Source organism: Neoarius graeffei, chromosome 27 (assembly GCF_027579695.1).
Source record: "Neoarius graeffei isolate fNeoGra1 chromosome 27, fNeoGra1.pri, whole genome shotgun sequence".
Taxonomy (NCBI): Eukaryota; Metazoa; Chordata; class Actinopteri; order Siluriformes; family Ariidae; genus Neoarius; species Neoarius graeffei.
In genome coordinates this window covers 6,527,278-6,772,371 of record NC_083595.1, presented here as the reverse complement: position 1 = coordinate 6,772,371, position 245,094 = coordinate 6,527,278, and the positions used below count along the sequence as shown (strand labels likewise).

General features: G+C 41.4%; 9 protein-coding genes and 4 long non-coding RNA genes across 36 annotated transcripts; 8 read left to right on the top strand and 5 right to left on the bottom strand.

The window, feature by feature from the left end:
* Positions 1-6,472: 6,472 nt before the first annotated feature.
* LOC132875031 (CD276 antigen-like) lies at positions 6,473-20,326 on the bottom strand. Of its 5 annotated transcripts, none has more exons than XM_060911604.1 (6): positions 19,129-20,326; positions 16,356-16,453; positions 15,504-15,575; positions 11,311-11,366; positions 10,880-11,191; positions 6,473-7,319 (listed from the first exon to the last, which is right to left on the bottom strand). In XM_060911604.1, exons 3-6 carry the CDS (start codon positions 15,539-15,541, stop codon positions 7,144-7,146), a joined length of 582 nt encoding a protein of 193 aa, XP_060767587.1. In that variant the 5' UTR covers positions 15,542-15,575; positions 16,356-16,453; positions 19,129-20,326; the 3' UTR covers positions 6,473-7,143. The 5 variants fall into 5 exon arrangements, with proteins under 5 accessions (XP_060767587.1, XP_060767590.1, XP_060767591.1 ...); XM_060911607.1 differs by having other exon boundaries at positions 6,473-7,316; positions 19,129-20,323; XM_060911608.1 differs by having other exon boundaries at positions 11,311-11,351; positions 19,129-20,323.
* Positions 20,327-26,200: 5,874 nt separating this feature from the next.
* On the top strand, positions 26,201-82,747 carry LOC132875034 (CD276 antigen homolog). 4 transcript variants are annotated; one of them, XM_060911616.1, is made up of 5 exons: positions 56,707-56,759; positions 71,669-71,737; positions 77,090-77,130; positions 77,250-77,561; positions 78,529-82,747. In XM_060911616.1, the coding sequence occupies exons 2-5, from the start codon at positions 71,703-71,705 to the stop codon at positions 78,657-78,659; spliced, it is 519 nt and encodes a 172-aa protein (XP_060767599.1). In that variant the 5' UTR covers positions 56,707-56,759; positions 71,669-71,702; the 3' UTR covers positions 78,660-82,747. The 4 variants fall into 4 exon arrangements, 3 of the variants coding, with proteins under 3 accessions (XP_060767597.1, XP_060767599.1, XP_060767598.1); XM_060911614.1 differs by lacking the exons at positions 56,707-56,759; positions 71,669-71,737 and adding an exon at positions 26,201-26,289; XR_009651745.1 differs by lacking the exon at positions 71,669-71,737 and having other exon boundaries at positions 56,716-56,759.
* On the bottom strand, positions 28,378-32,196 carry LOC132875030 (CD276 antigen-like). 4 transcript variants are annotated; one of them, XM_060911600.1, is made up of 5 exons: positions 32,136-32,196; positions 31,982-32,053; positions 29,366-29,421; positions 28,935-29,246; positions 28,378-28,698 (listed from the first exon to the last, which is right to left on the bottom strand). In XM_060911600.1, the coding sequence occupies exons 2-5, from the start codon at positions 32,017-32,019 to the stop codon at positions 28,523-28,525; spliced, it is 582 nt and encodes a 193-aa protein (XP_060767583.1). In that variant the 5' UTR covers positions 32,020-32,053; positions 32,136-32,196; the 3' UTR covers positions 28,378-28,522. The 4 variants fall into 4 exon arrangements, with proteins under 4 accessions (XP_060767583.1, XP_060767585.1, XP_060767586.1 ...); XM_060911602.1 differs by having other exon boundaries at positions 28,379-28,698; positions 29,366-29,406; positions 32,136-32,195; XM_060911603.1 differs by lacking the exons at positions 31,982-32,053; positions 32,136-32,196 and adding an exon at positions 31,014-31,149 and having other exon boundaries at positions 28,380-28,698; positions 29,366-29,406.
* An 18,193-nt stretch (positions 82,748-100,940) lies between the features above and the next one.
* LOC132875036 (uncharacterized) lies at positions 100,941-121,839 on the bottom strand. The gene is made up of 3 exons (XR_009651749.1): positions 119,704-121,839; positions 115,568-115,649; positions 100,941-101,486 (listed from the first exon to the last, which is right to left on the bottom strand). It is a non-coding gene; the product is annotated as an uncharacterized LOC132875036 (long non-coding RNA).
* On the top strand, positions 113,839-117,832 carry LOC132875029 (uncharacterized). Of its 7 annotated transcripts, none has more exons than XM_060911598.1 (6): positions 113,848-114,088; positions 114,846-114,913; positions 116,709-116,795; positions 116,884-116,924; positions 117,044-117,355; positions 117,589-117,832. In XM_060911598.1, the coding sequence occupies exons 2-6, from the start codon at positions 114,879-114,881 to the stop codon at positions 117,717-117,719; spliced, it is 606 nt and encodes a 201-aa protein (XP_060767581.1). In that variant the 5' UTR covers positions 113,848-114,088; positions 114,846-114,878; the 3' UTR covers positions 117,720-117,832. The 7 variants fall into 7 exon arrangements, 3 of the variants coding, with proteins under 3 accessions (XP_060767581.1, XP_060767580.1, XP_060767582.1); XM_060911597.1 differs by having other exon boundaries at positions 113,848-114,238; XR_009651744.1 differs by having other exon boundaries at positions 113,839-114,913; positions 116,709-116,772.
* Positions 121,840-123,678: 1,839 nt separating the features above from the next.
* LOC132875035 (uncharacterized) lies at positions 123,679-159,205 on the bottom strand. 3 transcript variants are annotated; one of them, XR_009651747.1, is made up of 4 exons: positions 159,048-159,205; positions 149,590-149,731; positions 129,696-131,240; positions 123,679-128,649 (listed from the first exon to the last, which is right to left on the bottom strand). It is a non-coding gene; the product is annotated as an uncharacterized LOC132875035 (long non-coding RNA). The 3 variants fall into 3 exon arrangements; XR_009651748.1 differs by having other exon boundaries at positions 123,679-129,786; positions 129,957-131,240; XR_009651746.1 differs by having other exon boundaries at positions 123,679-131,240; positions 159,048-159,202.
* LOC132875033 (CD276 antigen-like) lies at positions 138,842-171,870 on the top strand. Of its 4 annotated transcripts, XM_060911613.1 has the most exons (8): positions 138,842-138,951; positions 142,640-142,698; positions 142,788-143,099; positions 152,702-152,767; positions 157,590-157,623; positions 166,579-167,097; positions 167,221-167,325; positions 171,341-171,870. In XM_060911613.1, the coding sequence occupies exons 1-6, from the start codon at positions 138,941-138,943 to the stop codon at positions 166,601-166,603; spliced, it is 507 nt and encodes a 168-aa protein (XP_060767596.1). In that variant the 5' UTR covers positions 138,842-138,940; the 3' UTR covers positions 166,604-167,097; positions 167,221-167,325; positions 171,341-171,870. The 4 variants fall into 4 exon arrangements, with proteins under 4 accessions (XP_060767596.1, XP_060767595.1, XP_060767593.1 ...); XM_060911612.1 differs by lacking the exon at positions 171,341-171,870 and having other exon boundaries at positions 167,221-168,156; XM_060911610.1 differs by lacking the exons at positions 166,579-167,097; positions 167,221-167,325; positions 171,341-171,870 and having other exon boundaries at positions 152,705-152,767; positions 157,590-159,432.
* Positions 171,871-178,956: 7,086 nt separating this feature from the next.
* Positions 178,957-186,065, top strand: LOC132875028 (uncharacterized). Its single transcript, XM_060911596.1, has 5 exons — positions 178,957-179,168; positions 179,327-179,671; positions 179,795-179,899; positions 181,008-181,084; positions 184,734-186,065. The coding sequence occupies exons 1-5, from the start codon at positions 179,144-179,146 to the stop codon at positions 184,806-184,808; spliced, it is 627 nt and encodes a 208-aa protein (XP_060767579.1). The 5' UTR covers positions 178,957-179,143; the 3' UTR covers positions 184,809-186,065.
* A 1,094-nt stretch (positions 186,066-187,159) lies between these two features.
* Positions 187,160-191,484, top strand: LOC132875045 (uncharacterized). Its single transcript, XR_009651751.1, has 3 exons — positions 187,160-187,287; positions 188,823-188,899; positions 190,982-191,484. It is a non-coding gene; the product is annotated as an uncharacterized LOC132875045 (long non-coding RNA).
* Positions 191,485-195,881: 4,397 nt separating this feature from the next.
* On the bottom strand, positions 195,882-197,107 carry LOC132874795 (E3 SUMO-protein ligase ZBED1-like). The gene is made up of 2 exons (XM_060911196.1): positions 196,470-197,107; positions 195,882-196,289 (listed from the first exon to the last, which is right to left on the bottom strand). The coding sequence occupies exons 1-2, from the start codon at positions 197,091-197,093 to the stop codon at positions 195,882-195,884; spliced, it is 1,032 nt and encodes a 343-aa protein (XP_060767179.1). The 5' UTR covers positions 197,094-197,107.
* A 6,660-nt stretch (positions 197,108-203,767) lies between these two features.
* Positions 203,768-205,796, top strand: LOC132875052 (uncharacterized). The gene is made up of 3 exons (XR_009651752.1): positions 203,768-203,933; positions 204,090-204,209; positions 205,674-205,796. It is a non-coding gene; the product is annotated as an uncharacterized LOC132875052 (long non-coding RNA).
* An 11,263-nt stretch (positions 205,797-217,059) lies between these two features.
* On the top strand, positions 217,060-231,802 carry LOC132874794 (uncharacterized). Its single transcript, XM_060911195.1, has 5 exons — positions 217,060-217,072; positions 219,266-219,610; positions 219,734-219,838; positions 222,996-223,072; positions 231,728-231,802. Exons 1-5 carry the CDS (start codon positions 217,060-217,062, stop codon positions 231,800-231,802), a joined length of 615 nt encoding a protein of 204 aa, XP_060767178.1.
* A 2,390-nt stretch (positions 231,803-234,192) lies between these two features.
* On the top strand, positions 234,193-243,748 carry LOC132874869 (uncharacterized). 3 transcript variants are annotated; one of them, XM_060911333.1, is made up of 7 exons: positions 234,193-234,251; positions 234,410-234,772; positions 234,926-235,045; positions 236,932-237,026; positions 241,871-241,909; positions 242,883-242,997; positions 243,133-243,748. In XM_060911333.1, exons 1-6 carry the CDS (start codon positions 234,227-234,229, stop codon positions 242,979-242,981), a joined length of 741 nt encoding a protein of 246 aa, XP_060767316.1. In that variant the 5' UTR covers positions 234,193-234,226; the 3' UTR covers positions 242,982-242,997; positions 243,133-243,748. The 3 variants fall into 3 exon arrangements, with proteins under 3 accessions (XP_060767316.1, XP_060767317.1, XP_060767318.1); XM_060911334.1 differs by lacking the exon at positions 242,883-242,997; XM_060911335.1 differs by lacking the exons at positions 241,871-241,909; positions 242,883-242,997.
* Positions 243,749-245,094: the final 1,346 nt, after the last annotated feature.

The window sequence follows — 245,094 nt, the reverse complement described above, 5'->3', positions numbered from 1 at the left end:
TTTTTATTACATATATTTACAGTTGTGTTCAAAATAATAGCAGTCCAATATGACTAACCAGATCAATCACGGCTTTTGGTAGAAATTATATTAGTACATGGCAAATAATTACCAGTAGGTGTAGTAAAGTCGTAGAAAACCAACCGACCCAACATTCATGATATGCATGTTCCCTAGTCTGTGTAATTGAATAATTAAGTGAAAGGGGCGTGTTCAAAATAATAGCAGTGTGGAGTTCAATTAGGGAGGTCATTCAGTCTGTGAAAAAACAGGTGTCAGTCGGGTGGCACTAATTTAAGGATGAAGCCAGCACATGTTGTACATGCATTTATCTCTGAAAACCTGAGAAAAATGGGTCGTTCCGGACATTGTTCAGAAGAACAGCGTGCTTTGATTAAAACGTTGATTGGAGAGGGGAAAACGCATAAAGAAGTGCAGAAAATGATGGGCTGCTGGGCTAAAATGATCTCCAGTGCTTTAAAATGGACAGCAAAACCAGAGAGACGTGGAAGAAAATGGAAGACTACCATTCGAATGGATCGAAGAATAGCCAGAATGGCAAAGACTCAGCCAATGATCAGCTCCAGGGTGATGAAAGACGGTCTGAAGTTACCTGTGAGTACTGTGACAATTAGAAGACGCCTGTGTGAAGCTAATCTATCGGCAAGAAGCCCCCGCAAAGTCCGACTGTTAAAAAAAAGACGTGCTGAAGAGGATACAATTTGCCAAAGAACACATTGACTGGCCTAAAGAGAAATGGAGAAACATTTTGTGGACTGATGAAAGTAAGATTGTTCTTCTTGGGTCCAAGAGCCGCAGACAGTTTGTCAGACGACCCCCAAACACTGAATTCAAGCCACAGTCCACTCTGAAGACAGTGAAGCATGGTGGTGCAAGCATCATGATATGGGGATGTTTCTCTTACTGTGGTGTCGGGCCTATTTATCGCATACCAGGGATCATGGATCAGTTTGCAAATATCAAAATACTTGAAGAGGTCATGTTGCCTTGTGCTGAAGAGGAAATGCCCTTGAAATGGGTGTTTCAACAAGACAACGACCCCAAACACACCAGTAAGCGAGCAGCATCAGGGTTCCAGACCAACAAAATTAATGTCATGGAGTGGCCAGCCCAATCCCCGGACCTTAATCCGATAGAAAACTTGTGAGGTGACATCAAAAATGCTGTTTCTGAGGCAAAACCAAGAAATGCAGAGGAATTGTGGAATGTTGTCAAATCATCCTGGGCTGGAATACCTGTTCACAGGTGCCAGAAGTTGGTCGACTCCATGCAACACAGATGTGAAGCAGTTCTCAGAAACCGTGGTTATACAACTAAATATTAGTTTAGTGATTCACAGGAATGCTAAATCCTAAAGATTTTTTCAGTTTATACAGTCAATAATTGAGTTTGTAATGAAAAATGCAGACACTGCTATTTTTTTGAACAGCCCAAAATTCATTTTTCTTCATTTTCTGTAAAGTAATTAAAATATCGATACATTTTTCTTCATGTTTTGATGTAGAATATAATGTGCAGCATTCCCAATGCATGGAAATAAAAACTATTATAAGGATTTTGAGCTTTACTCACGTTTTTAAACACACTGCTATTATTTTGAACACGACTGTACATCTCACGTAGAAAAAAATGGCACCAAAACGTGGCAAAATAGTGTGAAAATTTTGCTGTTGAACTTTTTCCATGTATTTTTGAAAAAATGATCCAAAGTAAAGTTTAAATTGCACCACAGAGCAGCTAAAACCTCAGAATCTGAGTCAGGTCAAGTCGATGCTTCTGAAAATGCTGGAAAGGGAGATCAGATGTTTATTTTTATTTACATTTGATTTTATGAGTTTGCAGCACAGTGGTGTAGTGCTTAGCACTGTCGCCTCACAGCAAGAAGGTTGTGGGTTCGAGCGCAGTGGCCGACAGGGGTCTTTCTGTGTGGAGTTTGCATGTTCTCCCCGTGTCTGCGTGGGTTTCCCCCCACAGTCCAAAGACATGCAGGTTAGGATAATTGGTGGCTCTAAATAGACAGACACAACCATTCACACCTACGGTCAATGTGTCAGCCCTGCAATGACCTGGCGACTTGTACAGGGTGAACCCCACCTCTCACCCACAGTCAGCTGGGACAGGCTCCAGCTTGCCTGCGACCCTGCACAGGATAAGCAGCTACAGATAATGGATGGATGAAAATTTGCAGCTTTAATCCTTTTTTTTTTTTTAATTCAAATTGTAACTAAAGGTGATGTATTTTTATTTGAAGGTCAAATAAGGTCCTGTAACTTTGCTGGCTTGATTCGTAATAGTTACTTCATTTTAGTAAATAAAAGGCTATTATTTGACAATGTCTTATTTTAATCGCAGGAACATGAGTCTATTAAAGCACGATTATAAAAATGTAGTCTGTTAGTATTATTAAACCAAGAAAAGCAGAACAGGGATCAGCAGGTCAGACTCCAAACAAAACTGACAGTGTCGAGGGTTTTTTTTTTTAAATGCATGTTTTATTGATGTTTTTATTTTTTCCCCTCAACAGGTCACTCATTTGAACCCCTGCCTCTGAAGAGAAGATGAAAAGAAGTTGCTCGAGCATTATTGTGTCCCCTGGGTACGTATGTGTATAATGTGGAAAACTCTGCCTACTTGGTGTAAAATGTATAAAACACAGTCCGTAATGTAGAAGGGTGCCGAAAGTTTCTCTCAATCACATTTATTTACACGTGTAAAAATAATTCTTATGTTTTAAAAATCAGTCAACATTCAGGGTTAAAGATTTAATCTTTAGAAAAAAAATGCAGCATTCAGTAATGTACAGTACAAAAAAATTTTCATAAAAAAAGTGCAGGTTTTCTTGGCTTTGTACACGTACAGGATTGTACACGTGTAAAAAATTAAATGGTCCCAATCTGTTTTGAATCACATCAATCAGGACAAAATATTTAATCTTTAGAAAAATACAGCATTAATTGATCTCTTTGGGAAGGATCCACAGAGGAGAAGTTTCTCTACGTTTTAAAGTTTGAATCATGTCTCTAGGTGAAAGCATGCCAGAGCAGCGGAGGTTTGAAAAACATTGAAAAAGTGCGTTGTTTTTCAATTAATTCCATAGAAATGAATGGGAAATTTTGGGTGATTTTTTTCCTCGACTATGTCGCAAAAAAAAAAAAATCACATTTTGATGAACAAGGCAATAGCGCACGGAGTCCGATCGAGCCGCACATTTTGATATATTGCTTGTCTGTGTGCGATGTACAGTTATTGGGTTATTACGAATCAAAATTTGTACGGAAGATGAAAAATTCCTAGGTACTCCTCCTCTAATAATAAGAAACACACAGAAGAACAATAGTTATGCGTGCCTAGGCACTGCATCACTAATTATTCCCTTATCACCTTCTGCTACACAAAATTGTTTAAGAAAAAAAAGTCACCAGTGCAAAATAACAAAAAAGCAGCAGTGTCAACAACACCACAAAAAAATTTGTGTGAAAAATTAGTCAGTTGTGCAAAATAAGTAAACAAAAGCAGTGTTAACAATATAAACACCACAAAAAAAAAACCTTCCATTGCATGCAAATATATGCACAAAATAAAGTAAATGGTGCAAATCAGGTGTAAACAACAAGTGGCTCATAACCTTCATCTCGTTGCTCACAAAGCCCTCCAAGGAAGGATCCCTTGAGGTGCCCTTTTGGATTTGTTCCCATGTTGGTAACAGATTTAAAGGTTTTTGTTCAGGAACAGTAACATGTTTACATTCTTCCCTTTTCTGAGAACTCTGTCCATGCTCTAGCTCTCCGGCAAAGCGGGGGGAGGCAAGGTGTGCACGGCAGAGAGAGAGAGAGGTGCACCGTTTACACAGACAGACATAGGCTATGTTTACATTAGACCGTATCTGTCTCGTTTTCTTCGCGGATGCACTGTCCGTTTACATTAAACCGCCTGGAAACGGGAATCCGCCAGCGTCCACGTATTCAATCCAGATCGTGTCAGCTCCGGTGCTGTGTAAACATTCAGAATACGCGGATACGCTGTGCTGAGCTCTAGCTGGCGTCTCATTGGACAACGTCACTGTGACATCCACCTTCCTGATTCGCTGGCGTTGGTCATGTGACGTGACTGCTGAAAAACGGCGCGGACTTCCGCCTTGTATCACCTTTCATTAAAGAGTATAAAAGTATGAAAATACTGCAAATACTGATGCAAATACTGCCCATTGTGTAGTTATGATTGTCTTTAGGCTTGCCATCCTTCCACTTGCAAGTAGTAAGTGATATGCGCTGGGATCACACACACAGCGGCTCAGTCCCGAATCACTGCTCGTGCGCTTCACTCGCGCGCTGTGTGAGCTGCGCAGGGCCGGAGTGCGCACCCTCCAGAGGGCACTCGCTGTTCAGGGCGGAGTGATTTGGAGCGCAGGATGCCTGCGGAGCCGAGCGTATCCGTGTATTGGTGTTGTTGTGTGCACGCGAATCGTGTATTGGCGTTGCTGTGTGCACACTAATCGTTTTAAAAACGTTAATCTGATGATCTGCTGATACGGTCTAATGTAAACATGGGCTTAGAGAAACTATGCTCACATGAGCTCTGAGTAAATTCGTGTAATTTACTGGATGTCTTGAAGAGTAACTGCGACGAAAGTATCGATCTGATTCCGATACTCACCTTGGTCTTGATACCATCAATACTCAAATCGATACGCCCACCCGTACTATAGGATGTTCTATCAGGTCAGTATGCCTGGCTGTGTATTTGACTTGACATCAGTGTTATGCCTGGACATGACTGCCGGTTCAAGTCTGGAATAAAGCAGTTGGTTGTAACAAATGGTGTGATTTGTCCTTCTTCCCCAAGAACCACCTAAAATACCACACATCGCCAATTCTTTTGCACCTATCAGTGTGGGCTCTCTTTTATAATCTATACAAATACTTAATGGAAGGTTGTTAACACGGCGGCACGGTGGTGTAGTGGTTAGCGCTGTCGCCTCACAGCAAGAAGGTCCTGGGTTCGAGCCCCAGGGCCGGCGAGGGCCTTTCTGTGCGGAGTTTGCATGTTCTCCCCGTGTCCGCGTGGGTTTCCTCCGGGTGCTCCGGTTTCCCCCACAGTCCAAAGACATGCAGGTTAGGTTAACTGGTGACTCGAAATTGACCGTGAGTGTGAATGGTTGTCTGTGTCTATGTGTCAGCCCTGTGATGACCTGGCGACTTGTCCAGGGTGTACCCCGCCTTTCGCCCGTAGTCAGCTGGGATAGGCTCCAGCTTGCCTGCGACCCTGTAGAAGGATAAAGCGGCTAGAGATAATGAGATGAGATGAGGTTGTTAACACTGATTAATAGGAGTAATACTTGGTATGGCAAAGACGTTTGCTTGTGCTCCCAACCTCTTATAGTGGCGCGCCTAGATTTTTGCTGGTGCGCCCAATTTTTAAGGGTTGGGAGCACAGCGCTCCTAGGTCAAAAAGTTAGTCTGGAGCCCTGAAAGTAGCGTGATTAAAGTCGCCAGAAATGATGATAAATGCCTCAGAGTTCTGTGTCTGCAGCCTTGCTGTGACAGAGTGAATCCTCTCACATGCAGCGGCTGCGTCTGCCCTTGGACGGATGTAAACACAGATGGTGATCACGTGACTGAACTCCCTCGGCAGATAATATGGCTGCAGGCTAACGACTAGCAGCTCCAAGTCCGGGCAACATAAAACTGTCTTTACGGAGATACGTCCCGGGGTTACACCAGCGGTTGTTAACATAAATGATGAGTCCCCCACCTTTGCCTTTCCTGCATGCTTTAGCGTCTCTGTCGGCTCTCAGAGCAGTGAATCCCCGCAGGTCCACGTTAGCATCCGGTACAAGGTGTTAGCCATGTCTCCGTAAAGATAAATAAGCTGCTCTCCCGGTAAATCCGCTGGTTGTTCAGAGCGGAAAGCTCGTCGACTTTATTCAGCAGCGAGTTCACATTCCCCATGATAACGGAGGGAATGGATGGTTTTTAGCGCCGCCGGTTGTCCGCTAGCCTAGCCTTTAGCTTAGCCCCGGCTTTGCAGCCCCTGGGTTTCCTCCTCAGCTCCGCCAGGATGGGGTGTCGTATGCCGGCTCGTCCCACTGTTTTCAGGACCAGCAGTTCCTCTCTCGAATAAGTGAGAAAACTAAAAAGTGAGAAAAAGCGACTAAAAGCGAGAAAACAAGTAAAACACACTACGTCTTCGTAAGAAGAGCAGAAAAGTAAAAAAAAAAAAAAAAAAAGGTGGAAAAAAAGAGGCTTAAAGTTAGGGGTGGGCGGTATGGCCAAAAATGTATATCACGGTATAATTTGAGCCACTGATGGTATATATCACGGTATTGTAGTTTTGTATATAAATTACAACAGAACAGTTTCTTAGTGGTTACCATAGGAAAAAGTAAAAGCTTTCAATCAGGACGTTTTCAGAAATATTGAAATTTATTGTGCAAAACAGAAAACACAGGACATATAAAAAAGAATATTTATATTTTAAAAAACTAAGAATAGGTAAAGTTCCTCAAATAAACTCCTCGAATTCCTCATAGACACAAAATTGTAAAGTACTTTTCTGAGTGCAAAAATAATCAACTGAGATGCAGAACCAAGCTTTTAAACAGCTTTAGTGCCAATTAGTAGCACACTTCAAGGCAAGTATAAAGTGAACCATAGTGGTTAGTCTTGAGGTGGTTGAACAGATTGCTTGTGTTACCGTGTCTTGCGATCACTGTCGCCCGGCATATCTTGCAGATAACATTTTCTTGTTTAATATCTGTCACTTTAAATCCAAACCATGTCCAGATTACTGATGTTGCGCCGACTTTTTTCACGAGCTCTTCCTCTGCTGCCGTCTCTTCACTACTCGCCGCCATTGTTGTTGTTCTTCTTCGAAGCAGCCAGGCGGGCGTTCAAACTATGCATTACTGCCAACTAGAGGTGGCAATGAGCTATCGCGGTACACGCTACGACACAAACTCTCTACCGTTGGTCAAAAAATACCGCATACGGTATCATACCGTGCAAACCGCCCACCCCTACTTAAAGTGCTAAAAACTACAGAGCTACTGGAGAGGCAGCCGTCGCACACAGCGCCCATAGAGTTTTTCGATGTGTTTATAATGTACATAGAGATAAACATTTATCAGAAAGAAAGGTGTAGGTGTTCTACCAAATGATCAAAACTCAAATGCTCAAACAAAAACCATACACTCAGTCCCAACAGAGCTGCAGAGAAAAGCAAACGAGTGTCACACCGTCTTCTCGCTCCTCGGCTCGTTTCTGCAATTGTGGGCTGTGGAGCTCTGTCTGAAGACTCTGCTGGGGGGGAAAAAAGAACAGAAATGCTGTGATTCATCTGTCTTGAACATTTACTCGGCTATATGCATAATCTGCAACCGGTGATACTATACTGTATCTGGCCCGTAGCCAGGGGGGATCGGAGGGTTCGTTCGATCCCCCCCGCGACACCGCCCCCCCCGACACACACGCCCCTCAAGATTACTCAAGATTTATTCATTTGTTCATGTCCGATGAATATACATTGATTCACATTTAAATTTACAATATCAAATCCAGACTAATCAAAAAAGAAAAGTAGACTAAGACTACGTTCACACTGCAGGCTGAAGTGACTCAAATCCGATCTTTTCGCCCATATGTGACCTGTATCCGATCTTTTATTGACAATATGAACGACACAGATCCGATTTTTTCAAATCCGACCCAGGCCGTTTGGATATGTGGTCCTAATTCCGATTCCTATCCGCTCTTTTCATATGCGACTTCAGTCTGAACCGCCAGGTCGCATTCATCCGACTTACACGTCATCAACAAGCCACAAACGTCACTATTCTGCGCTGAAGTAGGCGGCGGGTCTCTCAAAAAAAAGTTACAACAACATGGCGCATAATCACGGGCGCAGATAGAGGGGGGGGACTCATCCCACCCAGATTTAAATTCACCTCGTTCGGTCCCCCCCACTTATAGGGAGGAAAAAGCGTCTATGCTGTCTTTCTTTGCATAAGGCAAACCTCACGGAAAAATCAAAAGACTAATTACCATTCGGTTTATTGAGGTGCACGGCAGTGTATACATAGTTGCAACAACTCACATAAAACAAAGACTGATATTCGGTTGGTTGAGCTGCGCAGACTGCACAGGTTGCGAGCTCGAGCTCGGTTGCTATGGTTACTAACAACAAGTTTGACAGGCATATTGGGGTTGGTTTGCTGGCATCTTTGTCCCCCCCCCCCAGTTTTTTGTCCCTCCCAGTTCAAAAAACGTATCTGCGCCCCTGCGCATGACATCAATGCGAGGGACGCTTCGGGCTGTGAAGGTTCTGAATCTTCTCAATGGAAGGACGCAGAGGTTAGGGAGCTGATTTCCATTTGGGGGGATGCAGCTATTCAAGCTAGATTGGATGGGTCATACCGCAACCGGGCGGTTTTACTTCCGTAAACACTGGCCATGCTCACTGCGTGTGACATCGTCGTATCCTGCAGTGCGCATGCAGAACACTTTTAGGTCGCTTTTCGTTCATACTGAGGATCACATACAAGTCACATATATTTGTTAATGTGAACGACCTCACAAAAAAATCGGATTTCACAAAAAAATCGGAATTGAGCATTAAGCCTTGCAGTGTGAACGTAGCGTAAGTGAGGACGAGTTAGAAAAACGGGTTCATTTCCTATGTTTATGTTTACACGTTTTGTTCAGACTGCTTTACACCCCAATCCAGTGGGTGGCGGTAATGCCCCCATTAGACCCCTTTCACTGACGTCACCCGAAACCGGAAGTAAACAAACCCTGCGCCATATTGGAAGACCAACAAACTCGTGATTAGGGGGAAATAACGGCAGCGCGCAGTATGTAAACCCACGAGGCACTTGGTTCATCATAAACCTACAATGGTAAACTTTTGTGCTGTGTTAGGGTTCTAACAAAGCTGATGGGAAAGGTGAAAAGAAGTCTTTCTACAGAATACCAGCTGTGATTGAGACACAAGGGGAGCAAACCAAGGAGCTTTCTGCCAGGAGACAGAGAGAGGATTTAGCTGCTTTATGCAGAGCGGATCTGAATACTTCAAGTCTATTTTGTTACTGGTAAGTCACTAGGCTAGAGTGTTGTAGAACATTTTTTTAAATGTTTACTGAATAAAAACATCCTTAATTTTATCAAATATTCTCTACTCTATACTTCATTTCTTTCTTTTGTTTTAATTTTCCTCCCTCCATCCCTCTTTGGATTTTAAATATAGTTTTTCCCCATGTCCAAATAATTCAAATATATATATAAATAAAAACACATAAGTAGTAAATTAAAAATAAATTATGAAATAAAAAAATCCACTCTCCCTTGCCCCGAGTCTTATCATATGGGTCAAACCCATCAAATCACAGCCAGTTTCTCCACATACCGTGCCCTTTCTGCAGCTGGTAATGTACTCACATAACCAGAATTATCAGCCATCATGTCACTTTACTCTCGCTCGTACTTTGTTTTATATTGTATGTATGTATGCATGCATGTACTTGGTCTTCCAATATGGCGCCCTAGCACAATCTCGCGGTACGGTGACGTCACGCAGTAGTCCTCTATAAAAGAAGATAAAGACAGAAAACGCAAGAAATCTGCTGCTACTTTGTCCCAAAATATTGGCGCCATGTTCCAAAAAAGGGCCAAAATGGGTAAGGTGCTGAGTGCAGGACTTTGTTTTTCTTTTGTTTACAACAGTAGTGGTAGATCGATCTGTCAGAGTGATCAGTGGGGGTAGCATCAGCCCGTCCGTCAGTCTGTGTGTGTCAGTGGCACGCACACACAGAGATGAGTTAGGTGGCTCGATGGCTAGGTACTAGTAGCGTCGGACCTGGGGCTGCTTTTATTTTTTTTCAGCTTGGGAAATCGGAGCTGTGGTGTGGTGTGAAGACAGTAAAATGCGAGACTTTAAGAGCACGTGTTTCAGTCGTCATGGTAACATGGCATCATGGTAACATGACGCCCTGTCAGTGGTTTGGCATTTGGATCAGAGTGAAAAGAAACGTGTGCACTAGCTGAAAAATGAAAAATGTTCAGACCAGTGTGTATGAAAACACCCACTGTTGCTGCATTTGGGCATTTTTAAATCGGTTGTCCTTATAGGGCTGTGCGATATTATTTCAATCTCAGGATTACTTGAAACATTTATCTCAATTAGAAATTATTGTTGTTTTTTTATGCTAAAGCACGGGCAGATCAGGAGTGTTCTGATGCCATAAACAACAACTGAAGTGAGCAACAGAGACAATGAAGGAGAGCAACAACAGAGACAGACAGAGGAGGGGAGAGCAACAACAGACAGACAATGAAGGAGAGCAACAACAGAGAGACAATGAAGGAGAGCAACAACAGAGACAGACAGAGGAGGGGAGAGCAACAACAGACAGACAATGAAGGAGAGCAACAACAGAGAGACAATGAAGGAGAGCAACAACAGAGACACACAATGAAAGAGAGCAACAACAGACAACTGAGGTGAGCAACAGAGACAGACAATGAAGTCACAGCACAGTTGTAGGAAGATAACAATAATAAAGTTAGACAACAGAGAACTTATAACGAATAAAAAAATGTCTAAATTAGAAGATTTGAAGTGTGCTTGTGTATTTGGGGGGTACGGGAGTAGGGGGCCAGATGAAGTCCACTTTTGGGGAAAAAAAGACCCCCCCCCTCCACAATGCTGGCTACGGGCCTGTGTATACTTATTTGGATTATAAAAAGGAACAAAGTGCAATGTTTGAATTTATAACAAACTGGACCAGAAGGCGATGCATTTAAGGCTCCAGAAATCTCAAATCGAACAAATACTGAATCAGAAATGGAAAAACACCCACACACACCTTGAACCTTCAGTTCTACTTGGAGAGTCCTGGAGCCAGGGATGTGGCAACTGTAAATTCCTGCATCAGTGTGTTTCACATCACTTAATCTGATGGAGTAATTCCCTTTTGTGAACACCGATTGAAAACCTTCGACTCTGCCGCTGTACGCTGAATCCTGGTCATGAAAATTCTCTTTACCGCCGAGGATGTCGTACACTGTCTTGGTGTTATCATATCGCCAGAGCATGTCCTTTTCATAGCGACTGGCTGAACACAATAAGATCACAGAGCCTCCTATAACAGCTTCAACTGTGGTGATCTGCCCCGACACTTTAATAAAAATCAGAGGAAAAGGATTTACAGTCTCAGGGTAAAGCACAGGAAGTAGATATTTTCACACCTCAGAAAATGCACTTCATGTGGTTTATGAAAGTGAGTCAAGTTCTTACCTTTGTCTATCAGAAATATGAAGAGCAAACTGAGCCAGGTTCTGCAGAAAAACAAATTGAAAAAAAATTAATAATCTCACACTTTCACTTCTGGCAACTTTAAAACATTGGGCTAAACAATGCTCAAAAAACTGTATGTCCGATCGTCCGAGACGACTAAAGCATGTGCAAGGATGAGTAAAACTTTAATGGTAATCGTCAGATCGGACGACAAAAGTTAGTGCTGGCAACCTAAGCAACACAGGCAACCACTCCATCATGCGGGTTTGAAGTGTCAGTCTGGCAGTAGCACATTTCGATTATTATTATTATTCTGCAAAGTGAAATCACGCATCGTGACATCTGACTCCTTATCAAAACAAAGTTCACCTGTGTCTATCGAAAATCTTGTTTTCCTGGACTGGTTCCCATATAAACTTAATCCTACCAAGCGTCAGAGACATTGACTGTATGCTCACTCTGCACCAAGAGAGCAGGGAACCAGTCTAAAGTAGCTCGTCTCATTTCACGGGAAATGCATTCAAAAGTTTTATTCATCAACATGACAATATATATTAAAAAAAAAAAAAAAGTACAAAAATATTTTGAGGAAACCATTCAAATTTCCTTGTTTTTGGTTATAATTCATCCAAGCGTGTGCGTGTTCGAGTGTACTGGAAAAGCTCGGCTCAGAGGGGTCCACGTAACGACGCAGTTATACCAATTGGCTAAGGGCGACGAGGATCAAGGACATCATCTTCCAGCAGCACGGTTGAAGCGGGCAGGTGTCGAACTTGGAACTTTTAGATCACGATTGGAGTTAATAATAAACGATATCACTGAATAAATGTTCCTTACCTCTGACCCAGTATATATTACTTTTGATGGTTTCAGATTGCGTAATGATATTTGTATTTTTTAAATATTTATCAACATACTCTCATTGTGGCATGGGAGCCTATGATTGGGTTTCCACCTGCCAATCTTCCCCAAAAGAAGAAGGGCCCCGCTGATTGGCTGTTCACATACTGAAGCCAAGCGGAGATGTCCGGTGTCTGTTGCTGTTGTCCAAAGAGATCTACAGCTTATAAAAAAAAAAAAAAAAAAAAAAAAAAAAAGCTCTACTACCAGATTACTTGGACAGTCTTGGTTGGAAAAAAGTGAAGGACAGATATACACGGAAATTAGACTATTAGCGGTTATGATCCGTACAAAATTCCTCGAAGTGACGGTGCAGATTTGTGGCCTAGCGTTAGCATTAGCTACATGTTGGAATATACCTTCTTTTTCCCGAAAAGTCCCGACAGTAATTAAAAAAAAAAAAGCCAAAGCATTTACTCTCGAAGGGCTCTGACCTAAACTGTGGGCTGGATGGTCTCCCCACCCCTCCATGTTCAACAACCCCAAGGACATGTAGTTACACAGCTATCTGCACTCTATTACTGTTAAAACAATATCTGAAATTATTTGTAAAATAAAATATTGCTCTAGACTTTCAAACAATATTGGAAGATTTTCTCATAGTGGAGGGTACAATAATTACTAACAGAATCAGCACATTCCAGGTGTAATAATTTCAATAAACTGTTAATGTTCAGTTCCCTCTTCATTTATTCTCTATTCAAAGGCACAGCTGAGTCACACAGGTTGATCAGTGTGTAATGAACAATAATTTTATCCAAAATAGTTTTTCCTGCCCTAGTCGATTTATTTCCATTTCGCATGCGCGCAGCTGTTGTAAAGTTCAGTGTGTTTGTGTAGAACTCTATTAAACTGTAGGTTCATTTCTACACTCTGGTTCCACGGTGACATTTCGTACAGGACTGTGTTCCTCTGATAACAGAAACAAAGCTCCAGCATTATTATACTCATTCAAAACTCTCCACAGCTTAATATACCCTAACTGATTCATTCCTCTGCTATTAGAACTGCTTTCTTTCTGAAAGTGTCTGCATATATTCGTGGTGTGGATTTATCATAATTATGCTTCTTCACCCATTATTGAAAAAAAAAGCAAGCGCATTCTGTTCTCTCCAAAATAAAATAAAGCTCTGAGCAAGTGGAATTGTTTTTCGGGCAAGTATGTTTGGGGTGCTGCTCACCCATTGGGCAAGTAAGGCTGGGAGATTTTTTTTGAGGACTGCTAAAACACAAGCAGAACCTGACATGGTCTTGTGTAGTTGCGTGTTCTGAGATGCTTTTCTGCTCGCCACAGTTGTAACGAGAGATTTATCCGATTTACACTCAGCACAGTTTAAGGGTTTACACACCCTTCTGTATAAACTTTAGAGAATGGAGTGTGTGTGAAATCACATGCGAGATCAGAAGTGTGAAACACTCAAACCAGCCTTTGTGGCATCAACAAATAAAAACTTGTATCACGTTAACTACTTCTATTCCACTTATCTGACTGAAGTGCGCTACAGGTACATCCTGGATTCTTATTTTTATTACCATTTACTGCAGATGGGTCCACGTTTGTATCTTCACTGACTGTGCTTTATACAACCCCGATTCCAAAAAAGTTGGGACAAAGTACAAATTGTAAATAAAAACGGAATGCAATAATATGGAAGTTTCAAAATTCCATATTTTATTCAGAATAGAACATAGATGACATATCAAATGTTTAAACTGAGAAAATGTATCATTTAAAGAGAAAAATTAGGTGATTTTAAATTTCATGACAAAAACACCTCAAAAAAGTTGGGACAAGGCCATGTTTACCACTGTGAGACATCCCCTTTTTTCTTTACAACAGTCTGTAAACGTCTGGGGACTGAGGAGACAAGTTGCTCAAGTTTAGGGATAGGAATGTTAACCCATTCTTGTCTAATGTAGGATTCTAGTTGCTCAACTGTCTTAGGTCTTTTTTGTCGTATCTTCCGTTTTATGATGCGCCAAATGTTTTCTATGGGTGAAAGATCTGGACTGCAGACTGGCCAGTTCAGTACCCGGACCCTTCTTCTACGCAGCCATGATGCTGTAATTGATGCAGTATGTGGTTTGGCATTGTCATGTTGGAAAATGCAAGGTCTTCCCTGAAAGAGACGTCGTCTGGATGGGATCATATGTTGCTCTAGAACCTGGATATACCTTTCAGCATTGATGGTGTCTTTCCAGATGTGTAAGCTGCCCATGCCACACGCACTAATGCAACCCCATACCATCAGAGATGCAGGCTTCTGAACTGAGCGCTGATAACTTGGGTCGTCCTTCTCCTCTTTAGTCCGAATGACACGGCGTCCCTGATTTCCATAAAGAACTTCAAATTTTGATTCGTCTGACCACAGAACAGTTTTCCACTTTGCCACAGTCCATTTTAAATGAGCCTTGGCCCAGAGAAGACGTCTGCGCTTCTGGATCGTGTTTAGATACGGCTTCTTCTTTGAAATATACAGTTTTAGCTGGCAACGGTGGATGGCACGGTGAATTGTGTTCACAGATAATGTTCTCTGGAAATATTCCTGAGCCCATTTTGTGATTTCCAATACAGAAGCATGCCTGTATGTGATGCAGTGCCGTCTAAGGGCCCGAAGATCACGGGCACCCAGTATGGTTTTCCGGCCTCGACCCTTACGCACAGAGATTCTTCCAGATTCTCTGAATCTTTTGATGATATTATGCACTGTAGATGATGATATGTTCAAACTCTTTGCAATTTTACACTGTCGAACTCCTTTCTGATATTGCTCCACTATTTGTCGGCGCAGAATTAGGGGGATTGGTGATCCTCTTCCCATCTTTACTTCTGACAGCCGCTGCCACTCCAAGATGCTCTTTTTATACCCAGTCATGTTAATGACCTATTGCCAATTGACCTAATGAGTTGCAATTTGGTCCTCCAGCTGTTCCTTTTTTGTACCTTTAACTTTTCCAGCCTCTTATTGCCCCTGTCCCAACTTTTTTGAGATGTGGTGCTGTCATGAAATTTCAAATGAGCCAATATTTGGCATGAAATTTCAAAAGGTCTCACTTTCAACATTTGATATGTTGTCTGTGTTCTATTATGAATACAATATCAGTTTTTGAGATTTGTAAATTACTGCATTCCATTTTTATTTACAATTTGTACTTTGTCCCAACTTTTTTGGAATCGGGGTTGTACATACAGTATATAGGGTTTTTCCCCCCTCGGCATCCTTCCGCATGACAGACTGTGTTTATACATTTTACACCAAGTAGACAGTTTTCTGCATTATACACATACATACCCATGGTACACAATAACGCTCGAGCAACTTCTTTTCATCTTCTCTTCAGAGACGAGAGTTCAAATTAATGACCTGTTGAGGAAAAAACATCATGAATCAAACATGCATTTAAAAACCCCTCAATACTGATCGTCAGTTGTGTTTGGAGTCTGACCTGCTGATACCCATTCTGCTTTCCTTGGTTTAAGAATACGAACAGACTACATTCTTATAATCATACCTTAATGAACTCAGGTTCCTGTAATTAGAAAAAAAAAAAAAACCCGACCTTGTAAAATCGCCTATTTTTTTTTTTACTAAAAAAAACTTTTACTCATCAAACCAGCAAAGTTACAAAACCTTATTTGACCACCTTCAAATAAAAAATACGTTACTTATTTACATTTCAAATAAAAAAAAAATGCATGAGGTTAAAAGACCATATGGATAAAAACTGGAATCTTATAAAAGCAAATGTAAATAAAATTAAAGTCTGGGTCTGATCTCCCTTTCCAGCATTTTCAGACCTTGACTTTAAACTTCAGCACAAATAACCAACCTTGTACCTTTTACACTGAAAGAAAGAGAGAGATATAAAGCTATGGAGAGGATTTCATGGCACTCTGAAACACAAACTTCTGGGCTGAGAGGGAAAAACTATCAGTTATTATCGATATTATTATTCTACAGAGAGCAGAAAACCGGAGCGCCAGGAAAATTTTCATTCATTCATTCAGTGTGAGATGAAGAGAACTCAGTGTAAAGCAAAATCAGCATTTCATCGTTTTGTGTCTTGTTCAAACACAAAGCAGGAAAACAATGAGAAGGAACTGACATTACACACCATTTAATCACAACACACACACACTTCACCTTTCTCCAGAGTGTAGCAGCCCTCGGAAGAAAAGGCAGATGGAGTCTCGAAACGGGTGCATTCACTTTTATTTCATCGTTCCTTCAGCACCGTGAAACTAAAATTTAATAACAAAATATACATCTTTCACAAAGAAGAAGACTAGTCCAGTAATAAAGAAGTCTGTGTACAAACAATTCCTACACCTTCACAATTCACATCACCATAATAACACGTTTACCAATAAGCACAGCCTACATACATTACAAAACATTCATAGTCACATGTCCTCAACAACAACACTCACGGTTCACACATTTCACTAATTATCTTGACACCAAAAAAATTATTATATTATATTTATTATATTTACACACACAAGCTAAAGCTATCTAAGAAAAGACAGTGGCAATCCAGAAAGTGCAAATGTGGCAGTGTGAACAGAATTAACGGCATAAATTTAAATGTGACGAATGACGATATAAACAGAATGAACAATGTGAACAGGAACAGCAGTCGGACAGTATAGTAGGGCAATATAGCACGATATAAACAGAATTATCAGTATAAATATAAATAAATATGGCAGTATGAGCAGAATTTTCAGTGTCCGTGAACACAAACACACAGCACTCTCTCACAGCCTGCCGGGTCGCTCTCAATAGGTGAACATAGTCCAGTTTATTATCCAAGGAGCGGACATTGGCGAGTACGATGGACGGTATAGAGATCTTGCATGTGACGTCACAGCCGATCCAGATTGTGACAGACGCCATCGTGTCGGTCAAACTGCTTTTACTTTTACCTTTTCTTCTGGAAAACCCTACTATATACAATTCTACTACAACGGCTGTGGCTACAAGCTCTCCCTACCTGTGCAGGTTTATGTTTTTTGTGTGTATTTTTGCGTGTTGTTCGTCTGTACCGGACTTCAATATCCACTACAACCGTATGGACTTACTGGACATTGGTTTCCAGCAGAAAATGACGGTTTGTAGCGATTTCCATCGCATGCACAACATTCCGGACGAGAAAAAAAACAAAAAACAAACAAAAAAAAAACATTCCGGACGAGACCAGCGGGGTCTCCGTGGATTGTTATCGGAAGCAAAGCGAAGGAGGCGGCGCCGGGAGCAAAAGCGAGGCTACAGGCAGAGCCGGCCTGTTGACTAAACTCAGAAAACAGCTACTCAAATCTCCACTGCCAAGCCTCTACCTCTCCAACGCCAGATCCATGTAAACAAGACGGACGATTTGGAATTACCTTATTCTATTCTATAATCGGCTGGTCAGTGCTATACTCAATACTTACTTACCCATCCAATGAGGATTTTCTTGTTTACAAGATGCCACATCTGAGTCGCTGACAAATCCTGAATTTCTGTAAAGAAAACTGTCCAGAGATTTATAAGCACGCAGTGCTTCACCACTGAACAGCAAGGGAAAGTTGATGAGGTAATTATACACGTCTGGGTATTCCGCTGGCAGTTCAAAATCCGGTCGTGAAAACTCCGTCCGGAAAGCCATAAGGGTCACAAATCTGTAGATCGTTTATTTTAGACATATATCTAGTTATCTGTTCATTAGAAAAATGAGCCGTGTAGTCTGTCGGTTGAAATTGATCCATTCTGTACACGAGTGCAGCAGTATTCAGCGGTGTTTTTGACCGACAAGATGGCGGTTGTGTACTTTCCGGTCACGTGACTGCAAGATCTCTATTGAGGTATTTCACTCACGTGACCAAGTCATGTGACGCTGCCATTTTGGACGGCACGGCTCGAATCAGTTTGAATGCGAGGAAGGCGACAAACAAAAAACAAAAGAAAAAGGAGCGAGATGCAGAAAACACCTTCACTATCCAGCGACGTAGGGCATTTACAGGGCGAGCAGAGGGAGAGGTATTTGCAAAAATTGAGGTTAGCAGGCTTAGAGAACGACGTTTACCTGCTTCCACCAGGATTGTTCACTGACGTACGGAAGTACACGAAGCCCTCGTCTTTACCTGACTTCGGCCCACATGATCCGTATACCTATGTCGTTAAAAACCCATCGCCATACACAGGTATTGATCTGAAAGCGTATAAGAGTTTGGATGCCTACAAATATTTTGTGTCAGGCTGGGTAACATGCCTACATCAGTGGGTCGTCCCTGGAGCCGGTGGTCGCCATCTTATTACAGCTAAGGTTTGTTCACATTTTCATTTACTTTCGGTCCTCAGGATAAACAAAATGTTATTAAATGTCATTGAAATAACTTCTTAGTCTGTTGAGACATGGCCCGTTATAAATTTGCTGTTACCAGGCAATGACCAAGAACTGTATTATTAGGGTCGGTGTCTGTGTTGTAGCAGTGTACTAGCAGCTAGCTGTTAGCACTAGCTAATGTCAACAACATAGTAGCTGGTATGTTACTGTAGCAATGTTTACGTTCAGTCATTTGGATGACTTAAAACCTTTCAGTCTCAAGTTTTTCCTTTACTGGATTTACTAGTTTACTGAGCCATCGCGCGCTCTCCGGCCGAGCCCGGAGCCATCGCGCGCTCTCCGGCCGAGCCCGGAGCCATCGCGCGCTCTCCGGCCGAGCCCGGAGCCATCGCGCGCTAGCTCAGTAAACTAGTAAATCCAGTAAAGGAAAAACTTGAGACTGAAAGGTTTTAACAGTCATCCAAATGACTGAACGTAAATATTGCTACAGTAACATACCAGCTACTATGTTGTTGACATTAGCTAGCTTGCCGTCCAAAATGGTGGACACCGGGGAGTCACGTGACCCTGTGACGTCAGGTGAAATACCTCAATAGCCGGCTTGTGTGGATTAGCCATTAGCCTGGCTCGGATACCCCCGCTTCTGCCTCCTCTCGCACCGCCTACGGGGCTTCCTCTGCAGGTGTGCAGCAGTAATGGAGGTCGATGTCAAAGCGGGCCGCCGGAGTAGGCCGAGAACATATACAGTAGCTCCTTAGCGTGTGCCGGGTTTAACTTACAGAAAAAAAAAAAAGTGTTACCAATGTCAAAAAGAGTCCCAGGGCTGTATGTGCGCCTCGGGACGGACAAACGCGACAAAAACATACCATCACTCGAGCACACCGACGAAGACAAACATGTAAACACCACATTATCGGGACAGAGAGGGGCCGCCGCCATCTTCAATCCCACCCTGGTCAGCTTTATACAGCTCTAATGTCTCACTGCAACTCGGTAACTCTCTCCAAACGGACCCTTTACCCCCCGAGGGTGGAGATTTATTGATTTATTTGAGGAAATATACAGACAGGACAGGTGTAGAAGTCGGCTATACAAACTAACACTATGAACTAAAAGCCTAATGGTGGCCGCTGCTGCTCCGCTGTAGAGCAAATACACCAACATTCCAGATTAGAAAGGAAATCAATCAGTTTAAAGAAGGAATTAAAAGAGCAAAAGCGTAAATCTCTCGCTCTCGCTGCCACTTGTGTCCCCTGTGAGCTCAGGACTGCAGAGCAAATCATTTTCTTCAGTAAAACCTTTAAATGAGTCTCTGTTTGTGTATTTCAGAGCTGTGCATGTTTATACAGACATCCCCAAGTAGGAACATCTTGTCTTCTCTGGTTCTGGTTTCTAAAAACTCACTGTGCATTGCAGAAGAATAACTGCAGAAAATAACCACTATAAGCAACGAAATCACATGCGGATGAGAAAATTTATATTTTCATGGAAACTCTACATCATATGTTGTCTTAGATCTGATCAACCACATATTCCTGTCCACCCGACAAATAATAAAAATGCAATGCTAATGAATGATCCACTGAAACTCATAACAGCCTATATTTAAACTTAGATTTATACAGTACCTGCAAACAATTTTAAAAACAACAAATATATATATTTGCGACTGTAATAACAAGGAGTGTAGAACTTGCCTGTTTACTTGAACCGCCAGGTGATTTAAATTCTTCTTCATCATCCAGTCACCTGGGTACATTACCGCCACCTACCGACCAGAAGTGTGAGGCCCACCCATTATCTTTATCCGCTTTATCCTGTTCTACAGGGTCGCAGGCAAGCTGGAGCCTATCCCAGCTGACTACGGGTGAAAGGCGGGGTACACCCTGGACAAGTCGCCAGGTCATCACAGGGCTGACCAGGGGCGATTCTAGCATCTGATCTTTGGGGGTGCTTAGCCCCCAGAGCTGACAGAGGCACCTGGCTTGAACGAGTGTTTCCACGTTTATTCCGCATTTAGACTAGACTTAACTAGACACGAAGACTAGACTAGACAAGACTAGACTTATGTAATGTTTTAACAGAAGCTGACCCAATAAACTATGATATCTACACATTTACAACCACTGACACAAATATTTACGTTATATTTTAACTAAACAAGACCTACTACTGCATTTGTAATGTTGGAGCTATTCATTTTGAACAATGGTAATTGTTAATTAATGTGTTATTGTGTACTGTGTAATAATAGTGTGTGTATTATTATGATTTTACATTAGTTTATATTTTTTGTTATATTTGTTATATTTTGGTAGTGTTCTTTTGATAGTCATTTGTTTAATTGTTTGCTTCATGCATGTACGTTTCAGTGTCTGTTTTGATTAATTTGCTAATTATTATGATGACCCAGACAATGACCAGGGTTTGGATTTGTGAATGATAAGCAAACGTAAACGCTATGTTACATTAAATAAAATTGACTAACACATGGTGGTCTAGCACCGTAGCACTTTTGTGCAGAGCTGTACAAGTATCTCGATATGGATGATAAATGTTGTTTTTATCATTCTGTTCATAGACCAGGGAACATCAATATTGCATTATGCATATTATTGTGTTGTGTTTAACAATTGTAACTCCAGTCCGTACCTTCACATCTCGCTATGCCAGTAATACTCAGGTGCTACTTCGAGTTCCTCATCGGCGTGGAATCCAGGTAAAAAAAACACCATGTCGTAGCTGACACATAGACACAGACAACCACCCACATTCACACCTACGGTCAATTTAGAGTCACCAGTTAACCTAACCTGCATGTCTTTGGACTGTGGGGGAAACCGGAGCACCCGGAGGAAACCCACGCGGACACGGGGAGAACATGCAAACTCCGCACAGAAAGGCCCTCGCCGGCCACGGGGCTCAAACCTGGACCTTCTTGCTGTGAGGCAACAGTGCTAACCACTACACCACCGTGCCACCCTGAAGTGTGAGGTGTAGGTCCTAAATACTAACAAAAAGTATCTTTATGTCCTACCTGGTGTCCCCAAAGGCTCCATACATTGTGGATGGCCAGAGCAACAGTTTCCAGGTCCTTGGATTGGTCGCTGTGGCCCTGTGGAGTGGCCTCCGAGATTCCCAGATTGACTTTTACCTGTGGGGGAACGCAAAGGCCATGGTGTTCCAACAATACAAGCATAACTTAAAATTAAACATATTTTTACATCTCATTTGTGTTTCCAGCACTTGGACCCTTAGACAAAATGCTCTAAGACAGCAATTTTGTTTTCATGAGCAGAAGGAGCAACAACATTAGCTTCTGATTAGCTTAGCATCGTAAATCCCTCTGTATGCTCTCTCTGTACGCATACAATGCTTCCACATGTGGAGTATAGTAGAGGTGGAAAATGAGAGAGAAACCAATGCTACAGTGAAGTAAGGTTCAGTTATAGCCTTACAGAATTTGCTTCCTTTATTTTCGGAAAAAATGATTGAAGAAATAAGTTTTTAGAACAAATCTGAATTGTTGTGCTTAATTGTTGAAGGAGAAGTGCATGGATGATGATGATTGTAGTGAAATGCCTCCTTGAAGGAGAATGTACGATACTTACCCAATAACTTTTTGACAAGTTTGAACTGCTTGTATTGAATTTTGTGACCAATAACTTTACAAACTGAAATCAATACAAAATTAAATTTATTCATTACATAAATTTACATTTCTACTGTAGAATTGTAGATAAGAAAATGATACCAAAGGGTGCAAAATGGGGTGAAAATTTTGTTGTTGAACTTTTTCCCAAAAATATATGGAAAATGATCCAAAATAAAGCTTAAATTGTACCACAGAGCATCTAAAACCTCAGAGGTAAAACCTCAGCATCTGAGTTAAGTCAACTTGGTGCTTCTGAAAATGCTGGAAAGGGATATAAATAAATAAATAAATATATATATATATATATATATATATATATATATATATATATATATATATATATATATATATATATATATATAAAAGGTCAGGTTCACAGCCTGCTACTGGTAACATTGTAACCCAGTACAACCTTCCGCATGGACAGGTGGTCGGTGTCTAAACCGGCTCCCCCACTGGTTCCACACCAGTAAGGAGGGTGGCATGACACCCAGCAGGACGAAAAACAAGAACTGTCAAAGGGCGGATGAGCTCTGCTTGAGCCAATGGCCATCATGCACAATGGCAGTTCTGATAAGTCAACTCGGCATCAGTTCCGGCACCAAGCAACGGGATGATCCTACGGCCATCTCAGCTATACTGTGTCATCGATCAACAGGGCCTCCCGCCAAGGGATACTACACTCGTGACATGTAGTATCGACATCATGGCGCAGCCTCACAATTTAGTTTTCATGACAGTACGATTCAGAGACAGGGATAGGGAGATCAGAGATCTATTTACTTTTGGTTTTATAAGTTTGCAGCTGGGGCAGCACGGTGGTGTAGTGGTTAGCGCTGTCGCCTCACAGCAAGAAGGTCCGGGTTTGAGCCCCGTGGCCGGCGAGGGCCTTTCTGTGTGGAGTTTGCATGTTCTCCCCGTGTCCGCGTGGGTTTCCTCCGGGTGCTCCGGTTTCCCCCACAGTCCAAAGACATGCAGGTTAGGTTAACTGGTGACTCTAAATTGAGCGTAGGTGTGAATGTGAGTGTGAATGGTTGTCTGTGTCTATGTGTCAGCGCTGTGATGACCTGGCGACTTGTCCAGGGTGTACCCTGCCTTTTGCCCGTAGTCAGCTGGGATAGGCTCCAGCTCGCCTGCGACCCTGTAGAACAGGATAAAGCGGCTAGAGATAATAAGATGAAGTTTGCAGCTTTTAATCTCTTTTTTTTAATTCAAAATGTAACTTAGGTGATGTATTTTCATTTGAAGGAGGTAAACGAAGTCCTGTAACTTTGCTGGCTTCATTTGTAAAAGTTATTTTATTTTAGTAAGTCTATAAAAGGCAATTATTTTACAAAAGATATTTTATTTTAATTGCAGGGACCCGAGTCCATTAAAGCACGATTATAAAAATGTACAGTCTGTTAGTATTATTAAACCAAGAAAAGCAGAATGGGTATCAGCAGGTCAGACTCCAAACTATACTGAGTGTCGAGGATTTTTTTTTTTATTACATATATTTACAGTTGTGTTCAAAATAATAGCAGTCCAATATGACTAACCAGATCAATCACGGCTTTTGGTAGAAATTATATTAGTACATGGCAAATAATTTACCAGTAGGTGTAGTAAAGTCGTAGAAAACCAACCGACCCAACATTCATGATATGCATGTTCCCTAGTCTGTGTAATTGAATAATTAAGTGAAAGGGGCGTGTTCAAAATAATAGCAGTGTGGAGTTCAATTAGTGAGGTCATTCAGTCTGTGAAAAAACAGGTGTCAATCAGGTGGCACTAATTTAAGGATGAAGCCAGCACATGTTGTACATCCATTTCTCTCTGAAAACCTGAGAAACATGGGTCGTTCCAGACATTGTTCAGAAGAACAGCGTGCTTTGATTAAAACGTTGATTGGAGAGGGGAAAACGCATAAAGAAGTGCAGAAAATGATAGGCTGCTGGGCTAAAATGATCTCCAGTGCTTTAAAATGGACAGCAAAACCAGAGAGACGTGGAAGAAAATGGAAGACTACCATTCGAATGGATCGAAGAATAGCCAGAACGGCAAAGACTCAGCCAATGATCAGCTCCAGGGTGATGAAAGACGGTCTGAAGTTACCTGTGAGTACTGTGACAATTAGAAGACGCCTGTGTGAAGCTAATATATCGGCAAGAAGCCCCTGCAAAGTTCCACTGTGAAAAAAAAAAACGTGATGAAGAGGATACAATTTGCCAAAGAACACATCGACTGACCTAAAGAGAAATGGAGAAACATTTTGTGGACTGATGAAAGTAAGATTGTTCTTTCTGGGTCCAAGGGCCGCAGACAGTTTGTCAGACGACCCCCAAACACAGTACACTCTGAAGACAGTGAAGCATGGTGGTGCAAGCATCATGATATGGGGATGTTTCTCTTACTGTGGTGTTGGGCCTATTTATCGCATACCAGGGATCATGGATCAGTTTGCATATATCAAAATACTTGAGGAGGTCATGTTGCCTTATGCTGAAGAGGAAATGCCCTTGAAATGGGTGTTTCAACAAGACAACGACCCCAAACACACCAGTAAGCGAGCAGCATCAGGGTTCCAGACCAACAAAATGAAAGTCATGGAGTGGCCAGCCCAATCCCCGGACCTTAATCCGATAGAAAACTTGTGGGGTGACATCAAAAATGCTGTTTCTGAGGCAAAACCAAGAAATGCAGAGGAATTGTGGAATGTTGTCAAATCATCCTGGGCTGGAATACCTGTTCACAGGTGCCAGAAGTTGGTCGACTCCATGCAACACAGATGTGAAGCAGTTCTCAGAAACCGTGGTTATACAACTAAATATTAGTTTAGTGATTCACAGGAATGCTAAATCCTAAAGATTTTTTCAGTTTATACAGTCAATAATTGAGTTTGTAATGAAAAATGCAGACACTGCTATTTTTTTGAACAGCCTAAAATTCATTTTTCTTCATTTTCTGTAAAGTAATTAAAATATTGATACATTTTTCTTCATGTTTTGATGTAGACTATAATGTGCAGCATTCCCAATGCATGGAAATAAAAACTATTATAAGGATTTTGAGCTTTACTCACGTTTTTAAACACACTACTATTATTTTGAACACGACTGTACATCTCACGTAGAAAAAAAATGACACCAAAAAGTGGCAAAATAGTGTGAAAATTTTGCTGTTGAACTTTTTCCATGTATTTTTGAAAAAATGATCCAAATTAAAGTTTAAATTGCACCACAGAGCAGCTAAAACCTCAGAATCTGAGTCAGGTCAAGTCGATGCTTCTGAAAATGCTGGAAAGGGAGATCAGATGTTTATTTTTATTTACATTTGATTTTATGAGTTTGCAGCACAGTGGTGTAGTGCTTAGCACTGTCGCCTCACAGCAAGAAGGTTGTGGGTTCGAGCGCAGTGGCCGACAGGGGTCTTTCTGTGTGGAGTTTGCATGTTCTCCCCGTGTCTGCGTGGGTTTCCCCCCACAGTCCAAAGACATGCAGGTTAGGATAATTGGTGGCTCTAGTCTAAATAGACAGACACAACCATTCACACCTACGGTCAATGTGTCAGCCCTGCAATGATCTGGCGACTTGTACAGGGTGAACCCCACCTCTCACCCACAGTCAGCTGGGACAGGCTCCAGCTTGCCTGCGACCCTGCACAGGATAAGCAGCTACAGATAATGGATGGATGAAAATTTGCAGCTTTAATCCTTTATTTTTTTTAATTCAAATTGTAACTAAGGTGATGTATTTTTATTTGAAGGTCAAATAAGGTCCTGTAACTTTGCTGGCTTGATTCGTAAAAGTTACTTCATTTTAGTAAATAAAAGGCTATTATTTGACAATGTCTTTATTTTAATCGCAGGAACATGAGTCTATTAAAGCACGATTATAAAAATGTAGTCTGTTAGTATTATTAACCCAAGAAAAGCAGAACGGGCATCAGCAGGTCAGACTCCAAACAAAACTGACAGTGTCGAGGGTTTTTTTTTTTAAAATGCATGTTTTATTGATGTTTTTATTTTTTCCCCTCAACAGGTCATTCATTTGAACCCCTGCCTCTGAAGAGAAGATGAAAAGAAGTTGCTCGAGCATTATTGTGTCCCATGGGTGCGTATGTGTATAATGTGGAAAACTCTGTCTACTTGGTGTAAAATGTATAAAACACAGTCCGTAATGTAGAAGGGTGCCGAAAGTTTCTCTCTCAATCACATTTATTTACACATGTAAAAAAATAATTAATTCTTCTTTTAAAAAAATCAGTCAACATTCAGGGTTAAAGATTTAATCTTTAGAAAAAAAATGCAGCATTCAGTAATGTACAGTACAAAAAAATTATCATAAAGAAAAGTGCAGGTGTTCTTGGCTTTGTACACGTACAGGATTGTACACATGTAAAAAATTAAATGGTCCCAATCTGTTTTGAATCACATCAATCAGGACAAAATATTTAATCTTTAGAAAAATACAGCATTAATTGATTAGATAAAGCTTTATTGATCCCTTTGGGAAGGATCCACAGAGGAGAAGTTTCTCTACGTTTTAAAGTTTGAATCATGTCTCTAGGTGAAAGCATGCCAGAGCAGCGGAGGTTTGAAAAACATTGAAAAAGTGCGTTGTTTTTCAATTAATTCCATAGAAATGAATGGGAAATTTTGGGTGATTTTTTCCCTCGACTATGTCGCCAAAAAAAAAAAAAAAACCTTCCATTGCATGCAAATATATGCACAAAATAAAGTAAATAGTGCAAATCAGGTGTAAACAACAAGTGGCTCATAACCTTCGTCTCGTTGCTCACAAAGCCCTCCAAGGAAGGATCCCTTGAGGTGCCCTTTTGGATTTGTTCCCATGTTGGTAACAGATTTAAAGGTTTTTGTTCAGGAACAGTAACATGTTTACATTCTTCCCTTTTCTGAGAACTCTGTCCATGCTCTAGCTCTCTGACAAAGCGGGGGGAGGCAAGGTGTGCGCAGCAGAGAGAGAGAGAGAGAGAGAGAGAGAGAGAGAGAGAGAGAGAGGGGTGCACCGTTTACACAGACAGACTTGGAGAGAAACTATGCTCACATGAGCTCTGAGTAAATTCGTGTAATTTACTGGACGTCTTGAAGAGTAACTGCGACGAAAGTATCGATCCGATTCCGATACTCACCTTGGTCTCGATACCATCGATACTCAAATCGATACACCCACCCGTACTATAGGATGTTCTGTCAGGTCAGTATGCCTGGCTGTGTATTTGACTTGACATCAGTGCTATACCTGGACATGACTGCCGGTTCAAGTCTGGAATAAAGCAGTTGGTTGTAACAAATGGTGTGATTTGTCCTTCTTCCCCAAGAACCACCTAAAATACCACACATCGCCAATTCTTTTGCACCTATCAGTGTGGGCTTTCTTTTATAATCTATACAAATACTTAATGGAAGGTTGTTAACACTGATTAATAGGAGTAATACTTGGTATGGCAAAGACGTTTGCTTGTGCTCCCAACCTTTTATAGTGGCGCGCCTAGATTTTTGTTGGTGCGCCCAATTTTTAGGGGTTGGGAGCACAGCGCACAGCGTCTGCCCTTGGACGGATGTAAACGCAGATGGTGATCACGTGACTGAACTCCCTCGGCAGATAATATGGCTGCAGGCTAACGACTAGCAGCTCCAAGTCCAGGCAACATAAAACTGTCTTTACGGAGATACGTCCCGGGTTACACCAGCGGTTGTTAACATAAATGATGAGTCCCCCACCTTTGCCTTTCCTGCATGCTTTAGCGTCTCTGTCGGCTCTCAGAGCAGTGAATCCCCGCAGGTCCACGCTAGCATCCGGTACAAGGTGTGTTAGCCATGTCTCCGTGAAGATAAATAAGCTGCTCTCCCGGTAAATCCGCTGGTTGTTCAGAGCGGAAAGCTCGTCGACTTTATTCAGCAGCGAGTTCACATTCCCCATGATAACGGAAGGAATGGATGGTTTTTAGCGCCGCCGGTTGTCCGCTAGCCTAGCCTTTAGCTTAGCCCCAGCTTTGCAGCCCCTGGGTTTCCTCCTCAGCTCCGCAAGGATGGGGTGTCGTATGCCGGCTCGTCCCATTGTTTTCAGGACCAGCAGTTCCTCTCTCGAATAAGTGAGAAAACTAAAAAGTGAGAAAAAGCGACTAAAAGCGAGAAAACAAGTAAAACACACTTCTGCTCTTCTTACGAAGACGTAAAGTAAAAAAAGGTGGAAAAAAAAAAAAAAAGGCTTAAAGTGCTAAAAACTACAGAGCTACTGGAGAGGCAGCCGTCTCACACAGCGCCCATAGAGTTTTTCGATGTGTTTATAATGTACATCTCTATGTACATTATAAACACATTTATCAGAAAGAAAGGTGTAGGTCTTCTACCAAATTATCAAAACTCAAATCCTCAAACAAAAACCATACACTCAGTCCCAACAGAGCTGCAGAGAAAAGCAAACGAGTGTCACACCGTCTTCTCGCTCCTCGGCTCGTTTCTGCAATTGTGGGCTGTGGAGCTCTGTCTGAAGACTCTGCTGGGGGGGGAAAAAGAACAAATTCTGTGATTCATCTGTCTTGAACATTTACTCGGCTATATGCATAATCTGCACACCGGTGATACTATACTGTATACTTATTTGGATTATAAAAAGGAACAAAGTGCAATGTTTGAATTTATAACAAACTGGACCAGAAGGCGATGCATTTAAGGCTCCAGAAATCTCAAATCGAACAAATACTGAATCAGAAATGGAAAAACACCCACACACACCTTGAACCTTCAGTTCTACTTGGAGAGTCCTGGAGCCAGGGATGTGGCAGCTGTAAATTCCTGCATCAGTGTGTTTCACATCACTTAATCTGATGGAGTAATTCCCTTTTGTGAACTCCGATTGAAAACCTTCGACTCTGCCGCTGTACGCTGAATCCTGGTCATGAAAATCCTCTTTACCGTCGATGATGTCATACACCGTCTTGGTGTTATTGTGACGCCAGAACACGACCTTTTCATAGCGACTGGCTGAACACGATAAGATCACAGAGCCTCCTAGAACAGCTTCAACTGTGGTGATCTGCCCCGACACTTTAATAAAAATCAGAGGAAAAGGATTTACAGTCTGAGGGTAAAGCACAGGAAGTAGATATTTTCACACCTCAGAAAATGCACTTCATGTGGTTTATGAAAGTGAGTCAAGTTCTTACCTTTGTCTATCAGAAATGTGAAGAGCAAGCTGAGCCAGGTTCTGCAGAAAAATAAATTAAAAAAATTAATAATCTCACACTTTCACTTCTGGCAACTTTAAAACGTTGGGCTAAACAATGCTCAAAAAACCGCATGTCCGATCGTCCGAGACGACTAAAGCTTGTGCAAGGATGAGTAAAACTTGAATGGTAATCGTCCGATCGGACGACAAAAGTTAGTGCTGACAACCTAAGCAACACAGGCAACCACTCCATCATGCGGGTTTGAAGTATCAGTCTGGCAGTAGCACATTTCGATTATTATTATTTTTCTGCAAAGTGAAATCACGCATCGTGACATCTGACTCCTTATCAAAACAAAGTTCACCTGTGTCTATCGAAAATCTTGTTTTCCTGGACTGGTTCCCATATAAACTTAATCCTACCAAGCGTCAGAGACACTGACTGTATGCTCACTCTGCGCCAAGAGAGCAGGGAACCAGTCTAAAGTAGCTCGTCTCATTTCACGGGAAATGCATTCAAAAGTTTTATTCATCAACATGACAATATATAAAAGTACAAAAATATTTTGAGGAAACCATTCAAATTTCCTTGTTTTTGGTTATAATTCATCCAAGCATGCGCGTGTTCGAGTGTACTGGAAAAGCTCGGCTCAGAGGGGTCCACGTAACGACGCAATTATACCAATTGGCTAAGGGCGACGAGGATCAAGGACATCATCTTCCAGCAGCACGGTTGAAGCGGGCAGGTGTCGAACTTGGAACTTTTAGATCACGATTGGAGTTAATAATAAACGACATCACTGAATAATGTTCCTTACCTCTGACCCAGTATATATTACTTTTGATGTTTTCAGATTGCGTAATGATATTTGTATTTTCTAAATATTTATCAATATACTCTCATTGTGGCATGGGAGCCTATGATTGGGTTTCCACCTGCCAATCTTACCCAAAAGAAGAAGGGCCCTGCTGATTGGCTGTTCACATACTGAAGCCAAGCGGAGATGTCCGGTGACTGTTGCTGTTGCCCAAAGAGATCTACAGCTTAAAAAAAAAAAAGCTCTACTACCAGATTACTTGGACAGTCTTGGTCGGAAAAAAGCGAAGGACAGATATACACGGAAATTAGACTATTAGCGGTTATGATCCATACAAAATTCCTCGAAGTGACAGTGCAGATTTGTGGCCTAGCGTTAGCATTAGCTACATGTTGGAATATACCTTCTTTTTCCCGAAAAGTCCCAACAGTAATTTAAAAAAAAAAAAAAGCCAAAGCATTTACTCTCTAAGGGCTCTGACCTAAACTGTGGGCTGGATGGTCTCCCCACCCCTCCATGTTCAACAACCCCAAGGACATGTAGTTGCACAGCTATCTGCACTCTATTACTGTTAAAACAGTATCTGAAATTATTTGTAAAATAAAATATTGCTCTAGACTTTCAAACAATATTGGAAGATTTTATCTCATAGTGGAGGGTACAATAATTACTAACAGAATCAGCACATTCCAGTTGTAATAATTTCAATAAACGGTTAATGTTCAGTTCCCTCTTCATTTATTCTCTATTCAAAGGCACAGCTGAGTCACACAGGTTGATCAGTGTGTAACGGACAATAACAATTTTATCCAAAATAGTTTTTCCTACCTTAGTCGATTTATTTCCATTTCACATGCGCGCAGCTGTTGGAAAGTTCAGTGTGTTTGTGTAGAACTCTATTAAACTGTAGGTTCATTTCTACACTCTGGTTCCATGGTGACATTTTGTACAGGACTGTGTTCCTCTGATAACAGAAACAAAGCTCCAGCATTATTATTATTATACTCATTCAAAACTCTCCACAGCGTAATATACCCTAAATGATTCATTCCTCTGCTATTAGAACTGCTTTCTTTCGGAAAGTGTCTGCATATATTCGTGGTGTGGATTTATCATAATTATGCTTCTTCATCCATTATTGAAAAAAAAAAAAAAGCAAGCGCATTCTGTTCTCTCCAAAATAAAATAAAGCTCTGGGCAAGTGGAATTGTTTTTCGGGCAAGTATGTTTGGGGTGCTGCTCACCCATTGGGCAAGTAAGGCTGGGAGATTTTTTTTGAGGACTGCTAAAACACAAGCAGAACCTGACATGGTCTTGTGTAGTTGCGTGTTCTGAGATGCTTTTCTGCTCGCCACAGTTGTAACGAGTGATTATCCGATTTACATTCAGCACAGTTTAAGGGTTTACACACCCTTCTGTATAAAAACTTTAGAGAATGGTGTGTGTGTGTGTGTGTGTGAAATCACATGCGAGATCAGAAGTGTGAAACACTCAAACCAGCCTTTGTGGCATCAGCAAATAAAAACTTGTATCACGTTAACTACTTCTATTCCACTTATCTGACTGAAGTGCGCTACAGATACGTCCTGGATTCTTATTTTTATTACCATTTACTGCAGATGGGTCCATGTTTGTATGTTCACTGTGCTTTATACATACAGTATATAGGGTTTTTGCCCTCCATTCCCCCCCACAACCCGTCCAGCCCAGAGACCCTCGGCGTCCTTCTGCATGACAGACTGTGTTTATAGATTTTACACCAAGTAGACAGTTTTCTGCATTATACACATACATACCCATGGTACACAATAACGCTCGAGCAACTTCTTTTCATCTTCTCTTCAGAAACGAGAGTTCAAATTAATGACCTGTTGAGGAAAAAACATCATGAATCAAACATGCATTTAAAAACCCCTCAATACTGATCATCAGTTGTGTTTGGAGTCTGACCTGCTGATACCCATTCTGCTTTCCTTGGTTTAAGAATACGAACAGACTACATTCTTATAATCATACCTTAATGGACTCGGGTTCCTGTAATTAAAAAAAAAAAGACCTTGTAAAATCACCTATTTTTTTTTACTAAAAAAAACTTTTACTCATCAAACCAGCAAAGTTACAAAACCTTATTTGACCACCTTCAAGTAAAAAAAATACGTTACTTATTTACATGTCAAATCAGGCATGCAAACTGGTCAGGGGTGAAAAAGGTGAGAAGGATGCACGGGGACACGGCACGCGCGCAAAAGTACATTTCGTAGTCTACGTTACAAAAAAAATTGCAACCAGTGACATCTTGAATTTAATACAGTACAAAATAACTTTCCATAAACATGTCTTAATAAGTTACTGTTGAGTGGCCAGTAAATTGTACCATTTATTTGTCAGTGGCCGGTAAAGTTTGATATTTTGTGAAGTTAATTTTCACCCCTGTGTACAACACAGTGGGCTATTTACAAAAAGGTATATGACGCGGTACGCGGTGGTCCGGATCACCGTATTTTCCATACAAAACGAGGGCATTAATTAATTATTTTTCCTGGATTGTGGTCCGGTTCACCGTATGCTGTATTATATTACGATATAAATAAAAACTTACCAAAATCATACTGTGTTTGTCATTTAATACGAGTTTTTTTACAAAGTCGTACATCATTTGTTATTTTTTCTCAAACCGGAAGAGAAATGCATGCGTAAAACACACGCGCAATAAAAGATACCAGTTCTAACGCATGTAAAAAAGCGGGAGCTGCCACGAGGGAAGTGAAAAATAATTTTACCAACTTCACAGTAAGACTTTTTATTTGTCTTCTGAACTTGGTGGTCCGGACCACACCTGAAAACGGCGTGGTCCGGACCACAACGGTAGTCCGGACCACCGCGTCATATATTACTGCCTGTGCTATCTAACAGACCTACCCCAGAGGACACACCTGGCCAATCCCTGTCTGTCAATTTTCTTAAAGACATCACCTATGTGAAATCAGGGGCGGATCTCGAAAAATATTTATGGGGTGGCAAGAGGGGGGCAGGAATTTTTGAGGGGTGGCAACGTATTACAGACATGTATATATACTGAATTTAATCACAGTTTGACGACAAATAGTATGTACACACTACAAAAGGGCACAGACTGCCATTTACAAACTCATACAGATAAACTTAATCTCATGCCTTTATTGTTCACAAAGAACACACATTCTCAGATGAGGTCTATACCGTTTCTGGACAGTTTTATACTGTATATGCAAAAGAACAGACACTAAAAAACAACAATAACAACACTGCTTCAAGTTCAGCATGATTTAAACCATTTACACCAGTGTCACATTTTATAGTTTTTTTTCCTCACGCTTTGTAAAGGCTCACCAGTGAGCAGAACATGAACTTGTCATGCCTACAACAGCTGAATGCGGCGATTTCCATGTTGCTCAGCAAAACGCTTCACAAATTTATCAAGATCTAATGCTTTTGTGCGCTTTGATTCAATGCTGAGTACAGCCAAACTTGATAGTCTCTTTTCTGTCATAGTCGACCGCAAATAAGTCTTTATGAGCCTGAGAGATGAAAAACTTCGTTCACAGGATGCTCACAGGCAAGACAACCGCTATTTTACACAACCTGAACAACTCAAAAAAAACCCAACATCATCATCTTGGTATGGGTCCAAAAACAGTGAACTCCATGAGAGTGGTAGGACTCTCCTGTTCCCCCTTTTTTCTGTCTAGTACTCTCCTCGTCTGATGTAACTCATGTTTAAGATCCTCAATATTTGAATCATAAGCTTCAGCCAATAGCAATGTTTTCCTTGACAGACGGTGAATCAATATTAACTTTTGTGGCCGACTTTACACAAAACTAATGTCAGACCTAGCTAACATTAGGCCAAAAAAAAAAAAAAAAAAAGTGTTTCAGGTAACATGAAATACTAAAATAAGGTCGGTAGGTAGGAAATTTTTTTCTTAATTTGTTTTATTTTGTTCGAAAAAATTAACAAGTAAACATCTTACAAAATAGTATTTTGGCACAGAATCCTTTATACCACACATCATAATAAAATAAGTGTTTTAAATCTTTAAACGAATAAAAAAAATATCGCAAGAGTTCGAGTTATGATCTGCGGAAGCGTATTGCTGCCACACTCAAAAAAAAAATTGGCTTAGACTCAAGCAATTACGTGAAAAGATATTGTTAACAGAGTTATCACGTTTTTACAATATATTTATCATGTAATAACAATCACGTAATTTCATGATATTTTCATGTGATAATGTGAAAACACCTTATCAAGAAATAACGTGGAAAATATGGTTTAACGTCCGAGGCTAGGCTACTTCCATTAAAAGCAGACAGCCTCGCCGAGCCTACTGTAGAACTGGGGGTCGAGCAAAAACACGGAGCAAAAACATGGCTGAATCCTGAATGACTCCTATTTGTATAAATAGGGGACTACATAGGCGGCAAAATGTAGTGTTTTTCCCTGCCATGGAAGTGCACTTGTATACTGAAGAGGAAGCAATTTGCATTACAGCCAGGAGGGCTGATAGAAGTGGCAAAACATTTTACTTTTTATCGTTTCTTTCACAACTTGAATGCGTTGAAACAAAAAAATTATGACAAACTAACGCCACTTACACTAAAATATCGAGGGAAATTTGTAATAAAAACTTTACGGTCGGCAATTTCGACGCGGAAATTCTTGATCGGTCGGGTTACCGGAAACACACTTTTTTTGGCCTTACATGTATAGTTAGCTAAATAACGTTCTCCAACCTGATTTTTATCCTCTCAAAATCAGCATCGCAACTATACTAGCACTGTTCATTCATTATAATTTCATTTTTTGATAGATAGTTAATCAGCTTTTACCCCTTTCCTCCCGTGTCTCCTTTCCTCGCGACTCCTGCCTCCCTCGCTTCGCGCCTCTCAATTTTCCAAAACAACCAATCTCTGGCGTTATCTCGTGCTGCATTCGCCACAGTCGGACATTGGAAATTCGCACACGTAAATGTCAAATTGGCCGTAATTTTTCTTTGAATTCGTCGCTGCCAACTGGGGTAGCAGCAGGGGTGGCAAGGCTTTCTTTTAGAGTGGCATATGCCACCCCGGTAGATCCGCCCATGGTTATTCACCCCCGAGCGCGCTGGAAACTGTTCCATTGGTATTCAGATTCAGTCGCGAGATGAGGTTGCCAGATCTCTCTATAAAAAGGTGACTTTGCGGTCTGAATCTGTGGAATATTCGTAAGCGAGGACTGGCAACCAGCAGTGGGTTGTGCACCAGCTGATCAGAACTCCAATGGAAAAGAAGCGTGTTAGTAACTGTTTATCTTGATTGGCTGTAACCTAGTAAGTGAAATGTTTGGCAACAATAGCGTTGTAGCCTGCCTGCCTGCCTACCCCCCCCCCCCCAAAAAAAAAAAAACTCTTCGGATCTACACGATTCACACAAGTGACCTATTTTGGGACCAAAACGGCGAATTTCGCCGAAAGGTGAGGAGTTTGCATGTGTGCAAATTAAAAAAAATGCATGAGGTTAAAAGACCATATGGATAAAAACTGGAATCTTATAAAAGCAAATGTAAATAAAATTAAAGTCTGGGTCTGATCTCCCTTTCCAGCATTTTCAGAACTTGACTTTAAACTTCAGCACAAATAACCAACCTTGTACCTTTTACACTGAAAGAAAGAGAGAGATATAAAGCTATGGAGAGGATTTCATGGCACTCTGAAACACAAACTTCTGGGCTGAGAGGGAAAAACTATCAGTTATTATCGATATTATTATTCTACAGAGAGCAGAAAACCGGAGCGCCAGGAAAATTCATTCATTCAGTGTGAGATGAAGAGAACTCAGTGTAAAGCAAAATCAGCATTTCATCGTTTCGTCTCTTGTTCAAACACAAAGCAGAAAAATAATGAGAAGGAACTGACATTACACACCATTTAATCGCGCCACACACACACTTCACCTTTCTCCAGCTCTGTGACGTGCTCGCCCCGCCCACTTTTTTGATGAAGCGCTGTGATTGGACAGTTTCAGCGTCTGCTTTTTTTTTAAATCGATTAAAAAAAAAAGCAGACGCTGAAACTGTCCAATCACAGCGCTCCATCAAAAAAGTGGGCGGGGCGAGTCCACATCACAGAGCCGCAGCATGCTGACTGAAATCCCACCCTGTTGCTTTATACAGCTCTAATGTCTCACTGCAACTCGGTAACTCTCTCCAAACGGACCCTTTACCCCCCGAGGGTGGAGATTTATTGATTTATTTGAGGAAATATACAGACAGGACAGGTGTAGAAGTCGGCTATACAAACTAACACTATGAACTAAAAGCCTAATGGTGGCCGCTGCTGCTCCGCTGTAGAGCAAATACACCAACATTCCAGATTAGAAAGGAAATCAATCAGTTTAAAGAAGGAATTAAAAGAGCAAAAGCGTAAATCTCTCGCTCTCGCTGCCACTTGTGTCCCCTGTGAGCTCAGGACTGCAGAGCAAATCATTTTCTTCAGTAAAACCTTTAAATGAGTCTCTGTTTGTGTATTTCAGAGCTGTGCATGTTTATACAGACATCCCCAAGTAGGAACATCTTGTCTTCTCTGGTTCTGGTTTCTTAAAACTCACTGTGCATTGCAGAAGAATAACTGCAGAAAATAACCACTATAAGCAACGAAATCACATGCGGATGAGAAAATTTATATTTTCCTGGAATCTCTACATCATATGTTGTCTTAGATCTGATCAACCACATATTCCTGTCCACCCTACAAATAATAAAAATGCAATGCTAATGAATGATCCACTGAAACTCATAACAGCCTATATTTATACTTATATTTATACAGTACATGCAAACAATTTTAAAAACGACAACAAATATATATATATTTGCGACTGTAATAACAAGGAGTGTAGAACTTACTTGAACCGCCAGGTGACTTAAATTCTTCTTCTTCTTCTTCTGCATCATCCAGTCACCTGGGTACATTACCGCCACCTACCGACCGGAAGTGTGAGGCCCACCCATTATCTTTATCCGCTTTATCCTGTTCTACAGGGTCGCAGGCGAGCTGGAGCCTATCCCAGCTGACTACGGGCGAAAGGCGGGGTACACCCTGGACAAGTCGCCAGGTCATCACAGGGCTGACACATAGACACAGACAACCATTCACACTCACGCTCAATTTAAAGTCACCAGTTAACCCCTCCCCCTTCCCCTTGAAACTGAGCTACAAGGGATAGGGCTTGAAATTCAACCCCTCCGTATTGGGATAGCCCTTCAACGATCGCATACGTCATCGCGTACCTCCGTCAGCGTTTACGTTAGCAAAACGCGACCAAATGCGTCACTGGCTGCGACCAGCCGCTACAGTCAGAGCCAGAGATCTCTGCTGGCAGGGTGTGATTTGTTAACTAACACCACTGAATGGGATATCTTTGGCGCTTCGTGCACCACATCCGACAGAATGAGGTGTCAGAACACTCATGTAAACAATAAAAGCGAGAATAACAGAACAAAACGTACGCAGTCAAGCAACCGAAAACAATACTCACTCCCAAAGCTTTTTAGCAGCAGCTTGGATTTCAGAAATCGCTGCTCATTCTCAGCTCGAAAGCGAATCAAGCGGCGTGTTTCCTCTGGATAACAACTTAAAACACGTAAATAATGGAGAAAATACATTTATGACAATCTTTCGCCGCGGGAACCGCCATCTTTCTGAAATCCGCATGGCATTGTGGGAAATCACTCAAACCCCTTCGTTCGGAGTCAGCGCCAGGAAAATCTCCGTTTGGAGGGGTACAGAAGCCCTACCCCTTCCCCTACCCCTCCGCGTTAACTGGGATTGGGATACCCCTACCCCTTCACGTGAACGCGCAAAATGGAGGGGAAGGGCCAAGGGGTATGTCCAAGGGGTGAAATGGGATTCGGCCTTAACCTAACCTGCATGTCTTTGGACTGTGGGGGAAACCGGAGCACCCGGAGGAAACCCATGCGGACACGGGGAGAACATACAAACTCCGCACAGAAAGGCCCTCACCGGCCACGGGGCTCGAACCCGGACCTTCTTGCTGTGAGGCAACAGTGCTAACCACTACACCACCATGCCGCCCTGAAGCGTGAGGTGTAGGTCCTAAATACTAACAAAAAGTATCTTTATGTCCTACCTGGTGTCCCCAAAGGCTCCATACGTTGTGGATGGCCGGAGCAACAGTTTCCAGCTCCTTAGATTGATCGCTGTGGCCAGCGCTCGAAACTAACGGTGTCCCGATGTCCCGGGGACCATAAAAAATGTCATCGGGACACAAAATTATCATATCTGGGACAATCCCGGGACAATGGAAAAAAATAGATCTAGAAAAAAAGTTCTACATTAATATTATTTACAAAGCCGTAACACATACGTAGACATTCACCTAATTTGTCAATTTTAATTTTAAAACGTTAACAGCGAAAAATACATAGTAGCTACACTTTCGATGCACCTGCATCCGTAGGCTACAGAGCAGCGCATTCTGTTCTAGAATCTTCGGCCGGAGTCCGCATTATATGGACTTGGAATGGAATTGCTACCGCACACGCTGCGCCGACTCTTGCCAGAACAAAAATGCTGAAGTGGTTGAAGCGGACCGACCGCGGGGAAGAAACTGAAAGCCCAGACATAACGTCTCCGGGACCTTCAGGATCCAAAGTGTCATCGCCTGGTCTGCAGGCAACGCTAGCAACTGAATGAACTGAATGAACACTGTTAGACACGTTATAAAATACAACAGGAATGATGTGGATGATATTGACGGAAGATACCGTTCAACAGAATAAGTGAGTTTTCTTGGTGTCTTTCTAGTTCAGAAAGTTTAGTCAGTCAGCAGCACAACTAGGCTCGGACCTGGCACTATGCTGATGTTGCTAACATTTGCACCCACGTTTCGGCAGCGAAAGTTCATAAAAATGGATAACGGAAAGTTCATAAAAATGGATAACGGAAAGTTCATAAAAATGGATAACGGTAATGGCGAAAATTACAAGTTGGCCTTATAAGTGCCAACAGATATTCAAGGTATAAGTAGATGAAATGAACATAAAAGGGGTCTTATTTTCAACTAAAGTGTACTGCAGATGTAGGGAGTTGAAACATTTTCTGAATGAGCTAGTTGGCCCCTTTAAATAAACGGGTATCTATTCATACAGTGAGATCACCAAAGTTTAATAAACTGAAAATGCAATAACTGTCATTTTGAAGTAGATGTATAGGACATGTGTCGCTTGTGTCTTATGACTTATTGTAAAAGTGATATAAAGGGTTCAAAATCGCATAGTTACAAATATAATAGTAACTTCATATGATAATATTAACCACTGGTTATTTCAGAGAGAAAAAAATGGGGACACTCTTGCTTCCATTCGGGACAATACAACACAGAATTCGGGACCACTGGGGGACACAAAGAAAAAAAGTTAATTTCGAGCCCTGGCTGTGGCCCTGTGGAGTGGCCTCCGAGATTCCCAGATTGACTTTTACCTGTGGGGGAACGCAAAGGCCATGGTCTTCCAACAATACAAGCATAACTTAAAGGAAGTGTAAAATTAAACATATTTTTACATAACACGTTTTTTTGTAATAAATAATAGATTCTGTCTCATTTGTGTTTCCAGCACTTGGACCCTTAGACAAAATGCTCTAAGACAGCAATTTTGTTTTCATGAGCAGAAGGAGCAACAACATTAGCTTCTGATTAGCTTAGCATCGTAAATCCCTCTGTATGCTCTCTCTGTACACATACAATGCTTCCACATGCAGAGTATAGTAGAGGTGGAAAATGAGAGAGAAACCAATGCTACAGTGAAGTAAGGTTCAGTTATAGCCTTACAGAATTTGCTTCCTTTATTTTCATAAAAAATGATTTAAGAAACGAGTTTTTAGAACAAATCTGAATTGTTGTGCTTAATTGTTGAAGGAAAACTGCATGGATGATGATGATTGTAGTGAAACACCTGCTTGAGTGAGAATGTACGATACTTACCCAATAACTTTTTGACAAGTTTGAACTGCTTGTATTGAATTTTGTGACCAATAACTTTACAAACTGAAATCAATACAAAATTAAATTTATTCATTCCATAAATTTACAGGGTGGCACGGTGGTGTAGTGGTTAGCGCTGTCGCCTCACAGCAAGAAGGTCCGGGTTCGAGCCCCGTGGCCGGCGAGGGCCTTTCTGTGCGGAGTTTGCATGTTCTCCCCGTGTCCACGTGGGTTTCCTCCGGGTGCTCCGGTTTCCCCCACAGTCCAAAGACATGCAGGTTAGGTTAACTGGTGACTCTAAATTGACCGTAGGTGTGAATGTGAGTGTGAATGGTTGTCTGTGTCTATGTGTCAGCCCTGTGATGACCTGGCGACTTGTCCAGGGTGTACCCCGCCTTTCGCCCGTAGTCAGCTGGGATAGGCTCCAGCTTGCCTGCGACCCTGTAGAACAGGATAAAGCGGCTACAGATAATGAGATGAGATGAGACATAAATTTACATTTCTACTGTAGCATTGTACATAAGAAAATGATACCAAAGGATGGCAAAATAGGGTGAAAATTTTGTTGAACTTTTTCCCAAAAATATATGGAAAATGATCCAAAATAAAGCTTAAATTGCACCACAGAGCATCTAAAACCTCAGAGGTAAAACCTCGGCATCTGAGTTAAGTCAACTTGGTGCTTCTGAAAATGCTGGAAAGGGATATGTGTGTGTGTGTGTGTGTGTGTGTGTGTGTGTGTGTGTGTATATATATATATATATATATATACACACAGTGGTGCTTGAAAAGTTGTGAACCCTTTAGAATTTTCTATATTCTTGCATAAATATGACCTAAAGCATCATCAGATTTTCACACAAGTCCTAAAAGTAGATAAAGAGAACCCAGTTAAACAAATGAGACAAAAATATTATACTTGGTCATTTATTTATTGAGGAAAATGATCCAATATTACATATCTGTGAGTGGCAAAAGTATGTGAACCTCTAGGATTAGCAGTTAATTTGAAGGTAAAATTAGAGTCAGGTGTTTTCAATCAATGGGATGACAATCAGGTGTGAGTGGGCATCCTGTTTTATTTAAAGAACAGGGATCTATCAAAGTCTGATCTTCACAACACATGTTTGTGGAAGTGTATCATGGCACAAACAAAGGAGATTTCTGAGGACCTCAGAAAAAGCATTGTTGATGCTCATCAGGCTGGAAAAGGTTACAAAACCATCTCTAAAGAGTTTGGACTCCACCAATTCACAGTCAGACAGATTGTGTACAAATGGAGGAAATTCAAGACCATTGTTACCCTCCCCAGGAGTGGTCGACCAACAAAGATCACTCCAAGAGCAAGGCATGTAATAGTCGGTGAGGCCACAAAGGACCCCAGGGTAACTTCTAAGCAACTAAAAGCCTCTCTCACATTGGCTAATGTTCATGAGTCCACCATCAGGAGAACACTGAACAACAGTGGTGTGCATGGCAGGGTTGCAAGGAGAAAGCCACTGCTCTCCAAAAAGAACATTGCTGCTCATTTGCAGTTTGCGAAAGATCACGTGGACAAGCCAGAAGGCTATTGGAAAAATGTTTTGTGGACGGATGAGACCAAAATAGAACTTTTTGGTTTCAATGAGAAGTGTTATGTTTGGAGAAAGGAAAACACTGCATTCCAGCATAAGAACCTTATCCCATCTGTGAAACATGGTGGTGGTACTATCATGGTTTGGGCCTGTTTTGCTGCATCTGGACCAGGACAGCTTGCCATCATTGATGGAACAATGAATTCTGAATTATACCAGCGAATTCTAAAGGAAAATGTCAGGACATCTGTCCATAAACTGAATCTCAAGAGAAGGTGGGTCATGCAGCAAGACAACGACCCTAAGCACAGAAGTCGTTCTACCAAAGAATGGTTAAAGAAGAATAAAGTTAATGTTTTGAATGGCCAAGTCAAAGTCCTGACCTTATTCCAATGGAAATGTTGTGGAAGGACCTGAAGCGAGCAGTTCATGTGAGGAAACCCACCAACATCCCAGAGTTGAAGCTCTTCTGTACGGAGGAACGGGCTAAAATTCCTCCAAGCTGGTGTGCAGGACTGATCAACAGTTACCGGAAACGTTTAGTTGCAGTTATTGCTGCACAAGGGGGTCACACCAGACACTGAAAGCAAAGGTTCACATACTTTTGCCAGTCACAGATATGTAATATTGGATAATTTTCCTCAATAAATAAATAGCCAAGTATAATATTTTTGTCTCATTTGTTTAACTGGGTTCTCTTTATCTACTTTTAGGACTTGTGTGAAAATCTGATGATGTTTTAGGTCATAATTATGCAGAAATATATTAAATTCTAAAGGGTTCATGAACTTTCAAGCACCACTGTATATGTATGTTGTTTTTTAAATAAGTGATTTGGAAAAAGTAATTTTTAAGGTTTTAAAAAAGCCCAAATAATCTGGAGGTTGTTTTTGAAATTATTTATCCATTGAAGAATTAAATAATGAGGTTCCATTTTTGTAAGAAATGTATTATAGTTAAGGCATGTAATAGCATCAATTAAATTTTTATTAATTTATTTTTTAACTTCTTGATAAAAAAGCATTGCCAAACCATGTCTGGTAATTTGGGACATCTTGGGGGGAGGATTAGAACCAGGGCCGTCGACAGGGGGGGACAACCGGGTATTTTGTCCCGGGCCCAGGCATGAGGGGGGGCCCAGAACTGGTCCCTCATGAAGATGCCATTAATCATTCTGTTTCATTTCAAAATGTGTTGATTTGGGGGAGAAAAATGTGCTATATTTGCATTCAATGAATGATTTCTGGTTCTTTTGCCTTTATTGTCTTTGAAAATAGATTCAAGAACCCACCTACCACCCCTAATGCAGAAATGGTCTGGTCTTTGATTAAGACGCCAAATAACACGGCACTATTCCATCATAATGCTTCGACAATAAGCATGCGCGCCCGTTTGCCAACATGCACAAGTCAGGAGCAAAGAAAAGAGAAAAAGAGATGAAGAAGCCAAGAGCCTCAGGGGCTCACTGCATAGATATTTTAGAAAAGATTCAGATGATGCAGCAGGTGGTGAAGGCAGTGGGGCAGCTGAGCCAGGTAAGACACAGATAACTTTTTTCCAGCCCCGTAATGTAACCCCAGCACGCGCGACGCGCCATTCATAATTATAAAGTAGGGGTAGCATGCCACAGCAAAAGTCCGGCGCATTGCATTTCGCACCTGAATAGTTGCAGACTAAGGAAATGTTCAAACTGTAAATATGTTGAAATGTTGAAATAAAATGGTTGACTGTTATAATGGGCTTGGAATACCTGTTATTTAAGGGTTGGAGTGAATGGAGACTGTGAAAAGAGGGGTTGGGTGTGAGTGGTTGCTGTGTGGCGATGTGCGTGCACGCGTATGTGTGTGTGTGTGTGGGGGGGCACTCAGATTATTTTGTCCCGGGCCCAGCCAAAGCTGTCAACGGCCCTGATTAGAACCATATGTGGAATTATTATTCATGCCAATTTTATAAAATTACTGGGAGAAAAAAAAATTGCTAAAGCATGTCATTTTTCCTCCCTCATGATTTTTGCTGTCAGCTTCCTGTTTTGATGACACATGAAAAGTCATGTTATTTATAAGAAACAATTTCATATTAAATAAGACAATATTTAACTTTTTAAGCTCAATTTCTCACATAGCTAAAAGTACGAACACGGTCACCATATAAACTGCATTGTCCATGACACTGAAAGATTTTATTTCTGATAAATATTTCTGATATTCTGATTTCAGGTAATGTCATGATGAGGCAGGCATTCAGGTTCACTCTACATGTTAGACGTTTTATTGAAAAACAACATTTTATTACCACATAAAAGCATGTTCAAGGTCAAGTTTGTGAATGTCCTCAGTAGAGAAGGGCTGAGAGTCCTTTTCACGGCTCTTTTTCTTGTCCTGTTAGGAAAGAACAATATCATTCGTACCATAATCTAGAAAAACACTAGGAGGACAGCAGGACCCATCCCTTTTAGTAACCTGGCTCCACCCAGAGCAAGATCAAGTGCTTGTGATACATAAAGGTAAACACTTACATTTCACAATTTAACACGATGAAAAGGCGTCTTTTACTTTCTGTTCATATCCATAATTGTGTGTGTGTTTGAAGTGTAAGGGCAGATAATTACAGTTGAAGCTGTTATAGTCAGTCCCCCCAGGATTCCGTGGGCCTTTTTTGTGATTGTTGTGGGCTAAAATGTCTGATGTTGCGGGGTTTTTCAAAAAAATTGCGATGAAAGTTGCGGTGTTTTTTTAGGTTTTTGTTGCGATTACATTGTGGGAGGAAGTGAAAGTTGTGAGAAATTGTTGCAATTTTCTCTTTTTGTGATTAAAATTGAGTGATATGTTAAATATTAAGTTATTACTGAAAAAATTGATTAAAAAACAAAAAGACACTGAGAAATGGTCCTATAAACAACTTTACCAATATAAAAGATTAACAGGACTACAAAAATGCAGAAAAATAGGCTTTACTTATCCAAATGCACCTGTTGGTTCAAAAGTTAAAGTGCAGAGAACCTCACAGCACAACATGAAGTTACCTTCAAATATAATATAAATGCCTCAGCTTTCATGTAAGAAAAAAAACTATTAATACTAGTACTGTGTGCAGGCAGTCTCTCCTGAAGACTAAATTAAACAATTATAAACTAATAAAATTAATGGCTCAGACTTCATAGAAGGAAAAATAAACTATTTGAACAGAATCTCACAGTATGATGCTGAAGCTGCCTAAACAATGGAAAATAAAATACCATTTTGGCAAAAATGTTGGCATCCATTAATTTCTCGTATTAAGTAAAAAAATAATGTAAAGTGCACATGGTCCTTCACTGTAAACATAACACACTTTCAGTAACAGAATTTAAGCCTATATAAACACTGACTCGCACATCGTGCAATGTTGCCAGATACTGCTGACGTTTTCCAGCCCAAAATATGTTCAAAACCCGCCAAAATGCTAGCCTGGGCCCGCCCATCCTAAGCGTGACGCACCAAAATGCACTTGAAACCGCTCAGTTAGGCGGGAAACCGCCCAATCTGGCAACACTGTGCGGCACATGCTGCTTCTCTTGAACGTATAGAGGGATTTCACTGACGTCACCCGAAACCGGAAGTAGAGGTCTGCGCGGGTCGGATTTTTCAGTCCCGCTCCCGCCCACTCCCGCAAAGAATTATGATTTTCAGTGATGCAGACGTTCGCGTTATTTCTCAGGAAAGTTCTTGTCTTGACACAGCGTGATGGTGCCCCGCCCCCTACTTTGAGTGGATTTGAGCATAAATATCTACAGCTCACGTTCGTTATTATTTACCTTGTTTCTGAATTCAGAATGTTGAAATGGCAACATGTAGACCTAATAATAATAATTATTTAAGTAGGCTAATCATTTAAGTATGCGCTCTCCCGTGGTGCATCTCCTATGAATAATTAGTGTGAAAGGAGAGATGGATCGCACTCTTGAACTTATTCTTTTAGTTACATTTCTCTTCAGTTGTTTTTAGCAGCAGAACGAGACAAACGTTTCGGCTGTTGCCTTCGTCAGTGTCTATTATAATAATAATAATAATAATCTCATCTCATGATCTGTAGCCGCTTTATCCTGTTCTACAGGGTCGCGGGCAAGCTGGAGCCTATCCCAGCTGACTACGGGCGAAAGGCAGGGTACACCCTGGACAAGTCGCCAGGTCATCACAGGGCTGACACATAGACACAGACAACCATTCACACTCACATCTACGGTCAATTTAGAGTCACCAGTTAACCTAACCTGCATGTCTTTGGACTGTGGGGGAAACCGGAGCACCCGGAGGAAACCCACGCGGACACGGGGAGAACATGCAAACTCCGCACAGAAAGGCCCTCGCCGGCCACAGGGCTCGAACCCGGACCTTCTTGCTGTGAGGCGACAGCGCTAACCACTACACCACCGTGCCGCCCAATAATAATAATAATAATAATAATAATAATAATAAACAATAAAAAAAAGACAGGCGAGCACGTAATTCCAAGTGGAAATTTGGTATATTTATTGTTCAGCCATACAAAACATTAGGTTAACCAAGTTTACATTTGTAAAGCATTTCTAACTACAATATCCTAGTATGTCAGAACCTTTTGGCACTTATCACAGCAAGCAAAGGGCAGCTGATTTCCCTTCGCGTCGTACACGAGTGAGAATGATTTCCAAATGTCCGATTTCAGGACTCTTGACTTTTTAACGGTAAATGTACCTCTTTTTAAAGCAGCACTTACTTTTGAAGCACTGTGAGCTTCAGTAGAGGAGCTCTGCTCTTCTGCCATGATCGGAGATCTCAAACACGGAAGAGGAAAGGAATCGGAAACGTACGAGAGATATTTATCCTCTCCTGGATCAGAATCAGAATTCTGATGACCAGCTCATCTAAGGTGTCATTGAGGCATCATGTTAGTGTGGGTCACTGGAGGCTGGGTGTGAACGGCGAGTCATTAGAGTGATCAAAGGATTGCCCGTTAGGGTGATCAATGGCAATCTGACTCTCTCTGCAAATTTAGGCATCTTAAAATGTTTTTATTAATGCCAAATAAAATATCCAGCACAAATTATATATGATAGACATAAATTAATAATTTATAAATTTTATTTTAAACACGTTTTTAGTTAGTGGGACTGCAGCTTATCACCGCTCCCGCCCGCGCCCGCATTGTGCACTCCCACTCTCGCCTGCGCCCGCAATGAGCTTTCAAAATTTGTCCCGCGCCGCATTGCTTTGCGGCAGGTCCCGCGGGACTCCCGCAGGACTGCAGGGCTCTAACCGGAAGTAAACAAACCCTGCACCATATTGGAAGACCAACAAACTCGTGATTAGGGGGAAATAACGGCAGCGGTATGTGAACCCACGAGAATAAAGTGGAGTGGCAAACGACTTAAACAAATCTGAGCTGTTTTATTTGATTTATTGGCCCAACAGTAGACTTGAAAGAAACCTGTGTGAGACTTGGCAAAAAACTGTGGATATAATGGATAAGTCTGTGCATGATCTGCGGATACTTTGAGGTAAGCAAATGCAAGAAATTCAGATTTAAAACATGCTAAATTGGCCCCAAGTTGATAACTGTACGAGGAGCAAGCCTCCCAGACTTCTACAATTTAATAATAATAATAATAATAATAATAATAATAATTTAGGATGGTTTGAGGCTTGCTCTCCCTCCTATTATATAAATAAAGCATAGTTGTTTTGTAGGCATATATCATAAATACATATGTATAATTTGGATAAATTAACCTAAATTATGGATACCTTAATAGTCACAAGTATTAATTTTTCAACTGAAAAGATATATTATTAAAAGATATCAACAAGATTACCTTGGCCATAACTATGTGTAGGTTATTCTTAACAACAGCTGTAATATCATGAACCAAGCCACTAACAACATAATTGTAAGCCTGTAGCCCTTTGTAGGCCTTCAAGTCATCAGCAGTGTAGGCACTGGGTGTAAACAACAAATAGTTTACAATGTCTGGGTAGCAAACAGATGGCAGAATTGGTGTCCGGTCCTCCTTATGTTTCCATTCTCCCTTGCCCCGAGTCTTATCATATGGGTCAAACCCATCAATCACAGCCAGTTTCTCCACATACCGTGCCCTTTCTGCAGCTGGTAATGTACTCACATAACCAGAATTATCAGCCATCGTGTCACTTCACTCTCGCTCGTACTTTGTTTTATATTGTTTTTTTTTTAATTTCCCAAAACATTCAAACAAACAGAGCACCATATATATATACAGATCCAAAAACATCAAAGTAGTAAAACACACACATAGCAATAAAGTAAAAAATATGACAAGAAAGGGGCTACTTAACTATCTTTACATATGTTAATCGAGTAAATCAAAGTCATCCAAAAAGGATATAAAATAACCAACATCCTTATTTTCAACTAACTTTAAAGATTTGGCAAAACGCTTGAGGTCATTCTTCCAGTGTGTAACATAAGGTTTAGTTAAAAAAAAAACGACATTTGTGAATAAAGTGTTTACCTAAAAGTAGTAAATTATTAATACCATATTCAATTTTATTATTTAAAAACACTCCAAATTTAATTTCTTTAATGGATAAAGGGGCAAACTAAATCCCCCTAGACTGTAGCCAAGCCTGAAAATCAATCCAAAATCTTTGTATTAAATCACATAGAAAGAAAAGATGTTCCAAATCCTCCTCCTCTGTTTCACAAAACACACATTTACCAGTTTCAAATTTAAATTTCTTCTTAAGAAATTCTTTGGTTGGGTAAATTCTATTCAAAATTTTGAACTGTATTTCTTTCGCTTTGAAGGGAATTAGAAAGGAGAGATATTTAGTTCTAATCTTTTTAATTTCTACTGTTTCAAAATCTTTTAATATGTAATCTCTTTTGACAGAATTAGGAAAGCAATTATTTTGTAAGGAACGTCTTAAAAATTTGTTATTGCATTTTTTATTACAAAATTCGACACCTTCAATCCAAAGTTGTCTCAGTCCAGGAGAGATGTCAGAGTACACCATATCCTGTTCCACCATAGTTCGGATTGGTACAGGAATAGCCTTTACGATTTGGTTGTATTTTCTTTTTGTACATTGAATCTGAAATTTCTGACAGAAATGACCGTGTTGTAAAATTTGTCCATCATTCATAAAGTGAGCAATAGCCCACACACCTTTGGAAAACCATTCCTCAATAAAAATAGATTTTCTATTAACCAATATATACCTATTATTCCACACTGGGCTATTATGAGGGGTAAAATTATGCTTAAATATTATTTTCCAATAAAGGAGGACCTGTTGATGAAAGTCAGAAAGTGTCTGAGGAAGTTTATTTAACTCAAAATCACATTTTAATAGGAAGTCGATTCCACCGAGCTTATTGAAAATGAGGTTGGGTATGTAATACCAGATAGAGTGACTATTATTTAGAAAAGAGTTTAACCATTTAAGTTTCAGTACACCGTTCATGATGTCAAAATCTATTGCATTTCCCCCTCCCTCACCATAGGGTTTGATTAGATCATCTTTACCTATATAATGACATTTGTTCTTCCAAATGAAGTTAATGTTTAATCTATTAAATGTTTTTATCATTCTTTTTGAAATAGGGAGGGAATACGCAGGATAAATTAATCTAGAGAGACTCTCCATTTTGGTCAGTAATATCCTGCCAAAGACAGTGACATCTCGCTTTAACCATTTATTTAAGATTAGTTTACATTTGTCAACATTATCAGATAGATTTGCTTTGTCCCGAATATTACTATCTTTTGTAATGACTATACCTAAGTATTTCACCTCTTTCTTCACCTTTATATTGTACAACGATTGCAAGGGATGGTCTTTTAAAGCAAATAGTTCACATTTATTCAAGTTTAGTTGCAGGCCTGAGGCTTTAGAAAATTTAACAATAATTTGTTGAGCCAAGGGAATTTGATGTTTATTCTTTAAAGGACCCATGGCATGGTGGTTTGTTGATGCTTTAAACGGGATCATGGAGGCTTCCAGATGTTATATCCGCAGCCTTTCTCGAAATGAACCCTCGGAACGTAGATATAGCCTCCTGGAAGAAAGCCCCATTTCAGCGCTTTTCCCAGTGCGTCGTTTTGCTAATGAGAAGCATGGAGGCGGGGAAGGGTAGAGGGTGGGGGCGTGCCATGGGGGGAGGGGCTACCGGCTGCCTCCCAAGCCGGCCAAGAGCGCTCCTTGTCGGGCACGGCCAGGCGGGCGAATGCCCTGGTCCGTCCGCCCTGTCTAAAAAAATGGTACAACTCGAGCCCATGGTAAAACTGGGACTTTGTCGGGTTTTTTTCAGCCTGAGGCCCATGGTAAAACTGAGCAGTTTTACCATGGAGGAGTGGGGACTTTGCCGTTTCCTCCCCCCAACTCGCCCCTGGGAGAACCGCTGCCTCCACGGGCGGCCGGTGCCGCTGGAGGGCCGCCCCCGCGACCTTGGCTCCCGACAAAAGATTGGATCTAGGGCTGACTTTCAATGGATGGCAGCGATGGAGCTGCTCTGCCACTCACGACACCCTGGCCCAGAATCAGGGAAAAATACCGCGCGCTGACGTCATTAAGGTGCGACGCGAGGAAATAAAATAAATTCAACAAATGTTTGGGTTTTTACTGAACAAACAAACAAATAAAATGAACGAGTGACTTAAAAAAAAGAATGTGGGTGTCTTTGTAAAAACTGTTTTGATTGGCTATTATAACAGAGGTAGCGCAGAGTACCTGGCTAACTGCAGGAAGCGGTTAGCTGCACAGCTAATGTAGCCATTGCAAACGCACCGATTTTAAAACACCGCAAAACGACTTAACAGTTATACACTTACTTGTTCGGTGTTTGTTGCTGATGCGGCAGGGATGCTTGGTACGGACCCAGGCTTCAGTGACAGTTGATGTGCAAAACCTGCCCTGTACTGTCCCAAGTTGTGGAAACATTCCTCAGGAAAATGCTTCCGACAAACATACACCGTCTTAGGTAGACTCGACGGCGTATTATTGGAGTAAATAAAATTAAGCCACTGCGTCTTCAGGGGCTCTTCCGTCGGCAGTAAAAACAGACTCCTTTCTGTGTTGTCACATCCATGTACAGCGCAATTTCCATGTTTCGCTAGCTTAGGTGATGCCATGTTGTTGTGTCCTCTATGGTCTCCTCACTACAACTGGGCGGGCAATCCATACAGTGGGTGGGAATCCAGAGGAGGGGGCGTGGGGATCATCTCCCTTGCTGACGTAGTAAAGGGAAGAGCTTATCAATGCGCCATTTTGACGTGCCATTCTCAAATGTTGGGCATAGTTTGGTTTACACATTATGAAATTTCTAGCCACTGGGGTGACTTAAGAAGGTCAGAGGAACTCATTTTAACGTTAAAAAACCTCAGAAAGTGAAAATTTCATGCCATGGGACCTTTAAAAAAAGGGCTGTGTCATCAGCTAACTGACTAATTATTAATGATTTACCCATGACCTCAATACCAGCAATATTACTGTTTTTAATTAAAATGGCGAGCATCTCTGCCACCATTATAAACAGCAAAGGTGAGCTTCCACAACCTTGATGAATGCCCCTTTTGATGCTGAATCTTTTGCATGTTCCGTGGCCTAAAGACACTGAGCTATTTACATCGTTATAGAGCATACTAATTGTATTTCTAAATTTTTTTCCAAATCGTGTGAGAGTTTCTAAAATAAAAGGATGCTCTACAGACTCAAATGCCTTACAAAAATCTAAGAAAAGAATAAAACTGTCATTCTCAATTAAATCACTATAATCAATTAAATCTAAGACAAGTCTAATGTTATTATGAATATTCCTTTCTTTTAAAAAAACCTGAATGTGTCTCACTGATTATATCTGACACCCCATGTTTAATTCTTGCTGCAAGTGAGCTAGAGAAGATTTTGTAGTCTGTATTTAATAGTGTTATGGGTCTTAAGTTATCTAATTGCCGTTTATCTTTTCCTGGTTTAGTAATTAAGGTGATTATCCCTTGTTTCATACTTGTCATTAGTTCTCTATTTTCCATACAATCTAATAATGCTTTAAATAAAATTTCTCTCACATCCTCCCAAAAGAATTTGAAAAAATTAACTGTGAGCCCGTCTGACCCTGGGGACTTATTTGATGTCATTTTTCTGACAACTGCATCTAATTCTTCAATTTTAAGGTCTGATTCACAGAATTCTTTAAATGAACTATCAATCTGTGGAATCAAATGACCAATTTTATCAAAAAAAGCATCACAATCTATTTGGGAAAAGTGAGAAGAGTACAATTTAGAATAGAATGTATAAATCTCATTTTCTAAGACTTTGGGATCTTTACATTCTTTATCATCAATTAATAGGCTAGATATAAAGTTTCTTTTTTGTCTACTTTTCTCCAGGTTGGAAAAATATGAGGAATTTTTTTCTCCAGCTTCGATCCATTTATCGCAGGATCTTACAAAAGCTCCCTGTGCTTTATTCAGATAATGTTGATCTAATTGAGTTTGCAATTCCATAAGTCTACTTTTTTCTTGCATAGTCAGATTGCTTTGACTGCAGCATTCACTTATTTCTTGCAGTAACTTACTTTCATCTTCTTTTTGTTTTCGAATTTGGTCTTGACTAAACTGAATACTAAATTCTCTAATTTTAAATTTTATAAATTCCCATTTATTGATATACCCTACAATCGAAACATTAGCCAAAATATCTTTAATAATCCTTCTAACTATATTACAATAGTCTTCATTTTGTAAAAGTTTAGCATTAAACTTCCAATAACTCTTCTTATTTGCTTTCCTTATTTCAGGTTCTAAATTCAGCTCTATAAAACAATGATCTGAAAGAGGTGCATTTGAAATCAAAGCTTTTGAGGTTTGATTAAGTACCCTGTCACTTCCCAACCAAAAGTCAATTCTAGATTTAGATGCCCCATTTGGTTTAAACGTGCTGTCAAAAATGTCGCGTTATTAACGCATTAACTTGACTCAATTTTAACGGCGATAATTTTTTTATCGCGAGATTAACGCTCTGTGACATGATGCCACGCCCCGCACAGCCAGAGTCCTCTGCCCTCCCCTGAAGAGCCACGGTGCTCGGCTTAGGTTTCGTTTTCCCATCGGCGGCTCCAGCCCCACTTTGCAGTGGCTGTGACAAGACGTGTTATGCTCTGCAATAAAAAAAAACAAAACACATTGGTACAACCAGTGTTCGAACTATGCCGATATTTTCGGGGGGTCCCTTTTTTCCCTTGGGGGGGTGCTTGCGCTTGTCTCAGAACGCGGATCTCCATCGCGCGCTCACTTCAGATATGCAAGTGCTTCCCGTTACACACGATTGCTATGTCAATAAACATCATTTTGCCAATATTTTAGAGACCCCTCAACATTTCTTAAATCATGTTTTCAAGGGATCTCATGTCTGTTTCAGGGGATCTCGGATCCCCCGAGTACCCCCGTAGTTCGAACGGTGAGCAAGCCCATTCACTTTTTTATGCTGATAAGAGAATTTACAATGGTTTTTCATGTGACAAAAATGTGCGATTAAATTGCGATTAATCGCGAGTTAACTATGACAGTCGCGACATTAATCGCGATTAAATATTTTAATCGCTTGACAGCACTAGTTTAAACCATGAAAAACACTGAAGCCCTGGGTTCATTGCTCTCCAAACATCTGTTAAATTATTATTTGCCATAAAGTCACAAATTAAGTTGTTATATTGGGGTCTGCTAGTTCTTGAGGGCCACCTGTCATGCCACTCATTCGGTGTCATATTCCAATCACCCCCCATCAGAACGTACTCGGTAGGATATCGACCTTTTAGTTCTGAAATACTATTTGTTATTTCTTCCAACATTATTTTGTTCTGATTGTCATTGTTATACCCGTATACATTAGTTAGAATGACAAACAAACCTTCAACTTTCATTACAGCAATCAACCAGTGTCCATTCGTATCAGTGCGGTGTGTCATGATATCTCCAGTAAAGTTGTTGAAACATATAGCCACACCTCCGGATCGTGATGAGCCGTGGCTGAACAGGATCTCATCACCCCATTGGTTTGTCCAAAAAGTTGTATCACTGTCTGAAGAATGAGTTTCTTGTAGAAAAACACAGTTAGATTTTCGACCTTTGCAGTATAAAAATAAAGCCTTTCTTTTAACAATTTCTTTCAAGCCCCTAACATTTTAAAGAACCAAATAAAATATTAACCTTTATCATGAACTATAAAGAATTATAAATTTACTCCACGTGTGAAAAGGAAGGGAAAAAAACGGTATAAAGGTTGAGCTCCTCAAACCGCTCACTAATTTCCACTGTTTCAGTTTTTGGTATATTTAGTTCACTTGTTTATCTTCAATTTTGCGCCCGTCGATGAATCCGTGGGGACCTCGAAAGTAGGCCCGTTTACCTGCACGTCTTGCCTCGTCAATCAAAGGCCATAGGCACCTTCGGTCTTCCAGGTCCTCTTGCGGTAACATCTCTGTGAAGCTAACGCCTTCTCGTTTGCAGACTGATGAATCCTTGCTGCGTTTCCAGATTTCCTCTTTGATTCATCTTTGAGTGAAGAGAACAACAACATTTCTGTTTCTGCTGTCTGCTCGTTTTCCTAATCGGTGGACGATATCCACTGCCTCTTCCAACTTCAGCTCCGGAGTAATCTTCTGGAGGATTTGTAAAACATTTTCTCTGATGTTCTCGTCTTTGGTTTCTTTCATACCTTTCAATCGTAGGCACCATCTCATTCTGTCTCGCTCTTGCTGCCTCACTCTTTCTTTCAAATTGCTCTGTTTTCTTTGAGCATTTGTTAATTTTTCTTCTCCAGTTGGATAACTTTGTTTTTGCAATCCTTCACTTCTGCAGCGTTAAACTCGACTGCCTTTGCCAAACTAGCAATCATGGCGGCGATCTGTCTGTTTTGTTCTTTAATGTCCTCCAGCTGTGCTTCACATTTCTTCTCTAGCCCCAAGATAGCTTCGAGTATTTTTTGTTGGAGATGCCATCTCCTTCCTCCGTTGGCTTGGACCTTTTCTCCTCTGGTGGTTGTTTTGAAGGAGTTGGGGGCGCAGAATCTTCTCCCCTCTCCCGTTTGTTTAGCCCTGCGTTAGCTAGCTCCACATTAACATAGTCGTGTTCAACTTCTATTATTTGCGACTGCATTTTGTGGTTGGATTTCGAATGTGCTAATTGACGTTTTGCCGGTTTAATCAGCTTCTGTACGTCCATTGTTACATTTCAAGCGGAAGATAACACGTTTTACAAACAAATTTTGCGGGGTTTTTTTTCCGGAGCTCCTGCAAAACACGACTTATCAGTCCGCCATCTTGGTGCCTCTCACTTTGTTTTATATTGTGGGTATGTAGTATGTATGTACTTGGTCTTCCAATATGGCGCCCTAACAAAATCTCGCGGTCCGGTGACGTCACGTGGTAGCCCTCTATACACGGAAGTAAGGCGGAAGGTAATTTGTCGACGTCACCTCAAGACGACGCCAACGATTGGTCAAATTTGCGGGAAAGTTGCGGTGATTGGATATAATTGCAGCACCGCCCTGAATTCACGGGGATTGGTTGAATTTGCATATCGTAACATCGCGAAATCCTGGAGGGTCTGATAAAACCGAAAGAAGAAGAAGAAGAATCATCATTGCTTATGGAAAAAGTATTCCAGACATGGCAAGCTCAATGGGACAAGGATTGAGACACTTGGGCCGAATCCCATTTCACCCCTTGGACCAACCCCTTGGCCCTTCCCCTCCATTTTGCGCGTTCACGTGAAGGGGTAGGGGTATCCCAATCCCAGTTAACGCGGAGGGGTAGGGGAAGGGGTAGGGCTTCTGTACCCCTCCAAACGGAGATTTTCCTGGAGCTGACTCCGAACGAAGGGGTTTGAGTGATTTCCCACAATGCCATGCGGATTTCAGCGAGATTTCATGCGGATTTCAGAAAGATGGCGGTTCCCGCGGCGAAAGATTGTCATAAATGTATTTTCTCCATTATTTACGTGTTTTAAGTTGTTATCCAGAAGAAACACGCCGCTTGATTCGCTTTCGAGCTGAGAATGAGCAGCGATTTCTGAAATCCAAGCTGCTGCTAAAAAGCTTTGGGAGTGAGTATTGTTTTCGGTTGCTTGACTGCGTACGTTTTGTTCTGTTATTCTCGCTTTTATTGTTTACATGAGTGTTCTGACACCTCATTCTGTCGGATGTGGTGCACGAAGCGCCAAAGATATCCCATTCAGTGGTGTTAGTTAACAAATCACACCCTGCCAGCAGAGATCTCTGGCTCTGACTGTAGCGGCTGGTCGCAGCCAATGACGCATTTGGTCGCGTTTTGCTAACATAAACGCTGACGGAGGTACGCGATGACGTATGCGATCGTTGAAGGGCTATCCCAGTACGTAAGGGTTGAATTTCAAGCCCTATCCCTTGTAGCTCAGTTTCAAGGGGAAGGGCCAAGGGGAAGGGGGAGGGGAAGGGGGAGGGGTAGAAATTAGAATTGGGATTGGGCCTTATATTCAATCCAGCCTTCAGTAAAATGCACATTGCACTCTTTCAGGAGTTAGGTCTCAACAAGTGGTGCTGACCCGTCTCAGCTTGGGGCATTGCACCCTAAACTCTACGTTACATCTGATTCATAAACACAGAGACGGATTATGCGAAGTGTGCAGAGTTCCTGAGACAGTTTCTCATGTTTTATTAGAGTGTGTGCAATATTGTGAGTCTAGACGTACGTTTTTTAACGACTTGTCCAGCTTGGGTGTTACTACTGTTTCCCTCCCTGTTCTGCTTCAACTGAAGGATTCTAAAGTTACATCCAGTCTAGTTAGATTTTTAAAATCCTCTGGCCTTTACGCCAGAAGACTGATGGACTAGTAGTGGACTTAATTATCCTGTAGGTGGCGGTAATACACCGGATGGTGTCCAATCCGCCATTATATCCTGAAGAAGAAGAATCATCATTTGAATCAGTTGGCGGTTCAGACCAAGAGGTAAATTTTATATTTCTTATTCTAACAGTCACAAATATACATAACGTTTGTTACATTCATTGCAGAAAAGCTGTTTGCATGCACTGTATAGATGTCCGCATAATTATAGGCTGGTATAAGTTTCAGTGTTGCACAGATTCAGCTGAGAGTTAATGCACAAATGAGGAACGAACACACAGCATTGCATTTTTATACTTTTTTTTGTTTTTATTATTTGTCGGGTGGACAGGAATATGTGGTTGATCAGATCTAAGACAACATATGATGTAGCGTTTCCATGAAAATATTAATTTTCTCATCCGCATGTGATTTCGTTGCTTATAGTGGTTATTTTCTGCAGTTATTCTTCTGCAATGCACAGTGAGTTTTAAGAAACCAGAACCAGAGAAGACAAGATGTTCCTACTTGGGGATGTCTGTATAAACATGCACAGCTCTGAAATACACAAACAGAGACTCATTTAAAGGTTTTACTGAAGAAAATGATTTGCTCTGCAGTCCTGAGCTCACAGGGGACACAAGTGGCAGCGAGAGCGAGAGATTTACGCTTTTGCTCTTTTAATTCCTTCTTTAAACTGATTGATTTCCTTTCTAATCTGGAATGTTGGTGTATTTGCTCTACAGCGGAGCAGCAGCGGCCACCATTAGGCTTTTAGTTCATAGTGTTAGTTTGTATAGCCGACTTCTACACCTGTCCTGTCTGTATATTTCCTCAAATAAATCAATAAATCTCCACCCTCGGGGGGTAAAGGGTCCGTTTGGAGAGAGTTACCGAGTTGCAGTGAGACATTAGAGCTGTATAAAGCTGACCAGGGTGGGATTTCAGTCAGCATGCTGCGACTCTGTGATGTGGACTCGCCCCGCCCACTTTTTTGATGGAGCGCTGTGATTGGACAGTTTCAGCGTCTGTTTTTTTTTTAAATCGATTAAAAAAAAAGCAGACGCTGAAACTGTCCAATCACAGCGCTCTATCAAAAAAAAGTGGGCGGGGCGAGTCCACGTCACAGAGTTGGAGAAAGGTGAAGTTTGTGTTGCGATTAAATGGTGTGTAATGTCAGTTCCTTCTCATTATTTTTCTGCTTTGTGTTTGAACAAGACACAAAACGATGAAATGCTGATTTTGCTTTACACTGAGTTCTCTTCATCTCTCACACTGAATGAATTTTCCTGGCGCTCCGGTTTTCTGCTCTCTGTAGAATAATAATATCGATAATAACTGATAGTTTTTCCCTCTCAGCCCAGAAGTTTGTGTTTCAGAGTGCCATGAAATCCTCTCCATAGCTTTATATCTCTCTCTTTCTTTCAGTGTAAAAGGTACAAGGTTGGTTATTTGTGCTGAAAAGCAGATGCCGAGGCTCCCGGAAAATCAGTACAACTCCCGACCTTAAGGGCAACAAGGAAATCTTCCCGATTTCACAACAATAATAATAATAATAATAAACTATTATTCGCCTGCGTCTCTGTATAAACACAATGCTTCCACCTGCTATAGACCCTTTTCAGTCACGTGACCTTCGTAAACGCGACCGCCATTTTGGACATGTACTGGACTTCGGCTCGAATCAGTTTGAATGCGAGGAAGGCGACAAACGAAAAACATAAAAGAAAAAGGAGCGAGATGCAGAAAACACCTTCACTATCCAGCGACGTAGGGCATTTATAGGGCGAGCAGAGGGAGAGGGATTTGCAAAAATTGAGGTTAGCAGGCTTAGAGAACGACGTTTACCTGCTTCCACCAGGATTGTTCACTGACGTACGGAAGTACACGAAGCCCTCGTCTTTACCTGACTTCGGCCCACATGATCTGTATACCTATGTCGTTAAAAACCCATCGCCATACACATACACGCCAACGTCCGAGGTTCCAGAGCGCGTTCCGGCTTGCTCCAGGAGTGCTCCGGCCGAGGTTCCAGAGCGCGCTCCGGCTTGCTCCAGGAGTGCTCCGGCCGAGGTTACGGAGCGCGCTCCGGCTTGCTCTGGAGCAAGCCACTTAATTTGAGGGCAACCTCGGCCGGAGCGCGCTCTGGAACCTCGGCTGGAGCACTCCGGGAGCAAGCCGGCGCGCGCTGCTTAATTTGAGGGGAACCTCGGCCGGAGCACTCCAGGAGCAAGCCGGCGCGCGCTGCTTAATTTGAGGGAGAGCAAGCCGGAGCGTGCTCCGGAACCTCGGACGTCGGCTCCGGCAGCTATTTATACTGGATCCGGTGTAAATAGCTGCCAGATCATAATTACAGTAAACTAGTAAATACAGTAAAGGAAAAACTTGAGACTGAAAGGTTTTAACAGTCATCCAAATGACTGAACGTAAACATTGCTACAGTAACATACCAGCTACTTGTTGACATTAGCTAGTCAACAATAGCTACTACAGAAGAACAAAGAGGTTACAATGGGTTATTTTAGCCTATTTGGTTACACACTCGCCGCCACAGAATGTTAACAGCAATGTAATGCCTTTTCTGGCTAATTTTATTCGTCTTACCTCCAACAAAGTGGTCACTACACAAGCGCTGGTATGCCGAGGGCTGCCAATCTGTTAATGGCCGCTATCCATCTTCTCCGTCGGGATCCGATAAAATGATAACCCTTGTCTTGTTTGTTGATGGTTACTACATCCAGGTGCACAACAATATAGTGGCATGATGGAAGTCTTGCTGAAAGTAAAAACTTTCTTTGCTGCCGTTCCTCAATGTTGGCTGTGGTAAACTACTGGTAGTACACGTCCAAAATGGCGGCCGGATTTGTCGTGACGTCACGTGAAAAGGGTCCATAGAGGGATCCCGCATGACGTCACTGCGCCGCGAGATTTCGGTAGTCGCCATATTGGAAGACCAAGTACACATCTATGCAAGTACATACATACATAAAACAAACTACCTCTGAAATGTAGCCAGGGCTGGTTCTGCCCTAATCTGGACCCGGGTGCAACATCGCGCAACCCCCCCCCAAAAAAAACAACAACACCAGTCTAAATCAGGACAACCAGTGTTCGAACTACGGGGGTACTCGGGGGATCCGAGATCCCCTGAAACAGACATGAGATCCCTTGAAAACATGATTTGGGAAATGTTGGGGGGGGGGGGGGGGGGGGTCTCTAAAATATTGGCAAAATGATGTTTATTGACACAGCAATCGTATGTAACGGGAAGCATTTGCATATCCGAAGTGTCGTGTTTACATCAAAGATAAAATAAACCGATATGACAACGACTGCTGCTGCCAGGTTGGTTGTTGAGTAGCCTGACTGTTTTTTTTCCTTGCGTGTGGTATCATTGTTGACGCGAGGTTGTTTTTTGAACATGCCAATGCGGACACGATTTCCCCTGATGAGTTATGACTTCAGACGGGATGCGTGTGTGGAGGTGTGGAGTCTGCGTGATATGTGCGTAAGATAGGCTTCTCATGTGTTTGGAGATCCGCGCTCCGAGACAAGCGCAAGCACCCCCCAGGGAAAAAAAAGGGACCCCCCCCCCGAAAATATCGGCATAGTTCGAACACTGAGACAACCATCACATAACTATAAACATTTTAGATCAACTATTTTAACTAAATGGGCTATAATAAATAAGCCTGCAGGCAGCCATGGCGGGCTGCCTCAGAAAAGTAACCATTTGTCCTAGCTTAACTCGTTTTGGATTTTCTGCCTCCTTTTTTGTATTTTCGACCCTGCGTTTATTTTCTTTCCTTTTCTGAAAACCCGATTTGTGTCCAGACATTTTGTTCTGCTACCAACGAACTAACTCGTCAGGTCTCGTCTCTCGAGCCCGCGATGAAGGGCAACAATTGATACATTTTTACAAACAGCCAATAGGGAGGTTGCAACGTTCAGGCTCTCCTTTGCTCACAGACACTCAGTAATGCACTTATTCTCTGTCCAGGGATGTGATTTTTCCGCGAATTCGCGGAATTCCGCTTTTTTCACCTCAAAATAAAAAAAAAAAAATTTCCGATTTTTCGCTCAAAAATCCGCATTCATATCCTATTCGTTCCGACTTTCAGTAATTCCATCATTGAGATGAAACGAGGTACGTGATTGGCCCATCGCTCTGTAACAACCAATGAACGCGCTTGTTAGATAGCTGTACGTAAGCTCGCTTCAAACGAAGAGTTGAAAGATGGCAGCCTCCGTGATCGAGCGTAAAGATGCGCCTGATCATCAGTTTGGTGTGTGTTTTTAAAGTAAATAAACATGGGGAAGAAGAAACAACCCAGCTCATTTCTTTCCCCATCATAAGCCTGTGAGTGGTGATGGTGTCACTGCACGTGCGACGGAGTGACGAAGGTTGCTGTGGCAACGGGGCCTCGCGCCATCTGTTGCTTCCTGGATGCGCATGCGCACGCTATGAAAGCTGTGGCGAAAAGGTTAGCATCGGAGGCTAAACCTTCTGAGGAGAAAAGAAAGGGCGGTTTTTATTTCAGTTTGTTTTAGTTACGTCCGAAGAAACAGCAGTTTAAATCACGGCTCTAGTTTACAAATCAAAATGGTTACTCAGTGAAAACAAAACAAAAGCTAGAGAGAGGGGGAGCGGTGTAGAGAGAGGGGGAGTGGTGGGAGCACACATGCAAACTCCTCACCTTTCGGCGAAATTCGCCGTTTTGGTCCCAAAATAGGTCACTTGTGTGAATCGTGTAGATCCGAAGAGTTTTTTTTTTTTGGGGGGGGGTAGGCAGGCTACAACGCTATTGTTGCCAAACATTTCACTTACAAGGTTACAGCCAATCAAGATAAACAGTTACTAACACGCTTCTTTTCCATTGGAGTTCTGATCAGCTGGTGCACAACCCACTGCTGGTTGCCAGTCCTCGCTTACGAATATTCCACAGATTCAGACCGCAAAGTCACCTTTTTATAGAGAGATCTGGCAACCTCATCTCGCGACTGAATCTGAATACCAATGGAACAGTTTCCAGCGCGCTCGGGGGTGAATAACCATGGGCGGATCTACCGGGGTGGCATATGCCACTCTAAAAGAAAGCCTTGCCACCCCTGCTGCTACCCCAGTTGGCAGCGACGAATTCAAAGAAAAATTACGGCCAATTTGACATTTACGTGCGCGAATTTCCAATGTCCGACTGTGGCGAATGCAGCACGAGATAACGCCAGAGATTGGTTGTTTTGGAAAATTGAGAGGCGCGAAGCGAGGGAGCCAGGAGTCGCGAGGAAAGGAGACACGGGAGGAAAGGGGTAAAAGCTGATTAACTATCTATCAAAAAATGAAATTATAATGAATGAACAGTGCTAGCATAGTTGCGATGCTGATTTTGAGAGGATAAAGATCAGGTTGGAGAAGGTTATTTAGCTAACTATACATGTAAGGCAAAAAAAAAGTGTGTTTCCGGTAACCCGACCGATCGAGAATTTCCGCGTCGAAATTGCCGACCGTAAAGTTTTTATTACAAATTTCCCTCGATATTTTAGTGTAAGTGGCGTTAGTTTGTCATAATTTTTTGTTTCAACGCATTCAAGTTGTGAAAGAAACGATAAAAAGTAAAATGTTTTGCCACTTCTATCAGCCCTCCTGGCTGTAATGCAAATTGCTTCCTCTTCAGTATACAAGTGCACTTCCATGTCAGGGAAAAACACTACATTTTGCCGCCTATGTAGTCCCCTATTTATACAAATAGGAGTCATTCAGGATTCAGCCATGTTTTTGCTCCGTGTTTTTGCTCGACCCAAGTTCTACAGTAGGCTAGGCGAGGCCGTCTGCTTTTAATGGAAGTAGCCTAGCCTAGGACGTTAAACCATATTTTCACGTTATTTCTTGATAAGGTGTTTTCACATTATCACACGAAAATATCATGAAATAACGTGATAATTTCGTATCATGAAATTACGTGATATGTTATTACATGATAAATATATTGTAAAAACGTGATAACTCTGTTAATATCTTTTCACGTAATTACATGAGTCTAAGCCAATTTTTTTTTTTTTTTTTTAGTGTGGCAGCAATACGCTTCCGCAGATCATAACTCGAACTCTTGCGATATTTTTTTATTCGTTTAAAGATTTAAAACACTTATTTTATTATGATGTGTGGTATAAAGGATTCTGTGCCAAAATGCTATTTTGTAAGATGTTTACTTGTGTTAATTTTTTCGAACAAAATAAAACAAATTAAGAAAAAAAATTTCCTACCTACCGACCTTATTTTAGTATTTCATGTTACCTGAAACACACTTTTTTTTTTTTTGGCCTAATGTTAGCTAGGTCTGACATTAGTTTTGTGTAAAGTCGGCCACAAAAGTTAATATTGATTCACCGTCTGTCAAGGAAAACATTGCTATTGGCTGAAGCTTATGATTCAAATATTGAGGATCTTAAACATGAGTTACATCAGACGAGGAGAGTACTAGACAGAAAAAAGGGGGAACAGGAGAGTCCTACCACTCTCATGGAGTTCACTGTTTTTGGACCCATACCAAGATGATGATGTTTTTTTTGAGTTGTTCAGGTTGTGTAAAATAGCGGTTGTCTTGCCTGTGAGCAGTGCATCCTGTGAACGAAGTTTTTCATCTCTCAGGCTCATAAAGACTTATTTGCGGTTGACTATGACAGAAAAGAGACTATCAAGTTTGGCTGTACTCAGCATTGAATCAAAGCGCACAAAAGCATTAGATCAGGGGTCACCAAACTACGGCCCGCGGGCCAGATCCGGCCCGCCACCCCCCTTTGACCGGCCCCCCAGCCCCTCTGCCCCCCATCACTTGAACCGGCCCTATGAGGCAATCCCCAAAAGTGGTCATGGCCTATTTTTTTAAATTGCTTTTTGGCAAATAATAACATGTCTGCATCTTGTATTTTGTTGATTTTATCAATTAAATTGATAATTAGTTATAAAATTAACTATTCATATTTTCCGAATTTTCGTCATATGCTCGCAATCAAGCAGTGACAGGCAGCGCATGCGCAGAGAACTGTCAGTGTTCAGGACAGCAAAATGGCGAGCGGTCAGCAAAAAGCTGACAGAGAGTGCAGAGTTTTTAAAGAACAGTGGACCACCGAATATTTTTTCGTTCAGTGTAAGCAGGGTTCGAATTATAAATTTGACCCTATGGGGGTCTCTATTTAAAAAAAAAAAGCAATGCATACTTGCTCTCCTGGACCAGCGCACTTTTGCGCACTGCAGTGCACAGCTTTCACACACAGGCGCGCGCATGCATGCACGCATATATATATATATATATATATATATATATATATATATATATATATATATATATAGTTAAACAAATTATATATATATATATATATATATATATATATATATATATATATATATATATATATAATTATATATATTGTTAAACAAAGGAAGATCGTTGTGAGATAGAGGACAAGTCTTCTTCGGACTTAACTTCACATTCGATTTCGCAGGCTGCAAATTTCAGTTTGCGCGCATAGTGGTGTGGTGGTGAAGTACAGCCGTACATGTTGCGGTTTAATAACACGTTCAATACAAAGTTATGGCTGCATGGTGATCGGAAATGAAATGAGTTTTATTTATATTTATATGGTGATATAGGCTATTCAAGCTTATTATGGTGATATATGACGTATTTGAGAGACTTCCACAGAAAATTAAGTTTGCTTCTTTCATGGGAGCCTGAGGGAATGGGAGCTCAGCTCCCATTGGCTCCCACGTAATTCGAACTATGAGTGTAAGGACCGTGCAGTTTGTCTTGTATGTAAAGAAAGTGTGTCGGTTTTCAAAGAATATAATCTGCGTCATCACTACGAAACCCGCCACAAAGAGTATGTTAGTTTGCGAGGGCAAACAAGAGAAGACAGGATTCGGAGGATGAAATGCGGACTGGCTGCACAACAGAATGGATTCCTTCGCCAAACCCAGATCAACCAGGCTGCTGTCCGAGCTAGCTATAAGGTAGCTCACCTACTAGCTACCCATGGAAAGCCGTTTACTGATGGGGACTTTGTTAAAGTATGCATGCTTGCTGTGGCCGAGGAGGTGTGTCCCAACAAGAAGGATGCGCTCAACGCGGTGAGTCTCTCCGCACCTACTATGACCAGGCGAACCGAAGATTTGGGGGACAACATGTATGACCAGCTGAATGAGAAAGCGTCAGAATTCGAGTTTTTTGCTTTGGCCATGGATGAGAGCAATGACGTGCAGGACACAGCACAACTGCTGTGATCTATTGCTCATATTATTATTATTTCACTGTTTTTTAAAATTTATTTATTTTATAGGCCTATTTATTTGACCTTTATTAAGTGCTGCATACAATTATTATATTATTAATAATATCAACAGGCTTACCTACAATTTATAATTTTCCACTCATCTTTGCCAGTGTCAATCACCTCAAATAGGCAGATGTTTCTTACCTTGACAGCTTTGATGTTATTTTTATTAGAAAACAAATAAATGGAATATCTGTGGTATTTCAAATTAAAACAAAGTGTGAAGACTCAATTACTACTTTTGCAAACCACTAGTAAAGATAAACAAATATGTGCCAGGAATCAAGTGTTGATATAGTAGTGTGGGTATAGTAGTGTGGGTATAGTAGTGTGGGTATAGTAGTGGGGATATAGTAGTGGGGATATAGTAGTGGAGATGGCCGTGCCAGGCTAGTAATCTCTACTACACAATGAGGCCTGCTGGTGGTCATATTTGTCTGGGTCATACAATTCTATGTGATATAGCTGACCCGACCCCGGCCCCCCATCACAGTCAGGAACGACAATGTGGCCCCCAGAGAAAAAAGTTTGGTGACCCCTGCATTAGATCTTGATAAATTTGTGAAGCGTTTTGCTGAGCAACATGGAAATCGCCGCATTCAGCTGTTGTAGGCATGACAAGTTCATGTTATGCTCACTGGTGAGCCTTTACAAAGCGTGAGGAAAAAAAACTATAAAATGTGACACTGGTGTAAATGGTTTAAATCATGCTGAACTTGAAGCAGTGTTGTTATTGTTGTTTTTTAGTGTCTGTTCTTTTGCATATACAGTATAAAACTGTCCAGAAACGGTATAGACCTCATCTGAGAATGTGTGTTCTTCGTGAACAATAAAGGCATGAGATTAAGTTTATCTGTATGAGTTTGTAAATGGCAGTCTGTGCCCTTTTGTAGTGTGTACATACTATTTGTTGTCAAACTGTGATTAAATTCAGTATATATACACATGTCTGTAATACGTTGCCACCCCTCAAAAATTCCTGCCCCCCTCTTGCCACCCCATAAATATTTTTCTAGATCCGCCCCTGATTTCACATAGGTGATGTCTTTAAGAAAATTGACAGACAGGGATTGGCCAGGTGTGTCCTCTGGGGTAGGTCTGTTAGATAGCACAGGCAGTAATATATACCTTTTTGTAAATAGCCCACTGTGTTGTACACAGGGGTGAAAATTAACTTCACAAAATATCAAACTTTACCGGCCACTGACAAATAAATGGTACAATTTACCGGCCACTCAACAGTAACTTATTAAGACATGTTTATGGAAAGTTATTTTGTACTGTATTAAATTCAAGATGTCACTGGTTGCAATTTTTTTTGTAACGTAGACTACGAAATGTACTTTTGCGCGCGTGCCGTGTCCCCGTGCATCCTTCTCACCTTTTTCACCCCTGACCAGTTTGCATGCCTGGGTGGGAGTTTAACCCGGGAAAGTGAGTCTGTGAGGCGGCAGTGATGCTGGACCCCTCCCCCCTCCTCTCACTTTACCTCAGAGTCTCTGCCAACTTCATCACAGATTATTTCACCTTTTTCACGCGAAGTTAGTTTTAATTTTCGCTCAAAACTTTTCCCACAGCGTGGATGTAAGGTAATTATACACAATTTTGATTTGTTTATTCAATATTAAAATGTTAGTGCAAATAATACATACTTGCCAACTTTTCAAAATTCTCATGAGGGAGAAAAGTGCATGAAAGACATTTTCAGTTGGCCGAGGGTCTGATGCGCGGTTGAAATGATAAAAACAGTGGATCCCAATTAATTGCAAACACATTTTTTGTGAATGTTGTTTAGTGAAAAAGTGATATTTATTCTTGCATATGAAAATCCTCAAGTGAGTGAACACTGTACAGTTCTGTATATGAGTCAATTTCACAGAAAACGTATTTTTTGGCTGTCCCACTGAAAAGAGACTTTTTTTTTTTCAGACATGATTCTTAAATGTTAGACAAAGGTGGAATTGAAACTTTTTCATGTTCAACGACAAGACTGTGGAAACCACAATGGACATATGTCACAAATTGAAAATGCCATTAAGAAAAGATATTTTTCGATTTTTTAATTTTTGTACCTGTCCCAGAGGTTTGTGTCAGTTCTGTTGCAGTGATTAATCACATAACAAAAATAAATGCTCCCAAAAGCTATTATTGAAATTATTTGTTGCCAAGGATCTACATATTCTCACCTTTTATATGGATGGCAGAATGAACTGAATCTGAGAATATTTACTTAAAAATTTCAGTTTTGGTAAGTAGTCTATGCATGACTAATTTTTTTGTGTCAGTCCTGTTACCCTGTCTAAACGGGGTGTGCAGTAACTTAATCAAATAATAGAAGTTGCCATACATAAGAAGCAAACCGGGAGACTATCAGGAGCAATAGAGTTTAATAAATAATGGTGGATGAATTCTTATGTTGCATCATGTTTGTTTGAAAAGGCACATTTAGGTATGTTCAACTTCTACAGTAATTGAAAGTATAAATTTTGTTTTTCCTTATACAATTTTCTATTTATTCTAATGCAGATGATTTAATTTAGAATGACATTTTTAGGTTTCATGTTTTGGCTTTTTGTCAGTTAAGAATCATTGAATTTACTATAGGGGCTCAGAGTTGCATGTTGACCATTAAATTGGCTTGAATTTGTTAATCATGACAAGTTTTTTCTTGTGTTTGCGCTTGCCATTTTAGTACAATTTTTAAGTCAGAAAACCCCAGAACCCAGGAGCTTCGGGGGGCTTCGCCCTCCCTTGTCCCCCCACCAGGGCACTGGCCTGGACCAGCTGGGGGCCTGTGGCCCCCAGACCCCCAGCTAAAATTTTCAGATAATTTCACCAGCCCCAAATCACATCCCTGTCTGTCTCCTGGCAGAAAGCTCCTTAGTTTGCTCCCCTTGTGTCTCAATCACAGCTGGTATTCTGAAGAACGACGACTTTTCACCTTTCCCATCAGCTTTGTTGGAACACCCTAACACAGCACAAAAGTTTACCATTGTAGGTTTATGATGAATCAAGTGCCTCGTGGGTTCAAATTCCGCGCGCTGCCGTTATTTCCCCCTGATCACGAGTTTGTTGGTCTTCCAATATGGCGCAGGGTCTGTTTACTTCCGGTTTCCGGTGACGTCAGTGGGAAGGTCTAACAGTGTGTCAGTCAGTCCAGCAGGTGGCAGTAATACACTTTCAGTTCGAGCTGAGGCAGAAGAAGCAGCAACAACATTAGCTTCTGATTAGCTTAGCATCGTAAATCGTGGGACGAGGGCTGATAGGGCATGTCCGCCCTCTGAGCACCAATACATGTCAAGAAGAGCAAGGATTAACTCAAGCATACATCTCTTAATATTGTTAAAGAAGGCTAGAATTCTTCTGTGACCTTGTCTCACTGTGTACTGTACTGTTATGATAACACATTGCTCGAGACATAATATTGATATTTTTTGAACAGTCTATCAGGACGTGACCTGCTCAAGGTCTGACTACAGGCTCAGTTTTGATTTATTCTCATGCAGGCATTTGCAACGATTAATATCCCTTGAGATCACACCTCAGCCCGGTAGATGGCGGTAATACACATCGATTGTTAACCGCCAATAAATCAGAAGAAGAAGAAGCATCGTAAATCCCTGTGAATGCGCTCTGTGTACACATGCGGTGCTTCCTCGTGCAGAGTGCAGTAGCGGTGGGGAATGAGAGAGAAACACTAAAGTCAGGTTCAATTAGAGCCCAGTGGTGCTTGCCATGCAACGCCCCCCCCCCCCCCGGGAAAAAAATTATACTCTCACACATGTATATAAAATATATATACACACACACACACACACACACACACACGTGTGTGTTGTGGCTATACTGTTATACTTGTACTCATCCATCTTGTAACTGTCCGATAACCTGAAAGCAACACCTCATGAGCACCATCACTGCCTAATGCATAGTAATATGCATCTTGAAACTGGTTTTGTGTACAGATCTACTGTATGCAAAACAAATGTGGTTTAAATGTACAAAATTTATAAAATTTTGATTCACTGTTCAACTTAAGATAAGTGGGCTTTTCCATCATTGTTTTTTTTTATTTTTCATGTATCAAGAAAATTTGACATATTGACATGTAAATTAAACACATCACACAATAATATTTTTAACATATTAAATGCATTTCTTATTTCTTATCTATTCAGCACATCAGCTTAAATGAACAAGAAAACATCCTTGATGTGCTAAAACAAATGTTTGCTTCAAAAAAGAAAAAATTAATTTAATTAACAAATACGCAATGCCCTTCAGTGTGTTAGTCCACAAGCCCTGCAAAAAAGGTCTACAGGACTTTCCAGGTGTTTTTATATTCTGGCATTTGAGGTCTGCATTGCCTCCTTGGTTGTGTTGCAGAGTGATGGAGGACACTTCTGAAAACACTGAAATAGTGTCGTTTGTTTTCGTTTCATGATTTCGCAAGCTTGATTGAATGCTAGATAATGCCGCGTGGTCTGTCATGACTGAACAAGCACTGTTGTTTAGCAACTAGACCCCTTCGCATGTTTGTAAATAAACTGACCGTTGCTAGGATGCGCGCGCAGCCTGGACTCAGAAACAACGGCGCTGCCCATAGACCGGCATTATGAGCTGTCAGATTATGCAAAACAATTGTCGTTACAAGATCGAGAATGCTACATAAATAAGTTAACTCTCACAAGTGGACATCGCCTACCGGACCCGTATTTAATTAAAGAGTGGACGGACAAGGTTAGTAAGTTCCCTGGTATACAATGGCCAGATATATACTCGTACCTTATTGACAAGACTTCAGTGTACACCCACGAAAAACTTCGTGCCTACATCATCCAACATATCCACAATGATGGTGTAAAGAGTGCAGCTAAGAGAAATCAGAGCTGCGTAAAAAGCGAGAGGCAGAGAGCAGAAATGAAACTGAACGGGACGGGAGCTAGGTTGGAGCAGTCAACGTAAGTTGGCATTTAGAGTGAGGGCGCACAATTTTACCTTTCCATCCTTGCTTTAAAATTGTGATTTTCGGCACACACAAATAATGATGGCGCAAAACCTGGACTGCTTGAGTCAAGCGAGACCTCTCCTACAAACAAAATTGTATGCAAAGCTAAGTTAACATGCTAACAGTATTCATTACATTGTGTAACTATGACCCAGCTAATCAGACACACGTTACCAAAGTATTTTGCTACATCAATAAACGAAGACTAGAAAGAATAAAAAAGAAAGATTTAATAAATAGCCTGATCTTACCTGTGATGAAGTGGGTGCTGCAAACCCGCGCGTTTTTGATGGTGCTTTCATCCCAGTCTACACGTTTGATGGCTTGTAGCCATAGACGTCGGCGATTTTTTTGGAATGGGTGAGATCCTGCTGGAATTCTGTACATTTTAACCCCATCACTGCTACGATTCTGACACCCGACAACACAACAACTAGGCATTTCTTCCAAATCTTTCTTCTCGTCTCTACCGTCGCTGAGTCTTTTTTGGGTCCAGGCTGCGCGCGCAATTTCCTCTTACGTATGAATGACGTTTACTGCAAAGGGGTCTACAGACGGCTGGCTTGACTGACATAGCAACAGTTGCTATGGGAGGCGGAGCTCCCGGAAGGGTCAATTCTCTGCTCTTGGATCAACTCGCAACGCCTTGAGTGCTGAGTCGGCTCTGTCAGCGTCTAATAAATGAAGCCCATAGGATTTGAATTGAATAGGCGCTTGTAGCGCTAAAGCGCGTTTGGTGGACACAGGCATCTAGGAATGGAACTGTGGAACATTCATCTGACAATGTTGACGTTGGTTTGGCCAGTTCAAATAACGAATATATTTTTCGGTAGGCGTATGCGCATACGCAAATCACTGAGCTCTTCAGTGAGTATACGGAAATCGCCGAGCTTTTCCAGTGGGCATACGGCGTATACCTGCGTATCACGTAGACTACACCACTGTTATAGCCTTACAGAATTTGATTTCTTTATTTTCGTAAAAAACGATTTCAGAAGCAAGTTTTTAGAACAAATCTAAATTATTGTGCTTAATTGTTGAAGTGGATGATGATGATTGTAGTGAAACGCCTCCTTGAGGGAGAATGTACGATACTTACCCAATAACATTTTGACCAGTTTGAACTGCTTGTATTGAATTTTGTGACCAATAACTTTACAAACTGAAATCAATACAAAATACAATTTATTCATTACATATATTTACATCTCTCGTACAGTGCCACAGTAGAAAAAATGACACCAAAGGGGACAAAATAGGGTGACAATTTTGCTGTTGAACTTTCCATATATTTTTGAGAAAATGATCCAAAATGAAGCTTAAATTGCACCACAGAGCAGCTAAAACCTCAGCATCTCTGAGTTAAGGCTTTTTTTTTTTTTTTTTTTAATTTATTCAAAATGTAACTTGGGTGATGTATTTTCATTTGAAGGAGGTAAACGAGGTCCTGTAACTTTGCTGGCTTCATTTGTAAAAGTTATTTTATTTTAGTAAGTCTATAAAAGACTAATTATTTTAATTGCAGGGACCCGAGTCCATTAAAGCACGATTATAAAAAGTGTACAGTCTGTTAGTATTATTAAACCAAGAAAAGCAGAATGAGTATCAGCAGGTCAGACTCCAAACAAAACTGACAATCAGTAGTGAGGGGTTTTTAATGCATGTTTTATTAACGTTGTTGTTTTTTCCTCAACAGGTCATTAATTTGAACCCCTGCCTCTGAAGAGAAGATGAAAAGAAGTTGCTCGAGTATTATTGTGCATGGGTATGTTTGTATATAATGTGGGAAACTCTGTCTACTTGGTGTAAAATGTATAAACGCAGTCTGTCATGCAGAAGGACGCTGGGGGTCTCTGGGGTTGGAGGGGTTGTGGACACAGTCCCTACATGCCCCGATACACAATCCTTCTGTCTTATTTTCATTTGAGTTATGACATGGAAAAATCCTCAAAGCTGTCATTCATGAACGGTCCACTCCACATATAATCTTTGGTCACAAAACTTTAAAGGTTTCCCAAATCAACATTTCAGCCACTTTAAATCAATATCAGTGCCCCCTACTGCCGATTTTCTGAATCGAGCCGAAAAGTTAATCTACTCCGCCAGCATCACCATGACTGAAAATCATGTGATTGCATTCCTGTACGCTGATTGGCCAACACTCGAACGTTGTTTGTGAACCTTACACGCCGTGCTGTTTTACCTATCAGTATCCCCCAATCGGTGCGCCCAAATAAACATGAGAATAACCTAGTGTATCATAAATTTAGACTTTGTGTACTACTTGTTAGGGCCCGAGCCCTATAGGGCGAAGGCCCTATTGTTCTTGTAAGAGTTCACTATTATTATTCTTCCGTCTTCTTCTTCTTCTTCTTCTTTATTTTTCTCCGCTGTTGGGCCATTTTCGGGGCACTTGCCATGGGCGAAAACGCACGAAATTTGGCGCCACTTCCGAGAATTGCCACCGCTACTCAGAACCAAAAGCCCAAACTTGGCCGGGGCTCAGGGCCTCTATAGCGCCCCCTAAGTCGTTGTGATTTTGGTCTCCCGCATTAAGGTGCCTGGTTGCCATGTAGTTTGTAGTAGTGGCATGCCATTTCGTACGCATATGTATCTCACTAAGCCGGACAAAAATGTAATGCCAATGCATTAGCCACGCCCAACAGGAAGTGAGGTAATTTCACTTTTGTGCGAAATGCATGTCCACGAAGACGGCGCAACTCCTCCTAGACCGTTCATAGGAATGTCACCAAAATTGATACACATCATCTACAGACATGGCTGACAAAAGTTACTAAATACGTTTCACGTAGCATAAACCGTTCAGAAGTTAGACGTCAATCAATTTTCGATGCAAAATTTTACATGCTTAAAAATTCATAACAAATCTTCTAGTTGCTCAAAACTGCTCTTACTTCACACGCACATCACTCATTGCGCTTCTGACATGTTACCCAATTTCTGTGATATTTCGCCACTGGGGGCGCTATTTTTGGGCAAAAAATCCAATCTTTCCTCAAATTTGGTCAAACTTCACGGCCACCCTCTTACTACCTCCCATGTCATGTATACCACATTTTGGGAATTTTCGTCCATGGGGGGCGCTGTTTTTGGCCGACGCAATTGCTCCAAAACGGGTTTTTGGTAAATTATTCCATAACGCTTTCCCTTCACACCACTACCTTGTGATAGTACGTTGCTGCTGTAGACACTTATTTTCCCAACTCATAATCGCTCATGTACAGCATAGCGCCACCTACTGACATGGGAAAAACCAAAAAATTTATTCTTCAAAAATCTATATCTCATCTTCTATTTACTCAATTGTCATCAAACTTCATACGCAAACTCTTCATAGCTCGCCTGACATATACGCCAAATTTTGTGCACTTTCGCCCCTGGGGGTGCTGGTTATGGCAAAAATGATATTGCAGCTTCTGATTTGTCAAACTTGGCAAGCAAACTCTTTACAAGACCCTTTTTGGGGCACTTGCCATGGTCGACAACGCACGAAATTTGGCTCCTTTTTCTTAGACTGCCACCGCTACTGAGAACCAGAAGCCCAGCTCCAGGCGGGCCTCAGGGCCTCTTTAGCGCCCCCTAAGTCGTTGTGATTTTGGCCTCCCGCATAAAGGTGCCTGGTTGCCATGTAGTTTGTAGTAGTGGCATGCCATTTGGTACGCATATGTATCTCACTAAGCCGGACAAAAATGTAATGCCAATGCATTAGCCACGCCCAACAGGAAGTGAGGTAATTTCACTTTTGTGCGAAATGCATGACCACGAAGACGGCGCAACTCCTCCTAGGCCGTTCATAGGAATGTCACCAAAATTGATAATCATCTACAGCCATGGCTGACAAAAGTTCCTAAATACGTTTCACGTAGGATAAGCCGTTCAGAAGTTATACGTCAATCAATTTTCAATGCAAAATTTTACATGCTTAAAAATTCATAACAAATCTTCGAATTGCTCAAAACTGCTCATACTTCACACGCAAATCACTCATTGGGCTTCTGACATGCTACCCAAGTTCTGTGATATTTCGCCACTGGGGGCGCTATTTTTGGGCAAAAAATCCAATCTTTCCTCAAATTTGGTCAAACTTCACGGCCACCCTCTTACTGCCTCCCATGTCATGTATACCACATTTTGGGAATTTTCGTCCATGGGGGGCGCTGTTTTTGGCCGACGCAATTGCTCCAAAACGGGTTTTTGGTAAATAATTCCTTAATGCTTTTCCTTCACACCACTACCTTGTGATCGTACGTTGCTGCTGTAGACACTTATTTTTCCAACTCATAATCGCTCATGTACAGCATAGCGCCACCTACTGACATGGGAAAAACCAAAACATTTTTTCTTCAAAAATCAATATCTCATCTTCTATTTACTCAATCTTGATCAAACTTGATACGCACACTCTTAACAGGTCACCTGACATATCTCCCAAATTTTGTAAACTTTTGCCACTGGGGGCGCTGTTTTCAGGCAACATTTTATATCTCGGCTTCTGATTGGTCAAACTTGATCAAACTTGACACAACAACTCTTCATAGGTCCCTTGACATGTATACCAAATTTGTTGAACTTTCACCACTGGGGGCGCTCATTGCGCTGTATCAGTTGCAGGAGAGGTGTTTACAATCATGAGGCACCAGCTGTATGTTGTTTTGGTTGCCTTAAACACACATGACTTGTGGGGAATGGGTAGGTAGTCGGGAGCAAGTGTTGTAGCGTTACATTCAGACTAATAGATGTCTAACAGAAGACAATCCTATGTAGCTATAGCTTGGTGACTGATGAGGTAAATACATTAATTTGGTTGGGAAACCATGGCATAAAATTTTCTGTCCATGACAACATCTCAGCACACCGTGTACTCTGTGTCCGATTCTGTGCTTTGTCGCCATTGTGGGAGTAATGTCTCTTGCCGAAGAAGCTGTGGAAGGTATTTCGCGGGGACGCATGCCCCCGCCCCCCTTGGCCGCTGGCGCGAGGGCCCGTCGAGGCCGCTTGCGGCTTTAATTTAATTTCTAATCCTTCCATACCGTGACAGTGTGCTGTGAGCCTTTAGTCCCTTTTCTGTTTCTCATTTTGATAGTTCACATTTAAAACATGGGTGCATGGTTTCTTGCAGAGGAATTGAACGTCACTCACCTTTCAACCAATCAGCACACAGCAACGCATCACGTGATTTCCAAAATGGCAGTGCCAGCGGAGTAGACTGGAAGTTCACTTCTTAGTTGAAAAAAATCGACCATTTGGATCAATATTATGGACTTGAATTGAATAGCATGTTGGGGCGAATAATCTTTACTGGTTCATGATGAAAATAAGGTTGGTAGATTGGCTGTGGAGGGAGCAGTTTACGAAATGCGTGACTTCTAACACGGGAACCCCCAGCTTTGTGATTTTCATTCATTCTTATTCTCTTCCGTGTCCTAGCTTGTTGGGAAAGAAGACAAGGTGGATTGTGTATTGGGGCATGTAGCGACTGGTTATACAGGGTTTTGTTGGTGCCACACAAGCTGGTTTGAGTGTTCCTCACATGTGATTTCACACACGCCATTCTCTAAAGTTTATACAGAAGGGTGTGTAAACCCTTAAACTGTGCTGACTGTAACTCAGATAACCACTCGTTACAACCGTGGCGAGCAGAAAAGCATCTCGGAACACGTAACCAGGGCTTTCCTCAGAAAAAAAAAAAAAATCACAGCTGAGCTAGCCCGGCCCGGAGGGCCCCAAAGGCTGCTAGGGGGATCTGGGAGCATGCTCCCTGAGAAAATTTTGAAATTAGACTTCAAATGGTGCATTCTGCTGGCATCTAGGGCTGACTTAGGCACAAGTCAACATTTATTAAATTTGCCTTTTTTTTTTTTTTTTAAATAACCTTGACAGATGTGCAAGCGGCAAAATTTAAAGGGCAAAATTAGATTTGAAATGAAGACACTTTGTTGCACGCCTCTTCATTTTCCATTTCCAGGATGCAAGGAAAAGAATTGAGGTCAAATCATACAATGGCGCCATCGAGCGACCAGCGCCTAGAAGGTGGCTTTGTGTGGTTGCGAATGGCAGTCAGTGCATGCAGTGACACCCTGTATTTTCACTTCTGGGTTGAGAACCAGGATAGTCTAGGCATAGCCTGGGCCCGCCCATCCTAAGCGTGACGCAACACGAGGGCCTGTTGCGAGCTTAGTCTGGCCAGGCAGGCTATCTACAGCTCTTCCAAACTCCGGAAAAATCGGGAGCCAATCAACTTTGAGCATCTCCAACGGCCCTGGGTAGAGGCGTGTTCAAGGCACTGACGTAGTAGAACTGCGACCGGAAGCCAAAGATAGATTCTGTAAACAATGCCGGAAGCGCTTCATTCACATCACGAACATGGAGCAGCGGCAAGCCTTTAACACAGCGGTAGGTGCTGTATTGAAAGCATTCAACGGGAAGTTCTCATTGAAAACGGAGCAAAGAGCAGCCCTGGAGGTATTTATTGAAAGGAAGGACGTTTTCACCTTGCTCCCGACCGGCTTCGGTAAGAGTTTAATCTACCAGTTAGCCCCGTCGCGTCACATACGTCAGAGGAAAGAGTGATGTGATTGGTTTAAGCTTCGTCACAGCCTTTTCTGGCTTCGACCAGTAGCAAACTGAGGCATTTCAGGGAGGCGGGTCAACCACGGGCTCTGGGAAACGGTTGGGCTTAATATCTTGGCCAGACCAATAGCTCGTAGAGCTTTGAAGTCGTGTTAGCCAGACTAGTCTAGGCATGCATATATATATATATATATATATATATATATATATATATATATATATATATATATATATATATAAATAAAATCTGTACTTACAGTACTTCTCATTTTCAGAGAAGAATAGGAGATATTTAGGTGCGGAAAGTACTCTGCATTGTTCAACTTATGGTATTGACTTTTTTGGTGCGCAAATGACAGCGCGGCGCTGATGTCACACAGCATGGCAGAGTGCCGCGTGTCCACACTTTGGGGAAAGCCCTGGTATCTACACGACCATGTCAGGTTCCAATTGTGTTTTAGCCTAACATTTTAAAGTTGCTGGAAGTGAAAGTGTGTGATTTTTGTTTCACTTTATTTTTCTGCAGAACCTGGCTCAGCTTGCTCTTCATATTTCTGATAGACAAAGGTCAGAACTTGACTCACTTTCATAAACCACATGAAGTGCATTTTCTGAGGTGTGAAAATATCTACTTCCTGTGCTTTACCCTGAGACTGTAAATCCTTTTCCTCTGATTTTTATTAAAGTGTCGGGGCAGATCACCACAGTTGAAGCTGTTATAGGAGGCTCTGTGATCTTATTGTGTTCAGCCGGTCGCTATGAAAAGGACGTGTTCTGGCGTCACGATAACACCAAGACGGTGTACGACATCATCGACGGTAAAGAGAATTTTCATGACCAGCATTCAGCGTACAGCGGCAGAGTCGAAGTTTTTCAATCGGAGTTCACGAAAGGGAATTACTCCATCAGATTAAGTGATGTGAAACACACTGATGCAGGAATTTACAGCTGCCAGATCCCTGGCTCCAGGACTCTCCAAGTAGATCTGAAGGTTCAAGGTGTGTGGGGGTGTTTTTCCATTTCTGAGTCAGTATTTTAGATTTGAGATTTCTGGAGTAAAATCTGCCTTAAAGGAACAGTCCACCGTACTTCCATAATGAAATATGCTCTTATCTGAATTGAGACGAGCTGCTCCGTACCCATCCGAGCTTTGCGCGACGTCCCAGTCAGTCAGACGCAGTCAGACACGCTGTCACTCCTGTTAGCAATGTAGCTAGGCTCAGTATGGCCAACGGTATTTTTTGGGGCTGTAGTTAGATGCGACCAAACTCTTCCACGTTTTTCCTGTTTACATAGGTTTATATGACCAGTGACATGAAACAGGTTCAGTTACACAAATTGAAACGTGGCGATTTTCTATGCTATGGAAAGTCCACACTATAATGACAGGCGTACTAACACCTTCTGCGTGCTTCGGCAGCGCATTGATACGGAGCTCAGATATCAAAGCGCTGTCGAAGCGCGCAGAAGGTGTTAGTACGCCTGTCATTATAGTGCGGACTTTCCATAGCATAGAAAATCGCTATGTTTCAATTTTTTTTAACTGAACTTTTTTCATATCACTGGTCATATAAACCTATGTAAACAGGAAAAACGCGGAAGAGTTTGGTCGCATCTAACTACAGCCCCAAAAAATACCGTTGGCCATACTGAGCCTAGCTACATTGCTAACAGGAGTGACAGCGCGTCTGACTGCGTCTGACTGACTGGGAGGTCGCGCAAAGCTCGGATAGGTACGGAGCAGCTCGTCTCAATTCAGGTAAGAGCATATTTCATTATGGAAGTACGGTGGACTGTTCCTTTAAATGCGTCGCCTTCTGGTCCAGTTTGATTGTTATAAATTCAAACATTGCAGTTTGTTTATTTTTATGATCCAAAAAAGTATAGAGTCACCGGTGTGTAGTTGATGCATATACCCGAGTAAATGTTCAACACGGCTGAATCACAGTTTTTTTTTTTCCCCAGAGTATGCAGTGAGAGATGAACGGCACAAATTTGCGCCAACAAGCCGAGGAGCGAGAAGACGGCCTGACACTTGTTTGCTTTTCTCTGCAGCTCTGTTGGGACTGAGTGTATGGTTTTGTTGGAGCAGTTGATTTTTGATCATTTGGTAGAACACCTACACCTTTCTTTCTGATGAAAAAAAACATTTATTTTTTTCACGGTCCAAATCCTGCGCTCTGATTGGCTGGCGAGCGGGTCTGTATCCTACGGTACGGACCTCTGGCGACTCGCTCGTTCACAACAACAAACATAGTAGCATTTTTTTTTTTTGTCAACGTTTATTTATTTTTTATTTATTTATTTATTTTAATAAGATTTATGTATAATATCAAAATTCTTATAAATGTTTGCCAGCATTTCTCAGGAGAATAGCAATAATTTTACAGCATGGATAGCGATAACGACAGTGTTCACAGCGAAAGCGAGTTTTACTACCCTGAGGAAGAAGAAATAAAAGAAAACATTTCAGGAGAAAGCTAAAAACCTGTAACTGTTGCTAATGCTGAGCAAAAACATGGCTGAATCCTGAATGACTCAATTTTGTATAAATAGGGGACTGCATAGGTGGCAAAATGTAGTTTTTTTCCTGCCATGGAAGTGCACTTGTATACTGAGGAGGAAGTAATTTGCATTACAGCCATGAATGAGGATTCAAAATGGCGGCTCGGCTCGGTTTTCCCTTTCGGGCGCTCTCGTTTTCTGTTAGAATTTGATAAAGAAAAAAATAAATATTTACCAGCTTAAGGTCGGTCCGTATGGTGAAATACTGTGACCTCGGCCTTGAATACGGTATTTCACCATACGGACCTCCCAGCTGGTAAATAACATGTATATACTGTACATCAGTAAGTGCTGTATTCAGGGTGGCCGCGGGTCCTTAAAAAGTCTTAAATTTAATTTTCCTAAAATAAGGCCATTCAAAAGTCTTAAAGGCGTCGTGAGGTAATTTCAGCAATCAGGCTATATCATGTGTCAAAATGTCGGGTTTGGTGGGTTATTCAAGCCCCTCGGTTTCCCGTGATCTCAGTGTCACGATGCGCCCGCTACAAGCATTTAAAGTTGACGCGCACTGCCAAATTTAGGCAGCCAGCCGTTAACTAGGTTAACTTGTGTGTGACATCATACCAGTAACCTCCCTTGGGTGATGCTGGCCTGTCGCCATGTTTTCTCTATAGCGTGTGTTTACCAGAGTTGTTTACATTACGGATTTTGTGGATTTATTCAGTTTGTGGATAGTTTTGAACACTCAAAACACTATAAAATGATGTATTAATATTCTGTGATACAAAATGCCTAATCGGTGTATTGTGTTTGGCTGTAACACTGAACACTATTTGTGACTCTTGTTATCAATGGATCTGATTTCAAGGTCATGGCTAGGTATTGATAGAAAAAATATTTTTTTAAAAACACATGTTTTAAGTGTTTCTATGTATCAATCATTAATTGTACAAAATGATTTTCATACATTTATGTATTTGTCATATCTTTTTTTGTCACATGAAGTGTTGTCTTGATAACATATGTGGCACATAATTTTAGCAAATGGATGACAGAAGATTAATTGAAAGATTTATGCCACAGAGCTGCCTTTTAACTAATAATTATCACTTATTACTGACGATTGTACGTTTACTAAACAATACTAGAGATGCACCGATACCACATTTGTGAAAACCGATACGAGTATGAGTACTATAATTTCAGTACTTGCCGATACCGAGTACTACCGATACTGTTGATGTTATTAAAATATAATTTTTCAAAAATTGCAGCATTTGAATATTTAATAGGCCTACTTTATCTATTTCCCGTGAATGTTGTTTTCTAACTGGAGTGATCATGCACACGGGTTCACGTTGACAATCTCCACTGCTCCAGAAGCGCAGAGTAGCCTCGAGTCCACGTCACACAGCCAGACAGCGCCTCTTCACGGTAGCGCTTATCTTTTGCAACATTGTTACAATAATGTTGCAAAACCTAAGCGCTGCTGCACTAGGCCTACATAATGTTGCAAAAGAAGCGCTACCGTGAAATGAAGAGGCGCTGTCTGCTGGCAGTGTAACGTGGACTACAAGGCTATCTGCGCTTCCGTGTGCAACCTCTCTCGATTGTCGCGCAACATTCACTCCCAGAAAACTACACTCATTGCAAATAGCCTACACAAAGAATTAAATATTTAGCTGCTGCAATTTCTGAAAAAGGCTGCTATTTATTTGGATTAGATTACAATGTCCAACTTTCGAAGTCAAGAAAGACTTGCACTCTTGCAACATGTAAGACCGATTGTTGATGAAGGGAGGAGAGAGCAGTGAGTTACCACATGCAGCATGATCATTTCACTCCGCTGGTCACTTACCCCCTCTATCATCGGCCTTCCGCAACATTGCAGTCTTGGTTGACTTAAGGGTTGTTCTGGTGGTGCGCTTAAACTACTCCAATTACATTTAGCAACAAGACAAGGGCGTGAAAGGGAGGAGCAGTGACCATCGCAACATCACAGAGAGCGCACAAGATAACAGTGGCGGCCGGCGACGATGTATTATTTAATTTCCATCGCCAGTAATGCAGACTAAAATATGCCCCCCCCCTCCCTCCCTCCTCTCATGTGCATGTGCGCACATCCTGCTGTGTGCTGCAGGAGAGTTGAATGCCTCGAGCACGCTCTTGTTCAGTCGCAGAACTTGTTAGGCAGACGCTGTTGCTGTCCATTCGCAACATCGCGTCCCGTGCTCGTGGAGCTCCATACCTGTAGATGGGACGTCAATTTCCTTGGTCTTAGCGTTGCCCTCAACTGAAACAAGTTGGAAAACTCAATCAGCCATTTCTTAAAGCTCTCACTCTTCACTCTTCACTCTTAAACTCTCCCGGTTGGACTCGTACTTAAAAACTCTGCCGGTTGGATTCACCTATACAAAAATCCGATTTTCATTTGTTTGTTAGTGAGTAGCCTGTCCTACAAAACCCTTACCTAGGCGAATAGCCAACATTAAAAAAGGACAACGTTGGGGATCTTAGCGTAGGCCTATCTGCGTATGGCAGCGAAAGGGAGTGGAGTGTGGAGAGATGTTTAAAATGACAGTGTTGGGGAAAGATGTTGTGACGGCACTGTTTCATGACTACGCAAACACATCTTCGTCATGGAAAAATGGGTTGTCAAACAATTTTTTTTTTGTCTTCTGACGAAATTAGCCTACGCTCAATGCTTGAGATTTACAATTTTTTCCTGGGAGAGGCTTTTTTTTCCTTGAACGGACGCTGGCAAAAGGCGCTTCACGGAACACTATCGGCGCATGGTATAACCTACCATATTATGCTCAAGCCTGAGCTCAACAATGCTTCAGTTTTTTTTTTTTCTCTCTCGAATGGAACAAAAAGCGCTGCGGGGAACATTGGTATCGGCACTGGTATCGGTTCATGGTATCGGCAACTGTTTGACGAGTATGAGTATATTAGTGGAGTATCGGGGCCGATGCCAGTATCGGTATCAGTGCATGCTTAAACAATACAATACAAAGCTCAATCAGGGATGTGATTTTTCCGCGAATTCGCGGAATTCCGCTTTTTTTCACTTCAAAATTAAAAAAAAAAAATTTTCAGATTTTTCGCTCAAAAATCCGCATTCATATCCTATTCGTTCCGACTTTCAGTAATTCCGTCATTGAGATGAAACGAGGTACGTGATTGGCCCATCGCTCTGTAACAACCAATGAACGCGCTTGTTAGCTGTACGTAAGCTCGCTTCAAACAAAGAGTTGAAAGATGGCAGCCTCCGTGATTGAGCGTAAAGATGCGCCTGATCATCAGTTTGGTGTGTGTTTTTAAAGTAAATAAACATGGGGAAGAAGAAAAAACAACCCAGCTCATTCCTTTCCCCATCATAAGCCTGTGAGTGGTGATGGTGTCACTGCACGTGCGACGGAGTGACGAAGGTTGCCGTGGCAACGGGGCCTCGCGCCATCTGTTGCTTCCTGGATGCGCATGCGCACGCTATGAAAGCTGTGGCGAAAAGGTTAGCATCGGAGGCTAAACCTTCTGAGGAGAAAAGAAGGAGCGGTTTTTATTTCAGTTTGTTTTAGTTACGTCCGAAGAAACAGCAGTTTAAATCACGGCTCTAGTTTACAAATCAAAATGGGTACTCAGTCAAAACAAAAGCTAGAGAGAGGGGGAGTGGTGTAGAGAGAGGGGGAGCGGTGTAGAGAGAGGGGGAGCGGTGTAGGGGGAGGGGGAGCGGTGTAGAGAGAGGGGGAGCGGTGGGAGTTTAACCCGGGAAAGTGAGTCTGTGAGGCGGCAGTGATGCTGGACCCCTCCCCCCTCCTCTCACTTTACCTCAGAGTCTCTGCCAACTTCATCACAGATTATTTCACCTTTTTCACGCGAAGTTAGTTTTAATTTTCGCTCAAAACTTTTCCCACAGCGTGGATGTAAGGTAATTATACACAATTTTGATTTGTTTATTCAATATTAAAATGTTAGTGCAAATAATACATACTTGCCAACTTTTCAAAATTCTCATGAGGGAGAAAAGTGCATGAAAGACATTTTCAGTTGGCCGAGGGTCTGATGCGCGGTTGAAATGATAAAAACAGTGGAGCCCAATTAATTGCAAACACATTTTTTGTGAATGTTGTTTAGTGAAAGTGATTTTTATTCTTGCATATGAAAATCCTCAAGTGAGTGAACACTGTACAGTTCTGTATATGAGTCAATTTCACAGAAAACGGTTTTTTTTTTTTGTCCGGACGTGTTTTGTTTACATTTTGAGATTTCTAAAACCTTTTTATGGTCTCATATGATAAAACATTATCGGTTCTACCTTGCATTTCAAAATTTGACTACTTTGGTTCATAAATGTGCATTTTGTAGCAAATCTTAGGGTCGAAAATGAGCAAAAATGGCTGTTCCACTGAAAAGAGACTTTTTTTTTTTTTTCCAGACATGATTCTTAATGTTAGACAAAGGTGGAATTGAAACTTTTTCATGTTCAACGACAAGACTGTGGAAACCACAATGGACATATGTCACAAATTGAAAATGCCATTAAGAAAATATACATTTTTTATTTTTTTGTTAATTTTTGTACCTGTCCCAGAGGTTTGTGTCAGTTCTGTTACCGTGATTAATCACATAACAAAAATAAATGCTCCCAAAAGCTATTATTGAAATTTTGTTGCCAAGGATTTACATATTCTCACCTTTTATATGGATGGCAGAATGAACTGAATCTGAGAATATTTACTTAAAAATTTCAGTTTTGGTAAGTAGTCTATGCATGACTAATTTTTTGTGTCAATCCTGTTACCCTGCCTAAACGGGGTGTGCAGTAACTTAATCAAATATTAGAAGTTGCCATACATAAGAAGCAAACCGGGAGACTACCAGGAGCAATAGAGTTTAATAAATAATGGTGGATGAATTCTTATGTTGCATCATGTTTGTTTGAAAAGGCACATTTAGGTATGTTCAACTTCTACAGTAATTGAAAGTATAAATTTTGTTTTTCCTTATACAATTTTCTATTTATTCTAATGCAGATGATTTAATTTAGAATGACATTTTTAGGTTTCATGTTTTGGCTTTTTGTCAGTTAAGAATCATTGAATTTACTATAGGGGCTCAGAGTTGCATGTTGACCATTAAATTGGCTTGAATTTGTTAATCATGACAAGTTTTTTCTTGTGTGTTTGCTTGCCATTTTAGTACAATTTTTAAGTCAGAAACCCCCAGAACCCAGGAGCTTCGGGGGGCTTCGCCCTCCCTTGTCCCCCCACCAGGGCACTGCCATGGACCAGCTGGGGGCCTGCGGCCCCCAGACCCCCAGCTAAAATTTTCAGATAATTTCACCAGCCCCAAATCACATCCCTGCTCAATACTCCCAGCCTATAACATACTGAATATCAAGTTAAAATCAACTACAATAAAAGGAAAATGATAAACTGGAATATCAAGGGGTCTACTGTATCAGAAGGCCCACTGCATTTTGCGAGATCGCAAGCTGTCAAGTTGCTAGAATTCAATCTTTCTAGCTATACTTTCACCCCCTACAGCTATCAGTATTACACATAAATCATAGATTAATCACACAGCATTCTAATTCAAGTGAAAATGGTCTTTAAAAATACACACAAGTAGTGACTTAGTCAGAGAAACCAACCAAAACAAGTCTTCAAGTCGCCGGTCTTCTTCATTCTCGTCTTCATTTCTGTCGTCGTCAGAACTGTCCTCATTTTCTTCTGAAGATGAGCGCTCCGATTCAAATCTGTAAGGCTGGATACCACCAGGACATTCAGCTGTCAAAATCTCTACTTGTGGGCCATTTTCTTCTTCTGTATCGGTAAAATCAAAGCTAATTTCCTCAGCATCGCTCCTATTTTCTGGTGTGTCCGCCATTGCAACTGCACCGAGTGGTTACTGGTATGACGTCACGCAGCTGTTCCATTGACCGAGAGGGGGCGCTGCGAACGCGGGAAATTTCAAGTGATGGGCATGACCAAATAAGGACCGATTACAACCACGGGAAGCTTTTGAAAAATCGACGGTCAATTTATTTCGAATCTCGAAAGCATTCTGGTGCAAAATAATGCGACTTTTATCGCCACTGCGTGACACCTTTAAATTTCAATCCCCATGGTCTTAAATTTTCAATCTTAAATTTATGGAGATTTTACTCAGTCATATCGTTAAAATGTGGTACACTTTGGATGGGGAAAAAGTTTAATCGTTTTTGATGCTCACAATTATACCGCGCAGGCTCCGAATCCACTGGTTGCTAGACACACGCGTGCTTGACAACCACTCAGTGCCTGATCTGTTGTGTAAAGCTAGCTGCACACTACGCCGATTTTCAGCGTACCGAGCCAACTGAAGTCGCGAGTCAGGCGTAAAGACTAGTTTTCGATGGTACCGACTCATCTCACAGCCGATTCGAAAAACTAATCGGGAGCCAGACTGATCGGCGAGAGTCGCTAGCAATAGCCAATCATATCTTTCGCATATAACACGTGACATCATTAAACACAATTTCTAGCGGGAGAAATACGTGTTGGTAGCACCTAATGCAGGTATATACTGTAATTCCATAGACTGAAGCTTTATCCATAGACACAGTGGGCTGGAAAGCCACTCTGCTCAAGTTGTGTGGCTGAATTCCAAATCGCTTTAACTCCCCTATATAAGTGCACTATTTAAGGTTGGGAATAATAGCTCATGCAGCCTAGATAGTGCGCTACATATTCCATGTTGTGTCATTTGTAATTCAGCCTGTAGCATCTTCAAGTGTTGGATTTAACAGTAACTATATCCAATAGCCAATCACAAAGCTATTAAGTTGTCACGTGATATTTAGCGGAATGTTTGATGCTTAGTTTGCATAATCTCGTTTGGTGTCGCTTCAATCGCGACTGCACTCGTCAACAGTTGTGAGTTAGTCGGGGATATGCGCGTGCCCTGTCAGGAGTCGGCTCTGAAATGGGTCGGTTCGCAGGCCCGGCGCCCTGGGCGGGCCTTAGGGGGCCGTGCCCGCCCTGAGACTCATGGGCCCGCCCTGCTGGAACCCAGAGCAGAGACTTTTTTTCATAGGAGACAGGTCACTGAAGAAATCGTCCATAGAAATGAATGGGGACAGTTCGTAATGGCAGCAAACATTCTAATCAACCGTCTCTGACGGCAGTACGGGTCTGCAAATATCCCCCCTGTTCCGCTGCCAACAACCAATCATATGTCGATCTGAACCAACAGCTTTCCAATCATCTTGCAGCTTCGTGCTCCGCTGTCCCTCTCCTGCCGTTATAGAAGTACTGCGCCTGCGCAGTGTCAAAATAATCCACGAGAAAAGTGGATTTTAAAGCTTTTTCTGAGTCATGAGAACCAACCTAACACTCAAGTATAATCAACTTTTCATGGTGATTTCAATCATATGCTCTTCACTACCGTTAGTTTTCACAGAGTCCAGTATTGATATCTCCCCATTCATGTTCAGAGGGTCTGGTCTCACTAATCCGAAAAAGATGCCTGAAAGTGGCCGGCGAGTGACCGCACTTGGCCTGATAGGAGCCCGTCACAGCTTCTTCTTCTTTGTTTTTTTTTTTTCCCCTCAAAAAAAAAAAACAAAACGTAAACTACAAGTCAAAGTTTTTCAGTATAACAATAATAAAGAAAAATGTGCTCAATTTAAAATGTATTGAAACTATTCGAAATCGGCTGATCGGTTCATTCATTATTATCCGGGTTAAACGGAAGTTGTGTAGCCTATGGACAACAGCGAAAGTTTTAAAACATCTCCACCAACCCCTTGAGGCTATGCCAGGCGTAATGACAGCACTGAAACACGCTCTGACTTTTGGCGCAAGCACTGCGCTCTGCGAGAACTCGTTTTCCACGCTGAAGAATGTTTTCACCGACCACAGACAAAGTATGCTGCACACACGCAAGGCTAATTTAATTAAATTGGCATTTGAGAAGGACATAACAGAAAAATTCAGGGATGAGTGGAGGGACAGTGTCTTGCGAAGATTCCACGCAGCTTCACATCGTCGCCTACAGCTTTACTAATGGCGAGCTTGAGTTCTTAACAGAACTACAGTATGTACAAAATATTACAGCCTACTTGAGTTGTTGACTGCAGTGCGCCTGCTATATATAGGCTACAAATTGTACTTGAATTATTGATTACAATATGAACGAAACGGTATTATTTGAATTGTTGATTAGAACAGAATACCGTTGTTCATTACATTATGAATAAAATGCTTATACTTGATTAATTACAGTAGGCCTATGTACAAAATACCTGTAACCTACTTTTTATTAGCTTACTACATAATCGTTTTATTTGAATTTTTATTACATTATGTACAAAAATACATGAATTTTTGGTTACAGTATGTCTAAATACTTTAATGTTTATAAAATATATATACTTGAATTGTTACAAGTAGGCTATGCAATGTAGTTATAGACTGTTATTATCACCAGAGTTGTAGATATTACTTTTACAATTTAATTTTTCAATAAACCAGCTCCATTTTGCAGCATACTATCTTTTCCGTGAGTACAGAAACACTAGTAATAATTTCTGGATCATTGCTATAAACGTGGACTAATATTTCTTGGGAACCAATGGGTTAATGGAATGGAATGAACCAACCGACCAATCACATTTTTTTTTTCTTCAAATGGTATCTGGGTAAATCAGCAGCTGTCTCAGCCAATCACATTTTATTGCTGGACGGGATCATATCACGATATCTTCCGGTAGATACCCGAAATCAGCTTTGTGTGTTGTGAGGCCAGCGGAGCCAAAAAAAAAAAAAACTTTTAATATGCTGAGCAATGTTTGATACATTTTGGAAAGTTGTTTTGGTTGCTTTATAGGTTTCTTAGAATATTTAACTTGTTACGTCTGTGCTGCTCTCCTGGGTTGCTAGAAACAATTGTGTTGCCCTGGCTTGGCGTATAAAATGTGTGCCCCCCCCAAAGCAATTCAAGGCCCGTCCGTCAGTCCGTGTCTGGTGCTGGGTCTGTCAGTTCGGTACCGCGTGGATCGGCATAGTGTGCGGCTAGCTTAAAGTGTCATTCCACCATTGGATGTATTCTTTGGCATAAAATACAATATATTTTGACAACATATATAAATGGTAATATATAAATGGTATCACTAGATAGAGAAATCTTTTAGCTTCAAAATGATATATCAAACATAATTTGACAACGACAAGTATATTAATTTCGCGACCAAAGTCACCTACCCTTTTAATTTCCGCGCATGATGTCATCGGCAGGTTCCCCTTGTGTACCACGTGACGTGTGACGTGGCACATATCAGCAATGGCGGATAGAACGCGATAAAAATAATACCAATAAATCTAGCTAACTGAAAGATTAACTCAATTTTTCACAATTTTTTTGGCCCCCATATACGAGGAGAAATGACTCTCTCACTTTGGGGTTTTCCTGGTCTAAAAATAGACCGACACGTGGTACACAAGAAGGGGAACCTGCTGATGACATCACGTTTCACTACCGCGCGGAAATTAAAAGGGTAGGTGACTTTGGTCGCAAAATTAATATACTTGTCGTTGTCAAAAAATGATGTTTGATATATCATTTTGAAGCTAAAAGATTTCTCTGTCTAGTCATGTTGTCATAAAATATATTGTATTTTATGCCAAAGAATACATCCAATGGTGGAATGGCACTTTAAGTCCTATCGTGAGAGAGAGAGAGAGCAGCCCCTCCCCTCTCTGCTCCCTGAGTGGAGCCCCTCCCCTCTCTGCTCCCTGAGTGGAGCTCGTCGCCTTGGTAACGGTGCAGGTGCAGGGAAGAGACACAATATGACAAGCAAAGAGCGCTTTTTCTCAGAGTTCCCTCTCCTCGAACAACGCTGATTTACACGGAAACGAAAGGAGCTATTCACAAAATTCTTGCACATTGAGTGCTACAAGGCTCTCAAACACATTGATGTAAGTTTTAGTGTAAAAAATGTGGACACTAGAGCGAGTTAAAAACAAGTGACATTTCTGATTTTGCAGTAAAAGCGCTGCTACGTTTATAATGCGAGTCTATGGAAGAGCGCGGCTGTCCTCTCCTTACTTTCAGGCTTCTCATTCAAAAACTGTAAATCCTATCGCTCAGGTAGACACATTGTGTGAATCAAGACAAGTGTGGCTACTACTTTTGAGAAAATTGTGTGTGTAGAGTGAAAATTGTGGCTGAAAACACAGTTTAAATGAGAAAGTTAGAGCTTTTTTTTTTTTCAGGCTGCCTACTAGGGCTGCACAATATATCGAAAAAGTATCGATATCGCGATATCATAGTTTGCGATACACACCGCAAAAATTACTTAAATTTCGATAAAAGGCACATTTTTCTGTGCTGTCCAATCACATTTGAATGTCAATAAGCGCCGCGGGATAACTCCGCCCCCTATTGCAAAACAAGTAAAAGCCTCGTGGTGATGGCGGGAGCAAGTGTGGTGAGACAAACTTGTGAGGAGGAACTGGTTTCCAAAAAAAAAAATGCACGTCTGCTATTTGGAAGTACTTTTGGATTCAGGAGGGATGACGTACTGCAAACTCAGGTACTTTGCAAGACATGTACCTGTAAAACAGTGGTGGGGCGGCTCACTGGGACAAACGCTGCTGTACAGAAGCATAAAAACATAAAACCCCGCTCTCTCTCTCTCTCTCTCTCTCTCTCTCTCTCTCTCTCTCTCTCTCTCTCTCATACACTACCTCTCACACACTCTCTCACACACTCTCTCTCACACACACACACACTACCGCTCGCTCACTCACACACGCTACCGCGCTCTCTCTCTCACTCTCACACACACACACACACACACACACACCACTGCTCTCTCACCCACATGTGTTATTAACAGATTGTGTTTGAGTTTATGGTGAATCTGTGTCGCTCACCTTCATCTCCCGGGAGCCGCTGAAATTGCCATTTTGAATGCTTTGTTAATGTAATGTAGTTTTCAGTTTTTTGTTTACTTCAACTTAAGACATTTTCTGCTGTGCTCACAAAAATTAAGAGATTTAAAGATGATTGATGGACACCATTGCAGGTGTAGCCATGTTTTTCCAATAAAAAATAATGTTGGAATGGAAGCGATGCATTGGGTGTTTTTTTTTTTTTTTTTAAATGCTAGATACAGGGCAGAACGGCGAGTAGAGGTAAGAAAAACATTATATATTTAATTATCGTGATACATATCGATATCGAGATATTCAGTCATGTTATCGAATATCGCATATTTTTCTGATATCGTGCAGCCCTACTGCCTACACTCTAAACTCCTGAGCTCCACTGGTGTGTAACGCCATAGACACCTATTATAAAGTCTGAATTTCTCCAGATTTGATCATGGTGTTTGATCTGTGACTGATCAAAAAGTATAGAACCCAGCAAAAAAGTTGAATGCCAGATCCACACAGGAGAATTTTATCTCCATTTTAAAGTTTGAATCATGTCTCTAGGTGAAAGCATGCCAGAGCAGCGGATGTTTGAAAAACATTGAAAATGTGCGATTTTTTTTTTTTTAAATTAATTCCATAGAAAATGAATGGGAAATTTTGTGTGATTGAATGCTGAACAAAGTAATAGAATAGCGAGTCCGATCGAACCGCACGTTTTGATGTATTGTTTGTCTGTGTGCGATGTACGGTTATTGGGTTATTCGAAATCAAAATTTGTACAGAAGATGAAAAACAGAAGAACAAGAGTTTGCTGTGCTTTGCTCTCTATATGGGAGTCAATAGTTTGCAATGCATAGCACTGCATCACTAATAAACTCCTGTGCACGCAGTTCCCAGGATTAAATATATTTTCCACAGACCATTTATTTATTCACTTTACTCAAATACAAAGTAAAATGGCAGTAAATCTTCTTTCTTTTCTTGCGTATTGCATCATGAGGCGTTCCTGGCTTGTAAATCTCTTATTTTCGGTGCATGACACATTCACGCAACTGAGCATGCTATGAATTAACAACGACAACGGTCTGCAGTGGCGGCTACACAATTACACACTCAGCGAACATTTCTCCATTTGTGTATGCAAATACACTCCAACGACTCAGTTTGGTTTCATTTACAACCAACGGTGTCTTTTGATGCCAGCACGTAATTGAACGAGAGAAGACTGGTTTACCGGAGACAAAATAAGCGTCATCTCTGCTTTTGTTCCCTCTGATGTCGCCTCCGACGGCCCCGACACACTACTGCCTCCGCCGAGTGCGCGCGCACACCGCATGTCGGGGCCGCGGATGAGTTACTCTCCCTTGATCAACGAAGCCGGCGGGGAATTTGTGGTTATTATCGGTACAAACAGCTCGAATCGCAACTTAAGAGTGCGGTTCAGTTTGACATTATTGTCAGTCCGTTAGATAAACATTTAATTTTATTAAAATCTAAAATTAATATTTAGAGCCTGTGGGCTACAAAAATAATAGTCATTAAAGTAGCCGGCTGGACTTAATTGTGTAGTCGGCTGTATGGCCGGCAGCCGGCGCTTGTGGAAAGCCCTGTCGAATCAGCTCTGCGCATGCGCCGTGCGGCACAAAAAAATGGCAGCCACCATGAAGGAAGGAGATCCGGAGTTTTCAAACATTTGCTTAAGTGTGAAATCGCAAAATGGTATTCTAGCGAACAACAAAATAGTAAAGATTCAGAAAAACAAATCATTCAGTGATCATTTTAATAGTGTAATTTCATCCGAACTAGGCCTAACGCTCGATTTAGAACTACAAAAAGTCCGTGTGTCGGACATTTTAAGTACCTTTTGTAAAAGTTTTGCAAATGTTGCAGTCAGCATTTAAAATGCTAACTGAAAGTTTTTGTACAAGTTTCAGTTGATGAAACTGTCATTTTATTAAATGTGTTTGCTTTTGTAATAAAAAAAAAAGTACTGAAAGAAAAAGCAAACACAGCATTGCGATTTTCTTATCCATCCATTAAAAAAAAAAAAAATCCCTCCCTCCCTACTGAATTTTTTTTGCTCACCCGGTGGACAGGAAACGGATTTTTTTTTTAAGGATGGCCTTGGATTCAAACATTGTGACTGCATTCTGATTGTCACATAGTTACAAGTTTATCCGATCCTTATATTGTGTTCTGAGTGTGTGAATGCCTGTCAAGGAAAAGAAATGAAGTACTTCTACTAGAATAGTGTTTTCTGGTGAATGTTTACAAGAACAATAAGTTACATTAAGTTATATAGTTTTTTTTTTTTTTTTTTTTTTTCCAGAAGAGTACGTTTTTGCGTGACTTTAGATTTGGTCTTAATTTTTTTTGGAACATGGTCTTAAAAAGTCTTAAATTTAACTTGGACAAACCTGTAGACACCCTGTGTATTTTTTATAAAGATTAAATATTTTATCCTGATTGATGTGATTTAAAACAGATTGGAACTATTTAATTTTTTTGCACATGTACAATCCTGTGTGTGTGTGTACGTGTACAGTGGTGCTTGAAAGTTTGTGAACTCTTTTTAGAATTTTCTATATTTCTGCATAAATATGACCTCAAACATCAGATTTTCACACAAGTCCTAAAAGTAGATAAAGAGAACCCAGTTAAAGAAATGAGACAAAATTATAATACTTGGTCATTTATTTATTGAGGAAAATGATCCAATATTACATATCTGTGAGTGGCAAAAGTATGTGAACCTCCGAGGATTAGCAGTTAATTTGAAGGTGAAATTCGAGTCAGGTGTTTTCAATCAATGGGACGACAATCAGGTGTGAGTGGGCACCCTGTTTTATTTAAAGAACAGGGATCTATCACCGTCTGAGCTTCATAACACGTTTGTGGAAGTGTATCATGGCACAAACAAAGGAGATTTCTGAGGACCTCAGGAAAACCGTTGTTGATGCTCATCAGGCTGGAAAAGGTTACAAAACCATCTCTAGAGAGTTTGGACTCCACCAATCCACAGTCAGACAGATTGTGTACAAATGGAGGAAATTCAAGACCATTGTTACCCTCCCCAGGAGTGGTCGACCAACAAAGATCACTCCAAGAGCAAGGCGTGTAATAGTCGGCCAGGCCACAAAGGACCCCAGGGTAACTTCTAAGCAACTGAAGGCCTCTCTCACATTGGCTAATGTTCATGAGTCCACCATCAGGAGAACACTGAACAATGTTGTGCATGCCACGGTTGCAAGGAGAAAACCACTGCTCTCCAAAAAGGACGTTGCTGCTCAACTGCAGTTAGTTAAAGATGACGTGGACAAGCCAGAAGGCTATGGGAAAAATGTTTTGTGCACGGATGAGACCAAAATAGAAATTTTAGTTTAAATGAGAAGCGTTATGTTTGGAGAAAGGAAAACACTGCATTCCAGCATAAGAACCTTATCCCATCTGTGAAACATGGCGGTGGTAGTATCATGGTTTGGGCCTGTTTTGCTGCATCTGGGCCAGGACGGCTTGCCATCATTGATGGAACAATGAATTCTGAATTATACCAGCGAATTTTCCTTTAGAATGTCAGAACATCTGTCCATGAACTGAATCTCAAGAAAAGGTGGGTCATGCAGCAAGACAACGACCCTAAATGCACAAGTCATTCTACCAAAGAATGGTTAAAGAAGAATAAAGTTAATGTTTTGGAATGGCCAAGTCAAAGTCCTGACCTTAATCCAATCGAAATGTTGTGGAAGGACCTGAAGCGAGCAGTTCATGTGAGGAAACCCACCAACATCCCAGAGTTGAAGCTGTTCTGTACGGAGGAACGGGCTAAAATTCCTCCAAGCCGGTGTGCAGGACTGATCAACAGTTACCGCAAACGTTTAGTTGTAGTTATTACTGTACAAGGGGGTCACACCAGATACCAGAGGTGGGGACTTGAGACTTGGGGACTTGGACTCGAGTCGACTCGAGTCACTGTTTTCATGACTTGTGACTTGACTTGACAAAACATGAAAATACTTGAGACTTGACTCGGACTTGGAAGTTTAAGACTCGGGACTTGACTTGACACACGATGACTTGAGTGACTTAAGTGTTATTTCCATCGTGTGTTTATTGTGAAAATAAAATGTAATATGCACATACTTCAGTAATTTTGATTGCACTGCTGTTGGGTTGTCACCGCCCTGTCCATCAGGCACGCTCTCTGCGTGGGCTATATACCACGCCCCATGCCACGGTGTGTTCACAGATTTCACATCATGTCAGCCATCCCAAGAGTCATCACTTTCGGCTTCAAGGGCTACTGCCTAGAAGGTAAACGACGAACGGCGCAGTGCAAGATTTGCAACGTGACGATTTCTGACAGCCAGACCACGACCTCCAATTTCGTCCGGCATTTGAAGATCCATTCTGCCCAGTAAGTTTATTAATGTGTTGTTATTTGGTGATAGCAGCTAAACTGCTCGTTAGCCAATGTTAGCCACGAGAGTGAGCGGTAGGAGGATTTTAGCCGTTGCAGATGTAGCTAGGGATTCAGTTTATCATTGTGAAATTCTTATGTGAATGCTGGTAAGCAATGTAGTTACGTCAAGTTTAATGATATTGTATATCAGTAGTAGTAAGTCGATTGTGCACTTTGCAGTCGTGATGCTGAATAACATAAGCAGCTTCCTACCCTGTTGTTCTGTTTCAGGGTTAAGCTAATGGTCAGCTTGTGAACATGTACACGTTCATGAGCAGTACAAGTTCGTGTCATACCTGTCAACTTTGAGGTTTGAAAAAAAGGGATATTTCCCAGATTTTTAACTCAAAATAAGGGAAAATTTTGGAAAGTCATACCCTTCACCAAAAGTGGGTGTGTAGTTGAATGGGGGGCAATTTTCTATCTAGTATTTGTGATTTCCTGTACTCTGGTGCATGTTGGTGATAGTCAAGACCCAAACTCAATATGCTTATGGTTTATAGAGTGCATTTGTGAATAAACTATACATTTATTTTTATTTGCTTTCAGTGGCACCAGTTATTTCCAAAATTAAGGGCTAAAATACGTATCTTATGTTAAAATAAGAAAGGTCATTATATAACCAGTCAAATTAAATTCCATTGCAATTTATTATGGTTTTACCATAGTCATGGCCTCGGAACGATAGATAGATAGATAGATAGATAGATAGATAGATAGATGTAATAAAGAGAAACTAGATGTAATAAAGAGAGAGTAATATAAGATATTAAACCAAGAGTGATTTAAAATGGGTAAGTTTCAGATAGAAAATAAAATAGACAATGAGTGGATAAAACAGTTAATACACCAATTAGTTTACACTAGGCTATTTATGAGGTCTTCGCCAGGACATACTTAATGTAAACATGTGTAGCTTACCTTTGATTATTTGGGAGGCTTTCGTTTTCCCCATGGAAAATTTCTTTGCGATGGAAGAGTCTGGGAACATTCATCAAATCATCAAAGAAAGAGAGGCTAATGTTTTTCTTAGCTATTAGCATCGCCATCTTCACCTCAGACCTAATCAGTGTTGCCAGATACTGCTGACGTTTTCCAGCCCAAATTATGTTCAGAAACCACCCAACTTGGGAGGGAAACCACCCAATCTGGCAACACTGGACCTAATCACTTGTTCAGCCTCGCCTCCGGACGTAGTTCTGTAATTACTGATGCCTGAGAGGGCGGGGACGTGAATTCATGGCCCGACTTCCTGCTGTAAACTCCTGTCAGAGGCGCGTCATGAATTCTGGACCTACCGACTTTTTTAGATTGTGAAAATACGGGATATTTTCGGGAAAATAAAAAAAACGGGAAGACAGCGGGAAATAAGTCAAAATAAGGGATTTCCCGGGGAAAACGGGAGGGTTGACGGGTATGGTTCGTGTACATTAGCCAGACTGTCCATAGGGCATAGAGGCAGGGGAGTTTATCATAGCCGTTTGAAATAGCAGTGCAGCAACCTGCACATTTTTTTCGTCACACTACCCGATCAAAAAAGAAAAGAAAACTCCGTCCCACTGCCTATCATGCACTATTGAAAAAAGCGCCACGATTTGGATTCACCGGCATGCCACTCGCTGTTTGAATACAGGCTAGTGTGGCAGGATGGACTGGGTGAATATGGTTTGTTTACCTTATGTCCGTTGGTTCTCTCTCGCTACTTTGATCATGTTGATCATGTTTGGCTTCCTACTTTCTGTTTTGGTCTTGGTTGGCTCTCTGCGTTGCTCTGTGACAGCCAATCATCTGATTCCTGGTTGGCTCTGTGCTTTTCCTTGGCGGCCAATCCCGTTACCGGTAAGATGTTATAGTTTGTACACAGCCCTAATTCAGTGCGTAGCATTAGAGGCTTGTGTCGTTGGGTTCATCTGATCGCCGGTTGTCTCATCGAATTCTTTGCTGCACTGCGGCTACTACATCTTCCATCAGATTGCACTGGTTAATGCACCATCATTCGGCTCATCTGCTATATTTTGCCGTGGGCTCCTTATATTCACAAGTTGCTGCTCAGGTATGTTGGTTTTAATTGAGTCGCGTTATGGGGTTATCAGGTCGGCTGTTTAGTAAGCCCACTGTTGTGTTTCAGCATTGTTGCATCGTTATTTGACTAGCATGCTGCACCTTGCTACAAGCTCTGTGCGTTAACCAGCGTCACTCAGGTAGGTTGTTTTAGTTGCGTGGTGAAGTTACTGGGCTGGCTGTTTACTAAGCGTACTTCTGTGTCGTTTCTCAGATACCACCTCACAAGGAAGTGACTTTGCCGGCTAGAACAACTGCTGCTTTGCTTTGTCTTGCCTGTTTACGATTGCATTGACGTGTCTACGTCTCTGCTCTCCAATACCGTGGATCATTGGCTATTGCAGCTCGAATTCTCTGCTCTCAGACTTTGTGTGAATGAGCGTGTGTGTGCGTGTGTAAAATGACTGTGGAATACAGCTCTTGGCTGAGTGCCAGGGCCAAGGGCTTCTTGCTCTTTGTTTGGTTTTATTATTTGGTCGTGTCATTTTGTCATTTTTGAGTTGCATCATAGAGAGGGGGCTTATTGCTGTGGAGTCTCGTGTTGCTGTTTATATTTTTTGTTTGTGTTTTGGGTCTTTTGGACCCGGGTGAGTGTGTGATGCCCATAACTGTGTGTGTATGGGTGAGTGTGTGAGGTCCATAATTAATTGTTTTTTTTTTTTTTTGTATACACAGGAGCGGAGCGCCGGTGGTGGGGACAGCGTCCTTCAGGTGGTGGGTCCTCTTCTGTGTGTAGTGATTGTTCTCACTGTGTGACTGACCAGTTGTCGTGTTGTGTGAGGTGAGTGTGGTTCTGCACACGTGTGCCTGGGGTGGATTCTTGGCATCCATATTGAGGGGCGGCTGGACGCCCGCCTCAGTTGCTCCTGTGTGCGCATGTCTGTCTTGTGTTCAGGGATGTGATTTTTCCGCGAATTCGCGGAATTCCGCTTTTTTCACCTCAAAACTTGAAATTTTTTTTTCCCGATTTTTCCCTCATCCACATTCGTATCCTATTCGTTCCGACTTTGTTTGAAAGATGGCAGCCTCGGATTTGCATCTTTACGCCTCGATCACGGAGGCTGCCATCTTTCAACTCTTTGTTTGAAGCGAGCTTACGTACAGCTATCTAACAAGCGCGTTCATTGGTTGTTACAGAGCGATGAGCCAATCACGTACCTCGTTTCATCTCATTGACGTAATGACGTCATTTACGCAATTACGTCATTGAGATGAAACGAGGTACGTGATTGGCTCATCGCTCTGTAACAACCAATGAATGCGCTCGCTTCAAACAAAGAGTTGAAAGATGGCAGCCTCCGTGATCGAGCGTAAAGATGCAAATCGAGTTAAAGAAATCGACAGAATAGTGAAAAAAAAGTTCCGCTGGGAATGGTTGGAGAAAAACCGCGGCTCGCCTCGGGGCGAATTATGTCACAAGGCGCGGGGCTAGCGGGCCCTGCTCGCGCTGGTTCTTTGGGGTGTGTGTGAGTGAGAGAGAGAGAGCGAGTGTGTGTGTGAGAGAGTGAGCGAGTGTGTGTGTCAGAGTTGCATGTTGACCATTAAATTGGCTTGAATTTGTTAATCATGACAAGTTTTTTTTCTTGTGTTTGCGCTTGCCATTTTAGTACAATTTTTAAGTCAGAAAACCCCAGAACCCAGGAGCTTCGGGGGGCTTCCCCCCCTTGTCCCCCCACCAGGCCGCTGCCCTGGACCAGCTGGGGGCCTGTGGCCCCCAGACCCCCGGCTAAAATTTTCAAATAATTTCACCAGCCCCAAATCACATCCCTGTCTGTCTCCTGGCAGAAAGCTCCTTAGTTTGCTCCCCTTGTGTCTCAATCACAGCTGGTATTCTGAAGAACGACTTCTTTTCACTTTTCCCATCAGCTTTGTTGGAACACCCTAACACAGCACAAAAGTTTACCATTGTAGGTTTATGATGAATCAAGTGCCTCGTGGGTTCACGAGGACCCGGGGACCCCCGGCTAAAATTTTCAGATAATTTCACCAGCCCCAAATCACATCCCTGTGTGTTGTCTGAATGAGTTTATGTGCAAGTGTTTGTGTGTTACCAACAACCAGTCTACTTAAGATCCATACACCTGCTCTTCTGCCTCTGTTCTGGTGTGAATTAACAAGTCCTTTACTGTGTTTGTTTTCCCCACCCTGAATGTGGGCATGCATGAATTGTGACTTACTGTGTGACCATGGCCAATTGAAAAGCTTTGCAGTAATTTTTTTTTTTAAATCAGTCTGACGTCAGCTTTTTATGTTCATTGTCGTGCTCTTGTATTAATAAAACTTATTTTTGTGTATGGAAACACGTCTCTGTCATCTCAGTACCCGAACCTGTGTCCTGGTATGAGTGTAATGGTAATTTGAGTTCCCCTAGTGTCCACCGAGGGGTGGCGTAGTCAGACACCCTAGTAGCATCCGCCACACTAGCAGCAATACTAAACTCTGCAAAATAGGCTGACTGTGCGCGGGAGTCTCGGTTCCCGCTGTAACACAGTGTTACGAAAATAAATTGTGCAGTCATCCAAACCATGAATTTACATTTAGTATATCAGGCTACCAGGCCGCCAAAACAATGGTTTGAATGACTACAATTTAGAGAGCACAACTCTGTAACTGAACAGGTGCATTGGATATTTCCCAGTGAGGTCATTTAAAAAAGTCTCTGGGTAATTGTTCAAGGAAAGATGAATCCCGCGCACTGTCCTTTCCGTATTGTTCCCGAAACGTTGCACTTGTGGTAAGGAGGACAGTGCGTTAGCCACGACCGAAACGCTGTGAGCAAAGTTCCTGTGGAAAAGAATGCGCGGGATGCATATTTCATTTAACATTTATTTTTGTAACAATCTATTATAGCGGGAACCAAGACTCCCGCGCCAAAGTTGTTCTATATGTCCCCGCTCCGCACAGGCTGAGGCAGCCTTGGAGAGGGAGAGAGCGAGAGAGAGAGCGCTTTTGCACACGCCTCTGTAGCTCGTCATATGGGGTAAGATGTCACTTTTGCACGGGCGAACAGGTCTTCTTTTTGAGACCTAAATTATGTCTGACACATTTCTCTATCCTTTGGGTTTTTTTTTTTTACTGGCGCAAACATACATCGAAGTCACTTCAGGTTTCTCCACGTGTATCTTATTAATAATAATCATCTCATCTGATGTGATTAGAGAAGCTCATGCCCCTGTTAACCCAAGGTGTCGTCCTACCCTCTTTTAACTACGCACATAACAGAATGCCAATTCTCTGTTTATTTTTCTTGTTGGCTGATGACAATGTGAGAAACTTGGTTGGCTTTCAATCTTGCAATCAATTTTGCCATCAATAAATAACTTTGACATTATTACTGTTTTGTTTTATTCCATGATGTATTTTACAGAACATGAGTATTTAAAATGCAAATATTTAACAGGTTGGGCACATGTGCCAGGGATGTTTACTGACATTTACTTATGTATTGCCTTTTCAATGTATTAAATTCATATTCTGCTGCTAAAATTACGCCAATACGCCTAAGGTGACTTGACTTGACAGCCTGTGACTTGACTTGCCCAAGACTAAAAAGACTTGAGACTTACTTGAGACTTGCACATGTGTGACTTGGTCCCATCTCTGCCAGATACTGAAAGCAAAGGTTCACATACTTTTGCCACTCTCAGATATGTAATATTGGATCAGGTTCCTCAATAAATAAATGACCAAGTATAATACTTTTGTTTCATTTGTTTAACTGGGTTCTCTTTATCTACTTTTAGGACTTGTGTGAAAATCTGATAATTTAGGTCTCATTTATGCAGAAATATAGAAAATTCTAAAGGGTTCACAAACTTTCAAGCACCACTGTATATGTATTTATTTATTTATTTTATTTATTTTTTTTAAATAAGTGATTTGGAAAAAGTAATTTAAGGTTTTTAAAAAAATCTAAATCTGGAGGTTGTTTTTGAAGTTATTTATCCATTGAATTAAATAATGAGGTTCCATTTTTGTAAGAAATGTATTATAGTTAAGGCATGTAATAGCGTCAATAAAATCCTTATTAAATTTATTTTTTAACTTCATGACAAAAAAGCATTGCCAAACCATGTCTGGTAATTTGGGACATCTTGGGGGGGATTAGAACCATATGTGGAATTATTATTCATGCCAATTTTATAAAATTACAGGGAGAAAAAAATTGCTAAAGCATGTCATTTTCCCTCCCTTGTGATTTTTGCTGTCAGCTTCCTGTTTTGATGACACATGAATAAAGTCATGTTATTTATAAGAAACAATTTCATCATAAGACAATATTTAACTTTTTAAGCTCAATTTCTCACATGACAAAGTACAAACACGGTAAGCATATAAACCGCATTGTCTATGACACTGAGATTTTATTTCTGATAAATATTTCTGATATTCTGATGTCAGGTAATGTCATGATGAGGCAGGCATTCGGGTTCACTCTACATGTTAGATGTTTTATTGAAAAACATTTTATTACCACGTAAGCATGTTTAAGGTCAAGTTTGTGAAATGTCCTCAGTAGAGAAGGGCTGAGAGTCCTTTTCACGGCTCTTTTTTTCTTGTCCTGTTAGGAAAGAACAATATTAGTACCATAATCTAGAAAAACACTAGGAGGATAGCAGGGCCCACCCCTTTCAGTAAGCTGGCTCCACCCAGGGCAAGCTGCTTGCCCTTGTGCTTGTGATACATAAAGGTAAACACTTACATTTCACAATTTAACGTGATGAAAAGGTGTCTTTTACTTTCTGTTCATATCCATAATTGTGTGTTCACCACAGTTGAAGCTGTTCTAGGAGACTCTGTGTTCTTGTGTTCAGCCGGTCGCTATGAAAAGGATGTGTTCTGGCAATATGATAACACCAAGACGGTGTACGACATCATCGACGGTAAAGAGAATTTTCATGACCAGGATTCAGCGTACAGCGGCAGAGTCAAAGGCTTTCAAAGTACTGGGACACCAGTGATACAGGAAAACATCTCTACAAAATACAAAAGCATGTGGGGAGAAACAGAAGAGAGAAAACCATCACCCGTCTAAGAATAGGCCATACAGCACTCAACAAGACACTTCATATAACAGGAAAACATCTGACTGGGTTCTGCAGACATTGCAATCAGCCAGAATCAGTGCAGCATGCGATAGTGGAATGTGACTTCTGTAAGGAAGAGGGAAGAAACCAAATGAAGCACTTAAAGAAATAAAGCTTAACTTCACACTAGAGAATATCTTGGGTAAGGCATTAGTGTGTGTGTGCGTGTGTAATATATGGCCACTAATAACATTTTTAAAAGAAACAGGTGTAATAAAGAAAATTTAGGGTTCCCCACCCCCCACTAATGGTCTGTTCCACACTCCAATCCAGTAGGTGGCATTAATGCACCTTTAAGCTGGCATAAGAAGCATTTGAACCAAAAATGGCACACCCAGGGCAGCGTTATTAGCCCTGTGTTATTTAACATCATGATAAATGATGTATATAGGAGTGTAAGCCCAGACATAGAGGTTTCACTATATGCAGATGATGGGGCCTTGTGGAGGAGGGAAAGAACATTAACTTTGTGGTCAGTAAGATCCAGCAAGCAATTGAGGCAGTTGTAGGATGGGCTGGTGACTGGGGATTTAGATTCTCAGTAGCAAAAACCTATTGTGAATTTTTTACAAATAGGACAGTCGCTGATAATGTTAAACTATACCTGTATGGAGAACCATTGGAAAGGGTGGAGGTTGCCAGGTATCTAGGGCTTTGGTTTGACAGAAGGCTCACAGGGAAAGCTCATATTGATAAATTGGAGACAAAGCGCAAGAGAGTATTAAACGTGATGAGATGTCTGGCAGGGATGGAATGGGGGGCAAGCCGATCCTCATTAATGACACTATGTTATGCTCTCTTGCGTTCAGCAATGGATTATGGTAGCTTTGTCTATGGATCTGCATCTGATTCTCAACTCATGAAGCTGGAGAGAATACAGTCACGAGCACTGAGGCTTTGCTGTGGAGCGCTTAAGTCTTCCCCAATAGGGAGTCTACATGTGGAGCTGGGAGAGATGCCTTTAGCATTAAGGAGGAAGAAGTTGTCCTTAGCGGGCGGCACAGTGGTGTAGTGGTTAGCGCTGTCGCCTCACAGCAAGAAGGTCCTGGGTTCGAGCCCCGGGGCCGGCGAGGGCCTTTCTGTGTGGAGTTTGCATGTTCTCCCCGTGTCCGCGTGGGTTTCCTCCGGGTGCTCCGGTTTCCCCCACAGTCCAAAGACATGCAGGTTAGGTTAACTGGTGACTCTAAATTGACCATAGGTGTGAATGTGAGTGTGAATGGTTGTCTGTGTCTATGTGTCAGCCCTGTGATGACCTGGCGACTTGTCCAGGGTGTACCCCGCCTTTCGCCCGTAGTCAGCTGGGATAGGCTCCAGCTTGCCTGCGACCCTGTAGAAGGATAAAGCGGCTAGAGATAATGAGATGAGATGAGAAGTTGTCCTTAGCTTACTGGTCAAACCTGGAAGGCCACAACCAAGGGAATCCTGCTAAAAAAAGTGATAGAGCCATGCTGGGAGTATGAGGCCAAAAAGGGTAAGGGATTTGGGTGGAGGGTGAAGGAATGGGTACAGGAAGCGGGATTGAAAGAGGGAATGGTTAGCCCAACAGTAGCTATATCACCAGTGCCACCTTGGTTATTCCCCCTACCTTTAGTGGACATGAATATATTGGAGTATGCAAAGGAAGAACAAGAGAAGCAATATGTGGTTGGTTTTGTATTAGACCATATTTTGGGTGCATATGCAAGTCACATTCGGGTTTCTACAGATGGATCGAAGGATCCTGTATCTGGGAAAACTGCAGCTGCCATGGTTGTGAAGGGGATGGGTGTTAGTGCCTCCTGGAGGCTGACAGTTGAGGTGTCTGTGTACACCACTGAGATCATTGCCATCATTAAAGCACTAGAGTGGGTTGAAGAGACTGGGCAAATGAAGGTGTTAATATGCTCTGACTCTGCAGCAGTGTTGGGTAGCATACAGTCACATAGATCCTGTAGACTGGATTTACTATATGTATTTATACCTGTATTGAGGTATTTCACCTGACATCACAGGGTCACGTGACGCCCCGGTGTCCGCCATTTTGAAGGTCAAGCTAGCTAATGTCAACAACATAGTAGCTAGTATGTTACTGTAGCAATGTTTACGTTCAGTCATTTGGATGACTGTTAAAACCTTTCAGTCTCAAGTTTTTCCTTGACTGTATTTACTAGTTTACTGTAATTATGATCCGGCAGCTATTTACACCGGATCCAGTGTAAATAGCTGCCGGAGCACGCTCCGGCTTGCTCCCCCTCAAATTAAGCAGCGCGCTCCGGCTTGCTCCCGGAGTGCTCCGGCTGAGGTTCCGGAGCGTGCTGCTTAATTTGAGGGGGAGCAAGCCGGAGCGCGCTGCTTAATTTGAGGGGGAGCAAGCCGGAGCGCGCTCCAGCAGCTATTTACACTGGATCCGGTGTAAATAGCTGCCGGATCATAATTACAGTAAACTAGTAAATACAGTAAAGGAAAAACTTGAGACTGAAAGGTTTTAAGTCATCCAAAGGACTGAACGTAAACATTGCTACAGTAACATACTAGCTACTATGTTGTTGACATTAGCTAGTGCTAACAGCTAGCTGCTAGTACACTGCTACAACACAGACACCGACCCTAATAATACAGTTCTTGGTCATTGCCTGGTAACAGCAAATTTATAACGGGCCATGTCTCAACAGACTAAGAAGTTATTTCAATGACATTTAATAACATTTTGTTTATCCTGAGGACCGAAAGTAAATGAAAATGTGAACAAACCTTAGCTGTAATAAGATGGGGACCACCGGCTCCAGGGACGACCCGCTGATGTAGGCATGTTACCCAGCCTGACACAAAATATTTGTAGGCATCCAAACTCTTATACGCTTTCAGATCAATACCTGTGTATGGCGATGGGTTTTTAATGACATAGGTATACAGATCATGTGGGCCAGAGTCAGGTAAAGACGAGGGCTTCGTGTACTTCCGTACGTCAGTGAACAATCCTGGTGGAAGCAGGTAAACGTCGTTCTCTAAGCCTGCTAACCTCAATTTTTGCAAATACCTCTCCCTCTGCTCGCCCTGTAAATGCTCTACGTCGCTGGATAGTGAAGGTGTTTTCTGCATCTCGCTCCTTTTTCTTTTATGTTTTTCGCCTTCCTCGCATTCAAACTGATTCGAGCCGTGACGTCCAAAATGGCAGCCTAACGATACATCACATGACTTGGTCACGTGGGTGAAAAACCTCAATAGGCTGGAGCAGAGAGGTGCCTCTGTATGTTTCTTATGGATCCCAGCTCATGTGGGGATATGGGGCAATGAAAAAGCAGATGGCCTTGCAAAAAAAGCCCTAGAGAGACCAGATCCACAGGTCGATATTAAGCTTGGAAGAGGGGAGGTAAAAGTTTTTATTAGGAAGGCCTTGACAAGGCAATGCCAGACCCAGTGGAACACAAGTTCCAAAGGCAGGTACCTGTACAATATCCACGGAGAGGTTGGGAGAGAAGCCATAGTAGGAGGGTGCAGGAGGGATGAAGTCGTCATTGCCAGGCTTAGAATTGGTCATACACTGCTAAACAGCACTCAGTGCAGGGTTGGTAGGGCAGAGACTAGAAATTGCATGTGGTGCCCAGATCAAGAGGAGACGGTGCAACATGTATTGTTTTTATGTCCTAGGTACCAGTGGCACAGGGAGAAATGGAAAGATAAATTGCAAAGAGCTGGATGCTCAGACTTTAGTCTAACTTCAATTCTGGGATATGGAATAAGGCCAGGGGAACTAATCAGGTTCCTCAAGAGTGCAGGGCTATACGTGAGAATTTAAATGCACTTAAATGTAGGGGACCGTAGGTGGCGGTATGCGCCTGAAGGAAGAAAGAAAAAGAAGCATTTGAATCAGTTGGCGGTTCTCCTAAGTCCAAACCTAAGCAGTTAAGTAAGATAGTTCCATGGTGGTCTAATGAATGCAAAAAAGCAATAAAAGATAGGAACAAAGCATTTAGAGTCTTGAAAAGAACGCACAATTTCCAAAATTTAATTGAATTTAAGAAGTCTCAAGCGGTTGTAAGGAAAACCATAAGGGAGGCTAAGAATGGTTACTGGAGAAAGTTTTGTGATTCTATAGGAAGAACTACTCCAGTGGAGAGTGTCTGGGGCATGATAAAGAAAATGAAAGGAAGTGGGAAAGAATATGGTTATCCTGTGTTGATTGACGGTCAAAATATAGCCATTAGTAGTATTGACAAAGCAGAGATAATGGCAAAGACCTTAAGGTACACAGCACTGAAAATCTTAGCCATCAGGAAAAGAGAGCAAGGGCAGAAACAGTTAAAAATTATCAGCAGGACTGTGAAGAGGTGATAGGTGAGGTGTTGAACGAACTACTCACAATAACTGAACTTAATAATGCACTAAGAAAGTTAGGTAAGTCTTCTCCAGGGGGGATGGGATTTGTTATTCTATGTTAGAGAACCTAACTGATAAAGGAAAGGAAGTTCTATTGGGTCTTTACAATAGGGTCTGGACAGAGGGAATAATACCAAAAGTATGGAAAGAATCTATAATTATCCCTATTAAAAAGCCTGGGAAAGACCCAAAGATCCCTAGCAACTACAGACCAATAGCACGAACATCTCAGATGGGGAAAACAATGGAAAGAATAATAAATGACAGGCTAATATATACAGTTGAGGCTAAAGGACTGATAGAAAATTATCAGAGTGGTTTTAAAAGAGGCAGAGGCACCATGGATCCTTTAGTATATTTAGAGGATACCATAAGAAGAGCCCATGTGAATAAGGAATCAGTTGTGGCTGTCTTTTTTTGATATTGAGAAGGTGTATGACATGATGTGGAAGGAGGGCGTTTTGATTAAGTTAAATCATATGGGAGTCAAGGGAAGAGTTTTCACATGGGTTAAGGAATTCTTATCAGATAGAACAATAATGTTGAGGATTAACGGAGTGACAAGTGAACGGTATCAGGTAGAAAATGGTATCCCACAAGGGAGCATTATCAGTCCTTTATTGTTCTCCATTATGATAAATGACATTTTCAAGGAAGTAGAGAATTTCGTGGATGTAGCATTGTTTGCAGATGATGGTGCTTTATGGAAAAGAGGGAGAAATGTTGAATTTGTGGTGAGTAAGATACAGCAAGCAGTTGATGTAGTGAATAAATGGTCCAATAGGTGGGGTTTTAGGATCTCTATTGACAAAACTAAAATAATGGTTTTCTCAAGAAAGAAAATGGCTAAGGTTATAAAAGTGAATCTCTCTGCTAATGAATTGGAAAGGGTTGACTCCTTTAAATACCTGGGCATATGGTTTGACCAAAGATTAACGTGGGCAGTGCATATACAAAAAATGATTGATAAATGCAAGAAAGTAATAAATGTAATGAGATGTCTATGCGGAGTGGAGTGGGGAGCAAGCAGACATGCTCTAAGAACAATTTATACAGGTTTGATTAGGTCTGTGCTTGAATATGGAAGCATAATCTATGGGTCTGCAGTCAAAACACTGCGGAATAAGTTGGATATGATCCAAAATCAAGCATTAAGGTTATGCTGTGGTGCTGTTAAAACTACTCCAGTGCCAGCTATCCAGGTGGAGATGGGAGAAATGCCTCTTCGTCTTAGAAGAGAACAGTTAGCCATTGTGTATTGGGCAAATTTGAAGGGTCATAATGAAAACCATATGAGTCAACCAGTCCTGAGACAATGTCAAGAGCATGGAAATGCCCAAGTCAGAAGTTTTGGTTGGGTGATTAATCTCATCTCATCTCATCTCATTATCTCTAGCTGCTTTATCCTGTTCTACAGGGTCGCAGGCAAGCTGGAGCCTATCCCAGCTGACTACGGGTGAAAGGCGGGGTACACCCTGGACAAGTCGCCAGGTCATCACAGGGCTGACACATAGACACAGACAACCATTCACACTCACATTCACACCTACGGTCAATTTAGAGTCACCAGTTAACCTAACCTGCATGTCTTTGGACTGTGGGGGAAACCGGAGCACCCATACGGACACAGTGAGAACATGCAAACTCCACACAGAAAGGCCCTCGCCGGCCACGGGGCTCGAACCCGGACCTTCTTGCTGTGAGGCGGCAGCGCTAACCACTACACCACCGTGCCGCCCTGGGTGATTAATGATAAAGTTAATGAGATAGGGTTTAGTGAATTAAAGATAAGTCCTACTGTGCCTATCCCAGCTGTTCCACCATGGGTTTTTAAAGAGGTGCCCACTGACTAGGGGTTATTAGAGGAGATGCAAGAGAGTAACATGGACAAATTAAGGGTTCAGAGCTATCTTATGGAGATGTATAGAGAGGATATAACTCTATATACAGATGCCTCTAAAATGGCTGGTAAAAGAGTTGGGGTTGCTTTTGTTATCCCAAAGTTAAAAGTCAAAGTAGGGAAAAAGAATCAATGATGATCTAGCGGTTTATACAGCGGAGTTGGTTGCTGTGTGGCTAGCTCTGCTATGGGTGGAAGTTAATAGGCCAAGGAAGGCAGTAATTGCTTCAGACTCCAGCTCAGCTTTGATTAGCATCAGAATGTTCCAGTCAAAATCAAGGCAGGACATTTTGTTTGAAATATTACAAGTTGCAAATAATCTGTTAAAGACAGGAGTTAAGATAACTCTTGTATGGGTACCAGCTCATATAGTTGTAGGGAATGAGATGGCAGATAAATGCGCTAAACAAGCAGCTGGAAATCCCAGCATAGATATTGAAGTCGCTTACAGCAAGGCAGAAATGAAAAGTATGGTTAAAAACATAGTTAAGGGAAAATGGCCAGACTGGGAGACAGTTCTATAATATCCAGAACAAAGTGGGAAAGAGTAGAAACACCAGCAGAAGTAAGGAAGAGGAGGATGCTTTTTTGAGAATGAGGTTTGGACACACAAGTTTAAATAGTTCTTTGTTGATAATAAAAAAGCATGCAGATGGAAACTGTGAATTCTGTGGCAGCCCAGAGTCTACAGAGCATGTTATTTTGCAATGTCCTAAATACCAGGAAGAAAGACAAAGATTAATTTTACAGTTGCAAGGGAAACAGTGTTAAACTTGGAGAACATTCTGCAAAGAAGTACAGGTGAAATCTGCTTCAAATATGTATTTAGCTTCTTAAGGAACACAGGTCTAATTAAAAGAATTTAGGTTGGTTTGTTTGTTTTTAAACTCAAGTATCACACCCCAGTCCAGCTGGTGGCGGTAATGCATCATTGAAGCTAGTTGCCAACCGCCATAAACAGCGCTCGAAACTAACGGTGTCCCGATGTCCCGGGGACCATAAAAAATGTCATCGGGACACAAAATTATCATATCTGGGACAATCCCGGGACAATGGAAAAAAAAAATAGATCTAGAAAAAAAGTTCTACATTAAAGGTGCAGTACAAGATTTTGGAATAACGGTTCCCGCAAGCCATATTTTGAAAAGAAACACTCCCACCCCCCGCGTCTCCACCCCTCCTCCCCCTCATAAAGCCTGAGAAAGTCCGGCTTTATAATGGGTGTCTATTGCGTTACACACTAGTGGAGCTCGTTAAGTTAGAGTGTAGAGAGCTTGGAAAAATAGCTCAAACTTTCTCATTTAAACTGTGTTTTCAGCCCCAATTTTCACTCCACACACACAATTTTCTCAAAAGTAGTAGCCACACTTGTCCTGATTCACACAATGTGTCTACCTGAGCGATAGGATTTACTGTTTTTGAATGAGAAGCCTGAAAGTAACGAGAGCACAGCCGCGCAGCCTCATAGACTCCCATTATAAACGTGGCAGAAAAGTCACTCGTTTTTAACTCGCTCTAGCGACCTCATTTTTTACACTACAGACAAAAAAAATTACATCCGTGTGTTCAGGAGAGCCTTGTGGCGCTCACTGTGAAAGAATTTTGTGAATATCTCCTTCCGTTTTCGTGTAAATCCCCGTTGTTTGGAAGGAGCGCACTGAGAGAATCCTGCGCTCTGTGTGACACTCTGCTCGCTCTCACACACACACACAGAAGGGCCGGGCTGGTCGCGGGCTTCAGTCTGATTGACGTGTCAGTATCCAATCATTTTGAGGTGGTACCTCGATATGATTGGATGGCGTTTTTCCTTTATTTTACACTGTAGACTGGATTAAAATATTTCGTTTTTTGGGTCAAACCTTCTATTGTACTGCTTGCAACATGGGTGTGCATTTCATCCATTGATGGTATGGCTGATGGCTTTCAAAACATCTCTGAATGGGGCAACAGGTATATTACATAAAAATGGATAACGGTAATGGTGAAAATGATAAGTTGGCCTTATAAGTGCCAACAGATATTCAAGGTATAAGTAGATGAAACAAACATAAAAGGGGTCTTATTTTCAGCTAAAGTGTACTGCAGATGTAGGGAGTTGAAACATTTTCTGAATGAGCTAGTTGGCCCCTTTTAAATACACCGGTATCTATTCATACAGTGAGATCGCCAAAGTTTAATAAACTGAAAATGCAATAACTGTAATTTTGAAGTAGATGATGTATTGGACATGTGTCACTTGTGTTTTGTGACTTATTGTAAAAATGATATAAAGGGTTCAAAATCGTATAGTTACAAATATAATAGTAACTTCATATGATAATATTAACCACTGGCTATTTCAGAGAGGAAAAAAATGGGGACACTATTGCTTCCATTCGGGACAATACAACACAGAATTCGGGACCACTGGGGGACACAAAGAAAAAAAGTTAATTTCGAGCCCTGGCCATAAAACCGAAAGAAGAATCATCATCATTTGAATCAGTTGGCGGTACAGACCAAGAGGTAAATTTTATATTCCTTATTCTAACAGTCACTAATATGCATAACGTTTGTTACATTCATTGCAGAAAAGCTGTTTGCATGCACTGTATAGATGTCCGCATAATTATAGGCTGGTATAAGCTTCAGTGTTGCACAGATTCAGCTGAGAGTTAATGCACAAATGAGGAAAGAACACACAGCATTGCATTTTTATACTTTTGGTTTTTATTTGTAGGGTGGGCAGGAATATGTGGTTGATCAGATCTAAGACAACATATGATGTAGAGTTTCCATGAAAATATACATTTTCTCATCCGCATGTGATTTCGTTGCTTATAGTGGTTATTTTCTGCAGTTATTCTTCTGCAATGCACATAGCCTGGCAAGCGGGTGGGAGGAACAAACCGCTGTCTTTCAAACAATCAGCGCGACTGTGACGTAGTCAGAGCGACAGAAAGCAGTGGGGGAGGCCTTGAAATAATTTTTCAAAATGCGTATTAATTAATAAACAGGTTCTAGATATTAAGAAGTTTGGAGATAATGACCACAAGTTTGGAGTCTGTAACACTTTTTTCCAAGTGTTTTTCAAGGGTTTGCTTAAACTGTTTTTGAGAGTTTTTATTTAGTGGTGTTTGGTGAAATAATTTCCCTTAAATTTAAAATAACGGGAAAATAACAATCAAAAAGTAATGTTTCAAGGCTGTTTATTAATTCTTCGTACTGCACAAACTAGCCCCATCCTTTTGGCTACGAGCGGAGCCAGCTGGTAGATCAGACTTTTGCCATAGCCGGTCGGCAAAACAGCGAAAACGTCCTTCTTGAAAAGGAATGAGCGGAGAGCCTCTTCCTGCTCATGTTTCAACGAAAACTCCAAGTCTAATTCTTCTAAAACTGATTCCAAAGCGGAGTCAAACGCGCGCTGTTCACTAGCCGTAGCCATCTTTCCTGCTGTGCTTTCTCCAGCGTCGCGCAGCTTTGTCGTCACTCCTGCAAAAGGCCGCCCAAAGAATCCAAACAAAAACCTTTCGTTGTGATTGGCGGGCACGATTTGATGCCCGGGGTGTTTTTGTTTTGCCCACTTTTTGATAGAGCGCTGTGATTGGACAGTTTCAGCGTCTGCTTTTTTTTTTTAAAAAAAATCTGATCTTGTTGATCCTCTGGAGAAAGGTGAAGTGTGTGTGGCGCGATTAAATGGTGTGTAATGTCAGTTCCTTCTCATTGTTTTCCTGCTTTGTGTTTGAACAAGACACGAAACGATGAAATGCTGATTTTGCTTTACACTGAGTTCTCTTCATCTCACACTGAATGAATGAATTTTCCTGGCGCTCCGGTTTTCTGCTCTCTGTAGAATAATAATATCGATAATAACTGATAGTTTTTTCCTCTCAGCCCAGAAGTTTGTGTTTCAGAGTGCCATGAAATCCTCTCCATAGCTTTATATCTCTCTCTTTCTTTCAGTGTAAAAAGTACAAGGTTGGTTATTTGTGCTGAAGTTAAGCAGAGATGCCGAGGCTCCCGGGAAATCAGTACAACTCCCGACCTTAAAAGGATAGTTCGGGATTTTTGACATGAATCTGTATGGCATCCCCATCAATAGTGTCGTGCAAACACACTGACTTACCCCTGACAGCATCCTGTGAGTCCAGTTCTTGTCCAGTTTTGGTCCAGACGAAAGTAGTCCGGCAAGTTTGTTGGGGTCACGAAAGTAAAACGTTTTTCGTCTCAAAACAGTATGTGTTCAAAAGAGTGATATATTTGCATCACAAAACCGTTGCCAAATAAAAAGTCAGACCTCGAAATCGTTTGGCACTATTTTCTCTCCCTTCTTATCACTGCGCGCTGCCGCCAGGTGACAGCCACGGCTGTTTCATTCATTGTTTTAGTGATGGGAATTTCGGCTCTTTTTCGGGAGCCGGCTCTTTTGGCTCTTCTTACTATAAGGAGCCGGCTCTTTCGGCTCCTGAGATTTTATTTTTGATTTAATTGCTGCAATTAACTCGTTAATTACATTATTGATATTTTATCAATAGGATGTTTTCCATTTTATTTTTTTAGTTTTTGTAGCCTTTGTAAAGTATAGCAGTGTAACAATGTTCTAGCTATAGAAATAAAACTTACTTACCAATTAATAAATTATTTTCTCACAAACATAATGCAAAACTGTTATATTACCAATATAAAATACACAGAAGACATCAACTGTTTATCCTTTATGGCTTTATTTCACACTCGACCTTGAACAAAATGCCACAAAATAAATTATGAAGTATAAATCAGGCCTAAGAAACTATGAAGCAAAGTTGGAAATTATTTTAACAAACACAGAACAATGTGCAACAAAATATGTGGCACCTTGAGCGCGTGTAAAAAGAGAAAAAAGTGCCGCACTCTGCTCCACCAGTAATAAGAAGCCGCTGGAACAGCAAATATGCTCCTGTTATAATGACTGCTGTCTCGTTTTGTCACGGTTTTGTGATGCAAATATATCACTCTTTTGAACACATACTGTTTTGAGACGAAAAACGTTTTACTTTCGTGACCCCAACAAACTTGCCGGACTACTTTCATCTGGACCAAAACTGGACAAGAACTGGACTCACAGGATGCTGTCAGGGGTAAGTCAGTGTGTTTGCACGACACTACTGATGGGGATGCCATACAGATTCATGTCAAAAATCCCGAACTATCCCTTTAAGGGCAACAAGGAAATCTTCCCGATTTCACAATAATAATAATAATAATAATAATAATGATAAACTCTATTGTCCGCCTGTGTCTCTGTATAAACACTGAAATCAGTAACAGTGTGAGTGTCAGTCAGTCCAGCAGGTGGCAGTAATACACTTTCAGTTCGAGCTGAGGAAGAAGAGGCAACATAAGCTCAGGTACAGATGTAACTTTCTTATGGATCCCAGCACATATTGGGATAAGAGGGAATGAGTTGGCAGACATGAACGCCAAAAAAGCATGTGTGACCCCTGAGGTCACCTTAGAAATTGCCTATAGTAAGACTGAGGTAAAGTCACTAGTTAAGTCAAAGTCCAGAGAGTTATGGCAGAGTGAGTGGAATGGTGCAGCTACTGGGAGGAAATATTATGCAATTCAAAGGGTGGTAGGTCATGCAAGGCCAACAGCAAGATCCACCAAAGAGGAGGATATTATATCTAGAATGAGGTTTGGGCATTCTGGTCTGAACAGTACTCTATTTCTCTTTAAAAAGCATGAGGATGGAAAGTGTGGTGTATGTGGTTCTATTGAGACAGTGGAGCATGCAATTGAACATTGTGTCAAGTTTGAGCAGGAGAGGCAGCACCTCATCCTTGGATTACAGTCAGAAAGTGTGCCTTTTAATGTAAAAGCAATTTTGCAGAGGAACTCAAGCGAGATGTGCTTTAAGCATCTATTTCACTTTATGGAAGTCACTGGACTGATTAGAAGAATATAATAGCTTCTCTCTTTCATCTCTTTCACTCTTTCTTTACTCTTTTTTTATTTTCTTTATTATAATATATATTTTTTTATTTAATTATTATTTTGTTTATAGTAGAGGTAGTTTACACCCAGACTCACACTCCATTTCGGTAGGTGGCGGTAATGCTTCCAAAAAGTTGTTTGCCAACCGCCAATTAAAAGAAGAAGAAGAGGCACCATCATTAGCTTCTGATTAGCTTAGCATCGTAAATCCATGCGGTGCTTCCTCGTGCAGTAGCGGTGGGGAATGAGAGAGAAACCAGTGCTGCAGTGAAGTCAGGTTAAATTATAGCCTTACAGAATTTGATTTCTTTATTTTCGTAAAAAACGATTTCAGAAGCAAGTTTTTAGAACAAATCTAAATTATTGTGCTTAATTGTTGAAGTGGATGGATGGATGATTGTAGTGAAACGCCTCCTTGAAGGAGAATGTACGATACTTAACCAATAACTTTTTGACCAGTTTGAACTGCTTGTATTGAATTTTGTGACCAATAACTTTACAAACTGAAATCAATACAAAATACAACTTATTCATTACATATATTTACATCTCTCGTACAGTGCTACAGTAGAAAAAATGACAAAGGGGACAAAATAGGGTGAAAATTTTGCTGTTGAACTTTCCATATATTTTTGAGAAAATGATCCAAAATGAAGCTTAAATTGCACCACAGAGCAGCTAAAACCTCAGCATCTCTGAGTTAAGGCATTTATTTTTTTTTAATTTATTCAAAATGTAACTTGGGTGATTGTATTTTCATTTGAAGGAGGTAAATGAGGTCCTGTAACTTTGCTGGCTTCATTTGTAAAAGTTATTTTTTTATTTTAGTAAGTCTATAAAAGACTATATTTTAATTGCAGGGACCCGAGTCCATTAAAGCACGATTATAAAAATGTACAGTCTGTTAGTATTATTAAACCAAGAAAAGCAGAATGGGTATCAGCAGGTCAGACTCCAGACAAAACTGACAATCAGTAGTGAGGGGTTTTTAATGCATGTTTTATTAACGTTGTTGTTGTTGTTTCCTCAATAAGTCATTAATTTGAACCCCTGCCTCTGAAGAGAAGATGAAAAGAAGTTGCTCGAGTATTATTGTGCATGGGTATGTTTGTATATAATGTGGAAAACTCTGTCTACTTGGTGTAAAATGTATAAACGCAGTCTGTCATGCAGAAGGACGCCGGGGGTCTCTGGGGTTGGACGGGTTGTGGACACAGTCCCTACATGCCCCGATACACAATCCTTCTGTCTTATTTTCATTTGAGTTATGGCATGGAAAAATCCTCAAAGCTGTCATTCATGAACGGTCCACTCCACATATAATCTTTGGTCACAAAACTGTAAAGGTTTCCCAAATCAACATTTCAGCCACTTCAAATCAATATCAGTGCCCCCTACTGCCGATTTTCTGAATCGAGCCGAAAAGTTAATCTACTCCGCCAGCGTCGCCATGACTGAAAATCATGTGATTGCATTCCTGTACGCTGATTGGCCAACACTCGAACGTTGTTTGTGAACCTTACACGCCGTGCTGTTTTACCTATCAGTATCCCCCAATCGGTGCACCCAAATAAACATGAGAATAACCTAGTGTATCATAAATTTAGACTTTGTGTACTACTTGTTTAATTTCTAATCCTTCTGTACCGTGACAGTGTGCTGTGAGCCTTTAGTCCCTTTTCTGTTTCTCATTTTGATAGTTCACATTTAAAACATGGGTGCATGGTTTCTTGCAGAGGAATTGAACGTCACTTACCTTTCAATCAATCAGCACACAGCAACGCATCACGTGGTTTCCAAAATGGCAGTGCCAGTGGAGTAGACTGGAAGTTCTCTTCCTGGTTGAAAAAAATTGACCATTTGGATCAATATTATGGACTTGAATTGAATAACATGTTGGGGCGAATAATCTTTACTGGTTCATGATGAAAATAAGGTTGGTAGATTGGCTGTGGAGGGAGCAGTTTACGAAATGCGTGACTTCTAACATGGGAACCCCCAGCTTTGTGATTTTCTTTCATTCGTTCGCTCATTCATTCATTCATTCATTCATTCTTCTCTTCCGTGTCCTAGCTTGTTGGGAAAGAAGACAAGGTGGATTGTATATTGGGGCATGTAGCGACTGGTTATACAGGGTTTTGTTGGTGCCACACAGGCTGGTTTGAGTGTTTCTCACACGTGATTTCACACACCATTCTCTAAAGTTTATACAGAAGGGTGTGTAAACCCTTAAACTGTGCTGACTGTAACTCAGATAACCACTCGTTACAACCGTGGTGAGCAGAAAAGCATCTCAGAACACATAACCAGGGCTTTCCTCAGAAAAAAAATATCAGAGCTGAGCTAGCCCGGCCTGGAGGGCCCCAAAGGCTGCTAGGGGGATCTAGGAGCATGCTCCCTGAGAAAATTTTGAAATTAGTCTTCAAATGGTGCATTCTGGTGGCATCAAGGGCTGACTTAGGCACAAGTCAACATTTATTAAATTTGCCTTTTTTTTTAAATAACCCTGACAGATGTGCAAGCGGGAAAATTTAAAGGGCAAAATTAGATTTGAAATGAAAACACTTTGTTGCACGCCTCTTCATTTTCCACTTCCAGGATGCCAGGAACAGAATTGAGGTCAAATCATACAATGGCGCCATCGAGCGCCCAGAAGGTGGTTTTATGTGTGGTTGCGAATGGCAGTCAGTGCATGCAGCGACACCCTTTATTTTCACTTCTGGGTTGAGTACTAGGATACCAGGCATATATATATTACAATAGCTACCTATTTCTATCGTTACAGTACTCCTCATTTTCAGAGAAGAATACGAGGTATTTAGATGCTGAAAGTACTTTGCATTGCTCAACTTGTGGTGTTGACTTTTTTTTTTCCCTTTTTGGTGCGCAAATGACAGCGCGGCGCTGACGTCACACAGCGTGGCAGAGTGCCGCGTGTCGACACTTTGGGGAAAAGCCCTGGTATCTACACAAGACCATGTCAGGTTCTGCTTGTGTTTTAGCCTAACATTTTAAAGTTGCTGGAAGTGAAAGTGTGAGATTTTTTGTTTGTTTTACTTTATTTTTCTGCAGAACCTGGCTCAGCTTGCTCTTCATATTTCTGATAGACAAAGGTAAGAACTTGACACACTTTCATAAACCACATGAAGTGCATTTTCTGAGGTGTGAAAATATCTACTTCCTGTGCTTTACCCTGAGACTGTAAATCCTTTTCCTCTGATTTTTATTAAAGTGTCGGGGCAGATCACCACAGCTGAAGCTGTTATAGGAGACTCTGTGATCTTATTGTGTTCAGCCGGTCGCTATGAAAAGGACGTGTTCTGGCGATATGATAACACCAAGACGGTGTACGACATCATCAACGGTAAAGAGAATTTTCATGACCAGGATTCAGCATACAGGAGCAGAGTCGAAGGTTTTCAATCGGAGTTCACAAAAAGGAATTATTCCATCAGATTAAGTGATGTGAAACACACTGATAGAGGAATTTACAGCTGCCACATCCCTGGCTCCAGGATTCTCCAAGTAGAGCTGAAGGTTCAAGGTGTGTGTGGGTGTTTTTTCCATTTCTGATTCAGTATTTTAGATTTGAGATTTCTGGAGTGAAATCTGCCTTAAATGCGTCGCCTTCTGGTCCAGTTTGATTGTTATAAATTCAAATGTTGCAGTTTGTTCATTTTTATGATCCAAAAAAGTATAGAGTCACCGCTGTGTAGTTGATGCATATACCTGAGTAAATGTTCAACACAGCTGAATCACAGTTTTTGTTTTTTCCAGAGTATGCAGTGAGGGATGAACAGCACAAATTTGCGCAAACAAGCCGCGGAGCGAGAAGACGGTCTGACACTCGTTTGCTTTTCTCTGCAGCTCTGTTGGGACTGAGTGTATGGTTTTGTTGGAGCATTTGATTTTTGATCATTTGGTAGAACACCTACAGCTTTCTTTCTGATGAAAAAACATTTTATACTGTACATCAATAAGTGCTGTATTTTTTTTATAAAGATTAAATATTTTGTCCCGATTGGTGTGATTTAAAACAGATTGGAACGAATTAATTTTTTTTACACATCGTGTAAAAAAAAAAAAAATTTTTTTAAAGAAGTGATTTGGAAAGTCATTTTTAAGGTTTTAAAATCTAAACCTGGAGGTTGTTTTTGAAATTATTTATCCATTGTAGAATTAAATAATGAGGTTCTATTTTTGTAAGAAATGTATTATAGTTAAGGCCACACCAATTCCATTAGTTGGTTCTCAGAATCGCCGCTTGAAGAAAATGCCAAATGGAAAAAAAAAATCGAAATCCAACTCCCACCAACAGAAAAACATCGTGGCTGATGGTTCAAAATACTGAAGACTGCAGTTTGAGGTCACATGACGTCGCAAACCAATCAAATCGCCCCTTTCACTTAGATAAAGACTTGTGGAAGAAACATGCCTGTGGAGGGGAATCCTGCAAAGCCTGTGTTTGTGATCAGGGATGTGATTTGGGGCTGGTGAAATTATCTGAAAATTTTAGCCGGGGGTCTGGGGGCCACAGGCCCCCAGCTGGTCCAGGCCAGTGCCCTGGTGGGGGGACAAGGGAGGGCGAAGCCCCCCAAAGCTCCTGGGTTCTGGGGTTTTCTGACTTAAAAATTGTACTAAAATGGCAAGCGCAAACACAAGAAAAAACTTGTCATGATTAACAAATTCAAGCCAATTTAATGGTCAACATGCAACTCTGAGCCCCTATAATAAATTCAATGATTCTTAACTGACAAAAAGCCAAAACATGAAACCTAAAAATGTCATTCTAAATTAAATCTGCATTAGAATAAATAGAAAATTGTATAAGGAAAAACAAAATTTATACTTTCAATTACTGTAGAAGTTGAACATACCTAAATGTGCCTTTTCAAACAAACATGATGCAACATAAGAATTCATCCACCATTATTTATTAAACTCTATTGCTCCTGGTAGTCTCCCGGTTTGCTTCTTATGTATGGCAACTTCTAATATTTGATTAAGTTACTGCACACCCCGTTTAGACAGGGTAACAGGACTGACACAAAAAAAATTAGTCATGCATAGACTACTTACCAAAACTGAAATTTTTAAGTAAATATTCTCAGATTCAGTTCATTCCGCCATCCATATAAAAGGTGAGAATATGTAGATCCTTGGCAACAAATAATTTCAATAATAGCTTTTGGGAGCATTTATTTTTGTTATCTGATTAATCACGGTAACAGAACTGACACAAACCTCTGGGACAGGTACAAAAATTAACAAAAAATCGAAAAATATCTTTTCTTAATGGCATTTTCAATTTGTGACATATGTCCATTGTGGTTTCCACAGTCTTGTCGCTGAACATGAAAAAGTTTCAATTCCACCTTTGTCTAACATTAAGAATCATGTCTGGGAAAAAAAAGTCTCTTTTCAGTGGAACAGCCATTTTTGACCCTAAAATTTGCTACAAAATGCACATTTATGAACCAAAGTAGTCAAATTTTGAAATGCAAGGTAGAACTGATAATGTTTTATCATATGAGACCATAAAAAGGTTTTAGAAATCTCAAAATGTAAACAAAACACGTCCGGACAAAAAAAAAAACGTTTTCTGTGAAATAGACTCATATACAGAACTGTACAGTGTTCACTCACTTGAGGATTTTCATATGCAAGAATAAATATCACTTTTTCACTAAACAACATTCACAAAAAATGTGTTTGCAATTAATTGGGATCCACTGTTTTTATCATTTCAACCGCGCATCAGACCCTCGGCCAACTGAAAATGTCTTTCATGCACTTTTCTCCCTCATGAGAATTTTGAAAAGTTGGCAAGTATGTATTATTTGCACTAACATTTTAATATTGAATAAACAAATCAAAATTGTGTATAATTACCTTACATCCACGCTGTGGGAAAAGTTTTGAGCGAAAATTAAAACTAACTTCGAGTGAAAAAGGTGAAATAATCTGTGATGAAGTTGGCAGAGACTCTGAGGTAAAGTGAGAGGAGGGGGGAGGGGTCCAGCATCACTGCCGCCTCACAGACTCACTTTCCCGGGTTAAACTCCCACCGCTCCCCCTCTCTCTGCACCGCTCCCCCTCTCTCTACACCGCTCCCCCTCTCTCTAGCTTTTGTTTTGTTTTCACTGAGTACCCATTTTGATTTGTAAACTAGAGCCGTGATTTAAACTGCTGTTTCTTCGGACGTAACTAAAACAAACTGAAATAAAAACCGCCCTTTCTTTTCTCCTCAGAAGGTTTAGCCTCCGATGCTAACCTTTTCGCCACAGCTTTCATAGCGTGCGCATGCGCATCCAGGAAGCAACAGATGGCGCGAGGCCCCGTTGCCACGGCAACCTTCGTCACTCCGTCGCACGTGCAGTGGCACCATCACCACTCACAGGCTTATGATGGGGAAAGGAATGAGCTGGGTTGTTTTTCTTCTTCCCCATGTTTATTTACTTTAAAAACGCACACCAAACTGATGATCAGGTGCATCTTTACGCTCGATCACGGAGGCTGCCATCTTTCAACTCTTCGTTTGAAGCGAGCTTACGTACAGCTATCTAACAAGCGCGTTCATTGGTTGTTACAGAGCGATGGGCCAATCACGTACCTCGTTTCATCTCAATGACGGAATTACTGAAAGTCGGAACGAATAGGATATGAATGCGGATTTTTGAGCGAAAAATCGGAATTTTTTATTTTTATTTTGAGGTGAAAAAAGCGGAATTCCGCGAATTCGCGGGAAAAAAAAATCACATCCCTGAGAGTCTTGCAAAAGTATTCATCCCCCTTTGTGTTTGCCCTGTTTTGGCGCATTACATGTTGGAATTAAAATGGATTTTTGGGGGGTTAGCACCATTTGATTTACACAACATGCCTACAACTTTAAAGGTGAAAATTGTCTTATTCTGACACAAACAATAATTAAGATGAAAAAACAGAAATCTGGAGTGTGCATAGGTATTCACCCCCAAAGTCAATACTTTGTAGAGCCACCTTTTACTGCAATTACAGCTGCAAGTCTCTTGGGGTATGTCTCTATGTAGCACATCTAGCCCCTGGGATTTTTGCCCATTCCTCAAGGCAAAACTGCTCCAACTCCTTCAAGTTAGATGGGTTGTGTTGGTGTACAGCAATCTTCAAGTTATGCCACAGATTCTCAATTGGATTGAAGTCTGGGCTTTGACTCGGCCATTCCAAGACATTTGAACATTTCCCTTTAAACCACTCCAGTGTAGCTTTAGCAGTATGTTTAGGGTCATTGTCCTGCTGGAACGTGAACCTTTGTCCCAGTCTCAAACCTCTGGCCGACTCCTCCAGAATTGCCCTGTATTTAGTGCCATCCATCTTTCGAGTGTTGCTTTAGCAGTATGTTTAGGGTCATTGTCCTGCTGGAACGTGAACCTTTGTCCCAGTCTCAAACCTCTGGCCGACTCCTCCAGAATTGCCCTGTATTTAGTGCCATCCATCTTTCCTTCAGTCCTGACCAGCTTTCCTGTCCCTGCAGATGAAAAACATCCCCACAGCATGATGCTGCCACCACCATGCTTCACTGTAGGAATGGTGTTCTCAGCGTGTTGGGTTTGCGCCACAAATGGCATTTCCCATGATGGCCAAAAAGATCAATTTTAGTCTCATTTGACCAAAGAATCTTCTTCCATGTGTTTGGGGAGTCTGCCACATGCTGTTGGGCAAACTCCAAATGTGTTTTCTTAAGCAATTACTTTTTTTCTGGCCACTCTTCCATAAAGCCCCACCCTGTGGAGTGTACGGCTTAAAGTGGTCCTATGGACAGATCCTCCCATCTCTGCTGTGGATCTTTGGTGTCTTTGTTGCATCTCTGATTAATGCCCTCCTTGCCTGGTCTGTGAGTTTTGGTGGGTGGCCTTCTCTTCAAGATTCAACGTTTCAAAGTATTTATTGTCATATGCACAGTAAGGGGCGGCACGGTGGTGTAGTGGTTAGCGCTGTCGCCTCACAGCAAGAAGGTCCTGGGTTCGAGCCCCGGGGCCGGCGAGGGCCTTTCTGTGTGGAGTTTGCATGTTCTCCCCGTGTCCGCGTGGGTTTCCTCCGGGTGCTCCGGTTTCCCCCACAGTCCAAAGACATGCAGGTTAGGTTAACTGGTGACTCTAAATTGACCGTAGGTGTGAATGAGAGTGTGAATGGTTGTCTGTGTCTATGTGTCAGCCCTGTGATGACCTGGCGACTTGTCCAGGGTGTACCCCGCCTTTCGCCCGTAGTCAGCCGGGATAGGCTCCAGCTTGCCTGCGACCCTGTAGAAGGATAAAGCAGCTAGAGATAATGAGATGAGATGAGATGCACAGTAAGGAACATGTCCTCCTGCACAATGAAATTCTTAGTTTGCCATCCACCATGAATGCCAATAAACAGGTGGAAGAACTAATACGAAGTAAAAGCAATATAGTGCAAAATAAAAGCAATATAGTACAAAATAAAGGTCAATAGCAAAAACTCTACAACCTTTCTATGAACTGTGACAAAGTGAATTTCCCCATTTTCTCATTTGTGAACTCTCTCTCTCTCTCTCTCTCTCTCTCTCTCTATATATATATATATATATATATATATATATATATATATATATATATATCAAAACAATCAGCCACATGAACACACATCTTCACAAAACACAACAGTATCCTTGTCACCATAATACAAATACAATAGAAATGGAGATATTTTTGAAAACAGTTTTTGGCCTGTATTTTGGGCATCAGTCCAGAAGAAGATGGCATATTTGTTCAATGAAAATGACACTTTTCAAAACTACCCTCTAAAGCAGGACAGTTCAAAACACTATATTTTGTTTGCACTGGTTTTAAAGTGGACAGGAAAAGTGCATGTCTTTGAAAAAAAAAATCACAGCAACATGAACATTGTGGTTTTGTGTGTGCTATGAAAGTGCTGTGTCTAGTTTCTTTTTTGCATGATAGAACTTTAACTTGCATTTGTGGATGCAATGACAAATTGTTTTCACAGCTGATGGTTTTCTGAAGTGTTCTTGAGCTCATGCAGCATTTTCAACTATATAATCATGTTTGTTTTTAATGCAGTGTCGCCTGAGGGCCCGAAGATGACAGGCAGATATTTCTCCAGATTCTCTGAATCTTTTAATGACATTATGTACCATAGATGATGTGATCCCCAAATTATTTTCAATTTTACATTGAGGAACGTTATTCTTAAATTGTTGTACTGTTTGCCCATGCAGTCTTTCACAGAGCAGTGAACCCCTCCCCATCTTTACAACCCCAGTTCCATAAAGTTGGACTCGAACGTGTCAAATGCTTTAATGAAGATAAAGTTTAATGAAAGACCGGCCTCTAAAGCCTGGTTATATGAGTTCTGGGTTAAAGCAGTGCTTCTGACCTCTGTCCTGGATTACTCATTAGCTTTGTGCAGTCTGAAATGTTGTCTACACTTTAACTTGCTCTGCAAAGGTGTGATAATTAACGACTCCATTGTAATCTCGGAGGACGAATATGGCCTGAGAAAGAGTTACAAATGAAGTTTTGTAGATTTCTGCACAAATCAATACAAGCAGTAGAACTGGTAGAAAGCAGAAGTGAAATGAGATCTTTATTGTTGGAGCTATGAGGAGAAGTGAGACTGTTGTGAGAGACTGTTGCCCAGATAATTCGCATGGACATGGTAAGGTTTTACAGGAGCTGAGCTGTATTGCACCTGTTTAAATGATCCCCTGGCGAGCAGCTCCACTTGTTCACAGGCAATAACAGACGCTGGTCAGTAATAATAACAGCGACACTAACGTGCGTTTAAAGCAGCATGTGAATACCAGCAAGAGTGAAGACTTATTATTTGTCAGCAGTTATGAAAGACCCGTTTGTGAAAGATTAAGTTTTTATTGTTCATAATATAGAAACTGCATGACTCCAGGGGAAGATATAGGGAAGAGGAAAGTCCAACTATTACAGATTACAGGACCCAACATCCTTTGACGTTGAGGAGTTTGGGGGAAGAATGTCCTCAAAAAAGAACAAATTAAGACATTTTTTGCACACAACATGACTTGCTCATTATTAAGATAAAAGGAAAACATTTAAGTAATAGAGGCCCTTGGTTCCTTTTTCAAAGGTTACTGGCTTGAACCAATTTGGGAGGTTATCAAAGATAACAACCTTGGTTTTGGTGCTTCCTCATTCAAATGCTGATGCCGAGAGGGTATTTTCAATGGTCAGTCTGAACAAAACCTCAACCCGAAAAAGCTTGTCTCTGGACGGGACATTGGCCTCTATCATGACCCTGAAAATGGCTGGACTTGAGTGGGAGCCAACAACACAAATGATGAAGGACTCCAAAAAGGCAACAAACCCTTACAATAAACAACACCAGTCATAATCTCTCTCTCTCTCTCTCTCTCTCTCACACACACACTTATTCAATACACGGAAATTGAATAAAGACTTTGTATTTGGTTGAATTGTCAGTGCCGTGTGTTTATCCTTTCTTCTGCAAGTCTGAGCAGTTATTAATAACAACACTAATAATATTATTATTAATGAAAGACCCCCATTCCTGCGACCTGTCCAACCGGCCCGCCAACGTGGGAGTGGGGGATGTCACTCTTGCCTGCATTCAAAACTTGAGAGCCCTGTTTATGCAGAAATATAGACCCCTTCACATGTTTGTAAACAAACCAACCGTTGCCAGGATGCGCGCGCAGCCTGGACCCAGAAACAATGGCGCTGCCCATAGACCAGCATTATGAGCTGTCAGATTATGCAAAACAATTGTCGTTACAAGATCGAGAACGCTACATAAATAACTCTAACAAGTGGACATCGCCTACCGCAGGGGTTTTCAAAGTGTGGGAGAGTCAGCCCCCCCTCGGAGAGCAAATAAACAACAGCGCCCCCCCTTACAATTTTTGTTGTTGCTATACTTAATGTTCCATTCGTATTTAAAAAAAAAATGGTTGTTGTACACATTATTTTTTTCTTTTTCACATTTTAAACATCTGTGCTTTTTAAAACATCTTGTTTTACACATTTTAAACATCCCATAGCATCGTTAGCTAGCACCTCTTGGCAGACAACACACTGTGGCAGTGGAGCATCTTCAGATCCAGTCCATGAAAATCCAAACTTTAAATAATCGTGGTCATACTTCCTTCTTTTTCCAGTCCCCCAGGATTCCGCGGGCCTTTTTTGTGATTGTTGCGGGCTAAAATGTCTGATGTTGCGGGGGTTTTCCAAAAAATTGCGATGAAAGCTGCGGTGTTTTTTAGGTTTTTGTTGCGATTACATTGCGGGAGGAAGTGAAAGTTGCGAGAAATTGTTGCGATTTTCTCTTTTTGTGATTAAAATCGAGTGATATGTTAAATATTAAGCTATTACTGAAAAACTATTGATTAAAAAAAAAAAACACTGAGAAATGGTCCTATAAACAACTTTACCAATATAAAAGATTACCAGGACTACAAAAATGCAGAAAAATAGGCTTGACTTATCCAAATGCACCTGTTGGTTCAAAAGTTAAAGTGCAGAGAACCTCACAGCACAACATGAAGTTACCTTAAAATATAATATAAATGCCTCAGCTTTCATGTAAGAAAAAAAAACTATTAATACTAGTACTGTGTGCAGGCAGTCTCTCCTGAAGACTAAATTAAACAATAATTATAAACTAATAAAATAAATGGCTCAGGCTTCATAGAAGAAAAAAACAATTTGAACAGAATCTCACAGTATGATGCTGAAGCTGCCTAAACAATGGAAAATAAAATACCATTTTGGCAAAAATGTTGGCATCCATTAACTTCTTGTATTAAGTAAAAAAAAAAATAAAGTGCACACAGTCCTTCACTGTAAACATAACACACTTTCCATGTTGCCAGATACTGCTGACGTTTTCCAGTCCAAAATATGTTCAAAACCCGCCAAAATACACTTGAAATCATCCAATCTGGCAACATGACGCGCATGCTGCTTCTCTTGAACACACGGAAGTAAGGCGGAAGGTAGTTTGTCGACGTCACCTCAAGACGACGCCAACGATTGGTCAAATTTGCGGGAAAGTTGCGGTGATTGGATATAATTGCAACACCACCCTGAATTCGCAGGGATTGGTTGAATTTGCGCTGAAGTTGCAAATCACAACATCCTGGAGGCTCTGTTTTTTTGCTTGGCCCAGACTTTGGGTGGGTTCACACTGCAGGCTGAAGTGACTCAAATCCGATCTTTTCGCCCATATGTGACCTGTATCCGATCTTTTATTGACAATATGAACGACACAGATCCGATTTTTTCAAATCCGACCCAGGCTGTTTGGATATGTGGTCCTAATTTCGATTCCTATCCGCTCTTTTCATATGCGACTTCAGTCTGAACCGCCAGGTCGCATTCATCCGACTTACACGTCATCAACAAGCCACAAACGTCACTATTCTGCGCTGAAGTAGGCGGCGCGTCTCTCAAAAAAGTTACAACAACATGGCGCATAATCACGGGCGCGGATAGAGGGGGGGGACTCGTCCCACCCAGATTTAAATTCACCTCATTCGGTCCCCCCCCCCACTTATAGGGAGGAAAAAACGTCTATGCTGTCTTTCTTTGCATAAGGCAAACCTCACGGAAAAATCAAAAGACTAATTACCATTCGGTTTATTGAGGTGCACAGCAGTGTATACATAGTTGCAACAACTCACATAAAACAAAACAAAGACTGATATTCGGTTGGTTGAGCTGCGCAGACTGCACAGGTTGCGAGCTCGAGCTTGGTTGCTATGGTTACTAACAACAAGTTTGACAGGCATATTGGGGTTGGTTTGCTGGCAGCTTTGTCCCCCCCAGTTTTTTGTCCCTCCCAGTTCAAAAAACGTATCTGCGCCCCTGCGCATGACATCAATGCGAGGGACGCTTCGGGCTGTGAAGGTTCTGAATCTTCTCAATGGAAGGACGCAGAGGTTACGGAGCTGATTTCCATTTGGGGGGATACAGGTATTCAAGCTAGATTGGATGGGTTATACCGCAACCGGGCGGTTTTACTTCCGTAAACACTGGCCATGCTCACTGCGTGTGACGTCGTCGTATCCTGCAATGCGCATGCGGAACACTTTTAGGTCGCTTTTCGTTCATACTGAGGATCACATACAAGTCGCATATGTTTGTTAATGTGAACGACCTCACAAAAAAATCGGAATTGAGCATTAAGCCTTGCAGTGTGAACGTAGCCTTTGTCTCCTCACTCACTGTAGCTTTAGGTACTAAAAACCATAGACAGCTAAAAACCGATCCATTTTGTCTCTCACGTTGCGCCCCCCCTGAAGAACTCTGGCGCCCCCCAGGGGGGGCGCGCCCCACACTTTGAAAAGCCCTGGCCTACCGGATCCGTATTTAATTAAAGAGTGGACGGGCGATGTTAGTAAGTTCCCTGGTATACAATGGCCAGATATATACTCGTACCTTACTGACAAGACTTCAACGTACACCCACGAAAAACTTCGTGCCTACAAGTCTTTAGACGCATATGATTATGTTATGTGCGGGCATCAGGGGCGTCGTAGTGGGGGGAAAAGGGGGACTGAGTTACCAGGGCCCCAAGTGGGGGGAGGGCCCTTGAGGAGTCTGTAATTTTATTTTCCTTTAAAATATCAATACCATTTAAAGATCACAATATATGTTGCTAACTAATGTAACTGTAATGTTTTGAGTAAATAAATCGTTTGATTAATGGATTGAATTGTTTGTCCTAGCCTACATATAGTGTCTGGGGACAGGCCCCCCCACCCTTTGCACGATATGGTTTAGTCCGCTTTCACCGGGCTTTTTAACTAAGCGCATTTAACGTAGCGTTCATTCTGCTGAAGCAGCACTGCGCGTTGTAGGCTATCTGTGCTATGGAAGATGATGCACAAGAAAACAAAATCCGGTTTTTAGAAACGAAAAGAGAGGCAGGAAAGAGACAAGAAAAGAAATGAGGGAAAGCAACTGCTCACAAACTTCTTTCCCAAGAAAGGTGAGCCCAAGTGTGAAAGCAAATAGCCTACATTAAATGAACACCCGCGGTTATAAATGCTTCAATACCACCGCGATTGTCAGTGCTAAAAACTGCACAACACAAAATTAGAAATAACATGATGACTTTTTTCTCGGCATTGCAATAGAATACTAATCGAAAATTAAATTATATTGGGCCATAACATAATTAGGCTAATAGCTGGGGTATAAATTCCAGTGTTTAGCACTTTGTGGAAGCCTGTTTTCTTTTTGCCCTTTTTAAAATGAAAAATGACAAGAGAGTCAAGTTTTGTTTACCTTTCATTCTAAAGGAAGTATTTTGTTAATGTAGAAATCTGGAAATGGCATTTCTTTTGTGTAATAAAGCTACTTGATAAAAATCTGTTCTCTTCAGCCCAATGCAAAGGTGCTCAATTTTCATGCAGGCCTATTATGTTTGGTGACTTTTGGTGGCATTTACTGTTACAACTTTTAATCATTCTGCAAATAAAACAAAGATTCAGTGACGTATTGTGTGATTAGGGGGTTTTATTCATTTAAGAGTTGTTAGATTAATGTGTGGCTATGTACAGTAACTGACCATTGGCGCCGCCAGGGGGTGGCCAGGGGGGGCTGTGGCCACCCCTACAAATTTACTGGCCACCCCACTGGCCAGTATAGATTGTAGTAGCCTCAGTTATGCAGTTCATCCCAAATGCACAGCCAGCCAGGCAAGACGCTCTTGATCTTCGGTGAGTGAGGGAAGATCATCTTCCCTCACTCACAGCAGCCCCTCCCCTCTGCCGCTTTTGCGCGCTCCTATAGCAACGGCTCAGTGTGTGACCACCGCTTGTACCTACACAGGTAAATAATGACCTCAAAAGGAGTTAAGAGAGAAGACGGAGAAGACTACCAGTAAGTAAATAAGTCAAAATATTCTTTAGTAAAAGAAGAGGGGGAAGTATGCGTCGTAACATGTGCTTTTTAAGTGCTAAATAGTGCTGTTACAGCAGCTTTTTGACATGTATAACTGAGTTACGTAGCTAACATTAGCTGCTGATTGTATGTTATGTCAGTCATTTTCAGACAATGAAGAGAAAGTCCACAGACATCTCTTCTTATTTTAAGAAAAATATTAGAACAGGAGAGAAAGGAGACGGCAGGGGAGCAACAGAGGCTTAGTGAGGAGGAGAAGGAGGAGGAGGAGGACGGAGTAGAGGAAAAGACAGAGCAGGATACACAGCCAGCATCAATAACAGATCATTAGTAACATTAAATATAACACAATAAACCAAAGTATATCAGTAGGCATTTCCTTAAGTCTTTCTGATAGTTTTCTACTGGCCGGTTTACTACAACAGTATAATGATATCCTGAAATTATGGCTTTTAGTTTTGGTGTGCCACCCCAAGATTTTAAGTGTCCCCATCTGGCCACCCCTATGAAATATTTCTGGAGGCGCCACTGTAACTGACTGGACTGGTAGTACGCCCTTGTTGTTAGATACTTTCAGCATTGTTAACTGGTGAGCTTTTTTTTTTTTTTGGAGGGGGGGCATGGCCACTGCTTGTGCATAGGGCCCAGAATTTGGTGCAACGCCCCTGGCGGGCATGTACAACTTGATTAACAATGGGACATTCATATTCATTTTGTTTTAATCAAATTATGCCAGTGATGTGATGGCAATGTGGCTTTAGCTACAATAGCAAATACCAACACTAAACAGCAATTTGCAGGAGGTAATGGCATGAAAGGAATGATAGTGTAAAGAGTGCAGCTAAGAGAAATCAGAGCTGCGTAAAAAGCGAGAGGCAGAGAGCAGAAATGAAACTGAATGGGGCGGGAGCTAGGTTAGCGCAATCAACGCAAGTTGGCATTTAGAGTGAGGGCACACAATTTTACCTTTCCATCCCTGCTTTAAAATTGTGATTTTCGGCATGCACAAATAATGATGGCACAAAATCTGGACTGCTTGAGTCAAGCGAGACCTCTCCTACAAACAAAATTGCATGCAAAGCAAAGTTAACATGCTAACAATATTCATTACATTGTGTAACTATGACCCAGCTAATCAGACAAACGTTACCAAAGTATTTTGCTACATCAATAAACGAAGACTAGAAAGAATAAAAAAGAAAGATTTAATAAATAGCCTGATCTTACCTGTGATGAAGTGGGCGCTGCAAACCCGCGCATTTTTGATGGTGCTTTCATCCCAGTCTACAAGTTTGATGGCTTGTAGCCATAGACGTCGGCGATTTTTTTGGAATGGGTGAGATCCTGCTGGAATTCTGAACATTTTAACCCCATCACTGCTACGATTCTGACACCCGACAACACAACAACTAGGCATTTCTGAGTCTTCTTTGGGTCCAGGCTGCGTGCGCAATTTCCTCTTACGCATGAATGACGTTTACTGCGAAGGGGTCTTCCTCTTTTTCTGTTAAGTTTTATGGCAGTTGACAAACAGTGTATTACCGCCAACTACTGGACTGGGGTGTAATCACGCGGACATTATTAAAAAAAAAAACAGAGAAGATTAAATGCGATCAGCTATCTCATCTCATCTCATTATCTCTAGCCGCTTTATCCTTCTACAGGGTCGCAGGCAAGCTGGAGCCTATCCCAGCTGACTACAGGTGAAAGGCGGGGTACACCCTGGACAAGTCGCCAGGTCATCACAGGGCTGACACATAGACACAGACAACCATTCACACTCACATTCACACCTATGGTCAATTTTAGAGTCACCAGTTAACCTAACCTGCATGTCTTTGGACTGTGGGGGAAACCGGAGCACCCGGAGGAAACCCACGCGGACACGGGGAGAAGATGCAAACTCCACACAGAAAGGCTCTCGCCGGCCCCGGGGCTCGAACCCAGGACCTTCTTGCGATCAGCTATCTTAGTGTCTTTAATAAAAGTTGCTACTGCATTAGTGATATGCCTTGATCTAGGCTCCCCCAGTAGGGTCTCTAAAGAGAAAACCTTTTTGGTTGCCTCAACTATTCTCTTAAGGCCTTGTCTTTGTCTTGAGTATTTTACACATCTTAATAATACATGCTCCACATCTTCTCTAACTCCACAAAACTCACACATGCCAGTGGGATGCTTATGAATAATATGTATGCTGCTATTTAATCCAGTGTGCCCTATTCTCATACGTGTGAACCATACCTCTTCTTGTCTTCCTGAGTAACTTGATTTGCTGCTTGATATTTCTTTTTGTATGCTGTACAAATGTCTTCCCTTCTTCTCCTTGTCCCAATCTGCTTGCCAGAGTTTATTTACCTTATGTTTGATTAATACCTTGATTTCTGTACGACTAAGAGGAATATTCAGCTGGACTTCTTCATTTTTGACAGCTTCCTTTGCTAGCTTGTCTGCTTCTTCATTGCCTTTCACTCCACTGTGGGCAGGAACCCATACAAGCTGGATGACTATTCTCTGTTGATGAATTACAAATAAGAGGTGATTAATTTCATTCAATAGGTCCTGACAGCATGAAGAATTACCACTTTGTATGGATACAAGGGATGACATGGAGTCTGAACAAATGACTGCTTTAGGGGGCTTAACATCTTCTATCCATTGCAGAGCAAGTACAATAGCTGACATTTCAGCTGCTAGAATAGACATGTTATCAGAAGTTCTCTTTTTAATGTTAACTTTATATTCTGGTATGTGTATACCCGTTTTACCTTCTGTGTCTTTTGATGCATCTGTATAAATTTGAGTAGTGTCACAGTACATATTCTCTAGATACTGCTCTACATCCTGATATATTCCACCATTCTTAGCTATTTCTTTTGTTTCCATTATTACAACAGGTGTACTAAACAACCAAGGAGGAGTTTTAACTAATGAAACAGTTTCACAACATGGAATGGCATCTATTTCCAACTCCTTTGCCTTCTTATTGCAGGCATGCAAACTGGTCAGGGGTGAAAAAGGTGAGAAGGATGCACGGGGACACGGCACGCGCGCAAAAGTACATTTCGTAGTCTACGTTACAAAAAAAAATTGCAACCAGTGACATCTTGAATTTAATACAGTACAAAATAACTTTCCATAAACATGTCTTAATAAGTTACTGTTGAGTGGCCGGTAAATTGTACCATTTATTTGTCAGTGGCCGGTAAAGTTTGATATTTTGTGAAGTTAATTTTCACCCCTGTGTACAACACAGTGGGCTATTTACAAAAAGGTATATATTACTGCCTGTGCTATCTAACAGACCTACCCCAGAGGACACACCTGGCCAATCCCTGTCTGTCAATTTTCTTAAAGACATCACCTATGTGAAATCAGGGGCGGATCTAGAAAAATATTTATGGGGTGGCAAGAGGGGGGCAGGAATTTTTGAGGGGTGGCAACGTATTACAGACATGTATATATACTGAATTTAATCACAGTTTGACGACAAATAGTATGTACACACTACAAAAGGGCACAGACTGCCATTTACAAACTCATACAGAAACTTAATCTCATGCCTTTATTGTTCACGAAGAACACACATTCTCAGATGAGGTCTATACCGTTTCTGGACAGTTTTATACTGTATATGCAAAAGAACAGACACTAAAAAACAACAATAACAACACTGCTTTAAGTTCAGCATGATTTAAACCATTTACACCAGTGTCACATTTTATAGTTTTTTTCCTCACGCTTTGTAAAGGCTCACCAGTGAGCATAACATGAACTTGTCATGCCTACAACAGCTGAATGCGGCGATTTCCATGTTGCTCAGCAAAACGCTTCACAAATTTATCAAGATCTAATGCTTTTGTGCGCTTTGATTCAATGCTGAGTACAGCCAAACTTGATAGTCTCTTTTCTGTCATAGTCAACCGCAAATAAGTCTTTATGAGCCTGAGAGATGAAAAACTTCGTTCACAGGATGCACTGCTCACAGGCAAGACAACCGCTATTTTACACAACCTGAACAACTCAAAAAAAAAAAAAACATATTGGTATGGGTCCAAAAACAGTGAACTCCATGAGAGTGGTAGGACTCTCCTGTTCCCCCTTTTTTCTGTCTAGTACTCTCCTCGTCTGATGTAACTCATGTTTAAGATCCTCAATATTTGAATCATAAGCTTCAGCCAATAGCAATGTTTTCCTTGACAGACGGTGAATCAATATTAACTTTTGTGGCCGACTTTACACAAAACTAATGTCAGACCTAGCTAACATTAGGCCAAAAAAAAAAAAAAGTGTGTTTCAGGTAACATGAAATACTAAAATAAGGTCGGTAGGTAGGAAATTTTTTTTTCTTAATTTGTTTTATTTTGTTCGAAAAAATTAACACAAGTAAACATCTTACAAAATAGTATTTTGGCACAGAATCCTTTATATCACACATCATAATAAAATAAGTGTTTTAAATCTTTAAACGAATAAAAAAAATATCGCAAGAGTTCGAGTTATGATCAGCGGAAGCGTATTGCTGCCACACTCAAAAAAAAAAAAAAATTGGCTTAGACTCAAGTAATTACGTGAAAAGATATTGTTAACAGAGTTATCACGTTTTTACAATATATTTATCATGTAATAACAACACGTAATTTCATGATATTTTCATGTGATAATGTGAAAACACCTTATCAAGAAATAACGTGAAAATATGGTTTAACGTCCTAGGCTAGGCTACTTCCATTAAAAGCAGACGGCCTCGCCTAGCCTACTGTAGAATTTGGGTCGAGCAAAAACACGGAGCAAAAACATGGCTGAATCCTGAATGACTCCTATTTGTATAAATAGGGGACTACATAGGCGGCAAAATGTAGTGTTTTTCCCTGCCATGGAAGTGCACTTGTATACTGAAGAGGAAGCAATTTGCATTACAGCCAGGAGGGCTGATAGAAGTGGCAAAACATTTTACTTTTTATCGTTTCTTTCACAACTTGAATGCGTTGAAACAAAAAAATTATGACAAATTAACGCTGCTTACACTAAAATATCGAGGGAAATTTGTAATAAAAACTTTACGGTCGGCAATTTCGACGCGGAAATTCTCGGGTTACCGGAAACACACTTTTTTTTTTTTGCCTTACATGTATAGTTAGCCAAATAACCTTCTCCAACCTGATTTTTATCCTCTCAAAATCAGCATCGCAACTATACTAGCACTGTTCATTCATTATAATTTCATTTTTTGATAGATAGTTAATCAGCTTTTACCCCTTTCCTCCCGTGTCTCCTTTCCTCGCGACTCCTGGCTCCCTCGCTTCGCGCCTCTCAATTTTCCAAAACAACCAATCTCTGGCGTTATCTCGTGCTGCATTCACCACAGTCGGACATTGGAAATTCGCGCACGTAAATGTCAAATTGGCCGTAATTTTTCTTTGAATTCGTCGCTGCCAACTGGGGTAGCAGCAGGGGTGGCAAGGCTTTCTTTTAGAGTGGCATATGCCACCCCGGTAGATCCGCCCATGGTTATTCACCCCCGAGCGCGCTGGAAACTGTTCCATTGGTATTCAGATTCAGTCGCGAGATGAGGTTGCCAGATCTCTCTATAAAAAGGTGACTTTGCGGTCTGAATCTGTGGAATATTCGTAAGCGAGGACTGGCAACCAGCAGTGGGTTGTGCACCAGCTGATCAGAACTCCAATGGAAAAGAAGCGTGTTAGTAACTGTTTATCTTGATTGGCTGTAACCTTGTAAGTGAAATGTTTGGCAACAATAGCGTTGTAGCCTGCCTACCCCCCCCCCCAAAAAAAAAAATCTCTTCGGATCTACACGATTCACACAAGTGACCTATTTTGGGACCAAAACGGCGAATTTCGCCGAAAGGTGAGGAGTTTGCATGTGTGTTATTGCCTTCCCAACCAAAACTATGGACAGATCTGCCATACTCCCAACAATCTAACAGAACTTGTTTAGTAGGATGTGACTCCTCATGCCCACCCAAATTAACCCAGTATGCCATGCTTAGTTTAATACGCCTAAGATATAAAGGCATTTCTCCTGTTTCAATTTGTATTGCTGGTATTGAGGAAGTTCTAAATGCCCCACAACATATTCTTAAACTTTTAGCTTGGACTCTATCTAGTTCACTTAACAATGTCTTACATGCTGACATAACCACAATACATCCATAGTCTAACACTGACCTAATCAAAGCTACAGATCCTTTTCAAGGAGGACCCTGATGCTCCCCAATTATATCCTGAAATACACTTCAGTATATTAACACCTTTTTTGCATTTTCCTACTACTTTCTGTATATGCTCTTTAAAAGTTAACTTAATGTCCAACCACACACCCAAATATCTGATGACATTTACTTGCTTAAGAATTTGACCATATAGTTTAAGCTGAATTGTGGGATGCGAAGGGGTCTATAGATAGTTTTCACATGACGTCACAGAGTCGGGGATTCCCTGGTGGCGGCCATCTTGGAGGGCTAGCTTACCGTACGGGTCACTGAGCACACATTGTAGCACGCGAGTTACATTCATTTATATATTATTTACATTTATAGTTACATTACTACTATTTAAAGCTAGCAATGGTGCACACCTGTTGTATTCACGGCTGTCATATAGGTCAGATGATGAAGTCAAGCGGGGCTTTTATGGAATTCCCACTGTACGGGAGCACGAAGGCAGCAAACAAACTCAGCATGCAAAGGAGAAATCTATGGCTTGCGAGAATCAACCGCAAGGATTATCAGCCTTCCAAACACAGCAAAGTCTGCTCCGATCATTTTATAAGTGGTAAGTTGTTTAAATAATCAATTGTGTTCAAGTTTGTTTTTGGAAACCAAAACATCATGTGAACAATCTCTGGAGAATGCCTAACTGGAACTGCTGAGTGTACGTTTACATTGTAATGTACACTTAATATCGCTTGTTTGTCACGTTTCTATTTGACACTTGTCACTTCACTCACGCAAGGGTCATTTTTGAAAAACATTTTAGGTCTATTCTGTATGATTTCATTTGTGTTTGGGATGCAAACAGCGCGCCTTTTGGCGGATGCCACCTGAATCGCGCAGATCCGTTTTTTTTTTTTTTTAGGGGGGCGTTGGAGTGTCTGATTATAATTTCAAAGTAAATTCTGTATTAAAATTACTAAATAAGCAAATCCGTTACAGTCCATGAAACAGGAAGTATAAGGATAAGAAAAAAAACAGTTTAAATCAGGAAGCTGCGCACATTTGTGCAGCCTGAGCGGTGTGCAGGACTACGCAAATGTGCGCAGCTTCCCAATTTAAACTGTTTTTTTTTCTCATCCTTATACTTCCTGTTTCATTGACTGTAACGGATTTGCTTATTTAGTAATTTTAATACAGAATTTACTTTGAAATTACAATCAGACACTCCAACGCCCCCCCCAAAAAAACCCCGGATCTGCGCGTTTCAGGCGGCATCCGCCAAAAGGCGCGCTGCGAATATATAAAGTTGTATGGAGCACTTGCATGTGACGTCACAGCCGATCCAGATTGTGACAGACGCCATCTTGTCGGTCAAACGCTATATTCCGCCTTCTACTTCTGGTTCTACTTCTGCTTTTACTTCTACCTTTTCTTCTGGAAAACCCTACTATATACAATTCTACTACAACGGCTGCAGCTACAAGCTCTCCCTACCTGTGCACGTTTATGTTTTTTGTGTGTATTTTTGCGTGTTGTTCGTCTGTACCGGACTTCAATATCCACTACAACCGTATGGACTTACTGGACATTGGTTTCCAGCAGAAAATGACGGTTTGTAGCGATTTCCATCGCATGCACAACATTCCGGACGAGAGAAAAAAAAAAACATTCCGGACGAGATAGCGAGACCAGCGGGGTCTCCGTGGATTGTTATTGGAAGCAAAGCGAAGGAGGTGGTGCCGGGAGCAAAAGCGAGGCTACAGGCAGAGCCGGCCTGTTGACTAAGCTCAGAAAACAGCCACTCAAATCTCCACTGCCAAGCCTCTACCTCTCCAACGCCAGATCCATGTAAACAAGACGGACGATTTGGAATTACCTTACTCTATTCTATAATCGGCTGGTCAGTGCTATACTCAATACTTAAGTGACTTACCCATCCAGTGAGGATCATTTTCTTGTTTACTAGATGCCACATCTGAGTCACTGACAAATCCTGAATTTCTGTAAAGAAAACTGTCCAGAGATTTATAAGCACGCAGTGCTTCACCACTGAACAGCGAGGGAAAGTTAATGAGGTAATTATACACGTCCGGGTATTCCGCTGGCAGTTCAAAATCCGGTCGTGAAAACTCCGTCCGGTAAGCCATAAGGGTCACAAATCTGTAGATCGTTTATTTTAGACATATATCTAGTTATCTGTTCATTAGAAAAATGAGCCGTGTAGTCCGTCGGTTGAAATTGATCCATTCTGTACACAAGTGCAGCAGTATTCAGCGGTGTTTTTGACCGACAAGATGGCGGTTGTGTACTTTCCAGTCACGTGACTGCAAGATCTCTATATCAGACAGCCTTTAAAGTTTGATGAAGTCAGTTTCAGGCTTTGGCAGCCCTGCATAGTCACTTGAAAATGCATCTTTGTCCACTTCGTAGGGGTCAATTCCCCCAATCAAGGCCAGTTTGGCTGCATACCGTTGTCGTGAGATGTCGTCTAATGTATCTCTATATACTTCTGTTTGCTTGATTTTGCCGACATTGATCTTTATTTTAGAAAACTGACTATATAACTTCATAAATTCGTCCGAGATAACGTAGCCGGTAGTGGCGATGGTCCGTTTTGTTTGCCCTCCAAGATGGCAGCTGGGGGGCGTTCCCCGGAATGCCGTGACGTCAGTGAAAACTATCTATAGATAGTGACGTCACGGCATCCCGGGGAACGCCCCCCAGCCGCCATCTTGGAGGGCAAACAAAACAGACCATGGCCACTACCGGCTACGTTATCTCGGACGAATTTATGAAGTTATATAGTCAGTTTTCTAAAATAAAGATCAATGTCGGCAAAATCAAGCAAACAGAAGTATATAGATACACATCTCACGGTATGCAGCCAAACTGGCCTTGATTGGGGGAATTGACCCCTACGAAGTGGAGAAAGATGCATTTTCAAGTGACTATGCAGGGCTGCCAAAGCCTGAAACTGCCAAAGCCTGAAACCGACTTCATCAAACTTTAAAGGCTGTCTGATATATACAACTTTATATATTCACAGTGCGCCTTTTGGCGGATGCCGCCTGAATCGCGCAGATCCGATTTTTTTTGGGGGGGGGCGTTGGAGTGTCTGATTATAATTTCAAAGTAAATTCAGTATTAAAATTACTAAATAAGCAAATCCGTTACAGTCCATGAAACAGGAAGTATAAGGATGAGAAAAAAAAACAGTTTAAATCGTGAAGCTGCGCACATTTGCGCAGTCCTGCACACCGCTCGGGCTGCACAAATGTGCGCAGCTTTGTGATTTAAACTTTTTTTCCATCCTTATACTTCCTGTTTCATGGACTGTAACGGATTTGCTTATTTAGTAATTTTAATACAGAATTTACTTTGAAATTATAATCAGACACTCCAACGCCCCCCTAAAAAAAAAAAACGGATCTGCGCGATTAAACAACTTACCACAGCCATAGAGTTCTTCTTCTTTAGGTTGTATGGCGGTTGGCAAACTAACGTTAATGGTGCATTACCGCCACCAGCTGGACTGGGGTATGAATCTGAAGTCTAACCCTAACAAGGAAATACAAAATAATATGAGGAAAAAGAAAAAAAAAATTGGTTAGCCATAGATTTCTCCTTTGTATGCTGAGTTTGTTTGCTGCCTTCGTGCTCCCGTACAGTGGGAATTCCATAAAAGCTCCGCTTGACGTCATCATCTGACCTATTACGACAGCCGTGAATACAACAGGTGTGCACCATTGCTAGCTTTAAATAGTAGTAATGTAACTATAAATGTAAATAATATATAAATGAATGTAACTCGCGCGCTACAATGTGTGCTCAGTGACCCGTACGGTAAGCTAGCCCTCCAAGATGGCCACCACCAGGGAATCCCCGACTCTGTGACGTCATGTGAAAACTATCTATAGAAAAACCCCCTGACGCGAGTGACGTTTTGCGCATGCGCATTTTATTAAATTCCTTGTGACCGTTATCAACTGTTTTATTCGATTTGCTTGGATATTTTCTTATATATTCAAGATAAAACATCATGAACGCAAGGTGCGTATTGAGTAAGAATTGCGCTAATGTTTCGTGTTATTTCTGGTTCGTAAACAAGGCCTCAGAAAACCCCAGGAGCTAAACTCCGCTAATTAGCCTGGGTTCTGTTATATCCTCTCATTTAAAACATAATGGGTAATAAGTTATCCTCTTTTACACAAACAAACTAGCTAAATTTACTCTTTTATAACGTTTATATCCGACCAGTTACTTCGTACTCTGTCATAAATACAGCTGCTCGGTTAAATAAACCAAACTAAACTAGCTAGCTCTTTTGTTCCCCTTTGTGCTTAGATACGGAACCTGTAGCTCGTTATTAGCAAACCAAGTGTGAGCTTGTAATGAATACAAAGGTTAGCTACAACATCATCATGTGTGTTTTAATTAAACACGTAAACAGATTTAATTTCTAACGCCGTACCATCTCAACAGCTTTCACTGCAATTCGAGAAGATTCCGTGACCCTTAGTGGCGTGTTTCTGTGAAGCACCTATATAAGAATTTGTTCAGGTAAATGTGGGAGGGGCCGAACTGTATGATTGACAGGTATGAGTTTGGTTTATGTTTAACCATTATCACCCTGTTTAATTTCCAAAACAAGATCCTTATCCAAAGGCAGGAGCTTGTCAGTACAGGCCCTGTGCTGGATTCAGCAGTCTGAATTGAACTTCCTGTTTTTGAATCATTTGCTTGAAGTATCTTCAGAAATCCTGACACAGGAGAAGCTCAGTTTATGTAGGAAAGAACAGATAACAGGCTCAGGCTGGGAGAATTATACGTACGTTACCTCAGACCTTGGTGTGTTCTGTGGCAAACCCCCACCAGACCAAGATGCAATGAATACGATGCACACTATAAGCCCAAAAAGTATGTGGACACCCCTCTGAATGAATTCAGGAGTTTGAGCGATTGATGTTTGAAATCGGGGCGGCACGGTGGTGCGCTGTCGCCTCACAGCAAGAAGGTCCGGGTTCGAGCCCCGTGGCCGGCGAGGGCCTTTCTGTGCGGAGTTTGCATGTTCTCCCCGTGTCCGCGTGGGTTTCCTCCGGGTGCTCCGGTTTCCCCCACAGTCCAAAGACATGCAGGTTAGGTTAACTGGTGACTCTAAATTGACCGTAGGTGTGAATGTGAGTGTGAATGGTTGTCTGTGTCTATGTGTCAGCCCTGTGATGACCTGGTGACTTGTCCAGGGTGTACCCCGCCTTTCGCCCGTAGTCAGCTGGGATAGGCTTCAGCTTGCCTGCAACCCTGTAGAACAGGATAAAGCGGCTAGAGATAATGAGATGAGATGAGATGTTTGAAATCATAACAGTTCAGTATTTAAAGCAGATACGCAGAACCTTTATTTTTAAAGGAATTTCCGAGTGGATAGTATCTCCATCCTTGACTCTTGTATGCGGCGTAAATGGGAATAAAAAGAATATATTTTTGAGAGTTAAAATCGACCGCAAAGTTGGCATTCAAGCTGCCCCGCTGAGCTAGCCATGCCTGAGTGCGTGACGTCACAGCGGTAACCGGTTTTAAGGCCGAGGCCTTTTACAGCTATAGACCAAAGTCCTATAGATAAAAAATTTATGGTGAAAGTAAGAAATAGCGTTACCGACTTGCTCAACGAAGACTGATTTGACTTCATTGATTGTGGGTTGACTCTCATTAAAACAGGATGGGTGCTATAACTTATGCAACATACATGTACATGCATGCATTTTCACTGATAAAACGTAAAAGGCTAATTAAATAATCAGATGAACTGAGACAATCACATTCTGAAGCAAATTAAATAATCTCATACCGCTAACTTAAACACACAGTGGGCAATTCCATGTAAATGTCAACCTCACCATGCAAAATTAAAGCAACATGTAATACATCAAAACCACTCCCAGAGATATCACCTAGGCCTGTATTTTACAGATGTGAATAAGTTGAACCAATTTGTAACCAACCTAATATGTCACTGTCAGTCTTTCTTTCTTATAATGTAAACCCCAAGCTAAAATCAACTTTGATCATGTACAATTCTATATTATTGCCACAAGCCACAGAAATGTATGCTAAAATCCACAAAACAGCAAAACAATAGCCATTCTAAATATTATTTAAGAACTTTGATAGTTTTAGCTGATATTTAGAGAGTTTTTCAAAGGGTTATGGTGGTTAAATTGCTGATTTTCTAAACATATGCCATATCTATTTCAGACGCGTCACATCCATAACGGAATTTCGTCACATCCATAACGCTGACTTTTCCTTCCGAAACTCTGCATGAAATACAAAATATTTTAAACAAAGATTTTTTAATATTCACCTTGGACCCCTCTATCAAATGGATATCTCCATTTCGACATTAGGTTTACAATTTCACAGAGTTTGATAAAAATGTACAGTCACCCAAGAAAAGTGATACTTTTTCTGTCACATCCATAACGCATCTTTTATTGGCACTTTCTGGCATGCCCTAGATGTACTATGGGAATTGTTCTTGTTCTATCACTTCTCCAGTATGGTACAGCCTTAAAATATGCAACACCTGTTTAAATACTGGGAGACAATAAAACATGCACTGGGTCATTTGTTGCCATTTTGAGTTCAAGTGTCACGTCCATAACGCTGGAATTGCTCCAATACAAGTTACATGTATTAATCTAAATGCAGGTAAACAACGTGTTTTGTATCCAAATAAGAGTCGGAGCTGATCCATCCGTGTTCTTGCTTCTTGAAGGCCGATTGTTTTTGAAACAATCTGACTTTCAGTTCTCTGTTCATTCACTTCTTCTACGTAAGGGCGAGATAGCAGCAATATCCAGTTTAGAAATCAGACGGCTGCTCCACTCATTCACTTTTCTTCATACTGTGTATTCCGCCATTACTGCTCGGCTCAGGCAATTACGAAGGCCGACCTTGTGGCCGATTGTTTCAAAACAATCTAACTTTCAGTTGTTTATTCAGTTCTCCGTTCATTCACTTCTTCCACGTAAAGGCGAGATGGCAGCAACTGAACTTTGCTTTTTTAAAAAAAATAAATAAATAAAATAAATACTTTCCTTTTGTCGTTGTTTTCTTTAATTGCTGATACTGCGTCCTGTTTCAATCTGGGCTTATAGCCAACACTCCTCAACAGATCAGAGGTTTCGTACGAGTCTTCAGTAAAATGTGCAGAGCAGAGGAGAGACCACTTTGTAGCCGCCCAATGTGCCCGTGAACTTCTCGCAAAACGCGTCCAAATCTTTGCAGTTTGAACATTCTTGGGCCGTGAATGCAACGTAAATCCACCTTCTGTCGTGTTGCTGGCGAGTGCAGCAACACATTTATGTGGCATGGTGATAAATTAGCTCAAAATGGAGGATCGAAGTTGCAGTCAGCTCTGTGTTTTAGTATAGCGGAAATGGCGATAAGACCGATAGCCTTCCTGCTGTGACGTCATAGATGTCAAGGTCATTCACTCAGATCGCTACATATATGAATCACTTTAATCGTAAAAATTACTGTATTAGATTTATTGTTAATGCTTAAAACTATTCCTGTGCCATTCTTGAGGTCTCAAGGCATTCATAAACGAAAGTGAGGCCATGGCTCTGCATATATGCTTTAAATATTTGTATTCCTGAACCAAATGATTGAACTCCTATCTTGCTGCTGCACTGTTATATGGTGTTGATGGACTAAAAAATGTGTCTTGCCGTTCCAGCCCTCTGTTTCTCTACAGAATTTATCAGCTGCTTGCCTTTGTGCTTGTGATTCATAAAGGTAAACACTTACATTTCACAATTTAACACGATGAAAAGGTGTATTTTACTTCCTGTTCGTACCCATAATTGTGTGTGTGTTTTTTGAAGTGTCTGGGCAGATCACCACAGTTGAAGCGGCTATAGGAGACTCTGTGATCTTATCGTGTTCAGCCAGTCGCTATGAAACGGACGTGTTCTGGCGATATGATAACACCAAGACGGTGTACGACATCATCAACGGTAAAGAGAATTTTCATGACCAGGATTCAGCGTACAGCGGCAGAGTTGAAGGTTTTCAATCGGAGTTCACAAAAGGGAATTACTCCATCAGATTAAGTGACGTGAAACACACTGATGCAGGAATTTACAGCTGCCAGATCCCTGGCTCCAGGACTCTCCAAGTAGAACTGAAGGTTCAAGGTGTGTACTGGGGGGGGGGGGGGGGGGGGGTTCTTATCAAAACTTCACTTAAGATCTGTTTTAATAATAATATTAATGATAATTTTTATACCGCAGCACTTTATGGATTCTAATTGGTCAGATTCATTTATATTCACATGTTCATACTAATTCGTTATGGTTTCTATAGTAATAGCTCGTTCACGGAGACTTGTAGGGTAGACACTCGATTAATAAAAAAACAGATCCTTTTTTAAATGTTATTGAATGTAATCATCAGTATGGTGAGATGGATTTAACATTTTATAGAAGGAGTCTCCAGTGTCAGGGAAAATTTATTTATTTTTTTTAATGTTGAGGAGGTTTTCTCGTACAGGAATGTCCTTAGGTGGGAGGAGTTTGTGGATTCTCGGTAATTTGACAAGCTGCATATTTTTTCGTATTAACTTCAAGAAAGAAAAGGAACAGAGGTCGGCGAGTCGTTTGTGACCTCTGTGTGCTCAGAGCTGCATAGATTTCACTTCACTTCTCCCTCTTTTTCTGGTAGACGTCACGTAAAACTGCTGAAACAGTGTCCGTGATGTAAAGAACAGAGGTGAGAATTTTCCGCAAATTCACGGATTTGACGTCCAAACAGGTCATTCTTGAGATCTACCCTACCGTTCAAAAGTTTGGGGTCACCCAGACAATGTTGTGTTTTCCATGAAAAGTCACACTTTTATTCACCACCATAAGTTGTAAAATGAATAGAAAATATAGTCGAGACATTTTTCTGGCCATTTTGAGCATTTAATCGACCCCACAAATGTGATGCTCCAGAAACTCAATCTGCTCAAAGGAAGGTCAGTTTTATAGCTTCTCTAAAGAGCTCAACTGTTTTCAGCTGTGCTAACATGATTGTACAAGGGTTTTCTAATCATCCATTAGCCTTCTGAGGCAATGAGCAAACACATTGTACCATTAGAACACTGGAGTGAGAGTTGCTGGAAATGGGCCTCTATACACCTATGGAGATATTGCACCAAAAACCAGACATTTGCAGCTAGAATAGTCATTTACCACATTAGCAATGTATAGAGTGGATTTCTGATTAGTTTAAAGGAACAGTGCTTTTCTTTCAAAAAAAAAAAAAAGGGAATTTCAAAGTGACCCCAAACTTTTGAACAGTAGTGTATGCAAATCCGGTGGGATTTTTTTTTTTTGAGGTTGGCAGGACCTCTCATACATCAGGCAAGCTCACCAGCTGTGACCAGAGATTCTTGTTTGTTTATGGAAATCACAGCGAACGATTTTGTAAGGAGCATTTTGATTGGCCGTCTACCTCACTTCCACTTGAATCAGCCAATCACAGTACGCGTACAATTAAGTTGGAATTTCCCCGGCCATATTTGTGAAGACCGGGTTAATGCTTATAGGTGAGTAAAATCCACTCTTTCTAAACTTATTTGACAGCATCAGCGAAAAGCATGCTTATGAACAGCGTTCAAGATAGCCGGTATTGCATCGCAAAATGCGACCCAATTCTGAAGAATTGCTCATCAATTTCTCCAGTGTATCACACAGAAACGCGATGCAAAAAGTTGGCCAACTGCGAGCTTCCCTGGGCAAGTTATGAATTTTTAAAGTTTGCCTGGAGCCGTGGCTTGCGTTAAAGCGCACGGGAAGGAGCGGAGCTTGCACAATGGCGAATAACGTCCCGAGGCGCCGTCCTACCGGGCCGTGCCCATGCTGGTCCGTAGTGGATCGTGTAGAAGGAGGTGCATGTGAAATTTGGCTTCGATGGGACCTCCGGTGGCTGAGTTATGAATTTTTAAAGTCCGGCTGGATCAGTGACTCGTATGGAAACATAAGGTGCGGAGGTGAGCTCGCGCCAGGGTGAATCCTACCGGGCCGTGCCCATGCCGGGTCACGAGGGCACGGGAAGAGGGAGGTGCATGAGATTATTCATGAAATTTAGAAGTACACCAAAACCTTTTTTAACATTACTCAGAACTCTTGATCACAAAATTAGCATTAAAATGAGGACTCAAATAGATGATATTCCTAGCTGGATATGAGTAATGTGTAATGACCAAAAATGGGTCTTAAAGTTTGCTGTAGTAGTTGTAACATTAAATTTGCATATTAGCATAATGGTATAAAGTTGTGGTTTGTATACACTGCACATTTAGACCGTGTTAGGTAGTTCTTGACTTGGTGTTAGCCAGAAATTTAAAAGTAGGGTGTCCACATGAGGCTTTACCTGGCCGTCCAAATTGAGTATTTTATATTTTAAAAATAGGAAACTGAGTGAGGTCCGAAAGACAACCTGACCTGTCTGGCTAACGCTATGGTTCTCGCAGACATGATCGTAGAGAGAGGGAATGCGCTGCATACATTCTGGGGACAGCACTCTCCCCCTCTTGGTGCTGATGTAGTCTGGTATTGTTTATTCTAAGCAGACAGGATTCCATTTTGATTGAAACATATAACCAGATGGTATACTCCTGGGTGCTCGGGAACCAAATTCCAGCTCAAATGTTGTTGACTTGTAGATAGTTGAAAGTTGGTGAGGCACAAGAGGAGGTCTGGTGCTGATGTAGTCTAATAAGACTGTCTTGTATTCCACATACTAAATTGACAGGATATCATTTTGATTGAAACACATAGCCAAATGGTACGCTGCTGGGTGATGGGGAGCTAAATTCCATCTCGGGTGTTGTTTAGATAGATTGCACAGATTAAAGTTGATGAGGCACGAGAGGAGTTTGATGCTGATGTGGTCTTATGTACGTACCGAGCAGACAGGATTTGGGGGTATCTAATGAGGTACATTCACCATGCCAGATACCAGGAAAATGCATCTTTCAGCCCTTGAAAATGCAAAATTTTCAAGGACACCCCCTCTCGAACTCTTTCCCCCCACCATCTCCTATTGAGGTATTTCACCTGACGTCACAGGGTCACGTGACGCCCCTGTGTCCGCCATTTTGGACGTCAAGCTAGCTAATGTCAACAACAGTAGCTGGTATGTTACTGTAGCAATGTTTACGTTCAGTCATTTGGATGACTGTTAAAACCTTTCAGTCTCAAGTTTTTCCTATACTGGATTTACTAGTTTACTAAGCTAGCGCGCTAGCTCGGGCAGGCTGGGAGCTAGTGCGCTAGCTCGGGCAGGCTGGCACGCGCCGGCCGCCGGCAGGCTAGCGCGTGCTAGCTCCCAGCTTGCCCGAGCACGCTAGCTCAGTAAACTAGTAAATCCAGTAAAGGAAAAACTTGAGACTGAAAGGTTTTAACAGTCATCCAAAAGATGGCGACCACCGGCTCCAGGGACAACCCGCTGATGTAGGCATGTTACCCAGCCTGACACAAAATATTTGTAGGTATCCAAACTCGTATACGCTTTCAGATCAATACCTGTGTATGGCGATGGGTTTTTAACGACATAGGTATACAGATCATGTGGGCTGAAGTCAGGTAAAGACGAGGGCTTCGTGTACTTCCGTACGTCAGTGAACAATCCTGGTGGAAGCAGGTAAACGTCGTTCTCTAAGCCTGCTAACCTCAATTTTTGCAAATACCTCTCCCTCTGCTCGCCCTGTAAATGCCCTACGTCGCTGGATAGTGAAGGTGTTTTCTGCATCTCGCTCCTTTTTCTTTTATGTTTTTCGTTTGTCGCCTTCCTCGCATTCAAACTGATTCGAGCCGTGCCGTCCAAAATGGCAGCATCACATGACTTGGTCACGTGAGTGAAATACCTCAATAGGCCCGGTAATAACCTTTCCTCTTTTTTGGTCAGCTGCTGTTCTCAGCTCTGAAAGAAACTACTGATTCAAGTAGTTTAATCTTATGTGGTTTTGGTATTTCAGTCTGGACAAAGTAGAGAAGTGTGGGGGGGGAAAAAACCCTGACGCGGAATTGAAACCATCCATCCATCCATCTATCTACAGTGGTGCTTGAAAGTTTGTGAACCCTTTAGAATTTTCTATATTTCTGTATAAATATGACCTAAAACATCATCAGATTTTCACACAAGTCCTAAAAGTAGATAAAGAGAACCCAGTTAAACAAATGAGACAAAAATATTATACTTGATCATTTATTTATTGAGGAAAATAATCCAATATTACATATCTGTGAGTGGCAAAAGTATGTGGACCTCTAGGATTAGCAGTTAATTGGAAGGTGAAATTAGAGTCAGGTGTTTTCAATCAATGGGATGACAATCAGGTGTGAGCAGGCACCCTGTTTTATTTAAAGAACAGGGATCTATCAAAGTCTGATCTTCACAACACATGTTTGTGGAAGTGTATCATGGCATGAACAAAGGAGATTTCTGAGGACCTCAGAAAAAGCGTTGTTGATGCTCATCAGGCTGGAAAAGGTTACAAAACCATCTCTAAAGAGTTTGGACTCCACCAATCCACAGTCAGACAGATTGTGTATAAATGAAGGAAATTCAAGACCATTGTTATGCTCCCCAGGAGTGGTCGACCAACAAAGATCACTCCAAGAGCAAAGCGTGTAATAGTCAGTGAGGTCACAAAGGACCCCAGGGTAATTTCTAAGCAACTGAAGGCCTCTCTCATATTGGCTAATGTTCATGAGTCCACCATCAGGAGAACACTGAACAACAATGGTGTGCATGGCAGGGCTGCAAGGAGAAAGCCACTGCTCTCCAAAAAGAACATTGCTGCTTGACTGCAGTTTGTTAAAGATCATGTGGACAAGCCAGAAGGCTATTGGAAAAATGTTTTGTGGACGGATGAGACCAAAATAGAACTTTTTGGTTTAAATGAGAAGTGTTATGTTTGGAGAAAGGAAAACACTGCATTCCAGCATAAGAACCTGATCCCATCTGTGAAACATGGTGGTGGTAGTATCATGGTTTGGGCCTGTTTTGCTGCATCTGGGCCAGGACGGCTTGCCATCATTAATGGAGCAATGAATTCTGAATTATATCAGCAAATTCTAAAGGAAAATGTCAGGACATCTGTCCATGAACTGAATCTCAAGAGAAGGTGGGTCATGCAGCAAGACAACGACCCTAAGCACACAAGTCATTCTACCAAAGAATGGTTAAAGAAGAATGAAGTTAATGTTTTGGAATGGCCAAGTCAAAGTCCTGACCTTAATCCAATTGAAATGTTGTGGAAGGACCTGAAGTGAGCAGTTCATGTGAGGAAACCCACCAACATCCCAGAGTTGAAACTGTTCTGTACGGAGGAACGGGCTAAAATTCCTCCAAGCCGGTGTGCAGGACTGATCAACAGTTACCAGAAATGTTTAGTTGCAGTTATTGCTGCACAAGGGGGTCACACCAGATACTGAAAGCAAAGGTTCACATACTTTTGCCACTCACAGATATGCAATATTGGATCATTTTCCTCAATAAATAAATGACCAAGTATAATATTTTTGTCTCATTTGTTTAACTGGGTTTTCTTTATCTACTTTTAGGACTTGTGTGAAAATCTGATGATGTTTTAGGTCACATTTATGCAGAAATATAGAAAATTCTAAAGAGTTCACAAACTTTCAAGCACCACTGTATCTGTTTACGTTGGTGAGGCCCTGGTGTTCATGTTGGGTTGAGTCACCAACTGAATTTGAATTTTTATGCAGTATAGGTTGTATTCAGTCACGTGACTTTTGTTTGCGAGTTTCCTTCCAGTAAATGAAGTGGTGGTCAGCAAACTGATTGTGCGAAGAGGTAGTGAAACCGTCTGACTATTCTCACAGTTTAGAAGTCAATGTGCAATCAAGATACCTTCAGGAAGTTGCTCTTCGCCATGGGATAGATCTTTACACGTTATCAAAGAAGGATTTTTTCCAATGACTTGAAAAATTGTCTATCCATTGAGTTCCCCGACATCTCAAACTACCTGGTGCTGCAGACATCGTTCTACATGGACAAACAGATGCAAACCTGGAAGAGCATGGAGACGTGCAAGTTTTTATATATGGCTGGGCTGAAGATCTGGGGATTAGAATACTACAAGATAAATCCTGTATCCTTTTTGCCTGGGATTTCTGGGCTTTTTGTACGCGTCTTTGCAATGGTTGCTAGGACGCTACAAGTTTTAGCATCGGGTGTAAACAAACCACAGCTGCTCGCTTCTCAATCCTCCCTGCGCTTCTGGGTAAATCATTCACAAAGATCCACAGAAACCCCTTTAAAGACCTGGGTTATTGGTGAAACAGGACGGAGACGTTATCATGGTTCACTGTAACTGCATGGCTGGGCAAGCAGTGTTTCCGTGGATCATCTCGATTATCTTTTCTCTCTTGTTCAGTGTAGGAGTGCAAGCTACATCATTGTCCCTGTAAAGATTACTAGGACATTCTGATAAATAAAGTGAAAACTTTGATATACCCGTTAGTTTACAATATGAACACGATCAAACCATAAACCAAAATGCATCTGAGGATTTGAGCGTCTCCTGAACTTCAAAACATCGTGAAACAACGGAAGATGGAGAGAAAGGTGATTTGCGAATCCAAACAACATAAATCGGAGGAATTTACAAACCTTTCCCGAAGTGATCATTTCAAACTCGAGCATTCTTCGACTCGGCTCTCTTCCATCACAGCGAAAGGTTCAAGAGCCACCTTTCTTGTCGTCTTTTGGTAAAATCCTTTGCTCTTTCATCCATTATCACTTCACGGGGAACCTGGAAGAAACTTTGATCAGTTTCACAGTTTGATCAATTTGAACAGTGCAAAACAAGACAAGTGTCAGGCATTTTAACAACTAGCGAGGCGCCCCAGTGATAGTAACGCTTGTGAACAGTGAGCTCAGCTGACCACCACTAGAGCCCTGCACTCCTGCGGGAGTCCCACGGGACCCGACGCAAAGCAGTGCAGCGCGGGACAAATTTTGAAAGCTCATTGCGGGCGGGAGAGGTGATAAGCTGCAGTCCCGCTAACTAAAAACGTGTTTAAAATAAAATTTATTAATTTATGTCTATCGTATATAATTTGTGTTGGATATTTTATTTGGCATTAATAAAAACATTTTAAGATGCCTAAATTTGCGGATGTGGTCTAATCTCGCGTACGTTTCGGATTCCTTTCCGCTCTTCCATGTTTGAGATCTCCGATCATGGCAGAAGAGCAGAACTCCTCTAGTGAAGCTCACAGTGCTTCAGAAGTAAGTGCTGCTTTAAAAAGAGGTACATTTACCATTAAAAAGTCAAGAGTATTAGTCCTAAGTATTAAAAAGTATTAACTAGTATTAAAAAGGACTGTGTATCGCACAGATTGTTCAATTTAAAGCTAGAAATAGACAGTGTATAATCTGAGGAGCTGGTTGTGGTTGCGCAGCACTTCATATGAGAGGAGAATGAAATCGCGGTTGGAATCATAACGCCACAGACGCGCGAGTGCGCAAAGCGAGAGCTGTCAATCAAAGCGAGAGCTGTCAATCATGAGCGCATGCAGCGCTCAACTTGGAATGTGTCAGCAAAATGTCAGAGTCTAAACAATAAACTTACAATAAATGAAGGATCGGTCAGTGGAGAGCTCAGCTAAGCTCAGCATGTTTAATTCCCCAAGCCAATGACAAGAACTTTCGTGAGAAATAACGCGAACGTCTGCATCATGCGGGATTTGCGGGCGGGAGCGGGACAAAATATGGCAGGCGCGGGCGGGAGCGGGACTGAAAATCATAATTCTTTGCGGGAGCGGGACTGAAAATCATAATTCTTTGCGGGAGCGGGACTGCACAATGCGGGAGCGGGCGGGAGCAGGACTGAAAATTCTGTCCCGCGCAGACCTCTAACCACCACTTCATGTCTTGCACATCTAACGAGGTGGATGTGACGTCAGATGCGACAAAATCAGATTTTGTTCCTCGAAGAAAGGAACAAGTTTATCCCAAGTGTATACGCAGCTCCGAGTCTGTGAAGTTCTGCGTCCGTGTTTCGAACTGTCTGATAATCTAATGCTTAATAATGATAACGGTAAGCTAAGAAAGTGATTAAAGTTGTCGTTTGCTCTCCTGCGCAGAAGTGTTCCAACCGTTTGAGTGCATCAACACGGAAAGTACACTACCGTTCAAAAGTTTGGGGTCATTTTGAAATTTCCTTATTTTTGAAAGAAAAGCACTGTTCTTTTCAATGAAGATCACATGAAACTAATCAGAAATCCACTCTATACATTGCTAATGTGGTAAATAACTATTCTAGCTAAATTCTACTAACACTACGTTCAGACTGCAACCTGAAACAACCCATATCCGATTTGTTGTGAAATCCGATTTTTTTGTTAGGCCATTCACATTACCAATTATATGAGACTTGTATGCGATCTCCAATATGAACGGAAAACGACCCAAAAGTGTCCCGCATGCGCAAATTGACACGTAATAAGCACATCTACGTAATACGTAAACAAAAAAAAAAGCGCACTCTTCAAGTTTGCAAGTAAAGCATGGAGATGAGGCGAGACCTGGCGATGTGGTTTTTGTGGCAGCTGCGGAACTCGCACAATAATCTGATTAATGTGGGCAGCAGACTAATGAGACCGAAGGTGTCAAATTACTGGAAATTTCCAGAACAATCTTATCTTGTAATACAGGATGGTTTAAGTTATAAATCAGTTATAGAAACTGTTTTATTTAATCAGGCTAACAGATCAACATCCAGGTCCCTACCAAATCCACCATTAGCTTGATCAATTCTATAAAAGTCTATTTAAATTCTGAAAACTGTACAAATGTTGTTGATTTCCACCAAAGAGGTGGGATTAGCCAACGCAGAATAATCTGTGGTAATCTGAGTATCTTCACAGATATGTTTCCAACGCAGAATAGTGACGTTTGTCTCTTGTTGATGACGTGTAGGTCGCATGAATGCGACCTGTCCGGTCAGACTGCAGTCGCATGTGAAAATAACGGATTCGGAATTAGGACCACATATCCAAGCGGCCTGGGTCGCATGTGAAAAAAATCGGATCTGTGTCGTTCAGATTGTCAATAACAAATCGGATACAGGTCGCATATGGGCAAAAAAATCGGATATGGGTCGTTTCAGGGTGCAGTCTGAACGTAGTCTAAATGTGTGGTTTTTGGTGCAATATCTCCATAGGTGTATAGAGGCCCATTTCCAGCAACTCTCACTCCAGTGTTCTAATGGTACAATGTGTTTGCTCATTGCCTCAGAAGGCTAATGGATGATTAGAAAACCCTTGTACAATCATGTTAGCACAGCTGAAAACAGTTGAGCTCTTTAGAGAAGCTATAAAACTGACCTTCCTTTGAGCAGATTGAGTTTCTGGAGCATCACATTTGTGGGGTCGATTAAATGCTCAAAATGGCCAGAAAAATGCCTTGACTATATTTTCTATTCATTTTACAACTTATGGTGGTAAATAAAAGTGTGACTTTTCATGGAAAACACAAAATTGTCTGGGTGACCCCAAACTTTTGAACGGTAGTGTATCAGCCGTCCGATTTCTCTGAGGGACTTTAGACAAGCGATTTGTAAAAGTTCGATATTGAAAATGTACTGTTAGTGACCGTTTACTCAGTTTCCCCACCTCCCTTCAGCAGGACGATGCAGTTCTCAGGTCTGTCCAGATGTGTTGCCTGACTGAATTGTGGGATTTTGTGTGTGTGTGTGTGTGTGTGTGTGTGTGTTCAGCAGAAAGAAAGGACAGCTCCAAATCGACGTCTGAATCAGGAAACAGTGGTGTCGTGACAAGACCAGGTGGTACATCACTGTTTCTACTCCTGTACCTTCTGCTGTGCAGCTTCGCTGTCTGAAGAGGATGTTTGGAAAAATCAAAGCTTTCAAATCTATCAAAGCATTTCTTCGCTGCGCTTTGCTACATTAGTCCATTTTTTTTTATCCTAATGATCTAATTAACAATAGTTAATATTACAGTGTGATCAGTTGCAGGATCCAGGAGTGTAACACATGAGAAAAATGAACAATTTCACAAAGTCACTTATCTGTCATCAGAATATTGATTATTAGATTTGATCACGAGAACAAATATTTTAATCACTTTGAGAGATTATCTATTATATTATTCATTTTAACTAACACCCAGAATGCATTTCTGGCATGGTCTTTTTTTGATATTTTCACATTTATTGTGTAAGATTTGCATTCTTGTGCAGAAATCATACAAGTTCATTTTTATTTCTAAAAAGAAGACATTATGTCCTCATGCTGGCTAGGCATAAGCTTGAATAGCTCATTTTTACGCCTCTTGCATTTCTTTAGGTCACCACAGATAGCTCTCATTGTATTTACTTTGCTTTTCCTTTTCACGGAGCTTTCGCATTCTTTCTCTTGCCTTTTTTAGCCAGCGCCTCCCGGTTTTTCTCATAATACTGTCTTTTCTTCAAGTTCTTTTTTTTCCTTTTGTTTTTTTTCTCCAAATCGCTATTGAATTTGTAGAATCTTCTACTGTGATGTTGTTTCGCAAGCGAAGCGTAAAAAAGTCACGCTATCTTCGCTAGTCACACAACATTTAGCAAGGCTGTTCGTCGCATCTGTTGTTATTAGGAGTACAATTATATTAGCCCCCCTCTAACAGTTCATCAAAAGGCCTTCACATGAAGAAGAAATGGCTGCGAAGTAAGCAGAGAAGTTGTTCATTTGAACCTTTTTGTTTACCGTGCTCACTTGCTTTGTAAACTCTTAGACATCATTGATCGAAATACAGTGGTGCTTGAAAGTTTGTGAACCCTTTAGAATTTTCTATATTTCTGCATAAATATGACCTAAAACATCATCAGATTTTCACACAAGTCCTAAAAGTAGATAAAGAGAACCCAGTTAAACAAATGAGACAAAAATATTATACTTGGTCATTTATTTATTGAGGAAAATGATCCAGTATTACATATCTGTGAGTGGCAAAAGTATGTGAACCTCTAGGATTAGCAGTTATTTTGAAGGATGAAATTAGAGTCAGGTGTTTTCAAACAATGGGATGACAATCAGGTGTGAGTGGGCACCCTGTTTTATTTAAAGAACAGGGATCTATCAAAGTCTGATCTTCACAACACGTTTGTGGAAGTGTATCATGGCACGAACAAAGGAGATTTCTGAGGACCTCAGAAAAAGTGTTGTTGATGCTCATCAGGCTGGAAAAAGTTACAAAACCATTTGTAAAGAGTTTGGACTCCACCAATCCACAGTCAGACAGATTGTGTACAAATGGAGGAAATTCAAGACCATTGTTACCCTCCCCAGGAGTGGTCGACCAACAAAGATCACTCCAAGAGCAAGGCGTGTAATAGTCGGCGAGGTCACAAAGGACCCCAGGGTGACTTCTAAGCAATTGAAGGCCTCTCTCACATTGGCTAATATTAATGTTCATGAGTCCACCATCAGGAGAACACTGAACAACAATGGTGTGCATGCCAGGGTTGCAAGGAGAAAGCCACTGCTCTCCAAAAAGAACATTGCTGCTCGTCTGCAGTTTGCTAAAGATCACGTGGACAAGCCAGAAGGCTATTGGAAAAATTTTTGTGGACGGATGAGACCAAAATAGAACTTTTTGGTTTAAATGAGAAGCGTTATGTTTGGAGAAAGGAAAAGACTGCATTCCAGCATAAGAACCTTATCCCATCTGTGAAACATGGTGGTGGTAGTATCGTGGTTTGGGCCTGTTTTGCTGCATCTGGGCCAGGACGGCTTGCCATCATCGATGGAACAATGAATTCTGAATTATACCAGCAAATTCTAAAGGAAAATGTCAGGACATCTGTCCATGAACTGAATCTCAAGAGAAGGTGGGTCATGCAGCAAGACAACGACCCTAAACACACAAGTCGTTCTACCAAAGAATGGTTAAAGAAGAATAAAGTTAATGTTTTGGAATGGCCAAGTCAAAGTCCTGACCTTAATCCAATCAAAATGTTGTGGAAGGACCTGAAGCAAGCAGCTCATGTGAGGAAACCCACCAACATCCCAGAGTTGAAGCTGTTCTGTACGGAGGAACGGGCTAAAATTCCTCCAAGCCAGTGTGCAGGACTGATCAACAGTTACCGCAAACGTTTAGTTGCAGTTATCGCTGCACAAGGGGGTCACACCAGATACTGAAAGCAAAGGTTCACATACTTTTGCCACTCACAGATATGTAATATTGGATCATTTTCCTCAATAAATAAATGACCAAGTATAATATTTTTGTCTCATTTGTTTAACTGGGTTCTCTTTACCTACTTTTAGGACTTGTGTGAAAATCTGATGATGTTTTAGGTCATATTTATGCAGAAATATAGAACATTCTAAAGAGTTCACAAACTTTCAAGCACCACTGTATGTGTTCGGGGTTTCAGAAAATGTGTAATTTTGGGAGCTGTTTACGATTGAATCAAGAAGATTTGGTACCAAAAGAACATTTGGGGTATGAAAATGACAGTTTTCCCAAGAAAGCAGTTGTCAAAGCAAAATGGCCGAGTTTTCCTGCAACTTTTATCTTATGTGTTCAGGGTTGAGAATTCAGTGTAATTTTGGAATCGTTATTAGAAGTAGAAAGCTGAAAATTCGCAAACAGTAAGTAAATCGTATGAGAACACGTGTATTTTTTTGGAACAGCACTTTAGCTTGTATGAAGTTAAAACTTAGTGATTTATTTTATATATGAGTAGAATTAAAAACAGCGTCACAATGCATGCAGTTCTTTGTCAGTGGAAACAGAAAACCCGGTTCCAAACTAAGCACTGGCCCCGAACCAGCCCTGGAACTGCTTTGGTGGAAAAGGGGCAATTGTTAGCATAATAGTTAAAGTGTAAAATTCATTCAAAAATTGATGCATTTTTTTTTAAATAGCGCGTAAAAGTTCTGTTGGTGAGCGGCTTTCATGTTACACATGAAAAACCTCACAGCAAGAAGGTTCCAGGTTCGAGCCTCACAGCCAACAGGGGTCTTTCTGTGTGGAGTTTGCATGTCCTCCCTGTGTTTGGACAGTCCAAAGACATGCAGATTAGGTAAAATACCCATCCACTGGGGTTGTACAAGCCAGTGTAGACCTAGTGCTGGTCCCAAACCTGGATAGATTGGGGAGGGTTGCATCAGGAAGGGCATCTGGTGTAAAACCTATGCCAAATCAAATATGTGGAACAGATCCGCTATGGTGACCCCTAACGGGAACAGCCAAAAGAAGACGACGACGAAGATGATTACAGTGTGCATAAATGAGCCAGTCATGCGAATGATCTCATTACTTTTTCTTCAACAGATAAAAAGTTAAATAACTGTTTTTACAACAGCAGAAGTCCATCACGTGAAGGCGCGAGTGGTAGGAATATTCCACCAAAAGTAAGAAGTGAAAACGTACTTTTTTTTTTATCTGTTTAATTAAAATGATAGTGCTCTGCCTCAGAGAAGGAAGTTGCATTAGCTTGTAAACATTTGTTGTGTTCCAGTTTTATGTGATGGGTAGCAGTAGTGGATAGACGAGTATCTGAGCTTTTTTAGTCAGACAGGAAGGTTCAGTAGGGCTGCTGATGTGGTGGTTAATCAGCGTCAAGAGAGATTTTACAGCAAAATTTAGAATACAATAATGAGCTATAATCTAACCAGCTAAGTTCGTACAACAAGGATGTGCTCCACTGACGAGTTCATCTCAAAAACCGCAATAACTACAAACAAAATAATTTGCTCGCATTTGCACTTTGGTCTGGCATGGATATTAGTTGCACGGTCCAGAACGACTGGAACTCTTCATAAAAATGACCAAAAAAATATGTACAGTGTGATGTTTTATGTTGAATCTTCTGGGGGCCGCAGAGATTGAAATAGCAGGGTTTAGATTTATTCTTGGCTACTATTTTTCTGAATATTTTAAATATGATACCTCCAATTCAAAACTGCTTTTTTTATTGTATTTATTTAATTCCTGGCGCCCATCTGTAACAGGGAGTGATGTTGCATCCCATTAATACGCTTTACAATAGATTATTAGATTCTAATCGAATAGATGAGCCAAAATAATTGGGGATCTTTTTTTAATGGGCCCCAACTTGTTACAAGTATGAATAGGTGGGGCTCGAAGCAGAAAAGGTCGAGAACCCCTGATATAGAGGACTATATAGTGAGCTCAGTGGTAAAATGTAAAAACTCTTTCGGACACTATTCCGCCACGCCGTTATTTACGTCATTACTGTCGCACAATTAAAACGTGCCAGATCAGTCGGCTAGTGGGTTTCAAACTAATAAACACATGCATGTATTTTTGTGATAAATCCATATTATACTGAGCGCATTTCCACATTAATCAATACAAAATACTTTGTGTCTGCTGCATCTTTCAGTTCTTTTAAATTAAGGCCGAATCCTTTCTTTCTTTCTTTTTTGCCGCTGCTTTTTATTAAATCAAATTGGAGGCTTTTGATTAATTCCTTGCTCTGCACTGGAACTTTTACTCTTGTATTATATGCCTTATTCTATTTTAGCTTATTTTCTTTTCTCTTACTATTTTTAATTGTACTTGAATGTCTGTTTATAATGTTTCTTCCTCCATCCATTCACCCTAACACACTTTTTTTTTTTTTTTTTCTTCTTTCAGCGCAACCACAAGGCATGATGGTATATATTGCTTGGTTAGTGACCATCGGTTGTATACTACTTCTCACGATGCATTATGGGATACTATGAGCCCACTTATATAGGGTGTAATAATTCTCACTATTCATTCGGACAGTATTACAAAATGGCAAACTCACTACATAGTGAGTGATTTCGGATACAGGGTTAGTGTCACCAAAGATAAATTGATTTTAGAGCACTTATTAATCAATAATACAGTGGTTTACAGATTAGATATACATCCAGTCATGTAATGACAAAATATTTAAAGAAGTGATTAATATCAATTTATTTATTTCCGATTTTGTTTGGTTCGTATTTTTATATTTCAGTGCCCAGTCTACCAGTGTTTGTCTCAGGTATGCAGTGTTATTTTGGAAAAAAAAATGTATATAAATAATCCCATTGAAGTCCATCCTTAACTGGGATTAATAATACAGGAATTGCAATCTTTTAGTTCTCAGCTTTTCTTCCAAAAGGCTTTGAGGGTAAACAAGAAAAGTTTTTCAAAGCGCTGGCGTAACTTTGCACTATTTACAATAATGTCAAACACGTGATTGTTGTGCTTTAATGAAGAAACGAGTGTATTTTTCCGTTTTCTGATTTTGTGAACAGATGAAAGTTTAAGCTGCCTTTTTTTTTTTTAAACTGTATGTACAATTGAAAACATTTGCATTGAGCCATCTTCACACATTGATCTCACTTTCATGCAGGCTTCGACTGATCTCCTAAATGAGCATATTCTCCCTGTAAACCCTTTATATTTACACCTTTTTCGAACAGGATGTAATCTGGATGTGGTAGATGATCACATGCCTTGTCACTCTCTTACTTCTACTTTCAAGGAAATTCATATTTAGTAGTTGGAGAGTTATTTACAGTAACACGGCTTTAACCATATTATTCCCAATAAAAATAATTTAATGTGTGTCAAATTATTCTACAAAAAATATCAATCCATCACAATTACTGTTGAGGTTGAAAAAAAAACAAACACTATAGTTCAGTTTGAAGTTCAAAAACTGCATTCGTGATTGTTAGGAACATCAATTAATAAATGAGTATATTCAATGATCCAACATGAACAATGTTCAAGTCAGTCAAAAGAGATTTTTGAAGTGTATACTGTGGTAAATGAGCAATGCATTTCCTTCTTGCAGTATCTGCTTTTAACTTCATTTTTCAGAAGAAAACAAGGTTAAATGCCTTCTAACCCAATACAAAGTCCAACAAGTTCAACTATTTGATTTGAGGACACTTCTACAATATTGTTTAAAACAATATAGAAATACACTTCTGATTTTTTTTACCTTATAAAATAGAGAACCTTCACTAACCTCTATGCTGTATACTCAGAGCTGTGATAAGGAGATATCTGTGAGTGTTTGGTTTCTAATAACAGAAGATTATCTTGTTGGATTATCAATGGAGAACTTACTGGTTTGTTGCTCATTGTTCATCTATTGGTGCACGCAGGACTTAAGTTTCTTTCACACTGTTTGTAAACTCTGAGGTTTTTTTCAAAGCTTGTAGAACCACGTCCTGTTTTGTCTTTGAAGCACAGCATTGGTTTCCTGCATCTCGTACAGGAGGGGTGTGTGTGTGTGTGTTGCCTGTACACGTTTTCTCATGCACAACTACTTATCTTTAGAAACTTGTGGCCCAAAAACCATCGCTAGACACTCTATAAGCCATGGAAAATGACAATACTCTGAGATAGTCTTATGATTCATTGTACTTAAATGTACATGTTGTATGTTTATTTAGCTGAACTCTTAGCCTTATTACTCATATGTAATAAAATTTATGTCCAAAATATAAAATATCAGAATGTAATTTCCTTGCAAAGTTTTAATAATGTGTAGTTAACGTATTTTAAGTGAAACCTGCATGTGGGATTAGGCTTAAGTGAAACTAAAATGCCACAGCACTAAATTATTAAGCATTTAATCGTTTAATTTAGATCTCCATTTGAAAGTCTAAAAATTCTGCAAATAAAGTTAAAGAGGGGTTTTCATGCAACATAAAATAATTTTAAACCCTGTAAAGATCTCCTGTGGACTTCAAAGTCACCAAATATTCATTTTGACCCCTTTGAACGTCAGATGTCTTTGGTTTTGCTGCTGCCCCCTGCTGTTCACTTACGGTAGTTTAACCAGATGAAGAAATGCAACTTAATTTGCGTGTGTTTTATATATAATTTTGTGTGTGTGTCTAGTGTGATTAAACAAGTTTCTATTTTATTGATAAAAGCTTGCACACTGGATAATTGTAATGTAACTGTACAATCCTGTCATAAAGCCTGGCCACCACTAGGGGCGCTGTTCTTCAACTCTGAACATCCATTTTCTGTCAGATTCCCTTCGGGTGATTTGATTTGATTTTATTTGGCAATATAAATATATATGATAAAAACATACATCTACATATCGCCGAGGATGACACAAAAAGCATTAAAATACACTTATTTCCATTGTGGTCCTCAAGATGACAAGATGGTTGTGGCAAACTTGGCATGTAAAAATAATAAAATTAACAACGTAAATATTTAAATTATAAACATCTATGATTAAATTAATTTATCACTAAAAACAAAAATTGTATTTAAAAAAACATAATTAAAATTAACATAGTAGCTACTCGCAAAATAATAAATATTTAACCATTGTAAAAAATAATTACTGTACAATTTTGGCACCTAATACATACATAACTAATAATAACTAAAATCGTTATTTTCTTCATTCATTATTTTGGCCATTAGGTGTTCCTTTACACATTTTTTGAAAGTAAACTTTGAATCTATTTGTCTTACTTCGATTGGCAATCCATTCCAGCATTTAACACCACAAAATAAAAAAAGAATTCTTTCCAAACCCATTCACCCTAGGGACAAAAAAAGCTGATTGACTCTGTCTTGTATTGTGTTTGTGCTGCACTATGAAATTGACCTTTCAGATATGAAGGAGCATTTCCACGCTTAATGTTAAACATATGATTTAGTTGGAGTTGCTGACCCAATGAGAAATACACAACAGTGATAAATTTGTCATAAATAGTGTTCATGTTTGAGACCTAAAAGTGTTAAATACGGATATGTGAGCCCAGAATCACTGGAGACGCACCTAAACCTGAAGCAGAAGAACCTGAATGTGGCAAAATGGCTGCCAGAAATCGAATACTGACTATTGTTACGCGTCGGTTTTACCTTCATTTAAAAAATAATAATAATAATTTGTGGACAATTGCATTCCCTGTGTCCGAAATCGCTCACTCGTTCACAGAGGGCTATATAGTGAGCTCATTGGTAAAATGAAAAAACTCTTTCGGACACTAGTCCGTCGCGCTGGTATTTACGTCATTACTGTCGCACAATTAAAACGTGCCAGATCAGTCGGCTGATGGGTTTCAAAATAATAAACACACGCGTGTGTTGTTGTGACAAATCCATATTATACTGAGCGTATTTCCAACATTAATCAATACAAAGTCCCTGCATCTTTCAGTTCTTTTTAATCAAGGCTGAATACTTTCTTCTTCGCCGCGGCCTTTTATTAAATCACATTTAAGACTTTTAATTTGATTTCTTTCAGCGCGACCGCAATGCATGATGGGATATATTGCTTTGGTTAGTGACCAGCGTTGTGGGCAGCACTACAAAATGGCGTCCGCACTATATAGTGCCCTATATAGTGAGTAGGGAGCGATTTCAGACAATGCTTTGGACACCAACCTCACTGTATGGTTTGCTACGCCGGGCTTGTAGTACTCGAGTCCGACTCGTGCCCTAATTTTAATGACTCGAGACTCGACTTGCACTTGAGCACTGATGACTCGGACTCGTAAATTGGAGACGAGCCCTGTGTCCCAAATCGCTCCCTACTCATACAGTGAGGACGCCATTTTGTAGTGCTGCCCGAAACCTTAGTGAGGATTATTTGCACCCTATATAGTGCACTCAAAGTATCCCACAATGCATCATGAAAAGTAGTGTAACAACGATGGTCACTAACCAAAGCAATATATCCCATCATGCATTGCGGTCGCGCTGAAAGAAATCAAATTAAAAGTCTCAAATGTGATTTAATAAAAGGCTGCGGCGAAGAAGAAAGTATTTAGCCTTGATTTAAAAGAACTGAAAGCTGCAGGGACTTTGTATTGATTAATGTGTGAAATGCGCTCAGTATAATATGGATTTATCACAAAAACACACGCATGTGTTTATTATTTTGAAACCCATCAGCCGACTGATCTGGCACGTTTTAATTGTGCGACAGTAATGATGTAAATACCAGCGCATAGTCCTCTATATAGTAATTCCCTATATAGGGAGCAGTGAACGAGTGAGCGATTTCGGACACAGGAGAGGACTCTGATTTTTTCTTTCTTTTTTGTAACATGCCATAATAATTTGGCACAAGATATTTATATCTGTATTAATTTCATGCAAGAGTGTCACACCTGCACGCCTTGGCGTGTGCATCAGATAGACACTTGGGCGCGCTCCGGACAGTGCACATGCCAAGTGATCTCAGAATCAGAATTACTTTATTAATCCCTGGAGGGAAATTCAAAATCTCTTGTGCACGCCGTAAGTGATTCGCATTTGCACAGGATTAAGGCGCAATCAGCGCGCCGATATAAAAACTGTAAAAACGCACTTACTTTGCGAAGTATTGAGTTGTGTTGCTGACACATTACCGAGTATTATTTCCTTGTTTGGTCTCCTGATCCCTGATTTCATGTTCCTCATCCTTGATTCTGCCGAGTCTATGATAGCCTGTTTGTGCCTCGCTTGACCTATTGCCTGTTTCACCGTTTTACGATTTTGCCCACCGTTCTGGATTGTTTACGTGTCTTCACTTGGATTAATAAACACACTTTCTGCACTCCCAACCATCTCTGACAGAATACTTCACACTCCCTGACAAAGAGAAGCACATTCACCTGTTCATACGTCATGTTCAGGAACAAACTAATGTTAATGGTGCTAAAACAGCCACCGTCACATGCGGTTAGAGTCTTGCTCTTGGACTCAACTCGGATCAATACTGGACTCGACTCAAAATTTTTTTAATGACTTGGACTTGAACACTGGGGACTCGAGACTGGACTCGGACTCAAGGTTTAGTGACTCGACTACAACACTGTTCTACGCCATCAGTATATGTTATTTCAGTTTGTTCATATTTTGGAGGAAAGTGTCAGGTGATCACATTTTCAAACCCCAAAACTGGGACCCTTCAGTGTCCCACACATTCCCGCACACACACGGACGCACTTATGCCTGCACCATTAGAGTTTTCATAAAGATGGGGGACAATAATTTCAGCACCTAGCACACCTAGTGACTGCACCCTTCAACGTCATACACAAAAACATAGCTTATTTGAAAACTATATAATAACACAACAATAAACACACTGGTGTTTATTGCACTGGTGTAATACAACATATTTATTGATCATCAAATACCTTTCAAACCACAAGTGTGTGTATTTTTAAGTGTGCACAAATGCTGGCTGCCAGCTTTTTTCCCCAACAAAACAACAAACAAATATCTTAGACTAGCCTATAAATAACTAAAAATAAGTCATAATTGTACACCATAAAATAACTTTAACTTACATCCTCCCAACGCAGTGTCACCAGCTGGTCACAGTGAGTTTTATTGCTGCTCTCAACTCCATAAGTTTCACAGAATCAACTTAAAATGGTGAGTTTACAAAGATTAAAATGTCAATACTTCAAACCACTGTTGCACCTTGCTAACAAGTAACCATGACAGAGCCTTTAAAGAAAGATACGTTGAAGAAGAACACCAGGTGGTAGGCAAAGGTCCCCTCCTGCGCAACCCATTTTAGTTCACTGTCCCTGGCATTTGCCCTACTCAAGTCGGCCGCAACAGTGCTACTTCCCACTTGTAGCCACCACTGATGTTTGTCATGTGATCTTTTGTGTCGGCTTTTCTACCGTGCGAGACCGAAAATGTGCACTTGCAAGTGTGTGCAGAATGCAGCACTTTCATAGCTGGCTACTTCATGAAGAAGCGGGTCAGTCTTCTGGAAGTTTTTAGAAAACACTGACTTTCTCTTCAGCATGATAAACCAAAACTGACAGATTCAATCACACCAAACCACAAGCATCATTGCAACAGCCATTGATTGACACACACACAGCAAGTCAGTGTTGAATTCAGACGTGTGGTGAATTGTTTGTTTTTTGATTGGGTTAGGTAGTAATGGGTGGGACAGAACACAATAAACGTATATGTGAGTGCTGAAAACAAGTATATTATTATTCAGGGGTGTCAAACTCATTTTCACTGAGGGCCACATTACTAAATTTCTCAGTCATCAAGGGCCAAATAGTCACTGAACATCCATTTAAAAAGGGCAACCATGAAATCCGCACAGCAAAATGATTAGTTTATTCAGAAAGTTTTAAACACTGTTTCATTGGGAATCAGGAACACAACGATGAGGTTAATTTCCCATTCATTTCATATCATTCCATTTCAATACGTTTCCAACTTTTTGTTTGATACCTTTTAAAATTGAAACACGAAAAAGAAGAGTGCAGTCAACAATTCACAGTGAATATGTCAGTAGGCTATAAACTCGCCTGTCATCACCAGTGTGGCAGGAAAAACTTAACAAATTGGTTTCAATATGAATATCTCTAAAATTCAACTTCTATACATTTCTCATTCATTCCCAGTATATTCCAGTGTGTTTTGTTTGATGTTTTTAACATATACAGTAGAATTATTAACATTAACGAAAATAAGTGCAATCAACAATTTACATTCAATATAAGAACTTGCCTGAACTCCCCATTCAAAAACTGTGGCAGTAAAAAGTGTGTGTGTGTGTGTGTGTGTGTGTGGAGAGAGAGCCAGACTGGAAGAGAGACTGTGGGGGGAGGGGGGAGAAAAAGAGAAAGCGACTGGGAGAAAGACTGTGGGAGAGACTGTGGGGGGGAGAGAGAGAGACTGTGGGGGGGAGAGAGAAAGAGAGACGGAGAGAGACGGGGAGAGAGACAGAGAGACTCTGGGGGAGAGAGAAAGGCTACGTTTACATTAGACCGTATCTGTCTCATTTTCTTCGCGGATGCACTGTCCGTTTACATTAAACCGCCTGGAAACGCCGGGAAACGGGAATCCGCCAGGGTCCACGTATTCAATCCAGATCGTGTCTGGTCCGGTGCTGTGTAAACATTGAGAATACGCGGATACGCTGTGCTGAGCTCTAGCTGGCGTCTCATTGGACAACGTCACTGTGACATCCACCTTCCTGATTCGCTGGCGTTGGTCATGTGACGCGACTGCTGAAAAACGGCGCGGACTTCCGCCTTGTATCACCTTTCATTAAAGAGTATAAAAGTATGAAAATACTGCAAATACTGATGCAAATACTGCCCATTGTGTAGTTATGATTGTCTTTAGGCTTGCCATCCTTCCACTTGCAAGTGGTAAGTGATGTGTGCTGGGATCACACACACAGCGGCTCAGTCCCGAATCACAGCTTGTTCACTTCACTCGCGTGCTCTGTGAGCTGCGCAAGGCCGGAGTGCGCACCCTCCAGAGGGCACTCGCTGTTCAGGGCGGAGTGATTTGGAGTGCAGGATGCCTGCGGAGCCGAGCGTATCCGTGTATTGGTATTGCTGTGTGCACGCAAATCGTGTATTGGTGTTGCTGTGTGCACACTAATCGTTTTAAAAACGTTAATCTGATGATCCACTGATACGGTCTAATGTAAACATGGGCAAAGACTGGGAGAGAGACTGGGGGAGGAGAGAGAGAGAGAGAGAGAGATTTTAGTGTTTTACAGATATTTGTCAGGACTCGGGAGGCCCAGCTTGAAACCAGGACAGTCACTGTTGGAAAGAGGACAGATATCCACACACATTCACACACTCGTTCGCATTTCAGCCAGTTCACTTACAGACATGTTTGGGGTTTTTTCCCTCTAATCTGTCAACAAAGGCAGGGAAAAAGAAAGGAGTGTGTGTGTATAAAACAGCGTAACAGGAAACCCCATGGACAGCAATAATTTTTTAAATTTAAATTCGTTTTTTGTTAAGCGTGAGTCTCTCTTATTCCACTAGGGGGCAAAATGGAGCAATCAACTCAACGTGCTAATGATCTCATCTCATCATCTCTAGCTGCTCTATCCTGTTCTACAGGGTCGCAGGCAAGCTGGAGCCTATCCCAGCTGACTACGGGCGAAAGGCGGGGTACACCCTGGACAAGTCGCCAGGTCATCACAGGGCTGACACATAGACACAGACAACCATTTACACTCACATTCACACCTACGGTCAATTTAGAGTCACCAGTTAACCTAACCTGCATGTCTTTGGACTGTGGGGGAAACCGGAGCACCCGGAGGAAACCCACGCGGACACGGGGAGAACATGCAAACTCCACACAGAAAGGCCCTCACCAGCCACGGGGCTCGAACCCGGACCTTCTTGCTGTGAGGCGACAGCGCTAACCACTACACCACCGTGCTGCCCACGTGCTAATGATGTAAATCTTAATTAACAAGCTAAACATTGAACACTGTAAATGTGTCTTTTTCCAAAAGAGCAAAATTAGGGGTTTGACATCAACCAGACACCACAAATCCATCATTCAGTAACACTGCAGTGTGTTCATGTGGGGTGGAGGAGAAATAGTGTGTTCAGTTCAGTTTGTGCATTCAGAAGGGATCTCGCAGATAAATTAACCCATTTAAGAGGAGTTATTGTCTTCTTGCCTATACCTGGGAAAGTACATTGAATGGATTTATAATTATCACTAAACAAATTCACAGGTTTTAGTAAATCTCAATTAAATGGTCTGGGGAGTTGAGATGTTTTTTCGAAAAATAGAAGATGAATTCTGATCTTTTCATACTGAGTAGATGGGGGGAAAAGTTGTGGTCAGAGTGAGTTGAAGTGCCTCTTCCCCTTCACTCCTGTAGCTCTTCCCTGAAGCTTCCTCACTGACGAGCTAAGCTTTGTGAACAGAGATCAAGTTTCCTCGTGAAGATCCTCCACATTCACTTCTGTAAGTTTCTTTCCTTTAGCTACATCACTGATCATAGTTAATGAGTACATTCATGAATTGATAGATTTGTGTTTTGGTTTCTTTTTGCGAGATCTTGTGTGCTGTGGAGCTGCAGAAGGTTTCGTAGAGAAGTCGGTGAATTTGGTACAAAATGTGATTCTAAATCGTGAGGTGTCTGTAAAAGATGTGTTCTGGTTCCTGATGAAGCCGTCAGAACCTCCAGTGTTTATATTACACTCTTTCTCAAGCAGAGCCACGAGTGCAGACTACAGTAACATGACCTTCAGCAAGACTTTCTCACTGCAATATAACAGCAGATTGTTGATAGTTAATATCAGTACTAATGAATTAGGAGTGTATTATTGTATTCAAACTGGTTCACCTCCCAACATCAGTAGTGGAATCAGACTTTACATCCAGAATCACTCAGCTGGTGAGTTTATTTATTATATTTACAGGAAATGTTCATGTGATAAATCAATCCTTCATTATAATTGAAGTGATTGATTTATTTAATGATGAATTCCAAGCTATGTGATGTTTCTTGTGTTTCCAGAGAACCAGAATCAGACAGCTGATGAAGATGAAAGGATCAGACTCTGGAGAAATCTCTTCATCATGTTGGGAATGATGAACTGTGTTGCAGTCGTTGCAGTGACAGGTGAGTTATAGATCATTTCCTCTGTCCAGTGTCGAGAGCAACGTTAATATAGTCTACACTCACTGAATTCAGCTCAGGTTTAATCACTTCTGTTGGAAGGTTTTAATCATAAACATTCCTATATTTTGTAATTATTGTTTAAGCGTTTTATAATTAATTTGAGAAAATGATTGTCATATGGCCCTGAGGGTGAGTGGAACACTGGAGCGCAGACAGGCAGGAAATGATGTACAACACAGTCCTTTTATTAATATTTTTGCATTTCAGCGTAACGTTGGGTTTATCACCTACATGCATGCACACATGATCTGGTCAGGAGACAGCCACCTCTTTGTTCTCTCCCTCCTATTCTCTGCTCTGTCATCACTGCAACACACACACGCAAAATATCAATTAACAACAGGTGTGATCACTTTGCCATTCACTTTCCCTGACCCTGCCCTTTATTCACAAACTGATGCTTGACCATGCCCCTGCTGCCACTCAACTCAGGCCGGGGAGCTGTCCAGCCCGCAGCTGACTCCACCCCCGATGGGAAAGAAAGTCCGCCATCACCATCTGTGCCCCTGGCCTGTTGTCCACAATGAATTTGAAAGACTGGAGGGCTAGATACTAAAAGGTGATCCGCGCATTGACATTTTTCATGCAGTGGAGCCACTGGAGTGGGACATGATCCAAACAGAGGGTGAAAGAGCACCCCAGCAGGTAGTACCAGAGGGTGAGGACTGTCCACTTGATGGCCAGATACTCCTTCTTAGTGGTGTTGTACTTACTTTCACACATCGAGAGCTTGCAGCTCATGTACAGTACCAGACATTCCTCTCCCTCCACCTCCTGGGACTGAACAGCCCCAGCACTCTGCAAAAATAAAAGGGAGAAGAAAGTCAAGGGAGTGTAAAAGTGGGCCCCCCCCACAGTGCAGTCTTTACCCTTGTGAACGCCTGTTGCTACTGCTCTGTCCACTGGACTGGATCTGGTGCTCCTTTTTAGTGAGATCAGTCAGCGGGCTGATGTCCAAATAGTTAAGTATAAACCTGCGATAGTAGCCAGCCAGCCCCAGGAACTGTCTCAATCCATTTTTGGTCTTGGTCCTCAGACAGGCTGTAATCGCTACAGTTTTGTCAATTTGGGGACACACCTGCCCATGACCCAAGTGGAAACCCAGATACCATACTTCTACCCGCTCAATCGCATACTTCATCAGGTTAGCCATGAGGCCTGTATGCCTCAGCAACTCCAGGATAGCCCTGAGGTGTTTTAGGTACCACAGTCAATCATTGCTATATACACAGGGTGGGCCAAAAGTAGGTATGCACTGTTTTGTGTACTGATATGTGTAAAGCATATACCTACTTTTGGCCCACCCTGTATAATGATGTCGTCTAGGTAGGTGGTGGCATGTGGATGAAGGATTTTGTCCATGTGGCGTAAGCCAAACAGTGTGGAAAAGGCTATTTTTTTTTCTTGGTATAGAGGAGTCAAGGGGATCTGCTAATATCACTTTGTCAAATACAGTGTCAAATAAAAGCAAACAGCGCCTAACCAATCAAGCAACTCATGAATGCAAGGCATTGGGTATGCGTTGAATTTAGACATTGTGTTGACTTTTCTATAGTCCACACAGAATCGGACCAACCCATCGGTCTTGGGGACCAAGACCACTAGGCTGCTCCAGTCACTGTGTGACTCCTCGAATACTCCCATTTCAAGCATGGCCTTGAGTTTGTCCTGAACCACCACTTTCTTGTGTTTAGGCAAGTGGTATGGGCAGCTACACACCACCACCCCAGGGGTGTCTCAATGTGATGTTCTGTGAGCTGGGTGCACCCAGGAAGGGGTGAGAACACATTGGAACACACATTTTTTCCACTTTCCGGTTGAGAGTACGCCGTGCTCATTCTGGCTGCCGCTTCTCACCAGAGCTTTTTATTGTATTTTATTTCCATTTTTTATTATTTATTTGTTTTGTTTGTTTTTGTTTGTGTAGTTTGATGTTTTTGTTTGAGTGTTTTTGTCCGCCGGTGGTGGTGTAGCTCCAGACCCAGTTTTGGGTGTCAGCTCCCTTCAGGCCTTGGTTCGCCACGGGTGATGCCTGTGCTCCTAGCTATGGACTGCAGTGAGCTCGTTGCTCATTTTAACATCGTGGTTATCCAGTGCTCTGTGCAGCAGTGCTTTTGTGCTTGGACTGATGTTTCGAGCGATGTTGCTCGGTGGCGTCGCAGCAGCTGTGTAGGCAGTTTGGGACATACCAGTGCTCTGCATGGCGGTGCTTCTGTACTCGCTTTGTGGATCCATGGCGTGGTGTTCCGAGTGATGTTGCCTGGCGGTGTCGCAGCAGCTGTGCTGGTGGTGTAGGACTTGTTTTCGTGCGCCTTTTGGTGGGACTGTGGCTGCTACACCATTGGAATGACATCCTGACCTCTATTTGGTGGACTTTTTTTTTTCTCCCTATAATTGTAAAGCGACTTTGGGTTTTGAGAAAGGCACTATATGAATTGAAATTATTATTATTATTATTATTATTATTGGAAAACTCCACTTGCAACTTGGTAACCCCCGTGAGTTGGGCTGGTCAGAGGTGATCTGTACAGGGGACCAGAGTGGCTCAAGTGGTTACTTTTGTTTTTACCTCTGGCCCCAGCTCCACCCTCTCCAGAACTACCATCACCAATATCACAGGGACCCCTTTGTTCCAATGTTTTAAGAGGTTGAAGTGGTATATTTGTAGCACCCCGCCCCATCCGTTCACCTCACCTCATAGTCAATGTCCCCAATTCACCATGTGACCTCAAAGGGCCCTTGCCACTTAGTGAGTAATTTTGAGCTCAAAGTGGGTAATAATATGAGTACTTTATGTCCTGGTGTTAATTCTCTAAGGCACTCACCCCTGTTGTACACCCGGGCCTGTCATTCTTGCACCTGCCATAAATTCTCCTGGGTTAAATGACAGAGTGTGTGGAACTTTGTGCACAGGTTGAGAATGTATTAAATTTCATTTTAACTGTTTGAAGGTCCCTCCTCCCAATTTTCCCTCAGCACATCCAAAATGCCACTTTTGTTTTTACCTCTGGCCCCAGCTCCACCTTCTCCAGAACTACCATCACCAATGCCACATGGACCCCTTTGTTCCAATGTTTTAAGAGGTTGAGGTGTTATATTTGTAGCGTACATAATATTATTATATTATATTTCCCCATATAATAATTAAAATGGGGGGAAAACCCCGTGGATGCTTGCGGGACCTCTTGTACTGTGAGTCACAGGGGTTTGAGCTATTTATCCCAATTATGCGTGTCCTCACTGACGAATAAAGTTTTTAAGAGTTTGGTAAAACCATTTGACCAAGCCATCTATTTGTGGGTGATAAACGCTGGTGCGGATGTATTTAACCCCCACTAACTCAAAGTTCTTGAAGTGTGCGTGACATGAATGTAGTGCCTTGGTCAGTCAGGATTTCTTTGGAAATGCTGACTCAGGAGATAATTTTAAACAGTGCCTCTGCCACATTCCAGATATCGCGTTGCGTAGTCCACTAGGACTAAATAAAGCAATATCCTCGTGCTGACGGATCTAATGGCCCGACGAGTTCCATACCAATTCTCTAAAAGGGGGTCTTTATCAGGGGAAGAGGATGCAAGGCTGCCTTTGGAGTGGCTGTTGGATTCACCAGCTGGCATTTGTGGCATGCTGCACACCACCTATGGACATCCCCGCGAATCCCTGGCCAATAGAACCGGGCCATTATTCAGGCTAGTGTCTTATCCTGACCTAAATGTCCAGCCATAGGATCAAAGTGAGCCGCATGGAATACGAGCTCCCTATGGCTCTTTGGGTTTAATGATTGCATTATCTTCTGATGGGTCTGAATGTCCTGCATCACTTGGCATAACCTATCTTTTAATAATTGCAAAGTACGGGAAGGAGAGTGTTGCCTTTGCCTGCAGAGGCTGACCTTCAACTACTCTCACTTGGTCAAAAGCATGATACAGAGTTTCATCTTGTGTTTGTTCTAAAGGGAAATCCTTGAGGGAATCCCCAAGAGAGAGAGGAGAGGCAGGCCACTCCCCTCCCTCCGTATCGCTCTGACATGGTGCTGACACGGACGACTCTGAGACAGCTTCCCCAGACGATGCCACACTGCGGTCCCCCCATGACATGCAGCACGGAATGTCATGGGGGAATAGTAGGACCTGCCCACTACTACATGCTCCATTAAACATTTGAACGCTGACCAATCAGTGGGTGGGTGAGGCACAGGTTAACTGCCGCTTCTACACTATGTTTTATTCCCTGAAATTGAATGTGGATGGACACTAGTGGATATTCATAAACATCCCTGTGCACACACAAAACCTTCACCAATCGTGCTTCCCCTAGAGCCTCACCTGGAACCAGGCTTTGGTGGATTGAGGTCTGATCACGGGCGATTGCTCTAAGACAATGAGGGAGGCTCAGCCTCCTCTAAAAATGACAAACATCGTGTAGGATGAATTGCGCTAGGCTTATGTTATAGCCGACCTTATAACATTGCTATTTCAGATCCAGAATCATAGAAATATGTGCTCAACCCAACTACAGTGCGAAATCATTCCGTTATAACTTTCCCCAGTTCACCTAATGTGTGCGTGAGTTTTTCCCCCTCGTGACAGCGCGATGCAGCCCAGCCTCAGTGGATTGGGAGCTATGTGCTTGTCAATCTCAAAATGCAAGACGATTATTGGACAAATACTGTGAAAATGCCCACCCACGGAGTCTCATGGACTCCCAGCCTCAGTGGACTTCAATGGCATTTGGGAGCTATGCGCTTTTCAATATCAAAATGCAAGACGGTTATTGGACAAATACTGCGAAAATGCCCACCCATGGACTCCGAGCCTCACATGGGAGGGACATGGCAGTTTCCGCAAGGAGACTGGTGATTGGTGAAAGCGGCCGGATATTTTCTTTGATTGACAGCTCGTTTCAACTATAGACAGGCAGCTGTACAGTGTTGCCAGATTGGGTGGTTTTAAGTGCATTTTGGCGGGTTTTGAACATATTTTGGGCTGGATAACGTCAGCAGTATCTGGCAACATCAGTTCAGTCCCATGCGGATTCACAAGTGCTGTGGTGTATTGTAAGAGATCCGCTTACATTTTGATTTCATTCATTACATACGGTTTCTACCAGCTTTTTTAGTTTGTATATATTTTCATTGTAAATAAAGTGTAAATATAGTGTTGTCAAGTTTGCTATCTTAGTTCCAGAAATTTTGTTTATTTGAGTGACTGAACTTGAACTTGAGGGGGCTAGTCAGCTAGCAAGAAAGCTGCGCACGGATGCCAAGCATTGCTGACTTAATTTTGGCGAAGCCATTTGCCAGTCTTCCTTTCGAGGAAAAAATTAAAATTAAAGAGGAGGGTAGACCAACGCCTCAAATTGACTTGGTGAAAAAGGTAGGGAATAATACTCGTTCCTTTCAGCTCTCCTGGTATGAGAAAGTGAATTGGCTCACAGCAAGTGACCCACATCAACAACAGTAAATAGGCTACTTTAGTAATATGTCATGGATGGACCAAAAATATAGAATCTATTTAAAATGTTTATGCTGAGTATATTATATTGGAATATATGTTTTTCTGGATATGAATTAAACACAGCTACAATTTGGAAAACATTTTTAAACAAAAACACAGCCAAGGTCAATTTTTAAACAACATGCCACAATTTTAAAATATAAAATGTTAAAATATAACCCCCCCCCCAACACCACCATCATGTATATTGGACCAGTGGCAGCTGCTGGTTTTTAAAACAGGGGAAGCCCATTTTACGCATTCATCGTAATACCTGTAGGCCGGATATCAAAGCATAGAAAGGTGTGCCCCATTAGCATAGTGAACTAGACAACCCCACCTAGTGGCAGAAAGTATTTTTGCTTGTACATTTCATGTTATAGTCTGGCTTGCCAGGCTAGTGCCTCATATCCTTAATCAAAAATATCAAACATCCAAAAATCACTGGCTATTCAACGAAGAGCCTTGAACATCATACCCTGATATGCAACACAGAGTCTTTAACACAACACCCAGCTGTGCAACACATCCTTGAACATCTTCTGCAACACAGTCTGGAAATTCATAACCAGGTAGGCTATGCAACACACAGAACCTTGAATATTATACCCAGGTATAACCTATAACACAGAGCCCACCATTCTCTTAACATTACTGAACAATATACACACTTCACATTCATGAACATTATATGATGCACACTATTTATACACATTCTGCCCTCCACTCCTTTTCCAGAAAATGGTCTGTGACCCTGTCATACCAGCTGGTTGTGCTTTCCAGAGACTTCACCAATTTCTGTTAGCAGCTAGCACTGCAGATCCCAATAAGGCTCAAGCTAGCCTACAACCAGATTGAACTACAAATGAAATAAACGAGTGAATTCGCGAATGATCAAACTGATAGAATGGATGAAAGTTAACGGAGCACAACGAGTAATATTTACATTTATTTGCAGAGTAATGTACAGAGACATCAATGAGAAGAAACGTTTATATGAAAAGAAATTCGGACAGCACTTTGGCACACAACTACACTTTCTCGACATCCGCTAGGGACTGATCATGCTTCCGTGTTCCTCGCCGACGCCAAAGTACAGAGCCCGCCCTCCTCATGTCTTTCAAACACTACCTCCAATAATCCTTCATCAGCCCGGCTTCTTGTCCCTCCCACTGTCTCGTTTAGTCCCAAAGAAGCCCGGCTTCCCTGGAAGTGACGATTTTGTCGATTTTAACCAATAACAACTAGCCAAAATTGGCTGTTCAGAGCCGTCTCATAGACTGCAACGGATACCCGGCTGCCAGCGCATAGAGCCCATTGAAATAAGAAAGGTTACAGCCCGTGTTGCCAGATTGGGCAGTTTTAAGTGCATTTTGGCGGGTTTTGAACATATTTTGGCTGGAAAACGTCAGCAGTATCTGGCAACGCTGGTTACAGCCTGGCAGCAAAGGTGATTCTCGTAGCAAACTGCAAGTTCGTCAGACATCACTCAAATAAGTTACAGGATAGTTATGAACATAAATACAATCTTGGGCATATATTATGTTATGCAAGTTATTGTTTTAATGAGAATTCAACGTCATAGATGCCGCAGTTTGGGGAGAGAATTTTAGGGGAAGCTCAGCTTCCCTTGTTGTCTCTGAGAAATCGCCCCTGTATTGGACAGTAGGCTAATGGGCCAAAAGAACCTGTTATTTCACAGTTTGTGACCCTGCCAACAATCAGCCAGATCAGAGGCAAGAGTATGGGCAAAACTGATGTGTTTTTCTTTTAAAATCTGGAAATATCATAACCGACCAGCCTCCCCTGTTTGAAAGACTACCAGCCGCCACTGGGTCTGATTATAGCTGGAATCCACCAACGCATGATATGCATCCCCTTGAATATTCACTGGTATGTGATACACTCTAGCCTGATTGAGGGTGGTCTCTGGCGCATCGGGGATCTGGACCACAGCCTCCACCTCCATTGCTTGGCACTGGTCCTGGAAATGCCCAGGCTCCCCGCAGCGCCAGCATATTGGCCCAGGCTTTACTTCTGCACCAGCGATTCAGAGATCACTCACCTGAGGGGGAGAATACACAGACACAGAAGGGGAGTGCAGGGGCCACCACAGAGGGTCAGCCCCCGTTTCCGTGGTGCGGGGACAGGAAGAGGGGGTGTATAGACAGAGAGAGAGAAAAGGGGCAGAACGTCCGCCTGCCACTGGAACTGCTGCCAAATGGTCCTCTGCTAATTCGATTGCACGATCCAGCAACGCTAGGTGGTGGCACTGAACACACACTGCTCTCCCTTCTGGCAGCCGCGTGATGAACTGCTCCAGCACCACCACATCAATGATCCCCTCGGCGTCATGGTCTTCTGCCCTCAGTCACCACCGGCAGGCGTCCCGGAGCTGTTAACCAAAAGCGAACAGCCAGACGACTTCCCCCAGTGTCGGCGGGCAGAAGTGCTAACGGTGTTGCTCTGGGGTGCAGCCGACATGCTGCAAGATGGCTCACTTCAAGTAGGCATAGTTGAGCTGACTGTCGACAGGGAGTTGTTGGGCTGCGAGCTGGACTTCTCCAGTCAGGAGCGGCAGAAGATGAGTCGCGTGTTGCTCAACCAGCCACCCCCACACTTCTACAGCTTGCTCAAAGAGCGCGAGGAAGGCTTCTGGGTAATCGTGAGGCCCCATCTTCACAGGGGTGACATAGGGAAGGTCCACAGATGTAGTGGCAGAGGACCCCGCCGACACGAGCAGGTGCCGGAACGCCTGGCAATCTTCCTACTAAGCCTGCAGCAAGGTCTTGAAGCGCTGTTCCTGTTCCTTGCGCAGAGTAATGAGTGCTTGGTGTTGACTTTGCTGGGTGGCGGCAAGGGCATGGACGAGGTGTTTGAAAAGGGGGGACTCCATGAGCAGTTCGCTTCAGTCTCCCGGGCTTCGGCACCAGTGTTGTATGTCCCTAAGGGTGGGTGGAACACTGAAGCGCAGACAGGTGGGAAATGATGTACAACACAGTCCTTTTATTAATATTTTTGCTTTTCAGCATAACACTGAGTTCATCACATACACATATACACACGCACACAGGATCTGGTCGGGAGACAGCCACCTCTTTGCTCTCTCCCTCCTTTTCTCTGCTCTGTCATGACTGCAACACACACACACACACACAACACCAATTAACAACAAGTGTGATCAATTTGCCACTCACTTTCCCTGGCCCCAGCCTCCATTCACAAACCGACGCTTGACCATGGCCCCACTGCCACAATGATTTATGGAGTAGAATAATAAAAATATGCATTTGAGCTCAGAAGTTTACATTCACTCATTATGACCATGAAGGTCATGGTAATGTTGGGCTTTCAATGGGTGTATGGATATATTTGACCATGTGTGCTTAATTTTGACATTGTTGATTTCAGCAAACCCAAAATGAGTTAAATCTCATGCACCAATTTTTTTTCTATTAAAGATGCATTTTGTGGGGAGGCATAGTGGTGTAGTGGTTAGCGCTGTTGCCTCACAGCAAGAAGGTCCGGGTTCGAGCCCCGTGGCCAACGAGGGCCTTTCTGTGCGGAGTTTGCATGTTCTCCCCGTGTCTGCGTGGGTTTCCTCCGGGTGCTCCGGTTTCCCCCACAGTCCAAAGACATGCAGGTTAGGTTAACTGGTGACTCTAAATTGACCATAGGTGTGAATGTGAGTGTGAATGGTTGTCCGTGTCTATGTGTCAGCCCTGTGATGACCTGGCGACTTGTCCAGAGTGTACCCTGCCTTTCGCCCATAGTCAGCTGGGATAGGCTCCAGCTTGCCTGCGACCCTGTAGAACAGGATAAAGCGGCTAGAGATAATGAGATGAGATGAATGAGATGAGATACATTTAGGCCAATGCTCGATTTTGGTTGTTTAAAATACCTAAGGGGCACTGGGTAAACTAGGTCTATGACTTGCCTCAGTTGACCAAAGAGAGCTGTTTTTCCTGATTTCCTTCGCATATTCAAGAACATCATTCGGCTAAGGTGTTTACATTCTCTCCCATCTCTGCTTTCTAGTGATAGTGAAACTATATAAACATCTGATAGAAACCCGCCGAACTAACGTCAAACCCGCCCAATTTTTGTCAACCAGCCCAAGCCATTTTTTGCCCGCAAAGTAGAATTCAAAACTGCCCAATTGGGCGGGAAACTGCCCAATCTGGCAACACGGACCGAAACCAGAAAATCTTCCTGCAAGCTCCTTTCAGCACCGAGATGTCGCCCGGGATTGGTTGGCGAGTGCGTGACGTTATTGTTTTTTTTACCCTTAGGCAGCCTCTCACGTTACTGCCTGAGGGACAGGGAGAAAACCACCGGAAAATGTTTTAAACAAACGCAACAAACACGAAACAAACGCAAGTCGGCAGATGACCATAAAATACTTGATCGTTACGATATAATAATTTTATGGATCTCACACAGAATTTTCGGAGATATATCGAGTATATTCGATATATCGCACAGCCCTAGTCTGAATCTTCGCTTCATATATGTTTTTTTATTTTCAACGAGCCAGCCGGGCTGCCTAGTGACAGGAATTACCCGCCAAATGACAAATGAAGTCGCCTCAGGCGACCGGACCACTGTGAATTTCGAGCCCTGCAGTGTGACCTTCTGCAGTAAAATTCTCCCCTGAGTTTAGAATCAGAATCAGTGACAGGGTGGTGCAATGAAGTGGAGTTACTGTTTCCACCCTGCAGTTGATTATTTTCCCATAACAGCACATCCCCAACTGTTTTATTCCTCTAATACACAGCACTTTTTCCACATCTGTCCCCATCACTTTGCACCTGTTTATGTCTCGTCATTTATGTTGTTTATGGTATTTAGATAGCTAGATATTTATTTTATACCTTGTGCTGTAATCTTCTATTTCTCTATAAATGCACCATGTGGAGTCTGAGGGAAACAGTATTTCAGTGCACTGTGTACTTGTATATGGACGTATTGACAATAAAGCTCTCTTGAATCTTGAATCCTCACACTCAGCCTCAGACTCAAACACAGCATCTTGATATCTCACACCAAACCAACACAATAAATGTAAATACCTTCATTTCATTTCTTTCTATATGGGGATGAAATTCACAGTGACCCCCTGGGTCTCACAAAAAGTCTTTTATCCCTCCTGCTTTTTACTGCCCCCTGCTGGGCATTTGTGTTCACTTGGCCAGGTCCAGAAATACAGTTTCTGAAGGGTTAAATTTGTATTCCACATTCTTCATGCAGTCCTGGTATATTATAGACCGAAATATTTCTAAAGACAAAAAATACATAATTTTAGACTGTTTTCAGTCTCTGAACAAATTTCCAAACAAATGTTACATTTGTTTAATAATTACTTGTGGGTTTTTAAATATCTATCTATCTATCTATCTATCTATCTATCTATCTATCTATCTATCTATCTATCTATCTATCTATCTATGATTTTCACTTCATGTCATTACACCTGGCCACCACTAGGGGAGCTTCTCCTTCTCTCTGGAAAGTTTCAGAGCTTTACCTCAGATTATGATTTTTTCCCCCAAAACCTTTGATGAAAAATACAGGCTGTGGCTGTAGTATTTTTAAAAACTGCATTTCATATAAATCTATTTCGTATTTACTTACATTGAAACATAAATTGATGATAATATCATCCTGTCAAACCAATTAAAACATGAACTTTTAAAAATTCGAACGTCGATGATTTGCCTTCATTTGTAAATTGTGATGGGACGTAACCCAAACTCAGGATCGAACCGAGGCATTTGGAGCTATGAGGCTACACTACATTACTGTTATTAAACCTACAGGCTCATTAATTTCTACAGGATTCATAATAAATGTCACACCCTTGCAATTTATTTGCGTTCCAAGAAGGTTTTCTCATTGTCCTTCATCTCTTTTATAAAACACAGAGGAACAGTTTGACTCTTCTGTTCTCTTTGGCTGGATTTTTGTCTGAAGCTACAAATGTATTTCCTCAATTTGAATGTTTTCTGTGACTCGTGAGTTAATATGTGTAAATTAATTCACTTTCTAATTATTTTCAAACTTAGTAAAAGGTCAGCACAAACTGTCTCTCTTGTGAAATCTCACATAAATGGTGTAAAAAACACAGACATTGTGGTGTGAGCAAGATCAGCTCCCACTTCCGTATACTCCAGCGTCTGAAGCTCAACTGCTCAAGTGTTTCCTGACTGAAGCAGTTCAGCCTCTGAGTGTTTCGAGCTTGTGTACAGTGTTCAGAATTCAGCATGAAGATTGTAAAACTTCACTTCTGTGAGTAACTTCACACGTTTCTGATCCAACATTCAATATTATTTCCATACTTTGGACCTAAAATGTTGTCTTTTGAGTTTATTTTCTGCATGAATGACATGTAGGTTATTCTAATCTGAACCCTTGTGGTGTATCTGCGTGTGTTTTGTCATGATTAGATCTACTTGTGTGCTGTGGAGCTGCAGAAGGTTTCATCGAGAAGTCGGTGAATTTGGGACAAAATGTGACTCTAAAGTGTGCGGTGACTGGAAGTGATGTGTTCTGGTTCCTGATGAAGCCGTCAGAATCTCCAGTTTATATATTACGCGCTTTCTCAGGCCTGTCCCTGAGGGCAGACTACAGTAACACAACCTTCAGCAAGACTTTCTCACTGCAATATAACAGCAGTTTATTTATTCACAATATCAGTACTAATGAATTAGGAGTGTATTATTGTATTCAGACTGGGTCACCTCCCAACATCAGCAGTGGAATCAGACTTTACATCCAGAGTCACTCAGCTGGTGAGTTTATTTATTATATTTACAGGAAATGTCCATGTGATAAATCAATCCTTCATTATAATTGCACTAATTGATTGATTTAATAATAAATGCCAAACTATCTGATGTTTCTCATGTTTCCAGAGAATCAGACTCAGACAGTTGATGAAGATGAAAGGATCAGACTCTGGAGAAATCTCTTCATCATGTCGGGAATGATGAACTGTGTTGCAGTCGTTGCAGTCACAGGTGAGTTATAGATCATTTCCTCTGTCCAGTGTCGAGAGAAACGTTAATATATTCTACACTGACTGAATTCAGCACAGGTTTAATCACTTCTGTTGGAATATTTTAATCATAAACACTCCTATATTTTGTAATTATTGATTTAGCATTTTATAATTAATTTGGGGCAGCACGGTGGTGTAGTGGTTAGCGCTGTCGCCTCACAGCAAGAAGGTCCTGGGTTCGAGCCCTGTGGCCGATGAGGGCCTTTCTGTGCGGAGTTTGCATGTTCTCCCCGTGTCCGCGTGGGTTTCCTCCAGGTGCTCCAGTTTCCCCCACAGTCCAAAGACATGCAGGTTAGGTTAACTGGTGACTCTAAATTGACCGTAGGTGTGAATGTGAGTGTGAATGGTTGTCTGTGTCTATGTGTCAGCCCTGTGATGACCTGGCGACTTGTCCAGGGTGTACCCTGCCTTTCGCCCGTAGTCAGCTGGGATAGGCTCCAGCTTGCCTGCCACCCTGTAGAACAGGATAAAGCGGCTAGAGATAATGAGATGAGATGATAATTAATTTGAAGAACTTACTATCATAGTAGAATTATAATCATATCCAGTTGTGTTCGGAAGTTTGCATTCACTCATCATGGACATGAACGTCATGGCAGTTTTGTGCTTTCAGTGATTTCTTGAACTCTTCTTTTTCTGTGGCAGAATAATTGTACAAAATAGATCTTTAATAGAAAAAATGATTTTGGTGCATGAGATTTAAGTCGTTTTGTTTTTTTTTGAAATCAACACAGCGTCAAAATTATATATACAAGGTCAAAAATATGCATACACCAACTTATACAAAACTAAATATTAGTTTTGCTGTATGTATATTTTTGACCCTGTGTTGATTTCATAAAATCCACAATGATTAGTTAAAACTTGTGCACCAAATTATTGGGGGGTTTTCTCCAGAAAGTTGAACAGTTCAATGAAATCATTGAAAACCCTACAGTGCCATGACCTTCATGTTCATGATGACTCAATGTAAACTTCTCACCACACGTGTGTAACTAAATTATAAAAATCACACAATCAGTTTTCCAATCAGCTCAGTTTATTCAGAATGTCTTTTGATGTTTCAGTCTCAATTGTAAGCTGCTGTGGAAAAACCAAATCTCCAAACTGTGATGTGAAGCTTCAGGAAGTCAGTGGATTCCAGGTAACCTCACTGGATAGAGATGCACACTCAACACCCTGTTTAATACAACCCTGATTCCAAAAAAGTTGGGACAAAGTACAAATTGTAAATAAAAACGGCATACAATGATGTGGAAGTTTCAAAATTCCATATTTTATTCAGAATAGAACATAGATGACACATCAAATGTTTAAACTGAGAAAATGTATCATTTAAAGAGAAAAATTAGGTGATTTTAAATTTCATGACAACAACACATCTCAAAAAAGTTGGGACAAGGCCATGTTTACCACTGTGAGACATCCCCTTTTCTCTTTACAACAGTCTGTAAACGTTTGGGGACTGAGGAGACAAGTTGCTCAAGTTTAGGGATAGGAATGTTAACCCATTCTTGTCTAATGTAGGATTCTAGTTGCTCAACTGTCTTAGGTCTTTTTTGTCGTATCTTCCGTTTTATGATGCGCCAAATGTTTTCTATGGGTGAAAGATCTGGACTGCAGGGTGGCCAGTTCAGTACCCGGACCCTTCTTCTACGCAGCCATGATGCTGTAATTGATGCAGTATGTGGTTTGGCATTGTCATGTTGGAAAATGCAAGGTTTTCCCTGAAAGAGACGTCGTCTGGATGGGAGCATATGTTGCTCTAGAACCTGGATGTACCTTTCAGCATTGACGGTGTCTTTTCAGATGTGTAAGCTGCCCATGCCACACGCACTAATGCAACCCCATACCATCAGAGATGCAGGCTTCTGAACTGAGTGCTGATAACAACTTGGGTCGTCCTTCTCCTCTTTAGTCCGAATGACACGGCGTCCATGATTTCCATAAAGAACTTCAAATTTTGATTCGTCTGACCACAGAACAGTTTTCCACTTTGCCACAGTCCATTTTAAATGAGCCTTGGCCCAGAGAAGACGTCTGCGCTTCTGGATCGTGTTTAGATACGGCTTCTTCTTTGAACTATAGAGTTTTTGCTGGCAACGGCGGATGGCACGGTGAATTGTGTTCACAGATAATGTTCCCTGGAAATACTCCTGAGCCCATTTTGTGATTTCCAATACAGAAGCATGCCTGTATGTGATGCAGTGCCGTCTAAGGTCTCGAAGATCACGGGCACCCAGTATGGTTTTCCGGCCTTGACCCTTACGCACAGAGATTCTTCCAGATTCTCTGAATCTTTTGATGATATTATGCACTGTAGATGATATGTTCAAACTCTTTGCAATTTTACACTGTCGAACTCCTTTCTGATATTGCTCCACTATTTGTCGGTGCAGAATTAGGGGGATTGGTGATCCTCTTCCCATCTTTACTTCTGAGAGCCGCTGCCACTCCAAGATGCTCTTTTTATACCCAGTCATGTTAATGACCTATTGCCAATTGACCTAATGAGTTGCAATTTGGTCCTCCAGCTGTTCCTTTTTTGCACCTTTAACTTTTCCAGCCTCTTATTGCCCCTGTCCCAACTTTTTTGAGATGTGTTGCTGTCATGAAATTTCAAATGAGCCAATATTTGGCATGAAATTTCAAAATGTCTCACTTTCGACATTTGATATGTTGTCTATGTTCTATTGTGAATACAATATCAGTTTTTGAGATTTGTAAATGATTGCATTCCGTTTTTATTTACAATTTGTTTTTTGTCCCAACTTTTTTGGAATCAGGGTTGTACACAGCGTTGGTTTGTATAGTGTTATACAGTCAGCTCCATAAGTATTCAGGCAGTGATGCAATTTTGTCATTGTTGCCTCTTTACACCACCACAATGGATTTGAAATGAAGCCATCAAGATGTGATTGAAATGTCAACTTTCAGCTTTAATTGAAGCGCTTTTGCAAAAAAATATCACATTAACTGTTTTGGAATTACAGCTACTTTTTACATAGTTCCTCCATTTTCACTGGCTCAGAAGTAATGGGACAAAATAACAATTTAAATATATAAGGATTATTTTGAATACTTGAATGAAAATCCTTTGCAGTCAGTGACCGCCTGAAGTCTGGATCCCACAGACATCACCAAATGTTTCCTCCCTTGAGTTGCTTTGCCGAGCCTTTACGGCACCTGCCTTCAGTTTACACTACATTACATTACAGGCATTTAGCAGACGCTCTTATCCAGATCCTGGCATATCCACAGCAGTGGGCAGCCTGGGGAGCAGTTGGTAGTGAGGTGCCTTGGTCAAGGGCACTTCAGCCATTCCTGGTCTTCCAGGCAATTAAACCAGTGACCTTTTGGCCTGAAACTGCTTTGCTAATATTTAGGCCATGGCTTCCCCATAGCTTCTTGCTGCTTATTCCCCAGTTGCTGCTTATGTGTTCTTTCTGCCTTCAGTTTGTTCTTCAGGAAGTGAAAAGCATGCTCAGCTGGGTTGACATTAGTTGACTGACTTGACCATTGCATAACATTCCATCTATTTACCTTAGAAGCTTTTTCTTTGCTTTTGCAATCTGTTTTGAGTCATTATCCCTCTGGACTGTAAAGCACCGTCCTCAGTTTTGTAGCATTAGACTGAATCTGAGCAAAAAGTAAAGCTCTATATACTTCAGAAGTCATCCTGCAACTTTTATCAGCAGTCACATGATCAATAAACACCTGTGACCCTGTTCCATTAGTAGCTGTACATGACCATGTCCACCATGTTTACAGATGAAGTGGTGCGCTTTAGGTCATGAGTCCTTCCTTTCCTTCTCCATCCCCTTCTGTTCCCATCATTCTGGTACAAGTTAATCTTGGTTTCATCTGTCCACGAATCTTGTTCCGGAACTGAGCAGGCTTTCTAGCAAAATCTAATCTGACCTTTCTCTTGAATGTGGATTTTCAAAATGATAGGCCTCACTCCTGAAGAGTGTTCTTGACTTGGCTGGATGTTCTGAAGGAGTTTTTCTTCACCAAGGAAAGAATTCTATGATCATCCACTTTAATTGACTTCTGTGGTCTTCCAGGCCTTTTGGCGTTTCTGAGCTCTCCAGTACTTTCCTTTTTTTAAGAATGTACCAAATTGTTGATTTGATCTCTCTGAAAGTATCTGCTCTCTGTTTTCAGCCTCATGATGTCCTCCTTCTCTTGCATAAACACCTCTTTGGACCACATATTGAGTGTTCCCATAAATGGCTACAAAATGCAAATTCAACACTTGGAATCAACTCCAGACATTTTATCTCTTTAATTTTCCATTAATTAATGAGGAAACCGACTGTAACTGGCCATGAAACTGCTTATCAGCCAGTTGTCCCATTACTCGGACAGCTTGTGAAAATTGAGGGGCTATGTTTAAAAAATGGCTGCAATTCTTCAATGCAATATAATTGTTAACGCAATTGTGTTAAAGCTGAAAATCTCTTCTTCAATCACATTGCTTCATTTCAAATCCACTGTGGTGGGGTATTGGGGGGAAATGACAAAAATCGTGTCGGTGTCCAAATACTTCTGGACCCAACTGTTAGTGTGAAAAGTGTGTTGGTGTGAACGGTGACAGATTTCATTAGTGTAAAGAATCAACCTGTTCACTTTCAATTAAACTTTGCTATTTTAAGGTGTTCTTAAGTTTATTTAAAAGCATAACTACATGCATGAATTCTATTTTGAAGTAAAAAAAAAACAACAATTATTGAAATGCATTTAACAGATAAATGTACACACAGTGCTCATGACTTTATGCTGTTTTACAGAGTTGGTTTCCAAAAGGGCTTCATGAAAGCAGCTACACTGTGGTGGAGTTTGTTCTGTTTCACCCTGTGATGTGACACCCACCCACACACACACACACCCACACCCACCCACACACACAGTGGTCACTGGTGGGGTTTTCCTTTTTTTTTCTTTTTATAAGCTGTGCTACATGATTGTGGTTATGGTTTGCATGCTAAAACATTTCACACGTGTACAGCTCCTTCATCCGCTCCTCGTTCTCACAGTGTGACTTTCTGCAGTAAAATTCTCCCCTGAGTTTAGAATCAGAATCAATGACAGGGTGGTGCAATGAAGTGGAGTTACTGTTACCACCCTGCAGTTGATTATTTTCCCATAACAGCATATCCCCAAGTGTTTTATTCCTCTTATACACAGCACTTTTTCCACATCTGTCCCCATCACTTTGCACCTGTCTTTGTCTCGTCATTTATGTTGTTTATGGTATTTAGATAGCTAGATATTTATTTTATACTTTCTTTTGTAATCTTCTATTTCTCTATAAATGCACCATGTGGAGTCTGAGGGAAACAGTATTTCAGTGCACTGTGTACTTATATATGGACGTATTGACAATAAAGCTCTCTTGAATCTTGAATCCTCACACTCAGCCTCAGACTCAAACACAGCATCTTGATATCTCACACCAAACCAACACAACAAATGTAAATACCTTCATTTCATTTCTTTCTATATGGGGATGAAATTCACAGTGACCCCCTGGGTCTCACAAAAAGTGTTTTATCCCTCCTGCTTTTTACTGCCCCCTGCTGGGCGTTTGTGTTCACTTGGCCAGGTCCAGAAATACAGTTTCTGAAGGGTTAAATTTGTATTCCACATTCTTCATGCAGTCCTGGTATATTATAGACTGAAATATTTCTAAAGATAAAAAATAGATAATTTTAGACTGTTTTCAGTCTCTGAACAAATTTCCTTACAAATGTTATGATTTTCATATCTATCTTTGATTTTCACTTCGTGTCATTACACCTGGCCACCACTAGGGGAGCTTCTCTTCCAGCTCCTTCTCTTTGGAAAGTTTCAGACCTTTACCTCAGATTATAATTTTTTTCCCCAAAACATTTGACGAAAAATACAGGCTATGGCTGTAGTATTTTTAAAAATTGCATTTCAAATGAATCTATTTCATGTTTACTTACATTGAAACATAAATTGATTGTAATATCATCCTGTCAAATCAATTAAAACATGAGCTTTTAAAAATTAGAACGTTGATGATTTGCCTTCATTTGTAAATTGTGATGGGACGTAACCCAAACTCAGGATCGAACCAAGGCACTTGGAGCTATGAGGCTACACTACATTACTGCTATTAAACCTACAGGTTCATTAATTTCTACAGGATTCATAATAAATGTCACACCCTTGCAGTTTATTTGCATTCGATGAAGGTTTCCTCATTGTCCTTCATCACTTTTGTAAAACACAGAGGAACAGTTTGACTCTTCTGCTGTCTTTGGCTGGATTTTCATATGAAGCTACAAATGTATTTCCTCAATTTGAATGTTTTCTGTGAGTCCTGATGTGTTTTTAAAAAAATCACTTACAAATTATCAGTCAATAAAAGGTCAGCGCTAACTGTTTTTCTTGTGAAATCTCACATTAATGGTGTGAAAAAACACAGACATTGTGGTGTGAGCAAGATCAGCTCCCACTTCCGTATACTCCAGCGTCTGAAGCTCAACTGCTCAAGTGTTTCCTGACTGAAGCAGTTCAGCCTCTGAGTGTTTCGAGCTTGTGTACAGTGTTCAGAATTCAGCATGAAGATCGTAAAACTTCACTTCTGTGAGTAATTTCACACGTTTCTGATCCAACATTCAATATTATTTCCATACTTTGGACCTAAAATGTTGTCTTTTGAGTTTATTTTCTGCATGAATGACATGTAGGTTATTCTAATCTGAATCCTTGTGGTGTATTTGTGTGTGTTTTGTCATGATTAGATCTACTTGTGTGCTGTGGAGCTGCAGAAGGTTTCATCGAGAAGTCGGTGAATTTGGGACAAAATGTGACTCTAAAGTGTGAGGTGTCTGTAAGAGATGTGTTCTGGTTCCTTATGAAGCCGTCAGAACCTCCAGTTTATATATTACGCTCTTACTCAAGGCTGTCCCTGAGGACAGTCTACAGTAACACGACCTTCAGCAAGACTTTCTCACTGCAATATAACAGCAGTTTATTTATACACAATATCAGTACTAATGAATTAGGAGTGTATTATTGTATTCAAACTGGTTCATCTCCCAACATCAGCAATGGAATCAGACTTTACATCCAGAGTCACTCAGGTCGTGAGTTTATTTATTATATTTACAGGAAATGTCCATGTGATAAATCAGTCCTTCATTATAATTTAACTGATTGATTTATTTAATCATGAATTCCAAACTATCTCGTTTCTCGTGTTTCCAGAAAATCGGAATCAGACAGTTGATGAAGATGAAAGGATCAGACTCTGGAGAAATCTCTTCATCATGTCGGGAATGATGAACTGTGTTGCAGTCGTTGCAGTAACAGGTGAGTTATAGATCATTTCCTCTGTCCAGTGTCAAGAGAAACGTTTAATATATTCTACACTCACTGAGTGCAGCACAGGTTTAATCACTTCTTTTGGAATATTTGAATCATAAACATTCCTATATTTTGTAATTATTGTTTAAGCAATTTATATTTAATTTGAAGAACTTATATTCATAGTAGAATTATAATCATATGGAGTTGTGGTCAGAAGTTTGCTTTCACTCATCATGGGCATGAACATCATGGCAGTTTTGTGCTTTCAGTGATTTTTTTTTTTTTGAACTGTTCTTTTTCTGTTGCAGAATAATTGTACAAAATACATCTTTAATAGAAATAAAATAATTTGGTTCATGAGATTTAAGTCATTTTAGGTTTTCTGAAATCAACAACAGCAAAATTATACATACAGGGTCAAAATATACATATACCTACTTATATTATTGATTCAGTGATGCTCAAAGCTCCAAAATGTTTTTAAGTTTTAAATTGCCAAGGCCAGGAAATCTTAACTTCCTGTTTGTGATGATGATTGGCTACAGCTGGCAGCTTCTCTGTAACAACATAAAAAGGGTTTGTTTGACAAATGCAAGTTACTGGGAGGTGTAGCCACCTTCCCAAACCACTTTCCTAGAAGATGACCCAAACTGTCCCCCTCAGCTGAGAGGAGGTTGGTTCGGATGGTCAGAACAACCCAGGAACCACCAACTCACAGGCCTGCCATGAACTGGAAGCTTCTGGAGCACCAGTGTCACTGGCTATAGTTAAACGAGTTTTACATCACCATGGACTGAGACTGCCATCTGAGAAAGAAGCCCCTGCTCCAAACTCGATACCTTCAATCTCGACTAAAATCTGCAGCTGATCACATGGACAAAGAAAAAGCCTTCTGAAGGAAAGTTTTATGGTCAGGGGAGACAAAGATTGAGGTGTTTGGTCACACGGACCAGAAATATATGTTTGGAAGAGTAAAGGTGAGGCATTCAACCTAAAGAACACTGAACCAACTGTTCAGGATAGTTCAACAAATTGGATGGAGTAATGCAGAAAGAGGACTACCTTGTGAATGAGATGCAGCAGACTAGCATGAAGCTTTTGGAATGGCCTTCCCAAAGTCCTGACCTCAACCCTTTTGAAAATGTGTGTACTGTGCTTAAAACTCAGGTCTGTGCCAGTAAAAACTGATATTTAATTGAAATTTCCCGAAAAGAGTGAACAAATATCCAGCCAGAATTCTGATAGAAGATTGTTGATGGCTACCAAAAGCATCTGGTGAAGGTGAAACTTGTAGAGGGACATTTAACCAAATATTAGTTTTGCTGTATGCATAGTTTTGACCCTGTGTTGATTTCAGGAAAACCAAAATGAATTAAACCTTGTCCACCAAATTATTTATTTATTTATTTATTTATTTTATAAATAGAAAAAGATAATTGAAAGCCCAACATTGCCATGACTGTGGAACTCAATATAAAAATCATACAGTCAGTTTTCCAATCAGCTCGGTTTATTCAGAATGTATTGTGATGTTTCAGTCTCGATCGTCAGCTGCTGTGGAAAAACCAAATCTCTAAACTGTGATGTGAAGCTTCAGGAAGTCAGTGGATTGCAGGTAACTTCACAATATAGAAATGCACACTTAACACCCTGTTAATGCACAGCGTTGGTGTGTACAGTGTGTTATACGCTCAGGTCCATAAGTATTTGGACAGTGACTCAATTTTGGGATTTTTACCTCTTTACCACCACAGTGGATTTGAAATAAAGCCATCAAGATGTGATTGAAGTGTCGACTTTCAGCTTGAATTCAAGGATTTAACAAAAAGTATCCTGTTATTGGTTTTGGAATTACAGCAATTTTCTACATCACTCCTCCATTTTCACAGCCTCAAAAGTAATGGGACAAAATGACAATTTAAAGACATAAGGATTATTTTGAATACTTTGATGAAACTAAAGCACTGTCCTCAGTCAGTGACCGCCTGAAATCTGGAACCCACAGACATCACCATATGTTTCTTCCCTTGAGATGCTTTGCCAAGCCTTTACAGCACCTGCCTTCAGTTGACGCTTCATTACATTACATTACATTACATAACATAACAGACATTTAGCAGAGAGTCTTATCCAAAGCAACATGCAACAGGATCCTGACAAATCCGGAGCACTTGGGGGTGAGAGGCCTTTCTCAAGGTTACTTCAGTCATTCCTTCTGGTCCAAGCAATTGAACTGGTGACCTTTTGGTCCCAAGGCTGCTTCGCTAACTTTTAGGCCATGGCTTCCCCATAACTTCTTGCTGCTTATTCCCCAGTTGCTGCTTATGTATTCTTTCTGCTTTCAATTTATTCTTCAGGAAGTGAAAAGCATGCTCAATTGGGTTGAGGTCAGGTGACTGACATGACGATTCAGTAGCATTCCATGTATTTTCCTTTGAAGCTCTTTTGGTTGCTTTCACGGTCTGTTTTGGGTCACTGTCCCTCTGGACTGTAAAGCACCGTCCTCAGTTTTACAGCATTTGACTGAATCTGAGCAGAAAGTAAAGCTCCATATACTTCATAATTCATCCTGCAACTTCTATCAGCAGTCACATGATCAATAAACACCTGTTACCCAGTTCCATTAGCAGCCGTACATGACCATGTCCACCTTGTTTACAGATGAAGTGGTGCGCTTTGGATCATGAGTCTTTCCTTTCCTTCTCCATACTCTTCTCTTCCCATCATTTTGGTCCAAGTTAATCTTGGTTTCATCTGTCCAAAGGATCTTGTTCCGGAACTGAGCAGGCTTTCTCACAAAACCTAATCTGGCTTTTCTCTTGAATGTAGATTTTTGCACCGATAGGCCTCACTCCTGAAGATTGTTCTTGACTCGGCTGGATGTTCTGAACGAGTTTTTCTTCAACAAGGAAAGAATTCTATGATCATCCACTTTAGTTGACTTCCGTGGTCTTGCAGGCCTTTTGGCGTTGCTGAGCTCTTCAGTACTTTCCTTCTTTTTAAGAATGTACCAGATTGTTGACTTGGCCTCTCCTAAAGTATCTGCTCTCTCTCATCGGTCTGTTTTGTGTTTTCGGCCTCATGATGTCCTTCTCTTGCATAAACGCCTCTTTGGACCACATATTGAGAGGTCCCATAAATGGTTACAAAATGCAAATTCAACACTTAGAATCAACTCCAGACATTGTATCTCCTCTATTTGCCATGAATTAATGAGGAAACAAGTTGTAATTAGTTATGAAACTGTTTCTCAGTCAATTGTCCCATTACTTGGACAGCCTGTGAAAATGGAGGGACTATGTTTAAAAAATGTCGATAATTCTTCAATGGTTAATGCGATGTTTTTGTTAAAGCCCTTGTATTAAAGCTGAAAGTCTCCACTTCAATCACATTGCTTCATTTCAAATTCACTGTGGTGGGGTACTGAGGGGAAATTACAAAAATCGTGTCAGTGTCCAAATACTTCTGGACCCGACTGTTTGTGTTCTGTGCATTAGTGTGAAAAGTGACAAATTTCATTAGTGTCAAGAATCAACCTGTTCACTCTCAATTAAACTTTGCTGTTTTAAGGTGTTCTTGAGTTTATTTTCAAGCATAACTACATGCATAAATTCTATTTTGAATTAAACAAAACAATTGAAATGCATTTAACAGATAAATGTACACACAGTGCTCATGACTTTACGCTGTTTTACAGAGTTGGTTTCCAAAAGGGCTTCATGAAAGCAGCTACACTGTGGTGGAGTTTGTTCTGTTTCACCCTGTGATGTGACACACACATACAGGTCATTGTTTTGTGGTTATGGTCTGCATGCTAACATGTCTCACATGTGTATAGCTCCTTCATCCGCTCCTCGTTCTCACAGTGTGACCTTCTGCAGTAAAATTCTCCCGAGTTTAGAATCAGTGACAGGGTGGTGCAATGAAGTGGAGTTACTGTTTCCACCCTGCAGTTGATTATTTTCCCATAACAGCACATCCCCAAGTGTTTTATTCCTCTAATACACAGCACTTTTTCCACATCTGTCCCCATCACTTTGCACCTGTTTATGTCTTGTCATTTATGTTGTTTATGGTATTTAGATAGCTAGATAGTTATTTTATATCTTGTGTTGTAATCTTCTATTTCTCTATAAATGCACTATGTGGAGTCTGAGGGAAACAGTATTTCAGTGCACTGTGTACTTGTATATGGACGTATTGACAATAAAGCTCTCTTGAATCCTCACACTCAGCCTCAGACTCAAACACAGCATCTTGATATCTCACACCAAACCAACACAATAAATGTAAATACCTTCATTTCATTTCTTTCTGTATGGGGATGAAATTCACAGTGACCCCCTGGGTCTCACAAAAAGTGTTTTATCCCTCCTGCTTTTTGCTGCCCCCTGCTGGGCGTTTGTGTTCACTTGGCCAGGTCCAGAAATACAGTTTCTGAAGGGTTAAATTTGTATTCCACATTCTTCATGCAGTCCTGGTATATTATAGACTGAAATATTTCTAAAGAGAAAAAAATACATAATTTTAGACTGTTTTCAGTCTCTGAACAAATTTCCATACAAATGTTACGTTTGTTTGAGATATACAAATGTTATGATTTTCATATCTATCTTTGATTTTCACTTCATGTCATTACACCTGGCCACCACTAGGGGAGCTTCTCTTCCAGCTCCTTCTCTTTGGAAAATTTCAGACCTTTACCTCAGATTATGATTTTTTTCCCCAAAACATTTGATGAAAAATAGAGGCTATGGCTGTAGTATTTTTAAAAATTGCATTTCAAATAAATCTATTTCATATTTACTTACACTGAAACATAAATTGATGATAATATCATCCTGTCTAAACCAATTAAAAAACATGAACTTTTAAAAATTCAAACGTCAGTGATTTGCCTTCATTTGTAAATTGTGATGGGACGTAACCCAAACTCAGGATCGAACCAAGGCACTTGGAGCTATGAGGCGACACTACATTACTGTTATTAAACCTACAGGCTCATTAATTTCTACAGGATTCATAATAAATGTTACACCCTTGCAGTTTATTTGCGTTCCATGAAGGTTTCCTCATTGTCCTTCATCTCTTTTGTAAAACACAGAGGAACAGTTTGACTCTTCTGTTCTTTTTGGCTGGATTTTCGTCTGAAGCTACAAATGTATTTCCTCAACTTCAGTGTTTTCTTTGAGTCACGATAAATGTGTGTCATAAAATTACTTCCAAATTATTGTAAAAGTCAATAAATGATCTGCGCTAACTGTCTTTCTTGTGAAATCTCACATTAATGGTGTGGAAAAACACAGACATTGTGGTGTGAGCAAGATCAGCTCCCACTTCCGTATACTCCAGCGTCTGAAGCTCAACTGCTCAAGTGTTTCCTGACTGAAGCAGTTCAGCCCCTGAGTGTTTCGAGCTTGTGTACAGTGTTCAGAATTCAGCATGAAGATCGTAAAACTTCACTTCTGTGAGTAACTTCACATGTTTCTGATCCAACATCTAATATTATTTCCATACTTTGGACCTAAAATGTTGTCTTTTGAGTTTATTTTCTGCATGAATGACATGTAGGTTATTCTAATCTGAACCCTTGTGGTGTATCTGTGTGTGTTTTGTCATGATTAGATCTACTTGTGTGCTGTGGAGCTGCAGAAGGTTTCATCGAGAAGTCGGTGAATTTGGGACAAAATGTGACTCTAAAGTGTGCGGTGTCTGTAAAACGTGTTCTGGTTCCTGATGAAGCCGTCAGAACCTCCAGTTTATATATTACGGTCTTTCTCAAGCCTGTCCCTGAGTGCAGACTACAGTAACACGACCTTCAACAAGACTTTCTCACTGCAATATAACAGCAGTTTATTTATTCACAATATCAGTACTAATGAATTAGGAGTGTATTATTGCATTCAAACTGGTTCACAATTAAATATCCCTCCAAATATCAGGAATTCCAAGTAGGAATTTTTCATAACTACCAGGATAAATCGTTTGGGCGCGAGTCTTGTTGAGGTCCGGGGTCACCGCAATCAGAGTCGGCTGAGTCGCTGTCCGATTCCGAGGCTGCACGGTCAAACCAGTGAGCCACATTCACCGATTGCTTCGCAACGGCCATAGGTTCATACATATATGGTTTCACCTCTCGATATTCAATTTGGAGAGTTCCTACTTCAAAATCGCTTTCAGACATTTTACACAACCTCTTACGACCAAAGTACGTAAGCGTGTGCTCGGTTTGCAAGTAAACACAGAGCTGCTCCCAGTCTGTTTGCCTTGAATGACGTCACGACGACTGTCCCCTGGTGGTGAAAGTGTGCATAAGTGAGATGTAAACAAACCTTCGGAAATTGGGCAAAACAGTATATTTTAACCGTTTTATTCAATTTTAGGGTGCAAATTAGACACTAGGAAGATCAAATTCACTTTTTGGGTCATTTTTCTAGACAATAAAGTTGATATTCTACGTTTCACCTCCGACCATTGCCTATGACCTTTAAACCTTATGCACCAAACAGAAAAAGATAATTGAAAGCCCAACATTGCCATGACTGTGGAACTCAATATAAAAATCACACAACCAGTTTTCCAATCAACTCGGTTTATTCAGTATGTATTGTGATGTTTCAGCCTTGATTGTAAGCTGCTGTGGACAAACCAAATCTCCAAACTGTGACGTGAAGCTTCAGGAAGTCAGTGGATTGCAGGTAACTTCACCAGATAGAAATACACACTTAACACTCTGTTTATACACAGCGTTGGTGTGTACAGTGTGTTATACAGTCAGATCCATAAGTATTTGGACAGTGACACAATTTTGGGATTTTTACCTTTTTACACCACCACAGTGGATTTGAAACAAAGCCATCAAGATGTGATTGAAGCGTCGAATTTCAGCTTTAATTCAAGGATTTAACAAAAAGTATCATTTTCATGGCTTTGGAATTCCAGCAGTTTTCTACATCATCCCTCCATTTTCACAGCCTCAAAAGTAATGGGACAAAATAACAATTTAAAGATAGAAGGATTATTTTTAAGACTTGGATGAAAATCCTTTGCAGTCCGTGACCGCCTGAAGCCTGGAACTCGCAGACATCACCAAATGTTTCCTTCCTTGAGATGCTTTGTCAAGGCTTTAGGCACCTGCCTTCAGTTTAAATTACATTACATAACAGGCATTTAGCAGACGCTCTTATACAGAGCAACATGCAACAGGATCCTAACATATCCACAGCAGTGGGCAGCCCATGGAGCAGTTGGGGGTGAGATGCCTTTCTCAAGGTCACTTCAGTCATTCCTTCTGGTCCAGACAATTGAACTGGTGACCTTTTGGTTCCAAAGTTGCTTCGCTAACCTTTAGGCCATGGCTTCCCCATAGCTTTTTGCTGCTTATTCCCCAGTTGTTGCTTATGTGGCCTTTCTGCTTTCAGTTTATTCTTCAGGAAATGAAAAGCATGCTCAACTGGGTTGAGGTCAAGTGACTGACATGACCCTTCAATAACATTCCAACGTATTTTCCTAAGAAGCTCTTTGGTTGCTTTCGCAGTCTATTTTGGGTCATTATCCCTCTGGGCTGTAAAGCACCGTCCTCAGACTTCCATGGTCTTCCAGGCATTTTGGTGTTTCTGAGCTCTCCAGTATTTCCTTCTTTTTAAGAATGTACCAAATTGTTGATTTGGCTTCTCCTAAAGTATCTGCGCTCCCTCATAGATCTGTTTTGTGTTTTCAGTCTCATGATGTCTTCCTTCACTTTCATTGACACCTTTCTGGACCACATATTGAGAGTTCCTATGAACAACTGCCAAATGCAGATTCAACACTTAGAATCAACTCCAGATGTTTGGAAACAGGCCGTACCTGGCCATGAAATTGTTTCTCAGTCATAGGGCTGCTCGATATTGGGAAATATCAATATTGCGATATTTTCAGTCAATATTGATATCACGATATTTTAAACGATATTTTTTTTTTTTGCCGATTCGTGTAAAGCTTGCGCCAACTCAAAGAGGATGGACTCAAATTCCTCCAATTTATCTCTTGCTTTTCCATTTAGTTTGCAAAATTAAAGTATTTAGGCATGCACTTGCTTTGATTCTACCGTCCTCTGCTGGCTTGTGTCTACCTCTATACCTTGTTGAGTGCTAAGCACATAGCCTAGTGTATATTATGGGACCTTTTTGTGAAGACAGTATATTTGTATTATGACTAAATTTTATTATTTTCTAAATGATACCTGCTAAAACACCTAGATATAGCCATACAAAAAGGGTCTATAAGCTCACATTTTGAAACAATCAAATTTGAAATAAAAAAAACTCATGTTTATCTCACTTAAAGGGGTTTATTAAGCATTTCTCACTATAACAAAACAAATATATTAAGAAAAAATGTAAGGTTTCCAATGTATACAAAACATGTCTATATTTATATAAAAACATTTATATGAAGAAAATAAAAAATAGACTTTGTTCTACTTTTTTCCAAAAATGCTGCATCCAAAAATAAAATGTTCCACTTTTGTATTTGTTACATTTTTTTCGTTAACACCCACCATTGAACTTGGAATGAACTTGAAATGAGCACCTGTCCTGAACTAGCAAATGCTGCTAAAGATTTTTTGCTAGAAACACCAGCCTGTTGACATGGTCAGGTTTCAAAGATGCTCGCAAGCAAGTGACAATGTTCCCACTAGTGCTGAAAACTCTCTCTGAAGAGGAACTTGTGGCAGGTATACACAAGTATTTTCTGGCAAGCTTTGAAAGACGTGGGTAGATGGCCTTCACATCTCTCCACCATATCATCGGGTCCTTCTCAGCATCTATTGTTTCGGACTGGAAGTAAGACTGGACCTCGAGAGAAATTACTTGGTCTTCTTGTAGGTGAGGCCCTGCACCCTGGTCTGGAGTGGCCTTGAAGAAGCTGGCCAGGAGCTTCCTCTTCTTGCTAGGAACATCTGTACCAGCAGCATCCTCAGTATCAGCAGGGGCCACAGTTGTCACTGAAGGGGCTTCCACCTTAGAGTCAAAAACACATAGAAAAACACATTCAACAGATGTGTGTTAATATATTAATACATACAACGCAATAACAACAACAGTAATGATAATAGTAATAATAATATACCATATAATAATACCACACAGTTAAACAATAATGTTGTATTAGTGCATTGTTATAAATTAAATTATTATTACCATAGCACTGGGAGCTCTGGCATCCCTCAGCTCCAGTTTCACTCGACTCACAATGGATTCCTTCTGGTCTTCATCCACATACTTCAACTTGAATCTTGGGTCTAGGGCAGACGCCATGTCAAGTAGCTCTTGTGTTTCACTGCCACTGTATTTCTCATTGAGGTAGCCCAGTATGTCATGCTTGATGGTTTTGGCAAGCAGTGTGTCATCTTCTTGATCTTTCAAGACTGAGTTATTGAAGAGATGCAGTGTTGGCTTCACAAGAGAGATGCTCACATATTTTTCTCCTGACAGCGCGTCTGTGAAATCAACCAGAGGGGCCAGTGACTTATTGACAGCTTCCAGTACATCGATGTCTTGCCAGGAGAGGTATAGATGTCGTTGTTTCCGGTCATTGGAAAGGACCTGGGCAATCGCCTTCTGTTGCTCAAGGATTCTGGCGACCATGGCCTGTCTAGATCCCCATCTGGTCGGGCATTCGGTCTTGAGGGCGTGCTGAGGCAGATTCAGTTGCTTCTGGGCTTCTTCAAGTTCCCTCTTCTTTTTCCAGCTGTAGCTGAAGCTACTGACCAACCTCTTACAGACTCCCATGGCACGGCTGATCTTGTCATCGGAATTCTTCATTGCATTTTCTAAGATTAAAGAAAAAAAAAACACAAAGGTGTAAAATAGTTTGTATTTCACATTATTTGCCTTGTAAGGCCACCCACGACTGAACTGGAGGAAACCTAGGACTAATAATGAATTATACCACAGCGAGCTAACTGATTTAAAGCTCATTCAGATTAGGATAAGCAAAGATAAGATTAAAGCACAATGCATTTAATGTTAGTCTGTGCATCGTTTCTCAAAAGCATAATTGATAACCAGTTAACAACTTGGTAATCAGCTGTCTGTAGCTCATTCAAAAGAGTGTTTCGTCTTCAAAACAAGCCTTCCTTTACTTCATTATGAACATTTTAGCCAATTCGTCGACTGAATGTTTTATCATAATGTCCGTGTTTTTTGTTTGTTTGCTTGTTTTGAAGAGAACGACAAGTTCAGCCTAGCTAGCTACCTTCAAGTTGTCAACTAGTTATAGTTATTAGCAATGATGCGGTCGAAAACGCAACCACGAGAAAGCGGTTGTCCAGTTGACAGAGGTTAGGTACCATCACTTATGCCATTTAACAAAGGAATAATACACTGTAAAAAAAAAATCCGTTGTTTTTACGGAAAAATACTGGCAGGTGTGGTTGCCAGAATAATCCTGTTAAAAATACAGTGAAATGTAAACAACATTACAGAATAACTTGTACATTTCACTGGGATTCCATGTACAATTAATGATAACTAAATGTAAATTTTACAGGTATTCAATACATAACTGTTAATTTTACGGATATTCATTGTACAATAAAAAGCATGTAGGAATGAATTCCGAGTGTTCTCGATTATTGGTTTTTGTGGCTCCAAAATGATGGTTACAAGTAATGATGTACTAACTAGACAGATATTTTATTTGATTTAGAGTTTTACGAAATGTGCCGGAGAGCCTCTACTGACATTTTTTTTTTTAACAGGGCAATGATGTAATTTTAACTATCACATTCTGTTTTAGTATTACAGTTTGTCTGTGTTTAAACTACAACAATTTGTAAATTCTACAAAAAAATATGATCAATTCAACATATTCCTACTGTTAAATTAACAGTGGTATTTGGTTAGGAGTTTTACAGTATATTGATGTAAATTACACACTGCTTCATTGTTTTTGTATTTACAGTTTTTTCATGTCATGATTTTACATAAATTCACTGCTAATTCTACAGACATTTTTTACAGTGTAGCTACTCAGTACTCACCTATGGCCAAGTGCAGTCGATGCCCGAAACATTGGAGCCTCGTCCATCCATTGATTTGTGTAGCCAGGTTAACGTTCGCTGCGTTATCAGTGGTGATGCAGACCAACTTGCTTTCGTCTAATCCCCATTGCGCCAGAGATTCCCTCAATATGTCCGCGATGTTTTGCCCCGTATGGTCTTCTGGCATGAAAGCCGTCTGCAGACACTTTACTTTTAAGTTGAGCTCGTTGTCGATGAAGTGCACAGTGAGGCTAATATATGGTTCGCTTGTACGGCTAGACCATAGATCTGTTGTTGCTGCGAAGTGATCCGCTTCCAACACTTCTTTTGAAACTTTCTCTCGGCAATTCTCGTACATCCCTGGCAGGACATTTCTGGTGAAATAATGTCGAGAGGGCAGAGCATAGCGTTTGTCAAGCTCTCTGATCATTTTCTTAAAGCCCTCGCCCTCGACTGTATTGATAGCCTGCATATCTTTGGCTAGAAAATAGCCGATGGATTCGGTCAATGCTTTGTGCCTCTCTGAATTTGTGGCGTACTGAGTTGCGTTGTACAGCGTGCCTTGAATTGATGACTGGGTGGTCTTGCTGGTTGAAGCGACGTTGGCCTGGTCCATTTTTTGTTTTTTCTTTACTATGTCATCGTGAATTGCCCTGTGGTTTACCTTGAGGTGTGTGAATAAGTTTGATGTGTTGGCAAAAGGCGCAGACACCACTCGCCGGCAAATCCTGCATATAATTGTTTTCTGGTCTTCATCCTTCTCCTCAAACCCGAAATGGTCCCATACTACCGAACTTCTTCTCCCTATTTTGGCGACCAACTGAGCCTGCACTGATACTTCTCCTGCATCTTCCATTTCTAGCTTGCTAATGTCTTCACTCAACACAGAGACCGAAGAGAGCGCGCGAGACTGCAGAGCAGTTTTGAAGTCAATGACGTACCACACGCCGCGTTTTGATTAACCCATTCGCGGCCACGCCGGTGCCGTGGCAGTACAGATAAATGACAAAAATCGTTTATAATCGGTATTATTAATTTTCATATCGTTTGACGCCAATATCGTTATCGCGATTTAAATACGATATATTGCACAGCTGGACTCAGTCAGCTGTCACATTACTTGGACAGTCTGTGAAAATGGAGGGACAATGTTTTTTAAAAATGGCTGTAATTCTTCAATAGTTAATGTAATATTTTTCTTAAAGCCCTTGTATCAAAGCTGAACGTCTCCTTTTCAATCACATTGCTTCATTTCAAATCCATTGTGGTGGGGTACAGAGGGGAAATGACACAAAATGTCCAATGTCCAAATAATTCTGGACCTGACTGTACATGTTATGTGTGAGTGTGAAAAGTGACGGATTTCATGAGTGTAAAGAATAAACCTCTTCACTCTCAATGAAACTTTGCTACTGTAAGGTGTTCTTAATTTTATTTACAAGCATAAATATGTGCATGAATTCTATTTTGAAGTTAAATTTTTTAAAATGCATTTAACAGACAAATCTACACACAGTGCTCATGACTTTTAGCCTGGGAAGCCAGACTAAATGTGAATATTCTCGCTAGGCAAAAATATTTTTGGCCGCTAGGCGGGTGGGTCTAGTTTACTAGGCTACATGACTTTATGCTGTTTTACAGAGTTGGTTTCCAAAAGGACTTCATGAAAGCAGTTACACTGTGGTGGAGTTTGTTCCGTTTTACCCTGAGATGTGACACACAGACACACACACAGGTCTTTTTTTTTTTTTCATAAGACTGTGCTACATGATTGTGGTTATGGTCTGCACGCTAACACGTCTCACACATTGACAGCTCCTTCATCCGCTCCTCGTTCTCACAGTGTGACCTTCTGCAGTAAAATTCTCCCCTGAGTTTAGAATCAGAATCAGTGACAGGGTGATGCAATGAAGTGGAGTTACTGTTACCACCCTGCAGTTGATTATTTTCCCATAACAGCACATCCCCAAGTGTTTTATTCCTCTTATACACAGCACTTTTCTCACATCTGTCCCCATCACTTTGCACCTGTCTTTGTCTCGTCATTTATGTTGTTTATGGTACAACCCCGATTCCAAAAAAGTTGGGACAAAGTACAAATTGTAAATAAAAACGGAATACAATAATTTACAAATCTCAAAAACTGATATTGTATTCACAATAGAACATAGACAACATATCAAATCTCGAAAGTGAGACATTTTGAAATTTCATGCCAAATATTGACTCATTTGAAATTTCATGACAGCAACACATCTCAAAAAAGTTGGGACAGGGGCAATAAGAGACTGGAAAAGTTAAAGGTACAAAAAAGGAACAGCTGGAGGACCAAATTGCAACTCATTAGGTCAATTGGCAAGAGGTCATTAACATGACTGGGTATAAAAAGGGCATCTTGGAGTGGCAGCGGCTCTCAGAAGTAAAGATGGGAAGAGGATCAACAATCCCCCTAATTCTGCACCGACAAATAGTGGAGCAATATCAGAAAGGAGTTCGACAGTGTAAAATTGCAAAGAGCTTGAACATATCATCATCTACAGTGCATAATATCATCAAAAGATTCAGAGAATCTGGAAGAATCTCTGTGCGTAAGGGTCAAGGCCGGAAAACCATACTGGGCGCCCGTGATCTTCGGGACCTTAGACGGCACTGCATCACATACAGGCATGCTTCTGTATTGGAAATCACAAAATGGGCTCAGGAATATTTCCAGAGAACATTATCTGTGAACACAATTCACCGTGCCATCCGTCGTTGCCAGCTACAACTCTATAGTTCAAAGAAGAAGCCGTATCTAAACATGATCCAGAAGCGCAGACGTCTTCTCTGGGCCAAGGCTCATTTGAAATGGACTGTGGCAAAGTGGAAAACTGTTCTGTGGTCAGACGAATCAAAATGTGAAGTTCTTTATGGAAATCAGGGACACCGTGTCATTCAGACTAAGGAGGAGAAGGATGACCCAAGTTGTTATCAGCGCTCAGTTCAGAAGCCTGCATCTCTGATGCTATGGGGTTGCATTAGTGCGTGTGGCATGGGCAGCTTACACATCTGGAAAGACACCATCAATGCTGAAAGGTATATCCAGGTTCTAGAGCAACATATGCTCCCATCCAGACGATGTCTCTTTCAGGGAAGACCTTGCATTTTCCAACATGACAATGCCAAACCACATACTGCATCAATTACAGCATCGTGGCTGTGTAGAAGAAGGGTCCGGGTACTGAACTGACCAGCCTGCAGTCCAGATCTTTCACCCATAGAAAACATTTGGCGCATCATAAAATGGAAGATATGACAAAAAAGACCTAAGACAGTTGAGCAACTAGAATCCTACATTAGACCAGAATGGGTTAACATTCCTATCCCTAAACTTGAGCAACTTGTCTCCTCAGTCCCCAGACGTTTACAGACTGTTGTAAAGAGAAAAGGGGATGTCTCACAGTGGTAAACATGGCCTTGTCCCAACTTTTTTGAGATGTGTTGTTATCATGAAATTTAAAATCACCTAATTTTTATCTTTAAATGATACATTTTCTCAGTTTAAACATTTGATATGTCATCTATGTTCTATTCTGAATAAAACATGGAATTTTGAAACTTCCACATCATTGTATTCCGTTTTTATTTACAATTTGTACTTTGTCCCAACTTTTTTGGAATCGGGGTTGTATTTAGATAGCTAGATATTGACTTATATAGCTACAGATAGTTATTTTATATCTTGTGATGTAATCTTCTATTTCTCTATAAATGCACCATGTGGAGTCTGAGGGAAACAGTATTTCAGTGCACTGTGTACTTGTATATGGACGTATTGACAATAAAGCTCTCTTGAATCTTGAATCCTCACACTCAGCCTCAGACTCAAACACAGGATCTTGATATCTCACATCAAACCAACACAATAAATGTAAATACCTTCATTTCATTTCTTTCTATATGGGGATGAAATTCACAGTGACCTCCTGGGTCTCACAAAAAGTGTTCTATCCCTCCTGCTTTTTACTGCCCCCTGCTGGGCGTTTATGTTCACTTGGCCAGGCCCAGAAATACAGTTTCTGAAGGGTTAAATTTGTATTCCACATTCTTCATGCAGTCCTGGTATATTATAAACTGAAATATTTCTAAAGAGAAAAAAATGTGATTTGACTGTTTTAGGTCTCTGAACAAATTTCTGTACAAATGTTACATTTGTTTAATAATTACTTGTGGGTTTTTAAAATTATTTTTATTATTAATATACAAATGCTATGATTTTCATTTTATTCTATCTGTTTTTGATTTTCATTTCATGTCATTACACCTGGCCACCGCTAGGGGAGCTTCTCTTCCAACTCCTTCTCTCTGGAAAAGTTTCAGACCTTTACCTCAGATTATGATTTTTTCCCCATAACTTTTGATGAAAAATATAGGCTATGGCTGTAGTATTTTAAAAAATTACATTTGAAATAAATCTATTTAGAATTTGCTTACATTGAAACATAAATTGGTGATAATATCCTATGAAACCAATTAAAACATGAGGTTGTCGATGATTTGCCTTCATTTGTAAATTGTGATGGGACGTAACCCAAACTCAGGATCGAACCAAGGCACTTGGAGCTATGAGGCGACACTACATTACTGTTATTAAACCTACAGGCTCATTCATTTCTACAGGGTTCATAATAAATGTCACAACCTTGCAGTTTATTTGCGTTACATGAAGGTTTTCTCGTTGTCCTTCATCTCTTTTGTAAAACACAGAGGAACAGTTTGACTCTTCTGTTCTCTTTGGCTGGATTTTCATATGAAGCTACAAATGTATATCCTCAACTTGAATATTTTCTGTGAGTCGTGAGTTAATGTGCCAAAATCACTGAAATATTATCAAAGTCAATAAAAGATCAGCGCTAACTGTCTTTCTTGTGAAATCTCACATTAATGGTGTGAAAAAACACAGACATTGTGGTGTGAGCAAGATCAGCTCCCACTTCCGTATACTCCATCGTCTGAAGCTCAACTGCTCGTGTTTCCTGACTGAAGCAGTTCAGCCTCTGAGTGTTGCGAGCTTGTGTACAGTGTTCAGAATTCAGCATGAAGATCGTAAAACTTCACTTCTGTGAGTAACTTCACACGTTTCTGATCCAACATTCAATATTATTTCCATACCTTGGACCTCAAATGTTGTCTTTTGAGTTTATTTTCTGCATGAATGACATGTAGGTTATTCTAATCTGAACCCTTGTGGTGTATCTGTGTGTGTTTTGTCATGATTAGATCTACTTGTGTGCTGTGGAGCTGCAGAAGGTTTCATCGAGAAGTCGGTGAATTTGGGACAAAATGTGACTCTAAAGTGTGAGGTGTCTGAAAAACGTGTTCTGGTTCCTGATGAAGCCGTCAGAACCTCCAGTTTATATATTACGCTCTTACTCAAGGCTGTCCCTGAGTGCAGACTACAGTAACACAACGTTCAACAAGACTTTCTCACTGCAATATAACAGCAGTTTATTTATTCACAATATCAGTACTAATGAATTAGGAGTGTATCATTGTATTCAACCTGTTTCACAATCTGATATCAACACACCTCCCAACATCAGCAGTGGAATCAGACTTTACATCCAGAGTCACTCAGCTGGTGAGTTTACTGATTGAAGATTAATGTAAGAAATTTCATCATCATTTTTGATTATCATTTAAACGCGTACCACATGTTGCCAAAAACAAAGAAATATGTCTTTGTACATAAACTGAGTATTTCATCTAAAGGTTAAATGCATGGTGTCATTTCCAGAGAATCAGACATCTGAAGATGAAAAGCAGTCGAATCAGTCAGCAGATAAATGAAAAGGTGTCACACTCTGGCGAAGTCTCTTCATCATATTTATAATAATCTGCATTGTTACCTTCGCAGGTGAGTGTAAATATCCTCCAGAATATTCATTTTTTGCAAAAGATGGTTGTGGTGGTGGTGGTGGTGGTTTGTCAACTAGATTTGATCAAGTCTGAGAGTTTAAAGGGTTAACCTGTTGGCATTGTGTATCTGCCTGTCACTAAAAGCTCACTATAAAGTCTTACTTATAGAAACCCATACAGTTGAATACACTTCATCTGAATACACAGCGCTGCCTAAAAGTTCTTCTTTATTCAGTGAATCTAATACTATTGCAAGAGGTCTCAGCTTTGCTATCAAAAAAATCAGAGCAGGTCGAGAGAAAACAATGCACCACAAAACGTCAATGTTTTTTCCAGATCAGAAAACAGCAAGGCAAAAAACTGCTGTGATGCTGCTTCGTAATTAGCAGATCCTCCATTTTGTTTTTCACCTGAAGTGTCATTTTCATGTTCCGATGGAACAATGCGCCAATAAAATCTTGAATGTTATGTCTAAATCGTAAATTCTGGCACCCCTGGATCAATTTACTACATTACAAAATTAAATTACTTTTGTAATGTACAGAAGATGGAGTTGTATATTGAACTGTCAATTTACTATTTTTTTTCTTTTTTTAAATTATAGTCATGTTATTGATTTAGAGCAGTGAGTGGTTCTCAAAGTGGACTCTGTGGTTGTGTGGGTTTTTTTTTTCATTGTGTTAAGTTTCACATTGTCTTTAACTTATGTTAAATCATAATCCACCATTTTCAAATTTATATTAATAATTATTATGACTGTTGTCCTGTTTGACTCAGTTGCTCACGTCAGTCGGCTTAACTATAAATAATGTCAACTGGGACCAAATGTTCCACTGGTGGAAAATTTTGGAATATGGCTTCAACATAATCGAAATACAGTATCATTGTGTACATTTAAACAGTGAGCTTAATACACTTTCATAAGTGTCCTGAAGGGGTCTGATATATGAAATACATTTGACAGTTAAAGGTCCCTGAATACGCAGCACGGTGGTGTAGTGGTATGTCGCCTCACAGCAAGAAGGTTCTAGGTTCGAGCCCAGTGGTCACCGAGGGCCTTTCTGTGTGGAGTTTGCATGTTCTCCCCGTGTCTGTATGGGTTTCCTCTGGGTGCTCCGGTTTTCCCCACAGTCCAAAGACATGCAGGTTAGGCTAACTGGTGGCTCTAAATTGGTGTGAATGTGAGTATGAATGGTTGTGTGTCTCTGTGTGTCAGCCGTGCGATGACCTGGCAAATTGTCCAGGGTGTACCCCGCCTCTCGCCCATAGTCAGCTGGGATAGGCTCCAGCTCGCCCCCAACACTGCACAGGATAAGCAGTTATGGATAATGGATGGATAGATGGAAGGTCCCTGAATGTAAAATTCGAGAACCTGTGAATTAGGGTTATGTGTCCATGAGACGGTGTATCATAAACTCATGATTGTTTTTAATTTCATTCTAAATGAAATGTGATGTTTTAGGTTTTATAGTTTGCTGCTGCAATAGAACTCCAAAAGCCCAAGCACAACCTCCAGACCCGTGTTTACAGCAGCATCAGGGCAACACCAGCACTGTGGTAGGATATCTCTCTCTCTCTCTCTCTCTCTCTCTCTCTCATAATTATAATTATATATGGGACATTCCACCAAATGGGTGCCATTTGCTTGTTGTACCACTCCCAAATTAAACTTAATTTGTTATATCTTTTCAACACTGATTATAATAACACACATATTTAACTATTCAAAATGTAGTATTGGTCAACCTCAGGCTACGTTACAAGGTTTGGAAGTCAAAGATGGCTGCATTTTTTTCAGTCCTGTTACCAAAACTCTGAAAGTAACAGGACTGAGTTTTTAGCCTAGGATTAGCTAATACTGTACATGGAATTAAGCCACATGGCACCATCGCTAATAGCATGACCACACTTAGCACATTCTATTGATTTACCAAAAATCTGTATTTTTAAAATAAACAAATATCATCTAAGAAATAATTTAAGTAACAGGACAGTATGTTGACATTGACCTTATCAGTCAAAGTTAAAAAATCATCAAATATACAGAAAAGTAAATGAGAGAACTAACTTTTGGTCTTCCGATGGCCTTCAGAAGACACAACTAATGTAACTTCCTGTTGAGCATGTGATTTATGGAATGTTCCAAATTTGTCAGATGGGGTAATATGTTTGGGTAACAGGATTGAGTGAAAACCCAGGTACACGACTAAAATGTGTATTTTAACTAAGATATTGTGGATTTCTTATGAAAAATATATTTAAACCATGGATAGGATATGGAGTCACACAACAGTGCAAAAGAAATACTGTTTCTGAAGGATTTTAATCATAATATTTCATAGTTAAATATAAAGTTAGAGTGTGGGGACAGGTTACACATGCTATTTTTCAGTGTTTTAGGTAGTTTTTATTAATCCTTACAATTATATATCTTAAATTTGAAATCAGATCAATGTGGGGCGGCACGGTGGTGTAGTGGTCAGCGCTGTCGCCTCACAGCAAGAAGGTCCGGGTTCGAGCCCCGTGGCCGGCGAGGGCCTTTCTGTGCGGAGTTTGCATGTTCTCCCTGTGTCCGCGTGGGTTTCCTCCGGGTGCTCCGGTTTCTCCCACAGTCCAAAGACATGCAGGTTAGGTTAACTGGTGACTCTAAATTGACTGTAGGTGTGAATGTGAGTGTGAATGGTTGTCTGTGTCTATGTGTCAGCCCTGTGATGACCTGGCGACTTGTCCAGGGTGTACCCCGCCTTTCGCCCGTAGTCAGCTGGGATAGGCTCCAGCTTGCCTGCGACCCTGTAGAACAGGATAAAGCGGCTAGAGATAATGAGATGAGATGAGATCAATGTGCAGGACATTCTGCGTAATAAGGAAATGTACTTTAAAGTACATTTTTATGTGCATTTATACATATAATTTTCTAGGGACGGAAATGGCACCGATTCGGTGGAATGGCTCACATATCAAATGTTTAAAGTGAGAAAATGTATCATTTAAAGAGAAAAATTAGGTGATTTTAAATTTCATGACAACAACACATCTCAAAAAAGTTGGGACAAGGCCATGTTTACCACTGTGAGACATCCCCTTTTCTCTTTACAACAGTCTGTAAACGTCTGGGGACTGAGGAGACAAGTTGCTCAAGTTTAGGGATAGGAATGTTAACCCATTCTTGTCTAATGTAGGATTCTAGTTGCTCAACTGTCTAAGGTCTTTTTTGTCGTATCTTCCGTTTTATGATGCGCCAAATGTTTTCTATGGGTGAAAGATCTGGACTGCAGGCTGGCCAGTTCAGTACCCGGACCCTTCTTCTACACAGCCATGATGCTGTAATTGATGCAGTATGTGGTTTGGCATTGTCATGTTGGAAAATGCAAGGTCTTCCCTGAAAGAGACGTCGTCTGGATGGGAGCATATGTTGCTCTAGAACCTGGATATACCTTTCAGCATTGATGGTGTCTTTCCAGATGTGTAAGCTGCCCATGCCTCACGCACTAATGCAACCCCATACCATCAGAGATGCAGGCTTCTGGACTGAGCGCTGATAACAACTTGGGTCGTCCTTCTCCTCTTTAGTCCGAATGACACGGCGTCCCTGATTTCCATAAAGAACTTCAAATTTTGATTCGTCTGACCACAGAACAGTTTTCCACTTTGCCACAGTCCATTTTAAATGAGCCTTGGCCCAGAGAAGACGTCTGCGCTTCCGGATCATGTTTAGATACAGCTTCTTCTTTGAACTATAGAGTTGTAGCTGGCAACGGTGGATGGCACGGTGAATTGTGTTCACAGATAATGTTCTCTGGAAGTATTCCTGAGCCCATTTTGTGATTTCCAATACAGAAGCATGCCTGTATGCGATGCAGTGCCGTCTAAGGTCCCGAAAATCACGGGCACCCTGTATGGTTTTCCGGTCTTGACCGTTACGCACAGAGATTCTTCCAGATTCTCTGAATCTTTTGATGATATTATGCACTGTAGATGATGATATGTTCAAGCTCTTTGCAATTTTACACTGTCGAACTCCTTTCTGATATTGCTCCACTATTTGTCGGCGCAGAATTAGGGGGATTGGTGATCCTCTTCCCATCTTTACTTCTGAGAGCCGCTGCCACTCCAAGATGCTCTTTTTATACCCAGTCATGTTAATGACCTATTGCCAATTGACCTAATGAGTTGCAATTTGGTCCTCCAGCTGTTCCTTTTTTGTACCTTTAACTTTTCCAGCCTCTTATTGCCCCTGTCCCAACTTTTTTGAGATGTGTTGCTGTCATGAAATTTCAAATGAGCCAATATTTGGCATGAAATTTCAAAATGTCTCACTTTCGACATTTGATATGTTGTCTATGTTCTATTGTGAATACAATATCAGTTTTTGAGATTAGTAAATTATTGCATTCCGTTTTTATTTACAATTTGTTCTTTGTCCCAACTTTTTTGGAATCAGGGTTGTACACAGCGTTGGTTTGTACAGTGTTATACAGTCAGCTCCATAAGTATTCAGACAGTGATGCAATTTTGTCATTGTTGTCTCTTTACACCACCACAATGGATTTGAAATAAAGCCATCAAGATGTGATTGAAATGTCAACTTTCAGCTTTAATTGAAGCTCTTTAGCAAAAAAAATATCACATTAACTGTTTTGGAATTACAGCCACTTTTTACATAGTTCCTCCATTTTCACTGGCTCAGAAGTAATGGGACAAAATAACAATTTAAAGATATAAGGATTATTGTGAATACTTGAATGAAAATCCTTTGCAGTCAGTGACCGCCTGAAATCTGGATCCCACAGACATCACCAAATGTTTGCTCCCTTGAGTTGCTTTGCCGAGCCTTTACGGCACCTGCCTTCAGTTTACACTACATTACATTACAGGCATTTAGCAGACGCTCTTATCCAGATCCTGACATATCCACAGCAGTGGGCAGCCTGGGGAGCAGTTGGTAGTGAGGTGCCTTGGTCAAGGGCACTTCAGCCATTCCTGGTCTTCCAGGCAATTAAACTGGTGACCATTTGGCCTGAAACTGCTTTGCTAACATTTAGACCATGGCTTCCCCATAGCTTCTTGCTGCTTATTCCCCAGTTGCTGCTTATGTGTTCTTTCTGCCTTCAGTTTGTTCTTCAGGAAGTGAAAAGCATGCTCAGCTGGGTTGACGTCAGATGACTGACTTGACCATTGCATAACATTCCATCTATTTACATTAGAAGCTTTTTCTTTGCTTTTGCAGTCTGTTTTGAGTCATTATCCCTCTGGACTGTAAAGCACTGTCCTCAGTTTTGTACCATTAGACTGAATCTGAGCAAAAAGTAAAGCTCTATATACTTCAGAAGTCATCCTGCAACTTTTATCAGCAGTCACATGATCAATAAACACCTGTGATCCTGTTCCATTAGTAGCTGTACATGACCATGTCCACCATGTTTACAGGTGAAGTGGTGCGCTTTAGGTCATGAGTCCTTCCTTTCCTTCTCCATCCCCTTCTGTTCCCATCATTCTGGTACAAGTTAATCTTGGTTTCATCTGTCCAAGAATCTTGTTCCGGAACTGAGGAGGCTTTCTAGCAAAATCTAATCTGGCCTTTCTCTTGAATGTGGATTTTCAAAATGATAGGCCTCAATCCTGAAGAGTGTTCTTGACTCGGCTGGATGTTCTGAATGAGTTTTTCTTCACCAAGGAAAGAATTCTATGATCATCCACTTTAATTGACTTCTGTGGTCTTCCAGGCCTTTTGGCATTTCTGAGCTCTCCAGTACTTTCCTTTTTTTAAGAATGTACCAAATTGTTGATTTGATGTCTCTGAAAGTATCTGCTCTCTGTTTTCAGCCTCATGATGTCCTCCTTCTCTTGCATAAACACCTCTTTGGACCACATATTGAGTGTTCCCATAAATGGCTACAAAATGCAAATTCAAGACTTGGAATCAACTCCAGACACTTTATCACCTTAATTTTCCATGAATTAATGAGGAAACCGACTGTAACTGGCCATGAAACTGCTTATCAGCTAGTTGTCCCATTACTCGGACAGCCTGTGAAAATTGAGGGACTATGTTTAAAAAATGGCTGCAATACCTTCAATGCAATATAATTGTTAATGCAATTGTGTTAAAGCTGAAAATCTCCTCTTCAATCACATTGCTTCATTTCAAATCCACTGTGGTGGGGTACTGGGGGGAAATGACAAAAATCGTGTCGGTGTCCAAACACTTCTAGACCCGACTGTTCGTGTGAAAAGTGTGTTGGTGCGAATGGTGACAGATTTCATTAGTGTAAAGAATCAACCTGTTCACTCTCAATTAAACTTTGCTATTTTAAGGTATTCCTAAATTTATTTAAAAGCATAACTATGGTATGTGCATGAATTCTATTTTAAAGTAAAAAAAAAAAACAATTATTGAAATGCATTTAACGGATAAATGTACACACAGTGCTCATGACTGTACGCTGTTTTACAGGGTTGGTTTCCAAAAGGGCTTCATGAAAGCAGCTACACTGTGGTGGAGTTTGTTCTGTTTCACCCTGTGATGTGACACCCACCCACACACACACGCACTGGTCATTGGTGGGTTTTTTTTTCTTTTTTTTTTCTTTTTATAAGCTGTGCTACATGATTGTGGTTATGATCTGCATGCTAAAACATTTCACACGTGAACAGCTCCTTCATCCGCTCCTCGTTCTCACAGTGTGACCTTCAGCAGTAAAATTCTCCCCTGAGTTTAGAATCAGAATCAGTGACAGGGTGGTGCAATGAAGTGGAGTTACTGTTACCACCCTGCAGTTGATTATATAACAGCACATCCCCAAGTTTTTATTCCTCTAATACACAGCACTTTTTTCACATCTGTCCCCATCACTTTGCACCTGTCTTTGTCTCGTCATTTATGTTGTTTATGGTATTTAGATAGCTAGATAGTTATTTTATACCTTGTGTTGTAATCTTCTATTTCTCTATTATTGCACCATGTGGAGTCTGAGGGAAACAGTATTTCAGTGCACTGTGTACTTGTATATGGACGTATTGACAATAAAGCTCTTTTGAATCTTGAATCCTCACACTCAGCCTCAGACTCAAACACAGCATCTTGATATCTCACACCAAACCAACACAATAAATGTAAATACCTTCATTTCATTTCTTTCTATACGGGGATGAAATTCACAGTGACCCCCTGGGTCTCACAAAAAGTGTTTTATCCCTCCTGCTTTTTACTGCCCCCTGCTGGGCGTTTGTGTTCACTTGGCCAGGTCCAGAAATACAGTTTCTGAAGGGTTAAATTTGTATTCCACATTTTTCATGCAGTCCTGGTATATTATAGACTGAAATATTTCTAAAGAGAAAAAATACATAATTTTAGACTGTTTTAGGTGTCTGAACAAATTTCTGTCCAAATGTTTTATTTTTTATTTATTTTATTTATAAACTTCACTGTTAAATACGTCAGGGAGTCCTGAACAGAGCAATAAGCTCCAATACCTGATGTCCCACAAAATTACAAAATTAAGTAATACAATAAGTAAATCAACAATAAATAATACAATATACAAGTTGGACAAAAAGGTATAAACGGCCCGGGAGTATATACAAACTAGTGGCAGCACAAGCTGGTGCCGAGGGTGGAGATTGGCCAACATGTATGACATTTCACACACATGGATTTAAAAGTCTGTGGCCTGTCTATGTTGAAATAAAGCCTAGTTAAATTACTATAATATGGAAAAAGGTCCTTCTTAAACCGTGAAAGTGATTGATTCCTATTCCTTAAGTGCGGGGGTAAAATGTTCCAGATTATAGGGCCCCGAATATAAGAACTGATCTGAAAAGTTACAGTATTAGCCTTGGGTACTGTTGCAGCGGGGGCGTGGTCAATCGCCGGTTTGTGACAGGAGGGCGGAGCCAGGGAAGGTAAGTGGCAGAATCACTACACCTGACGGTGATTAACCTGTGTTTGTGTGTCTTCCCAGTAACCGCACCCTATTTAAGGAGGCAGAGGGAGAGAAGAGGAGAGCTCTTCCCGGGACAAGAACACAGCGTGTGTGTTTATGAGAATAAAGCCTTTTGCTATACTGAAAAGTCTGGCAATAAAAGCCTATTTCGTATCTGAAGCTTTGTCCTGCCGTCCTCTGTGCTCCACCTTTTCCCGGGTTTCGTCACCACTGTAAGCTCTCTGAGGTGTGGGTGGAGCACAGAGGACGGCAGGACAAAGCTTCAGGTACGAAATAGGCTTTTATTGCCAGACTTTTCAGTATAGCAAAAGGCTTTATTCTCATAAACACACACGCTGTGTTCTTGTCCCGGGAAGAGCTCTCCTCTTCTCTCTGTCTTTCTCCCCTCCCTTCTGTGTCCCATCCTCGCCCCATTCCCCCACCACGGAGGCGGGGGCCGGCTCCACCCAGCCGGCCCGCCGCACCCGTGGTGCCCTCCCGTTTCTCCCTTCTGTGTCTGTCTCTCCCCCCCCTCAGGTGAGTGAGCCCCAGAGCACAGGTGCAGAGGGAAAGCCCTGGCCGGTTTGCTGGCGCTGCGGGGAGCCAGGCCACCTGCAACAACAGTGCGCAGCAATGGAGGTGGGCGTGGTGGTACGGATCCCCGACGCGCCAGAAGCTGCCCTCGATCGGGCCGGAGCGTATCGCATACCGGTGAGTGTCCAAGGGGCTACATATCAGGCGTTGGTGGATTCTGGTTGCAATCAGACCTCGATCCGCCAAAGCCTGGTGCAAGACGAGGCATTGGGGGGAGCACAGGGGGTGAAGGTGTTGTGTGTGCACGGGGATGTTCACAGCTACCCTTTCGTGTCGGTCCACATATATTTCAGAGGGGAAAAATCTATAGTGAAGGCGGCAGTTAATCCTCGCCTTACCCACTCTTTAATTTTGGGGACTGATTGGCCGCGATTTCGGGGTTTAATGACACGCCTAGTAAAGAGTGGGTCCTGCCATTTGACAGGGGGAGGTCCCGGTGTCGCTTTGGCTGGAGCTGCTGTCGCAGAGCCGTCTACGTCATCTCCGCGACAGAGTGAGGAGCCGCCGGCTCCTCCTCTTTCTGTTGGGGAATCCCTCGTGGAGTTCCCATTAGAACAATCGCGAGACGAGACTCTGCGACATGCGTTTGACCAAGTGAGAGTAATCAATGGTCAAACGCTCCAGCCGAACGCCACCCCGTCCTTCCCCTATTTTTCTATTATGAAGGATAGATTATACCGAGTGATGCAGGACACTCAGACGAAAGAGCGAGTCACACAGCTGTTAATTCCAAAGAGCCGCCGGGAATTGGTATTTCAGGCGGCTCACTTTAATCCCATGGCTGGACACCTAGGGCAGGATAAGACACTAGCCCGGATAATGGCCCGATTCTATTGGCCGGGGATTCGTGGCGATGTCCGTAAGTGGTGTACGGCGTGCCGCGAATGCCAGTTAGTAAATCCAGCGGCCATTCCAAAAGCGCCTTTGCGCCCCCTACCATTAATCGAGACCCCGTTCGAAAGAATTGGGATGGATCTCGTTGGGCCATTAGATCGGTCAACACGAGGGTACCGCTTTATATTGGTTCTGGTGGACTATGCAACGCGATACCTGGAAGTGGTGCCTCTTCGCAATATCTCAGCACGCAGTATTGCGGAGGCCCTCTTGCACGTCATCTCCCGGGTTGGAATCCCGAAAGAGATTCTGACTGACCAAGGCACCTCGTTTATGTCACGAACACTGAGCGAACTGTATGGGCTATTAGGTATTAAGCCGATCCGCACCAGCATTTATCACCCACAAATGGACGGTTTAGTCGAACGGTTCAATTGCACCCTCAAGAATATAATTAAAAAATTCGTAAGTGAGGACGCACGTAACTGGGATAAATGGCTCGAACCCTTGTTGTTTGCAGTGCGAGAGGTCCCCCAAGCCTCCATGGGGTTCTCCCCATTTGAATTGTTATACGGGTGTAAGCTGTGCGGCATTTTAGATGTGCTGCGTGAAAATTGGGAGGAGGGACCTTCACAAAGTAAAAACGAAATTCAGTACGTTATGGACCTGCGCGCAAAACTCCACATGCTCACACACCTAACTCAGGAGAATTTGCGGCAGGCCCCGGAACGGCAAGCCCGCCTGTACAACAAGGGCACGCGCCTTAGAGAGTTCACTCCGGGAGAGAAGGTACTCGTACTGTTGCCCACGTCGAGCTCCAAATTAATCGCCAAGTGGCAAGGACCCTTTGAGGTCACACAGCGAGTCGGGGACGTCGACTATGAGGTAAGGCGAACGGACAGGGAGGGGGCGCTACAGATCTAACACCTCAACCTGCTTAAACTCTGGAACGAGGAGGTCCCCGTGGCGTTGGTGTCGGTAGTTCCAGAGAAGGCGGAGCTGGGGCCGGAGGTTCAAAAAGGGACATTGGCATCACGTACCTCTCCGGTCCCCTGTGGAGACCACCTCTCCCCGACCCAACTCACGGAGGTCGCCCAGTTGCAGGCCGAGTTTTCGGATGTGTTCTCGCCCCTGCCCGGTCGCACTAACCTCATAGAACACCACATAGAGACGCCCCCGGGGGTGGTAGTGCGTAGCCACCCTTACAGGCTACCCGAACACAAAAAAAAGGTGGTTCAGGAAGAACTTCAGGCCATGCTCGAAATGGGCATCATCGAGGAGTCCCACAGTGACTGGAGCAGCCCGGTGGTCTTGGTACCCAAGGCCGACGGGTCGGTCCGGTTCTGTGTGGACTATAGAAAAGTCAACATGGTGTCTAAATTCGACGCGTACCCAATGCCTCGTATTGACGAGCTGCTCGATCGACTAGGCATGGCTTGCTTTTACTCGACACTGGATTTGACGAAGGGATATTGGCAGATCCCCTTGACTCCATTATCCTGGGAAAAAACGGCCTTTTCCACACCGTTCGGCTTACACCAATTTGTCACACTTCCTTTTGGGCTGTTTGGGGCGCCCGCTACGTTTCAGCGGCTGATGGACAGGGTCCTCCAGCCCCACGCCACCTATGCGGCCGCATATCTTGATGATATAATCATTTATAGTAACGACTGGCAGCGGCACTTGCAACACCTGAGGGCCGTCCTTAGGTCGCTGAGGCGGGTGGGTCTCACTGCCAACCCAAAGAAGTGTGCGATTGGGTGGGTGGAAGTACGGTATCTGGGCTTCCACTTGGGCAACGGGCAGGTGCGTCCCCAAATTAATAAGACAGCAGCGATTGCGGCCTGCCCGAGGCCCAAGACCAAAAAGGGGGTGAGACAGTTCCTGGGGCTGGCTGGCTACTATCGTCGGTTTATACCTAATTATTCGGATGTCACCAGCCCGCTGACTGACCTCACTAAAAAGGGGGCGCAAGATCTGGTCCAGTGGACGGAGCAGTGCCAGCGGGCTTTCTCTGAGGTAAAGGCTGCACTGTGTGGGGGGCCACTATTACACTCCCCTGACTTCTCTCTCCCTTTTGTGTTGCAGACCAACGCGTCAGACAGAGGGCTGGGGGCGGTGTTGCCCCAGGAGGGGGAGGGGGAGGACCGCCCCATCCTGTACATTAGCAGGAAGCTGTCAGTGCGTGAGGGACGCTACAGCACTATTGAGAAAGAATGCCTGGCGATCAAGTGGGCGGTCCTTGCCCTCCGTTACTACCTGCTGGGGCGGCCTTTCACCCTCTGTTCGGACCACGCGCCCCTCCAGTGGCTCCACCGCATGAAAGATGCCAACGCGCGGATCACCCGTTGGTATCTGGCACTCCAACCCTTCAATTTCAAGGTGGTCCACAGGCCGGGGGCGCAGATGGTCGTGGCGGACTTCCTCTCCCGTCAAGGGGGGGGGGGAGTCAGCTGCGGGCCGGACGGGCGCCCGGCCTGAGTCGGGCGGTGGGGGTATGTGGCAGCGGGGGCGTGGTCAAGAGCCGGTTTGTGACAGGAGGGCGGAGCCAGGGAAGGTAAGTGGCAGAATCACTACACCTGATGGTAATTAACCTGTGTTTGTGTGTCTTCCCAGTAACCGCACCCTATTTAAGGAGGCAGAGGGAGAGCAGAGGAGAGCTCTTCCCAGGACAAGAACACAGCATGTGTGTTTATGAGAATAAAGCCTTTTGCTATACTGAAAAGTCTGGCAATAAAAGCCTATTTCATACCTGAAGCTTTGTCCTGCCGTCCTCTGTGCTCCACCCACACCTCAGAGAGCTTACAGGTACATTTAACATAGTTCCCCTGGACTGATCTAATCGCCTCGTAAACCTTCTAGGTACACTGATAGAAATATTAAGGTCTGTTGACATTGATTTGAAAAGATAAACAAGGTCCAGGTACTAATGCCAGTAGCACAAGGGAGGGAGTCCTAGCTTTAACAGTCTGTCCTTGTAGATGATGTCTGATCTGAGGGGAAGAGATAGAATGTACTTAGTTACACATCTCTGGATTCTCTCAACTGAGTAAAGCAAGATAACTGATTGCGGAGCACAGACCTGAGAGTAGGACGCCAAACTGCTTCTGACCAGAGAAATGTAAAGTGCCTTTCACACCTTGGTATCCCTAACCTCAAATGTGGATCTTCTAACAAAGCCCAATATTTTATTCACTTTAGCTAAAGCCGATTGGACATGAGAGTTCCACTTGAGACATGGTGTAACTGTAACACCAAGGTCCTTCTGTGACTCAGTCATTTTGACAGGTGCATCTTTCAGTTGGTATGTGTTCAGTAGAGGCTTGGAGCTTCTCGTGAACGACAGAAGCCCACTCTTAGACTGATTGAGGTCCATCCTCCAGAGATTGCACCAACTGCATATGCTGTCAAGATCGTTTTGCAGGCTTTTGCTGTTCTCAGGGATGTTAACTGAGCAGTAACACAGTGTCGTCGGCATATAATGCAACAGACAATGACATGACTATGCAGGGTAAGTCATTGATAAACACGAGGAACAACAAGGGCCCAAGTATAGAGCCCTGTGGCACTCCACAAAGTACTGGGAGTGGCTCCGACATTTTGCCCAAGATAATCACTCTCTGATAACAATCAGAGAGGTAGTCTTTGAATCAGTCCAAAAGTTTACCCGTAATGCCAAACCGCCGCAGCTTCATGAGCAGTAGATGGTGGTCCACTCTATCAAAAGCCTTGGCAAAGTCTAGGTATACTGCATCAGTTTGGATTCTAATGTCAAGAAGTTGGCCTATCTCATGGAGAACCTTTAATAGCTGATCAACAGTAGATAACCCCTTCAAAAAGCCATACTGAAGTTTGTACAGTTGGGTGGCAATGTGATTGATGATTTTGTTGTAAACACACTGTTCCATTACTTTTGAAGCCACTGACAGTAGTGAAATGGGCCTGGAGGAATTTTAACCCATTTCTCCATACAGAACACCTTCAACTCTGGGATGTTGGTGGGTTTCCTCACATGAACTGCCTGCTTCAGGTCCTTCCACAACGTTTCGATTGGATTAAGGTCAGGACTTTGACTTGGCCATTCCAAAACACTAACTTTATTCTTCTTTAACTATTCTTTGGTAGAATGACTTGTGTGCTTAGGGTCGTTGTCTTGCTGCATGACCCACCTTCTCTTGAGATTCAGCTCATGGACAGATGTCCTGACATTTTCCTTTAGAATTCGCTGGTATAATTCAGAATTCATTGTTCCATCAATGATGGCAAGTCATCCTGGCCCAGATGCAGCACAACAGCCCCAAACCATGATACTACCACCACCATGTTTCACAGATGGAATAAGATTCTTATGCTGGAATGCAGTGTTTTCCTTTCTCCAAACATAACGTTTCTCATTTAAACCAAAAAGTTCTATTTTGATCTCATCTGCCCACAAAACATTTTTTCAATAGCCTTCTGGCTTGTCCATGTGATCTTTAGCAAACTGCAGATGAGCAGCAATGTTCTTTTTGGAAAGCAGTGTATTTCGCCTTGCAACCCTGCCATGCACACCACTGTTGTTCAGTGTTCTCCTGATGGTGGGCTCACAAACATTAATATAAGCCAATATGAGAGAGGCCTTCAGTTGCTTAGAAGTTACCCTGGGGTCCTTTGTGACCTTGCCGACTATTACACGCCTTGCTCTTGGAGGGATCTTTGTTGGTCGACCACTCCTGGGGAGGGTAGGTCTTGAATTTCCTCCATTTGTACACAATCTGTCTGACTGTGGATTGGTGGAGTCCAAACTCTTTAGAGATGGTTTTGTAACCTTTTCCAGCCAGATGAGCATCAACGCTTTTTCTGAGGTCCTCAGAAATCTCCTTTGTTCATGCCATGATACATTTCCACAAACATGTGTTGTGAAGCTCAGACTTTGATAGATCCCTGTTCTTTAAATAAAACAGGGTGCCCACTCACACCTGATTGTCATCCCATTGATTGAAAACACCTGACTCTAATTTCACCTTCAAATTAACTGCTAATCCTAGAGGTTCACATACTTTTGCCACTCACAGACATGTAATATTGGCTCATTTTCCTCAACAAATAAATGACCAAGTACAATATTTTTGTCTCATTTGTTTCACTGGGTTCTCTTTATCTACTTTTAGGACTTGTGTGAAAATCTGATGAAGTTTTAGATCATATTTATGCAGAAATATAGAAAATTCTAAAGGGTTCACAAACTTTCAAGCACCACTGTATATCCTAAACTTCAATGTTCTCTGTGACTCGTGAGAAAATGTATGTAAATTAATTCACTTACAAATTATCCTCAAAGTCAGCAAAAGATCAGCGCTAACTGTCTTTCTTCTGAAATCGACATATTAATGTTGTGAAGAAACACAGACATTGTGGTGTGAGCAAGATCAGCTCCCACTTCCGTATACTCCAGCGTCTGAAGCTCAACTGCTCAAGTGTTTCCTGACTGAAGCAGTTCAGCCTCTGAGTGTTTCTAGCTTGTGTACAGTGTTCAGAATTCAGCATGAAGATCGTAAAACTTCACTTCTTTGAGTAACTTCACGCGTTTCTGATCCAACATCCAATATTATTTCCATACTTTGGACCTAAAATATCTTTTGAGTTTATTTTCTGCATGAATGACATGTAGGTTATTCTAATCTGAACCCTTGTGGTGTATCTGTGTGTGTTTTGTCATGATTAGATCTACTTGTGTGCTGTGGAGCTGCAGAAGGTTTCATCGAGAAGTCGGTGAATTTGGGACAAAATGTGACTCTAAAGTGTGAGGTGTCTGTAAGAGATGTGTTCTGGTACCTGATGAAGCCGTCAGAACCTCCAGTTTATATATTACGCTCTTACTCAAGGCTGTCCCTGAGGGCAGACTACAGTAACACAACCTTCAGCAAGACTTTCTCACTGCAATATAACAGCAGTTTATTTATTCACAATATCAGTACTAATGAATTAGGAGTGTATTATTGTATTCAGACTGGGTCACCTCCCAACATCAGCAGTGGAATCAGACTTTACATCCAGAGTCACTCAGCTGGTGAGTTTATTTATTATATTTACAGGAAATGTTCATGTGATAAATCAGTCCTTTATTATCATTTAACTGATTGATTTATTTAATAATGAATTCCAAACTATCTGATGTTTCTCGTGTTTCCAGAGAATCAGACTCAGACAGTTGATGAAGATGAAAGGATAAGACTCTGGAGAAATCTCTTCATCATGTCGGGAATGATGAACTGTGTTGCAGTCGTTGCAGTAACAGGTGAGTTATAGATCATTTCCTCTGTCCAGTGTCGAGAGAAACGTTAATATATTCTACACTGACTGAATTCAGCTCAGGTTTCATCACTTCTGTTGGAATATTTGAATCATAAACATTCCTATATTTCGTAATTATTGTTTAAGCAATTTATATTGAATTTGAAAAACTTATTATCATAGTAGAATTATAATCATATCCAGTTGTGGTCAGAAGTTTGCATTCACTCATCATGGACATGAACATCATGGCAGTTTTGTGCTTTCAGTGATTTTTTTTGAACTGTTCTTTTTCTGTTGCAGAATAATTGTACAAAATACATCTTTAATAGAAATAAAAGAATTTGGTTCATGAGATTTAAGTCATTTTAGGTTTTCTGAAATCAACAACAGCAAAATTATACATACAGGGTCAAAAATATACATTCACCTACTTATATTATTGATTCAGTGATGCTCAAAGCTCCAAAATGTTTTTAAGTTTTAAATTGCAAAGGCCAGGAAATCTTAACTTCCTGTTTGTGATGATGATTGGCTACAGCTGGTAGCTTCTCTGTAACAACATAAAAAGGGTTTGTTTGACAAATGCAAGTTATTGGGAGGTGTAGCCGCCTTCCCAAACCACTTTCCTGGAAGATGGCACAAACTCTCTCCCTCAGCTGAGAGGAGGTTAGTTCGGATGTTCAGAACAACCCAGGAACCACCAACTCGCAGGCCTGCCATGAACTGGAAGCTTCTGGAGCACCAGTGTCACTGGCTATAGTTAAACGAGTTTTACATCACCATGGACTGAGAGACTGCCGTCTGAGAAAGAAGCCCCTGCTCCAAACTCGATACTGTCAATCTTGACTAAAATCTGAGGCTGATCACATGGACAAAGAAAAAGCCTTCTGGAGGAAACTTTTATGGTTAGACGAGACAAAGATTGAGGTGTTTGGCCACATGGACCAGAGGTATGTTTGGAGGAGTAAAGGTGAGGCATTCAACCTCAAGAACACTGAACCAACTGTTCAGGAACTGTTCAGGATGGTTCAACAAGGTGGATGGAGTAATGAAGGAGGAGGACTACCTTGTGAATCAGATACAGCAGGCTAACATGAAGCTTTTGGAATGGCCTTCCCAAAGTCCTGACCTCAACCCAATTGAAAATATGTGTACTGTGCTTAAAAATCAGGTCTGTGCCAGCAAACACAGACATTTAACTGAATTTTCCCAAGAAGAGTGATCAAATATCCAGCCAGAATTCTGATAGAAGCTTGTTGATAGCTTCCAAAAGCATCTGGTGAAGGTGAAATTTGCAGAGGGATATTTAACCAAATATTAGTTTTGCTGTATGCATATTTTTGACCCTGTCTTGATTTCAGAAAACCCAAAATGAGTTAAAGGTCATAGGCAACGGTTTTCAATTTATGCACATTTGAAAAGTTATATGTTAAACCCTCTGTAATTTTCTTCTGGTCCCAAGAAGTATTGTTAATAAGTAATAATTAAAATAAATTAGTGCAGATCGCGACGAATTTCTGTTCGGTGATTTTCGTGACCACTCGGCGCGTGACGTCATTCAAGACAAACAAACCGCTTGAGTTGAATCCACTTCAGTGTACTTGCATTGCCGTTCAGCTTGAGTGCAGACATGCGTTCAGGAATTTCCAAAGAAAAACTATGCCTTATTGTTGTGCAGTGAACTTTAACAACGGGACCGGTTCAGGAAGAAGTTTTTACCTTTTTCCAAGAGAGGAGAAGAGGCGGAGCAAGAGGATTGTTTTTTTCCGAAAAAGGAGAAGAGGGGGAGCGAGTGGTTTTGGCTTTTTCCAAGAGAGGAGAAGAGGCGGAGCAAGAGGATTGTTTTTTTCCGAAAAAGGAGAAGAGGGGGAGTGAGTGGTTTTGGCTTTTTCCAAGAGAGGAGAAGAGGCGGAGCAAGAGGATTGTTTTTTTCCGAAAAAGGAGAAGAGGGGGAGTTAGTGGTTTTGGCTTTTTCCGAAAGAGGAGAAGAGGCAGAGCGAGAGGGTTGGCTTTTTCCAAAAAAGGAGAAGAGGCAGAGCGAGTGAATTGTGTGCGTGAAGCCAGAGGGTTGTTTTTTTCCGGAAGAAGAGACGAGGGGAGAGCGTGGATTGTGCGCGTGAAGCCAGAGGGTTGACTTTTTCCAAACGAGGAGAAGAGGCAGAGTGGATTGTGCACATGAAACAAAATCAAGCAGTCAAAGAAGAAATGGAGCAGCAACGCTCAAGCAAAAAGGAGAAGATTGGAGGGAAACATTTTTACTTTTGCTTGGAATTGACAAGTCAAGAATCCTGAGGGATCCTGTACAATCATTGTGGAAATGAGACAAAGGGATATTTCCTTGCTTAGAGTCGGCTATAAATAGTATAATGCCGCGGATGGCAGGCTAATGTGGCCTACCGGCGCGCTGTCCAGTAATCATTCCCTATATCCACTAGGGAGGGCGGTTTAATTATTCTTCAAAAGGGCTCTTATTTAGTATTACGACGAAAGTAGGAATTTATCATAACTACCAGGATAAATCGTTTGGGCGCGAGTCTTGTTGAGGTCCGGGGTCACCGTGATCAGAGTCGGCTGAGTCGCTGTCCGATTCCGAGGCTGCACGGTCAAACCAGTGAGCACGTTCACCGATTGCTTCGCAACGGCCATAGGTTCATACATATATGGTTTCACCTCTCGATATTCAATTTGGAGAGTTCCTACTTCAAAATCGCTATCAGACATTTTACACAACCTCTCACGACCAAAGTACGTAAGCGTGTGTTCGGTTTGCAAGTAAACACAGAACTGCTCCTGGTCTGTTTGCCTTGAATGACGTCACGACGACAGTCCCTTGGCGGTGAAAGTGCGCATAAGTGAGATATAAACAAACCTTCGGAAATTGGGCAAAACAGTATATTTTAACCATTTTATTCAAGTTTAGGGTGCAAATTAGACACTAGGAAGATCGAATTCGCTTTTTGGGTCATTTTTCTAGACAATAAAGTTGATATTCTACGTTTCACCTCTAATCATTGCCTATGACCTTTAAACCTTGTGCACCAAACAGAAAAAGATAATTGAAAGCCCAACATTGCCATGACTGTGGAACTCAATATAAAAATCACACAATCAGTTTTCCAATCAACTCGGTTTATTCAGTATGTATTGTGATGTTTCAGCCTTGATTGTAAGCTGCTGTGGACAAACCAGATCTCCCAAATGTGACGTGAAGCTTCAGGAAGTCAGTGGATTGCAGGTAACTTCACTGGATAGAAATACACACTTAACACTCTGTTTATACACAGCTTTGGTGTGTACAGTGTGTTATACAGTCAGATCCATAAGTATTTGGACAGTGACACAATTTTGGGATTTTTACCTTTTTACACCACCACAGTGGATTTGAAACGAAGCCATCAAGATGTGATTGAAGTGTCGAATTTCAGCTTTAATTCAAGGATTTAACAAAAAGTATCATGTTCATCGCTTTGGAATTCCAGCAGTTTTCTACATCACCCCTCCATTTTCACAGCCTCAAAAGTAATGGGACAAAATAACAATCTAAAGATAGAAGGATTATTTTTAAGACTTGGATGAAAATCCTTTGCAGTCTGTGACCGCCTGAAGCCTGGAACCCGCAGACATCACCAAATGTTTCCTCCCTTGAGATGGTTTGTCAAGGCTTTACGGCACCTGCCTTCAGTTTAAATTACATTACATAACAGGCATTTAGCAGACGCTCTTATCCAGAGCAACATGCAACAGGATCCTAACATATCCACAGCAGTGGGTAGCCCATGGAGCAGTTGGGGGTGAGATGCCTTTCTCAAGGTCACTTCAGTCATTCCTTCTGGTCCAGACAATTGAACTGGTGACCTTTTGGTTCCAAAGTTGCTTCGCTAACCTTTAGGCCATGGGTTCCCCATAGCTTCTTGCTGCTTATTCCCCAGTTGTTGCTTATGTGGTCTTTCTGCTTTCAGTTTATTCTTCAGGAAGTGAAAAGCATGCTCAACTGGGTTGAGGTCAAGTGACTGACACACGGGCGCAGATAGAGGGGGGGACGGGGGGGATTCGTCCCACCCAGATTTAAATTCACCTCGTTCGGTCCCCCCCACTTATAGGGAGGAAAAAACGTCTATGCTGTCTTTCTTTGCATAAGGCAAACCTCACGGAAAAATCAAAAGACTAATTACCATTCGGTTTATTGACGTGCACAGCAGTATATACATAGTTGCAACTGCGCAGACTGCACAGGTTGCGAGCTTGAGCTTGGTTGCTATGGTTACCCACAAGTTTGACAGGCATATCGGGGACAGTGCCTCCTAGTTCAGGACCCCAACATGGCATGATGAAGGGTGCCAAAAGGCAGAAAACGATTGCATCGTTTTTTTTTTTTTAAACGACTGTAAGTAAACTGTGCCTTACTTTATCATATCACCTTGCAATTTTTTGATAGTCTGTTCAAAGTAATGTCGTAGTGAAAGTAAAATCGTACGGAGTAGAGATGCCTTTCTGGTAGCCTCCTTCTTTCGGTGGTAGCCTGTAGATACAGTGCTCAGAAGGCAGTTTTAATGTTTAATCTGGCGTTCCCTGCCATAATTTCAGCGAGCATATTGTCTCATCTCATCTCATTATCTCTAGCCGCTTTATCCTGTTCTACAGGGTCGCAGGCAAGCTGGAGCCTATCCCAGCTGACTACAGGCGAGAGGCGGGGTACACCCTGGACAAGTCGCCAGGTCATCACAGGGCTGACACATAGACACAGACAACCATTCACACTCACATTCACACCTACGGTCAATTTAGAGTCACCAGTTAACCTAACCTGCATGTCTTTGGACTGTGGGGGAAACCGGAGCACCCGGAGGAAACCCACGCGGACACGGGGAGAACATGCAAACTCCACACAGAAAGGCCCTCGCCGGCCCCGGGGCTCGAACCCAGGACCTTCTTGCTGTGAGGCGACAGCGCTAACCGCTACACCACCGTGCCGCCCTGCGAGCATATTGTTTCATAAGGAAACTTTGCGAAGAGTTGTTGACTGACTGCCGCTCACGCAACACACAGGCATAGTTAGAAAGTCAGGATGCACTGGTTTACACTTTACACACACACACACACACACACACACACACACACACACACACACGTAGCCCAGCCTCTCGCTATGTTTAACAGTTGGAACTTAGCGGTTTTAAAACTAATTTTGCAGTTTTGCAATTTCTGTGCGTGATGATAATGTGTAAACTTTGGATTTCCATAGGCTATGTTAAAATGTTATCATTGTCCTGGCCTGCAGGTAGTTCCTGGTGATGGCAGTGAGGGAGGTGAAATAACATGTATACACACTACCGTTCAAAAGTTTAGGGTCACCCAGACAATTTTGTGTTTTCCATGAAAAGTCACACTTTTATTTACCACCATAAGTTGTAAAATGAATAGAAAATATAGTCAAGACATTTTTCTGGCCATTTTGAGCATTTAATCGACCCCACAAATGTGATGCTCCAGAAACTCAATCTGCTCAAAGGAAGGTCAGTTTTATAGCTTCTCTAAAGAGCTCAACTGTTTTCAGCTGTGCTAACATGATTGTACAAGGGTTTTCTAATCATCCATTAGCCTTCTGAGGCAATGAGCAAACACATTGTACCATTAGAACACTGGAGTGAGAGTTGCTGGAAATGGGCCTCTATACACCTATGGAGATATTGCACCAAAAACCGGACATTTGCAGCTAGAATAGTCATTTACCACATTAGCAATGTATAGAGTGGATTTCTGATTAGTTTAAAGTGATCTTCATTTAAAAGAACAGTGCTTTTCTTTCAAAAATAAGGACATTTCAAAGTGACCCCAAACTTTTGAACAGTAGTGTGTATATATATATATATATATATATATATATATATATATATATATATATATATATATATACACACACACACAAAATGGAATCATTTGCTGACAGCTCAGTCCCCCCCAGTTCAAAAATCCTATCTGCGCCCCTGGACTTGACATGACCCTTCAACAACATTCCAACGTATTTTCCTAAGAAGCTCTTTGGTTGCTTTCGCAGTCTGTTTTGGGTCATTATCCCTCTGGGCTGGAAAGCACCGTCCTCAGTTTTGCAGCATTTGACTGAATCTGAGCAGAAAGTAAAGCTCTATACATTTCAGAATTCATCCTGCCAACTTCTATCAGCAGTCACATGATCAAAAAACACCTGTGACCCAGTTCCATTAGCAGCCGTACATGACCATGTCCACCATGTTTACAGATGAAATGGTGCGCTTTGGGTCATGAGTCCTTCCTTTCCTTCTCCATACTCTTCTCTTCCCATCATTCTGGTCCAAGTTAATATTGGTTTCATCTGTCCAAGAATCTTGTTCCAGAACTGAGCAGGCTTTCTAGCAAAATCTAATCTGGCCTTTCTCTTAATGTAGATTTTGGCACTGATAGGCCTCACTCCTGAAGAGTGTTCTTGACTCGGCTGGATGTTCTGAAGGAGTTTTTCTTCAACAAGGAAAGAATTCTACGATCATCCACTTTAGTTGACTTCCATGGTCTTCCAGGCATTTTGGTGTTTCTGAGCTCTCCAGTATTTCTTTCTTTTTAAGAATGCACCAAATTGTTGATTTGGCTTCTCCTAAAGTATCTACGCTCTTTCATAGATCTGTTTTGTGTCTGTGAAGATTCTCAATCATCCAGGTCATAGTAAACTGTGGGTGGTAGAAATGGGCAACTGGACTTGCTTGAAGATTCTTGAAAATGTTTCACCTCTCGTCCAAAAGGCTTCCTCAGTTCTGTCTGACTAATAGGGAGTATCAGATATTTATCCTCTCCTGGATCAGAATCAGAATTCTGATGACCAGCTCATCTGAGCCCATGTTTACATTAGACCGTATCAGTGGATCATCAGATTAACGTTTTTAAAATGATTAGTGCACACAGCAACACCAATACACGATTCGCGTGCACATAGCAACGCCAATACACGGATACGCTTGGCTCCGCAGGCATCCTGCACTCCAAATCACTCCGCCCTGAACAGCGAGTGCCCTCTGGAGGGTGCGCACTCCGGCCCTGCGCAGCTCACACAGCGCGCGAGTGAAGTGCACAAGCCACGATTCGGGACTGAGCCGCTGTGTGTGTGATCCCAGCGCATATCACTTACTATTTGCAAGTGGAAGGATGGCAAGCCTAAAGACAATCATAACTACACAATGGGCAGTATTTGCATCAGTATTTGCAGTATTTTCATACTTTTATACTCTTTAATGAAAGGTGATACAAGGCGGAAGTCCGCGCCGTTTTTCAGCAGTCGCGTCACATGACCAACGCCAGCGAATCAGGAAGGTGGATGTCACAGTGACGTTGTCCAATGAGACGCCAGCTAGAGCTCAGCACAGCGTATCCGCGTATTCTGAATGTTTACACAGCACCGGAGCTGACACGATCTGGATTGAATACGTGGACGCTGGCGGATTCCCATTTCCCGGCGTTTCCAGGGGGTTTAATGTAAACGGACAGTGCATCCGCGAAGAAAACGAGACAGATACGGTCTAATGTAAACGTAGCCTAAGGTGTCATTGAGGCATCATGTTGGTGTGGGTCACTGGAGGCTGGGTGTGAACGGCGAGTCATTAGGGTGATCAAAGGATTGTCCGTTAGGGTGATCAATGGTAATCTGACTCTCTCTGTCCTCCTGTGAGTCACTGAAAACAGCTGGGTCCTGGCGTACACCCAGCCGTCTGGGAAGAGTGTCCAATACCGCCTTGTAGATGGTTGACATGATGTCTTAGACCCCCACCTCTGTTCAGTGATGGCTGTTCCAGGTTGACAAAAATGGCTTCTTTAACTCCTCGCTCATACCAACGATCCTCTCTGGCTAAAATGCGTACATTACAATCCTGAAATGAGTGTCCTTTGTTGTTAAGATGAATGTAGACAGCCGAGTCCTGGCCTGAGGAGCTGGCTCTCCTGTGTTGGGCCAAGCGCCTGTATAGCGGTTGTTTGGTCTCACCAATATACGAATCCGTGCAATTCTCACTGCACTGAATTGCATACACTACGTTGTCCTGTTTGTGTCTGGGTATTCTGTCCTTAGGGTGGACCAGTTTCTGCTTCAGGGTGTTACTGGGTCTGAAATGTACCGGAATGTTGTGTTTGTAGAAGATCCTCCTGAGTTTCTCAGATAGACCAGAAATGTAGGGAATGACAATGTTCTTGCGTTTGTTCCTGTTATCATCCTTGTCAGTTATGTTCCTTTTTATGCTCTTTAGGAAAGCCCAGTTGGGATAACCGCAATTCTGAAGTGCTTTCTTGATATGATTCTGCTCCTTCTCTTTTCCCTCTAATGTTGTAGGAATGTTCTGAGCCCTGTGTTGCAAGGTCCTAATGACCCCCAATTTATGTTCCAGTGGGTGGTGAGAGTCGAAAAGTAGGTACTGGTCTGTGTGTGTGGGTTTCCGGTAGACCTCGATACTAAGGCTTCTGTCTTGTCTAATGTGTACATCACAATCTAAGAAGGCTTGATTATTCCGGTACATTTCAGACCCAGTAACACCCTGAAGCAGAAACTGGTCCACCCTAAGGACAGAATCAGTGCCGTATTAAGCCAATGCGGTGCCCCTGGGCACTATACCTCAAGTGCCCACACACACACACACACACACACCACCACCACCCTGCGCGCATGCGTTCAGTAACCTCCTGCACACACTCACAAACCTTGCCCTTTGCTGTCAAAAATAGTAGCATATACATAAACAATAGTACACATAAACAAGGTCATTCTTCCTCATTGAAAATTTATTAAGTAGGCTACATCAGCCCATCAAATTCACTGAAAACAACCAACGATATGCATGTAGGCATATTGAAATGTCTTATTCAAAAATGAGCAGCATATATTTGTATGTCTCAATAAAAACCTTCAAAGCATCCATACTCTATTCTATCCATATTCAAATGTCTCAATTCAAAATGTGTATCAATTCAAACAGCATCAGCAATTTAAACAGCATCCATCTATATACAATACAGCATATTCAAATGTGCCAATTCAGAATGTGTATCAATTAAAATAGCATCGATCTAGGCAACATATTCAAATGTCTCAATTCGAAATATAAATATAAATTCAAATAACATCCAGTACGGCATATTCAGATGTACAATGTACATGTGTATCAATTCAAAGAGTATCTGTTCTGTATGAACCTAGACATGTTCTCCCCATAGCGCAGGATCAGTTGAAATAGAGAAGTGTTCTACTGGCGTCGGCTGCGCTGGTTTGACATCCATAACACCCTCGTCTTCCTTCTCGTCACCATGGTGTGAACTGATCTCTACCTGGCTTAAAGTGGCTTCGCACATATCCTCCTCCCCGGCTTCAGCGCTGGTAGTGACCGCAGTTGTCGATGTTTTTATAAAAAAAAACGATCTAACACTGGAACATTTTTAATTGCAGCTACACGCCTGGAGTCTTTCTCTTTTTTAATTTTCTCTTCGCACAACCACTCAGTTGATGTCTGTCCATTTTTCATTTCTACCGCGGTTTTTAAAAAATTGATACATTTCACCGTAGGTGGACTGGCTCAACTGACAGGTTGAGGAAAGGGGGGTTAATGGTCACATAGGCCACTCTTGCTCAGAATTATGATTATTGTTGTTGTTGTTCTTATGAAATTAGTGTTCATAATGAATTATATATGACTATTTAACAATTTCAAGTGTATAACCATTTTAAGTGTACAAACATTCACGAAAAATATTTTTAAAGTTTCTGTCATGTGGTGCCCCCCCACTGGCTGTGAGTGGTTAGTGCCCCTGGGCACTGTGCCGCAGGCCCATATAGTTAATCCGGCCTTGGACAGAATACCCAGACACAAACAGGACAATGTAGTGTATGCAATTCAGTGCAGTGAGAATTGCACGGATTCGTATATTGGTGAGACCAAACAACCGCTATACAGGCGCTTGGCCCAACACAGGAGAGCCAGCTCCTCAGGCCAGGACTCTTCTGTCTACATTCATCTTAACAACAAAGGACACTCATTTCAGGATTGTAATGTACGCATTTTAGCCAGAGAGGATTGCTGGTATGAGCGAGGAGTTAAAGAAGCCATTTTTGTCAACCTGGAACAGCCATCACTGAACAGAGGTGGGGGTCTAAGACATCATTTGTCAACCATCTACAAGGCGGTATTGGACACTCTTCCCAGAGGGCTGGGTGTACGCCAGGACCCAGCTGTTTTCAGTGACTCACAGGAGGACAGAGAGAGTCAGATTGCCATTGATCACCCTAACGGACAATCCTTTGATCACCCTAATGACTCGCCGTTCACACCCAGCCTCCAGTGACCCACACCAACATGATGCCTCAATGACACCTTAGGTGGGGTTTACATTAGACCGTATCAGCGGATCATCAGATTAACGTTTTTAAAAACGATTAGCGTGCACACAGCAACGCCAATACATGATTCGCGTGCACACAGCAAAGCCAATACACGGATACGCTAATCACATGACTAATTCGGCACGTAAGTTGAGAAATGTGTCAGTGCGGCTCATTGCTTCCTCCTCAGCGGCTGCGCTCCAAATCACTCCGCCCTGAACAGCGAGTGCCCTCTGGAGGGTGCGCACTCCGGCCCTGCGCAGCTCACAGAGCGCGCGAGTGAAGTGCACGAGCAGTGATTCGGGACTGAGCCGCTGTGCACAAGTCACTTACCACTTGCAAGTGGAAGGATGGCAAGCCTAAAGACAATCATAACTACACAATGGGCAGTATTTGCATCAGTATTTGCAGTATTTTCATACTTTTATACTCTTTAATGAAAGATGATACAAGGCGGAAGTCCGCGCCGTTTTTCAGCAGTTGCGTCACATGACCAACGCCAGCGAATCAGGAAGGTGGATGTCACAGTGACGTTGTCCAATGACGACGCCAGCTAGAGCTCAGCACAGCGTATCTGCGTATTCTCAATGTTTACACAGCACCGGACCAGACACGATCTGGATTGAATACGTGGACCCTGGCGGATTCCCGTTTCCCGGCGTTTCCAGGCATTTTAATGTAAACGGACAGTGCATCCGCGAAGAAAACGAGACAGATACGGTCTAATGTAAACTTGGCCTTAGATGAGCTGGTCATCAGAATTCTGATTCTGATCCAGGAGAGGATAAATATCTGATACTCCCTATTAGTCAGACAGAACTGAGGAAGCCTTTTGGACGAGAGGTGAAATGTTTTCAAGAATCTTCAAGCAAGTCCAGTTGCCCATTTCTACCACCCACAGGTCTGTTTTGTGTTTTCAGCCTCATGATGTCTTCCTTCACTTTCATTGACACCTTTCTGGACCACGTATTGAGAGTTCCTATGAACAACTGCCAAATGCAGATTCAACACTTAGAATCAACTCCAGATGTTTGGAAACAGGCCGTACCTGGCCATGAAACTGTTTCTCAGTCAGTTGTCGCATTACTTGGACAGCCTGTGAAAATGGAGGGACTATGTTTTTAAAAAATGGCTGTAATTCTTCAATAGTTAATGTAATATTTTTTTTAAAGCCCTTGTATCAAAGCTGAACGTCTCCTCTTCAATCACATTGCTTCATTTCAAATCCATTGTGGTGGGGTACAGAGGGGAAATGACACAAAATGTCCAATGTCCAAATACTTCTGGACCTGACTGTACGTGTTGTGTGTGAGTGTGAAAAGTGACGGATTTCATGAGTGTAAAGAATAAACCTCTTCACTCTCAATCAAACTTTGCTACTGTCAGGTGTTCTTAATTTTATTTACAAGCATAAATATGTGCATGAATTCTATTTTGAAGTTAATTTTTTTAAATGCATTTAACAGACAAATCTACACACAGTGCTCATGACTTTATGCTGTTTTACAGAGTTGGTTTCCAAAAGGGCTTCATGAAAGCAGCTACACTGTGGTGGAGTTTGTTCCGTTTTACCCTGAGATGTGACACACAGACACACACACAGGTCTTTTTTTTTTTTCATAAGACTGTGCTACATGATTGTGGTTATGGTCTGCACGCTAACACGTCTCACACATTGACAGCTCCTTCATCCGCTCCTCGTTCTCACAGTGTGACCTTCTGCAGTAAAATTCTCCCCTGAGTTTAGAATCAGAATCAATGACAGGGTGGTGCAATGAAGTGGAGTTACTGTTACCACCCTGCAGTTGATTATTTTCCCATAACAGCACATCCCCAAGTGTTTTATTCCTCTTATACACAGCACTTTTTCCACATCTGTCCCCATCACTTTGCACCTATCTTTTTCTCATCATTTATGTTGTTTATGGTGTTTCGATAGCTAGATAGTTATTTTCTACCTTGTGCTGTAATCTTCTATTTCTCTATAAATGCACCATGTGGAGTCTGAGGGAAACAGTATTTCAGTGCACTGTGTACTTGTATATGGACATATTGACAATAAAGCTCTCTTGAATCTTGAATCCTCACACTCAGCCTCAGACTCAAACACAGCATCTTGATATCTCACACCAAACCAACACAATAAATGTAAATACCTTCATTTCATTTCTTTTTGTATGGGGATCAAATTCACAGTGACCCCCTGGGTTTCACAAAAAGTGTTTTATCCCTGGGCGGCATGGTGGTGTAATGGTTAGCACTGTCGCCTCACAGCAAGAAGGTCCGGGTTCGAGCCCTGTGGCCGGCGAGGGCCTTTCTTTTGCAGAGTTTGCATGTTCTCCCCGTGTCCGCGTGGGTTTCCTCCGGGTGCTCCGGTTTCTCCCACAGTCCAAAGACATGCAGGTTAGGTTAACTGGTGACTCTAAATTGACCGTAGGTGTGAATGTGAGTGTGAATGGTTGTCTGTGTCTATGTGTCAGCCCTGTGATGACCTGGCGACTTGTCCAGGGTGTACCCCGCCTTTCGCCCGTAGTCAGCTGAGATAGGCTCCAGCTTGCCTGCGACCCTGTAGAACAGGATAAAGCGGCTAGAGATAATGAATGTTTTATCCCTCCTGCTTTTTACTACCCCCTGCTGGGCGTTTGTGTTCACTTGGCCAGGTCCAGAAATACAGTTTCTGAAGGGTGAAATTTGTATTCCACATTCTTCATGCAGTCCTGGTATATTATAAACTGAAATATTTCTAAAGAGAAAAAAATGTGATTTGACTGTTTTAGGTCTCTGAACAAATTTCTGTACAAATGTTACATTTGTTTAATAATTACTTGTGGTTTTTTTTTTTTTTACATTTTTTTATCATGAAAATCATAGCATTTGTATATTAATTTTATTCTATCTGTTTTTGATTTTCACTTCTTGTCATTACACTTGGTCACCGCTAGGGGAACTTCTCTTCCAATTCCTTCTCTCTGGAAAGTTTCAGACCTTTACCTCAGATTATGATTTTTTTCAAACTTTTGAAGAAAAATACAGGCTATGGCTGTAGTATTTAAAACGTTGCATTTGAAATAAATCTATTTAGAATTTGCTTACATTGAAACATAAATTTATGATAATATCATCCTGTGAAACCAATTAAATCATGAGCTTTTAAAAATTCAAATATCGATGATTTGCCTTCATTTGTAAATTGTGATAGGACATAACCATGGGTGCAGATCCCGGGGGGGACGGTGGGGACATGACCCCCCCAATTTCTGAAAAACATGAATTGTCCCCCCCAATAAAAATCCCCTAAATTATTAAAAATTGTACAAACAAATGTATTTTCAGACAAATAATTCCCTGTGCAGTACTTTTTGAATGATGTGGCGAGCCTCTACGAAGTTGTGATTTATGGTTGCATGGTATGATTTGCATATGGGCGCAAAAAAAAAAAAATCACTTTTGTGTCCCCCCCAATCCTGACATCGGATCTGCACCCCTGGACGTAATCCAAACTCAATATCGAACCAAGGCACTTGTAGCTACAGTATGAGGCTACACTACATTACTGTTATTAAACCTACAGGCTCATTCATTTCTACAGGATTCATAATAAATGTCACACCCTTGCAGTTTATTTGCGTTCCATGAAGGTTTTCTTGTTGTCCTTCATCTCTTTTGTAAAACACAGGAACAGTTTGACTCTTCTGTTCTCTTTGGCTGGATTTTTGTCTGAAGCTACAAATGTATTTCCTCAATTTGAATATTTTCTGTGAGTCGTGAGTTAATATGTGTCAAAATCACTGAAATATTATCAAAGTCAATAAAAGATCAGCGCTAACTGTCTTTCTTGTGAAATCTCACATTAATGTTGTGAAAAAACACAGACATTGTGGTGTGAGCAAGATCAGCTCCCACTTCCGTATACTCCAGCGTCTGAAGCTCAACTGCTCAAGTGTTTCCTGACTGAAGCAGTTCAGCCTCTGAGTGTTTCGGGTTTGTATACAGTGTTCAGAATTCAGCATGAAGATCGTAAAACTTCACTTCTGTGAGTAACTTCACACGTTTCTGATCCAACATCTAATATTATTTCTATACTTTGGACCTAAAATGTTGTCTTTTGAGTTTATTTTCTGCATGAATGACATGTAGGTTATTCTAATCTGAACGCTTGTGGTGTATCTGTGTGTGTTTTGTCATGATTAGATCTACTTGTGTGCTGTGGAGCTGCAGAAGGTTTCATCGAGAAGTCGGTGAATTTGAGACAAAATGTGACTCTAAAGTGTGAGGTGTCTGTAAGAGATGTGTTCTGGTTCCTGATGAAGCCGTCAGAACCTCCAGTTTATATATTACACTCTTACTCAAGCCAGTCCCTGAGGGCAGACTACAGTAACACAACCTTCAACAAGACTTTCTCACTGCAATATAACAGCAGTTTATTTATTCACAATATCAGTACTAATGAATTAGGAGTGTATTATTGTATTCAAACTTGTTCACAATCTGATATCAACACACCTCCCAACATCAGCAGTGGAATCAGACTTTACATCCAGAGTCACTCAGCTGGTGAGTTTATTGATTGAAGATTAATGTAAGAAATTTCATCATTTTTGATCATAATTTAAACTCGTACCACATGTTGCCAAAATCAAAGAAATATGTCTTTGTACATAAACTGAGTATTTCATCTAAAGGTTAAATGCATGGTGTCATTTCCAGAGAATCAGACATCTGAAGATGAAAAGCAGTCGAATCAGTCAGCAGATAAATGCAAAGGTGTCACACTCTGGCGAAGTCTCTTCATCATACTTTTAATAATCTGCATTGTTGCCTTCGCAGGTGAGTGTAAATATCTCATCTCATCTCATTATCTCTAGCCGCTTTACCCTTCTACAGGGTCGCAGGCAAGCTGGAGCCTATCCCAGTTGACTATGGGCAAAAGGCGGGGTACACCCTGGACAAGTCGCCAGGTCATCACAGGGCTGACACATAGACACAGACAACCATTCACACTCACATTCACACCTACGGTCAATTTAGAGTCACCAGTTAACCTAACCTGCATGTCTTTGGACTGTGGGGGAAACCGGAGCACCCGGAGGAAACCCACATGGACATGGGGAGAACATGCAAACTCCACACAGAAAGGCCCTCGCCGGCCATGGGGCTCGAACCCAGGACCTTCTTGCTGTGAGGCGACAGTGCTAACCACTACACCACCGTGCTTCCGTGAGTGTAAATATCCTCCAGAATATTCCTTTTTTGCAAAAGGTTGTTGTTCTTGTGGTGGTGGTGGTTTGTCAACTAGATCTGATCAAGTCTGAGAGTTTAAAGGGTTAACCTGTTGGCATCGTGTATCTGACTGTCACTAATAGCTCACTATAAAGTCTTACTTATAGAAACCCATACAGTTGAATACACTTCATCTGAATACACAGTGCTGCCTAAAAGTTCTTCTTTATTCAGTGAATCTAATACCATTGCAAGAGGTCTCCGCTTTGCTATCAAAAAAATCAGAGCAGGTCGAGAGAAAACACTGCACCACAAAACCCTGAGTCTGAGTCTGTAGACAACATGGCAACGTTTTCTCCAGATCAGAAAACAGCGAGGCAAAAAACTGTTGTGATGCTGCTTCGTAATTAGCAGATCCTCCATTTTGTTTTTCACTCGAAGTGTCATTTTCACATTCCGATGGAGCAAGGCGACAATAAAATCTTGAATGTTATGTCTAAATTGTAAATTCTGGCACCCCAGATCAATTTACTACATTACAAAATTAAATTACTTTTGTAATGTACAAAAGACAGAGTTGTATATTGAACTGTCAATTTACTACTTTTTTTTTTTCTTTTTTAAATTATAGTCATGTTATTGATTTAGAGCAGTGAGTGGTTCTCAAAGTGGACTCTGTGGTTGTGTGTTTTTTTTTCTTTGTATTAAGTTTCACATTGTCTTTAACTTATGTTAAATCATAATCCACCATTTTCAAATTTATATTAATAATTATTATGACTGTTGTCCTGTTTGACTCAGTTGCTCACGTCAGTCAGCTTAACTATAAATAATGTCAACTGGGACCAAATGTTCCACTGGTGGAAAATTTTGGAATATGGCTTCAACATAATCGAAATACAGTATCATTGTGTACATTTAAACAATGAGCTTAAGACACTTTCATAAGTGTCCCAAAGGGGTCCGATATATGAAATACATTTGACAGTTAAAGGTCCCTGAATACGCAGCATGGTGGTGTAGTGGTTAGCGCTGTCACCTCACAGCAAGAAGGTTCTAGGTTCGAGCCCAGTGGTCACCAAGGGCCTTTCTGTGTGGAGTTTGCATGTTCTCCCCATGTCTGTATGGGTTTCCTCTGGGTGCTCCGGTTTCCCCCACAGTCCAAAGACATGTAGGTTAGGCTAACTGGTGGCTCTAAATTGGTATGAATGTGAGTATGAATGGTTGTGTCTCTGTGTGTCAGCCGTGCGATGACCTGGCAAATTGTCCAGGGTGTACCCCGCCTCTCGCCCATAGTCAGCTGGGATAGGCTCCAGCTCGCCCACAACCCTGCACAGGATAAGCAGTTATGGATAATGGATGGATAGATAGATGGAAGGTCCCTGAATGTAAAATTCGAGAACCTGTGAATTAGGGTTATGTGTCCATGAGACGGTGTATCATAAAGTCATGATTGTTTTTAATTTCATTCTAAATGAAATGTGATGTTTTAGGTTTTATAGTTTGCCGCTGCAATAGAACTCCAAAAGCCCAAGCACAACCTCCAGACCCGTGTTTACAGCAGCATCAGGGCAACACCAGCACTGTGGTAGGATATCTCTCTCTCTCTCTCTCTCTCTCTCTCTCATATAATTATAATTATATATGGGACATTCCACCGAATGGGTGCCATTTGCTTGTTGTACCACTCCCAAATTAAACTTAATTTGTTATATCTTTTCAACACTGATTATAATAACGCACATATTTAACTATTCAAAATGTAGTATTGGTCAACCTCAGGCTACGTTACAAGGTTTGGAAGCCAAAGATGGCTGCATTTTTTTCAGTCCTGTTACCAAAACTCTGAAAGTAACAGGACTGAGTTACTTAGCCTAGGATTAGCTAATACTGTACATGGAATTAAGCCACATGGCGTCATCGCTAATAGCATGATCACACTTAGCACATTCTAGTGATTTACCAAAAATCTGTATTTTTAAAATAAACAAATATCATCTAAGAAATAATTTAAGTAACAGGACAGTATGTTGACATTGACCTTATCAGTCAAAGTTAAAAAATCATTAAATATACAGAAAAGTAAATGAGAGAACTAACTTTGTCTTCCCATGGCCTTCAGAAGACACAACTGATGTAACTTCCTGTTGAGCATGTGATTTATGGAATGTTCCAAATTTGTCAGATGGGGTAATATGTTTGGGTAACAGGATTGAGTGAAAACCCAGGTACACGACTAAAATGTGTATTTTAACTAAGATATTGTGGATTTCTTATGAAAAAATATATTTAAACCATGGATAGGATATGGAGTCACACAACAGTGCAAAAGAAATACTGTTTCTGAAGGATTTTAATCATAATATTTCATAGTTAAGTATAAAGTTAGAGTGCGGGGACAGGTTACACATGCTATTTTTCAGTGTTTTAGGTAGTTTTTATTAATCCTTACAATTATATATCTTAAATTTGAAATCAGATCAATGTGCAGGACATTCTGCGTAATAAGGAAATGTATTTTAAAGTACATTTTTATGTGCATTTATACATATAATTTTCTAGGGACGGAAATGGCACCGATTCGGTGGAATGGCTCACATATCAAATGTTTAAAGTGAGAAAATGTATCATTTAAAGAGAAAAATTAGGTGATTTTAAATTTCATGACAACAACACATCTAAAAAAAAGTTGGGACAAGGCCATGTTTACCACTGTGAGACATCCTCTTTTCTCTTTACAACAGTCTGTAAACGTCTGGGGACTGAGGAGACAAGTTGCTCAAGTTTAGGGATAGGAATGTTAACCTATTCTTGTCTAATGTAGGATTCTAGTTGCTCAACTGTCTTAGGTCTTTTTTGTCATATCTTCCGTTTTATGATGCACCAAATGTTTTCTATGGGTGAAAGATCTGGACTGCAGGCTGGCCAGTTCAGTACCCGGACCCTTCTTCTACGCAGCCATGATGCTGTAATTGATGCAGTATGTGGTTTGGCATTGTCATGTTGGAAAATGCAAGGTCTTCCCTGAAAGAGACGTCGTCTGGATGGGAGCATATGTTGCTCTAGAACCTGGATATACCTTTCAGGATTGATAGTGTCTTTCCAGATGTGTAAGCTGCCCATGCCACACGCACTAATGCAACCCCATACCATCAGAGATGCAGGCTTCTGAACTGAGCGCCGATAACAACTTGGGTCGTCCTTCTCCTCTTTAGTCCGAATGACACGGCATCCCTGATTTCCATAAAGAACTTCAAGTTTTGATTCGTCTGACCACAGAACAGTTTTCCACTTTGCCACAGTCCATTTTAAATGAGCCTTGGCCCAGAGAAGACGTCTGCGCTTCTGGATCATGTTTAGATACTGTACGGCTTCTTCTTTGAACTATAGAGTTTTAGCTGGCAACGGCAGATGGCACGGTGAATTGTGTTCACAGATAATGTTCTCTGGAAATATTCCTGAGCCCATTTTGTGATTTCCAATACAGAAGCATGCCTGTATGTGATGCAGTGCCGTCTAAGGGCCCGAAAATCACGGGCACCCAGTATGGTTTTCCGGCCTTGACCCTTACGCACAGAGATTCTTCCAGATTCTCTGAATCTTTTGATGATATTATGCACTGTAGATGATGAGATGTTCAAACGCTTTGAACATCTTTACACTGTCGAACTCCTTTCTGATATTGCTCCACTATTTGTCGGCGCAGAATTAGGGGGATTGGTGATCCTCTTCCCATCTTTACTTCTGAGAGCCGCTGCCACTCCAAGATGCTCTTTTTATACCCAGTCATGTTAATGACCTATTGCCAATTGACCTAATGAGTTGCAATTTGGTCCTCCAGCTGTTCCTTTTTTGTACCTTTAACTTTTCCAGCCTCTTATTGCCCCTGTCCCAACTTTTTTGAGATGTGTTGCTGTCATGAAATTTCAAATGAGTCAATATTTGGCATGAAATTTCAAAATGTCTCACTTTCGACATTTGATATGTTGTCTATGTTCTATTGTGAATACAATATCAGTTTTTGAGATTAGTAAATTATTGCATTCCGTTTTTATTTACAATTTGTACTTTGTCCCAACTTTTTTGGAATCGGGGTTGTACACAGCGTTGGTTTGTGCAGTGTTATGAAGTCAGCTCCATAAGTATTCAGACAGTGATGCAATTTTGGCATTGTTGCCTTTTTACACCACCACAATGGATTTGAAATGAAGCCATCAAGATGTGATTGAAATGTCGACTTTCAGCTTTAATTGAAGCGCTTTTGCAAAAAAAAAAAAAAATCACATTAACTGTTTTGGAATTACAGCCACTTTTTACATAGTTCCTCCATTTTCACTGGCTCAGAAGTAATGGGACAAAATAATAATTTAAAGATATAAGGATTATTTTGAATACTTGAATGAAAATCCTTTGCAGTCAGTGACCGCCTGAAGTCTGGATACCACACACATCACCAAATGTTTCCTCCCTTGAGTTGCTTTGCTGAGCCTTTACGGCACCTGCCTTCAGTTTACACTACATTACATTACAGGCATTTAGCAGACGCTCTTATCCAGATCCTGGCATATCCACAGCAGTGGGCAGCCTGGGGAGCAGTTGGTAGTGAGGTGCCTTGGTCAACGGCACTTCAGCCATTCCTGGTCTTCCAGGCAATTAAACTGGTGACCTTTTGGCCTGAAACTGCTTTGCTAACATTTAGGCCATGGCTTCCCCATAGCTTCTTGCTGCTTATTCCCCAGTTGCTGCTATGCGTTCTTTCTGCCTTCAGTTTGTTCTTCAGGAAGTGAAAAGCATGCTCAGCTGGGTTGACATCAGGTGACTGACTTGACCATTTCATAACATTCCATTTCATATTTACCTTAGAAGCTTTTTTTTTGCTTTGGCAGTCTGTTTTGAGTCATTATCCCTCTGGACTGTAAAGCACTGTCCTCAGTTTTGTTGCATTAGACTGAATCTGAGCAGAAAGTAAAGCTCTATACCAGGGGTGTCAAACCTGATCCATAAAGGGCCTTGTGGCTGCAGGTTTTCATTCCAGCCATGCAGCAGCACACCTGACTTGGCTCATTCAATCAACTGAACTGTCTTCACACAGTCAAATACTTGCAGCCACACCCACCCTTGATTAAAGGGTGGGTGTGTCAGTTGATTGAATAAGCCAAATCAGGGTGCTGCTGCATGGCTGGAATGAAAACCTGCAGCCACACGGCCCTTTATGGATCAGGTTTGACACCCCTGCTCTATACACTTCAGAATTCATCCTGCAACTTCTATCAGCAGTCACATGATCAATAAACACCAGTGACCCAGTTCCATTAGCAGCGGTACATGACCATGTCCACCATGTTTACAGATGCAATGGTGCGCTTTGGATCATGAGTCCTTCCTTTCCTTCTCCATACTCTTCTCTTCCCATCATTCTGGTCCAAGTTAATCTTGGTTTCATCTGTCCAAGAATCTTGTTCCGGAACTGAGCAGGCTTTCTTGCAAAATCTAATCTGGCCTTTCTCTGGAATGTGGATTTTGAAAATGATAGGCCTCACTCCTGAAGAATGTTCTTGATTCGGCTGGATGTTCTGAACGAGTTTTTCTTCACCAAGGAAAGAATTCTATGATCATCCACTTTAATTGACTTCTGTGGTCTTCCAGGCCTTTTGGCATTTCTGAGCTCACCAGTACTTTCCTTTTTTGAAGAATGTACCAAATTGTTGATTTGATGTCTCTGAAGGTATCTGCTCACTGTTTTCAGCCTCATGATGTCCTCCTTCTCTTGCATAAACACCTCTTTGGACCACATATTGAGTGTTCCCATAAATGGCTACAAAATGCAAATTCAACACTTGGAATCAACTCCAGACATTTTATCTCCTTAATTTTCCATGAATTAATGAGGAAACTGACTGTAACTGGCCATGAAACTGCTTATCAGCCAGTTGTCCCATTACTCGGACAGCCTGTGAAAATTGAGGGACTATGTTTAAAAAATGGCTGCAATTCTTCAGTGCAATATAATTGTTAACGCCCTTGTGTTAAAGCTGAAAATCTCCTCTTCAATCACATTGCTTCATTTCAAATCCACTGTGGTGGGGTACTGAGGGGGAAATGACAAAAATCGTGTCAGTGTCCAAATACTTCTAGACCCGACTGTTAGTGTGAAAAGTGTGTTGGTGTGAATGGTGACAGATTTCATTAGTGTAAAGAATAGGGTTGCCACCTGTGTCTGACAAAAATCCTGGACATTTCGACTTTCCAATCGACCTTTTTGCTTGTAAGCAACGGCGCCCTTCGCACATCTAACCCAAGACAAAAATCGCCCTTCTACGCTGAAATTGTATTGCTCTACTTAGTAAAAATGACGCTTTGGCTAGTTATTTGTTTAGTTAATTGCTTTACGTAATATAGCAGGTCTTCATTATTTTGGTTTATTTCCAACAGTTTTTGGTTGTGGACACCTGGGGGCAGTACTGGGCACAGGTAAAAGGGGAATACATAATTAAGTTCTGTTTGTTTGCTTATGTGGAATAAAAATAAATAATCTAATTTTTCATTGTATCTAAGAATACCTAAATGTAACAATGTAAGGTGTCGTGTCAAACAGCTTAGCTGATTGCTTAGAGTGTGGTGTGTGCTTTGCTTGTGCTTGCCTGTGCCTCTGCTGCTTGCTGCTCTTGGCTAAACAAATACATAGGAGGACATGTAACTGATATAACTGGGCACATACAGTACATACAGGAGTATGTACTACACTATTTCATTTAATTCACCAAAAGCTTACCTAATCTTCCATTTATATTTGGTGTTTTTCTTTGCTGCTGCTATGAGTCCTGGCTGATTTTCAATGAATGTCTTGAACTCAGTACAGGACAACTGAAAGTTTAGCCTGACTTGAAGCTCAGCCTTCACCATTGCAACAGAGAGTCTGTTTCTTTTATCAGTCCAAGCATCCTCCATTTGCCCCTTTTCCACCAAAGCAGTTCCAGGGCTGGTTCGGGGCCAGTGCTTCGTTTGGAACCGGGTTTTCTGTTTCCACTGACAAAGAACTGGCTCTGGGGCCAGAAAAACCAGTTCCAGGCTAGCACCAACTCTCTGCTGGGCCAGAGGAAAGAACCGCTTACGTCAGCGGGGGGGCGGAGTTGTTAAGACCAACAACAATAACAAGACCGCGAAAGATCGCCATTTTTAAGCGACGAGAAGCAACAGCTGTACAAACGCGAAGTCATCCATTATTATTATTAATGCTGTTGTTTTTGCTTTGATATTCGCGCCACGGTTTATGTAAACGTAGCGCCGTAACTGACATATACAGCGACGTAATGACGTATTCAGCGACGTAATGACGTGGCTCCGCTTAGCACGGCGAGCTATGGAAAAGCAAACTGGTTCTCAGCTGGCTCGCAAGTTGAAATACACATTTTGCCCATCATGTACAAAAAACCGGGACATTCAGTGTCCCGGATTTTTTTTTTCCGGGACAGACCATGAAAATCCGGGACAATCAGGAAAAACCGGGACAGGTGGCAGAATCAACCTGTTCACTCTCAATTAAACTTTGCTATTTTAAGGTATTCTTAAACTTATTTAAAAGCATAACTATGTGCATGAATTCTATTTTAAAGTAAAAAAACAACAACAATTATTGAAATGCATTTAACAGATAAATGTACACACAGTGCTCATGACTTTATGCTGTTTTACAGAGTTGGTTTCCAAAAGGGCTTCATGAAAGCAGCTACACTGTGGTGGAGTTTGTTCTGTTTCACCCTGTGATGTAACACACACACACACACACACACACACTGGTCATTGGTGTTTTTTTTTTCTTTTTTTTTCTTTTTATAAGCTGTGCTACATGATTGTGGTTATGGTCTGCATGCTAAAACATTTCACACGTGTACAGCTCCTTCATCCGCTCCTCGTTCTCACAGTGTGACCTTCTGCAGTAAAATTCTCCCCTGAGTTTAGAATCAGAATCAGTGACAGGGTGGTGCAATGAAGTGGAGTTACTGTTACCACCCTGCAGTTGATTATTTTCCCATAACAGCACATCCCCAAGTGTTTTATTCCTCTTATACACAGCACTTTTTTCACATCTGTCCCCATCACTTTGCACCTGTCTTTGTCTCGTCATTTATGTTATGGTGTTTAGATAGCTAGATATTTACTTAGATAGCTACAGATAGTTATTTTATACCTTGTGCTGTAATCTTCTATTTCTCTATAAATGCACCATGTGGAGTCTGAGGGAAACAGTATTTCAGTGCACTGTGTACTTGTATATGGACGTATTGACAATAAAGCTCTCTTGAATCCTCACACTCAGCCTCAGACTCAAACACAGCATCTTGATATCTCACACCAAACCAACACAATAAATGTAAATACCTTCATTTCATTTCTTTCTGTATGGGGATCAAATTCACAGTGACCCCCTGGGTCTCACAAAAAGTGTTTTATCCCTCCTGCTTTTTACTGCCCCCTGCTGGGCGTTTGTGTTCACTTGGCCAGGTCCAGAAATACAGTTTCTGAAGGGCTAAATTTGTATTCCACATTCTTCATGCAGTCCTGGTATATTATAAACTGAAATATTTCTAAAGAGAAAAAATACATAATTTTCAACTGTTTTAGGTCTCTGAACAAATTTCTGTCCAAATCTTTTATTTTTTATTTATTTTATTTATAAACTTCACTGTTAAATATGTCAGGGAGTCCTTAACAGAGCAATAAGCTCCAATACCTGAGGTCCCACAAAATTACAAAATTAAGTAGTACAATAAATAAATCAACAATAAATAATACAAAATACAAGTTGGACAAAAAGGTATAAACGGTCCGGGAATATCTACAAACTAGTGGCAGCGCAAGCTGGTGCCGAGGGTGGAGATTGGCCAACATGTATGACATTTCACACACATGGATTTAAAAGTCTGTGGCCTGTCGATGTTGAAATAAAGCCTAGTTAAATTACTATAATATGAAAAAAGATCCTTCTTAAACTGTGAAAGTGATTGATTCCTTTTCCTTAAGTGGGGGGGGGGGGGGGGGGGGGGGTAAAATGTTTCAGATTCTAGGGCCCCGAATATAAGAACTGGTCTGAAAAGTTACAGTATTAGCCTTGGGTACATTTAACATAGTTCCCCTGGACTGATCTAATCGCCTCGTAAACCTTCTAGGTACACTGATAGAAATATTAAGGTCTGTTGACATTGATTTGAAAAGATAAACAAGGTCCAGGTACTCATGCCAGTAGCACAAGGGAAGGAGTCCTAGCTTTAACAGTCTGTCCTTGTAGTTGATGTCGGATCTGAGGGGAAGAGATAGAATGTACTTAGTTATGCATCTCTGGATTCTCTCAACTGAGTAAAGCAAGATAACTGATTGCAGAGCCTAGACCTGAGAGCAGGACGCCAAACAGCTTCTGACCAGAGAGATGTAAAGTGCCTTTCGCACCTTGGTATCTCTAACCTCAAACGTGGATCTTCTAACAAAGCCCAATATTTTACTCGCTTTAAGCCAATTGGACATGAGAGTTCCACTTGAGACATGATGTAACTGTAACACCAAGGTCCTTCTGTGACTCAGTCATTTTGACAGGTGCATCTTTCAGTTGGTACGTGTTCAGTAGAGGCTTGGAGCTTCTCGTGAACGACAGAAGCCCACTC

Bases quoted from the DNA above. Each gene is read 5' to 3' on its own strand.
- LOC132874795 (XM_060911196.1), bottom strand. From the start codon at position 197,093: ATGAAGAATTCCGATGACAAGATCAGCCGTGCCATGGGAGTCTGTAAG. The intron at 196,290-196,469 runs GTAATAATAATT...TTTGACTCTAAG, and splicing joins CCAGAGCTCCCAGTGCTATG to GTGGAAGCCCCTTCAGTGAC.
- LOC132875028 (XM_060911596.1), top strand. From the start codon at position 179,144: ATGAAGATTGTAAAACTTCACTTCT. The intron at 179,169-179,326 runs GTGAGTAACTTC...TGTCATGATTAG, and splicing joins GATTGTAAAACTTCACTTCT to ATCTACTTGTGTGCTGTGGA. The intron at 179,900-181,007 runs GTGAGTTATAGA...TTGATGTTTCAG, and splicing joins TGCAGTCGTTGCAGTCACAG to TCTCAATTGTAAGCTGCTGT.
- LOC132875033 (XM_060911609.1), top strand. The intron at 142,699-142,787 runs GTAAACACTTAC...TGTTTTTTGAAG, and splicing joins TGTGCTTGTGATTCATAAAG to TGTCTGGGCAGATCACCACA. The intron at 152,768-157,589 runs GTGGTACATCAC...TTCTTCTTTCAG, and splicing joins TGGTGTCGTGACAAGACCAG to CGCAACCACAAGGCATGATG.
- LOC132875030 (XM_060911600.1), bottom strand. From the start codon at position 32,019: ATGAAAAGAAGTTGCTCGAGCGTTATTGTGTACCATGG. The intron at 29,422-31,981 runs GTATGTATGTGT...TAATTTTTTTAA, and splicing joins AGCGTTATTGTGTACCATGG to TTTATTTTTCTGCAGAACCT. The intron at 29,247-29,365 runs GTAAGAACTTGA...TTTTTATTAAAG, and splicing joins CACATTTCTGATAGACAAAG to TGTCGGGGCAGATCACCACA.
- LOC132874869 (XM_060911333.1), top strand. From the start codon at position 234,227: ATGAAGATCGTAAAACTTCACTTCT. The intron at 234,773-234,925 runs GTGAGTTTATTG...TGTCATTTCCAG, and splicing joins CATCCAGAGTCACTCAGCTG to AGAATCAGACATCTGAAGAT. The intron at 241,910-242,882 runs GTAAAAGGGGAA...CGGGACATTCAG, and splicing joins GGGGGCAGTACTGGGCACAG to TGTCCCGGATTTTTTTTTTC.
- LOC132875031 (XM_060911604.1), bottom strand. From the start codon at position 15,541: ATGAAAAGAAGTTGCTCGAGCGTTATTGTGTACCATGG. The intron at 11,192-11,310 runs GTAAGAACTTGA...TTTTTATTAAAG, and splicing joins CATATTTCTGATAGACAAAG to TGTCGGGGCAGATCACCACA. The intron at 7,320-10,879 runs GTGTGTGTGGGT...TTTCCCCCCCAG, and splicing joins AGTAGAACTGAAGGTTCAAG to CAGAGTCTTCAGACAGAGCT.
- LOC132874794 (XM_060911195.1), top strand. The intron at 219,611-219,733 runs GTGAGTTTATTT...TCGTGTTTCCAG, and splicing joins CATCCAGAGTCACTCAGCTG to AGAATCAGACTCAGACAGTT. The intron at 223,073-231,727 runs GTAACTTCACTG...GCTGTTTTACAG, and splicing joins AGGAAGTCAGTGGATTGCAG to AGTTGGTTTCCAAAAGGGCT.
- LOC132875029 (XM_060911598.1), top strand. From the start codon at position 114,879: ATGAAAAGAAGTTGCTCGAGTATTATTGTGCATGG. The intron at 116,796-116,883 runs GTTCTGCTTGTG...ATTTTTCTGCAG, and splicing joins TCTACACAAGACCATGTCAG to AACCTGGCTCAGCTTGCTCT. The intron at 117,356-117,588 runs GTGTGTGTGGGT...TGTTTTTTCCAG, and splicing joins AGTAGAGCTGAAGGTTCAAG to AGTATGCAGTGAGGGATGAA.
- LOC132875034 (XM_060911614.1), top strand. From the start codon at position 26,252: ATGAAAAGAAGTTGCTCGAGCATTATTGTGTCCCATGG. The intron at 77,131-77,249 runs GTCAGAACTTGA...TTTTTATTAAAG, and splicing joins CATATTTCTGATAGACAAAG to TGTCGGGGCAGATCACCACA. The intron at 77,562-78,528 runs GTGTGTGGGGGT...TTTTTTCCCCAG, and splicing joins AGTAGATCTGAAGGTTCAAG to AGTATGCAGTGAGAGATGAA.